We start from the raw sequence: 250,500 nt of genomic DNA on the forward strand, positions 1-250,500 counted from the left end.
CGAATAGAGGACAAATATAATTTAAGGGATAACATTTGAGTGAAAATCTAAATTTTAAGTGAGTTGTACAAACAGAGGGCTTCGAAGAGCGTTAATTTGTGTTTACATATTTGATTTGAAGTGTTTTGGAAGCTTAAGAAGGTATATCCTCTTGGAAAGGTTCAGAAAATGTTTCTCTTCTTTGATGTCTTGTTTGCAGAGTATCAAGCTGTACAAACAACAATGAAATGTTTTTATTTATTTTTTTACCTACAGTAGAAAGGTGATTATGTTAGTTTTTATGGCGAGCATTTAAGCAGGGACAAAATGCTGTCTGCTACGGTGAGCTACAACAGGAAATGTTCAAGACATAAAACCGAAACAATCAGCTGAAAGATGCTAAAACACTGAAAGGAAAGTTTGTTTCAGGTGATGGATGTCTGAACGTGTTGGCTTTAGTTTAGTTTGACATAATTGATTGCCTCGTGTGAGTGCGCCCTTAACTCACTAATCCCAAAGCCAACCATCCACATTATCAGACTCCTTCAGGGAAACTATCGCCAGTTCAACAAGATATCTTCAGAATTATTTTAATCCTGAGGCAGGTTGACCTAAAAGAGGAAGACTAAAATAAAGTTGTTGGGGAAAAGATGTCCTCCGTCTGTATATTTTTGCTGTTTCAGAATCCAAGGAGAGGTCACTGCCAAGACTTGTTTTTTGTTGCTTCTGGGATCTCTACTTAAAAACCAGGGTATTCCATGTAGTGCTTTTCTAAGGGCATAGGAGATCAAATACTTCCAGCAGAGGTACAAAGCTTTCTATGGGTTTGAACTCTTCTCAGGGGAGAGGGGTTTATTTGAAATGATAAAAATATCAAAGATTGAGGTGTGAGGAGAGCAGCGAGAAGAACAAGACTCAGACAGGAGAGAGGGAGTTTCTTGACAGTGCCTGGACTTTTAAAAACACAACTTTACAACATTCAGAACAGAATGATTGTTTTTGGGAAAGCAAATAATTTGTTCAGCATTTTGGAGAGTTTAAATTATTACCTGATTGTGATTGGACGGGAAAACATTACTTTTGTTTTTGCTAAAAACGGGGGCACACTGATGTAATGGGTGGTGAAACATTAGCTTGGATGCACTCAAATTGGCTGCTCGAAAATAATTAGAATTACTAATAAGATGCATTAGCTTAATGTTCCACATTGGAAAAACTTTTGGTGGAATTGATTCAACTGACAGTTGTGTTCAGAAAACCAAACTGAAGACTGGAAAGTGAGATTCTGAACAGCTGTTAAAGTAATCATTCATATTGATTTAAGGTGCATCCTAAATCAACCCCGTATCTCCTCTTTATTTTTCCTAGGAATAGAAGCCATCAAACTAAATCCAAGAGGTGGTAATATTAATTTTATCAGGAAAAAAATGAAGCATTTTGGATTTTTTATTTTTAAAGTTTATTTCCAGGGGGATGAATCAATGACTTCCTATAATGTTTTTATGCTTTACATTTCTACAAGTACAAATTTGTTTTGCTACAGACGTCTCGCAAAATGTGTTGCAAAACTCGAGCAGTGCAGATTCACGCGAGAAAAGTAGTTTGTGCAGTTGTAGCGGCAGATTCGAGAATTTGTAACCGCAGAGTTGTGGTTGTAAAGGATAATAGGCACGAGTGATAAAAAAACATGTGAGTAAATGTTGTAAATATCAGTCTACACATTTGTGAATATTTCTTCTGTGACTTCACATTCAGATCACGCATGTGTGAATATTTTCTTTGGGTTCAAATTTTAACTCTACACATTAACATTTTTTTCCCCCCATTTGTGACATGAAATTGATTTCACATGTGTGTGGATTTTTTATACAAGTAAAAATTTTTACATACAAGTTCACTTTTTTTTCCTTCAAGTTCTCACATCACATTCTACAAGCTCTCCTATTTTGCAACATATCTACCTTCATAATAGTCCCGCCCGGCTGGAGAAACGATCGCGTCTGACCTCTCCTCCAGCTGACTCCCAGGAGAGGAAGTACCCTGAGACAACCAGGACTCAAATACCTGCGGAGGAAAGCGATGAAGAGGATGACGACGATGTCATATATCCCGCCTGGCTGGATACTCCTCCTCTGAGTGGCACCTATGACGAGAGCCACTCTGATCTTAGGGACAGCGGGTCTCTTTTCTTGGATGATGCCTCAAGACAGGAGCCTTTGCCTCCAAGTCAACTTCCAGTGAAGGAAGCGCATCTAAATAGCGACGCCAATGAAGACATGAACAACACAGAGGAATTGGACATAACATTTCATTTGAATTGTGTTATGCCCCACCAGAAGGTGGCCCTATGGGGCTAACAACAATCCACCAATTAACCCAGTAAAATACCTTAAAATTAACAGACAGACTAAATTCTTAAACAAAGGGGCAGTCCCAACTCCAAATGCCTCTCTCTTGATGACAGGTGTACCTTGTTAGGTAAGCAGTAGTTTCACCTGGGCAGAGCGGAGAGCAACAGGAAGGGGAGAAGGTACAAACAGCAGGGAAACATAAAGCTGTAACAATTACATATGCATGTTTCTCTGTTAAACCTAAATAAAGCATAACATGAAAATAACTAAATGCTTGTTTGTTTGTACTCTTGGGTTTGTGCACATTAAAATAAATATGACCAATAAAAAAAACAAAATAAAACAAGAATGAGATGCATGTCATAATACTCAATGTGTGCACTAATGCAGAGATGAAGAAACTTCACAGACATGTTTTGAGGAGCTCTGACATTTATTTGAACTGGTTGAAAAGCAGGAGAATATGTGACCTTTAATGATCCTATCGATTACAAATACTTTTCTTGTCACAAGAAACTTGATAAATTCTTCCTTAACAAGGCCAAAAGTGAGATTACAAGATTTATATATTGTCTTATCAGTTTCATAAATATGTGATAAGTCGAGACCTTTATTCCAGATGTGGTATCTCTTGGCTGAGCACCAAGAGCTGTGATGGGGAAACGGCTTGCATGGCTTCTCTTTGTTAAAATGTAATTTCCCTGACATCATACAGTTATAGTTCTTTCCGACTCAAATAAACTGTTCGAAACATTTTTAAGACTCCTCGTTGCAATCAGCATGTCTGCACAAAGCTCAATTATGGCAATTGGCGATAGAGATAATTTTTTAACACTTTATCTCCACCATTCAACACGCACAGCTGTTTGCTTCATGTGGTTGCCATGATGGCTGTTTGGAACGAGCAATAAAAATAAAAAAACGGAGCTGAAGGGTAAAATAACAAAATCCAAACAAAGTGTCCAACTGGTGCACATGTGGCATTAAGTTAGTGAGTCCTTAATGTCACAGCGTGCTCTGACAATATGTAAAAGTTCAAATAGCGCTCAGTTCAATTGGCCCTGGAAGCTAAGTGCCGCGCTCTGCTGGTGAGCTGCTGGTAATTGATCTGGCAGCACCACTAACCATCTGGGCTCCAGTCTCCTCAAACACAGCCGAAGAGACTCAGCCTGCACTCACTCAGATCTGTTTGGACGGGCTGGATGGATCTGCACGGCCGCTGGGCACAGAACAAGGCTGAAGGCTGCATTTCTAAAGGAAGCTACGCCTTCCTGTGTCAACACTGTACTAAAGAACTAACATGGTTATCAACTAGTGCCTCTGTAAACTATGTTCTTATCGTAGATGGGCCGAGTGAAGCCAAAAGAGTTAGAGCTCCCCCTGCTGGCTGGCTGCAGTAGAGTTCATAAACCCCGCCTCCCCAAATGTTAACAGGTCATGGGGTCAAGCTATAAAATCAAAGTGAAAGTTAGATAAAAAAAAAATGTCAAACTCGGTTTCATCATGATAGTTATTATCATGCATTGTGTTCAGGTCAGAGAAGTTTCTTTTAAATTACTTATTTGATGCTATAAAACAGTACAACATGCCATGATTGACAGCTCTGTGATGAATGCCCCTCCTGCTGCGCTGTGTGCACCCGATTATCAGAATTCAGCAGTCGTTAAGTTTCCATAACGGTGAGCGTCCATGGTTTCAAACCAGGACAAGAATTTGTGCTTGAAGGAGTCGCCCCATCGGCATCTTATTCACAAACACCACTTATTTTTAGTGACACCGAGCCTTCAATTCTAACTCAGCAGCTGAACGACTCCGCCCGACAATGAGGCCTCCATGTGTTTTAGAGTGTGGACCAGATGTAGCAGTCCCGACATGAACCGGCAATGTAAAAGGGGCTTAAGAATGTAACACCACTGTTAACGGCTCAGTAGTGCTGTACATAAAAGCGCTCTCTATATGCTGTAAAATAAAATGCTTTTTACAGCGCTCTCGTTAAAAGATTAGCGTTTTACAGGGCTGTAATTCACAACTCTATTTTTACTGGAATGACATTGAGGTACATTAAAAAGCCAGGCTGTACGCTGTAAAAAAAAAAAACACTTTTTCAGAGCTCTGGTTTTGAACCTGATTTCTTTTGGATGCATTTGTTTATAAAGTTGTTTTTTATGGAGATCCTTTAAAGCCAGCCTTGTGCTAAGCTTAACTAAGCAGCTTTTTACGATGTTCTAGTATAAAATGCCTCCTTTGGGCAAGTTGCGGCACGTTTTGCTGACCTTTTTACGCCAGAAAGATGGTAGAAATTGGATATTCTTCTGCATGGGTGCTGAATATAAATCATGCGATACAGACCGATCTAATTTGAACATTAATCGTAGGAATGCTGGACTTACAGAAGAGCTAGCAGAGACAGGAATATATTTTTTCAATGACATTAAAATAAAACAAATCCGGGAGAAAATAATTGCAACATTTAAAGGCTGAATTTAAGACTTAGAAGAAACCTAGTAGTGTGTCTGGGTTAATGTAGTCATGCAAGAGAGTAAAAATCATGTCACATGAAAACGCTCTGGTTTGATGTTCACAATATTTTTTTTACTGCGTTTGATATGCGCCGTACTGATGCACCTCAGAGAGAGACAGCCGGCAGCGATCAGCTGTGAGAGCGTCCTCGCTCTGAGACGTCTGCTCGTGTTTGAGCAGGAGAGCAGGCAGGGAAACGGCAGCAGGGGAGTGGAGGCTGTCTGCTCGCATCTGCAGCAAGCTCACACGCTCTGCAGCGGCCTGGTTAAGGGTGGCCGGCCTGACCGAATGAGAGCTAATCTCAGATATCACTTTCAATCGCCCTGCAGCGTGTGCGATGTAGACGGGCTGTATGGAGCCTTCTCTCTGGATTAGAGCTCTGTTCTCCTCTGAGGAGAAGCGACAGAGGAGGAGTCAATCTGCAGGGAAACCTCACCTTCTCTGACGTCTGTGTGTGTGTTGCTCTCACTGTCTGTCACTAACCACTCTGTTTTTACCAGTCTGAAGTGTCACAGCACTACATTACAGTTTAGCATACATTTCTGTCAGTCTTACTTTTCCTAATTCAATGGAAAGCTACAGTTTATTTTCTTAGCTCTGCCAAACATTTTACCCAACGCAGGTAGACAGAAACACAGCAGAAGGGATATAAAATCCTACACAGAATATCTGAGATAGAAAATACTTAAAAGATACTCATCTTCACTGTTCATGATGTCAGTGTATGAAACCTATAGAGGAGCATTGCATGCTTCGCAGCTCAAAAAACGCCCGCACTTCAGCCTTGGCTTGTTTTAGCTGCTGTCTCTTTAAGGCCCTTCCTTCCCCGCACATGCCCGCTTTCTTCTGATTGGCCAGCTCTCTGGAAGCCTTCCGAGGGGCAGAACGCTGCAGGGTTGCCAGGGGAGGGCTGCTCTCCAGAGAGAGCCTATGTAAGCGTTTTCAACGGCTTCTGTAGAGGCTTGCAGGAGACTGCTGACAAACATGTGCCGTATTTGGCTGGCTTACAGTTTTTAAATGAGATTGAAGCTAAAACCTGCTACAAACGACAAGGTGATTTATGATGCTCTCCTTCTGACAATCCCAAGCAAAGTCCCAATTTTAAGATGATCTTGTTGGCTTTTCCTTTGGCGTAAGGTGTTTTTTGAGTGTTATGATCTGCTCAAAAAATGTCGGGCCGCACTGATATCAAATTATGAATATTAAACATGTTCAGTATCAGATATCCTGTTAAGTGGGGATAACTGAGGACAGCCGAGCATGCACTCTGTGGATGACCAAGAGGAATGAAGTGACAGCTAATTGGGAAGTGAGCTTACTGAAGAAGGAAGCACAACAATTCAATGTTTAATTGCATACAGCTCGGTAACAAGTACAAAAACTACAGCAAATTCTTCCTGCCAATTGTCCGCCATGTTTGTTTGCTCTAAAGCTGCATTTGACCGCAAGAGATTTTGCAAGATTTTCAGTTTATAGACTCGGCACTGGGTTGGTTCGTGACCGCAATCTGTTTTAGGGCTTTCACACTTGCCAAAAACTCCACAAAAAACTCTCTAGATATTTCAAAGAGGAGGAAATATATGTGTGAACTCAGACAGACACATTTTTCACTCAGACTTCACCCCGAGTTTCTCCTGCCAGACCCTTTGTATTTTCTCCTCAGCGAGTCCGGGTGAGCTGATGTGAGAACGCAGCAGGATATTCTCCGGAGAATTCAGCTCTAGCCAATGGGAGGGGGAGTGACGTTTATATCCTGTGACTGAAGTACAGTCCATTGACTGTCTCTGTGCACGCAATTAAACCGCTGCGTTATGTTTTCTGTTTCATCAGTATGTTGTTCGTTTAGAGGACTCTAATTGCTCCGTCTGATACTTCCGCGTCTTTTTTTTTACGTCACGTCTTACCTTGGGAGACCCCGCCTCCCATCTGACACACACTTAGGGGTGGGAAAAAATAATCGATTTATTTAAAAATCAAGAGTTTAAATTTAAAATCGATTCATAACTTCCAAAAATCTTCTTCTTGTTTGGCTAATGAGTCACTCCCTGCTAAGTGCTAAAGCTAGCTCTTTAACTCAGAATACCAGAACTCAAGATTTATCTAATATTACACTTTGTCTTTATAAAGCGGTGATTTTAAAAAACGCACTTTTATTATTTTTTTTTTTTAGCCACAATGCCACCGTCACCATGGAGAAAATTATGGAGTAATAACAGTGTGAAAGCAGCCCACAGTCAAACAGAGGAGCACTATATCAGTCTGCTGTGTTTGAGCAATACATCTCACACCTCAGGCTTTATCCGAAGCAGCAGCGAGGCCTCCGCTGGTGAAGCAATCTTCATCCCAGTCAAGGTCAACCTGCAGATGTGGAGGATTCACTCGGCTGTCCACCTTCCAGGAGGTACAGAACAAATTCACCGACGCTGACTTATTAACTGTGCCTCCTAAGGAAGAGGAAAAAGAAGAAGAAGAAACGAGATGAGAGGCGGAAGGAGGAAGAAAATCAATCTAGCGTTGGCCGTCTGCAGGCAGTCATGGATTCGTGCGACTCGCAGCGTTGTCTCTCATCTCGGAGTGACAGCGCAGAGTAATGACTGGTAATGCTTCACTGTGATTACACAACGTCATTTTTCTTCTCCCCGCATTCACACTCCCCGGGAATGTTTTATCTGGGCGCTACAGCAGCGCATGTGTGTGTGAGCGGTGTGATGGAGTTAGCGAGCAGGTGAGTGAGTGAGAGAGTGAGTGAGTGAGACGGGGAGTGAGAGAGGAGTAAAGCAAGAGGAGGCAGAGGAGCTGAACAGTTTATCTCCTCTGGCAGTGTGTTAGTGCGTCTGCAACACTGCAACTAACTAAATTGGTGTCATGTCTGTTTCACTTTTCAGAGGATGCTGTCCGAAACTTTCTCCCCGTAAATAGTCTTCATTTATACTCCGCTTTTATATGAAGCGCTCTTACAGTTTTATACCCATTCACACACACACACACACACACACACGGAGTTAGAGCAGTCTCAATATCCACAAATAAAAAAATAAGATTCACAAATGTATTTCAATGCACACACAAATATTTATAGTTTGGAATATATATGTAATAGAAATCCACAAATAAATAATATACATATATATTTATACTTGTTACATTTATATACAAACTGTTCAGTCTGCATTTACAAACTGTTTGTCATTTGTGAACCTCACTGCGTTTGTGCGTGGGACTTTTGAGACTCCCCTGCCGTGGTTAGCTTCACAAATGCATTTTTTTTTCGGCAGGGAAATGTCTGTAGCCAATCAGATGTCTCCTTCCTATTCAGCCAATAGTAGCGTAGATTCAAGGGTATGTTTTAATGTGATCACTTTAGCGTTGCATCTGCACATACAGCGATTAGCCTAGCTGCCCAATTAAATCATTTTTATTCTGACCAGCACTAATAGTCTCTGGGATTGTCATCCTATATATGGAAAGTTGTTTATCGTGATTATATGACATGGCTATATGACTGGGTGTGGTTATGTATCAACACACATTCAACGTCATTCTGATGACAGACTAGCGGTCACTGTCACAACAATCTCATTAAACAACAATATACCGACTCTTGATCGTATTTTCCAACACTTTATCAATGTTACGTCAAAAAAGGCCCCATAGGACAATAAAGCAACTCGTTGTTTGCAACTTTTTCTCTTTACTCCCTTGTGATCTTGTAGTTCTCTTGTGGTGTGTGTGCAGCTGATCATGGCTGCGCTCCGGTTCAGGGAGCTGACATAACGCAGAGCACACGTATTATGTGGAAATTGGCCATTACTTCATCGCTGTTTTCACACATGCACTCCTGGAAATATGTAAAGAATTTTAGGAGGACTTCTGAAATTCTCCTGACCTGTACCTGAAAGCTGGAGATGATGAGCCTGCATAAACCTTTGAAGAAATACACCTTTTACCATGAAATCAACTTTGCTGATTTATAGTCAGAGGGTTCCTCACACTCACATAGAGTTATCCATAAACAAACAAAACGAAAACGGGATATATCTACAAGATTTTCACTGTTAAAGGACAATGAGGGGTGGAAAGTGAAACAGTTCATTGGTACATGCTCGAATAATGTAGAATAACTAAATAATGTTGAATCACAACACATGCATGTCCTGAATTTGATGGTGGTTGGTGTTAAAGATTTCTACTTCTACTCTAAAAGTAATAAACAAAGAAACACTCAGGGTCAAACAATAAGAAAAGGTGATAAGAAATACAAATGTTGTATTACGTGTCACATATAAGGCAGCAGGGGTATCAGGTTCTTGAAAACGAAAGTGAAAATTGAAAAATTGTGGCCCCTCTGCTGGTGTTGTGGGATCTGTTTTCTCACAAACACCAGCCTCTCTGCATGCAGCTGATCTCATGCACAGCAGCACCACCATATGGCCCGTCCTGCAGCCAGCCGTCTCTCCATGCAGCCGGGAGAGAGGCGAGGAGCTGGGGAGGAAAGGCGAGGAGCGGAGTCTGAAGGCCTGCTGATCCTCGCCCACCTCTCACTGTTCCTGATTCAATTAATCAAAGGCGTGATTAGGCTAACGCTGACTCCCTCAGGTGATGATGAATGTGCTGCAGGAGAAGCTGAGCTGGTAAACTCTGCGTACTGTTAGTGTGGCTGCAGAGGAAGAGGGGGGGCAAGGTTAGACGGGCTGATGGAAGGTGTGTGAGATGACGAAGAGAACCCATCTTTGCAGATACAAACGCTTTGTCTGCGTTCAAAACATTAAGATCTTGTTTCATCTCTCGCAAAGTCTTGCACATTTATTAATCCTCTTTTTGGTGAGAAATGCTTGATATGAAACATCCTGTTTGACTTAAAAATAATTTAGAAAAATAGTTAAATAAAAGTAAAGTTAGGATATCCAGTGAAACATTCAAAGAAAAACTTGATGAGTAACTTTCACACTTGATGTGTTTTGAATGTGAAATAATGATAAACATTTTATTAACATGAGGAAAGAGTCACAGTTTAGTTCAGGTCCTAGAACTTCTTTGGTTGAGGATAAGATCATGGTTTAGGTTTAATTAAGTATAAGAATGTGCACTTCATTAAAAACCATCTTGGGGGGAAGTCAATGAGGATGGGTTGGTGCTGCTTACAGGTCCATGAATTGCACATCAATTGCCCCGCTACCTGCTCCATCTCGAGGTCCGATTCTTTAAGTGCATTGCACTAATGTGTTCAAGCACAAACATGACCATACAGTTGTTTCCTTTTCGATGCAGCCTGGTCTCATTTTGTGCCGAATAATTGGGATCAAAACCTGGTTCTATGAAGGACCTGGCTCCGCATTTTTTAAAACCTGAAAATCAGGTTTGCGCTTATGCTATTGAGTCTCATGGGTCCTATAATGTAATGTTGTATCTGGGTTTTGGTCGTGTTAATTTAATGAAATCACTGAAGCACGAACAAAGGTCGATATTGTCTTAAACTGAGATCAATTAAAATACACAAAGAAGAACTCTGGTGGTCTAAATGTGCAAAGAGGTTTAAAGTCTTGTTAAATTTTAGTAAAGAAAAGATGAGGAGAAAGCAATTTATGTTGTAAAAGCATTTCTTGCAAGGGAACGGGCATAACCTCAAAGGCCGACCACGTTAGCATTCTGCTAAAAATTAAACCAAAATGCAGAAAGTTCTTCTGTTTGTGTTTAAAAAGCTGTTAACTCTGCTGTTGGACCACAGTCATCCTCCTCCAACTAGAGCACTTGTGGTGAGCGCATCCAAACTTTGTATCAGGTTCTGTTATTGGAGAAACTGTAATGCAATGTTAAAAAAAACATGTTGAAATCGGTTAGCTAGTTAGCGAAATAAAAAAGGTGACATAAGGTTACACTATAATGTGTTAAAATGTAACGCCAAGACAGAAAAAAATGGTGAGAAATTAGATTCAATTGAGCTATTTAGAGGAGATTTTTTTGATCCCCCAGCAAAGTAAAATAGGAATTTCAGATAGAATCACGACCAGTTCAAATAACGAGTTGTCGTAACACAAAACATTAGACAACAGCGCACAGATGCTGTTTGCTCTGTAGGGCAGTTAGGGGTGCATTAAAATCTTATTTTAGGGAATTAAGCGATGTCTTGTTTCGTTTTCATGGGGAGGAATTGGTGATAGTTTTTTTGAATACTCAATGAAGACAAAAAGAAAAAACTATTGTTGAAGTTGTGGAGAAACCGTGAACATGTAAGAGCTCGAGCTGAAGGAGAGGAAAATGTCTGCTGTTGCTGCACATCCTTTTTGCTTGCTTCCCAATAGGCTATCATTTAATTCACTCGACAATCCACAGAGTGCATGCTCAGCCATCCTCTAGGTTGCACTACACACAAAAGGGTATCGTAAATCTTTAATATGACACATTATTAATACGTAAAACATGAAATCAGTGCAGCCCCGATGTTCTTTCAAGCCGATTGTATCACTCTTAACTAGGGATAGAACGGTATCGTTTATTCACAATATACAGTAGAGAGAGCTAAAGTGTCTCAATATTGTTGTGGACCAGAGCAGAAGGGAAGGGGGAACTACAGAGACCATCATCCTTTGAGCTCTCCTCACTCACTCAGTTCAGCGAAAAATGGCGGACGCCGGTGTTAGTGGTGAGGGAGGACAGAGAGACATATTTTAAATTGAGGGTGCTCCAGCAGCTCTGACGTCGACGTTGTAGTTAAATGCATCACACTTTTAGAAAAGGTCGAGTCAAAACAATATTCTGTCTAAACAATGAAGGCACACACACACACACACACACACACAACTGATGTGTGTGAGTGTGACGTCTTCCTCATTGTTCCTCACTGTCCAGAAAACAAAGTTGGCCACATGTTTGATCCCTCTGGGCGTCGTGGGCAGGGCTGGACAGTGAGAGCGTCCAGACCCGGCTCTGCCAAATGCTAAGGAAGGAAGAACCTCCCCACCCCACCCTCCAAACTCTGAGATCCATGCAGCAGGCTGTGGCGCTCTGGCTGCTCGCTCGGCCCACCCTGCCAGATGGAGGGCTAATCACAGGAACAGCATGCGGCTCCAACCCCTGAGTTAGCCCTGCCTGTCTGGACACAATGCAGGACGCTAAGCTCTCTGTCTCACTGTAACCGACTGTCTCTCTGCTGTTTGCTCGCTCCATCTGTCGTCCTCCTTCTCTGATCCTTTTTCAGAAGTTTGCCTCCAGTTTCCTGTCACTTTGTTGCTCAAAAATGAATTTAAAAAAAAATCGGAGAAATCCAGCGAGAAATCCTTGAGTAACTCAGTGGGCAGCCAACAAGAGGAACAGTTTTTCATTCCCAGAGATGCAGTTATGTTTGGTCGTCAGCTGCAGAGAATCCTCCAGAGAGGCACAGTTGCAGGAGATAAGGGGGACTATTCGAGGTCGATGGTATTGAGCCCAGATTTCTGTCCCTGACGAGATTAGCCCGCAGAGAGAAACAGAGGCGTTAGGTAAGCCACAATTTGAAAAGAATTGCAGTTTATAGATTATCTGTAACCTTGTGTTCCCCAGAAAAAAACCCTCTTCCTTACACTTATCTGTCATTGACACAAACCCATCGTGTTGAGATTGTACGTATTCAGCTTCAACACAACATGACAGAGAGGTTTTTTTTTTTTTATTGAGGTCCTGTATTTGTGGATGTTCAGGATTCTCTCAACGATCAAATTAAAAACCTTCATCTCATGGCCGCTTTGTAAGAACATTTGAGTAAAAACTGAAATAAAACAGCAAAATGATGGCCTGCCAAACTAAAAGACAGGGTTTAAACGTTTGAATGATGGTCACACATCAGGCAGAGAGGGTTCAAATAAAATGCATCCTCTCTTTAGTCATAAGAGGATGAAGAGCGGCCGAAGGTTAAAAGCTCAAAAAGTTTTTAAAGATGGAAAAAAAACAACTTTACTGTATAATTGCTGAAAACTTTTGAGGCTGAGCTGAATGTGTGAATACAAACGGACATTATGCACTCCAACTTGACTCAGAATTTGTTCCCTCCACTCCCCTGGTAAATTATCTGTGTGAAGTCAGGATGAGCTGATATAAAAATGCAGCAGGCCATATTGAGGGGGGACAAAAGAAAGAGAGGGGGTAGTGACGCTTAAATCCATGCGACCAGAGAACAACCACACAGCATGCACGTGACCAATGTGATCTCAGCGCACAAAATGAAACTGCTTCATTTTTCTGTTCACCAGTATGTGTCGTCTCCCCACTTTAGTTGATACTGCGAGTGTTTTAAACCACGGCTAGCACACTTTTATAAAAGCACCAAATTCTCACTACAGCATCGTAGTAATCGTAGCAGGTTGACTTGTCGCTTCATGCGCTCGCAATTCCGCATTGTTCTTTTAACGTTGTGTCTTGCCTCCGGAGATTTTCCAGACATGTTCAGGAGAATTCATGTGAAAACTGCTCATGTGGACAGTCTTTGATCAGGCGTGTTTGCCCGAAAAGATGACTTTTTTTTTGTGGCTTGCAGGATAAAGCAACCTAAGCGTGAGCATGATCTACAGAAGGCGCTCACTGTTATAGAAAGTTCAATGACTCTTGTGTGAGTGTTCCTCTCACTGTTCCTCCTCTAGTCCGTTAGCTCTCATGCTCTCATTCAGCTCACACGGCATTGCAGGATCCTGATTAGTCAACAGAGCTGTCACTTGTGGTGTTACACGCCTTTTTATAGCACCAAATAAACAATTAAAACTAAACTCTTCAGATAAATGAATTCATAGACTATGTCATGGTTTATGAACTATACTGCCGCCAGTCAGTAGGGGGCGCTCCCAATTTTTGCGCTTCACCTTTTAGGAGCTGATGTGGTTGATTGTTATTTCAGAAAGGCCCCCCACTGCTCCTCCAGGCTACTGCTGCCCCCCCCCCCCCCAGTTCACAAGTTGCTCAGTATGTAAATGTTACTAGAGAGGAAAGGAAACCAAACTCTCCTGGTGAGAAAAGTCAGCAGCGGGAAATTTCACATTTGATTTTTTTTTTTTTTTTTTTCTTTTTAGGAAGTTTATCACCGTCATCACGTTTCATTTATAAAGATTGACAATCTGTCCATTCACGTGCCATGTCATGTCGGAGGCTGAGCACGGATCAGCTGAGTGTGGCAGCCTGAAGAGAGGACTCAGTGGAGCACCCTTCATGTCTTTATTACCCCACCAAGAGGCTCATCACCCTGCACGCTCTGTCTGCAAACACAAGGTCAAACAACATCTGCATGCAGGACAGAGACTTTTTTTAAGCACAGATTATTATTCAGCTGATGAGCCGGATCAAATGGGTTTGGGCTCCGATCTGCATGTATTTTAAAATAAAATAGAACAAATTGTGTAATTCTTACAATTGCAATGTTCATTAATAGTAGTAAGTCAAAAGGTTCCCAGGATATGCATCTTATTTTACAACAAATATATATCATAGCTACAAGTAGAGAGTTCTTAATAACTATCATTCATTCCTGCTGGTTAAAAGCTGTCAGGACAGAAGATGAATATTGTTCTTCTCTCTTTGCAGGTGAACACTTTCTTCTCCTGTTTTGTGTTCCCACATTAACTCACACAAAGTACCTTCAGAAACTCTCTGAGTGATTTCTGGCCCCAGTTTGTGGGTCTGAATGTAAAATGTGGAGTCAGGGCTTCTCATGGTCCGTGGCAGACGTGTAATGGACAGTGACAGGCCGGCCCAGCTCCTCTGCTCTGCTGCAGCATGTGTGATGGAGGCTCATTAATTACCTCGAGCAGGGCGGCCATCCGCAGCCTTCAGGTCGGCCTGCCCATCACCTGCCTGGTTAAGGTTAGAAATCATTCAGAGCTGGAAACGCACGTGTCCTCATCAGGGGGAGAAAAGCAGCCGTTGTCAGACTCTGTCAGGCCTCTTTTGTCAATACAGAGGAAAAAAATGAACACGACAGGCAAGGTGAGGTGAACTGCTGTTCTAGTAATACACTGCAAGTGTCACACAAAGAAAGAAAGACGGGCCAAAAAGAAAGTACAACTTCAAGACAGACCGCTTGTGAGCCATCTCTTTTAGTTTCAGCGTAAAAAGCCCAGTGAAAACAAGACATGAAACGTGAATGTGCTCCTTAAAACTGATGATTTGGAGCAAACTGGTTGAATATGAGCCTGTTAACGCCAGATACTATAAACCATTTGTCAGCTTGTGAAACCTGTAAAGTAGCTTTGCATGATTTGCAGCTCAAAACACTCCTTATTTATCTTTTTTCTGGTATCTGTAAAATCTCTCAATTCAGCCTCTGTCTGGAACGATTCATTTCTGCTGCTGTCGCTTTAAGCCCCGCCTCCTCACATGCCCACATTCTTCTGATTGGCCAGCTCTTTGGAAGCCTTCCGAGCGGGGCAGAACGCTGCAGGGCTTCCAGGAGGGCCGCTCTCCAGTGCTGGGAAAAGCGAGCCTGATGTAAATGTTTCAACAGCTTAGGTAGAGGCTTGAAGCAGTCAAGTGAAATTCTTGGTTTCATTTCTTATCATGTTTGATTTCCAGAACAAGCGGTTTAGCACCCTCTGCAGACTGATCCTGGGATTACTCCTACATGCATTTACCTCATGATCTGAAACTTTGCCCATGTGTAGTATGGGCGTCCAGCATTGTAACACTATGTGAGTTTTATAATAGGTCAACTGTTATGGTAAAAATTATCCTAAAGAGGTCTATCTGCTGCATTTAAAAGTACAATATGTTGATTATTATTAGGATTTAAAATAGAATATCTAAATTAATTTAACATTGATTGTAGTATATAATATATAATATAATATGATATTATATTATATATATATATATATAGTTGTTGTTGAGTACTTACATTACCTCAAATATGTCCAACAGTTATCAAAGCCAGAGAAATCAGTAATGTTATAGTTGAAAAGGGACGTGTCTTGTCATGGCGGCCGTCATGACATGTTTATCGTTGCCATGGAAACGCCGGAAGTTACGTCAAAGACCACTCTACCTCCGCATTACTAATGCATGTTTTTATCGGGGAACATAGAAGTATTTTAGGCTCTTTTTATCGTCACACATTTCGTTGAAGTTGTTCTTTCTCTGCTGGCCTTTCAAAGTGTTTTCTGTGTTTCTTGAGAAGGTCAAAGAAAGGACATTGTCCACTCACAGCTTCCTGCAGAGAGCTTTTAGTTTACTGAGGTAAGAAAGACTTGGGCAAACATTTTGAACTGTGCCTCTGCAGCCCTGACCTGCTTTTCTACTGTAATGGCATTGCATTACAGCCAGTTCCAGCTTACTGAGTCTTAAGATTGAGCCCTTTGCAGTTCAAACAGGTGTGACATTCAGACAAGCTGTTCTCCTTTGTCCTTGGCCACAATGCCAGATCTCCCAAAATGTAATGTTCTGTAGCTGCCTGATGCTTGAGTGGTCAAAGGGAATTCTGGGAGAATTGATCAGCTGACATTCACCCTCTCAAGGTTAATGTAAAATGGGTTTGACATATTTAGTCAGTGTTCCTTTTTTGAAGGTATTTATCGTATGATTGGTTGTCTTCTATTTGACATTCTTCGCTTTATGTTTTATGCGATTCTGGAGTCTGTTGGGGCCCAAGGCAAAACTTTACAGGGGCCCTCCAACAAGCGTTTACACTTTATGTTATTAAAAAAAAACCACTATCAACATGTGGAGGAGGCACTTTAACCTTCTTCTTTGCTGGTGTCAGAAATGTAAGTAATGATATAATGTCTTGCTTTCATGTTTTCACTGCCAGACTGTCAGACCTTTGACAAATGTCGTTTTTCACAGAATTAATGCACGCCATGCTTAGCAGCTCAACCAGAGTGGCTGCTGTCAGGTGGGGCCCTCTCAGGGAGGTTACTGTTCGCCCATGAGGGCCCCCTAACTGGCCTTGGGCCCCAAGCAGTTGCCTGCCTTGCCTGTTGACAAGCAGCCCCTCTGTAATTGTGCAACCTCAGGACATTAGAAGAGCCTGAACCAAGCGGCAAGCTTCGGTCTTGAAAAATGAAGCCAATGCTGAAGTGCAAAATCCTGCAGTTTGTCGAGTGTCCACTTGAGGCTGGCTGCAGGAACACCAGAAGTCACATGCACATGACTGGTAAAAAAGGCATAAATGAACATGTTTACAGCCTGGTACAAAAACAAAATAGGTCTGATTAGTTGTTATCATCACTGGCACACACTGTACGGGGGGGTGACTTTTTTTTAAACGGCTCTGTTTTGATTCTGAGAACAATACGTGTTATCCATGGTTAGCTGTGTAGCTGATGATTGACAGGTGGGCGTGATGTAACGCTTCGTTAAGAGGCTTAAAACTCAGCTCCAGCTCTCAGTCTGTCGTTAGGTTGACTGAAAGTTAGGCTGAGACAGCATTTCCAGCATGGCGGCTGCTGCTGATGAGCCTCCAGAGCCCCCTGCAGGAACAGATGGTTGACGTCACTCAGGCTTCATCCATTAATATTTACAGTCTATGATCTAAACACATATAGCTTTTTGCATGTGTCATTTTTTTTTAATTCGGCATGCATTACTTTGTGTTTGCATGCCTGCACTGCTGCACACAGTGCTTTTTTTTTGCTCCAAACACATATTTTTGTTAGTTGATGAAACTAATACTCAATGGATTTAATAAACAATTAAAAGTTATTAACAGTTTCAACATAAACCACAGAACAGTCTGGGAACGGTTATGTTTGGTCTGTTTTGTAGTAATCACACATACTACAAATATAAATGTGATTTTGAACGACATTTTTCTCCAGGAGCCAGACACAAGCTATTTTGCCGTACCGTCAGATAAAACACCGTGCAGGTCAAAGATTACAGACGGACAAACATAAAAGAAATAAGACTGAAAACAGTTTTTCAGGACAGTAGCTCAGAGAATAACTTTGCTTTTTATTTTTTTCCAAGACGCAGACAGATTCTGGTATCATGACCGGCTTTCTAAATAAAATCTCCTGGTGAAAAGTGCCTCTAACCTGTGATTTATTCATGCTGAATGCTCAACATTTTTTTCTCCCTTTGGCGGGGCTTGAAGCAGCGCTCGATTTGTTTATCAAAAGCTGATAGAAAAAGCGTAATTCATCCTGGAATGAAGCCGCTCATTGCAGTCAGTGAACATGAAAATTGGATTCAGGTAGATAAGTCAATCTGTGGGTCGGATCCTTTTACTGTTGACCTGAAAGAGAGAGAGAGAGAGAAGGGGGGATAAGAGGTGGAGAGAGAGTGCTGCTACGGCGTTTCCATACCACATCAGCCCATAAATGTTATTTTCTTACCTTCTGTTTAACTCGGGGAAAGAAGAATTAGTTTTATAGTTTTAACTTGCACTAAATGTTCTGAATAAAGCAACAGCTGAAAAAATGTATTCCTTTGTTATTTTAGAGGTAAATGTAAAGCAATAAACTTTGCATTATAGAGCAGCTTTCAGAGGAGATGAGCATGATTCAGTACCAAATCCACTTGGCCAGCCATCAGATCTCGGTGAGGTATTTTTAGAAAATGCCTTCAGCTCACAACAACAACAACAACAACAGCCTTCTGTGCATGGCTTTGTGTTTGTAATAACAAATGTGGTCCCACGACATGCAAATGTCTCTGAAATTCCTTCAAAGGGACTCTGAGTTCAGCAGAGTGAGGAGGGAGGGATTTACTTCCTATACATCACTGAGCTAAAATGATCAGAGAAGTTTCTAGTTTATGAAAGAAAGAGTGTAAAACGTGGTGTACGTGGAATGCACACAGAGGCCAAATCGGAGCCATTTAAAAAAATGCAGTGTGTGCCCATGATGATAACTAATCAGACCTATTTATTGTTTGTGACCAGGCTGTCAAAACTAGTTTTTTTGGATGTGACTTCCAGGGTTCCTGGAGCCAGCTTTAAGTGGACACTCAAAGAACTGCAGTATTTTGCACTTCAGCATTGGCTTCATTTTTCAAGACTGGAGGTTGCCGCTTGGTTTCACCCAGGGTTTGGTAAAATTAAGTTCAAATTGTCCCATTTAAAGGCATGGAACGTTAGTGCACGACTCAGTAGGTGGAATCAACAAAGTCCTTACTTGTAAAAAAAATAAAAATAAATAAAACAAGGCTGCATAGTTCAGGCTGGCTGAAGCTGTTTTCACATTATTCACTCCTGAACATTTCTAGAGAATTTCAGGAGGACACATGCACCTCACAGCAGGAGTCTTATCCCTCTCAGACGGGAGGGTGGGGGGATCTCCTGAGGATGAAATGATGGAAAAACAAAGAGGAAGTGGAGTATGAAGCAACACAGTCTGCTACTGTAAACGACACTATAATGAGAATATTTGCCTTCATGTCAATGCCGTGTGTAGTTCTGTGCCTCACCGATTGCCTAGTGAGGGCACCTTAAGTGTTTCCCCAACTAACCGCTGTCCAGATGTTTTTAGCGCTGATCACTAGCACGGTTTCTAGCGTTCCCAACTTTCACCAAGTTAATAATCTTTCCTTTAACAACAAACTGAAGAAGAACTGATAATTTAAGACTTAAGATAACTTAAGATAATATTAACAGATGAGGGACATGTTTTTCACTGTACAGTCAATACTGTGGAAAGTGGAGTAACATGGGATACAACTTTGGTCTGTAGGTAAACTCACACCGTAGCTGTAGTTGAGTGCTAAGTCCTCCTAAAGAGGGTTTATCCCTCCACGTTTGGCGTGTGTTTAGTAAAGTGCTGAGGTCTGGTGCTCGTCGTGGTGGAATTACCATGAAAAACACTCGAGCCCGGACTCGCCGAAAGAGCGTTTGTCCCAGCAGGGAGTAAGAGCAGCGTGTTTATCAAAGGCTTGACGCTGCATATTCTGTTATCAGCTCGTTGCACTGACACGTTCCTGTTGGGGGGAAAGTTGTGGAAGAACTGGCAGCCCCCCCCCCTCCTCCTCCTCCTCCTCCTGATTCTCTCCACTGAAGAGCCGCGCTGCACACCAGCCTACAGCGGCTTTTCTTCTCGCTCCAACATGAGGCTTTGCTGGGGGCTAAACTCTATAAAGACATTAAATATAATGAAGAAAATTAAAACACTGAAAGCAATAATTTCATATTTAGAGAACTTTGTTTCAAAGACGAGTTAATTCCAATGTAAACACTCCCATGTAAGAAAGGATTGTATATTAATCCTGGTTAAACACTGTGTCGTCTTACTAAATCCCCCAAAAAGCTTTTCCTTATAGACTTTGTTTTACCAACTGAAAACAAATAAGATTCATGTGGTTTGCATCAAGGTTTTGAATATAAGCAGAGCCTAGAAAGTCGATGTAATCGTCCCATATAGGCATCAGATCATCTAATTCAACTATATGGCATACTGAGTGGTTTGTTGTACTGGGATCTATTTTTTCTGGTATGTAAAATTATAGAAATCACTTTTTCATTGGGTTAGGGTTTGGGTCGTTTGTAAGCTCTATTAGCAGAAATCGGTGCTTCACTGCAAAGATAGCAATGGCTTTGACTTAGTCTTAAGTTTTATTTTTGGTTTGGTTTACACTTTTTGTTCTCAATTTCAGTTTAGTTTTAAAATGTTGTAAAGCTGGTTTGTTTAATTTTTCTTCTTTGAAAATGTTCAGTTTAACTTTAGTTTTTATAAATTTAAACGTTAGTTTTAGTTTTTTTTTGTAATATCGGATACCTGTCAAAAGAGTATTTCATCATACAAGCTCCAAACATCATATCATTCCTAAAAATTATATTCAAGTAAAAAAAGATGAATAACCGCAACAATCCACAAAAGAGAAAACATGTGTGACCTGGCATGTGTTTGAAACAAGCGGAAAACTCCGGTGTTGAAAGACAGAGTTGATGCTGAAGTGCAAAATCCTGCAGTTTGTCGAGTGTCCACTAGAGGCTGGCTGCAGAAGCACAGGAAGTCACACACACACACCCATTCCAAAAAGCCTGTTTTTACAGCAGAAAATTAACATTTTTGCAGCCTGGTTCAAAGAATGAAATGGGTCTGATTAGCTCATGTCTCGATCGTCACACACTGTGCGGGGGGGGGGGGGGGGGGGGGGGGGGGGGGGATTTTTGGATAACTTGTCTGTTTTGATTTTATGAAGGATAAGAGTTATTCACAATCAAGTGAGTAGCGGAACTGGTGGGTGGGAGTGATGTAATGGTTGTAATGAACCCGCCTCAGCTCCAACTCTTAGCCCGTATGTTATGTTGACTGAAAGTTAAACTGAGACAGCATTTCCTACATGGAGACCACCATTGATGGGACTCCAGCGCCCCCTGTAGGAACAGTCTATGGTGTGAAATAAATAGGATACAAAAAGACATAACACGATACAATACGGTACACCACTTGAAAGTCCACTATGGCTTGTTTGAAGTTGCACAATGAATCTCAAGATATGCAGGGCCTTGAAGGATGCACTGAACGTACCTTTTGTGGACTCCTTTGTTGGCAGCATTTGAAGGAACCCTTTGAAGTGGGACAGTCCTCGATGTGCTGTGATGCAATTGGTCCTCAAACCCGACCTCAATAGGATGAACCCCTGAAGTGGGACACAGCTCAGGTATTCAGACCCCTCTCTCCTCTCCAGCTCCACCAGCTTGTCCGAATATGGTCATTCCTGGTTCCAAATAAACAACATGGCTGCAGCCAAAATGCTGAGTTTGAAGCCTGAAAACTGCAGGCGAGAAACCGGCTTGACGCCTGGCTTCAAAATTAGAAACGGCCTCAATTCACATAAGTTTGTCCGTCTTTAGTGTGGTATCCAGGTTAAAGCAATATATTTCTAGATTACAAAAAAAAACTGTAGATAGAGGAAGCCAGCGTCAGCCATATTGACAGATTTATTTCAAATTGTGACCTTACAGAACCTCTGACACAAAATGTCAGCCCCAGCAGCAGCAGCAGCAGCAGGATGAGGCTTTATTTGCGAAGCTGTGATCAAACAGCAGACTGCTCGGAGATGATGAGGAGCACACAGAGAGTCTCACTCCCTCCCTGAATGTAGAAACAGACACAAAATGACAGACACCCGCTGCATGGAAGCATCTGCGTGGCCCCAGCCTGACATTAGTCCAGTCCTCTATTTGGCAGCTTCTAATTCCTGTTCCGATTGAAGGGTTTCTGCGTTGCCAAGAGCTAATGGGTCATGCGACGCCCCCCTCAGGACACCTGCCTGCTTCACATCAATCCCCCCCCCCCCCCCCACCCTCTTGGCTTTGACATTTGATCACGCAGAGATCCTCCTATTTGTTTTGGATCCTCTCTTTAATGCCGCCTTCAGGGGAGAAATTGACTGCTGGTTTTCACTTTGTTATATTTACAGCCAGTCCAATTGAATTTAAGCGCTGGCCTGAATTTCTGTGCTTAATAGCTTCATTATGACAGCAGCAATAGATGCACTCTAAGCTGATTGAACTAATTTACTGCCTTGCTCTTTTGTGTTGTTTTATTGTGCGGCTTAAGCTAGCCGAGGGGGGATTTCCTGCAGCAGGTTTTCCGACTGCAGATACGTCGGGCGTCCCTGTGCCAAACTGATCTCTGAGGCTTTGTTTTCAGCCTTGTTGAACCACTGGAATTGCAGGAGGAGGATTGAGGATGATGTGGTTGTCTGCTGTTGCGGTTCACCCTGTCACAAGCTTTTAAAAACCTGTTCACAATAAGCAGCTGGCGGAGGGGGGGACGGACTCTGTTCGCGGCTGGCATGCTCAGACGCTCCCAGGATGCGTCTCCTGGCCGTCCTCCCCATAAAGCACTCCTCGCCCGCGTGTGTAAAAAGCGGCGTTTAGCATAATGAAATGTAGGAAGCAATCAGTGAGAACAGTGACAGAATGCAGGCTGACACCCGGGATATTTCCTGCTTGGGAGAAGTCTAATGTGGTTTAAACTCACATCCAGTCTCATAACTGCATAAATAGAGGCGGGAGAGCTATGCAGATGCTACCCATCCGAGTCGCTTCGCTTCACCGTCCGCTCTGATGCACACACACACACAGACACGTACAGCACAAAACAAATTAGCTTTATTTACAGTTTTAAACCTTGCTCAATCATGCATCTTTTGCATTAGGTCATTTTTTCTGGCTGCTAATGTTAACATTGAAATATGTAGACTAATAAAAAATTGACTTAACCCATGTTTTTTAAATTTATTTCATTGTTTGTCAAATATTTCCGACAGTTATCAAAGCCAGAGAAATTTGTCATTTTATAGATGCAATGGTCCATGTTAGTTAAGCAGCTTTGAGGCGGCAGCCCGATGTTTTCTATACACAGTCCATTTTAAACTCCCACTCCTCCTCCTGTGTGTCAGTCTGCTGAAGTGCAGCCCTCTGAAGAATTCTTGCATGTACAAAAGTGTCTGGACCGGCTTCTTTGCGAGTTTCATCTCCACTACATCCCTGCTTGCTGCGACTCTTCACAATGGTAACAATTTGCGACACGCCTGCTGATTTTTGGGAGGTGAATGGTACATCTGTCCTGGGAAGAGCCAGGAAGTGCAGCACAAAGAGCTGGGTTTGTCACAGATAGTCCTTCTCTGTGTAGCTGCCTGCATACACCTGAGCCAAAGCAGCCCTCGCTGGCAGGGGAACGACACAATTGCAGCACCGGAGTTGTCAGTCAAAGCTCCAGGGAAGCAGAACCAAAGGGGGGTCTCGTGTGGCCTGCAATTTTCTTGAGGCCATTAAACTCACCCTTTTTAATTCCCTCTCTAACACGCTCGCTGTTCTCACTGTAAAGTGGTCTTTCAGCGCTCTGCCTCCCATCCCCAGCTGAAAGACTGGAACGTGAAAAGCACTTTGCAAAACAAAGCCGAACACATCTGCTAATTTCTGCGGGCTGAAAGGGGAATGTAATGGTGGACACAGTCGTTCAGTCAGGTTCCATGAGGAGCTATGGTACACAGGTCAGCTGGATGTATGGTTCAATCAAACACTCAGTCCATTTGGTTTTATTCTTGAATTCTTTACTCACAGTAATCATGTTTTTTAACCCCCAACCAAGTCAAGTTCCCTGATCAAACAAATCAGCCAATATACCACAATGCCATACTTTTACCAGTCAAGGGTTATACTGATAACTTCTGAAGCTAGGACCCCTTTATTTATCTTTTTGACATATTAAGGATCTTCAGCCTGCAGACACAAAGCAGGTTGTAACGACTGCATCATTATCTCCGGTGAAAATTGTCTTGTTCAAGTATGTCCATGAAAGGTTCTCGTTTCAGGCTCAGATTGTTTTTTTTACAGCCAATTTACAAATAGTACGTTTGCGCTGTGGTTCAAAAGCGGTGCGCTCTACGCCACTGTTCCCTTCTGCTCCCGTTTCAGCAAGACACAGCCCAGTCCGTCTCCGGCCCTTGCCAGGAGAACTGTGCGCCACTTCGCTGTGCTCCGTTTGAAATACACTGTAGGTCTAGTTTCAACGGCGCACGCTGCAAGCACGCTTCAAGCTGGATGGAACAGACCGACCCGGACAGCTGTGTGTTAACAAATCTAACTGGACTCTTTACATGTTAACACGAGCAGAAACAATTGCTCTCCCACTATATGTTGACACAGGCGCCTGAACGGACTATGGAGGTCACTGTGTCTTCATATAATATTCCCAACGACAGAAATCCTGCCGCCAACGCCGGCGGTTTTGGATGAGAAATCGTCACTGCAGAGGAATGGGTAGGAAATGTTTGCATGTCAGGGCTCATGACACCTGTAACAGATTTTTGCAATTTCATGTGGACAAAGATGTGAGAACTTAGCAGGTGTGAACGGGATTCTTTTTTTAAACGGATGAGGAAAACCTTCATTTAAAAAAATACCTGCCTACGTGTTGACTCGGCCTCAGACACAGAATTTCTGATTTGTTTTCAAAAGTCTTTTTTATTTTAATTAAAATGATTATTTTTTTTTTTTTTTTTTTTTTAAACATTACTCTTACAATACAGTGAAACGGAAACACTTTTGTAGTTCCCGTTGTGATCACCTGCATGTGTGAAACAATCAATCCATTTTTTTTGATTTAAGGAAATATTAAGTCAGTGGATGTAAACACTACCAGCAGCTATGAAAAGCACCAAACTACTTCCGAGCTCTGCCTATACATTCAGGTAATTTAGGTTGAATAAATAACTTGTTAAACTCCTGAAAAGCAGCTTACCTTTTATTCCCCTCCCTCCCTCTCCACATAAGTGTGCCATACTCAATTTCCAGCTTCAGTGAGAATGAAGAAAGATAGGGGGAGAAAATTGGAAGTTTGGTTTAAAATGCAGACAGCCCTGGCTTTCTGCTCGACGGCCTGTGACATCTCCCCGCACCACACTTTGCATGGCAGAATAGGAGCTTGTAATAGAATTTCCCCCACCGAGGAGGTTAATTACATCCCCCCTTTCCACCAGCGTCACTGCAAAATAAAATAAAATAAAATGCACCACATCGCCTGTAAGCTCCTGTGACAGCCGCAAATCCCCGTCGCCATCTTACCTTTTAGATTTAATTCCAGGTTAATGTCTGCCGTCGTGTCACATTTATAGGGAGGCCCTCAGGGGAACTTCAGCCAAAGTGACTGACATGACAGCTTATGGCAAAGAGGAGAGAAGTGGAGGGAAAACAGGCGGTCTGTCACTGTTCCATGAAGAGAGGTCATTGTGTCTCCTGACCGAAAGAGGCTGGGAAATGTTGTGGTTTGAATCTACCACAGACAGAGGCAGAGGGAAAGTCTGCATTATTCCTAAAGTCTTAACTCCCAGCCAAGAAGGCTCGAGTCATCTGATGGCACCACATTGAAGGGGAAGTCTGGTATCCTGTTTTTGTATTTGTGCATGTAAACATCATATCCCGATTATGGGATTAACAGGTTTTCTGAATTCAGATTCTAACAGAACACTTAGATATCATGTTATCTTAAAAAAAATGAGTCGAAAGCAATTTAAATACACTGAAAAATCCTAAGTTATAATTTCTGACGGAGCAGTGTATTTCATCCACAGCCCTCATGAGGTCCAGTCTTCCAAGTCTGACTTCAGCTTTTGGCTGACACTTAGCTTTCTGGAAACTTCTCAAACAATTGCTGTTGCTCACCACGATGGGGGAGGGTTTTATCATTTCGTCATAGATAATAAAATCCTGGGGTTTCTTTCCTTTGATCCTCCACTCTTAATGCTATCTGAAGCAGCCGAGATGCCGCCTCCAAACATATTGGTGGTTCATGCATCAGCATCATGGTGGAAATCCCACCACAGGCCCCTGTGCTGCAGGTTAGAAAAGGGGGTAAGATGAGTGGGAGAACCTCCTCCTCATCCCTTCAGGAGGAGCAGCTTAACTTCTGGTCCATCGGCCCACGGGAGCTGTAGCAAACTGGTTTGTTACTTCCTCAGGTTACGTGGCCAGCTGCCCACATAGACTGTGCATACATGGAAATGAAGTGACAACACTGGACATGGACCAGTAGCTCTGCTCAGTGTTCTTCACGTTCACATCATATATAAGACCAGATGTGACCATTTCCCCAAACTCTCCTCTCATCTCTGATGATAACCCATAACAAGTGAGGCTACTGTTTTTTGGAGGTTTAACCAGATGAATCACCGCAGGGTGTTATGAACAGATTTATCTCAACAGTGTGTAAAACCTGCACTGAAAGCAGCCGGAGACTCCTCTGAGTCACTAAGCCATCCAAGAAATTTCATTAGTTTGGCTTTTTAGTGGCACATTGCAAAGTCCTCTGAAAGTTTGAATCTTTTTATTGGAGGGTTTTTCTTCCTTAGTGATCTCAACTTTTTAGGATTTCATAAAACAATATAAAATATTGATGCACAGAATGTGGATCATTGCTCAGTGTTGTGATGTAGACATTAAACATTCATGTTTTCGGTCAGTGAAACCTATAGAGAAGCTTTGCATGATTTGTCTTTTACTGGCACCATCATTTCAGCCTTTGTCTCTTTAAGCCCCCCCTCCCTATGTGCCCACTTTCTTCTAATTGGTCAGCATAATAAATATTCAAATATTTGAATAGAGTGGAAAGAAACATTCAAGTCAATGGTTTGGAAATTGAAACTCCAATCAAAAGTCCAAGCAGCAAGTTTCCATTAAAACATGGGGAAATCACTTCTGTTTACAGGTAAGGTAAATCTGAAAAAAAAAACACATGGTAGTGCTTAAGAAAAAGCAGGAAGGTTATTAAAAATCTGTGTTTTTTATTCCAGACTGTGAATGTCTGGACAAAATGCTGTATTTGCAATCCACTTACTCCTCATTGAGCAAATGTAGGAATTTGTTAGACTGCATTACCTTTGACACAAAACCAGCCTAAAACATGTCACATACACAACTTTACAAAACCCTGAATGCAGAATGTTTTATTTGTCCAAACATACAGTAGCAGGTGAACTACTGTATTTTCATGTTTCAGTCCCTTGGCTTTAATACCGTGCGTGGCTTTGAGTAATCCACTGCAGACGATCGTTGTTGCAGTCCTAAAATCCAGCGTGCCTGCTCTGACCGCAGAGCCGCAAACAATGACAAGATTACATTGTATATTGAAATATTCCACGGCTAATCCCACGATTAATCAACCCTCTGCGAGAGCTTACATTGATCTTTAAAGAATAAAGACAAAGTCATATTTTTGAGAGTGGGGGGGGGGGGGGGAAGAGAAGCCATTACTGAATAAGTTAGTGTGCTTTGTAGGTCGAGGAACAGACGAAGTTTCATTCTGTGCGAGTCCACAGAGCTGTTTATTATTTTGTTGATGTAGGTTCATTGTAGATAAAGCTTCCAGAGAGGGAAAGTCCTGCGTTTATTTTTGCTAAGCTTAATTATATTTCTAAATGCTTCAGTGCGGTTTTCAAGAGCAGCTATCTGTAATGTGTAATATTTCATATTTATGAAGCATCTGCATAATAAAGATAAGGTATTCAATTAACTGAGCCATAAAAACTCCACGTTATTAAATATTAATCATTCCACATATTGCTTTGATTTCTAACTACTTAATTACAAACACACGGCTCGTGAGGGTCTTTTTGTCCTCTTTTAGCCGACTGTGAAGAATTTAGAAAGGCACATCACACGCAGCAAGAAAAAGTGTGTGCGAGCTGCAAGAGGGCCTCATACTGCCCCCCTGCTTCACATGCACACAATGGCACTCAATTACCAAACGGACGTACGACAGACACCTGGGTGTACGGTTATTTCCAGGCAAAGTTCAGCACTTGTCAATCTGGTCGTGAGGGGAGGATACATGAAAATCCCACGCCAGGTCCCAGCCCGTGTTTTCATGTCAGTGTGGACTTTGCGATGCAAAAAATCTGGCCATGTCGGAAAATGATTAGACCATACTAGTGCAGTGCCTGTTCAACATGTTTTACATAACGCTCCACCTCGGACCAACCTCCGGACTGTGTCGTCCCCACAACCACCGCCGTCCTCAATCACGCACAGCCTGGTGGCGGAGTGGTTAGTGCGCGAGCCCCATGTATGGAGGGTAAAGTCTTCCAAGCAGGCGGCCAGCATGTTCAAATCCCACCTGTGGCTCCTTTTTCGCATGTCATTCCCCACTCTCTCTTTCTCTCGATGATTTCTGACTCTATCCACTGTCCTGTCACTCCAATATAGGCACAAAAAGCCCAAAAATAAATAAAAAGAAAAAATACAAAATCACCCACGGCCTGCTCCGACCTCCACCTCAGCAACAAGGAAGTGTGGACAACAGGAACGTGAGGAATACAAAGGAGAAATCCTTCCTGCATCTTATCCCATCTACACTGTCCCTTTTTTCTTTTGTAAAATAGCACAGTAAGGTCGCTTACCTGCTTTTTGTAAAGTGTCTTGAGATAACATTTGTTATGAATTGGCGCTATACAAATAATGATTGATTGATTGACCTCTGCAGATCGCTGTAGGCAACATTACTTTTTGAAGAAAGTTGAGGAACACAAGCTTTCAGGTGATTCCTTGTGTTGTGTGTTATGTTAATGAGTGATTTTTCTATCAATTTAGTTAAGTTAAGGAACTACACATCCCACAATCCACTGCGATTTCAACGAGACCCAACAAAGGATAGTTTAGCTTCATCAACCTTCCTTCTACATGTCTCTTCATTGCAGTGTTTACATTATATTGTTTATAATACTGTTGTTATATATTGTAGTTTGTGTTTATTACGTGTGTTGAACTTCACAGGACTTCAGTGGTATCCTCCGACAGCCGAAGTTTGCAGTTGGATGTAAACATTTTGACGGTAACGGCGGGCTCCACCAATCAGAAATGTTGCTGTGACACTCTAGGATTGTGGGTAGTGTAGTTCTTTTCTGTGAGTTCGTAATAAACCAGCTTTTTCTTAAAACACGGTTGATCTCATACAAATGTGTGTCTTCTTCAAGAGCATATACCGTCAAATTGTAAAAAGACAAAGAGGAGGACCCAGACAACAACAACTAAAATGTATTTTAACAACAAAAAAAAAGTCCAAATTCAAAACAAAGTCCTCGTTAATTGAAAGAGTAACAAGGGGACATAAGGAAACCGCTTGAAGGTAGACATATGAACTGACTTCAAGAGGAAAGAAACACGGACACTAAAGAGACACAGAGGGAATCAGACACAGGTGAGACTAACCACACAGGTGAAGACAATCAGGGCGATCAAAAAGGAGGGAACAATGGGGTCAAGATCTACAAAATAAAACAGATTGTACTGTGAGTTGAGTACAAACTGTAATTTCAGATTTATGTATGTGTATGAATTTTCAGAAAAGAACTGACATCAGGAACTCAAAATTGCCCAAATGAGGGAGACTGAGGAGGGTGTCGGAAATAGACAGAAAGAAATGAATTCATTCTGTCTTCTGATTATAAATACATACAAATAAGTGATGAAAGTCATCTGTGTCCATGGTCTTTACACATCCCTCACACACAGAGCTCTAATACTGACTAACAGTGTCTGCCATGGTGGCTTCAGATGCTCAGTGTGGGACTTTTGATAAGAACTGAACTTATTCTCCAAATATCCAAATGTGAAGTATGGGCACATCATTGGAGGGAGACTGGTGTGTGTGTGTGTGTGTGTGTGTGTGTGTGTAAACAGCCACCACACACACAGTAAAAGGTCAGAACTAAAGGCTTATTAGCATATATAGATTCATGTAGATTAAATATGAATTCATCACAATGGATCAATCAAAGTATGAGAAAAAAAACACTTTTTAAATAACCTTTCTATTCTGACACTGTGACCTTTTAATCATTGCAGCTGGGGGAGGCGAGGGGGGGGGGGGCATGGATTTGTTTCTCATCTGTTTCAGTGGCTGCCTCATTGATAAAATCCATTGACAAATAAAAGGAAAGCCTTGGAAATTGCTGGTTTTCCCTCTGCTTAAGTGTCAATCACACAAACACAATCAGCGAATTGAAGTGGCGCTGTCTCCAGTGTGTGCGTGTGTGTGTGTGTGTGTGTGTTTGATGCAACAATACACAAAAACAGGTCAGGCAGACTGCAGGATTCAGGTTTTTAGCCTGGCGGCATTGGAGGGTGCAGAGCAGCCCCCCTCGGCTCTGCAGCATGAAATCCCGGGCTGTAGACGGGGATTTGGCTTCTTGGTCTAAAGCCAAGCAGGGAATTGCATGACTGGCCATCACTGGCAGCTACACCCCAACCCGGCCACGCTTCCCCTCTTATCTGGCCCTCGCCATCATGCGGCTGCAGCTCCTACCTCGTGGTGCATAAGCAATATTTCCACCGGCGTCCTCCCCGAACCCTCCCCAGAGATTTATCTGGCTGTTGAAGTAGAAAATGAATATTTTACAGTTCACTTGCCTGATCAATTACCTACAAGCTGTTGCTGTATTTTGTGGCTGGTCGGAGAGAGCGCTTGTAGGTAGTGATAGAAAGGTCCATAGGGAGCCTTCTCCTCATCCACAACAAAAAAAATCCAGAAATGGTGAATGAGGTGGTCTCCTGTGAGCCTCTCCACTCTGTATGCACACAGCTCAGCAATTGTTGCAAAACAAATTAAAGCTTTTAGGCGATAATTAGCGGCAGGCTAATTTCTAGAGGTTACAGACACAGTGGGCTGATTAGAAGTTGCAGAGTGCTCCTTGATTCAAGGCCAATTTGAATATTTACTAAATAAATACATAATGTCATCAGTGTTCACTGATTAACATCAAACTGTGTTTAGTGTCTTCAAGGAATTGCTTTCTAATAATAACTGTGACTACCTGCCCGATGGTGACTGTGCTGACTGTTACTCTCTGAGAAAATCAAACTGTAAAGCAGACAGAGTGAGCTACGTTTGAAAAAAATAGGACTTCATCTGAGCGAATGAGGCACATCTCTTAATGGCCCTTTGGTACACACAACTTATATTCCATCCTGAACACGTCCAATGTACGAAGCTAATTAGGCTCAGGCCTAGATAGTATTGGATCAGAGACCCGGGATGGGTGTGTGGTAAGCTTTTTCATGTTTCTTTGAGGGCACGAGAGGTGTTGCTGCTACGCTGTGGAGGTTTTTTGGAGTTGTGACCTTTAAACTTCCTTTCCTCTGTCAGAACACCAGACAAAAAGGCCTGCTCCAGAGCTGTTTTTATCCATTACATCTACATTATAATTGTGCCATATGGTTAGAAAATCCAAAGCTCTTACCAATCCTCTGTGACATTGGCAGGCCAGTCAATTACTATCTTGTATGATCAAGATTATTGTTAAATGCTGTTTCAATGACCAGCTGTGCAGAACATCAGCCAAAGGTTATGCCCCAGAAGTTATGCCGTTTGTTGCACCTCAGTTACGATAATGCGATACAATGTGAAAATGTTTAAATACCTGAGGAAGAACGGCAGGTCCATAGCTGGGTGGACGAGCTACCACTGCAGGAGGTTCAGGACACAAGTCAAACGCTGTTGGAATCCTCCATCACATGGTATGGTCTGGTTCCCTGTTCAAAAATGTCTCTATGCATGCTTGGAGAGGCTGCCACTTTACACCACTCTCAGGTCGCACTCACACTAGGTCAAGTTGTCCCGTACCGTGCTGAACCACAAGTGCCCCCCCCCCCCCCCCCCCCCATCCCCCTACTATTCCCTCACTGGCCTGCACTCACACTGCTCTCGGACTAACCGGGCAATACTACACATGCATAGCTTTACGTGATATTGAAGCCTGTTTTTTGAAGACAGGTCAGAACAACACAGAACATGACTGCTAATTTACTAAATATGTGGCTTATTTTGAGTCATGTTGGTCGGATATAGCCATACCGCTCGGGGATTTCTCGATATTGGAGGCAGGGATCTATTATACTTAAGTGTCACGTTGTGTACCCGTGCTTGTGCTCGTGCATGAGCAACTGTACCGTGCAGAGGAACACCTCTTCCAACCTTGCCAGGGCCAAGGAAGTGTACAGGACGGAGCACTCACACTAGTAAAATAAACTGGCCTTTGGGGGTGAAGCATGCAAAGGTAAGGTACAGAATGCGTAGTGTGAGTGCGCCCTCAAAAGCCAGGTTTAAAAAAAAAAATCCATACTATTGTAACTTTGATTCAGAAAGAGGGCCTCTATTCATGTTGTCTTCTTTTTAACAAAGCTCTTTATAAACTGAACTTTGGGACCACAGCGTCTTATAAAACAGACCCCTCTGACCCCTTTGGGAGAAGCGCTCTCTCTCTCTCTCTCTGGACCGTCGTGTGTGATTTGTTACCTCGTGTCTGCAATGCTGCTGATTTTCCTTTGACGTCAAATTAGTGAAGAGTCTGATTACGTCTCAATCAAACACACCCATTGTCCTGCAATCAATGCCCTGATTGCAGGAGAGACACCAAATGTTCATGCTTGGTTTTAATAATGGAGTCGTATTCATCAGGGGGCATTCAGAGGTGTGCAAGTTGACAAACCCTGCAATCCCCCCCCCCCCAGGCTGTAATCTTGAAAACATATAGAAATACACAGACTGAGAGAGTATTTTTTCAAACAACAAAACTAGAGAAAATAAGAAACTTATAAGTGGTTTGTCTGGGAGAATAAATTCTATGCATGTGTTTGCAGCTGACTGAGCTTTGGTCTAATTATTGCAATGTTTAAAAAGGAACTAAAGGAGACCTTATTTCTGAAAAGAATATCTGCAGGAATCTCTGACACAGGTTCATTAGCTACCCAGTTATTTTGCACTAAAGTATTCATTAAGAGACTTATATCTGAGGGTGAGGGGCTAAAGGAAGAGGGTCAAAACAAATCAGAACCGGATAGACGGGATGACACCCCAAAGCTGTGGCTGTTCTTCCTGTGGAGCAAAAAAGTTTATCGAACACTTGCGTAAAAAAAAAAAAGTAGGGCATGAAACCAGATTAATAAACAGAGTTTTAGTGATTATTTCTGGCCGGGATAGTGTAAATGAAATCTGACTTTATTTTGCTTCTGTTTATCAGCGGAGAGATGATAAGATAATCCGGATTGTGAAAATTGCTGGATTACACAGAAAATCATCACAATGGGGCGAGTGATTGAGACTTTGCATAAGCGCTTTTCTCTCTGGCAAGAAGTTGATGCAAGTAGATCATCACGTCAGATATGGTGGGGGGGGGGAAAAAGTAATTTAGGCTTTGTGAATTTTAACAGTTATTCCACGCTAAAAGCCGTAACAAAGGTTTCCGTAATCCTCACCCTTCATTCAACATGCACGACACACATGATTGAAAAGATTATTGTGGGACTTATTTGATGAGAACGGCTGGAAATGTCTTCTGGAGCAGAAGAAGAAGAAAAAAAAAAACGCAGTTTGCTGGTACGACAGCGCAGGACGTGTTCGCTCTTTTTTTCCCCCCAGAATCTTCTCCAGGACTGATCCTTGAATGGTGAACGGAAATCGTCTCCATTATCTCGCGCTCCTTTTATCCGTCCAAACCAACAGAATCCATCCCATCTCAGGCTCATCAACTCATTTGTGAAATGTTGGAAATTAATTTCAGTCCAGTCTTTGCTGACAGTGATGGAGCACGTTCACTAATTATGTTGTTGCCATAGTGACACTGCGGGACAAAGCGCGGCTGCTGGCAGGTTTTAATTTTCTAAAGAACACTTTTTTTCTTTTCAGGAGTATCTTTTATATCTGATTTATTCAGCATGTAAGCATTCACTTCTATGAGGTGCAGAGCTTGCATTGCTTCTGAAAAAATACAACAACAAAAAAGGCTGAACATTTAAGTGGCTGGTAAAAACAGCTTACATGCAAGAGGAATAAACACAGAAAAACAAATGTAGACTGCAGAAGAAAATGAACTCTTTCAGGTCGGACTCTGTGGCGCTCTGATGGATTTTATTCACTGCACAGCCGAGTTCAAAGCAGGGCTGTAGAAATCTCTCTGAGCAGCGTGAGTTTCTGATCAAGATTATATCTCAAGTTCCCGGAAAGAACGGGCTAACAAAAGGTGAGGGCTCGATAAAAACGTTTTCTGAGAAACACTCAATATGTGTTTTATCCGTCAGGGGCAGTGGGGGCGTCCAAGAGACCCAACTTAGATGGTTCAAGTAAGGTTTATGAGGATTTAACAGTGGTCTAAACAGATTTAAAAGTGGTCTATAATACTGGGAAAGAAATTGACATCATCTCAAATCACTTAGGCCTTGTGTCCACCTAGCAATTTTTCCGGGTAGAAAAGCACCGGAGTATCTGCATGAAGCGTTTGTGAGAAGAAAAGCGCTGCACGTCCGTCCTGTCTCTATGACAACAGTTTGTTGACAACGGACACTGTATGACTGACACGGCTCTGTTAATTTTTACTGTATGTTTTATATTTTAGTTCGTTTTTTTTACCCGATCAGACACGGAGCGAGGAGGATGTGAGAACTAGATACGATCCGTAGGTAGCTAAAATACAGGGAATGTCACACAATTTGTAAAAGATCGCTCCCGTGACGTCAACAGCGCCTTTTCTGAAAGGTTGAGCGCGAGCGAAGTGCTCGTAAAAGAAGACGCTGGGCGCTGCGTTTTTTCTCCAGGAGGCCGCTTCCTGCTGCCAACGCTCTCTACCCATTGAAAACAAGGTGGACATGGGGCCTAAGTTGTGTTTTTTTTTTTGCCTTCATTGGATATGTGATTAGACAGTGCAGGAAAACCAGGGAGAGAGAGTAGGGGGAACAACAAAGACTTAATTTAACCCAGACATTTTAAGAGAAAACTGGTTGCAGAGACTAACGTGAAAAAGGTGAAAAATGACTACAGAGTCCTCGTGGTCCTGTGTTTTCTAAAAAAAAACAAAATACTCACAAAGTAGTTGATTATAAATCCCACAACCATTTATGTGTGTGTTTTTTACACACAGGTATTAATGGTGGGAGGCCTAGTATAAGCTGAGGCTATAGCCTGGACATGAGCTCATGAGTTTTGCTCTCTGTATGTATTTTTTGTTCTTCATGCTTGATTTTGCACGCGGTTTATTCACACATTCGCAGTATGACTGGTGGCGCACATCACTCCTCTCTGAAAGATCACACAACAAACCGGACTCAACGACCCTGCGTTATATCAGCTGTATATGTTTTATTTTGTTGGTGTGTAAGTGTCTGTGTGTGTGTGTCAGTGTGTGTGTGAAGCTGGTTCTCTGTAGGATAAATATTAATCAAGTGTTTCTGCCTGCCGGTGAAACATGCTGATGATAGGAGGATCTGGTAGGAGTGGGGACAGAAATTGAAATGATGGAGCTGCTTTCTGGACTGCTGCTGCTACCACTGAGGAAGCCCTCCTTGGACAGCTTTTTTTTTTAAGGGGGGTGTGGGCAGATAAACAGAGCAGCCTGGGGCATGATGGGAAAGAAGGAAAAAAAAAAAAAAAAAGCTTTGTAATAGCAGAGCATATCCTCCTGTCCTCAAGTGCAGCTTACCATATTTGCATCTGAGCTGCTTGTGCTTTGAAGATTCAAGGATTTCTGTGAGTCTGGACATGAAGCGGGGATTTCTGCTCCTTCACTGTCAGACTCACGTGTGTGTTTACCTGCTGTGTGTGTGTGTGTGTGTGTGTGTGTGTGTGTGTGCTGCACGCTACTGTACGTGTGTGTGTGAAGCATGAATGATGAGTCAGCACTTAAAGCTGCTTTGCATAATCATCTTTTCACCTTTTTGTTCTTACTGTATATAGTCACCCAGTATGTACACTTGAGGATAATTGGAGCGCTCTGTTTGTTTATTCGTCGTATCTATGCAGAATATAATGACAGCACAGATTTATCCATTGAGTAATTAGAATGATTAAGTAGTGACAGACTCATCTTGTGCCATTACAATGACAAATCTCCAAACTTGAAGAAAAAGCTAAATTTAAAGTACCTTCATGAATAGGGCAGGAAAAAAAAAATCAAAGCAGTAAAATGAGGAATGTTACCACCATGCAGAAAATGTGCACATTTTATGTGCGCAAGTTAATTATGCCACTTCAGAGGAGCTTGTGAAAGGATAAGGAAAGCTGCATAAATTTAGCTGTAATCCAGGCAGGCAGAACTCATTTGCAGGGATGGTCTTATCTGGGCACTGCAGCTTTCTCACAAAATTAACCTTGGATATTTGGGCCCAATTCAGCCAGCGTTTGATTCTCTCTCTCTCTCTCTCTCTCTCTCTCTCTCTCTCTCTCTCTCTCTCTCTCTCTCCCCCCCCCCCTTCACTCGCACACATTCTCTTCTGCATACACCCCCCCTTTATGCCACTACACCCCCTTCCCCTTCACTGTCCCTCTGTTTGTCTTCCTCTCTCATCGTATTACAATGTGAGTCCAGAGTTTATCATTGAAGTGTGTGATGAAATAAATACACGAGACGAACGAATGATAGATAGATAGATAGATAGATAGATAGATAGACAGATATATATATAGAGAGAGAGAGAGAGAGAGAGAGAGAGATAGATAGAGAGAAATAGATAGATTGTTGTCATGTCATGGGTGTGTGAAAGAGTTCACTGCTGTAAATAAATAAATAAATTGCAAAGTTCAGAGATAATTATCCAGTTTGCATTAATTAATAAGATGCATCAGCAAGACGACTGATAAGAAATGTAAAAAAGTTTGGAGAATGAAATTAGCTTCAAACTCTCCATGAAATTGAAGATACATTTTCCTGGTTTTAATCCTGCATGCGTTGTGTTAAATGTTCATTTATCTGCCAAATATATTTCAGTATTTTAACATCCAAATCATTTATTTTCTCTTCCTATAAAATATTTTCAATATCTGATGACTCCTGTCGCACTTGGAGCGTTTACTCATTTTTCGACCAATTAAAATGCTCTGTTGAAGCTAACGATCCAATCAACATTATGCCCCGCCTTCCATCTTGTGATTGGTTCCATGTCATCTCAGATGGAAATAGATCACGACCAGGAAGTCAGCAGATTGTTTCATGGTGCCTCCTGGTGGTAACCTGCAGTATCCACAGCGTCTGTGTCCACAGCGTCTCTGTGTGTGCTCCATTGTGGTTTTTGTTCCATCCAATAGCGTGCGCCCCCTATCCCGCTGGGTCCATTTCTGAACCATGCAGCAATAAGTAGTTAGATTTCCGGGTTCACAAGATCTGGGCTACGAGATCTACGAGAACTACGAGATCACGTGGGAATAAATATGAACAATGTGTTTATCATGAGTTATTCACTAGCTGGCTTTATCCAGCCATCCTTCCATAATCTTTTACCGCTTCTTCTCCATTCGTGGTCACCGGGGGGCTGGAGCTGATCCCAGCTTTCATTGGGCGAGAGGCGGGGTGACACCCTGGACTGTTCGGTAGTCAATCTCAGGGCTGACATATGGAGACAGAAAACCAGCCACACTTATTCACACCTACGGGTAATTTAGATGGTTTTATGTGCAGTAACATATCAACCAAACATTGCATATTTAGTCTTGTTAATTGTGCTACTCTGCACATGCAAACCAAGAGGAGTAGCTAGATTATTTTTTTTTAATAAATGAAATGTAGGGAGATAGACCGAGCTGCAAAGCTGGCATGAGAACGTGTTGCATCTTTCCAGGTAAGAAACAGTCAATGTTTGTGTTTACAAGTACTTGAACTCCCTCAAAGCAGTCAGAAAAATCAAATCATGGTTATAAACAAACACTTTCTGTGCTGGTTATTCTCAGAAATCATTTTCTCTCGGGATCACTTCAGGTCCTGAAGTCCAGCAGTAAAAACAGCGAGTGAAGCCGGTCGCACTCAAACCCATCAGAAATCATCATCTATCATCATCTGATGGACGCTATGTGAATGGATGCCATTTTTTCTTTAATTCCGGCGGTTAATGATAAACGACTTCCAGCCAAGACTTCCTTTTCCATGCTGTGTTTACTTCTGAAACATAAATGCAATCGTTTCTTGGTCCATGACATCCTGGAGAAGCGCCTGTTCATCTGCTGAGTCTCAGTTCAGTTCAGCCGAAGTTATCCAGCCGGCTTCACTCTGGCTCACCTCAGTGCTATGAGCCAGGAATAGAAACCGATTAACTTGTGATTTACGTGCAATTAACCGGAACCAAGTTGGCTGAAATAACAAGATGATTATGCAGATTTGAAGAACAAAGTCAAGCTTTGTCAGGTCCGTCCTCAAGAGGAGCTTTTCAAGTGTTTGTTTGCTGAATGATGGTTGGATCGATCACTTCTGAAGCATTTCAGAAAGGAAGTGAAACTAAACACTGACTGGATTTTCCCAACACAGCGTCAAGCAGCTTCATGGCTCAAGTTTAAATGTTTGCTCTATCAGTGATTGTTAGCTTCACTTTTATGCAGATATCTGTTTATAGAGACAAATAAATCACAGTCCATGGGAGCTGGTATGTCATTTACCTGAATGTTTGTTCTGCCTGCTGATACGTAATCTGTCAACACAGCAATAAAAAAACGAGAGGAGGGACTAACTGACAGACAGAGCGAGTCGGCTCGTTACAAAACGTACTACAAATGGAAACTAGTACACTTCCCAAACGTGACTTATATTTCCTACATGCACAGCTCATTTTTAAACTGCTACGTTTCAAAAGACTGCAAAGAATGATGGTAAATGGACTTTAGCTTGTAAAGCGCTTTTCCAGTCTTCTGACTACTCAGAATGCTTTTACACATTCACACACGGATGGTAGAAGTTGCTATATACAGTAAAGTGACCATCAGTGTTAGCTAATCCCATTCATACTCCACCGACAAAGCAGAGGGAGCAGCTTGGTGGTTGAGCGTCTTCCCTAAGGACACATCGGACATGTGGCTGCAGGAGCTGGGGATCAAACCCCGAAACCTTAGTTGAGAGACGACCGCCTCTACCACTGATCCACAGCCGCCATAAATGATAGAAATGGGAAAAAAAAAGTGTCCCCCCTCAGTGATTTGTGAACCATGACTCGTCTTGACATGAATAGTTTCCCATTTGAACACATCGGCCTAATCTCTCCAACTGTCCTTTCATACAGTGCTGTGCTGTACGGTGTCAACTGTATTTAGAGCCAAAGTGATAGCAATCATAAAGTATAATAGGCCATGAATAAGTCATAAGCTCACACGATGCGATAAATCTTGTCAGCATCTGGGCTCGTACCCACTGAACTTATATTAGTTGCCTTTATCGCTGTAATTGAGTTCTGCAACACAGAGACACTTTCCAAGCATTCAGAATTATTGAATTGTCGTTTGTCTTGCTGCAGGAGTGTTTTTACTCTGATGCTGACAAGGTAATCTTCAAGCAGGCGCTCCGAAAGCGAGCAAAAGCTTCTTCTTTTTTTCTAACTCTGACGCTACCCATAATCCTCGCTGCCTGCTCCTCTCACATCATTTTGGCAGTGCGTCACCTGGAGACTGATGATCCTGACAACGTCACCTGTCCCCATCTGTAACACTAATGTCCCTGTCAGGTGATGCCAACAGAATACATAAATCAGCCCTTCTGCCGGGCCGCTAATGGGACATCTCCTAATGTATGTATATCTCCCTTCAGATTCATTCTGTGAGCGCGAAACATATGCTAATCACGCCGCTGTGTCCGTGAGGCATGAGGCTTCAAAGTCAGATGCAAATCTGAAATTTAGTGATATGCATTTTGGTTTAGTTTGGTTTCTTTTACTTGCAGTAAAGAGACTTTTGGAGCTGGACTCAAACTTGCAAGTTTATCTGTGAAGTTTTCTCGTGGAATGAGCGAGGTGATCTCTGTTGTTCTAAGACAAGATAAGACGCAGAGAAGAAACCGTCTGACTTTTCTGCCAGTGTTTAAATTACTGCTGTCACCTTAGTAAATACACTGTGATCATTTCAACTTGAAAAATGTACACTTTGATTTGCCCAACTTCCTGTTTGCGCACAAATAACATCATCCATCATTTCAAGATGGCTCTAATGTCTCAACAAAAAAGGCTTCAAAGTTCTGCTGCTAGTTTGTGAATACATCAACATTGTTGGACTAAAATACTTTTGCTGAGCTCCTTCAAGAATAAAAACTATTCAAACACTTGGATGCTTTGGAGGCTGTAAATTTGAACAATCTGAATCAGATCTGAGCAGAATGAAGCGGCTTTCTAAGCAAACACTTCTCAAATCCCCCCCTCCCCAACTTTAACCACTTTTAAATCTAAGCATTAACATTTGTTTTTCTTCTTAAGGTTTATTTTTTTCGGAGGGCTGGATGGACAAACACTTAGCTGTGGGAGTGTCACCCACCTGGGGGAGGGGTTACTGCCCTTTGTGATGTCATGAAGGGGAAATCTCTAAACGGCCTGTTTGAGCACACATTTTCTGAAAAGTGAAGCAGGCAAAAGACGGAGAGAGTGGAGGGACACAGATTTAAAGTGTATTTTGCGTAATATGTGACCTTCTTTAACTTGCACTGTTACGAAAGTTTGAAATAGTGATCTTGAATGAGGACGTTCAAGCCTCTCTTCAGGTCTTTATATTGACACAATACTTTCAGTCCAACTGGATAAACACGATGTGATTTTGCTGCTGTGCTTCTTTTCACAGTCCTCATATTGATATTTAGAAATTTGCTTACAGCTGCTCCATGCAGAACATTCACCGCTGTGATCCCACAGGTCACTCACTCACCTTTAAGTGCTTTGACATTTCAATTTGCTTCTTACATCAAAGAGGGGTCTTCAACCGAATGGACCGCTTTTGATCCTCTCTACTGTAAAGAGTGATAGACGAGCGTCGCGGCTCCCACACTGCCGCCTCATTTATTCACGAGGGAGTTATTAGTCACCAAATGAGCTGAACTTCATGCAGTCATGCAGGCGGATTGGAGGATTCACCCCTAGCCATTCCTTAGAAAAACGTTCCAACTGAAAAGAAGATTGTTTCGCACATAATGTTCGTATTCTTGGAAGGAGTGGAACATCTTTGCTGAGCATGACTTCATGACAAAATGAAAGCTTGTCTACAGGCAGATCCACCCATTAAAGTTATTTTCTATGGAGGAGCACAACGTGCATAGCAATGAAAGGAAGGAGACAGTTCCTCGCTATTTTTTCTCTAATTGGACTGAAATTAAGTGGAAGAAATTGCAAGACAATTAACTGTGCTTTTTTTTATCAGGGTTGCACAGTCTGAAGGAGGTTCAGTGGTGGCCCGCCTGCGCTGCCAGCCTCAATCTTTCCCTCTGCTTTTCACAGCCTTTGTTTATCTCATTTTTCAATTAACCTCCATGATTTAACTCCCTTCATAGAGCCGGGCGCATGTTTGCTCCAAAGAACAAATAAAATGGTCTCTTTCTCTCTCCCTCTCCCCCTCTCTCTCTCTCACACACACACACACGCTATCTTTTCTTTTTCTGTTTCCCCGTCTATCCCTCTGACTCCCCTCTCTCTTGGCTGCGGTGTTCTTTCAGCCCAGGATGCTGAGCTTCACAGCGCCTTGCAGGGTTTTAGCGGGCATGAGACTGTATGTGTCAGATTAAAGAGGGGAAATCTTTGGCGTGCAGGGAGAGCTTTGTAGATATGGCAATTTGGTGATAACTTCCTCTTCTCTGCACTCTCCCTCCCACCTCCTCCCCCTTCTCCTCCCTCCTTCCCTGTGCCTTCCATTTGGAAAGAGACCACTGGCGGGTGGGAAGGGAGGCGGGGACGATTCTGCTGCCGCCGCTGCTGTAGAGCAGACAATCTTTCTCCAAAATCAGGTCCGCCCAGCCAGTTATCACAGGGATTGGAATACATGTTTATTTCATTCCCACTGTTTCTGAATTTGCTTTCTAACTAAGCGGCTCAGCTGATCTTGTCGTTTAAAATTTTAATTAAAACTCCCCTCAGACAATCTGTCCATGAAAAGTGATTGTGAGCTAAATTGGAAACATGTCTCGCCTTCACACCTGAGAAATTTGTCAATGCCTTTAATCAAGCCCATTGATTTGAATCCCTGTCAAATGTGACACCCTGACCCGAGAGAGCAGAGATCACTTCGTGCTGTTTCACATGGCTCCATACATGGAGGGATTACTGAGCAGGATACAGGCCCCCCTGGACCTGAAGAGTTCGGGAGGGCCCACATTTTTTGCACTTTAAATTGTGTCTTTGAACATACATCGCCTCTCTGAGTCAATATATTGTCTTGTGTTATACAGTAGATATGATTGGTGAAGAAAGGGTAAATAATTTACATTTATTTGTGTTTGTGTGCACATAACACTTCAGCGCCCCCCCCCCCCCCCCCCCATTAAAAAAGTCTGGACACGCTCCTGATCAACAGATATGCAAGACGACAACAAAGATAAGCCAAAAGTCGACACAGTTACTTTAAAGGGATGCAAAACAAGATGAAAATAGCCACAAGGACATCAACAACAGAAAGAATGGACACAAAACAACTTCAAAGAAGAATACAACCGCAAAGACACAGGGAAACTTCAAAATAAAACCACAATCAACTAAAAAGAGACAGTGTAAAATCATCCAAAGTGCAGCATGAAGAACTACTAAATCAAGCTAATACCTTCATCCAGCAGAACAGTGAAGCATGCTCATATGAAAGATGGGTGGGAGGGGGGGGCTCTTACATATCTGTGCCCAGGGGCTCATCATCTTATTTTCAGCCCATGGCTCCATCACCGGTTAAAAGTAAGAGCCCCAACCCCAAGACACATGTGGGCTTCTCTGTGATTAATCATTACTAATGAGGAAGGAGGCCCAGGAAATACACTTCAAATCAAACTGAATTAATTGCCCGCAGAACGCAGAGTCGTGCAAGTAATTGCATTTCTTGTTTTCGGTGTCACAGGGGTGCCATTCCCTCTCGCAATCAAAGGCCAGTTTGAAAATCAAATACAATACCATCTTGGGGCTGCACCGCTTCTGACAAGGCTGATTGAATGAATGTATTACCTGGTGCCCAAAGACACGCACATTATTTGCCAAAGCCCCCCCTTCCTTTTCCCTCCACTGTAGGGTGAATGTTTGTCAGTGCCGCAGTTCCACAGTTATGGATGATCCAGGAGCGATGCAGTGAAGGTTGTCCCACCCCGAGGAGCCTGAGCGCTGCTTATTTCAGCAGAAAGCTCCAGCAGAGTGCGGACGTTTAGCAAGCATAAGCACAGGACATGGTGGATGTGATGTCAACAGAGTGGCTCTAATAGATCAATCTGACCCTCCGAGATAAATCTGCCGTTTTATGATCTCGAACAGAGCAGCGGTCTCGCTCCCACTCAGCAAGTCAGAGATTCTGGAGGAAATGGCTTCAAGGATTAAATAAGAAGTGACGGGTAAACCTCACTGTGCCGTAATACAAACCATCTATTACTTTCTACATGTTTATCGTCTCCATTGTCTAAACAATTGGGAGGTACATCTATTGATGCATCATGAAGGAATTCAACCGATACAAACATAAATATAGAATGTTTGTATCGTTATATGTTATGTTATATAATGTATAACATATAATTTTTAGATTTATAGCATTTAAAAATATGTTGAACACAGAATGGATTGGTCCACTGTCCAAGTAAGCTAACGTCAACACCACTGGCCTCAAAGTTAAAAAGTTGTTTTTAGAGTTAAAAGCACAATAAATATGATGTCACACAGGGAACGCTGTGACAAGTCCAATGCATGATACAATGTAGAAATAAAACTTATCATTAAATCCAGATACATTTGAATTTCTTGGCGGATGGAGAAGCCAGGGAAACGGTCAATTCCTTGTTCTCCAAAGGAATAAAAAATTCATGACCACAGTTTATGAAAGAGTGTCCACAGAATGCTGATTAGCATCCACAGACTATTATGTTGTGTTTTCCAAAAGCACTGACCAATCATTTACCTTTTTGTTATATACTTATACGTTTTAGAAAACAGTACATGAAGACACTAAAAGAGGCAGAACACATGAGCTGCAATCATAGACTGTAAATATTAATGGATGAAGCCTGAGTGACGTCAGCCGTCTGTTCCTGCAGGGGGCTCTGGAGGCTCATCGGCAGCAGCCGCCATTGTTGGAAATCCTGTCTCTGTCTAACTTTCAGTCAACCTAATGACAGACTGAGAGCTGGAGCTGAGGCGGGTTTTAAGGCTCTAGACGAACCGTTACACCACGCCCACCTGTCAATCATGTCAGCTACACACCTAACTATGGATTACACGTATCGTTTTCAAAATCTAAATGGAGCCGTTTAAAAATGCATTACCCCCCCCATACAGTATGTGCCAGTGATGACAATAACTAATCAGACCTATTTCATTTTTTGTACCAGGCTGTAAAAACAGCGTTTGTGACTTCCTTTGTTCCTGGAGCCAGCCTCAAGTGGACACTCAAGGAACTGCAGGAATTTGCACTTCCGCATTGGCTTCATTTCTCAAGACCGGAGGTTTCCACTTGGCTGACATACAGTCTTAATACCATCAGCTTTTGTCTGATAAACATTTCGCCCCTTTGTATCAATTCAGTTGAGATTATTTTACAGATCAGGTTTTTCATTTGAAGGTGCCGTACTCTGCGGTAAAGTTAACCCTGAATGAGCAGGCATCATTCAGTGAGATTTTGAAAATGAAGCTTGATGTGCTTATTAACATTTCATATTTTAGTATGAAACAAAAACAAACACGATGGACATCATGAAGAGATGATCAGGCTGTGATTGGTCCTCTTGCCCTCCTTCACACTACACAGCGAGGCGCAATTGTGGACTCCAAAATCAGTCATGCAACTCAATAATCAAGTAAGGGAGGATACAAGTGACCACGGTGTTCAAAGCCATCTCAGTGTTTCCTCTGTGTTCACACTGATTCTGTTCACGCAAAACCAGTGATGAAAAAAAGGGGAAAAACAGCAACTAGAGACAAATTACCACTCAGGCATAATCCCCTTTCTCTGATCTCTCCTGATTTCACTTTAATATATATATAAATATATATATAACAGGAAGGAATTATTCAAATAAAACTGCTCAGTGGAAGTCTGTTCTGTACCTGCGGGCATTCAGAGGGAGGCAGGGGGGGAGAGACGGGGGAAGAGATAAATTGAAGGAAAGTATTGAAATGGCCTCCAAGGTTTCTCTCCCTGATATTTTCCTCCTCACTCTCTTCTCGTACTTTCTCTCTCTCTCTCTCTCTCTCTCTCTCTCTCTCTCTCTCTCTCTCTCTCGCTCTCGCTCACATCCTTTCTTTTCCCCGTGTGTCGCTGGAAATCTTTGCTACTTCAGCTCATATCCTGACTAAGCCTGGTAATTGACTCTGGGCTGTTTGGGTTGATCTCCTGAATCAGACAGTGGAGCGCAGACCTTCAGCCGGGCTCAGCTCACACCCCGGCTTTGAAGTAATAACTGATATGCGGCTGATAGTCGGTCAGTGCGGTCTGCATTCATTTACGGGAGCATCAGACCGACATCAACCTGGTTCAGGAGTCTGCGTGTCAACACAGATAAAGAGCTGCTGCTGCTAAACATGCAGGTGTGCATTATGCAGGGAATCAGCTCCAGAAGGGCTGATTTTATTCAAACTAACATACTCAATATAAGAAATATGTGATTTAACCATATCTTCTGGTATCTATTAATGTCTATAGATCTAATAACCAATTATGAAACCATTTGAAGTATCCCTACGACAACAAATGTATCCAGCTCTGCTCGTTATGTCAGTTAAATAACGAGTTAGTTGACTGTAACCTGGTTCAGCACAGATTTATTTTGGGAGTATGCAACATGAGGAAAGAGAGGACAAGGGGGGCGGCCGTGGATCAGTAGAATCGTCGTCTCTCAACCGATGTGACCTTGGGCAAGACACTTAACCCCTCTCCTGCTGCTTCTTCAGGAGCAATTAGGACCTCTACCATCAGTGTGTGAATGTGTAGGTGTGACCTGTGGTGTAAACGTGCTTTAGTCAGAAGACTAGAAAAGCGCTACAAGCTCAAGTCCATTTACCATATACAAGCCTGCACATTTCCTCAATGCCACAAAAAGTTCAATAACCACAAAGTTTTTACCACAAGGTCCCCTTTAAACATCTTCAAACATCATTCAAAGGTCAAATACAACCACATTATGCAATATAAACATGCATACGAAAAGTAGTAGGTGTTTATTCTGCCCTCTGACAATAGGACATGGAGCAAAAAGGCCCGAGCCACCCAAGTGAGGGGTGTGGTCAAACACAGCTCATTTGCATTTAAAGCTACAGACACAGAAACAGCCTGTTCTGAGCAGGGCTGAAATAGAGGGGTTCATAGGCATGATCAAATACAGGATCAGAGTGGATTTAGAACAAGAAACTTCACACACATGTTTAGAGAAGCTCTGAGACTTATTTAAACTTTTTAAAAAGGAGGAGTATATGTGACCTTTAAAAAAAAAAGTAAGTTTTTGTTTAAATAAAAATGTGTTGGTTTTGATTCTGCTCTTAGGTCCTCTTCTTTGTTTTTTTCAACGAGCATGACAGCTTGGGGATTTTTGGTGCCAACAGAATGTCTCTGAGTGCAGCTGCACTGTGATTAGACACACGTAGTGCTGTTAACGCCTTCCCCTCTTTGACAACATGCATTTAAACAGATGGTGCCAAGCCACCAAAGACTTCTCTTTGAGAAGCCAAAGAGTGACGATGACTGACAAGATTCAGACATATTACAGGATTTTTATTACCTGCTGTGGTCACACATCAACTCACCCTGCCTTCACATCAACTTATTACATGGGGCAAGTTCAGCCTCGGCTTTGTTGTGTCTCTTTATCTTTTCGACTGCTCGTCGGCTCGTCCCAAAGAAGCTGGATCCCTTGTTTCTCTGCATCAACATCCAGCTTAATGCTCAGGATGCCACTGTTCTCCTGCATGATTCACTTCACAAAAAAAGTATATAAAATCAGAAGTGTACCTAAACCTGAACAGTCACATCTGGGGTGCCGGTAACCTTAATGTGTGCCCCCCATGTACAGAGGCTACGCTCCTCAAAGTGAGCGGCCTGGGTTCAAATCTGACCTTTGGCTCCTCTCCTGCATGACATTCCCCACTCTCTCTCCCCCCCCCCAAACAACACATCCAGGTGAAACATTGTGCTATACACTTTCGTCATTTTGCACTGAAAAGTAGTGATTAGAATAATTCTTCGGGTTGAGTGAAAGCTTCCAGATACTGTCTAGCAGTGTTATTAATGACCTGTGTAATTAGCTTACCTCATGTTGGTGTGAGGTTGGGGGAGGAGGTGGGGGGGGGGGGGGAGGTAATCAAACCAATAATGCAGATTTTATTAAACTATGCCAGTTAAACCAGCACTGACAAACAGTAACTGCCAGCTCATTACCCTCCCTAAATCACGCCAATCCATTCACATTTACGAGCTGCAGATGTTTTCCTTGTTACCAAACATCTGGGAAAAATGCGCCTCTAATATTAAATCTATAAAAGGAAACTTTGGTTTTGATTCAACACGTTTTTACTCCCAAATAATCAAATAACAGCTGGTGGTCCAGCAGATTTCTACACGACGACCAGGAAGTACATGGTCTATAAAACCGCATTTATTGCCCCTGACCACCACAAGCTAGCATTTAGCGTCCAGAAATTCAGAGTGATCATCAGTTTATTCCTCTTGTTCTTGCTCTGGTAGATTTTCTCAGCCTGCAGCAGAGGGCTGTAAAATCGACTGTGTATTAAGATAGACGAAGAACCACCCGCCTGGGAGTGAAGCAATATTTCAACCCCTTGTCACAGGGATATTCTGGCTTTATCCTGTTCAACTGGAAGAGGTTGAGGCGTGCTGTCCATTTGTTTATACAGTCTATGGGCTGTAATGACTCCTATGTTTTTCTTTAAGGGAAATTCTCAGATTCTCAGATTTTTATTCTATGTGTTTTGTTTTACATATTTAATCAGACAAAGGTTTACGTTGCAGCCATTACAGCCAATTCACAGCTGGTGGACAGTAGGAATCTACAGGAGAAATGTCTAAACAGTTTTGAACCTAAAAGTCATTTAGATCCAAAAAACATGTAAAACTAAGAAGAAGGGTTAAAATGCTAAATTGCCCTTTAAGGTACAGTATGCACAGCTCAACCCATAATGATCTGGGATTTAAAAAATATATATATAACTTTAAGATTTCCCCATCTTCTTGTGTATTACTTTAAAAGAAGGGGATACAAGTTCATAGAGGACAGGGCCTGCTTGGCAGCTTACCTGTCATATTCTTTGAAACTTTTTGGTTAAAGGAAACCACAAAACAAAATCAAAGTGATAAAAAGAAATCATAGAATAAACATGCCTTCAGCTAGATTGCATTAATGCTAGCCATGTCTGGATGTGTTGTCACTTGCTTTAGCTGCATAAACAGCTTTGGAGGGACAGTTTGTGATTTGCAGGAGGAGGCTGAAGCACTAACTGATACCACGGGAGCAAAATGAGCTGCCAGTGGCAGAGCTTTTCACACTGAGGGATTATGCAGGAGTCTCCTGCTGCACCGTCTCTGTACCTGACTGGCAAAATGGTTCACATGAAGGTACAGCATCCTCACCCACCCGGCACCCAACAACAACGACATCAGCAGCAGCAGCAGGTTCACTCACAGCTGCATGAACAGACTGCAGCTTTTAAATGAGCACCAAGCTTTTGTTTCACCTGACGAGCGAGAAAGACCTCCTACTGCTGCAGAAACTCAGATCACCCTCTATGTTAGTGCTGACCAACCTTACCTCCTATCAATCCTTCAAGTAGATCTGTCACTGTGAGGTCAAAGGTCAATGAGGCAAACACACAACTGAAATCAACACAAAAAAGTGTGGAGACGATTGAGCAAAAGAAAAGACAGAATAGAGAGAAAAGAGGCGCTGCTGTGTGATTAAGGTGAACACATTTATAATTTAAACACAACATGATCACTGTTGATGATGTCGGGGGGTCTGATGGGACGAGCCTGGTTGAAAAATATCCAGGGACAAATTTTGTGCCCACGCAGTCGGACCCGGCAAACACTCCTTTTACTTTCATCCAAATTATTCAGATTTTGCCAAATCCTGATTGGTGCACAGAAACACAGCTGACTTCACCTCTTGAAAGGAGTGAGAGGAGCACACAGATAGAATACCATGCAAACATTTCTGATTTGAAATCATAAAAACACTTTTATTCTGATAGAAACTTATAATGACGCAAGAAGCTTGAGGAGAAAAGACGTTTTTCAAGGCCTTTCAGATGTGTGAAATCTGCCTCCTCTCTCTAAAATGACTTTATTATAGATGTATGGACATAACCTACTGGTGTGAGGAAACAGTCTTGGACTCAAATCTCAGAGAGAATGACTCAATGTGGATGTTTTCTGCTATTTCAAGCTGTTTGCATGTTAATGCGACAGGGACTTTTCTGTTTATTTGCTCTGGCTTACATCAGCCTCGCGCCTCGTGTGTTTGCTGTTAGTTTTACTGCCCTCTGCAGGACGCCAGCCCACCACACTTAAACACACATACACAAAAAACACACAGAGGTACTGCAGATGCACAGAACCTGTGTTTCATGAAATCCTTTGCATTAGCATTTCTTTGACTGTGCGTGAGCACAAACACACTCGCCCCCATCTCAGTTAGTCTCATTTAAAGTTCTGCACAGAGTCATGACAATTAATCACACAATGCTACATAACGCACCCTGCATGGTGTTCCTTGGGCCTCTAAATGGGGTAAATAACCCCGGCGCTCGCCATGCAGGGAGACATTTCGTCAAACAAATATGATCAAAACAAAACTAATGACGTGTAAATTGTTGATGATGTATTCTGAAATGAGCGGGCCCAGCGCTGTCTGGGAGTAATCACAGACACGAGAAAGACATAATCAGGAGGAAATGAATATGAACGTAGCCGCAGCGCACTCTGACACTCACTGTGTGTGTGTGTGTGTGTGTGTGTGTGTGTGAGTGTGATGGGAATGTGTGGTCTTTCTGCTATTTGTGCGCGGAGAGAAAAAAAAAAAAGCAGCTTGAAGAGAGAATGACTGACACAGATATGAAAAGTGTTCCTCCGTTTCATAAAAGAGCAATCACAATACTGAGTGTTATTTGTGTGTGGTGTGTGTGTGTGAGAGAGAGAGAGAGAGAGAGAGAGAGAGAGAGAGAGCTCTATTGAATTTCCTGAACCGGCCTCTTTTGAACAGACACTCGATAAATGAACTCAGAAGGCTTCATTACACCACATTTCAATTAAACGACACTCGCTGGTACCAACAAAGACTGTTATGATGTTCTTATAGTTAAAAGCATGTATGCCCACATAAAACTATACTGTATATATTAGAAATAAAACAAAGTGTTTATACTGCCAAATAGGGAAGAAACGCCTCACATGTACACATTGCTATGAGGATGTGGCCGATATCATAGTAAACATGTCTAAGAAATATCAACAGGATTAGTCCACTCTGCAGGGAACACCAGCTCTACATAAATGCAGAATCTGTAGGCCGAGGTCTGGATTTAATATGGGAAATGTTCTGGTTCTTCTTTCTGTTACCTGTGTGTCCAAGTAGTTTTGATCAATCACGTATCAGCAGGCAGATATGAAAAGTTTGGGCTGGAGAAATAGACAGTATGGAGATGGAGTAAACGGTAAATGGACTTGAGCTTGTATTGTTCTGTTCAAGTCTTCAGACTAATCAAAGTGCTTTTACACCGCAGGTCACACCTACACATTCACACACTGATGGTAGAGGTTGCTTTGTAAAGTGTCCATCAGAAGTAACTAATCACATTCATACACATTCATATGCAGTTGAAGACGCAGCAGAAGTATTTTGGGGTTAAGTGTCTTGCCCAAGGACACATCGGACATGTAGCTGCAGGAGCTGGGGATCGAACCCATAACATTCCGGTTGAAAGATGATCGACTCTACCAACTGAATCACAGCCGAGTATTTTGAGGACACAATCCACAGATATCTGCATGCATGTGCAGCTCACAATCTGCTCTGGATTCAAAAGTTGGAGGATTGGCAACTGTGTAAAACACATCAACTCAATCAATAGCAGGTGATGAGGACGACTGCACGAGCGTCTTTAGAAGTTAGATGTATCTCTTTTAAGATCCTGGTGATCATATATGAAACCCCTCAGACCCTAGTGGGACATGTCCCCTGTGTCCTTGGTTGGAGCTGAGTTCCTGGTTGTTGTCGTAGCTTTAGTTTCATTTACCAGGAACCGTGTCCAGTCCGTACCTTCACTGGTGGCCCCCTCCCACAAACAAAGCCGTTTGTCTCTGCAGCCGCTGTGCGACATGTGCAAACAGAATCCAGCCCCTGCCAAGACAGTGAATTACCAGCGCTAATCCCACCGGCTGAAGCTGAGCATCTTACATCAGAGAACAAAAGATTTATTTCCACAGTCTGATAGAGGCGGACACACAGCAGGGGTTTAGCAGGGTCCTAAGGGTGCTGCCCAGCAGGGATGGAGATGCAGGCACAATGTTTTTTTTTTTTGTTTTTTTTTGCTAAGATGATAAGAACACATTGTGTTTGAGGAAACGCACAACAAAAAGGTAAGGGGAGAATCAAATCAAGTCAGGTTTGTTTCTTTTAGCTCCTCTAAAGCCTGATTCATAATTCTGTATTCAATCTACCCCGAAGCAAACGCTGTAGGACCTAGACCTGAACCTACGCAGAGGCCTAGGTATGTAAAAACATCAGGCGTAAAATCATCTACTGTGCAGCCAGCTTTACTTTGAAGACATTGCAGCCATTATAGCCACAGCTGTTGGCTGAAGCAACTCCAAAGCTTTTTATTTCATGTGTTCATTTTCCTCTCCCCACAAAGGTGTGAAACACAGACGAGCGCTGTGTTGCCAGGCAGTTCTCAGAAAACATTTACTGTAACCAAACGTCAGTCTATTAAATCATATTTGTTGGGAGAACTCCGTGTTCCCCTTTTCCAGCTGTGCATAATAGAACAACCTCCCTATTTCACAGAAAATGCATCACGTGCAGCGTTGCCAGAAGTTAATTTAGCATGGCGCGGATATCTCGCACTGCTCTACCTGTTTTGATGTCGATGTAAATGGCTGTGTTTGAGGGCTTGAGGAAACATGATTTCTCCATACAATCTGCGCGTGCAACAGATGGATTTTCCCCTCCAGGAGCTGAATGAAGAAAAAGAACATTCAATATGTAATTACCTTCCATAGACATCGTCACGCTGTTGTCAGGAATTCAATATGCACCCATGACACTGCGCGTCGTTGTAACGCTAAGGAAATAAATGTTTGTTTTGCTTTGTGGAGGAGGGTGAGAACCACCTCGGCTGTTCATCATGAGGAGCAGGTCGAACCTTCGTCTGATACAGGAGGACGTCTCACTACACCAACGAGTTCCTGTCAAAGCACGCACACACACACACACGCACACACACACGCACACACACACTCCCCCCTGCAGCTACGGCTCCATGCCGTATTTGTAATGCTTGTGCGAGACGCTGTCGCAATATATTTCTTATTCTTATTAACTGCATGGGTGCAATTTATTTTCCTCTCAGGCGATGGAGGTGGTTGGCAGTGTGGTCGGAGCTGATAAGCTGCTGCTCACACGCCGGCCTGCTGCAGGGACCAGATTTACCAGGAAGACAATGTCCACCAGGTCAGGCGCCCAACACGCACAGACGCGTTCTTGCTCATTTGTTTAAGTATTCATGTGAGGACAACAGCTATGAAACTACTACAACCCTCTAACCCTCTGACCTTTCTGTAACATATCCCTGTGTGTTTTTAAACGGTTCCTTGATAAAGAAATAAAACAAGCATGTAGCTCAAAAGCTGCAGTATGGAAGAATGGAACAAACTGGGATGGAACAGTTGTGGAAGTCACTTACAGGCTCGTTGATTCTGCTGTACCTGCTGCAATGTAATCCTCAAGTGGACCTATAAATAGTATATAAAAGTACATACACTCAAAGTGCTTTATTTTTTGTTAATGATAGACATAAGTCCTGATCATAGCCTGTAAATATTAAGCCTCTGCAGGGGGCTCTGGAGGCTCAGCGATGGCGTGTACGAAAAGAGCAAATTGGCAAGGCACTGAATCCCCACCATGAGGCTTTGATGGTTCTACCTTGTGTAGAAACTGCAATCCAGATACATCCCATTATAAAGCAAACAAAGGTTTCCAACTAACTAAAATTTCTGCTGCTCTGAAAGAGACTGAAATAAGCAAGATAACAATGAAAAAGGTAGACAGGACTTTCAAAGGTTTGACATTGAAAAATAGCTCCTGACAGAAAAACACAAAAGCTTTTTAAGAATAAAATGCAGGTATTTGTTATTGTTTCTTTCTTTGTATAATTTTGGAAAGATGTCAAAATGGCTCTTGACAATTTAACCACTGCTCGATTACCATTCTTTAACCTTAAACTGGAATCCTGTCCCCAAACACACCCTTTAAAGACCCCTGCAAAAAAAAAAACAGTTTCCCTTTGTTTGTGATATTGTCACACGACTTACATTCCTTCACTCACTTGTACAGCACAACACATGCATGCACAATTCTTCTGTTACACAAAACTAAACGCCGATGACGAGTCAGTGCGTCATGATGATGATGACTTTATACTTTATATGGGCTCCATAGGCTGAGATAAACCCTCCCAAAGTCATGATTATTCAGCGCTACTGCTTGTTTGTTTACACGAGGAGGCCAGAAGCAGCAGTGTAAAGATAAGGGAGAAAAAGTAGAGCTTGCATTGCACCGTCAGGAGCACAGAGACGTCTATAAAGTGAAAGAAGCGCTGCTCTGTCGGGATATGACAGCCAATCCATCAGAGAAATGGAGGCTGCGTCTGAAGCGCCAAGGAGAGAGTGCTCGGAAGTTTTATAAATAGTTGCGTCTTTTAAAAGGAAATTGGAAGTTGTCAGACACATGCCATCTGCATTTTTTTGGGGATATCTCCAATAGAGGCACTCTTTGAACGCGACTGAAGTATCATAACGTATAAAGTGGCAGAGCTCAAAGCCGATTGGATCTCTATTCACAGCACAGTCACACAGTGTCAAGGTGCCCCGGCTAATGAATACTGTTTCCATGACATCTATTAACCTTGCTTATACTTGTGCTGTGTTTGTGTTTGTGTGACTGAGTGTGTGTGTCACTGTGTTTTCTGCACATCTATCTCTATGAGGGCAGCCGACCAAAACCCTCGAAAGGCTTTTATTCTCATTTTGCAAAAAGAGAAGTTTTAGTCTGGGACCTCAAGACTTGAGGTCGTTTGGGGTCAAATGACTCCAAACTTTCAGTAAATTGGCCGCTATGGAAATTAAGTTTAGTACTGACTGTATAAGGGCAAACTCACACTATAGGCCAAGTTGTTCTGCACCATGCTGATGCACAACTGCCCCCCCCCCCACTTCCCCAATCCCCTGCTGGCCTGCACTCTGCTCCAGGTCTAACCGGGCCTGGGCATGATAACCTCTCTACATAACGATGAAATCCAACACATGCATGGCTTTAAATGATCATGAAGCATGCTCAGTTTACAAGACAGACAGACTCAAAAAAAGGGACATGCAGTCGAGTCCCCGTCTGCACATTGGACAACACAGAGAATAAAACTGCAACGTTACTGACTTTGTGGCTTATTTTAAGTCATTTTGGCCGGATTCAGCCATAACACTCTGGGATTTCTCCATAATAGAAAGCGGGGATCAATAATACTTCATGTCCACATTGTGGAAAATTTGTTTTCAACATTACATCAAGCAATCAGTTGACTGCAGGAAGGATGGGGCTGTCACCACTTTTTGAAAAGCCCTATTTTTACCCTGCTCACAGTATTTTCTCAGGTAGGAGTTTTGTTTTTTTAACCAGACACAACAAAGACACCAAACTCCATTGACAAATACAGTAATATTACCTCACAGAACACGATGTCGCTCTTCTTCCACTTCATGGATCTGGTATTTTTTGTTCAATGTTCTATTGAATCTGAGTTTCCTTCTCAAAACACCAGTTCTGTCATTACACTTAAACTAGTAGAAAACGGAGCACATAAACAGTTTCGGGGTGCGAGGGGGGAGGCAGTAGCTCAGTGTGTCAGGACTCAGGTTGGGTACTGGAGGATCGCCAGTTCAATTCCAGGTGCAGACCAAAAGTCTGGAAATTGGTCTGGTTGCTGGAGAGGTGCCAGTTCACTTCCTGAGCTCTGTCGAGGTGCCCTTGAGCATGGCACTGGATCCAACCAGCTTAGGTGCGCTCGCTGGGGGGCGGCCGCCTCACGTGTCCATGTCCATAGGATGTTGTTTGAGCATGTGTGTGTATTTCAGCCTATGTGTGTGTAGCATGTTCAACAACAGAGTGTAAAATTGGATTTCTCCTCACGGGATTAATAAAGTATAACTTCTTCGAACAAATCTTCAGGTGCACGACCGCAAAAAGACAGAAAAGTCAGCATCTATACTTTGCTGCTTTACCCAGATTATAAAACGTTAAAGGACATTGAGTGTGCTGACTTTTCCTTTTTTCTTATAACATATAAACTAACCAGCACCTCCTGTGGTCTGCCAGGTAAAATCCCTGTTTTTGTCAATGGAGTCCGGTGGTATTGAAGCGAGTAATGTCATTGTTGAAACTGGTTTAAAAAATAAGTCTACCGACGGCGTCTAAAAGTCTGGATCCTGTTAGTCATGTACAAGTCTATCAGTACTTCAATTTCCTTTAAAAGGGTGCAGTTGCATAAAATCGTGTTTGGCTCATATTCAAACAAGCTTTGTTCGGTTGTCCTCCTCTGACTTTGCCCCGTTTAGCAAATAAGAGACGATTAAAATAAATGAGCCTAGATTGATCCTGATACATGTGAGGGGGGGGAAGACTGATGGGGAAGGCAAGCAAAAGGGATGATTACAACTGTCCCTGCCTGATGACAAATGGCCCTGTATTGTGCCAGGAAGAAGCAGTTCCTTTTTCTTTTTCTTTTTTTATCAGCCTGCATCAAAACACTTTGAGGATATCACAGCAGCCATCGTTGTCATCATCACTATCAGCATTTCCATCGTTTTCTCTCCTGCCCGCCTCTGATCAACATACAGCCTGAGATGCAGCCTGATAGCGTTGCAGGGAATGTGACAGGTAGAGGAGTCTGAAATTGCATTGATCAGTGTGATAATGAAAGTGAGGCCAAGTGTAAATCTAACAGAATTACACTCCCTGAAATGAAACTTTCCATGCAGCTTAAACATTTCCTGAACTGTACAAATGGATAAAGCAATGAGGCTATGAGAGTCGAGGTGAGACGTTGAAATCGAAACGATGAGGGTTTGACCTCTGCTGGGACCTCCTGAGGATACTATTTAGGAGAAAGCATCATACTGAGAGGGCACATGTGTTTAAAGAACTACACTTCATTGTCTTTTTTAAAATCAAACAATAGGTCAAGCTCATTGTCACGGGAAAACAAAAAAGCTCCAGAAATGTTTTTACTCTTTTCTCCTCCAAAAGACATTACGATCAACAAAAGAATGAATCTGCTTCAAACATCAGAAAGAGAGCACAATGTCTAAAAAAAAAAAAGAGAATACTGTATGAATGTTGCCTTTAAATGAAAAAGAGAGAGAAAAACAAATAGCTTCATTAAGATTTGAGAAACAGAACATAACACTCGAGCTTTGAACAACCAAAACACAGATAACCTACATTCAATGCTGTCCCTGAATGCATCTGTGTAGACACTGATAGTGATCACCCTGTACTCCTTTACACAATATACAGTATGTGTACATTCAGAGTCATCAGGCCATGTGGGCTGGGCCTAGCATCTGCATTTAATAAAAATAAATTGCAACAACTAGCCTTACTGTGTCCATGGCAACAGTGATCAAACAGAGTTACAATGTTTAAACAAGCCAACAGGGACATTGAACCCTAAAAAGAAAATCTATTTTAACAGACATATCCTGCATTTAACAGTTTCTTTGGAATATTTAAATGCAAACAAAATGTTTGAGTCATTTAAAAGGGGCCAATGAGCTGCCCCAAAATGCTGTACACATTGAAAATTAACTCTGACACATTAGTGTGCGGGGCCGAATGAGAATCAGCAGACGATAAAAGTCGACTTTAGTGAAGTTTGGTTTAATAGGAGCGGTATAGGAGAGGCTGTGCGGGCTCAGCGCAGGGAGCTCAGATCTTGAGAAAGCATCCTGCTGCAGATATCAGTCAGCCTGATGAGCCAGAGGACAGAAGCAATTACACTGAGAGCAAGAATAACACAGGGTTTAGGAAATAAAAACATTACTATAAGGACGCACCATGACAAGTAAGGTTTAAAACCTCATTTGAAGAGGAGTAATTGCGTTGGAAGTTATTTATGAATCCAGAGGTGAAAATGTACCAAAATGTCTGAGTTGATGTACAGCCTCGCTCCACCTCAGGATTTTGCATTTAAATTGGAATATTTGTCCCTACACACGGAGTAAATCATGTGACACCATGTTCTGCATTTATCTTTCATGAAGCCCCTTTTACATCTCATTCTACATCTGCCGAGAGTGAACTGTATTACTACCCCACCGGCAGCGCTCCACTCTGTCTCACAATTAAGTGTTCACTGGTAACCAATTACCTCTGAGGCGTGCAGAACAAATTATATTCGAGCAAGTGTCATCTTCGGCGCTCACTTCTACAAACCTGATGTTGCAATCTGATGAACATAGCAGGAAACCTTTTTACTCTGAATTACAGCTGTTGACAAACAGGAACCAATAAGTCCTTCGGGTTATCAGGGGCCTTTGTGAACGAGGTTCTAATTCATGGAAAATATATTTATTTTTTTGTTTTATTGACTCCAATGTGGATATGAACTAAATCAAGACTCACAGATTAAGAATCAGAAAGAGACAATGCAGAAAAAAAAATGCATCAAAAAAAACTAAAAGGGATCTCAACTGCGGCACAAAACATAAAGATGAACATTGACACCAACCCCAGAAAGTTGCACCTTCAAGATTATTAAACCTTTGATCAAGTATAAGTCGAGGTCACCCAGTTTATACACAGATCCCTTACAGTACATATCCAGAATTAGTTCAATAAGGGCTCTTATGTGGAAGGTTTTTGCAGAAATTGTGAATGTAACATCATTAGCACAAACATTAAAATCAGTGCAGGTGAAATTGTATAAAAGTTTACAAACAAACACTATTTCAATACAAGACACATTTAAAAACTGGTATTTCTAGGCAAGAAAACTTCACTATATAGGTATTGAAAAAACATATACCTCCCCCTGAAAAGATATATACATATATATATCAACCAACTGACGTGTCACAAATTGAAGGAGTCTTTGCAGATGTTAGGTGACTGATTGCATCTTACGTGCTCCTTTGCAAAAGTCTGATGACATGAGGAGCATTTCTCAAAAGACATCCTCCAACGGGTGTTCTTATTGTGGTGATTGAGAGAGCTGTCTAAAACATCCATCCAAAATGTAACATACCGGTCATCTTTCCCATAAGGATGTTAATGTTTCACAATAGGATAATAAATGTAGAATTGTCTGATAAGCTTAGTAGCAGGTTACTGCTTAAGAATGTATTTTTTTTTAGATTATGCATGAAAGCAATCACGCAAGAAAGTTGTTGTTGGTTTAAGCAGCAGCTTGGTACACTGGTTTGGTTTATTTTCTTTAGGGACTGACTTTTTAAATGCCTTTTTTTGCACAAATAAATAAATAAAAAGGAATAATTGATTCTATTCAGTATCTAAATGATAAAATTAATATATGATTATGAATGCAAAAAAAAAAAGAAATAATTATTGTTTAAGTGTGTGTGTCTCCTCGTTGTAGACATCCTGTATCCCCGTCGTTAACTGTCCCCATGGCAACAACATCCAGCCGTCAGTACGTCACTGCTGCTTTCTTTTGTCCATGTAGCATGCTGCTAAAGGGAGAGCTGCCTTGTTCCCTGTAGTTAAAACGAAATACAGAGTGAGTCATTCTTTACACTTCGATTTTCACACAAGATTCCGAACAAGATTTTGAGAATGTAAAAAAAAAAATTCCGATAAGCCGATTTTATGAAGATAATCGTGGATTCACTGAAGTGGTGGTTAGCAGCTTAGCCGGCTAAGCTACCTCAGCTACGCTCTGTGACTAGCATTCGGTGCTACTACTCATGCTAATTGGTCTTTGTTTTTCGTTCACCGCCGTGTTCCTGTGTTGCTTTATAAACAAACCGGGATACATCGCACCTTAATGCCGCTCTTAGTGTTACATCTGTGTGAAGCGGAGTTGATTTACAATGCCGAAATGCTAGCCTTAATTAGCTAGTTAGCCGCGGTGCTTGTCAGGCAAGATGTGAGACGAGGATAAAAAAAACTGGACTTGGCGTGATGCTTGTCTGACTGCTTTGCGTGCATTTTACGCGCATGTTGTTGCTAAACTTAGTCTGTGGGGTTGGTTTAGTTTTTCGGTTACAGTTACCTGCAGAGGTGCTCTTTGTTTGCTAACAGCTTGCTAAAAGCTAAGCCACGCAATGTGTTGGGACTGATCAGGTTCTCGTTGTTTGTCCTGATCGCAGCGTCACTGTCGTGTTTTAGGAGCAGCTGGGTTTCGTTCCATTAAACTCGTGTTTCACGTTTTTGTTGTATGTAGAGACCTAGCTCGGACTCTGCGGTCTGTGCGACATTTTTCAAATAATGTAAACAAACTTGGATGATGAACAGGACCCTGAAGCAAAGACAGATGTGCAGCAGCAGCAGGAGGGGGGGGGGTGTTTGACATCAAAGCAATAGAAACACTTTCTCTGACAGAAATATTAAACTATGATTGAGTCATTGTTGCTCAGTATGACAACTATAAAGTGTACGCTGAAGATGAGATGACTCTTAGTTTAATGTGAGGCACAACTTAGTTACCTCATGCCCTGTATGACGTGCTTTGTTGAGCTGTTCTAGTAATCAAATCAAATCAAGTCTATTTGTATAGCACATTTAAAAACAGCTTCACCTGACCAAAGTGCTTTACAGGCAATGCGTAAAAGCAAGAAATGAAAATAAAAACATTAATCTATACATATGCACATATTCTACTATATATAAACACATATATACATAATACACACACAAATATATATATATATGACATACATATATACGTGTAGTATACATACATATCACAAACACATACACTCATACCTCCATGCACATGATACATACAGATACCTAAGCTCAATATATGGGGTCTGTTTCAACTTGATCATGACCATGCAGTGACTTAAAAACAAGTAATAGAATTTTAAAATGGACTCTTAAGATCTACAGGAAGCCAGTGAAGGGAGGCGAGTGTTTATAGGGTTATATTTGTTCGGTTGTTTACTTGTATTTCTGCAGGGCACCCCTGGAAAAGGGTTTTGTGTCTCATTGGGTATAATTGATATACAGTGTCATAGGGCTGGGCGATATGGACCAAAAGTCATATCTCGATATTGTTTAGCTGAATGGCGATACTCGATATATACCGATATGTATTTTATTAACAGTGAAAACACATGGAAAAATAAACTACCTGTTTGTGAATTTAAAAAGTAATATTATAAAATAAAAGTGTTCCTTAAATACAATAAAAGAGAGAGAGAGATGAGGAGCAGGGTTAGGAGGGACAGACAGTCAGTCGTCATCATCATCATTGAGATGAGAAAAAAGGTGACCTGGCACCTCTGTAACGTTATTTTAATGCAACTTAAACTATATCGATATTAACGATATTGTCTTACCCTATATCTTGTTTGAAAATATATCGATATATCTTAAAAACTCGATATATTTCCCAGCCCTACAGTATCACCCAGCCTAGTATATTGCTTCAATGGGCGAAACATGGCATGTCCCTTGTATTCATATTGCAGATGCTGTTCTAAACAGACTGATGGTGTGAGTTGTGTTTTCGGAGCTGATTACTGAGAGTTCTGATTTGTTAGTTGTAGACGTTATAAGTGTTGCTTTGCTTTCTAAAGTTCAACCTGCGTTGAGAACGAAAAAAAGGGAGCATGTCACTTGTAGTCCACTGAGGCATAGCACCAACGATTCAAAGGTCATAATGATCAGTAGCATATGTCTGAAAAGATGCATATTTAGAAAAGGAGACCTGTTCCAGTGGAAATCAAAGAATTTGGTCAGAAATCAGCAGAAGGCCATATACTTTAAAACTGTTATAGTAAAGCCCACCTGCCTGTAAATCAAAGCTAGCACAATATCTAATGTGTTTCTACATGTATAAACTGCATACCAACATTTTGGGGTTTCAGTGGCTGCAGAAATACCATGTAAAAAATCTAAAGAGTTGTGAGTAATGTAAGCCTCTGAAGCCAGCATCAATAGAGAGTCTGTTTTATGCTGCTTAACCTAGGGTGCTATTGCCTGCTTTTCAAGCTTAGTACTTTAAAACAGAAACAAAAAAGTTTACTGATGAGTTCAGCCAGGATATCCTCTAATATACCTTCAGTTACTATTTTAGCTCAAGATAACTTTTTTCATATCCGACAATATCTGTATGTCATGTGCAGAAACTTAAGGATCGCCCCCTTAAAATAATCCTTACCCTAATTTACAGAATTTATCAAAGAAAAGTTTCCCACCGCTGAACACAAGTGTCAACTGAAGCTCATGCTTTATTCTTCAGACCTATATAAAGACATGAGTTCAGTTTTTTATTTACGTTATATTTATCTGTAAATCATAACGGCCATGATAGTCTGTGTTTGATCTTCGAATATCATCTCATCACTGTGATGTGTTTTTCTCACATCTCTTCTTAAAGTGGTTTTGAGTGGGAGAAAATCATCTGACGGCAAAACTTTAATTACAGCATTGAACCTATTTTTAGGTATAGGCAAGTAAGATTTATCTCATGACTTCCTTGGAGAAGTTTTTTTCCACTGCTTGTCACTGCACTCTTAAAGCCAATCTGGACCTGAACGCTCACTCACTCGCTCTTCTCATGTTTGTTTCTCCCTTTTGTAGTGGACCGCAGTTTGAAGCGCCGGCAGGTGAAGCCACTTGCTGCCTCTCTGTTAGACGCCTTGGATTATGACAGCTCAGATGACAGTGACTTTGAAGTGGGAGACGCCACAGGTAAACTCAAGCTCTTTATTTTTTATGACCAGCAGCCTTACATTTATAAAAAGTTAACATCGTAATAAAAGGAAAGATTCACAAAGGCAGAATAAGTGAACCTGAGGAAGCTACAGGCGAAACGCGTTGTTGGCTCAGAATAAAATACATGGAGTTTTTATTCACTTTTCATAATATTATTATCTATTTGAGGAATTAATCTCGGTCCAGGTTTCATAAGAGGGGTTAAGGCAGTTTGACATTTGTTCTGAGCTTAGTAATGTTGCAAAGTTTTGTAACCATGGTTTCTCATTTACATTGTTGGTGGTCTTCCAGTGAGAGGGTAGGGTTGAGATTATTTCAATGAATATGTTCAACTTTATTCTCTAGATTGTCTTTAAAGTGATTTCCTTTAAACACGTCACCTTTCACCAAGTTCCTACTGATGCTGGAGCAGCCACAGGTTGCTCTTAACGTTATTCATCTTTTTTCTTCCTCTGTCTTTGTTTTGTGTTCTGACAGGATCAGACGGCACAGGAAACGGCAGTGACGAGGAGGGGTCTAAAGCTAGTGCTGCAGGTTCAGAGAGCGACTCGGAGAACGCCGCTTCTGCAGAAGACGGAATAGACGAAGAGGAGGCCAAAGACCTGGCTGCTGAGGACAACCTAACCGAGGATGAAGAGAAGAGCAAGCAGCAGCCCTCCTCGGACAGCTCCACCAAAGACGCCTCCGCCGCCACACCACCCAAGAGTCGACGCAAGAGCAAGAAGGCGTCAGAGCCCGAGCCTCCTGCAGCTGCGGGTACTGAGTCTACCTCAACATCAGGCTCGGGCAGTGTCAACGCTGAAGAGGCGGAGCCCAAGAAGTGGAACTTCCGCAGGAACCGGCCCCTGCTGGACTTCACCACCATGGAGGAGCTCAACGAGATGGACGACTACGACAGCGAGGACGATAACGACTGGAGACCCACAGCGGGGAAGAAGAAAGGCAAAGCAGCCACTCAGAAAGGAGGGACTGAGGAAGAGGAGGGTGGAAGTGCCAGTGATGATGACGACGACGACGACGACGATAACGATGACGACGACGATGACGACGACGACGACGACGATGATGATGAAAAGGAAGAGGGAGGTGAAAACAACAACAACAGCAGCAGTGACAGTGAAAAAGAGGTGAAGAAGCCCAAGAAGAAGGCAAAGAGCAGCAGCACTTTTGATGAAGAGCTGACTAATGACAGCATGTCGCAGGGGAAGAGCAACGAGGTGAGTGCAAATACAGTCTCACAAAGAGTTCAACGTTTCAAATCCAGCCGAAACAAAATAAAATGTTGTTCCCTTTTTGCTGCTGAAGTGTTAAAACCCAACAGAGAAATGAGAGTTTGAGTGCAGAATGGTGCCTCATCAGTACATTCATCAGGCAGAATGTCTTCAGTCTTGAGTACGAAATCTTTCATTTTGTGCAAAACGTTAATTCAAGCATTCTATTTTAAAATGATTTTTGGGTTATTCAAGTACTCTCAAAAACCTCGGCCTTTTGACATTATTTTCGCTCCAGACATTGTTTTGCACCGACGGTACAGGCTGCAGAGAAATACTTAGGAACAAATGCGGACACTGAAAGAGCTTGTTTTTTGTCCTTAACATTCTCAGGTTGTTATTCTAGTCTGTTATTCTAATATTAAAGAAATGACACCTACAGAGATAAAGCTTTTTCATCAACAATTGTCCATGAAACCAGTAGAAGCCATTACAAAACATATGAGAGTTCCTGTTTCCAGTTTTGTGTTATTCATGGCTGTGTTTTAATACACTATTGATTTGAAAACACTGAATCATTTTTTTAATCTTGAAACGGTCCTAGTTATCAAAAAGTCTGCAGATGAACTAGTCGGCTACTTTGTTTGGCACTCCATGAAACCAAACAACAATACGAGTCACAAAGTCAGCGTATAATCCAGTGACAGGTTTAGATGGTATCGGAGTGATTCCAGGAGAATTTTTCCCTTTGTTGCAATCGACTTAGCGCGGCGTCCATGAGCATTGTTTGTGGGATTTACTAACTGCCAGTTACTGGATCTGTGCTCGGATCAAGAGGAGGGGGGGCGGCGTCAGATAAGTGGCTTTACTCAGGCTCTGTTTCCTGATTCCCCAGGACGCCTTGCTGGACCGGTCCCAGACCTGGAGCACTCAGCACATCCTCATCTGCTGCGTGTGTCTGGGAGACAACAGCGAGGACGCAGACGAGATCATTCAGTGTGACAACTGCGGGGTGACTGTGCACGAAGGTAGGCTGCAGAATTAGAACAATATATACAATACATACGTTGTTTTTTACAGGTGCTAAGCATAGACAATAAAACATGGTCGTAGCCTCAGTGACGCTGGTTTCTGAAGAGATGCTTTGGAGCTCATTGATGGTGGTTGTCATGTTGGTAAATGTTATCTCAACCCAGCTTTTGAAAATCTGGGCAAGAGCCCTAACCCTCCTGGCTACACGACGACATCAGCCTGCCCCAAACTATTCAGGTTTATCTATAACCTTTAGCTTAAATATATTCAAGTTACATAAAGAATTCAGCCTCCGTACCATGTTGCAAACGCAGGTGTTGTGTAAAACATGAAGAACAGCAGGTAGACATAAAAACTGAATTAAAGATGGTATTTATTTTTTGTTGATTTATCACATTTCATTTTAGGGCTGTGCTCAAAAAAATCAACCTGGCAATATATCGTCATGTGCTCCCTGCAAATCCATGCATCGATGCAGATGTTACAGAATCGATACGGCTGCAAAGCTGAAAGTTAGTTGACCTATGCTGCAGTTCACAATAACACCATAGCCGTAGCTCTGGGATTACAATACTTGAATGTATTTCTAGGATCTCTGAGGACCTGGATTTAAGTGTTTGAAGTTGTAGGATCCTTAATACGTCTCTGCTTTTTTTCCTCAACAATAAAGAACAGCTGCTGTAGTGAATTCTGTGTGGGACATGGTCGTTATCCAAAATCCAAATGATTATCAGGATATCGTCTCGTGGGGTTGTGGAAAATAGCCCTAATTCATATGGTCATGGCAATATTGAACACTTACTCATATCATGCAGGCATAGACTGTTCTTTTGTTCTTAGTTTGAATTGACATCCCACCCAGCTATCAGACAGCCTTTGTCTTCAGACACTCCCACACACTTTCTCACTTACATATTGCCCACTGATCATGGTTGAATGTTTGACTGCTGTTGAACAGAAGATGGTCATTGTTTTGACAGCTTCTTTATCCTTGAGATTGAATATTATTCACGTAGAAAAAGACAAACTCAGTCATTTTAAACACCCCACAGAATGTTGGGACACAACAATTCAAAAGCATCTTGTGTTGCTGTATTGTTAACAGTGCAACAGAGACTGAGGAGGAAATCAACTTCTTGTTTCAGCTTTATCAGCTGAGTGAGTCTGACTGCTTGGAAACAAGATCAATGACTGAGTCATCTCTTTGGGATTGGAGTTCTCCCACACATCCATAGTCACAGCTGACCATGCAGCGGGGATCGATGGGACACCGCTAATTTTCAGTCACTTCATTTATTAATCTATTTCCTCTTATTTGGACCAATCGAAAAGCAGCAGACAAATGCAGACGGACTGTAAAGAGCTGCTTCTTTGTTTCCTTCTTGCTGTCAGTGTAGCTTGTGCCTCTCAACATAAAGGGATTTAATTGAAACAGTATATAAATGAGCATTGATATGATTACTAATAAGTCACCTGAACCAATACAGCTGCTGTTGAAAGCGTTTTTTTTTCAGATGAACTTTGTTCAAGCCTGTTTTATGCAATGTTATGACGACGTCACTGATAAATCTCAACTAGCTAGTCTGTTAGCTTGTTAGCAGCACATCAGTAAAGGTCAACCCAATAATCTTAAATATTATTTGCCGATATTACATGATTTATTGGCCAGTCAAATTGCATTTCTTGAGCGTTTCATTGTATTACACCAGCAGTTCTCTTTCACCAGAAGAGGGCGCTATATGGATTATAACAAGCATCATTACTCTCAATTCAAGCGGTGATGAACGTACTGTACGAACTGTACATGCACAGTTACTTTCCAGTTGAGTGACCATCTTGTCTTTATCATATATCTTTTCCACAAGTGTTTGATATCTGCATTTGTGGGATCAATGCCATAAATGTATATATTTATATATATCTCTACAGATATATAGATATCTCTAAAGATATCGGCCACAATATATCGTATCTGATTTTTTTTCCTCCACAATATTGATATCTGTATCGGCCCCAAAAATAACATATCGGTCGGGCATATTAAAAATGCCAGAGGGCTAGAGAATGAGTCGCTAAGAACACCCCTAATGTCCACACAGTCAAAAAAAGTGATAAAATCTTGACATTTAAGAGCACATCACCGTTTAGGCATATATTGCGCTTCTCAAAACTACTTTCCCTTGGCATTTTGGTGCTTATAATACATTTAATTATAAAAAAAAATGTCTTTGTTGCCTGTACCTGATGCTTGATGGTACCAAAAAAACATTACTGAAAGGTGTAAGATGTTTCCTGATTGGTTTTTAAAACGTGTCTTAATTGAGTCCTAACGTAGAAAGTAATAATCAGGGATGACATTCATCACTTACAGCTGTTTTTTTATTATATGTTTTATCTTAACCTTGTATCAGAATGATGTAATTCCAAAAATTACCAAGATTCCTGATTAATACCTATATCTAATACAAATACCGGCGCAACCAATATATATCAGTAAAATGCTGACACATGCGCCGTTATGACCGTAACTGAGCAGCTATCACCCACCGCTCAGGAAAAAAGCATGCAGTGGGTGATGAAATGAGTTAATGTAAGGTAACCATTTTTTAATAGAGCACATTATGTACGCAGTGTATGTCTAGAAATTTTGACCAGTTTCATGATGAAACAACCCTGTAATATAATGAAAATAATGGGTTGCATTGGGTTACATAATCAGCTACGATGTCGACATCTGCCTGTAATCACAAATTTATACTCAGGACAGCCCAACGCGACAGTGATTGGCTGAACTGTATCAGAGTTTAGCCTTGTAGCAGTGAGCACCTTTGAGCAGTACTTGTCAGATTATCTCGGTTTTATGATATGCAAACACTAACACACACGCACACATACACACACACACACACACACACACACTGAAGTGGAGGGTGGGAACTATCCTAATCACCAATTCTCCATAGGCAGACGGGAGATATTAGGAGCAGGTCTTAAATTTATCTTGTTCGTTCGGTCGGCTGATATTTTCTTCCTCTGAGACACGTTTAATCTCTCTGAAAAGACACACAGGGGAGACTAAGTGGTTTGCAGTGGCAGCACTTGCGGCCACTTCCTATCTTCCTCTCCAAGGACATGACTGGTGCTCCTTTTTTTTTTTCTGGGGCAGTGAAATATGGAACTTAATTTGAGCCATAAGTTTGGCGCCCCTGTGTACTTGTGCTCTAAGTGGACAGATCTATTGTTCCATTGGAGGTTTAATTCAACAGCTCAGCTATTTTTTTGTCATGTTGTATAAGATCTTATCCACGAGATTTACGGCAAAGCAGCTTTATCTCACAGGTGTCTGTTCACGTGCCTTAGCTAGGGAATGTGTGATGGTTAATGAGTAGATTTGAATGAATTCCATTTTTTTGTTTTGCAAATTTTTAAAGTATCATCAATCATGTCAGTGTGAAAAGAATTGATCCAATAATGAATTGATCCAAGAATCACCACCTTCAATTCAGGAGGAAATGACTTTCAATAGCCTTTTTTTTTTTTTTTTTAACAGCGTAAAAATTCTCTTTAATAATGCTAATCCATCCATCCCCAGTCCGAAACTGGGTTGAGAGAGGAGGGAACGCTATGCGGGAAAGTAGCCACATGTTGGATTCTAACATGAGCTGCCCACTGTTGAGGACTTAAGCCTCTGTACATGTCGGGCATGCACTCATCACTGGGCGACCGGTGCCCCATTTTTTTCAACTCGTATTTAAAAATTATGTGTACTTACACCCGTAGATTGCTTCAACCTGAAGCCATGTGGTGTAATCGTTGCAACTAAATCCTACCTGTTAAAACCGACAACAATACTGTGAGGATCTTGACAGAAAGTCCTCCTTGTTAAAGAGTAAGATGCTTTTTAAACAAGCTTCAGAAAGCTGTCCATATGTAACTACCTCCCATTGGGCTGTCTTTTATCAACATTTGTGAAAAATTCAGTTCACCCTGTACTCATGGAAACACCAAGCCAATGTTAAAAAGTTGTGTATGCTTTTTCTGTGTTTGAGTTGATGAACTCTGTATTACTTAGTGAGTGAAAGAAGTAACTAGATTTTTTTTTTAAAAACTTACCATCTACAAGTTTAACAAACTCTGCCATGCTGCTACAAAATAAATTCCTCTTATGTAAAGTGTGTTATATTCTCTGTTGGAAGTGGATAAGGAACCTTGTCCTTGTATTTCTAATCCAAGTGTCATTCTTAAGTACTGCACTGTGATCTAAGGTGTTATTTGCATTAATGAATTCAGGACTTTTCATGCATTTATTTTAAGGAGTACTGAGCTGAATCTTGCTACCTCTAGATCTAACTATTTAATTATGAAGAGCTGCTATGCTGAGGCAGGCGAGTTTGACCTGAAACTCAAAGTATGTCCTTCCCTCTTTCTGTAAGCATAATTGTTGATTAGGCCATATTATTATCAGTAATTTATTTATTTCCTAATTTTGTGAGCTGCAGCTTAGATTGTCGAATGATAGAAAAGTGCTTGGGTAGACAATGATGTAATCAGTATGTCTGCTGAGATACTGGATAAGTTGCATGTTTCCAAACAATGTGAGTTCCCTGCACAAACTCCTTACGTGGAACAATTTCTTTGGACGAAATGTTGATAATTCAACACCCTTATTTAATAATCTTTTGTTCTTTAATTATTTGCATAAAACAATGGCCTTTACGCCCTGTATCACTTTAAACTAAACATTGCGTTCTAGTGATACTGCCCTCTTAATGGTAAATGAACACTTACTAATGAGTGAATGCGGTGGCTGTGTTTTTCTTTAATCAAATGCAGACTTTGACATAATTGACCAATTATATTCTTCTAGGCAGAGAGAGAGAATAGGCTGGAGAAAAATGGGAAGGTTGTGTTCTACAGAGTATCATCTCTTTTTATTGTGATCTATTGGGTCTGGAGGCCCTCAGGGATCATTTCTGGGTCTTATGTTTCTTATGCTGTATGATCGCAATGGCTGTAAATACTGTACTCACTGAATTTTTTCTACAATCATTTTTTTGCCAATGATCCTCAGCTATACCTTCTATGAAGCCGGCAGACTTGTATATTTGCCAAGGTAACTATGGGACTAAAAAAAAATGCACTTGTTCTTTCTGATATAATTGATACATTTAGGGCTGCAACCTAAAATTCCCTAAAACAATCAGTCAAGAAAATGCTGAATTGATGTTTCTTTTGTCAGTCAGTCACTCTGCACCTTTTCACTGTGAGACAATGCTGAAATTTAGGGGCTTCTGGTTTAGCTTGCTGTTATCAAATCAGCAATGAGGATACCCAAACAGCAGCGACATGACTTCAAACACTGAATAGGAAAATGGCTTTAAATGTTTTGATTTCTTGCCTACTGCTGCTGCTTTTAGAACATTTAGATACAAGTGAGTCTTCTGGTAAAAAAACAAGACTTACATTGGCAGTAAAGCAGTTTGGTGTGGTCATGAACTGATAATAAAATAATTGAAAACTTTGCATTCAAGCGCAAAATGTGATTGAACTCCGTAGTTCAAAGTGAGATACTACCCTGTAAACAACCTTTTCCTATTCCAAGAATTGTGGGTTATTTGTTTGTTTGAGTGCCTGTTACCTTAAAAGGTGACTGCGCTGATACAGGACATTATATCATCCACCTCCACTGAAAGGTGTTCACATAAAATGTTAGCTCATTTTAGATATCACAAAGTAACTTGTTCAAGCCAAAGACAAGGTCAAACAAGGGAGGACTTTGAGGCAGAGATGAGAGACGAGCTGTCAGTAGTTGGAGCTCATACCAGTCAGTCTTGCTGCTCGACTTCACTGCTTCTCTTTGTTGTTGCTTTCTCACTTCTGTCCGGACACCATCACTCCCTCTCAAAAAAGAAGAGAGGCCGACATGAAAGGAAAGCACACCAGACCAGGCTTAAAGATCAAACGCTGCAATGGGCATAAGTGTCTCCACAGAGCACATACAGGAGTCCTGTTCTTACCAGCCTGCCTTTTGATTATCACACTCCAGCCAGTTGTACAGACAGACATCATTACCATACCACAAGTTCTCCTTTGGCCTGCATTTGCCTTTGACTGTAAGAGGAAGGTATCCTTTGTCACTGATTCATTGTTAAGCTACTACAATTCTATTTTGTATCCATTAAGTAGTCTGTGTATCCGAAAAGGCTGTATATGAAGATGTATGGAAAAACAGCCGCCTGGGAGTGAAGCCAAAAGATTCAGAGCTCCCCCTGCTGACTGGCTGCAGTATAGGTCATAAACCCCACCTCCTCCATTTTTAACAGATCTGACAAGTGTCTATCTTTAAAGTGAAAATGCACTTCAACCTTTGTAAAACCTGGACTCTGTCTTGATAGTTCTTATAATGCTGAGTGTTTTATTTTTCTGAGTAGTTAAGTTAAATTTGTGCTTTCGTTAGCAAAAAAGGGGAAGTGGCATCAATTCCTCTGTTCCACAAGTCAGATCCCTACTGTCAATGTCTTGGCTCCAAATGACATCACCAGGGATATTATGGCTTCACTTATGTACCATGGAAGGAGATGGAGACAGAGACACGTTGCCCATGTTTTGGGGGGTCCGCTTTCTCGTTACCTAAAGGCAATTGCTATTTCTTTAGATCTGATTTCTTAAGACTGTCAAGTCTGATGTTAATTTGTTATTGTTGACAAATCCCATGAAGACAAGTTTGTCTGTTTACTTTTAGACTTCCTACACTTCTGGTAAGAGAATCAATTTGGAAGCTAAGCGGTCAAATAGCCAGCATAAAGACAAGGTTTTACATGTGATGGTGAGTTATTCTAATACCCACAGCAGGACAGGGAATGCCTCTAACAATGTGGGATAGGTATTGATGATGAGTACAGCCTTATTAGCACTGATCTGCTACTATGATTTATCAACCTTGAAAAGCACAACCTTTTTCACCAGACAGCCATTCTTCTTCAATGCTCTAAATCATGAGCAGGCACAGCAAGTTGCGCTGTACTGTCACTATAGAATTTAAAATGACTGCCATCTGCACAGTCTACTGTTTTGGTGCAACATCAAATTCACCATGTGAAATCATCCATCTACAATAATGTGCTGCACGGAAGCATTGTAATGTTGGTCTGTGTAAGCCACATTTCCCAAAATCGGCAATATTTTACACTGGAAAGTCCCACCTGTAAAACAGCGTTTACAGTGAGCGAGGCCTCGTTTTCAACAGATAGCTTGAATACATTCTTTATTTTTACCTCATAGGAATGTTACAACTACAATACACAGTTAAAAAACAACATTAAGAACACATGAAAGCTAACCAATGCACCACCGTGCAGCCCTAACACGACTTAAATATTTAAAAAATAATAATAATGCACAGAAAAGATAGGAATTTGAACTACAAAAACATAAAACTGTGAAGGTTAGGATTCAGATTAACAAACTGAATTTCAAATCACTTACTTGATGTTGCTTTTTAGGATATCTAAGTCAACCTGCTGCGCTAGGAAAGGTCTTTAGTTGTTCAAACCATATACTATAGTGTTAGAATTTTGCGTGAGTTGGAACATTTTTTTTTTTTTTAATAGTTTGCTTCTCTTCCTTTGTGGGAGAGAAGCAAACAGTTCTTTCTTTCAAATCTCAATACAGTTAAAAGTACTTCTCTCGGTTCAGTCAACTCTTCCTCGCCCTTCTTTTTTTTCCTGCCAAGCTCGTCATTTCTGACAAGGATAATCTTTCCTCCAGGGATTATGAAGCTATCCTGTAGTCATCACTTTTTGTCAGCTTAGCTCATATTAGCCAGAAACCCGTGGCTTAACGGTCTGAGCTTTGTATCCCAGTTCAAAAGGAACACCGAAGATTTGTGCCACGGTTCAGCCGTAATTCGGTTAAACCAGCATGGTGGTCGTTTACAACCCCCAGTTTCACGGTTCAAAGCCCAATCAGTGAAGATGAAGAGCCCAGCTGTTGCCAAAGGTATTCCAGTAATACCTTTGCTCTAAAAATAAAAGTTGAGTGGAGCTTTATTGGAGCTTGCAGGACTTAGCCTCCTGCCCCTGCCACATAGTGGGGATGAAAATGAAAGAAGTAGTTTTGCCCAAATCTCGGGTACTTAGAATAAGATGTTCTTGGTTTTGAAGGTCAGGGTTAAGTCCAGCTGTGTCTTAATTGCCCCAGAGGAGTAATCAACAGCTTGATTGGTGTGTCCTGCATTTCAGTTGATCTCGAGAAGAAACCAGTGGCCTGTAAAATCTGAAGATGCTCCCCACCAACTTAGAAAGAGCAGAGTTCAAAATTAGAGATTCACCGTGACATGCTGCAAATGGTACTCTCAATCAGAAAAGGACATGCAATAAACAACTCTGTCTGCCCCGGTGTTTGTTTTCCATGAGCTGCACGACTCCCAAGTGTGGCTCGCAGTGACGGGCATGCAGAACATTGAGCTTTTGATTTGCAAGTCTTTCCGTTTTGCTCAAAAAGCCCGAAGGCTGGTGGAGTGAATTAGGAGTTAGAGCGTTATCTCCACAACGGAGGCAGAGCACTGATTGCTGCCCTCATTGGTAGTGAAGAGCACGTCTGCCATAATAGCTGCCATAGAAACCACATCAGCCAAGTAATTGTTTAGGCAACCTCAGAAAATTAAAAGGACAACATTGAAATCCTTTCGCTTAGCTTCTTCCTGCTTAAGTTTTTTTTTTTTTTTTTTTTTTTTTTTTTATCAAATGTTAAATTTTTAGTGCTGCAGTGTCACAGCAGATTGACAGCTTCAGGCCAAAGCACACCAGGTCTCCCTCTACTTTGTGTCTTCTACATGGTCCCCACAGTGCTGGATTATAAAACTACATGGTTAAATTTACAGTACAACCAAGCAATTGCACACATGACAAATATCAAAGCGCTGCTGGTATTGCTATGTGTGTTCTGTGTGTTCTGGTTCTGGATTAATGGTGTAGTTTTTGTTCTTTGGCCGAGTGAAGCTCTTAAAACATCGGTGAGATTTCAAAACACTTGCGTAATGAATTCAATCATATTAATTGTCAACTTCTGCATTCAAAGGTATAAATGTGTCTTTGACTTGTGTATATATTTTCACACAGAAGGAAAAACATTACACCTAGTGACAAAAAGAACAATTACACACCTCGTTCAAAAAACTGTAGATCAGGAACGCAGCTGGCCTAGTGGTTAGTGTGCACGACCCATGTACAGAGGCTGTATGCCTCAGGTTTGAATCCGGCCTGTGGCTCCTTTCCCGCATGTCATTCCCCACTCTCACTCTCCCTGATGTCCGACTCTATCCACTGTCCAAAGTATCTCTAAAAACTGTTGATCATGTTTATAACTCAAACCAACTTCCTTTGTATAAACTCACAAAATTTTACAAGAAAAGGGTCAAGACTCTGACAGAAAAGATTCTGCAGCAGCTGCAGCTTTGTCACCACATTTACCACGTACCACATACAACACCAACGCTTGGTTGCCGGGCAACCCAATTGCTGCTAATAATGTCATCTGAAGTGAGTGTGTTGCTGATTTCAGCTGTTGTACCAACGTTCAGTCGGTCTTATTGCAGAATCCTCCAGAATCTGAACCTTTGCGTGTGCGGCTGGTGAGACACAGGCACCTTAAGGGAACTCCAATTCGACACAATTTCTTTATTCAAAGCAACAAAGTTTTCATTGGCTATTACATGAACTTGCTACTTCACAATTGTGAGAAAATTACTTGATAGTTATTTCAATACTTAAAAAATAACATTGGGCAGTAGTGATGTAATACCAAGACTGAAATAGCCTGAAATGGTGACATTAACTTTGAGTAAAAGCAGTTTAACTCAAACTGTTCAGTCATTTATTTTAAGGAGATCAAGTGGAGTCTTTTATAGTTACAAGGTCCAAAATACAGTTCAGAGGCAGCAACCTATTGGATTTGCCATTGTTGCCTTGTTTTCTTGGACTAAAACAGGAAGACACTTAAATGATGTCATTCTTTTTCCTATCTTCCTCCCATTATCACAGGTGAGGCTGCTCTGTCCTCAAAATGTGGTTGTTAGCAGTGGTGGGAAGTGGTACTTGGTTGGTACATAGCAGTACATCAGCTAGTCTTTACAAACCACAGAGCTACAGGTTAGATTTCTCTGCACAGTCATCCTCCAGGCTTTATAAAACCAGTCCACTCAACCTCGCTTTTCTCTGAGCTCTTACAAATAGGCCGATTACAGGTTCCCAAGCAACATCGTTTGACCAGCTTTAGTATTTTGTATTGCTGCCTCCTTTTGTAAAACAGAAAAGACCTCTACTCTACTTTGAGTGTGAACTTTGGTACAGGAGAAAGAAGAACCTTCCAACTTACAGTCAAGGTACTTCTTCTTCTGCAGCTTTTTCTATTTCCCAATTTGATCTATTCAATATGAAAGATTTGACACATTTTGATGCTGCTTGACCTCAACTTGAGATCAGAAGTTTACTTTTTGAGACCGAGAAAATGATAGTGGCAAACGTGTATTTCACATCACTGTGTTTTTATATGAAGTACTGACTTTGACTAATGGCTGTTCGTTCTCTTTACTGAAAAGGCTGAACATAAAGGTTGCACTGGTAATTCAGGAGTTTGAGAGCAGGCCATCTGAAGGGAGGCTGAGTCGAGGCCCTCAACCTTTTTGATACATGTCTCTGTTTTCTTTCCTGTCCCTCCATTGAGTTCGTATCTGATGAAGATAAATGGAGAACAGCAGAATTGTAAAGGGTGTTTTCTTAACTCCTCCTTTTCTGTGTTTTCCAGGCTGCTATGGTGTGGACGGCGAGAGCGACTCCATCATGAGCTCAGCCTCTGAGAACTCGACGGAGCCTTGGTTCTGTGACGCCTGTAAGAACGGAGTGACTCCCAGCTGTGAGCTGTGCCCCAACCAAGACGGCATCTTCAAAGAGACAGACGCCGGGAGGTGGGACACGGGCGCACATTGACCCACCGGTCAGCTGCCATTTACCAGAGGCAGCGAGTGGAACGTGTTCAGAAACAAATGATGCTTTAGTTAATGACCTCAGCTGGCTAAAAACGCTGAAGGCGACATATGAAGAATCTGAAAATTGCTCATATATTCAGCAGTGGTAGGAAGGGGGAAGTTGGATTAAGGAAGAGAGAGAGAAGTGGCAGAGGAGTGAGGGAGGAGAAGAGATAGAGGAAGAAAAGGAGTGAGAGAAAAGAGTGTGTTATGTGAAGCGTGGAGACTTCAGCCACGTTATCGCTGATAGTGCTCCTCAGCCAGGCTGCACCCGAATTTACTACTTCACTAGAGCATGAAAAACACAGCAAATTAAACTGTGAAGCTGTTGCTTGCTAGAGATGGATATCTTTATATTGGACTTCGGATTCCCTTCCCTAAAGTCCGCATTTGAAATTGTGTCACAGCAGACTGTAGCTGGAGTCTGGGCCTACATAAATCTATGAATCCATTCCCCTTTTGAAGCGTCTGAGTGACTCACTGCAGCCGGTTTGATAATTTTAAGTGGCTCATTGTCTGCAGTAATACACAGCACTTAATGCATTATTAACACACAGCTACAGATTGTAATCATTGTGATGCTGTTTCTTAAAACGAGTGAGCAGAAATCAATACATCGATAATGTCACCTTGTAAAAACTGTGATCACTTGATGATTCTCTTACTGTTGTGCTGCTGATTTCTCTGTCTCTCTTCAACACTAAAACCTGATTTTTTTGTGTTTTTAGATGGGTGCATGTGGTTTGTGCGCTTTACGTTCCTGGTGTAGCGTTTGGAGACATCGATAAACTGCGACCGGTGACGCTCACGGAGATGAATTATTCAAAATATGGAGCCAAGGTATGAAGTCCTAAACAGACTGGTGCAGATAGGAGTGTTGATTCATGTTTATTTAAGATATGCAGTCACGTTTAACATTCTGCAGACAGAACACACTTCTTAGATGTGTTTCCTAAATGTTTATCTAATGCAGTAATACATGATGCTACATTTATTGTGTCAATAAAGTTTGTATTACTGCAAGCGATCTATAATGTTCAACCAGCACTCCTATTATTATGCATCAATTTCCTGGTCCAGACTTTTAAATCCATCAACTCCACTGAACAAATTTACAAAACCAAAACACTTTTACCGAGGACAAAACACATCTAGATTTTATATAAAACACATTTACAAGATGTGAAACACTTTTACCAGTCCCCAAACAAATTTACAAACGGCAGAATGTTGACGTAAAGGGAATGCACCAAAAAATGTATCAACTCAAACCTCTTTCAGACCATTTAAAAAGTTTTAGTTTTGCTTTCAAGGTGCAAAGTGAGTTGAAGTTGAAGAGGGTTTGAAGTCTAAAATAAGTAGTGAAAATGTAAACACACTGAGCACAGGTTCTCTCTGTCTGAAGGACAAGAAGTCAAACTGTTCTTTAAAAAGTAAAAGATAGGTTCAGTAAAAGTATTCTTTACAGAAGTGATGGAAATCCATGAAATAAATAGAACTGACAGAAATGTCTGCATTTTAAGGGTCACAGTCTCTATCGTACGCCTGGCGCAAAACGTCTTGGTGCACAGCGTAGGTTTTCCTCCTGACGCAGTTGTCATTTTAACACGCTCACGTTGTCTAAGGAGGAAATGAACTTGCGCTCCCGTAAGCGCCCTGGGGTGTGTTTGTTTTAAAATAAGATGTGGTCAGGGGAAAAGCTGGCGAGGTCCTGTCTTTAGAAACTTGCAAACTGTAGTCACTTCACGTCATCCTCTTTAGCCTGAAGCTTTATGCCAACATAGTGTCCTAAGTGTAGTTTGATAAACGAGCATTGACAGCAGTAGACTTTGTACATCAAAGCTGAAGCATGCGTTACCTGAGCTGAAGAGGAGAAACCTTTGTGTTGTTTTTTTTCAGGAGTGCAGTTTCTGTGAGGACACCCGCTTTGCCAGGACCGGTGTGTGCATCAGCTGTGATGCAGGAATGTGTCGCTCGTACTTCCACGTCACATGTGCACAGAGGGAGGGGCTTCTGTCCGAGGCTGCTGCAGAGGAGGTGAGGAAAGAAAGAAATCTTACTGTTAATAAATGAATTCCTGAAAAGTGTTTAAAACACAACATACAGGAATAAATACATACGTTCATATATATGCAAAATAAAAGAGAAAATCAGGAATTACAATCCTGTTGGCCTCTGTCCCGCTTTGGTGTTCACCTCTGAGAGGACGTTTTAAGGTATTTTCATGATTTTTTGTTTTTGAAGTTCTTTTTTGGGGCCATTTTATCTTTTATTAGACAGGACAGCTGAAGAGAGACGGAAATGTTGGGAGGAGAGAGAGAGGTACGACATGCAATGAAGGGCCGAGGTCGGATTCAAACTCTTTTGACTCTGTACATGTGGCGCACAATATAACTACTAGGTTATCCGCACCCAATTAAAAATATATATTTAAAAAAATACTTAATCTGAGTTTTGAGGCTTTGTAGCAGAACAAGTCTGTCACAGCCAATCAAAAGTTTCATCATCTGAGTTTAGATCTGAATGTAAGTGAAATAATTTAACATTTAATTTCTTCTTTGTGAGGCTAAAAAAAAAATCATTATTCTTTTCCTTTAGAGAAAGATTTTTGTGTGCGAGTTATTCAAAGTGTTGATTAATGGATGTTGCTACACAAAGTCAGAGTGAACAAAACTATCCCTGATAAACAAAATATGTATATTGCAATAATTTTTTCCGTAGAGGTCGTGGACCAACAGAATAATTGAAAGTGCAGAAATTAGTCTTATATAATATAAACTCTATGAAAACAAACCTCTGTCTGTCTGCTGCAAGGGATCGTTTCTTTCTTTTGACCCTTTTATAATTAATCTATAATATACATTTTGAGTTAGAGCCTTCAATCTTTTTGCAGCAGAGAGTCGAGGTCTCCTCCTCCTCCTTTAGTGTCAACACATTGTTTGTTGAGGTTACATATTGTACTGGGTAATAAGCAGTTTAAACACACTGGTGACAGTGGCAACTCAGCCATGGGAGATGGGAGTGGTTTTTTATATTCTGGTTTAAATTGATCTAAAATAATGATCAGAAATCCTAAAACGCAACAGCATCATTTTCCTACAATTGCACATCCCTTTTAGGTTTTTAGCACATCGTAGGGATACGTGTGACGCTTCTGAAGATACTTGAGGAAATTACTTCACATGCACTGCAGATGAATTCATTTCTATTGCAGACTTTTAAGGGTTACTATAAATTGTCCTTTCTGTATACACTAAACATCTCCTATTTCTGCACAAAAAAAATATCCAGAAAAGTGCTTTTCCCTGCAAACCTCTTAATCCAGTAAATTGCAATAAAGAGCTTTTATTAAGATCCAAAATGCTGATAGCATCAACAGCTGGCAGAAGAGCTTCACTGATTCCTGCAGACAGGGAGGAGACGGGTTTGAGACTGGCTTGTAAAACTTGTTGGCAGCGTTAACTCATTATTGCTACTGTTAATTCCATGCTTGTGTTTTTGTATCCTCAGGATATTGCGGATCCATTTTTTGCGTACTGCAAGCAGCATGCAGACCGCTTCGACAGGAAGTGGAAGAGGAAGAATTATCTGGCCTTACAGTCTTATTGTAAGGTCTCTCTGCAGGAGAGAGAGAAGCAGCTGACTCCTGAAGCTCAGGTCAGGTTCTCGAAGTCATGTTAGCTGCAAGTGTTCAACATTTACATGTGTGGTTTTATAGCCATGGATAACTTTGTTTTTAACCTGATATTAGAAGGGGCTTCTGCTGGTGAGAAGACAACACATCCCTTTGATTAAGTTCTTGTTTGTCTCACTGACAGGCTCAGATTGTTATTCCAAGTGTCTGACAACGCTATGAGAAGAACCCCGTCAGAGATATACTCTCTGTTGATCAAAAAGTGCTTTTTCAAACCATAAATATCTCTCACATCTCTCTTTTGAGCCACCAGACCTCATTGTAAAAAAAATGGTTGTTTTACATTGCACTAAAAGGCATGTTCACTGCTTCCTCTGCTGCAGCTATTCAGATTTTTACTGCTTTGTTTGACTGTGACTTCAATTTAGACGGCAACTTCAGACCAAAAACTATTTTTACAAACTTACACAAACAAATTGACCAATGGAGGCAGTGGCAGAAGACTATGTGTTGTGTTCTGGAGTCTGGTGGCTTAAAGGAGAGCGCTGAAACAGCAGTTTCTGGTTGCCATCAAAAAAATCCTTTCTACCAAAATCATCTCTCTCTGAAGAGATTCTTTCTGTCATTTTGTCAGACACTTGGAATAACAATCTGAGCCTGAGTAAAAACTGTAAATGGACGTACTTTGATCATACTGTAGGCACGTTCTTCAAGGATAGTGTTGCAGCCATTACAGCCTGTTTTGCTGCAGGCTGAATGTTTTTGTATCTATTTGTCATTTAGACCCCAAAGATTGTCGAAATAGTGCTCATATAAAATAAATGCCAGAATAACCTCCTGAATTGGAAACACGTAATAGACTGTTTCGATGTATCAACAAACATATGATTCCTTGTTGCCTGTTTGTGGAGAGAAATCATAGTGTGTAACCACTGATGGTAAATTACCATCATAATGTGGGAGTATGTTATGTTCACATCGTGTGTGTGTGTGTTTGTGTGTGTGTGTGTTTTTGTTACACTGCAGGCCCGGATCACCACGCGCCTGCAGCAGTACAGAGCCAAAGCAGAGCTGTCCAGAAACACTCGGCCTCAGGCCTGGGTGCCCCGCGAGAAGCTGCCGCGACCCCTGACATCCAGCGCCTCCGCCATCAGGAAGCTGATGAGGAAGGCGGAGCTCATGGGCATCAGCACCGACATTTTCCCCGTTGACACGTCTGACGCTAACGCCAGCCTGGACGGACGCAGGAAACACAAACAGCCCGCCCTCACTGCAGACTTTGTCAACTATTACCTGGGTGAGGAAACTTGTGTTATTTATTCTCTCAGATAAAGTATTCACTCAAAGCTCATCACCTCCTCTAAACTTACTTCTGCGTGACGCTACATGAGTAGAGTTCCAGAGACACCAGACGCACTTCATTCCTTCTTTAGTCTCCAGAGGAAAAAGTACAGAGCTTCAAACCAGAATCTTATCCGGGTATCTCTCTTTACTTACCCCATTCCCTTACATTTAAAGATAAACAATTAAAGCATCAATATCAGCTTCCTGTCTCTGTTTTTTTTTTTTTTTTTTTTTCAGGAGTGACAGATAAAGTCAACAAAGCTAAAGGGCATTTAGTATTTATATCCATGGTGTATCTCTCTAACTGTTTCACAGGAGGGTTAAGTAAGGTGAGTGTTGTCTAAAGGAATTCTCTCCTCAAACAAATGCCCGTGATGCCAGACGCTGGAGACGCCATGTCGGTAACCTTGAGAGCACTCTTCATCAGCCTGCAGCCGAGCGCCTATCTGCCATCAGTACACCCTCTCATGTGCGTTTTTTCCCGTGTATAGATTGTGATCGTGCTATTGATTTTTGTCCCATTGATATTCAGAGCGGAACATGCGAATGATCCAGATCCAGGACAACATCTCCGAGCAGAAGAGCCTGAAAGACAAGCTGGAGAGCGAGCAAGAAAAACTGCACGTGGAGTACAACAAGGTGAGCGCCTTCGATCCAAAACGTGCAGAGCGATGAGTCATCTCTGGTTCAGGTGGACTGCTCGGACAAATCTGTGCCAACTTTTTAATTGGTACGATTGTTTGGCATAAATTCTGATGCAAATATTTAAACAAACAAGAGGAAAAACAAATGAAGAATGAATGAACACCTTGACTTCATCTGGAGCAGGTAGGCGTTTTCTGATTTTCAGAAAAGACTGCTCCTTATCGATCTTGTCCCCGGCAATGTAAAATAGATATTACAGATGGAATTATGACCCGTTTCACTTCCTGCTCGTCAAGTTTTTCCACTAATTAATAGAAAAGTATTGACAGAGTCTCGAAAATGATATCAATAAAAATAGCAATCCCCCGCTTTGTCTGTGAGAGAAGCTGCTGCCAGGTTGTGTTGTTGCTCAGCTTGTTTTTAGGTTCATGTTCCACATGGTGTTCGAATCATGCGGCAACCTCCGGTTTTGAAAAATGAAGCCGATGCTGAAGTGCAAAATCCTGCAGTTCATCGAGTGTCGTCTAGAAGCTGGCTGCAGGAACCCCGGAAGTCACGTACACATGACAGGCAAAAAGCCGTTTTTACAGCAGAAATAAACATGTTTACAGCCTGGTACAAAAAAATAAATAGGTCTGATTAGTTGTTGTCATCATGGGCACACACTGTATGGGGGGTGATTTTTTTTAAACGGCTCCATGTGTTATCCATAGGTAGGTGAATAGCTGACCTGATTGACAGGTGGGCGTGGTGTAACGGTTCGTCTAGAGCCTTAAAACCCGCCTCAGCTCCAGCTCTCAGTCTGTCGTTAGGTTGACTGAAAGTTAGACTGAGACAGGATTTCCAGCATGGCGGCTGCTGCTGATGAGCCTCCAGAGCCCCCTGCAGGAATAGATGGCTGACGTCACTCAGGCTTCGTCCAATAATGTTTACAGTGTATGATATGAATGTACTTTGTTTTGCTGTGTACACGTTTAAACAGGTTTATTTTTTGGCTTTTAAGCAGTGGACACTTATGGAAATGGAAGCTCCACAGACTCAACCAGGAGAAGCTCAAACATGAACCTAAAGTTTTGTTTTTCCTAGAGAGTTTAAAAAAATAATTAAAACAAGTTTGATTCAGGCCGATTTGAGCTCGACAGTGGATAGAGTCGGAAATCAGAGAGAGAGAGAGAGAGAGAGAGAGAGAGTAGGGAATGAAATGAAATGAAATGCAGGAAAGGAGCCACAGGTCGGATTTGAACCCGGGCCGCCCGCTTGGAGAACTATAGCCGCCACACATGGGCTGCGCGCTCTAATGACTAGGCTACCGGCCTCTCATAATTATTTTATTTAAATTCAAGCACAGACGTGAAATTACTGGAAATAACTTACTTAATCTTTTTCTTCATTTTAACTGCAATTTGTGACTGTGTAGAGCTTATCAGCAGACAGAAGACAACAAAGTGTTGTTATTTGGTAAAGAAAGAAAAAAAAATCACTCCGACTTAAGCAGCAGAGCTTTTATCAAAAATTAAGATTCTAATCTCACTGCTGACAGCTGGCATGTCTGTTTGTCGAGACAGAGGCCCGCAAGGAAACAGAGGACGCAACAACAGACACAGCAGCTAGTAATTAGTTTGACTGAGTTTTTTCAAAGACGATTTTAAACTGTGTCACAGAGTCGGATATGTCCACAGTAGGCTCTGAGATAAGAACTGAGTCCTGTGTGTGCCTTCCTCTGTGTGACCTCTGTAGAGAGGCTGCTGCTCCATCTGTCAACACGGCGACGGCAGACTAAAAGTCACAAGAGTTAATGTTGCGTTCAGTCTTCTGCCGTGCGTGTTAAGCGTTATTAATGGAGTGTGTGTTGCTAATTGCACGCTCTGAGCCGCTCTTACATGGCTTTGGCCTTGAAGAAACCGGCAGTGGAGTGATGTCATTGAAAGCCTCTCTTTGACGAATATAGAAGTGTAAAGCCCTGTATATGGTTTACATGTTTGTGGCATGCGGCCCAGTTCTTGCAGTGTTAACGTTGGGAAGACACTCTGAGGTTAACATGTGGCATTAGTGATGCAGAGGTGCTCATGATTAATCAGCAGCCATGTTGTCACTCTCTCAGCACTGCTCCATAAATAGCACAGAAAATCGGGAAGGTTGCGGCCGTAATCGGGGGATAAAAATATAATCATGAATAAATTGAAGTTATTCTTTTAGAAGGGACTGTTTTCCTTCTAATCACAGTAATGGCATGGAAAAACAGCCTGTCAGTGGTGGTCTTGACCCGTCTTGATTTAAAATCTGTAGTCCACCCAGTTTAAGACCGAGACAAGACCAAGTAAAAATGCTTTAGAATCCAAGACCGAGACCTTCAAGAAGTGGTCTCAAGACCAAGACTGATTTTGAGTACTACAACTCTAGTGTGAACACAACAAAACAGTCAGAATCGAGTATTCATCCAGACCATGGTATGCGTGTTATTTAAATACTCTTGAGTGTGTTTGTTGGTGTGTTATAACAGAGACTGTGGTGTCCTCATGTTGTCTCCTCTCTCCTCCTTGCAGCTCTGTGAGACTCTGGAGGAGCTGCTGAATGTGAACGGGGAGCTGCGAAGTGAAGGCCAGGCCATGTGGACTCTGCTGGGGGGCATCCTGGGTCAGGTACAATCTCCACCTTCTCCTGTCCTCGTTGTTGTCGAATGATTTCTGTTTAGAGTGTAGCACTGATTTGTGTTTGAGAGTTTTGGTAGATGTGTGTGCAGCAGTCCAAATGGCCCACAGCAGCTCTGTACTGACCCTGCTGTTTATAAAAAAATAAAAAAAAACCTTTCCTTTTACTCTAACCGATGGAGCCGTCGTTGGCTGTGAAGTCGGACCTGACAGCCGAGAAGTAAAGCTGCATCCCCATCTCGTTTCCATGGCAACCAATTGCTAAAGGGTTTTCTCTACAGCTGATGGTTTATTTAATGAATGTGAAGTGCAGTCTACAGAAATAGACTGAAATCTTTCCGTTTGTTTGCTGGAACAAAATAAAACCTCAAAGGTGCTCACGATAGAGCGGCAGCATCCGTCCACTCGTCTCTCTTGACACTTTACCTGCTTTTTAATTATAATTTCTTAAAGGTTAATGACCTGGTTTGTTTAACACAATAATCCAGATGTGGAGATGCACTTTTTTTACTCTCTAGAATCAAGTGATCCAACTCACTTTAGTCCTGGTCTTTCTAAGAAAACAGGATTGGATCAACCAGATCCAGATCCAAATTGATAAAGATTTACCAAATCCATATTCTTAGTGCTCTGAATTGTACTTAATTCTACTTACTGTTACTTTGTACACTGAGGTCGCCAACATTCACACAAACTGAACGTTTCTCACAACTGTTCTAAGATAGTTTTGATCCAAAAGAGTCAGAATGATCCTGATCCTAGCAGAGGGCTGGATTCAGACCGGATTACAGAAACAAAATGATGTTTGTAATCTTAATATTTTGCTGTATTGCTACAGCGACATAGCAGATAAATAGACAGGATAAATAATAAATAAAAAGGGTTTTGTTCCCAAAAAATACAAAAAAACATCATTATTAAACAAAAAAACAAGATTAGATTACGTGATCTTATCTGATATCCTTCTCTTCTTTGTCTTTTGTTTTATCCTGTTTCTTAATATTTCCACCTGTATGCATGATGGGAAGTACTGTAGGTGGCACTTTGAGTAGTCAGAAGCTCTATACAAGCTCAAGTCCATTTACCAAATAATCTCAACAGGAATCCAGCTTTCATATTTTAAAAGTGGCCCTGCAAAATACAGTCTTATAAAACCTTGTAGTTCTTGATTAAAGTGTCTTTAGATGTGAGGGGGTGTCAGACTTCAGTTAAGTTAGTCCTCTAATGTTTGGTATCAACAGATCCATTGATGATGGTCATGGGTCAGGTATTATTTTTCTTTATAAAGCTGTTGTTTCCAAGGTCAACAGTTTCCTTTTTTTTTTTTACTCAAGGAGTGAAAACCAAACATCAGACATACACTTGTCTGATGAAAATGCACCCAAACACCCGATGTCCGTTTCCTCTCAGTCAGTATTTTTAAGTCCCTCCTTTATGGACATCCAAGATAAGAGGAAGAAGCCAACTCTGACCCTTCACTTTAACTTTTCAGGCAAACAGATAAGATATCCATTGTGCTGCCTGGACCATGCAGTCACTTCTTTTCAGGATTTATGTATAAAAGTACCATCGTAATCCATAAAAAGTCTTTTAAAAGTGTGCTCGTTGAAGAGCACGAGCCTCGTAGACAAATGGTCGAACGATATTAATGTGGTGGCGAGGCGGCAGAATGGACAGGGACTAGAAGGAAAACTGGCAGTGAATCTGCAATGACCGCCATAAATCACCTAATTATGAACACGCACGCTTTAAGTAGCAACATCAGTCACAGCACCGCATGCTTTTGTGTCATCTATCTGCCACGTTTTCATCTCCTATTTGTCATCCTGCCTGCCTGCATTTGCAGAAATTATTGATGTCCCCAGCCGGGACCCTCATCCCTCTTCCAGTACACAGTCTGTGCTTTTGTTCCTCATGGTCCTGGAAGTTTAGCTCGGCTGGCAACTTGACAAGAAAACACACCAGACACTTTCCAGCAGCCTCTATGAAACGCTATAATGCCCAGGTAGCTAAGAGATGGTCGATATAATAAGAGGGATTCATGTTACTCAGGCCAGTTAAGTGATGAGCTACAGGGAGGGAAAAAAAAGACCAGCGAGGAGATATAAGGTGGTCTAAACAGCTGATGCAGTGTAGAACTAAAGGAGCTTTGAAGGTTGCTCTGAATGAAGCTCTTACAGGGGATTTGTTTACATACTGAACAGATCGAGAACTAGAGCTGCAGAATAATTCACAATTTCATTGTCGTTGCTATTTCACAATTTGCAGTAAAACACATGACAAAAGAAAATACTGTGCCAGATGTGATTTAATAGTTCTCACTAAATGTAAAAAGCAATGCTTTCTCACTCAGTATGTGTCCTTTCTACCTGACAGATGAAGCTCAAGCCAGCTTCCTGCCACTTACAGATTCATAGGTGCCAATTTGATGTTGAATAAAAAGGAGGCTTTTTGAAGAATAGTATGTAGCCATAGAGACTAGTTATCGCTAACATGCATTTTTTCATTTTCATTTTTCATACTTTAAATAATCTTTGCAGTAATGAACAACATAATGGCACATTGCATATTTCTTTCTTATCATGCAGACTTTTTGAGAAATCCTCTTATGCACAGTGTCAGTACTGAGCTAACTACATGTCTTTGCTAAACTGAGGCGTCGAGTGGTATCCTGATTAATCGGTCGGGCTTAATGAGGATTTGATCATTTGGTATATCAATTATATTTAAAAAGTGGGAAAAAAAAAGCTTAACCAAATTTCTCAGAACCCAAACATACAGTGTGACCTAGAAAATCAATAATCCACACATGTTATCTGAAAGTATTGGTCAAGACGAAGAAGGATTTAAAAACAGAAAACCCACTGGTACTGAGACGGTGACAGAATCATCGAAGGAAAACAAGCTGGAGCACAACAGCTCTGATTGGTCGTGCACAGACTTTGCTGAGAGTGGCTGCCAGCTCCATGTATCCTCAGGAGGTAGTGGAGAGATTTTTAGCATCCCACAATCTGATATTAGATCAGAGAGCTTTAGATAGAGGCGGCTTTAGGGCCCAAAGATGCCAGCATGAGTGGATTAGTCTTACAGCTGAAGCTCACAGCTTGAACTTGCTGGTCATAGTTATGCAGGAGCACACTTTCCTCTGCAGATCGCTTTTTAAATGACAATTTAAGCCACATCTTCGTTGTTTTTACTGTATTGAGCATGATGGAAATGCTCTCAGCAGAGGGAGTTGGCATTTTGTGCTCCTGCTCTGTAGCGTTTTGATGAGTTTCCCCTGAGGACGGGAGCCAGACAGCCTGTGTGTTTACTAACTGTTTCCCCTCTCTAAACTTCTTCATCTATCTGATAAAGCATGTTAACAATGTTGAAACTGCTCCACATCAGCAGTAGAGCCTCTTCCTGGTGGTGGGATGCAGGTGGGCTGCGGTCCAGGTTGAGGAGATAGCCTCCTGCAGCCCCCTTTGTGCTCTGGTCACCCCGTCCCTCCATCTATCAGGCGTCCCTGCGGGGACGCTCCCTCGCCACGCTGCAGGCAGCGCGAGCACGCCCAGATTAGAACTTCCTGCGGGAAAACCTTGTCTGTTTAGTGACAGACTCGGTCCCTACGAGATAAGTTTTCTAATTAACCCGTGTGGCAGAGACGCTGCACCTGAGATGGAGGCGAGAATAGACCGGCTGTCTTCTGCTGCTGCTGCTGCTTTTCACCTGACACACACAACAGGTCCCCTCTCGCATCTCCTCGCAGCTCTGCTGTGAGTGAACTTTTACAGCTCTGATTAAGCTAGCTGTCTAAACTCACAGCCAACAATACGCAGGTGTTCACTAAAGTATCACCTGTAACATCAACTCTAATGGAGCCATACCGGCCTACATCTTAGGTTTTCTCTCAGCTGTTCTGAGTGTGGACACAATCTGAAACTCGGCTGCAGAACATAAAGTATAAAGTTAACTTTGCTCTTTGATAGCGACATAGACCCTCGCCAAACCTCGCTGATAAAGCAATACTTTTTGATGAGTAATTATCGGCCCGACAATTAAGTACTTCTAAAGATGAAGACTATCTATCTACCTTGTGATCATCTTTTCAAATCGACCTCCTTCATATTTATGAGAAGAACTTCTTCCCGCAGAGGAAACAGTGTGAACAGTCTTTCACAGTGTGTCGCTGTTTCATGGGAGTAATGTTGCAAATCGAAGCTTAAACATAAAAAAAAACTTTGTGTCCCTCTTTCTTTGGCAGAAACTGAACACTCCAGCTGTTCTGAAAGCTCCCAAAGAGAGGAAGCCCAACAAGAAGGAGGGAGGAAGCCCGGGGAAGTCCTCCAGCCTGCCAGCAATCCTCTACAGGTAAAAACCATGCAGGGTCCTGAGAGACGGAGGTTAAATGACGACGTGAACGTGCAGTCATTTTCAATATCATCACATGCCAGGGGAAGAGTTGAAGGGCCTTCTGAAGAGCTCCATTTTCCTCGTCAATACAAATTGGGTTTAAGTGTGTGAGTTTACATCAGCCATGTTCTTATGGGGAGACAGAAACAGAGTTCTGCTTTCAGGAAGGTTATGAGGCATTGCACTTTTTGTTCCATGAATGATGTATGGCCACTGAGTTCAAATGTTTACTGAAAAAACACCCAACACAAGCCCATAATTCCATGTTTTCTTGCAGCTGTGGCATCTGTAAGAAAAACCAGGACCAACATCTTCTGGTGCTGTGTGACACCTGTAAGCTCTACTACCACCTGGGCTGCCTGGAGCCTCCGCTGGCACGCATGCCCAAGAAGACCAAGAACAGCTACTGGTGAGAGACACAGAGACATGAGGGGAGGAGGGGAAGTGGGAAAGACAATGCTCTGAAACTTGAAATGTTTTGAACATGAGAGGGCAGTTCTTACATTTTAAAACCTGTAGGTTAATTTAGTTGCAGGGTGAGTCACATAAATTTGATCACAGTGCCCCCCCAGCGTCTTTTTTTTTCCCCCGAGCTCTTCGCCTTTTTTGTGCGGCCGCTCCGAGCGTTCAGGTTGAAAATCTCTTAACTTTTCAGAAAGGCGCTGTTGAAGTCACGGCCGCTCCAAATGTATGACATTCCATGTAGTTTTGCCTCCTACGGATTGTGTCTTATAATCACATCCCCCTCACTCCGTGTCTGATCGGATAAGATCAAAAATATATTAAAAAAAAACATACAGTAGATAAGTAAAAGAGCAGTGTCGGTCATACAGTGGCAGTGGTCATACTGTTGTCATAGAGACAGGACGGACGTGCAGCGCTTTTCTTCTCATTGGACAAACGCTTCATGCAAACACTCCCGAGCGCACAGCCAGCGCTTTTCTGCCCGGAAACAAAGCCAGGTGGACACGGGGCCTTAGAAAAACAAGAACTTTTTTTAGATACTCCTTCTTTACCACACAGATCATGTATCAGATATAAGTTTTTTTTCTGCTGCCAACAATCCAATAATACAAAAAAAAATGGGCTCAGGTATTAGAAAAAAACAAAGTTCTCCTTCAAAGTTCTCCTTAGAAACCATGTGGAGGAAATGAACGTCAGAGGCTGACAAGTTACATGAACAGAAGTGTGTTGTTAGGACTCACACAGGCGACAGATTCACTGTAAGCTTGAAAAACCCAGACTGCTGGAGAGCCATTAGTGAAGGTTACACAGTTCAAGATTCCTCAGAAAGCACAAACGCATATCAGTGAGATACTCGGCTGTACAAGCCCTCATGCTGCCGAACATGATTCAACATGACAGCACAGAGAGTACGAGCGGAATACATACAGCTGATAAAGGCCGGGCCGCTTTATGCAGGCATATTCTTTAATATGCTTACAGATACATCAATAACAAAGACTTTGTAGGTGCAGTAAAAATATGTCACTTTTAACTAGAATAGACACCAAGCTCCAAACAATCCGAGGTTAAGGTCAGAGCGAGGTGATTGGATGAAAACACGCATAAAAAAGATCAAATAGTTGGAGACTTTAAGAACTTTGACGATCATAGTTTATACTGAACTCGTAAAAAGATCTCTTTTATGTTTGATGGAGATTCATATTCAGTCTTTCCTCGCTCAGAGTTTGTTTATTCATATCGGCCGTGACATTTGAGGCCGGTCGGTGGCAGCAGAATTATCAGATGACGGATGTAGGGACGGGGGAAATGTCATAGCTGCTTCTCTGTACTATGGCACTTTGGATATATCTGGAGAGGAGATTCAGTGCCTCTGTTTATCACATATGATAGTCTTAACAAACCCTGTCACATGGTGAACCGTACTTCTTCCACAGTTTGATGATGGGAACATCAGAGGAGGTTTTTTTTTTTTTTTGTTGTGTGTGTCTTTCTGTTTTATTTGAAAGAACTCAAGAAACATGGCTGCTGTTACCAAGCCGGACATGTTTATGTTTCATGATGGAAGTCATTTAACATTTGTTTGTTTTAGCTTAAAGCTGCTCTGTCTGATCGAGTCAAAATGAGAAACTATCTGTATAAATAAAGAGTGTTGTTGCAAAGTCATAACTCACATCAGAGCTCTGCAAACACAAAAAGACACAGAGATGTCTTAGGCTGAGGTAGAAAAATGTTTAATTTGTTTTATGGACTGACTTTCACTTTTTATAGTACATTTCATTATTATCTTATTGGTTTGTCCACATGCTCTCATAAGGTTTGGGTCAAGAATTTTTAGGCCACTGCACAAGCAACAATGTTTCAAGAAGTTTAATGGTCAAAGATCTAGGGATTTACATCATTTAATCCAAGTAGCAACCACTGGGAAAAATGAACCCAATGCAGAAATGCAACAACCTGCAGTTCCTTGAGTGTCCACTTGAGGCTGACCGCAAAAACCCCAGAAGTCGAAAATGTCCAGTTTTACAGTGGAAATAAACATTTGTACAGCGTAGTTCAAATATACAATTTAGTCTGTATGGCTCATTCCTTTATCTGCACATACTTCGCAGATTTTATGAAGAGTAAGTGTTAATCAAAATTAGGGGCGTGGCTGATCTGACTGACCAGAAGGCGGGCGCATTCTGGCTGTTTGTCAGGAGGCTTATGGCTTGCCTCAGCTCCTCCTGGCGACCACCGTTGATAGGCTTCTAAATTACCCTTTAGTAACAAGTGATGGACGTCACTGAGACCACATCCATGTTTTATACAGTTGCTGTCGCTTGATTAAAAGTGACGCCCCGATAGCAACCGGGCTGAAATGAGGAGGGATATCCATTGTCAGGGAGGTCAAGAATAACTTGTATGTCGAGAGATTCATTGAGACGAGCTCTCTTCCCTTCTCTTCAGGCAATGCTCCGAGTGTGACCAAGCCAGCAGCGATGAGGCCGATATCGCCATGGAGACGCTACCTGACGGCACCAAAAGGTCCAGGAGGCAGATCAAGGGACCAATCAAATTCATCCCACAGGAGATGTCGCCAGAGCCCAAGAAACATCAAGTGAGGGGCACGGTGTGTATCAACACACTGAAAATCTCATTTTATAACCAGCAGAAATATATTTTTTTTTTACTGCTGAAAATAATGAAAAGTGCGAACGCTCTACTCGTCCTTCACTCTCATTAGAGAGTAATTGATGTCAGTGTCAGCTAATTGATTGATCTGTATTGATTACAAATAATTAACTTGAGTTCTCATTAGTCTGATGCTCTCTTTAAGCTCTCAGAAAGTCACACAAGGTGATGGTTTGTTCCCCCGAGCACAAATAGTTCAATGTTTCCTCCGAAAAAGAGTTTTGTTGAAGAAGGCTGAGGAAGAACAGAAGTGTTTCTAAAAGAAGTGGACAAATCCTCTCCAAAGGGACTCTGATCCTGAAGTGTCTTGCACTATTTCTATTTCTGTGACCTATAAGGTCACATGTTCTGCAAAATCCTCTTCACTATGTTTCTCTAACACTAATATGTGTCTCTAGTCTGTCTCATAACTGAGCAATGATGAGAGAAGTCCATCCTCTCCATCTTCTGCCTGCTCCACTTTTCAGACAATGTGTGCTCAAATAGGCCGTTTAGAGATTTCCCCTTCATGACATCACAAAGGGCAGTAGCCCCTCCCCGAGGTGGGTGACACTCACACAGCTAGGTGTTTGTTCTGCCCTCTGAGTCTGCCTTCTCACCGTAAACAATAGGACATGGAGCGAAAAAGCCCGAGCCACATCCCCTTCCAGAGAGGGGGCGTGGTCAGACACAGCTCATTTACGTTTAAAGGTACAGACACAGAAACAGCCTGTTCTGAGCAGGGCTGAAATAGAGGGGTTTATAGACATGATCAAATACAGGATCAGAGTGGATTTAGAATAGGAAACTTCACACACATGTTTTGTGGAGCTCTGAGGATTTTTTAAACTGGTGAAGAGGAGAACATGTGACCTATAAAAATAATTCAGATTGTACATACTTCTGTTAAAACTGGTTTGCATTCTCAGTCATTTATTCTCTCAGTGAACATTTTCCTCGTGAGTTTATGAACTGAATCTCTAGTTTCAACTCTTCTTCAATACAGCATGATTTCCATGTCTGTCTCAAAACTAAGCTTTTGTATGAACACATAACAACAGAAACAGATGTTGGGTGAAAATGGTGGTGGTCAGATATTAAGAGAATGTTGGACGAGTGTTACCACTGCTTTATTTCCCACCTTTTCTAACCACCAAATCACCTTTTGATGGAGAATTCTGGCAGTTTCATCACCCGTCAATTTACAGTCTTAAACCAAATTATAAGTAAAATGAGAACATCACTCAAAAGATGAGTCAGCGTTTCATTGTCAGTTTGAAGCCTCAAATCTTCTTCAAAGCACTTCACTGCCTGAACGGTAGACCAAGCAGGAGAGACAAGTTAAGAACTATTTTTCTTAATCACTTAGTTTTTTATTTTTAAAAGCAGAAAGCTTCACCATTTAACACGTCTTAGAATAATAGTATTTTCTAAATCCTTTATGTAACCTTACATTGTGTGAATCATTTATTTTTGGATTTCACACACAAAAAACAGGTGTAATAATAACACAATCAATTTAAGATATAAGATAATCAATATGCTATAGATGTGAATACTGTATGTATCCTTTTCCAAGAACTCGTGTTTTTCAAAAGCCATTCTGACCATTTTTCATCATCATCGCCATAAATTCCCAGAACTTTGTTCCTGAGCACAACAGAGCGACGGTGTGTGGACTGTGTCAGCCTGTAGAGAAACATTTGGTGTCAGCTGTGAGGAGGAACACAACCCCTCACTGGATCCTACTTATCTGCTCCGACCATGCTCTGATCCTGAGATACAGAGCCGCCTCCCCGCTCCCTCAAGAAACACTCCAGATTGATATCTGACAGCTCTGTGCTGAGGATTGGGGGGAGGAGGAGGAGGAGGGGGCTGGGCTTGTCTTTTACTTCCCATTTTTCTTTTTTCCACTGTCAATATGTGACCAAGTGCCACTCACCTGGGACTTGAGGGAACTTTCCTCTCTTGGCTGTGGATGCTCTCAGCAGAGTCAATTCCAGTGGATCCACTTCTGACTGCAGCCTGTGTTACAAATAGAGGAATGAACAAAGAAAAGGAGGAGTGGCGTCTGGGCCACTTCTCTCACTCTCTGCACTCCATCTGTCTTAGAGGGGAAATAGTGGAGTGTTGGAGCACAGTGGCAGTCTGGGTTAATGTGTTTTTCTGTTCAGGTTTGGAAACCTAGGGCCCAGACATGTGCCGAGGACCCTGCTGGAGCTCTCGGGGATTAAGCAGCTTTCTGATTTTTCTCGCAGCCACTCGGGCGAGGCACTTCACTGCAGCATTTATCTTCAAATGCAAGGCGTGCAATGGCAGACGCTAAAAGGGCCCTGCTTTGCATTTTTAATGCTTTTACCAGGGCACCCAGGCATTGGCATTTCTCTAAAGCCATGTTTTAATTCATCAGAACTGGCTAATCGACCTCCTGCTGGCCTCTGAGGCTGCACTGTGTGTGTGTGTGTGTTGGAGAGTTAGCGTGTGTGTGCGCGACATACACACATTTACATTTGGCCAAAAGGGCTGTCATGGCCCGGTGCCACCTTGATGAAGTTGAGAGTCTCGTGGCTGTTATTCATGGTCTGTAGTGCCCGCTGGAGAAAATCGTTTCCAGTCAACCTGTGAGCTGAATTTTATGTAGTATGTATGTAACGTCACCGCTGTAAAAATTAATGCTCCGTGATTTTACACGGCCGAGTTTAATGTGGAGAACTTCTCAAACACTCGTCTAACCAGACTTCATGCGAGGAGCAAATCATTAACACACGTTTGTTCTTCAACACGTGGTGTGAAAAAGAAGCAAACCACTGTTTTATGGAACTTGTTTTTAAACTTTTATTTAAAAGTTTATATTTAGGATTTATGCCTTTTATGTCAGAGATAGGACAGTGGATAGAGTCAGAAATCAGGGAGAGGGAGAGACTGGAATCACATGCAGGAGACGACCCACAGGTCTGATTCCAACCCGGGCCGCTAGCTTGGAGGTGTGAGAGAAATTGATTTAAAAAATATGAGAATTGCTATTTCTCTGAAGAAGTCTAACTTGGTGTTATGAGTCAAAAGCCTTTTTACTATGTGCAGCACGGAGCGAAGACATTACAGTTAGGCTCATACTGCCTTTTAAATACAGAAACCACCACACTATGATCGACTACAGTGGCAGCAAGCGGCAGGCGTAGTGCGCAAATTTGGTACCTCCCTTATCAGCCATCAGTTGAGTAACAGAGGCATAAGGTGGAGAAATACTTTGGTGTTGTGTAACGGTGTAACTGATTCATAAAATATCTAACTAGAAGGAATAAAAGAAGATTTTTTTTTTTTTAAATCAAACTTAATTTTGCAAATTGTATACAATGTCGTTGTAATTATTGAAATCAATAACTAATAAATACTCTAATAAGTAGCTTCATGTCAAACAATCTGTGAACATGGTGATGCCATTTTTGAACCTGAAATCAAAAAGGAAGGCGTCGAGGAGGAGCTCAGGGTTCGGGAGGTGAAGCAGCTGAAGGTGGCTGTAAAATGCTCCTCCTAATGAGTCATGATTTACTGCTGCCTGCTGCGACCACAGCACTGCCATTAAAACTCCCATACGAACATATGTCATTAATCAGTTTGAAATTATGAGAATGAAGTTAATATATGTAGTTAGTAAGACTTCCTACGCTCTGTTAATTCCTCTAATCCTGTGTGAAATGATTCATGCTTGTTAAAGATGCACTGATGTACTTAATTAAAAGATAGATTTTTGCCGGCGACTTATAAACTGCCTGCGGTTTTAATTTCCTCACCTGAGCAGAGCCTGAGATTAGCTGCGCTGTGCGTGTGAGCGTTTTCAGCTGAACCAGCGACTGATCTGCACCCAGCGCTGCTCTGCCTTATAGATTACTTCAAGGGACGGCGCTTTATTGCAGAAATAACTAAATAACGCCAGGCCCCCCCTTTTTGTTTAGGGGTGGAGGAATAGTTAAGGTGTGCAGGAGCCACTTGGCAGCGCGCTTGCAGTTAGCATTCTTTCTGATAAGTGCTCCATCTGGGGAGCGGTGGCGAGCCAAAGGCGACAGATGGAATTGTTTTCACAATCTGTTTAAATATGTTGTCGATTTTTCTTCCCCTCTTTAAACTCTCCAGCAGCTCTGCGCTCGTTTGCTAGCACCAAAAAGGGATGTTTGATAAAAACAGCTTGAGCCCTGTGAACCAGTGATCGTAGGCGGCCATCTTCCATCCTGCATTGGTGCAACGATGTGACTAGTTGTGGAGGAGTTAAGGAAGTAGTTCTGTGAGTTTGAAAAAAAAGAAAAAGATGAGTAGTACGGACCCTGCTCCTTCAGCAGTCTTACCTCAAATCCTAACGGGATGGGTTGGACGCTCACTGCCTTAAGCAGGCGGTTACAAATCGGTTCTGTCTCCCTTATATGTGGAGGACTCTGCTGGTCCACTTTGGAGCACCTGGACCTGTTGCCTCAGGGCATAACAGCTGTTGTACATCTTTTAGACCACATGTTTTAGACCACATGTTTTAGTCCACATGTTTTAGACCACATGTTTTAGTCCACATCTTTTAGACCACATGTTTTAGTCCACATCTTTTAGACCACATGTTTTAGTCCACATGTTTTAGTCCACATGTTTTAGTCCACATCTTTTAGACCACATCTTTTAGTCCACATCTTTTAGTCCACATGTTTTAGACCACATCTTTTAGTCCACATGTTTTAGACCACATGTTTTAGTCCACATGTTTTAGACCACATGTTTTAGTCCACATGTTTTAGTCCACATGTTTTAGTCCACATGTTTTAGTCCACATGTTTTAGACCACATGTTTTAGTCCACATGTTTTAGTCCACATGTTTTAGTCCACATGTTTTAGTCCACATGTTTTAGACCACATGTTTTAAACCACATGTTTTAGTCCACATGTTTTAGTCCACATGTTTTAGACCACATCTTTTAGACCACATGTTTTAGTCCACATGTTTTAGTCCACATGTTTTAGTCCACATGTTTTAGACCACATGTTTTAAACCACATGTTTTAGTCCACATGTTTTAGTCCACATGTTTTAGACCACATGTTTTAGACCACATGTTTTAGAGTATCCCATAACAGTGAACTTTTTGTGATTGACAGAGAACCAGAGGACAGAAGAGGAAGAGAATCCCCATCTGTGAAGACAGAGAAGATAAAATTGAGGTTTGTGATCTTTACTCACTGATATTGTATGTAGGACCGTGCGTGTTAGACCAGCTTGTCACAGTATCTTACTGATATCTAACATTACTGCCCATTAAAAAGAAAAACAAAGCTTCCGCTCTGGCTTCTCCTCACTACTCGTTGTTTTATTATATTCTTTAATTTTTTTTTAATTCCAATTTAAATTCACGATGTGCTTCCAGTCTTTCTCCTAAATTATTCTAACAGCCATCCAGGTTGGCCTTTTTGGCCTTTGTAAAATCTGAAAATCACTTTGATTGCAACAAAAGATTACCACTATTTCTCCAGAAAAGCTGTCCTCATATGTTGTCTAACTCCTCTGTCTAACATATTATTCATTTGAACATCCCAACCTCAATCAGTTGCCCATACATACAACTCTTGATTCTAATGCGCTGTGTTTCCATAGGAACCGCTGCCACGGGAACGCAGACAACGCCAATCTGCATTGCAGAAAAAAACACCCAAAGCCGACGACACGAGGACCGAGTGTACAACCTGCAAAGGACCGGGTGACAACGAAAACCTTGTGAGGTGAGGGAACATGTGTGTGTGTGTGTGTGTGTGTGTGGCTCGGAGAGGGAGGAGGGGGGTTATTAGACATGCTCAGTGTGTGTGTGTGTGTGTGTGTGTGTGTGTGTGTGGGAGGGTTCATCTCGTGAAGCAGCCATATCCTCCTGATGATTAAAGTTCAGTCTTCATTAGGCTCCGGCCGCCTGTGCTCTGCAGAATGAAGGGGCTGACGGTGTCTTCTCCATAGGCTGCCTATATTGACCTGCCACATACATTTGCACAGTTCATTAGGGCATAATGAATAGCACAATTTATCCGCCGCTTTCCTGGGATTTCAGGTGTCAGCCATCTAATAAGCAGATTTCTTCTTTGACATTGGAATTCTGTGAGAAACAAAGTAGATCGCTGCAGGCGTCTTGTCAGCACACCGTCTTGTGATCAACGTCTCGCACAGAAATGATCTCCATTTTCATAACAACAGAATCCCTTCACCAGGTCTCTCATGAAACACCGCCGCTGTTCATCGCCAACTTAAACCATTTAACCAACAGTAAGAATAATGTCTGAACACTGGTGTCAGCTTCTAACATGAGACTCTTCTGAATAAACTTTAAACTATGGACAGGAGGCCTTTAATAACAACAGACCTGTATTAATGATGCATTTATTCCATTTACTGTACATAGTATGGACAAAGGCCATGCAGGAGTGCCTTAAACCTGCATTCTCTGAAATGACCAGCAGGTGATGACTCCACCGTCATGTTTTAAAAAAGGTCTTTGAGAACATTTTGTCACGAGTAAATGGTCTCACTCCCTAGTTGAAACTGTTCTTTTTGTACATTATTATCTCATTTAGTGATTCAATAGACGTTAAAGCGCAGTTTGCTTGATGCTATAGGCCCGGGACTTGTTGTTACCATAGCAACCTGTCAACCTGAATGTATCATCCCTGTCATCCAAACATACTAGACTTCACGCTCTAAACAACTAAAACTCTGGAGGTGTGGAAACCAGTGGGTGAAGTCACAGTAGGTTCACACACACACACATTGTATTTACCATTTTCTTGCTTTTTTTCCCAGTTTTGGAAGCATTTATATTTTTTTATTGGGAAAAAAATCTCCGCATCTTTTCTCGCTACGCTTCATATTTTCATTCTCTTTGTTGATCCACTCTTCACACTTCCTCCATCGTCTTCATCATCCTCCATCCTCCTGTTGTTCTTGATACAATAGAAGTGACCTTCTATCTACAGAACTGGAACCATTTCTTCAACTCCATCACAGCGGCTCCGTTTGCAAACATACAAATTAAAGACAGGATACAAACAATAGACTCAACCTTCAAACACCGAACAAACATTCAGAGGCCTTTAACATGCTTTGATCTGGGATTCATTCATCTCGCATTCAATTTTAGAATTGACTGATGAACAAAGGAGTGAGTCAGTCTGACCTTCTTAAAACGTGGGACCCTGTATCTCCGTTTGATTGTAACAGTTCATATTCTGTGTTCAGAGTGCGGTCGCAGGCAATGCCTTAACATGTTTTTATCATAGGCTGATTAACAAATTAAAATAACCCTGTTGTTGAACTGATGAAACGTATTCTTTTAAAATGCTCATTTTTTTAAAAAGAACACATCAGGCAGGTCGTTGAATCACCCGTCATTCACCTTTCACTCCAAATATGTGATCGCTCTTCATTTGCCCTTGTAGATTAAATCGATAGATTCAGACAAACTGTATTAGAGACGTACTTTTCTGACATATTTATTATATTTAATGTAACAACGTGAAGTTCTGCTTTAAGAATATGACGCACCATGCAGAGAGCGGTTGAGTAGAAGAAGCTAAAGAGAAAAGGCTCAACAGATGTGTTTGTGTTGTTTTCTTCTGGAGCCTTAAAGTCGCTTGTTGCACTTGTTGAGGGGTTTCTGGTCGGTGGGTGTGAGGTGTGCTGCCCTGACTCTTTCTATCTTTGCATTGCACAGGTTGTGAGAGCCCGGGCAGCCACCTCACCTCCCATAGACACTCGGGACAGACGACCAGTTGGCTTAGAGAGAGAGACACAGAGAGAGGCAGATTGAGGCGTTTGAAGGATGCCGCTCGAGTCAGGCCGAGGAACGGGACCATCGCGACCGCCTCTGATCCAAACCGGACCAACAACTGTCCAACCAAAAACTGAGCTGGACTATAAATCTGTAACGTGAAGCCACTATGTGTGTATGGAACTGATGTTTGGTTAAGTCTGGACTTTTTGCTGACTTTACACACTTCCAAGTTCTAGGTTTTGATTATTTTTCTAGCTCCAGTTGCATCCACTTAATAGTCTTCATCTGCAAATCCTGAACATGCATGTATGTACAAAACCATTTTGGAATAAGCTCAACATCTTTCAAGCAATACTTCAAAACAAAAACGAGTAATCGAGCTTCACATGGAGTCCATTGATGGATGCAACTGTTCCACATGTCATGAGTCGAGATGTCTTCAAAGATGCCATAAAAAGAGGGGGTCCTTACTTTGTTGAGGTGACGTATGATTTTTAAAAACAGGATGTGAGAGGGTCAGTTTGTCTACGTGTGCACTTAGTGTCCTGGTGATGATCAAGAGTTTGTTTGATCGTAATAGAGTCCTCATAAGTCCTTTCTCCTGGGAAGCCTCTCTGAAGCGTGTAAACAAACCTGATCAGTAAGTATCTGATCAGTCTTTGTTGGTACAGAAGACAGAGACTGAGACTGTGAGAAATCGAGAAACAGCTGCACACAGATGATCAGACACCTGGAGAGGCTCATGATTTCAGAAAAAAATTAAATTAAGGTTTCTCATGTTTCATTTGAACATTTTATCCAGAGTCAGATCAAAGTCAAGATGCTGCTCTGCAAAAAAACTCTAATCTTATCAAGTGTATTTGCCTCATTTAAGCCACATTCACATGAATAGTCTAGATAGTCTAGACTAAGTGGTTAGTGCCACACACCCCAGGTACGGAGGCTGTAGACCTCCAAGCTGCTGGCCCAGGTTTGAATCCAACCTGTGGCTCCTTTCCTGCATGTCACTCCCCACTCTCTCTCTCTCTCCCTGATTTCTGACTATATCCCCTGTCCTGTCTCTGAAAGAAAATGCTTAAAACATCATATTTAAAGATATAACAAGCCTAAATGAAGGCCTTAATCTCTTGAAATAAGTAAAAAAAAAAAAAAAAAACAGCCACTATGGCTTCAAATTTCCCTTGTTATGTGTCTTGAAAACAGATGTAATATCTTCATTAGTTAGTATAACGTATCAAGACACTTAACCCGTAAGTTTGACTAGACATGAAACACATACGCGTGCTGAGGTTTGAGACTCTGCGGTGTGTAATGAGCCTCTAAACGCAGACAGTGAGGTGGAGATCAAACTGACTGGACACTTTGGAACATGAAGACGCAGTGCTCAAGGATGCTAAGTGCACCTTTTTACGGGAGATTTGTGTTTTTTATTGTGTTTGAATCTGAGAGATTGTGTTGAGTGTAATACGTTTGTTTCAGAGCTGCTTGAGATGAGCGGTTCCTCTCTGCTATGTTGCTCCAAGTGTGGAAGTACAGCAGCGTGAAGACGCAGCGACTCGCTTACCTCTTCTCGTTTTCTGTTTACGTTTTCATGACTCGTTCCTCTCTTCACCTCGAGGTGCTTTCCTTACATTTTACGTGAATAACTTTCGACCAATTACATTTTATTTGTTCCGGTACAAAGCTGGCATTTTGCACTTTTGTTAAACCTCCTCCACATATCTGACTTCTCATCCGATCGTTTCAGAATAACGGATTTGAAGTCGCCCTCATCATTCCAGAGGGAAACTCTTAGCAGACGCACTTAAACTTTGACCTGAGTGTTGTGTTTTTTAAGTATAAAGGAGGGCAAGTTGGTGTGTTTTTTTTAAAAAGCCAACTGTGTCTGCTTTAGCAGTAAAGTAATGCTTACCATGCAGCGTCTTCAGTAGACACAAGCTAGTGTAGTTAGCAGAAATACCCACTTAGATATTAGTCTTTAGCGTTTTAGGGCATTCAGAAGTCTTCCTCTTGTCTCCGTATCGCTGACACATCCTCCACGTCCCCACGGTGACGCCGTCAGAGCCGTCAAAACAGCAGCTGCCCGCTGCTGCTCCGTCAGGGCTCATGACGAGTGTCACAGCGTGCCCTCATGTGTCACTCTGGTGCCCGTCCAGGCTCTGTGTGCATGCTTCTGGGAGCAGCCCGTCCCCTATACTGAGTGTTCAGAAACAAACCTCGCTGTGGGTTTGTCTTTGTTGACTCCTGACCCCGTCACTCACAGTCCGTCCGCTCTAAGACTGCGTGTCAGATCTACAGTGCATGGCTCCAAATATTTACTCTGTACAGACGTTTAAAACTGTTCTCGTAGAATCTGAATGCCAGGTAGCCGTGTAGTGTGATGATGATGATGATGATGATGATGATGATGATGATGATGATGTGTACAGTATTTATTTCCAAGGCCAAACCTTCTTGTGTTTCTTTTTGTGCCTACATACTTGATCATACATCATAAGCTTGTGTTGTGAACAGAGTGGAACTCTAATTTATCACCCTTGATTTGAATTGCCAAACGTTTGTTTACAGGCGTGTTGTTTTCTGTTTCATTGTGTACTGTGTTATTGTGATCCTCTCTGAAGGAAGAATGTGAACGTGTCGCTGCTGTTTGTGTACGTGAAGTGTCTCAGCCTCTGGCCCGCAGCTCCTGAAAATGAAGCGGGGCTTTAATAAACTCTTGACTTTTTCACCTTATTGCTGCCGTGATAAATGAGTGTCAGCCAGCTAATTAATTGTTCTAAAGGTGCGGCAGCGGCGGTCCGTTTGTGCGTGTAATGCCCTCTGTCATCTGTGATTTATCACCTGGGAAGTGGCCTTCTCGTTGGGGGGGGGGGGGGCTGTTTCTTCTCAGCCCACATAGAGCAGAGTCTAGAACAGATTCTCACGCTGGTACAGAGTATCACACTCTGCACACGGGACATTTGAAGATCTCACATCTGAAGAAGACTGTAGACGTCTAAATCATGAAAAGAAAGAACCCTGAAGCAGACAACCCAACAGAGTGTTGATCGACTGTTTAATATTTCATTATTCAAAGTTAGATAGGTAGACTACACTGTATGAGTACCTACACAGTCCCTGAATTGAAGACTTAACACAAAAATACTAGCCGCAGGTTTTTAAATTAGATTAACGTGCACATTTAAATCAAAGAAATCTAAAATATCTGATTGATGTATCTATTGTACAAAAGACTGATGTAGACTCATTCATGTACATTTGATGACTGTAGAAGTAAATCATCTTTATTGGGGAATTCGAGACTATGAAGACGTTCTTTTGGCCTCGGGAGAAATGCGATGAGCATCTTCATTGACTTTTACTGACTAGGTTTCAGATCAGTCTTGCAGATAACAAACAGATATGTTGAAAATAATTGTTAGTTGCAGCCAAGTGACAACCTCCGGTGTTGAAAACTGAAGCCGAGGCTGAAGTGCAAAATCCTGCAGTTCGTCGAGTGTCCTCTTAAGGCTGGCAGCAGAAACCTCGGAAGTCACACACACACCTCAGCCAAAAAAGGTGTTTTTACAGCATAAATAAACATGTTTACAGCCTGGTACAAATAACCAAATACTTCTTATTAGTTATTGTCATCATAGGCACACACTGTACGGGGGGTGATTTATTATTATTATTTTTTTTAAATAGGCGTGTAGCTGACATGATTGACAGGTGGCCGTGGTGTAACGGTTCGTCAGGAGGCTTAAAACCCGCCTCAGCTCTCAGCCTGTCGTTAGGTTGATTGAAAGTTAGACTGAGACAGGATTTCCAGCATGGTGGCAGCTGCTGATGAGCCTCCAGAGCCCCCTGCAGGAACAGATGGCTGACATCACTCAGGCTTTGTCCAATAATATTTACAGTGTATGGGTGCAGCTCTTCTTAGAGAAAATATTGTATTTGTTTTTTTATTGTGCAAAGAAAGCGCTGTACAGGAACATTGGGTGGAAATGTGACGGATAGTTTAACAACAGCAAAGACAAAGAAGGAATAATAATACAAAAAACCAAGATAACCAGACAAAGAAAGCAAACAAACAAAAGACGCTAAAAAAAATAATAATAGAAGAGAACTTTTTACATCTTAATGACAGAATGATCAGCGGGAGGTACTGGAGAGATAATCAGTGCTTGAGTCGTTGAGATTTGATGTTGATCAACAACCTCTGAAAAAGCATTTGACAATAAATCTCTGCGAAACTAAATCCCGGAGCTTTTATTGGTATTGAGTCGTTCATAGGCAGATTAATCTGTTTGTTCAGATGTTTTGAAGATGGTTCATTTCTTAACGGCAACACAAGAAAAGCCAAAAGATCAGTCTAACGTTTCAAGTTTTGTTGAACCCAGATACAGCAGCTTCCCCCTGTTGTGTAAAAAGCCGACTTAAAATCAGAAAACCAAAAGGCCTCTACGTCTGCCTCTTTTATTTAAACAACAGTGTGGGAAAGCAGAAAGAGACATTTAGGGTCCGAACATCTCGGCGAAATGGAACCAACTCACCGTGGAGAACTGTAGCCGCCCCAATCCCTCATCCTCGACCCCCCCGGGGTCCTCGGGGGGACGCAAACAGCAGCCTGCAAACCAGAGATGAGCTCTGCTACAGCTTGGTTTCTGGTTTGGTTCGGGGATGAGACGGAGGAGGAAGGTGGGGGAGGGTGTGAGGGATAAAGAGAGAGAAAAGCTAGCAGGGGAGGTTCTGGAAGGCAGTAACCTTTCCGATGATGAGTGCGTTTCCCATTACTGCTCTGACACCAGATCCGGGGAGATGATTTAATGGCGGCATTTTGTTTTTGCTGACTTCACCTTTTTTTTTTTTTTTTTTTCCCTTCTCCTCCGCCCTATTAAAACAGAAAACACCCGAGCTGGGACCGGGGCTGTGTGGGAAGTGTGGCCAAGCAGCTAAAATCTATTACTCCTCAACTTCTTCCCTCTTTATCGCAGCGATTCTGCCCCGGTGTGGGCACACTCCAATCCTCTCCCTCCTCCGCTGGCTTCAGTCTGATCATCTCTTTACTGAGCCCTGCTGCCTCCCAACCCTATAATTAAATCATACACCTCTGAGGATGAACCACAAAGCCCTCTATATTCATTGATCAACTCAATATAGTCTTTTTTTTTTTTACTCTCCAACAACCAGAAGATCAATAACCACAAAAAAGGTTGTGGCGCTCATTCTCACCGTGTATGGAGTATAAATATGAGGATGGAGATTGCAGAACCATTAAAAACAAAACAATCAACATGCAATCATACGATCAAATGTTATCATGTCTATAATTTTCTACCTGAAATAAAAGCGGATGAATGTGAGGAGTCGGTTAGGTTGTCAAAATGTCGAGACTTTTCGATACCATACTTTAGCTTTAAGAAACGACACGTCTTTAGTCATATTTTAATCACAAAGCTGCAACAAGAGAGCCGCTGTTTATCTGTTCGAATTCACCAATTGGTAAATACTGATGTTCGGATTTCATAAAGATGAAAACTCTCACACGTGTGCGTCGTGACAACCCAACGACAGAGAGTGAGCGTAGACAAGATTTGCTAAAAGTATTTGTGAAATTACAGACAGCTTGCAGGAGTTTGCAACTTTTGGTTATCAAAAAAAAAGAAGCGTCTGAGTTGTGGGTGGTCAGGAATTCTGTTTTTGTTGCCGTGGTTTCATAACAATTATTGGTATCTTTCATGGTTTAATATCAGGGGCATCATGCAAACCAAAATTCTGGTTAGAGAGGGGTCAAGGGGTCCTTCTCGGGGGATCTGCATTTATTTGGAAATATTTCTAATCAAAGGCAAAGTGTGTGAAAGTCTGAGGAAACCTTTACTCACCTCCAGAGCTTTTTAACATACCTGAAATATTATCTTTCATTACTACATTTCATATCCTCCATATCCAAAAATAATATCCTTTTTTTAATAAAAAAGAATTAGAAAAATCTGAGGGGGAGTTTGAATGGGCTCTGACTCGTATAGTTTCAACGCTTTTATTCTGATGGTGACAACTCTATCTCATATGTGTTTCAATGCACGACTAAAACCTTCATCGACACGTGTTGAGCTCATTCTCCCCTGGAATGACTAAGATAGTGAATCTTTAACTCACAAGAACAGAAAACAAACCTAATGAGATCAGGAAAGGGATTTTCATTTCACAATATGATGTTTAAAAGAGGAAGAAGATGTTGTAAAATGACGTATGAATTCATCTCGCTTGAATCCTAAATCACATCATCTTTTCTGAGATGGTACCCTTGAACAATTCATCCGGTTGTTTCAGGGGTTAATTCTTCTTTGTTTGAGCTTAAAGCAGAAGATGTTGGCTTGGAAATGGTGTAAAAAAAAAAACAATAAAATGTGTTCCCGGAAAAAATGGCACTCAACCTAAAGATCATATGGAAAAGGGTCAAATATTAAAATGACAAGCTGTCTGTAATGCATGTGGTCAACAGGACCGTCAGGGCAGTTCTAAGTATTCAGCACTTTCATTTGTAATTTTAATAAAATAGCAATGCACAAGTGAAATATTCCCACGTTTTGGAAAAGTAAAGATTCTTTGCTGTTTCATTTTCTCGCACAATGGCAGTAAAGACTTGAATCCTAAATCTTGAACTGCAACATTTAGAAACAGTCCAAAAAGACTGCAAGTGGTAGTTAAAGCGTTGAGGTTCAGGCATTGTTATTTAGTCAACTGGATATGTGGCCGGGGTCCGACTCTGCAGGACTCCACTTTGTCCCGCAGAGGTGAGGCCACAGACCTGCTGCTGAAATCGACTTCTCTCCTGGTGGTTCACTGGGGCCCCCTGCTGGAAAACACGAGAATCTTCACTTTCCAAACAGCTGCAGAGATCTGTCCCCTTCTTTTCCCTTCATCTAGTTTAAATGTCCAGATGAGCTCACAAAGGCAGCCGCTCTGACTAGGTGTGACTTCAGCTCTCTATTCATTACTTCCCCCCCCCCTCTCTTGTAAAACAATGGCTCCTTTATAATGTTGCGCTGACCCAACAGTAAATCAAAAAAAGTAGGAGCCTCACAGAGTCCAATAATCCACTCCTTTCTATGGGCAGAGAGCGGCACACTCTGTCATGGATGAGAGTCAATGGCTGAGTGCTTTGTGTCATATTGATTTCCATCACGTGGCCACTCCCCAGATAATTGCATTGCCCACCTGTGATAAATTCACTGCCTTGTTTCAGTCACTTGGGCTGCCGGAGAGAAAAGACCTTTTTTTTTTTTTTTTTTTTTTTTTTTTTGGAGGCTGCAAATCCACCGTCGATACATGGAGCAGTGACCGAGGGTTCAGAGCAGCAACAAGCATCGATAACCCAAACCGTCCTCTGTCTCATTGTCAGTGTGTGTCATGTTTGTGTTGTTGATTTTTGTTTTGTTTAGGTGATCTGGTTTGGTTTCTAGGAAGAGCAGAGAACACGATAGCTGAGGCTTTCTAAACATTGATCAAAACAAGGAGAATGGTTACAGTTTAGAAGCTGGATTCAGATCTAGAAAAGTTTGCTCAGATTTAATGGAACAGGGTTTTTTTCCTTCTCTACACCACGACTTCAGGCTCTATCGGACCAACAGCCAATGGTTACTTATGATAAAGAGGACTCCAGTGTTTTTTAACCTGGGTTACATGTTTGGGGATCTAAATCATTGAGTTTAAATGGAATCGAGGATCCCCGCTTTGATCGGGAATATGCTGATTACAGCAAGAGGACAAGCCCTTATCCTGATTTTGAGGAACCCAATATTGCTACCTGGCACACTCTTGCATAAAAATACTGTGGCATGTGTACGCCTCTCACAGCTTCCAACTACCTGTGCAGACTCGGCCTCAGCCAAGTGACATATGAGCAAAAAAACATGGCGGCCACAACAGGAGCGTCTCACTTCTGGAGCATAGAAGAGTCCAGTTTTGTCTTTCAGTAATGAAATAATCAAATAGGATTTTAACATGTAGTTGGGAGAAAGCATCAAAATGCTTATCTATGTAGAGTCAGTCGTCCCTCAACCGGAAGATCTGGGGTTAGATCTCTTACTCCTGCAGCAACATGTCCAATTTGGTCTTTGCACAGCAGCCTCTACCATCAGTGTGTGAATGTGTAGGTGTGACCTGCAGTGAAAAAGCACTTTGAGTAGTCAGAAGACCAGAAAAGTGCTTTACAAGCTCAAGTTCCTTTACCATTTCCAAAACTTGATATTCCTGTTTATCATTTAGACCCCAAAATATGAGAATATGGAGCATTAGTTTAATAAATGCTGATTTCAACCTTTTGCTGTGTTGTCATCATTACCATTATTTAAAAACTTTGCGCCAACATCGGTGACACGAGCAAGTACTGTTTCGGATAAGAGTTGTTTTGGTCCAAAGTTGTATAGCCTTGTCTGTGCTTATCAACTCCCAATGAAACACCACGCTGGTTATTGAGTGTTAAATGAATACATACCATTTAGAAATTCCATTACAAGCAGTAAAACTGAAGCATCTATAAAGTAACCTATTGCATTATTTGAATCCACGCTTAGAGAGGTATATTTTCTCGCCAATTTGCAATATCTCTGAGACTAGAGGTCTGGCATTTAAACCAATGAATGACTCAATTGTATACTTTTTCATCTAAGTCCTATAAAACTTTTATTTAAAATAGCTGGGATGTTATTTTAGTGAAAATGTCAGGAGGTTCTGTGGATAACTAAAGGCTTCTTGCTGTTCCTTGACTTGGAGTTTCCTGTTTTTACGAGACCCGGGCAGAGATGTGACAGTCCTTTTTAAGACGTGGGTGAGATCAAACAAAAAAAAAAACAGCTCACATTTGTTGGCCATCAGCACTGCTGGGCGAGGACCGGGTCCCTGGGGTGACGCCCTGGGGGTGGGACGGGATCTGAGAACTTCACACAGAGATTAAACACCAGATGAAAGTGGACACGAATAGCCAACCGAGTGCAACACGTGTAGCAGACAAAAGCAATCAATCATGTCCCCTCCAACACCTCACCTCCAATAAGATTACATCAATCAATACACTCTCTTATGAGTGATTGGATTTTGTCTGCTTCCAAAGTACAAGGGAGGGGGGGGTGGGGGGTGGGGTGCTGCTCAATTTTCCCAATGATTAAAGCGGGGACAAATTGGTTTGATAACATCAAGGACCTTGCTGTGGCGAGTGTGTAAGGGCAGCGTTGGGAGCAGAGAGGCTCACACAGTGAAGACTCTGAGAGACACACTGGCTACATCATGTAGCTTCATGTCCAAATTCTGAATCCAAAAAAACATTATGGGCGGTACTACATGGTGGTACGACGAGCAATCAGCTTGTTTATGCACTAAAAATTCTTAGTTAGATTTCTATTTGGAGGCTTGTTGCAACCGGTTATATGTCCAAATACTCATCCAGTGTCACAAACATCAGCAAAGTGCAATATTAAAAAGGAAGAGCAGCTGGTGGAATAATGGCAACAACCTGGAGTGACTTGGTAATATCTCGTGCAAGACGTACCACACAACCAGCTGAGTACGTTGATCATCCTCCATATTTGGTTTTTCTTCTGAAGTCACGTTTTATCACACGAGTTTTAGTTTATATCTCAGGTCGCTGGAAACGCAACTGTGAAATCGTTTCTACAAACTGCAGGTGCGCGATCTCCTGGTAAACGGACCAGTCGTGTAGCGTGCGCGTCAGTTGGGGAGCAATTAAGGGTTAAGTGTCTCGCCCATCGGACATGTGGGTGCAGGAGCTGGGGATCGAACCCTCGACCTTCCGGTTGAGAGACGACGAATCTATCAACTGAGCCACAGCCGCCCTGTAGGAAGTAGCCTTGCGGAAAACTGCTGAAACTGTCGTCATGACCGTGGTCTCCCAAGTTTTGAAAATCGATTGAGATTTGAAAATCATCAATCATCGTGTGTAGCATCATTTGGGGCTCTTCCCTCAAATGTCAATACTGCCAACATGTTTCCCCAAAGCTGATCTCCCCACTAACACTTGTGCATTCCCCTGATTGTTGGAATCTATCACCATGCTGTCCTAAGACGTTTTCAGGTAGTGGCGTCGATCGGCCCTCAGTTTGAAGTTGTGTAACCGTCCAAATGTTAAGCTAGTTAGCGTTGATAAAGTAGTGAGAGTGAAGCCCGGTGCCCACCTTGCGTGGATGAATAAAGATTAAAGACCGCATTACCACACGCACAGAAAACGATGTCCCCGCATCAGTGAGCACTGCTTTAACTCAAAGATACACAGCAAACATCACAAAAGATTCATTAAGGTGGGGGTAATTAGCGAGCGAGCGCGCGAGCGTGCAGTCGTCACGGTGTTGCTGAATAAAAAAACGAGAGAGCCCTCCTGCGAGTCTGGAAGGTCTTCAAAAGTCTCCAGCAGAGAAACTGAAGAGTTTGCTCCTTCCTCCTCTCCTTAGCTGCAGATTCATGTGAAATCAATTGAGCGGTTTGTGTGCAACAAAAGGAGCGCGCTCATTAGCGGCGCACACACACTTTGGTCATTTGTCTTCTATTCACTGGGTGGCCGGAGGGCGCTTTAAATTCCCATCGTTACCCGGGCAGATATGCCTGCTCAGCCCATCCAAGATCCTCTGCTGTGGGTGTGTGTCAGTGTGTGCGTCTGTGTGGGGTGTGTGTGTGTGTGTGAGCGATCCACCTGCCTCTGCATATCTTTGCTAATGTGCAGCAGCTGTTAGCTTCTGCTCCTACAACTCATAAGATGCCAATTATCTCTGCCAATTAAACGTCTTCCCTGATTTCAGTAAATCTTCCTCACTTAATGTGTAAACACTATAAGCTTCATTATCAGAATTATTGTATATCTTGCCTCAGTCTTCCTTCCATATGTTTATGTGGTATAGGGTTTGGCTCTTCGGTCTCAGTGGAGTCCCACAGAGCTCTGTTGGTTAATTACGAGATAATTCTTCTTAATTGCAGCTTTGGCTTTATGTTTTGGTGTTGGCCCTTATTCTTAGTCATAACAAGTCACCAGAGGACGTTTCAAATCCAGGCAATAATTGCCTTCTTATTTCTGGGTTTTAAATAACTGGAAAGGTACGAAAGATTTTGTTTTGATTCCTCTCTTCAGCCGGCAGCTTGGAATCAGGCTGTAATGGCTGCGATGTCGTCCTTTGGGGCAAAAGTTCCCAACTAAATACGTCCACTAAAAGTTTGTGTTTGTGTCACAAACAGGCTCAGATTGTCCCCTCCCTCGACACTCACACTCCGGCATGGAGTTAACGCTCTCTGTGTCACGCCCACAGGCTGAGTGAAGTTCCCTTCCTTTAGTTGGAGGTGATAAATTCCAGCTGCAAACTCTTAGACGAACTCCCATCTCTCCCAAAGAAATTGGAGCATCTTTTTAGTTTAAGCCTGAGTCACAGTTTGGGTCCGTCTGAAGATCTATCAGCTCTCGAACAATCAAACTGACTAATTTCTTTCAGCTCAAACATCCAACACAACGCTGGCTCCACTGCTGAGGACGATTAACTGATATCCAAACACACAAATCATGCACAGACAGCTTCTTGGACTGAGTGTTTCATTTGATTTCATGATGTTCTTCATTAAAGTACGGCAAGAAAAGACAGAAGAATGAGAACAAAGAGAAGCAGAATCATTCATTTAACTGATTTATTATCAGATCATTTTATCGACAGGGAGGAGGTCAGCTGAAAAAAATAACGCTGACAAGAAAAAAGTATGTACTCGATTTAAAAGTTATATGTAGATCCCCAAAAGCACCCGCACTGTCTTCTAACTGGGCAACAGCCTTCACCTTTAATTTAAATCTTCTACAAGACACTGTTAATTGCATCTTAAATGAAACACACTGTAGTCTTAATCCTTTGATACTGAAAAACAAACAAGAACTATAAAAAAACGACACGTAAAACTTTGCATAAATTGACTGATTTGCAGATTAAGAAAGTGTCCTTTTATTCTCTTTTTGATTATCTCTGTCTCAATACATTTCCGGTTAGCAGAGCCAGTAAAACACCTGCCAGCAGACGTCAGCCGGGGGGAGTCGATAGTGCATCGACTGACGATAAAATACATTAAAGTGGAGGGTGCATCAGAGCCAGCCGTAGATTGACCTGTGACTGCAGCCCAAAGACAGGAGACTTTTCTTTTAATCATTTATGAGGCTGACTGCCCTTCAACAGCCCCCCCCCCCCCCCCCCCCCCCCCCCCTCTGCCCGGTAAACACACATACACACAAACACACACTCCACAATTAGAGCCAATTATGTCCTAATCAATGGCGGAGATTCACATTCTCCAATGAAAATCTGATAACAGCTTAACAGCCGGGGAGGTCAACCTGAACCCTCTCCATTCGTCTCCATTACTGAGGGAAGAAGGACGATGTGAGGGGTTTGAAGAAACAGAGAGAGAAATCCTACAAGTGGATCTGGAGGTTTCAAACATCTGATAGTACGAATGAGAGGTGTACAGAGAAGACAACAGCAGCACATGGATGTATAGAAACATGTATTGAAGGCTCCCATATTTCATGATATATTTGCAGAAGGAGGGAGTTGCTGGTCTACCTCTTCATGCCGCGGTTAGTTAGCAATCGTGTGTTATTGTGTATTACCTTGGTGTTAAAAATGGTTTTGATCCAACACAACTTCTGTGTGACACAATAACACTAAAATAATCTATTGATGCAGCAGTAGAGCAGGGACTCCTGTTGTTCTTTGAGGTAACATCTTGGACTCTATCCACTGTTTTTACTCTCCAGAAAAAGGCGTCAAGAAAACCTAGAAAAAAACTGTGTGGCTCGGCTTGTCTGACTGCAGCCCCGTTACCTCAAACTCCCTTCTCTCTTCATATCAAAGTTACTCAAAGGCACAGTTTTAAGGAAGCAGCAGTATAGTCACCCGCTAACTAGTGACATTTTATACATTTAAAATGATCCTTGTACATTATAAATGTTAAAAATTAAACATTTAATCGTTGAATAACTGTAAATGATTGTAATTACTCCTCTAAAATCCATGAACCTTAAATATGCATGCAGACTGGATAAACATCACAACTTCATTAAGAGTCCTACGAACTCTTGTCACATGTCTGTCTTTTAGATGAGGAATACATGTTGCAATCTCTTAATTTTCACTCAAAAGTCTTTAAAAAAAAAAGGAACAAAGCAGACAAACATGCTGCGCTTCCATGTGGAGAAAAGTTCACACGATCATTTAAAAACAACAAGGACATCACTCTGGGTGGGATGTAATTGCAGGAGGAGGACGAGTCAGTTCGAGTCAGTTCACAGGAGGAGAGCAGGTTGATAGAATTACCCACATATGCACTCCTGCAGGGGGGTTAAAATCAGCCTTTAAAGAATAAATCACCTGTGAGTGGACATGCAGTTTGTTCCTCCGAGAACATTGAGGTTCATATTCTGAACTTCTCTGACAAACTTTATAAAATCTGTAAATACTGGATGTGATTAATCAATTCAGCTTCTGTGTACCAGCAGTGATCCTCTTTCCTGCAGCAGCATCTTTGTATTTAAAGGTTTCCATGTGTCCTCAATGTTTCCTGTCCCCTTGTTCCCTCGCTTCAGGACACCGCTCAGACATTTGGCTGACACTAACAAGGCCTTTATTTATCTACCTGCTGATGTGAACCACGGGACAGTTAGCGGCGGTGTGAGGTCAAGGCGGCGCGGTGATTGGAGGAACTTTAAAATGCATTAACAAAGTCTCATGACTGCCAACGAGCTGCCCCGTCACCGTCCATCACAGCTGCTCGTCACTGTAAAGACTGAGGGTGTTATTTATGTGAGCAGTAACACCAGGCCTTCCCGTCCGTCCCTCAGGTGTGACGAGTGCCAGCTCTGCTATCACTTCGGGTGTCTGGACCCCCCGCTGAAGAAATCCCCCAAGCAGACGGGATACGGCTGGATCTGCCAGGAGTGTGACAACTCGTCCTCAAAGGTGAGTTTGGATTCTGTCAGGGTCATGGTGGCCAGCGTTGGGATCTCTGTTATGGGAGCGTTTGATTAGAAATAAGAGTCCATACAGAAGAACTCTTGATTTTGTTTGGACTTGTGTACAGTGGCAGCTGATTTATTTTCTCCGGTGGGTGGTGGGGGGGAGGGACCAAAGATCTTAACACATAATGAAAAGTGTTGTTTATGGGCTAGTAGAATTAGCAATGTGATTGTGGTAATTATATTAAACAATCTATTTTATGTTACAATGTTAGGAAAAAATGAAGTGTAATGAGATAAAAACACACTGGTTATGATTTAGTTTTTTGCAGTGTGAGAAGGTCATTGACAGAAACAAGAACTTTAAGGTCGCGTTTACACGAATAATCTTCCACTGAATCCTGAATAGCTTAAAAAAAAAAAAAAGATCCACATTTAGACGATAACATTTTGATAGTATCACCCAAATCAGAATACGACTACTCCAGTTGACCCTGAACTACAAAGTTCGCTGGGAGGCATGCCAGTCGACATTTTCACAGAAAGAACTCAGGAGTCGGCCATCGTTGTTGTAGTCCACCTGCTCGGTCAAGGCTATTTGACTGGAAGCATAATGTGAGTCTCAGTTTAGGAGGAACTGCATGTTGCCAGGTTACACCGTGATGGAGATGGTGCAAACCTGCTTTCAACACTTTGCGTTCTCACCACAAACGGCCAAATGGTGAAATGAAAAAACAGCTGAAATCGTGGTTGTGTTAACAGGTCCTTTCGTGGACTCTCTTTGATCCGGGGAATTTTCCTTGAAGGATTATTTTGTCACCATCACAGCTTGTTTCACAGCTGCAGGATGAAGCAATCTACCCGTTCACCGTATGCAAATGTTTTGTACTTGTAAGACTTGTTTGGACATTTTCAATCAAGTTACCTTACTGTTATTGTTCATTGTATTCATTCATTTTTCTTTTGCACTGCCGATCTTAAACTAGACAAACACGGATCATTACACCAGTCTCTGTAGTTCCCCGCTCAGCGTCTTCTTCAACTTCTGCCATGTCGTACGCTTTCCTGTCTCCTCTCCTCTGGACTATCTTGTTCTTGTGAAGTTGCTTCCATCCTCCTCCTCTTCTCCTCCTCCTCCTTCCTCCCACTTGTTAACATCAAATGTTCAAACCGCCGAGCTTCAGCTCCCTCTGCCCCCGGAGCACAGCGACATTTCACTGCTGACGGGAGGATAACATTTTCTTCTTCTTCTTCTTCTGCTTCTTCATTGACGTGACAAATAAGTGTGAAAGTTTTATTTCCCTCTCTGTTCCTTTTACTGATCAAAGACGACTTGTTTGAAGAGCTGCAAAGTGTTCAAAGGGTTCATCTACTGTATATGTTAGAAATGCTTTTTCTTTTTAAATCATCTTCACTTGTCAGCTTGAGTTGAAGAGGTATGTTTAAGCAACAGATGGATGAAAGGAGGCAACACGTGTATGACGTTTGAAATGTTGCGGGGTCTACGTTTGGAGAGGCAGTTAAGAACGTGACATTTTTGAGAAAGCATGGTGTACAGACCTTTTAAGGCGCAAGGTGCTCCGAGTGTCTCAGTAATAGCAAGTGTGGGGAGATAATTGACTCCACTAAGGGCATCAAAAAAGCACTCTGAGATGAGAGCTGTATTTAAGGAAAGTTTTATTATCTGCTTTTAAATGCCAAGCCGTGCTCCGTTTTCGCCTGTGGGGGGAGGATGTTTCTTAAATGCCAGCATTAAGTGCAGAATATTACCTGATCGCAGCCACTGAGATTCAGCTGCCGGCAAAGATAGCTCGCGGTCAACTCCTCTGCATGACAGTCTGCTACAAAGAGCGGTGCAGGAAGTGATTTGTCAAAGCTCCCTGCAGCCACGGCTCTTATCTTTGAGGAAGATGTATGACTCTTGAGGGGAGGGGGAGGGTGGAGGGGAGACGCAGGAAGCAGAGGATCTTACAGTGTTTGATGCTGACCACAGTTTTGGTTTAATGTCTTTGTTTGAACGGCGGCCTGTTTCTGTATTTCAAAAGATTCCAGAGGTTTGCTTGAAGAGGATGCTTTTCTTTTTTGGTCCGAGAAGAGTTCCAAAAACGTTCAGGTCACAGTCACATCAGGAGATGTCTCTCCGCGTCTTAAGACAAAAGTATCAAGTCCATCAAGTCTTGCTATTTCAATCCTGGTGTCTGAGTTCTGCGTGGTGTCTGATATTTTGGGGTCTGACTGATTAAAAGGTACAAAAAAAGCTTTTGAATTGCACCAGTAGATGACTTCAGCCTGCAGCAGTTTAACAGCTTCTTATGATGATGATAGATTATTCTCCAGATCAGAACGGTCCTCAAAATGTTGTTGTGTTTGTCGCTGACAGAACAGTACAGAAAGGATCCCTACAAAGACAGATCTTCTTTTAAAGAGGAAACAGATTTTTTTTTTTAAACAGAAAAAGCAGTGACATCAGTTCATTCAAAGCCACCAGACCATACTGACAAAAACAGCATTTCAACCTCACAGACAGAGGAGTTGCTGGTTCTACAGCTGCCTTAGTCCGTCAGATATTTGTGAGCTATTATGTGGCGTCCAATCCATCCATTATCTATACAGCTTTTCCCGTCCGGGTCGCAGGAGGCTGGAGCAGATTCCAGCCGTCATATGGCAAGAGGCGGGGTTACACCCTGGACTGTTCACCTGTCAATCACAGAGTTGACATATAGAGACCTACGGGCAATTCACCAAATAACCTAACGAGCATGTCTTTGGACTGTGGGAGGAAGCCGGAGTACCCGGAGAGAACCCACACATGCACGGGGAGAACATGCAAACTCCACACAGAGAGGCTCCTGTCCGACAGGGATTTCGAACCAGGAACCTCCTCGCTGTGAGGCGACAGCGTGCACCACCGTGCAGCCACATTCTAAGTTGTTTGCCTTTCCTTTCTTGCTGACAAACCATGAGTTACAACTTTTTTCAGTAAGTCTTTGGACACATTTTGTTGCCATAAATTCTCAGTAAAATCTGCTGATATTGAGTTCATAGCGCTGTACAAGCCAAATGTCCGTCGGCGTGTGACTAGTGCAGTACGGTGAAACGGCCACTCAGCAGAAGACAGATGGACGGGCGCTCTACAGATGAAATAAGACACCGATAGTCTGTGTCCATCAGAGAGAACTGAGCCAAGCATCAAGTATCTGTCGAAGGACGGTGCGCACCTCTGATTTTTTATGAACCCAGACACGACGGCAGTTGGTGTCCGATGAATTTGGAAGAGCGTGTATTCATTGGTGGTGTTAAAACTAGAATCATAAACCCAAATCAGGTGCTGCCGGTTCTGTCTGCTTTTCTTGTTGTCTCTGATTCTGTCTCTGACGACCTGATTGTCGAGATGTTTGCGGAGCGCTAATCATTACAGAGGAGCTGCTGGTTTACAGTTTTGCAGGAACAGGCTGGAGCTGATCGTTGGTGCCGTCGCAGGCGTGTTTCTGTTGTGCAAAGGGCCAATGAAAGGCTTTATTGGACAGGCTGGAGTTCATTATAGACGCTGTGTTTCTGTCAGCCTGCTTGGCTTAGATAAACCTCGCTCTGACCGAGGCCACATCCCTCCTGCCGTCTCCCCCGGGGGGCCCTCGCTGAATTGATTTCAGTAATAAAGTGACAGTCTTGCTGTAATATACGGACGGCCTTTAATTCCAGCCTGTTAGCGTGGCCAGGCGCCGCTTGTTTAAAGCTTTATTTACACCCTTGCAGCGCCGCCCGGCCCGCTGAGCTACACGGTGAATCAGAAAAGCAGAAGATTTGGATAAAAGGTTTGAAATGCCAAAAGCTCTTAAAGTTGCCCCGGCAGTGTTTAAAGTACTCAGCTGTGAACTCGTGTGGGATGCACCACTTCAGCCGCTCTCCGATGTGTTGTCATCAAAAGGATTGCAACTGTTGAAATTACAGTGCGTGAAAGTTTCATTTTCTCCACTTCCTCCGCAGCTGCAGGCCTCCTCCTACTCAGCAAACAGTTAGTATTTGAAGTTCTTTTATGACCGCGGAGCATTCATATCTGTTTATGTACATATGACAGTAAGGACAGCGTTAGCCTGTTTCCTCTGCCGGCTGTTTATGAGGCTTAAGTGTTTGTAATTATTGATGTTTGTAGCCGTTAATGCTCATTCTGATGTTCAGACGGAGATTACCTTTACAAGCTGCGCCATCAATCAGAAGCTTTCATCACTTGACCTGTGAAAGACTGTAATTAAGTTAGCCTAATTAGCTTAATGAAGTGTCACACTCGGCTGGCTTTACTATATCGAGGAAATTGAAAGAAAAATAGGCATCATTACTCATCAGACGCTCTGAGCGAGGCACAGCGAATGTATTTTTTACCAACTATCTCGTTGGAGAAATCTCACCTTTAGCCTCTTCTTATTCTCTCAATGAGGCGTTTTTCATTAGCACTGTGATTGGCTTTAATCAGTATCATCGCTGCGTTTATGGAATGAAGATAAATCCCTGAGTGTGATTAGAATTTTCTTTTTTTTTCTTTTTTTTTTGCTCTTTACTCTCTCTGATCTGTATTCAAGTTTAATCTTAAAGCCGTGAGGACTGAGCGATCGATAAGTCGTGGCTTTTACTCAAGCGTATGAGATGCTGAGAGAATGATAACCCCATCAATGACGGGGCTGTCTCCATGAACGTGGCCAAAGTTTAACCACAGTTTAATGTGATTTACAGGCAGCCGGCGGGGCAGCTAAACAGGGGCAGCTAAAGCTAAAGTAGCCTGCAGGGAGCACAGGACATGGTCAAGGGTGGCCAGGCGGGACGCCCAAGACGAGGAGAAAATCGATGGCCGGGAGTCACCTCAATCACTTTAACTAGGCGCTACAGACGCTCGTGCGCCTCTCAGGGGCCAATTTGTGGAGCAAACAGGAGTGTGTGATTGCAGCGCGGGTCCCCTGTGGCCTCGGCAGTCCATTTCTCTGGACCCGGCTCATTTTAATAACCCTCTTAGCGCGGGGCGTACATGAGACCACCCTCGGTATTTTATGGCCATAAACAGGCCGACATGAGCAGCAGCTCCACCAGGCTTCGTTAAGATAACCCGGTTCCTGACTCCTGCTGCGTGGGCGGATGCTGGATGCTGGATGCTAATGGCTTCCTGCATGGAGACACAACGCTTTCTACAATAAACGTACATTCTAAACTTTGGTTTAACATTTCTGTTGTGAATCATATTTTTGCCCTGAAGATGTGGAGGAAAAAAACCTCTATTCACATATTCTGCACACAGATACAGAACCTGAATGTGTAGAAGCATTCTGTTTTCTGTTTGATGTCTGCAGTATCTTTCAGTAGCAATTCAGCGGTCATTTATTATATGCAGGAAAAACCATCCATCAGCTCTGAACGGACAATGATTAAGCTTTTCATTCATTTCCATGAAAAGACGTCTGCGTACAGGTACAGCTAACGATCCTCTCACCACACGGGAAGCCCCCAAAATGTCGATCCTGAGAGAATTTATCGGCTTGAAACTCACTGGTTCCCAATGTGGGGTGTCCCGAGACAACAAGAGTCGGGATGCGGGATGCCTAAAATAAAAAATCAAATGAAACAGAAATATTTAAAATTCCATATTTGACCAATTATCGTGAAAATATGTACAAGAAAAAAAGTTGCTGACATGAAAGCCTTAAAGAGAGGAAGTTTGTGGGGTGCTGGTTTAGCTCAGTTGGTAGTGCAGCTGCCCCATCAACAGAGGCTTCAGTCCTTGTCACACTGGTCACAGGTTCGATTCCTGATCCCCCACACCCTCGGCCCATACGTCCTGCCAACCTTCAGCTGTCCTTTCAACTAAAAAACGAATAAGAACTAAAGAAATGTAAGTTAGCGATTGACAGGAACGGTGTAGGTGTCTGATGTTCTTATTACATTTTCTTTCCACTCTGCGCTAAAGTCTTGCTTCTGTCTTTGAAATAAGATATTCACTATCAGGGCTTTCACACAAAACTCCAGAAGTTGTAAGGGTTAGCTGCATGTGTGAACGCTCTGTTTTCTGTATGAAGGCAGATATTCTCATTATATCGTTGTGTAGCGCACTCTGTTGCTTCATCCGCTTCTTCATGTCGTTCTTTTTACGTCATGTCTTCCCTCATGGGGGAGCACCCCACCTCACCGCTGCACACCCGCTGTGTGGTGCATGTGTGAACAACCAGATCCAGAGGCTTTCAGGGGCAGTCCTTCTGAATTTATCTGGAAATATTTCAGGAGTGCATCTGTGAGTGCGTCAGCCCTGCTCTTGTTTCCAGTGTGCACTACTAAATATGAAGATCTCTTTCTATTATGTAAAACACGTTCAATACCTCTCCTCCTCTTAGTTGTCATTTCATGAGACCTGATGTGTGTTTTCAGCCTCGTTCAGAGAAACAGCAGCTGTTCTACGGTTTAGCAGCACTCGCACCTCTTTATGATCCTCTGCTTTATTCTTAATGTTTCAAACAGGAATCAGAGAGAAAGCAGGCACTGTACACACTCCTCCAGCGGGCGTCTGTAGCCGTCTGACCAGGTGATAAAAAGCAGAAGCTGCTTGTGAATTTAGCTCTGATTAAATTAGGTGTTGCCTGGTAACTTCACCTCGGTATCTATCAGTCATGCCTCACTAAAATGGAAATACGTTTCCTGGAAGAGAAAAAAGGACGTTAAAGAATGCCCTTTGTAATAAATGAAATGGGGAATTGCAAATATGCGCAGTCATGAAATTTAATTGTGCTCTGAGGTTTGTGGATGCCGAGGAGAGGAGGTGGAGGAGGAGGAGGAGGGAGGGGGGGGGGGGGGGGAGACTGGGGGCAGAGGTGGTTAAATGTAGCGCATAACGCAGCGCCTGTACAGGCTAATGAAGCCGCCGTTTATGACCCGCTGCAATTGTGTCATCTCTTGAATGGCTACAAGACGGCAGTGCACACATGGAGGCACTTTAACACGCGGCGGACACACACAGTGCTGCACACGCACACTTAGAAGAAATTGCTTCTGTTTACTAAATGTGGAATTGTCTGCAGTACATTTTATTAACGGTTTAACATTTTAATAGGAAACGGGAGAACGAGCCGACACACTGATCCTGACAAGTGCTGAGAGATCACAGTAGAATACAGTTTACATTACAACAGTATGAATGTAGTCTATTAAATCACTTTATGTTAACAATGGAACCAAATACAGAAATTAAAGCAATAGAAAAAAAAAACAGTTGGTAGAGTCGGAGGTCTCTCTACAGGAAGGTCGACGGTTCAATCCCCAGCTCCTGAAGCCACATGTCCGATGTGTCCCAAGACACTTCACCCCAAGTTGTGTATGAATGGGAACAATTAACTGGACCCGTCCAATATGGGATTTATAGGTTGATACAGATATGGGGGAGAAATAAATTCCGATATATCTCGGTGACATCACCCAATCGTTTGGGAGGCTTTAAAGGCACAAACGATGGCACAAACCATATTTGAAAATGCGTCCCAAACTCAATCTTTTGGTATAAAATGTTCATTTTGTCAGCAGAGTTTGCCGCTTCAGTTATACATGAATCAATATTTTTAGCAAATTTAATTGTCCCTAAAGAAAAGTAATTTTAGTACTCCCAATCATTCTGTTGTGTGATTTATATCTATATGCAGATGATGTGATTCTATATATTTTAATATTGAGAGCAAGAATATTCTCCTTTTATGACTGCTGGGACGTATATTCTGTTCAGCTTTTTTACATAAGAGTGTACGACTGGAATAGCTAACGATAATTCAGAACACTGCTATGTTAGTTAACTTAAATATGGGAAAATAGGTGTTTTTTTGTTTTTTTTGTCTTTTTTGTCCGATGCTATTCCCATCCCTGTTTTGGGATTATATTCTTTAGGGGAAATTATAAAGCACAAAATGACTAAAGATGTTTCTGTTACATTAACAATAGATCACTGCACATGTTTAGTTTCTAACATGGACACTACCTACGCCTCAGGATGTGATGGAAAGCCAAAGTAAATAAGGAGTGCACATTGAGGTAACAATATTTTTCTTTACCTACATCCAGACCATTGATATTAGGATTATTTTGCCTGTTAATATTGAAACAGATGTTTGATAAACTAAAGGGTTGAATTCAAGTTGTGCAGCGTGGCAGTTTGAATTCACATCTGGTTGGGTTCACCGTGCGTTGATTTTCATTTACATAAAAGCCTGATGCTCGTTCCTTCCCCTGATGTTTGTCGGGTTGCACAGAGACGTGCAGGATTGCGTTATTATCAGTGCAGCTGAACATTTATCTCACAGTGAGGGGGGGGGTGAATCCATCAAAGGCGAGGAGACACTCTAGAGCAGAGCCTCTTCTGCATACACACGGTGGGCAGTGTAACACGCACTCATAAATAAATACAGAGAAAGCAGAAAACAGGATAAGAGAATCAGTCACACTAATTAACGGCTAATTCTTCTGAGGACTGTAGAGGCTCGATAAAGAAGGGGAAGCTTATTAAAGTGCACGCTGTGTTGTACATTATGATTCCTTTACAGTGAGCTCTAATCCCACTTTATGAGGTTGAACGTACTGTGTGTGTGTGTGTGTGTGTGTGTGTGTGTGTGTGTGTGTGTGTGTGTGTGTGTGTGTGTGTGTGTGTGTGTGTGTGTGTGTGTGTGTGTGTGTGTGTGTGTGTGTGTGTGTGTGTGTGTGTGTGTGTGTGTGTGTGTGTGTGTGTTTTTTTTGGGGGGGGGGGGGCGGTGTCTGTCTGTGCTGGTCTTTGTTGCCACCTAACGCTCGGTCGGATCCTTCCTCCTCCTCTCCGCATCACGTGAAGACGACGCTCTGCTCCTGCCCTTTAAAAAACGGCCGACCCCAACCAGAATGAAAAATGTGGCATTTCATTATCATACATGTATATGTTAGAGCCAGAGGCGCCCGCCAGCCTATGGAAAGAGAGCGGTGACAACAAACCCGCCCTCCCCCTCAACTTCTTCTTCTTCTTCTTCGTCTCCCTGGAGGGACTTGATGGAGATATCCCACAATGCCAGAGCCCATCAGCTCCTGAGGGCTCTTCCGAGGGGGGGGGGGCCTCTAAAAAAATCTCCCGCTGGGGCCACTGATGCAAAACACGGCTCCACATCTGTGTGGTCCACAGTGAAGGAACGGTCTGTCCTGATTGTCTCGATTGAATGAAATTAGGATGGAAATGATTAATAACACACATGTTATGTTATTATCTTGAATACAGGATCTCTGATAATGGGATGAATAAGATGCACTTTGGTTGATTTGGTATTTTGGTATACAAAATCATTGTGTCTTTATATTTCCATCCGATTGTTCCATCTTCCTTCTGCAAATATCATTGTTTGCAGAAATCAAGGCAGGAACATCATTATCTTTAATATACAAAGAAATAAAATTTGCCTCTAGAGTCTAGAGGAGTGTGTAGTCTCCTCCCTTCCTTGGGGAACATTACTTTAACTACAATGAGACTTTATATTGAAAGTCCAAATTAAGGAAGCGCATTCAGATTTTATGAGACTGAGGGTGCATCTGAATTGAAAAGTGCTAGACAGTCTGACAGTAGACAGTCCTCTATACGTGCTGTATACTGTTATTACCTACTGTTCAGTAGGTGGAAGTGTCATTAGCCTGCCTCATTTTATTGACACTCCACTCAGTGTATGATCATCGCTCTTTAACTTCATGTTTTTGTTAGTGAAACATCTGTGGAATAAACCAGCTGCACACAATAGCAGACAATGTTGCAGCTTGCTGAGGACCATACAGGAGAATAAATCTTCTAAAGAGACCTATCTCTAAAATGTTTTTTTCAGTAACTTCCTCAAATCAACGTAATAAACCCTGAATCCATATCGATCTTGCTCCTCAAATGTCAGCAAAACATTTGCAATATAAGATTTAAAAGGCAATGTGCCAAAATATGTTGTGTTGCAAAGCATGTCCTGCTGCCCCTTAGTGAACTCAATGAATGCAGCTTTGAATAATGCTTCCAATTCTAAAAGAGGTTAAAGTCATCTTGCAGCACAGATATTGGCAGACAGACTTTCCACCTCGTCTGTGCTCTCTGACACCTCCCCACAAACAACTTATCCGAGGTGAAATGTGCATTTCAAATATGATGGACAGCTTGTGTTCTCTGTCTCTGTGACACTTTAAATAGCACACTGCTCAGACACTTTCTGCAGACTCACTCCATATGCCTGAGTATGAGGGCAGATGAATGAGGAGTGGGCACTAGTGGAGGGAAATTTTCTGCTGTAGTATCACTTTAAGTGCTGCATTTCACTGAAACAAAAAAAACAACAACATGAAAACGAATGGAGATTGGGCTGCATCTCTCCTCGCTGCCACCCTTCTACCCACAGGAGGAGGAGGAGGGGGAGGCTCTGCAGGCAGACAGACAGCAGGATAATACCAACGACACCCGTCTGCTCCTTGAGGCGGAGTGATGGGTGGCTGAGGGGTTGGAGAGAGTGAGGAGGATAAAGAGCAGAGAAATCCTGTGAAGGCCCCAAGAGGCCAGGAGGCCTGGCGTCACCCCTCTCCTCAGGGACGCACACTAAATCAGAGGAAGGGGAGGCAGAGGAGGCACATCTCCGGCTTTATGAGATAGTTAGCATGCTCTGGCCCCTCCCCACCTCTTGTTTCCCATTTAAGAGCTGACCGGCCCTCTGATAACGGATGGCGCCACAGGTAATTGGAAAATTGGCAGGCTTGTCGGTGAGATTTGGTGGATGGCGGGAATGTATACGATGGCGGAGTTCATGAGGTGTCACCCCACAGCGAGATTTATATCAGCCCCGTGGACCGACGCCTCAAAGTATCCAGAGTTCAGGAAAAAGTAGCACATTTTTCTCCGGGCGAGACCGCATATCAAGACGGCTCCGGAGGCAGCGACAAGGTTCCTGTTAGTAAAGAGATGATATACGAGCCGTCCTTTGCATTAACCCTAACCTTAATTTACTGTTTCTACACATGCCTTAACTACGTCTGCAGATAGCTGCACACTTCCTCCGCTCGGATTTATTTACAGGAAATACACGAGTTCAGCTCATCTTCATCCCAGGATGTCTGACACGTTCATTTGCAATCTGCATCGGCAAACAGTTATCTGGAAAGAGTCATAAAGAATGAAATATGTCGAGGAATCTTTACAGTATATCTGGTAAATTCCTCGGGACTTGCCTCCACAGTTTTCTCATCACTATTAAAGTTAAATCATTTCCCATAACGTCTTCAACCCCATGTGGTGTCAGTAAGTGGGTCGAGTGGTTATGACTTACCATGATGGCCCCTGGTACATCTATGATTAGCTTTAATCAGCCTGTGTGTGTCTCAGTCGTACTCATCAGACATCAGAGCAGCTTTCATGATGTTGACATGGCAACCAGTCTTCAAAGTATTTCCACACCAAGTTCAAGTTGTCTGAAATGCAACTGAATAAACAGGTTGTTTGTTTTTATGCATCAGAACTGAACATCTGACGAACTAAGTTGACGTTATGATACCGAGGGTACGATCCAAATTACTGGAAAGGAAGAGGCAAGACTCATTCTTCTAGATCTGAAAGAATCGTCCAATGTCATTAGCAGGAATGGAGCAATAAAACGGAGAGCAGAAGTCCATGTTAACCATTGCTCAACACTCACCTGTCTGTGTAGGTCCTCAGTCATCCCGGTCATGGTAATTCAAGGCCTGATCCAAAAAGCAACTGGACTCGGTTAAAGGTCTTGAAGATGTTTTCCACTCTCCTCTGGAAGGATTCTTTACTTCTTAAACTGACTGCAGGAGAGAGCTAGAAATAAAAGCCTTCTTGAATGCTATCAATCGATACCAGTGCAACCAATATACCGACAGTTTTAGAATACAGAGGTCACTTTATGGCACTATAATCCATGTACAGCTTCGTCACAGACATGCATGACAGCATGTGCAGCCGCCACAATCACATACATAAACTGGAGTGATTGAAATTCACCCCCATTCTTTTTTGTATCACAACAGCCGCTTCACTGTGCAAAGCTAGGCTGACTGCGTCATGTTTTAGCAGCGATGGGAAGACGGCAAGTGACCAGAGGAGGTGGGCAGCGCTCTAGCTAAATTGGTTGCTTGCTTTGGATCCTCTCGTCGCAACAGTCCACGTTACTGCAGGCTTATAACAACTCCAGTACCAGTAGCTATCAGGATATCAAACTCCACATGGTGAAAACAGGTGATACAACATCATTGTTTCCCAACAATGCAAAGCGCCAGGTCAGGGATCAAAATGACGGACAGCCACTGTATCAGAGGAAATAATCACAATCAGACGGAACCACACAAAGATGCAAACAATTCTCTTTATTGATTCTCAAAATCATGAGAAAAAAAATTCAGACTGTAAGTGGATGCTACACTGTAGCAGCGTTTGCCGTCAGCTGGGCTGTTGTTTACTTCCGCATTTCAAGACCAGAAACCAGTACATACTGCATACTGGGTTCAATAATAGTACGTAGTAGGCGGTTTCGATAACAGCCAAAGTCTGTGGCTAATTGGCTTATGTTGGCATGCTGGTATACTGAACTTTGCTGTTAAACATGCTAAACATTATACCAGCTAATTCAACATTGTGTGCATGCTTAGCTTCAGAGCTTCTTCTTTTTTTTTTTTTTTAATACTTTATTTTTATACTTTATATTTTTTGTTTTACAAGAAACACAGAACAAGTGAGGACTTGGGCAAGACAGTATGAATAAGATCAAATACAAGAATGTAAAAGGCACAGGTACAGTACATAATGGACGGTACATTCTAATGAAAAAAGATATATTTACGAGTCTTTATCTTTGTATAAATCCCATTTTCTCCAATATTCTTCTCCCTTCTCCTTTTGAAGTCGCAGGACAAAAGTCATTTTTTTCCATAAAGCTGATGGACTTCACAATGTTCCTCAAGAGTCTCATGGTCGGAGGGTTCCTAGCTTCAGAACTACTTGCATGGAAGTAGAATCCTTGGCTTAGCATCTTCACATTTATCATCACTATATATGCTTTGACAATAAAGATTTTTTTTTTTATCATATATAAGTACAAGCGTAAGACATTTGAGACCAAATGTTGAAAAAAATGTGTTGAATTCAAAGAAGAGAAAGTTGTTTTATTTTTGAAAAACACGGGCGGCTATGTTCTTCTCTCCACCAAGAGTCTGATGTCGAATTATTCTACCAGTTAAATTCCCCGTCACAGCTTTTTGTTAAAAGATGTATTCTGTTTCTTTTAATTAGCAAGCCCTCATTGGGGACACTGTGCAGTATTCAAAACTGTTGCCATGGGGATCGCTTACAATGTGGTTTTGTTTTATGTCGAAGTTTTGAAGTACAAAGATTTGATGTGTGCATGGAGCAGATTGTTGCAGGATGAGTCTAACAGGGAGAGTTCAGAATATTTCAGGGACGTTAATGATTCATTTGAGCACACAAAGAGTCCATACGAGAGAGAGCAGCCACGTTTGACTGACAGAGAATTAGAGCTAATGTCTGCTCTCGGCTGGCTGCAGGAATGTGGAGTCACGAGGTGTTGTGGGCTGAGGATCCTAACCTGGTGATCGCACATTCTGGTGTGTAGATGTGTTCATTAACCTCTGGAGGGGGGATAATTGTATCTGTCAGAGTCGTTTAATCACCGCTGCAGCTCTCTCCACTGTCACTTTCACTTTGTCTGCTTTGCTAAATCAGCTGGCTCCTCGCATGGCCCGTCGTGACTCCTGCTCGCCGTGTGTCACTTTCTTTGTGTTGGCTTTAAGACTCACACTCACAATCTGGTCATTTTGTCATGAATAAATAGTAAATGTTCTGATCTTTGAGTATCTCTGTCCAAGATGTGTTGAAGTGTATAATGGTGATTTGAAAAACGGTTTCAAAGTCGGAAAAGCTCAGTGTATCAACGCTGATAAACAACGGTTCAAATCATTAAGCGTATTCATGCCATAAAAGGAAGAATATGCGATTCTTTGATCCAGCAGATGTCGCCATCGAGCACCAGCATGAAACCAAAACAACTCGCGCTGCATTGTTGTGTTAGCATGCTAATGCTAGCGCTCTTTATTTTGCTCGTATCTTCACACTGCATGTAAATTTACCCAAAATGGCCGTGAACTAAAAACGCTTACATGACATTTAGATAAGCAGTGAGTACAGTATGTTATTCTTCTTTTCTCTAGTCCCTCAATTAAACAACTTGTATACGCAAAGGTGATGAGCTGGCCGGCCGTCCCGTCTATATAAACACGCTGTAGATACGGCTCAGACAACATCACGGACAGCGGGACTCGGGTGTCACACTCATTGTAGACAGTCATGACTCACTTGATTTCTGCTACATTTAAGTGTGAAAAATTGCATATTTTTCCTTTAAACATGTAAATGAAGACACAACCCATTAACAAGTAAAAAATGATAAAAATGATGAGGGCGCAGGTTTAATATTACCAGAGTTTTTTAAGGTTCAGTGTACTCGAAGGTTTACTCTGTGTGTGATTTGTTTTTGGGGGATGTAATTGTGTAATGTGGGTGTAAACACTGGCCCGGTGTTCATGCATCTTCAGTGTGTAATGCAGACATGAGGACGGCAGAAGTCATCATCACTCTTAATGCATCTAAAGGTCAGCTGTTTGTAATCTGACAGTGCCTCGTGCCGTGTGTTTGCAGGAGGAAGAGGAGGAGCAGCTGGAGGAAGAGGACTCTGTTAAAGAGGAGACGGCAGAGCAGGAGATCCCCAACTGAACCTGAGCGAGGACACAAAACACACACACACACACACAGCTCTCCCCGAGGCTTCACCTCCGATCACAGCATTTCAGTCCAGACTTTACAGCACACGTAACTTTCTACTAGCCTCCCAAAGTTTAACGACAGCCAGCAGCTAGCGTACTCGAGCACTACAGATAGTTTAGCAAGCGGTGTATTTTAGAAAACACATTTTAAACCGTGATATCTTTAGATTCAAAGATAGAGTTTGTACTTTTTATGAACAGAGCTGGACGGACGCACAGATATCAGACATCCTCATCCAGCCTCACACACACACACACACACACACACACACACACACACACACACACACACACACACACACACACACACACACACACACACACACACACACAGCACTGTGCTTCATCTACAGCAGAGACGTGTGTCTGACTGTTAACGCCCAGCCACATGGTTTAATCATGACACTTTCCATGTAATCTATTTTCATACACTAAAATGATCCACACAGAGTATCCTCAGTGTCCTGTTTACAAGGTGAAGCTGGCAGAGTGGGTGTGAGTCCGATGTCAGCGGTGAAAAAAGGATTTCCACTGTCATCTCACTCCACATCCGACTGGAGGATTTTATTTTTATAATTCATGTATATCTTTTTACTCTCCCCCTTTTTTGAATATCTACTTATTTTCTCATTTACTTCAGTTACGCTTTTGTGAAGCTCTGTGTTCCCAAAATAAATTTGCTTTACAGTATTTCAAAAAAGGGGAATCCTCGCTGTTTTTAAACCTGGGCTCCATTTTTTTCATTGTTTCGGCGGCTCTAATGGCTTAACAGGTAGATAAACATCGGTGGCATTTCTCCAGTAGATTGCTGCAGCTGGCAGCCATGAAACAGGCGGTAATGGCTGCAACTTTATTTTGAAAGTCCACAGATATCACTGGTAATTGACGGGCTCAGAGGTTAGTTCTCAAAGTGGCTGACGACATCAGTAAGATCCTTTCCTTTAACCACAATCAGATGTTTCTTTGCTCCCTTCAAGCCGCCACACTCCATCGACCAAATCAGTAGTTTGTGCAAAAAACACAGGATTACCTCATCCTGATAGGTAGACGTTGGTGTTTTTGATTTGTTAGTTTAGATCCAAATCTAAATGAGTGTTGGACACAATAAACCCATTCTCGTCCAATGACATCCGCAATCAACTCCAGCCCCATGACTATTGTATGACATGAGTCAGGACGCAGTAAATTGCAGTATCGATGTTTTGTCCCACCCCTGAAGGGAACAACAATCTGAGCCAGTCAGTGGACTTAAAAAGAACTTTAAGCCCCGTTTCTACCAAGTGGTCCGGTTCAGTTCGGTTTGCTAGGTACACATTTATCAGTTAGGAAGGGTACCAGAATAACTGACCCGTACCGTCCAAATTTTTTGCTACCTTTCTGTTGGGGGGGGGCCAAGCGTACCAATCAGACCCTCAAAGGTTAGAGCTAGACACACTGCAGTGCGTTGATTGGTTGAACAAAATCTTCACGTCCTGTTTAAATATTCTGCAGATTTGGAGGGAGTCATTTCAAGGCTGTTTTTGCCTCGGAGATGCAAACCTTCCTAAGAATCATTGATCTTTGTTGGCTGTGTCGCGTTCTTCTTCTTTGCTGAAAGTATTTGCTGTCTACACGATGTCACGCCGCTGTGATTTAGTGATGTGAGTACTGTTGGCTGTGGAAACCCAAACAAGATCAGGGTTCACTGTACCAAACTGTACTGAACCAAAGCAAAGCGCTTGGTGGAAACGAGCGTACTTTTAGTGGAGTTTCAAGAAATCTACTGGAGCAAATTCAGAACTTGTTTTTTTTTGTTTTTTTTACCTCAATGCCATTTAGACCCTTACATTTGACAAAACTGTCCCGGTGTTAAAACTGCAAAGCTTCCCCTTCAAGTGTTACATGCCAACTAATGTCCTTGTTGTATATGTTCTAAAAATCATTTGTGTTGGAGACGTGTCTCAAAGATTGTATCTACATAAGTTGTAAAGTCTGATTAGTTCGGGGTTGTTTTGAATCGTTTTCTTGGCCAGATGGTTTTTTGACCTGCTGGTAGTCTTTGGTCCAGACTTAAATCTCCCTGGAAACGAAAACCCACTGCTGGAAAGACTTCAGAAAGAGAAAATAAGTTGAAGCCAAAGAGGCTGCAAGGTGTTTTAAAGTTTATCTCAGATCATCTTACTCGTAATGAGGTTGTTTTCGTTTACCTTTCACACTACAAAAAGTGATGCGCTGCAGTTTGTGTAAAACAAACGTTTCATGATCCAAACTGGAACTCTTACAAGAGGCAGAAAGAGAGGATTGAATCAACTGGAAGAAAGGCAGACACTAAAGTAGTGTTGTAGTCAAAACCACACTAACTGAAACCAAGACCGAGACATTTAGGGATCGGGACCGAGAACAAGACAAGACCGAGATCGAGACCAAGGCAGGGAGAGACTGAGACAAGACCAAGACATTTAGGGATCGAGACAGTGACGTCAACAGCGGCTTTGTAAAAAGTTGAAAGATTTCAAAGTTCAGCGCTCGGCCGCACGAAAAAGGCGGAGTGCTCAGGAAAAAGATGATGGGCGGTGTGCTTTTTGTCCGGGCGGCCGCCTGTTGCTGCAAACACTCTCTACTTACTGAAAAAAAAAATCTAAAAGACGCAGACGCTAAAAAAAAAAACAAAGGAAAACACACTAGGTGGACATGGAGCCTAAGGTTACACAAACGCAGACCTTACCGAATGTATGAAAGGAAAACAACACTGACTTTCAAACACTATGCTAAAGGATACCTCAAAGTAGTTTATACTATTTGTCAGTAAGGAATAAATCTGACACTGTTACATATATGTACCTAAAGCGAACATTGACACAGACGCCATCCTGTGCATCAAAGACAAACTGTGACATGTTTAGATACACGCCAACAAAGGGTTAAAGAAAGTTTGACATTCGCAGGATTTCACACAAAAGATTCAACAAGGGTGCATTGATTTCATTTGATCCCTGACACATCAGATTTCATCTCAGATATAAAATAACTTACAGTGAAGATGACATATTTTCGATGAGTGGTATCAGAGAGCTTAGAGAGAAAACGATGTCAGACCAGAGACTACTTTCAGCTCAAAGCTCTGTCAGCCGCTCACAGCTAATCTGGAATTATCCCTTAAAGTGCCAATAAATCTGAACTACAAAAACAACGCTTGCTTTGTCCATCACTGAGTCTCAGTGCACGTTTTGTGTTTTACAATCTCTTCATTACGGAGGTTCTTTAACAATGTAGCCTCTCAAAGACTTTCAGTAAGACAACAATAGAAGGTTTTATTTGAAATAAAAGTGACTTTATGAAGCCAGATTGAAGCTATAGGTTGCAAGATAGCTGACTCAGTTATCTTCAGTGAATGTATTCATGTCTTGAACTCATCTGTGATTGAAACCCTCAACCCCTGAGTTAAAAGAACTGCCCAGGTTACTTACTCATCAGGTTTCTATAGTGAACTATGAAGCCCGTTTGACACTCTGCAATTTCACGCTGATTTAAAGTTTCTGAGTCATATGAATGATTGTGAAGACGTGCAGAATTTCAGCCAGATCACGTGCATCAGTCATGCATTTTACACTGAGGCACGTGACAGATCACGGCCCAATCAGCTGTTTTCCGACCGTTCAGATGATGATCTGGCAAGTTTTGATACTTTGGTGGTACACACACACACCACGAGCCGATTCCCCAAACTTCCCAATCAAATCCACTGACGTGACAACATTTCAGAGTAATTTCTTTAAAAATATTGTGGAGGACGACGTACTGGAAACATCAAAGATCCAGACTTTAAGATGTCATTCTGAATATAGTAATCTAAATCATTAAAGGGAAGTAATTCTTGAATTTCACAGCTGTTCTGCCACGACGGGGACAGAGCGGCTGTGGCCCAGTGGTACGGTCAGTCGTCTCTCAACCAGAAAGTCGGGTGTTCGATCCCATTTCCATGGCAAGACACTTAACCCCATGTTGCTCCCACTGCAATCGGGATTAGCTACTTCTGATGGTCACTTCACATAGCAGCCTCTACCATCAGTGTGTGAATGTGTAGCTTCAGCTCAAGTCCATTCACCATGGAGGTTAGATTTAGTTTGGTTAGTTGTGGTTGCTGGATCTTCTGTTTTACATGGAATTCAATCAACGATGCATTATGTTATTCTGGAAATAACCTTTTTTATAATTCAAAGATCTAAAGTCAAATCAGTCCCTTTACTTTTTGCAAGTAGGGAATTTAGTTAGAGTGAATAGAGTTCTGAAAAAAAAAAACAGTCAAGGATAACGCCTTAATAGATGTTCATGGGACCGAAGGGTTTTCCCTCTTGATGCTGACGATTAAACACTTCCAGCCTTTTTATGCAGACTACACACAGTACAGTACGAGTCCACGCTGAGCAGGGAGAGGAAGTGTGTGTGTGTGTGGGGTGGGGGGGGGGGGGGGGGTGCATATCTTTACACCCCCTCACATGGTGTGATTCTCAGATCCTCATATCCCATCAGCAGTCAGACCCGGGACGTCAGCGCTTGTCGCATTCTGACATTAAGGCATCGAGGGGTGTAATTCCAATTTGTTTCAAAGGAACTATTAATTTGCCCATTTCAAGGCCAGGCGGGAGGGAAGCCCTGTGAGCGCGCTCAACCGTGAAACACATTATCCCCAGCCTCAGATTTTGGTGAGGAGACGTGTGGAATTGATGACGGGAGGCGTAGGCGCCTGCAGACGTTTGAGCCGGGCTCCCCGCGGTCGAGCTCCCAGCATGCTATCTGAGAGCGATGTCATTAGGCGTATGATAACAGCGATGGGCACATTAATGACAGAGTGGCCCGCTCTGCCACCCAGTGCCCTGCCAATCTCCCATTTACACCCGCAGCATACTAAACAGCTCCTGATGAAGAGAATTACACTGCTCTGTTGTGTCCTTACATCCACGTTACATCCTCACAATCACACACCACTACACTCATGGAGTGATGCTGCTAAAGTGCTGCAAACACAACTGTCTGAGGAAAGATTGTATGTGAATAAACATTTCATATTCAGTTATTAGAGAAGGAGGGAGGTAGCTTTACATTAGGTTTATGTTCAGTTGTAAGCTTAAGGCTTCGGGTAGCAAGCATCGAAACATCGTCTTAAATCGGGTGAGGCTAATTCATAACTAATCCTGTATGACATGGTCTAACGTCTGAGGACGATGAATCAGCTTCAAAGATCACCACGGTAACTTGTGCTGAACACCTAGCAGGTGCCGCTTATGTTTGGGATAAGAGATTATCGCCCACTGACCAATCAGAGCCCGTTACCATGGAGCGCTGTGAGCTCATCGTGAGCGGGGAGTGAGATTGACAGTAGCCATTAGATTTCGTCTTTCCTGTATTATTTGACATATGAAATGTATAAATGAGAGATATTTATTGGGCTGCTTTGATTTCATCCTTCAACAAAAGCAGCAAAGCCTTAATCGTAGTTGTATATCAAATGTAAAATGACTCGGAGGCCTACTTACTGCTTTGAATTCTGCTTTCATATACATTTTGATTGGTTCAGTACCGCTCTGTTCTGTTACTGTCGGCTGAAATATTACGTGTTAAACTGTCTTACACGCATTAACAAAAGCAAAAAATAAATGTATGTGAATAAAGAGGAGTTATTAGATTCAGATCTGAGCTGCACATACGGAGTAAAATTATATAATAATAAGCCTAAATTTGCACATTCACAGTTGCTTTCTGTCAGTTCTTCCTGCATTTTGCAAAAGGGTGTTGATATCCGTCTGCAGTAACCCGTGTTTACGTCTTCATATATTAGTTAGCGCTGTTGCCTCACAGCGAGGAGGTTCCTAGTTTTGGACCGGAGTCTCTCTGTGTGGAGTTTGCATGTTCTCCCAGTTCATGTGTGGGTTCTCTCTGGGTATCTTCCTCCCACAGTCCAAAAGACATGCTCGTTAGGTAAACTGGTGACTCTAAAATCGCCCGTAGTTGTGAATGTGAGTGAATGTCAGCCCTGTGATTGACTGCCGACAAGTCCAGGGTGTAACACCGCCTCTCGTCCAATCACAGCTGGCATCAGCTCCAGCCCTCTGCGACCCCGAACAGATGGAGAACACTATTTTACTTTTAACCAGCACTTTGTGTCAAAGTGTTTCACACATCTACATCTCATATATGGTGTGTTTTTCTGACGTCTGAAGTTCACCTCTGTCGACTCTTCTCCACAGGAGCTCGCTGCCTGTGAGTTACATCAGCTGCAAAGTAAGATTTGCGTCCACGGTGACATTTACCAGGAGATTTGAGTACTTTCTTATTCTGAGTTTCTCCGTATTTAATTGCTGAGGATAATTCCTGAGAGAACATTTCCTCCATGTGGTGAAGATGTTTGGATGACCTTTTCCAGCTTCACTGTAATGACAAACTCTGCCTCTGTTACCTCCCTCCCTCCCTCGCTGCTGTCTCTGTGTGTGTGTGTGTGTGTGTGTGTGTGTGTGTGTGTGTGTGTGTGTGTGTGTGTGTGTGTGTGTGTGTGTGTGTGTGTGTGTGTGTGTGTGTGTGTGTGTGTGTGTGTGTGTGTGTGTGTGTGTGTGTGTGTGTGTGTGTGTGTGTGTTCATACGCATGAATACCAGTGTGTCGTCTCGCACAACAAAGCCCTGTATCTGTATATTCTAATGTATTCTGCCTTTACAGACATTATTAAAAAGTGCTCAGTGGGCCTCTGTTGTTTAATAAGCTGCTGCCACACACTGAAGATCCCCACCAAATGTATACCTCGGACCTGAAATCAATAAAAAAAAAGGATGGTGGTTCAGTCAGTCTATGGTGTTCAGTAACTATGAGCTGATTGTATTTTAAGCCACATTAAATGCTCCATTTTGCTCCAAAAAAAAGTGTTGTTTTTTTTACTTTAAAGAGGACATATTATCCCTCTTCTCCACCTTTTCAAACAGTCCCCCTGTGGTCTAAATGAAACATCTTCGCTGAGCTTTGGTCAAAATATAACATGAATCAAGCAGCATAGGAGGTTTGTGACCCTGTATAAACCAGCTCTCTCAGAACGCTCCGTTTTGGTGTGTGTGTCTCTTTAAATGCAATGTTGGAGGGCTGTGGTTTGCTGTCACCATAAATAACATGACAGTTTCTTTCACTCGCAGTTAAAAAAAAAAGTGATACTTAAAGATGCAGCAGATCGGTTAGTGTTTAACAAGTTATAACGTATTGTGCCACTAAAGCACAGAAAAGGCTCCGTGTTAGCTCGGTGGAAAAAATGTAAAAAGTGGTTAATGTCGTGTAACAGTCGCAGTTTGGTTAGATCTTGGCAACAAAATGACCTTGTTACTGGGTAAAGGTAATTTTTGAAGGAATGATGTACGCTTCATAAAAGAGCAGCGCATCAAACTGCGATTTATCGGCAGAAAATAAGCGGGCGACAGGCTTTTCCATATGACTCCCACGTTTCAGGTTTAGGTTCCCTGTCCTCGTGTTTATGTCCCCCGTGTGTTAGATAAGACGTATACATGTTCTTTTCTACCTCTGATCAGCCCAACAACCCATAATTCAGTCTGTTCCTGTACCTGCGGCTGTTATGACAGATCCAACAAGCAGCAATCAGAGCTCTTAGACACTCGGCTTTATACTTCAAGATGCATTTATGCTGCCAATGCTCCTTAATGGCTCTGAGAAAGGCTGCAAGTTTAATTATATAACCAGTGCATGAGTAAAAATATTCTGTCCTTTGTATATTTAATAACCACAATTCCCTTTTTACTCTTGTGGATTACATTTAGCAATGAAGTGTCTTTAATGTCTTCTGCTTCAGATATGATGTTTGAAATCTTTCAGTTCCATCATTGCATTTAGTCTTTACTCCTGAGAAGGCATTTAGACCTTCATGAAGTTGTTGTTTTATCATTTTGTTCTTGCATGGCTCTCTCTCTTCACCCCCTGAATCCTGTCCCGACCCGCCTCTTAAGGCCTGACAAAAAACCAGGCAAGTTTATTTCTAGAGCACATTTTAACAACAAGGCAATTCAAAGTGCTTCACACGACATCAAAAAAGAAAATCAGGAAAAAAAGAAATAGAAAAATAGAATTTTTTTTAAAAATCACTAAAAAAACAATTAATCACAGAGAAGAACCATTCGGACATTTCTTGGCATTTTTTACTACCTCCTTTCATATCCCAGAAATGCCAAGTTCAGTCACAAATGTAAAACATGTAACTTAATTGTGAGACACTGAAACTTCCACCCTCAGGAAATCCCAACTCTTATCACCATGTTTTTCCCACATTCTTCGACAACATGAACCATTCGGACATTCCTCTGTATTTTTACTACCTTCATATCCCAGAGTTGAAGATTTTCCCTGAATGCTGTAAAAACGTCTTGACAGGATGCATATTTTTACGGTTGTACGCAAAACCTCCAACTGTTGGATAATATTGGAGACGTACGGTTTCAACTAGACGATGCAAAGTTTAATACAAAGTACCAAAAATAATAACCATTTACAAAGAGGATGAGGTGTGTTTGTCAGTGAATCAGTGTGTCGGCTGGTGTGTGTTTGTGTGTGTGGCACGTTGTATGATGGTGCACAGCCTGATGGTGGTCCCTGGGCGGGGCGTCAAATTACAAATTAAAGACAGAATTGATTGATTGATCTCTAACGTGAGGTAAAGTCTGTTTTTTTTTTTTTTTCATGTGAAATCGAGATAAGACACCAAAGCTGTTTGATTGTCAAAATCTGTTTTTTATTTTATTGGTGGCAAAATGAAGACAAACAATCGTACACTGCAGGGGAAAAAAAAAAATCAACCATGTCGCCCCCTTCTGCCTCAGGTAACACCTATAAAATGGCTCATGCTCACGGTGGTCCTACAAATATCTCTGCATTACTTTTTTGGGAGGTAAAAAAGTCGGAACACCATCTTCTTTGTGGCCCCCTTTGAGCAGGGACAAAAGGGAGAGACGTCTGGAAAGAGGCTTGTCCTTGGCACAAGTCAAATTTACACCCACATTAAAAGGTAAATACCCTGCAAGGCTGCGCAGATACAAGCTGCTGATTGTCCTTCCTATTACAGCTTTATGGAAGGTGTAATTCATACAGACATCACCCACCAGTGAGCCTTAACCGAGAATTGTCTCCCCTCTGAAAATTATCAGCCCATATACAGTACCTCCAAAACACCTCAACCAGTAAAAGAGCCCATAAAGGAGTGGATGAGATGATGGAGAATGATGTGCCGCTCACGTTATCTGCTGCTGCTCCGGAGCTTTCTTCTATTTCTGCTTCTATTACATGGGGATAAATACGGCGGTTAGTCTGTGGCCCTATTCTTATTTTCAATGAAGCATGTTTAATCAGGCCTTTAAATGCACCGTCTGCAGAGCATGTATCAGCAGATAACACACACACACACACACACACTCACGCACTCTTTGTATCTGACTGATGAGTGGTGGAGTGTGTGCAGCAAGGCAGAGGCTCGTGTTGTGGGGTCAGACGTAGTTTCCCTCTGTCCCATAAAACACCCCCCCGCTGCTGAGCTCTGCAGACCCTCCCTGCTATTCTTCTCCACCCTCCGAAGGACGCACACATCGCCTCCGTCGCCTCTCCCTCCTTGTCAGCTGTCCAAACACTTTACTGTTCGTGACCGTGGGACCAGCTCAAGAGGGTTACAGCGAGATGAGCAGGTGGAGCTGTAAAGACTTGCGGTGAAATCGGCTTCATCTGGTCATAAATAACGGCTAACCGATGGAAAAGTAAGTGAAGCGTCGCCGCAGAGCCAATCAGAAACATCAGGAAGCAGACGCCGCTTTGAAAGACCCCTGTTATAGTGAAGACTGCTCCACAGAGACCCCTCAGAGTCATAATATTTTAATGCATTATTAAAAGGACAATTGTGGGTCGAGTGTGTAAGATCAGGTAGAGCTCTTGGCAGATAAGTTAACTGATGGTATTTTAATCCCTTAAGTACAAGAATTGATTGATTTGTTTGGTTACATTTCAAATATATATATTTTTTAAGCATCTGTGTGACGTTTGATGAAAGTACAAATCCAAATGTCCAACTGAGAAATTCAAGTTAAGGTCCCAGAAATACAAATAAACTGAAACACTACTAGAGAATATTTAGGTATTTACCTCACAGAGTTGGTCGTTTTGTTTCTTTATACCATTTTCTTACTCTCCTGTCATTTCAGACTCCCACCTCCCCGCCTCTCTGCCCGCAGATTCTCCTCACCTGTTCATTCCCCGTCACACACCTGTTTCCTATTGCCTGATTAGCTCCCTGCTCATTTAACAAGTTCACGTTCACTACGCTCTGCCAGATTGTCTCAGTTTGTTTAACCTTAGCGCTCATAAAGACATAATTAGGGGCGTTCTCGTAACTACAAATTGGTGTCTACTAAATCAAGTTCAACTGGTGTTTTGTGTTGGAGAACTGGCACAGTTTGGTCAGGATGAGACATCAGATGTGCATGTTAGTTTTGGGCTTTTTTTGTTGTAAAATAAGTACGCTATTAAGGTCATGAAAGTAAGGACGAGTGTTCCAGTGCATCTGTGTCGGACGGTCATGTTAGGTGTGTTACTCTGAGGTAATGTAATGACTGACTTTTGGTTTTGAAAGAAGAGAGACAAGTCGACACGCATACTCAACACCACAAAAAGGTTTATTAAAATCACAACATTTCACACAGAGGTCTTCTTCAGGTGGTGGGGCTTTTTATTTATTTTTTTAAAGATTTATTTGGGGGGCTTTTTGTGCCTTTATTGGAAAGATAGGACAGTGAATAGAGTCAGAAATCAGGGAGAGAGAGAGAGTAGGGAATGACATGCAGGAAAAAAGGGGCCACAGATTAGACCTGAACCCGGGCTGCCCGCCTGGGGGACCACAGGCTCCATACATGGAGTCACCACTGCGCCCCATGTGGTGGTTTTGACTATCAGACTTTTCAAAGTATTCATTCTCCAAACTCCTGGGTTTGTTTGACTCATCCATGCAGCCTCCCCTGATATGATGCCCTGAATCACAGCTTATCACCCGTCATAGTTATCCCTCCAAAAGAAACTTAAATATGGGTAATAATATGTTTAACGGATGACCTATGGGATTGTTTTTTTTTTTTTTGGTGCAGATCTTCCATGAGGACAATTATCCCAGAGCATTTTCTGCCTCCAGGAGTTCCTGCATGATTTGTATTTCTTGTATCTTTGCAGTTTGAAAATCAAACTGGCTTTAAAGTTTTCACTCCATCTCTTGCATCCATATTTTCCGGGATTAAACACATCGATGGCTTCGGGGCTCGTTCCAGAGTCAGACTGAGGTTACTCTCTCTCGCTTAAGTCTCGCCCTGCCTGAGTTTGTTGGAGCGCTCCTATTAGACCTCCGTACTGTTGTAGCTCTCTCCATGACCTGCCAGGGATAAAAAATCTGTTTACTGTAAATTGCACCGCGCGCCCTCTCAAATACCATCTGCTGCCCGAACCGCACTGCTCACAGCCTCTAAAAATAGAGCTGCTGATTGGCTCCTGAGGAGACGGGGGGTCCACATCAGCCTGAAACCCCTCAACACTTGTTTATGAGTGTGAGTTTGACTTACGGCTGTTTTCATCTGCTCCGGTCTAACCTTACACACGAGGCACTTCTCCAATCTGCTTCATGTTTAATGAAACGGGCGTGTTTGTGTTCAGGGTTAGAAAGCCAAACACTGACAGACGTCTTTCATAACACTGAAAGGTAAAAGTTTAGTCAGAACTTCCATTTTATTTTGTTTGGAGGAGTCCATCACACAAACCGCTGAAGTTAAATTACTCTTGAGTGAGAATGATTTCACCAAATCCATCTTATTGGTGCTTTCATGCACAAAACTCCTCAAAGCGTTCGAAAATTTTCAGGGTGAGCTGCATGTGAAAATGCAAACAGCTACATTTTCTCTCAGAGTTTTCCAGGAATTTTTCCTGCCAGCCTCTAAAGTTATTTTTTTATTTTATGTTTGATGTCAGGGGGTCACACACACAGAAAATATTCCTGAAAATTCCTACCAAGGGAGCGTGACGGCAGCACTTCCAAATACTAGACCAAAGTCTCCAGACTTTAAAGTGAATTCAGGAGTCGACATGGCCTTTGTAGTTTTAAAAGCACAATATGTAGAATTCTATTAGATATTCTACACTAAAATATCAAAATGAATTCTAAATGGACTAAACTTACCTTTTTTGTAGAGTACTCACCTCAGAGCCAGAGACATCAATCATCTTAAAGTTGTAACAGGATGTGTCTCGTCGAGGCGGCTGCCATTAAAGAGCTGCCATAACTGACACATCATGTTGCCAAGGCAACACCGGATGTTAGGTCAAAGACCGCTACATAAGGAAGCGTGAGCTGCTACTGAAAGCTGCCGTACTGTTGCTGTATGTGCTGCTGTGATAAAAACGTCATGTAAATTATACTTGGATACATTAGCTCGTCTGTAAACTTATTCTCTTCCTCAGGTCGGTTTCGCCCGGTCGCCTGCGGTCAACTTTGGAGTTCATTTTCATCTGGGGTGAGACGGTAGCAGAGAGAATCCCTCCCACGACTCCCAGCTGGCCTTTAACGTCGTCTTTTGTTATTGTTTGGATTGAGAGCCCCCTGGTGGTGGATTTCACCTACTGTGCAAATGTACTGAAATGTTTTTTGGTTTATCCTCTGGGCAGCGTGAACAGGAAGCCTCACACGTCCAGCTCTAAGGCGAGACTCTACAGCCATCCTTGTTGGACCTCCAGGAACAAAAAGCAGGATGCAGTCAGAAAAAACAGAGCTGAACAGGGGCGGTCTGATCCTGCACAGCAGAGTGCATACAGCTTTAATTGATTTGGCGTTAAGTGCCCTCTTTGAATAAATATCTCTTCTCCATTATGACCCTCGTCCCCCTGATGAATGCAGCGTGATAAAACGCCATTTCATCTCGATAAGGTTAAAAGGATTTCAGTAATACACATGGTTAATATGTATCAGCTTGAATATTTTAACGTCCTCCTGCAATTCTAACATGGTTGCCTTGCACTCTCTCTCAGTTCAGAAGGGGGGGGGGGGGGGGGGGTCGTTTTAAAAATGACAGATCGTATAAAATGTCCTTTGAAGAGCAGAACTTTTTTCCCGCTCTGCAGACAAAGCAGCTCATAGAAAAAGAACAAGCAGAGGAATCCATAATAGCGGTGCAGAGCCCATATCTCCACTCTGCACATATTTAAAGGTCACCGCTGGTTTTACAAGAGGAGGTAATGGCGTTCTTATATTTCCATGAATTGGCTGATCTGTCACTGAAGGCTTGTTTATGAGCCGTTTGTTCCTCTGCGCGCTCCTCTCACACCACACTGCTCATTTCAGACGCCATAAAATACACAATTGCCGCGATTCATCACCGAATTAGTGGCTCGCTGACACTTCCCACCATGCTGCGGTGCGTTCACTGACCCAGGTGCAGCCACTAGCTGTTATTGTGTCAGCTGATTGGCAGAGGCTGTCACCGCCGGCTGATTGGACTGACAGAGGTCCTCCACAGATACAAACCAGCTCATACAGAAGGTCTGATGTCAGAGCTCGACATCTCTCCTTAAGGCTTCCAGGATTCACTTCTGTATTGTGAAGCACTTTGTGTGACGTCTGTTCTTGAGAGGTGCATGAATAAACTTTACTTCAGATATTTGTTGTGAATTGGCCCTTTACAAATAAAGGTTGATTTATTTATTGATTCGACGGATGCAGCATGCAGTAACAATCATTTTCCATCTTCCAACAGGCTCAGCTCAAACACCTTTAAAACGCCTCGAGCATGTGTGCATTAAGACAATACCGCCTGCAGAACGCGAGGTGCACTACATCACCTCTCTGACTTCAAAAAGAAGAGCGCAGCACTTTGTTAACTGTTGCTAGGCATCATTTAGTCGCCTACGCAGACACTTTCCAAGGTGGATGTCATGAAGTGCTTCAACGTTTTCAATCAAAGAATGTCAGTAAGTTTGAGAATGACAGACTTTTCTTAGCCAATGAGGATGCTCGTTTGCCAGAGGTCCCCGGGTGTTGCTAATCCCATGCAAATAGATCATTAAATGTTCCTGCTGCCCCCAAGTGGCCAAAGAACAATCAGAGCATTCAACATGAATTCAAAATAAGAAGTTGCAGTTTAAAAAAAAAAAAAAAAAAAAAGGGCTTCAGTGTGAAGGTAGAAAGTAGTTTTCACACTTTTTTGGTTGATTGTGCCACGCTCAAGGGCGCTGAAGAGGACAAAGGAAATCTCCTGTGCTCATCATGATGACTGTAGTAATATTCCAGGTATGTGTCTTGATGCTGATTGTTGTTTCTATTGTGCCTTTACAGTAAAACTCAGCGTTGTGACATTGAAGAAAACCAGTCCTTTAAGCAGAGCGCCGGGCAGCGGACAGATACTGATGCTCAGCTGGCTGCCTGTGTATAATATTGTGAAAGGTCGTTCTTCTTTGCCCGGCGTTTTTACAACACTTCTATCTCTCACCTCCAGCTCTGCCGGAGGCCGATAGCACCAAGGTGCGCTGTAATTTTCCTGCGTTTTCTCATCTTTATCTTCTCGGCTGGTTTGGCTCTGTATGAGCAGAGCGTGTCCTACACACACCCCGGAGTGTAATCTCACATTGTGGAGCTGCTTCATTTAAATGAGGCCCCTCTCGGGGTCGTATGCCCTCCCTCTCTCTCTCTCTCTTGCTCAAACACCCCCCCCCACACACACATTCTGTATGCGTACACCGCTGGCTGTGGAGCTGGACGAGAATCAGATTCTGTGTCCAACAAAACGCAGTCCAGCCCCTCTGCTTTCCCATATTTCACATTTTTCACATCATTTGGCTGAAGGCTGAAGTTAATGAAGAAGCAGCATCTGCACACCAAACAGCAACATCCAGGGCTGAGACACGAAGCCAGTCAAAGGCAAAACCGCCAAAACAACAGTTCCTAAAATGGCCACTTGAGGCTGTCTCCAAAAGTGAGTCAATCCCCATAAAGCCCCATGTTAAAATGTCCCACTTTAAAGCTGATAAAACCTTTTAAAGGCTGGTATAAAAAACGTATTTCTCTCAAAGTACTGGGTAACTTCCTATATAACTCTCCTGTAGACTATATATAATGTCTTAAAGTTATTCATAAGTAGGGGCGTGGCCTCTTTGAGTGACAGGCGGGAGCTGCTCTCTGTCACCTCAGCTGATTCAGTCACTGAACTTAAAGTCTTGGATGCGTTGGTGTTGTTGGGACCTTTTGGAGAGTTCATGCCACTATCAGTTGCGTTAGCTTGTTTAGTGTTTCTCGTGTGTACATAGGTGTCAGGATTGTGTTTTCTTTTCTCCACAGAGCAGACGGTGGGCCTTGGTGGTTGTTCAACAGCTTTTCTTTAGGTTACCTGGTATATTTCGTTCACCTGCTGTCACCTACTCGGACTTCACCTGAAGTTTCTCCTGCCAAACCCCTAGTATTTTTTTTTTTTCAGGAGACTGAGACTGGGTTGGACTCAGTGTTTCTGAAGTCCTAGCTATGACCCTGTAACACTTCTAACTGTAAATGTTGGTGCAGGAAATCAGTTTGATGCTTGAATAAAGTGAGCGTCTCTTTAAGCTCTCAGATACTAAAAAAGGCCAAATGTCCAAGCAGAATAAATCAATGTTCAAACTGCGTAAACTTGATGAGCGTGATGTGTGCTGAAGTCGTATAATTAGCAGGGTCTGCAGGTACACGAGCTGTGCGGGTTTGAGCCCAGTAGAAGCAGAAGTATTAGAATGTTCTGGAGCTCCGTCAGCTGGCTGCAGGCCTGGCTCGCAGCGCGGGGGGCCTCGGCTGGACGGCTGCACACCACCGGAAGGCAAATCACATCACAGCCGGCGTCTGAGCGGCACACGATAAGGCTTCATTTCCATAAGTTTATTTCCTCCTGTTGTAAATGGCGGCTAAAACAAAAGGGCAGTTGATTATTTTCCCTTGATCAGTGTAGCATTCAAGGCGTCTGCTCTGACAATGAAATCCCTCACAGGGAGGAAGAGGAAGGCTGACGTGAATACAAGGCAGGCAGGACGCTGGATTCTGAGGTGGATCAGCCTGTCCAGACTCCACAAAGGACCCGCGAGACGAGACGGACGCACAAAGAGCTGAATGTGACAGTCCGTCCACTCGGCCGGCCACCGTCTCCAGAGATGACGAGCCGACCGCCAGCTCCTCCACCTCCACAAAAGCCTCCTTCAGCATTGTGCTCAATATTTGACACATTTGACACATTAGAGTCAGTTCACAGAGAAACGGCCTCACAGGGAATAGATTCATTTAAATACGGGAGGGGGGGGGGGGGGGGAGTAGTATGTCCATGTGTGTCTGGAATCCAGGCCTGCACTGCATGTATGCTTCTGTTTTAGTTGAACAAACATTTTCTTGAATTGAACTCTTGATGCTGAATTAACTGGACAAGTTGTTAAGTAGTGAAGTTTCCAACTGCAGGGGAAAATAACCTTTTCTTTTTCAGTGTGCTGTAAATGACTGAGCGAGTCGAGATGAGTGCCAGAGTCGGTCGCGGATTCTTTGGGTGTGTTTGCAAGTAGAAATCAAAATGCTGCCAGAGAGATGTTTGACCCTTCTTCAAATCTTTGATATGACTATCATATTAGAAATATTTTGTTTGCATCATCATTGACTGTCTATGAAGATGAAACAACGCCTCTCCCCCTCTCCTGTTGTACAGAAGGGAAGCCAAAATACCCCCCCCCCATAACAGCACTGACATATTGTAGACTAGGAGTCAGAGTCTGTACGGTAGAGATCAGCCGGTGGAGCCATGACACTGACATCACGCGGCGCATCAAAACTCACATTTAACTTACCAGTGAAACGTCAAAGATCCCTCATTATTTATTCTAAAATGTCTGAATGAATGAATGTTCTGTGTGGAAGACATTTACAACACCATCTCAGCAGTACCTCACTTCGACACCTACCCTGCAGCGGGGGTGACAGACATGCACAGGGGCTTTAAATGATCAGTTTGGACGCACTTAAAAAACGAGAAAATCTAGTGAGAAAAAATGACAGTCATTCATTTGGCAAATTGGTACCGGAGGCCTTATGTTGCAGGAAGTGAAACAGCTTTTATGTCTGTTGGTTGAAATAATCTACATTAGACTTAGACTTAGACTTTCTTTATTGTCATTCAAACTTGTACTTTACAGTGCAGATAAGAACAAAATTTCGTTGCATTTGGCTCGTTGTAGTGCAGGATAAAAACAGCAGCATGTATTTACATATAAAAAATAAAAATAAGGTGCAGATATAAATAGATATAAAAAGAAAAACTATGAGTAAAAGTACTATACAGTTAAATATATTGCACGTTATATTGTATTTTACAGTTTTACAGTATTTTATTGTACTTTACATGTACTTTTACATGCTGTAATCTCAAAACTTTTTGTACTTAATTTTCATTTAGAGCCAAATATGCAAAAACCATGTGGCCCAGGTTTAGCTATGAAACTATTTTTTCAGTCCTCCAACAAAAGTTTGCACGCCTCAGTTAGTAATGTGTGTTTGCATTCCTGTGTGAATAAAACAAAACATCTTTTATTCAGATCCAGTTTGAGGAGCGCACAGTGGAAATGTGTGTTTAACCTCTGAGTGTGCCTGATGTCAGCGGGGCTGATTGGCTGGATGAGAGGGCTCTGATTGGGGACAAGTCTGGCTAACTAGCCTCTAATTTAAAGGCCTGATTGATCGTGGGGGTGTGAATGCAGAGTGAAGGGCATGCTGAACTTTGAATGTCTTCATACAGCCACATGTGACACTAATGTGTGTGTGTGTGTGTGTGTGTTTGAGCAGCTGGATGCAGATTCAGTGTAGGCTATTCCATTATCTTCCTTTTCTTTGACAAACAGGGATTAGCATTTAGCACCAAGCTGCGTCTGAATGGAGAAACAGCAGCGTTGCTAAGAAGGCTGGGAAACAGAGGATTACAAGAGGCTTTTTGCTGCGTAATTTGATTTTAAAAGAGTCTTACCTTTGTTCTATGTGCCCAGTTAAGATGTGCTGGGAGGTTGAGATTAGCGGAGAATCCAGTTTGTGACAAAGCCGATTAACAGTTGAAACACGGCCAGCTCCGCTTTTCTCGTTGGAGAATCTGTATTTAAGAGTGACGGGTCGACTGTGAGGCAGGGAAATGTGTCTCCCTTTTTCCAAATTCATGCCAACATGTGATAAAAAAAAATAATTGTTTCTGTTTTACTGTAATGCAGCTGCACCATAACTGTACTGCAGACAGGTAAAGGTTCATACTGGTATTAACAGAAGTCAGTTATTTCATCCATGAGTTGTGACGTTATGTTTGTTTCATCAGAAGAAAAAGTACTCCAGCATCATCCTCTGCTGTGGTCGTATACTGCCACCTGCTGGACAATCTCATCAATTTATCAACGCCTTTCACTGCAGGCAGCATCAGGTGTTAGAAACATCTCACCTTTTATTTTTCATTTCATAACACTGCCTCTGTTTTCAAGGTTCATTACAAAAACAAAATGTAAAAAAAAATGAGTCGTGTGAATTGTTGTAAATTCTACCGCTTAGGATGGTAAAGGGAAACAATAATACCTGCAGTGATTTTAATAGTAGAAGGCCCCTCCACAGATGGAGGTAGGTGCTTTCAGAGAAGGACCTTTAGACGTCAAAAATAATTCAAAAGATTTTTTTCCCCCCCCCTAAAGGCAGAATCCAAAGAAAGCACTAGAGCAAACGAGTCACTGAAGGCACATTCATTCAAGGCTCAAAGGACTAACGTTTCAAAGCACTGCGTCTTCCTCAGAGTCAAACAGTGCGGGTACCGATTTCAGACTCATCGCTCATTGGTTGGGAAGTGGGAGGTAAGCCGACAGTTAACTGATACTGTGACAGCACTCACATATAACATCCCATCCAAAGTGTGATAATATTTACAATATTTATGAGGACTACCTTAATTCCTCATTGAGTCCTTATGGTTTACCATATATGGTATGCTAAGGTTTCTGTCTCCTAAAGGACGTTTTTCCTTTCCACTGTAACTTTGCTTAATGTTGCTTAGTGATGTACTCAGGGTGGATTAATATTGTTGTTTTTTTGTAGATAATATGACAGTGAGGTCTTTTACCTGCTCTTTTGTAAAGTTTCTTGAGATAACGTCTGTTATGCATTAGATTTAAAAATAAAAAAGATTGACGGGGTTGAGGCTGCATGGGGATCCAATTCAATTTGAATATAACTGGGGAGGGGCGGCAGAAGCTCCGTCTCTAGGGACTTGGTTTGAAAACCAGAGGGTTGCCGGTTTTAGGCCCAGTGCAGACAAAGTCTAGAATTTGGTCTGGTAGCTGGAGAGGTGCCACAGCTTGAGGCGCCCCTGAGCAAGGCACCAAACCCCCAACCAGCTCAGGAGCGCTCGCTGTGGGCCCCTCCCTCTGACATCCCTCCATTAGTGCACGGTCATAGGATCATGTTTGTGCCTGTGTGTGCGCATGTTCAACAACAGAGTGTAAAACTGAATTTCCCCTCGCAGGATTAGTCAAATATATCTTCTACCTAACTAAATGAATAAATGTAAAAAGTGAATGCGATAAAGTGATGACTTGCTTGAAAGCACAAACACCAAAAAAAAAAGTGGACAAAACAACCAATAGTTTTTTTTATTGCCATTGTGCATGATCTTTGACACCGCAGGTTACACAGGGAGTATCGTGTGGTGAGTCGATGAACACTCGGACCTGCATGTGATGTGCTCTGCTCGCTCTCAGGGCTGGTTTTGGATCTGTTGATGGCTTTAGCAACAATCTGCTTGCTGATCCAGCCGCCATGCTCAAAACCAAAGTAATGCAGGATGAGACGCTTGTGTCAAAGAACGGACAACATCCGGGAGGACAACACCTTTTTTTTTTTTTTTTCTTTTTTTTTTTAATCCCTATTATTGCACACATCTAGTTTACCAATGCCGAGTATATGTGGGACATTGGGAAAGCCACAGCTCTTGGTAAGGTGCTGAAACGTCTCAAGAAACCACAACATTGCATTGAGCCGCTTTTAAAAGCCACATATATACAAAATATGAATGAGCGTCAATGCAGGGAGTCCACAAGCACACCAGATACCAAAATAAATGTGGGTTATAGTTCACTCTTGCAAATGAAAGGTGTGGATCATTTACACTTGGGCGGGGGGGTCGATGCTCATTGACAGCCGAGAGGACGGTGTTCAGCGCAGAGTACATGAGATGTTTTTCGAGTATGAACAGACAGACAGTGAGAGGGAGGCAGGCAGGCAGGCCACTGTGGCCCTTTCATCTGTGAATCACAAACACATGAAGGCGCTGCGACCAAACGTCTCTCCGCTGCGGCGCGTCTCCGATCAAAAGGCTGAGAGATATTTTTAGGAGCGAAAGCATCGTGAGTCTATTTTCTGTCTCGGGTGCTAAACTCTTATGGAATGCTTTAAATGGAATAGCAACATTTGGATTATCAGAACAGTCTTTAAGTTGTTTTTTTTTTTTAAAGTGCAGGTTGGAGTTTAAAGTTGTACAAACACTTTTCTTGATTGGCCCTGAAATAGTTTCTGTCTTGTGCAGCGAGTGTGTAGCTTCATGCACTGAACATACACAACACAACAAGAGAGCCGGGGTTAAATCAGAGTTCACGTGCAGAGACTGGAGGTGAACAGAGAGTGGTGCTGGTTCCTCCTGTCTCATTTAACCCCCTGTACAGCTTCATATCTGTGTTGTAATCTATCGTCTGCTCTGTGATTCTCCCCCCCTTCAATGTCAACATGTGAGCAGAGACGAGGTGAATCACAAGCCTCCAATGTAAAGAAGTATAAGACAATACGCCTATGAAGCAGGCAGGGTTGTTCATGTGCAACAAAGAAATATATCAGTGTACATCGAGTTGTAGTCCCTACATCGTGATACATATCCATTCTAATGCAGTCCTACATTTTGATCGTGGTGCACATATTTTTAAATTTTAAATCTACTCTTAATTTCTTTTTACCACTAGGGGGCAGCAGAACAAGCTGAAAACACCAGATGAATACCCAGTTTCACTGTGGATATATTCTTGATTAAGTCAGTGTTTAAGTTGAATTCCTGTTTTTTTTAAACATAAGTTGGGGTCTACATGGCTCATACCTACAACCCTTTTTTATTATTTTTTTAAAGTGGAGCAGGAAACAGAGGGAGAGGATGGACCTTTCTCATAATTGTGGGGTTTGAAGAGCAGGCTAGTGTTATTTAGTGTGGTCAAGTGTATTCGGCATAATATATGACCTCTAAGGTAAATGATGAAACTGCTTCTTTGGCCACAGAAATTAGGTTTGCATTCAGATTTTTTTTCCAGCTCATAAAAAGTGATTGTACAACTGAACCTCCAACCTGCACCGAACGCTTCAGTTTGATTGTTTCTTCACATGACGGTTCTGCAGGCTCGTCCACTTCTGGTCCACTATCAACAAATCACACACACCTTCTTCAAGCAAAAAAAAAAAACAACAACAACAACAGCTGCATATCATCCAAGAGTCTGTCCAGCGTGTTTCAACACACACACACACACACACACACACACACACACACACACCCAGTGGTCAGTGCAATCAGTCACAGTGTGTGTGGCCCGTCCCGTCCCGTCCCGACCCCCACCACCGACCCTTCAGCCTCACACTCTGCTCTCAGACCGCACTCTGGAACTAAAGGAATGATTCGTCTGGGAATGAGAGAAACCAGGAAAACCAATGAAACCTGTTCTGCAGATCTTTGTATGGACACACACGCACACACACACGCAAACACACACAAACACACACAAACACACACACACACCAGATTACCTGAGTACACACTCTGATTGTGAAATTACCTGAAGCGCGCGGCCAGATGCAGACGCTGTGCAACCAAATATGCGGCCATTTTGACTTTTTTTTCCTCTTTTTTTGTTGTCTCTTTAGAGCGGGTTTACCAATGACACCTCGATCGTGTAAACAGAATCCTGAATAGTACAGCTGTTCCTCCCGTTCGCTTTGTCGCACAGCAATACACGGTTTTGGATTTTCTTCTTTTGAAACGAGCATTTCTTTCTTTTCATAGAGATATATGTGTATATATACGTTTAGAGAGCTTATTCATACTGTGAATGTTGAAACTGAACACAATAACACATAATTTAATCAGAAATATACTACCAGTTTAAAATGCATGCCCCTCCCCCCATCCATAGTGCTCCGATGCCTGCACGTAACCATCAGCTCCTCCTCTGCCAACGACCGAACGCAGGACAAACAACGAGGTGGCGAGTCTTTGTAGTGGCGGTGGTGGTTGTTGGGACATTGTTGCTACGTCATGCAGAGATAGAAGGGGGGGGGGGAGGGGGTCAGCACAGAGAGACAGAGCCCCCCCCCCTCCCCAGCGGAGCAGAGGGAGGTGTTGGTGGGACAGTCAGTGGTGATGCTCGGTGGATCCCGAAGCCAGAGGCCAGCTCTGCTCAGGTCTAGCTGATGGCCGGGCTGTCTGTGGGGGGGTCTGAGGTCTCTGAGGGCGAGCCGGGCTCCTCCGGGGGGTCGTCTGTGCTGGTGCTCGTGGAGACCTGAGTCGGGGCGCCGTACAGCGACGTGGCCCCCTGCGGCTCCGTGTCGTCCTCGTCCTCCTCGGGTTGCGAGGCCGGGTTGAGGTGCAGGGAGCCGGGGAGTCTGACGGGGCAGAACGCCGAGCCCGTCGGGATGAAGTTGACCTTGTTTTTGTCGGGGCAGGAGAAGAGCGGGACCGACGCTGATGCTGACTGTCTGGAGCTGCAGAGAAACGAGCACAAGGTCAGTGAGGGGGTGCAGCGAGGTTACAGACCTGTAGACCCTCTAAATTCTAGAATATTCCTGCAGGTCAATAAAAACTGGCAAAATAAAAAAGACAAAGTTGTTTCTTTCATGAAACACAACTTTATCTTTGATTGGATATTTTTAGTCAGGCATTTATTTCTGAAGACTTTTGAAGCCTTGCAGAGTTTTTCTTCAGAGACCATGACACATTCTTCCCCCCCCCCCCCCCCCCTTCTGTCCAACAAGGTCTACCAAGAACTTTGACTTTGTTGTCTGTTTTTTTTTTTTTTTTTTTTACACACTGGGAAGCATTGTGCTGAATGTAGAGCAGGCGCTCTGGGGTGCGATGAGGTTAAGTAAGTTGAACACACGCATCAAACAGTGTTTACCTCTGTTCGTCAAAAGCTTTAATCTTCTCACAGCCCTCTGGCGGCTCTCGCTTGAACATGTAGCTGTTGTTTGGTTTGGGCGAGGAGGCGAACTTGGGCAGAGGTGAGCTGCTTCCACTGTCTGAACACAGAGATAGAGAGAGAGAGAGAGAGACAGGCTGAAAGAAGTCTACATCAACAGATTGTAAAAAAAATGATTCTGTAGCATTCTGAAGTCCATCACTCATCAGTGTAGAAATCAATTTAAGCTGTTCAACTGGAACAAATCTACCATCTACTTTTTCACTCTCTCTCTTCAACTGCATTCAAAGATAATCCTCAACATCTGGGGTTAACAGAGAAGGTCAAACATTGGACTCTGTTTACCTTTATCCCGGTCGTAGAGTAGTTCTTCTGTGGAGTAAGGACTGCCGTCATGTGATCCTGGGGGGCAGGCGGGCGAGGGGCAGGGCGACAGGCTGGAGCAGCTGCTGGACCGCCCGGGGGCTGAGGGGGTCTGGGTGTCCACGCTGCGGGTGCTGCTGCTGCGCTGCTGAGGCTGGAAGGGTGCCCTCCGGCCGTCAGGGACCTCCAGAGACTGCAGAGGAGGGAGCAGTGATCAGAGGTGAGACGAAATTTAAAAAAAAACACACACAGGTTCACTGAAACATCATGGAACAGAGCCCCACCTTCAGCTCCTCTTTCTCTCCGTTGTCTTTGATGAAGACCTTCTCCAGCTCGTGGTTGATGCCCTCCATGCTGCTGGGCACCCTGGAGATGGAGGGCTTTGGCACCGTGATGTTGGACAGCGGCATCTGAGCCGACTTCGACATGGAAAACTGCTGCAGAGGGACGACACGTGTGAAGTTACTTCATTTTCTAACCGATAGCCCGGCGGTTAAGTCGCCCCCGCCCCAGGTACAGAGGCTATACTGTACAGGTAGTCCTCTTTTCAGCAGCTGTGGGTTCAAATCCCACCTGGGCGCTTTGTTGCATTTGCCTCCCAAAGTTTCCTGTCTCCCTTCAGCCGTCCTATCTAAAAAAAAATATCTTCTCCATATCCACTCAGGTCATCAGGTGGAGGTCTTTTAGCCGTACCCAGAATTAGATGAAAGTCCGGAGAGGGGGGGCCTTCAGTTGTTGTGGTCTCTAGAACAAACTACCTGCTGACATGAGGTCCATCACTACTGTCTCTACTTTTGGAGCAAAAAAACTCAAAGCCTCTATCTATTCTCCCAAAAATACCAATATGAATGTGTGTGAGTGTGTGTATACGATCACTTGTGTGGGTAGCTGGGTATTGATGTGTGCTTTGTGGTGTGTATGACTTTATTGATTTGATGCCTGTGTCTTATTCATGACTGTGGAAACATGTTTTTTTTGTTTTTATCATCGATGTAAAGCACACTGAGCTTACCTCTTATGAAATGGGATTTATAAATTCAACTGCTATTGCTAAATCTGCTCTGCCCCATTGAGGTCCTGAAAAAAAAAAAAAGATAATAATTCTAGCAGGTGCACACTACCTGATAGAGGCTGCCTGTGGACGTGTGATTGGTGGGGCTGGTCAGGGCGCTGTAGGTGATGGTGGTGTACTGGAGGGGGGACAGGCGCTCTCTCTCTTTACTGTGACGTCCTCCTTGTTTGCCGCGCTGGAGCTGCTGCCGGAGCTTCGCGATCTGCCGGAAACACAAGAGGCAGAAACAGGGGATGTAAAGATGCATCAGCTGGGTGACAAAAGTTATCACATTATTAACTGTTTTATAAAGTGACACCAAACATGGTTACAGTAAACCTAAAAAAATGGAGGGGCATTTCCCAACACTCTCCACCAGGTGTCACTGTTTCCACTGCAGCTGGCAGAGAGTACACATGCACCCTCTGCTCTCGCTGTTATTTCATTTTACCCTGGTTTTGCCTCGGACAAAGGCAAAATATATCAATCAGATTTTGTTTTCATTTGTCAAAGACTTTCAGCGTGATGGATTTGTACCTTACGTTGTAAATGTTTCTCAATCTGTTAAAGTCCCTCTGAAATCCAACAAACAAAAACAAACAAGGGGTGATAAGTGAAGAGTTTTCAGAGGGGAGATGAAACAACTCGCACAGTCCTACAAGCAGACTTCAAACTGTTGATGTGTTTACAGTGTCAGAGGAACTCCCTGTCCTCCTATGAACAGCCCTGCTGGAGAACATGTCTGTACATATCCCCTCACACACACACTGTCCTTCCTCAGAAACACAACACATGCAGCACTTATCAATGCCGGCTCTGTGTGAACCGCCTGTTATGTGATCCTGATCTTTGGGCCTCTGAACCAGTCACACAGTGGAGTCCTGAACGGTTTTGTTTCCCTCGCAGCCTTCACTGAGGCCGTGCACTTCTCAGGTTTTCTCTCAGCTGCGAGAGCTCTGACCTGAAACTGCAGAGGGCTGAAACAAAAGTGTCTCAGCTCAATATTTTGATTTCATGCAATACTTTCTGAAGCTACAATTTGAACATTCAAACAGAAGAAAAAGTTCTTTTAAAGGGGACATGTGATGAAAAATCCACTTCTACAGTGTTTCTGAACATATATTTGGGTAACCCGAGTGTCTCCCGACCCAAAAGTGTGAAATGAACCCATCCAGTCCTTTGTTTGTGCGCTGCATAAGTCTTGCAACACAGATCAGACACTCAAGGAACTGCAGGATTTTGCACTTCCACATCGTCTTAATTTATGAATACCTGAGGTGGGGGGGGGTGGAGTCTGCAATGCCTATGACAAAACAGACAGAGCAGGTTTTCCATGACCATCCATGACCTCCAGTGACTGCCTACCAATTTTGACATCACTCAGACAGTTTTGTTGCATCGACTTTCATTGTCGGCCCTTTGTGTTCTGCTCGTGGACGTAGAAAGGACTAGCATTTGCTGGTTTTCCTCACTTCCATTTCCCTTCTTTTCCACTGATGGCTTAGCTAAGCAGTGAATACAGTGATTTACCTCACAGGCTCTTCCACTGCCCATGAAAAAGTGCTTAGGTCTCCAAAAAGCTGCAGACAATGGGCAGATTGAGCCAAAGGTGCCAGAAACACCACAAAAATTAGGGCCAATTAAACCACAGAAGGCTTGACATTTGATGTCAGCGTGCTGGTTCAGGGCTCTTAGACTTCCATCAGCACCTATAGGAGCCACTGCGCAGACAACAAAACTTCTCTGGCAGGACATCTTAAAATATGTAGAAGTTTTGCACATTCATGTCTGGTGTGTTTCTCAGCAGCAGCAGCTGCACAGTGTAGGTCTGCAGACCTCCCTTTTGCTCCAAGCAGCTTATCTATTGACATCTGTGGATTTGATGTCTCGGCTGCTCCTCCTCTGCAGCCCTGTAACTCAGTAACGTGGCTGTGCACACATTACCGAGCACTGCTGAGCTGTCATCCGGCCGGCCCTCATTGTTTCCTCTGTCTGCTGCAGCAGGCAGAGAGGAGCCAGCTGGGGCTTGGCTGACCATAAATTGCACTGGGTTATGGTCGTTTCAAAGAGGGGAAGTGAGTAGTTAGGAGGGAGATAGCGTTATCTGCCACCTCCCTGCTGCTGCTACGCTGGAGCTGAGAGGGGCCGATAAGTGCCACGCTGGGTGCAGCTTCAGAGGACGCACGCGTGTGTCACTGCATGCACGCCTTCAGCGCCATAAAGACACAATACCAGACCTGTGATGTCACACGGGAGGTGACACAGCCCGAAGGAAACGTCAATAAGAATGTGCTTCAGTCGCTTTTATACAACACTCGTTCCATCTTCATCAGCAATAGCATCAGGAGATGAGAAACGACTTCTTGAAATAACCTTGTTACAAATGTTTCTGAAAGTATGACATCAGTTTTAAAGAAGCTAATCATTGTGGGGCATCCCTTCTTGCACATGTTTCAGTTTCAAAGGTTTGAGCCTTACTGTTTTTAAAGGAGGCTGTAACAAATATAAAAAAGCTGCATCATGTCGAGTTAACGTTCACCTCAGAACATCGACACCACAATCAACAAAACATCCTCCAAGCAATGATAAGTTTCATATAAGAAAACACACTTTTCTTTTTGAGCTTTGACAATGTTGAACTCAGTCCAGATGCATTCTGCAGTTGTATGCGTATCTTATCCCTTTACAGCGACTCAGCACCTGCATTGATTAAGGATGTAACGATTCACTCAACTCACGATACGATACATGATACTGGGTTGAGGATACAATTCTCTCAGGATTTATTTTACTGAATAAGACTGTAGACAGATGATGAGTGAAAAAGATTCCTTTAGGAGCTGCTAACCCGCTTGTCATTGTGGTTTGGCCTTTTAATGTTTTTTTTTTCTCTCTCAACAAGGGGAGGTGATTGGAGCTTCTCCTTGTGGTGTGGATTAAATGCTGCATCATGTTGGTTGTTCTATTTGTGTATTTCTCTGACAGCTTTTGTCTCGTCTGTTATCTTCTCACCTCTTTCATTTTCTGTCTTGGGGGAAGCCAAAATGCTTCCACAACCTCCGATTTAAAAGACGGTGGTGCGTCCTCAATTTCTAAATCTTGCTCTACAGCTGCTGACGCTCACCATATTACTGCGATTCATTTTTCAGAGTGCCGATGTGAATCTTGACACCTCTGAATCGATTTATCACGATTTTACAATTCATCTTTACACCCCTAGCATTGATTGGTAGCTAATTATTTTAGACCATGATGTCACAATAGACCATGAATCCAAAGATCACATGCATGGATCGACTGTGATCATTTGTTACTTGTGGTTGTTTTCGCAGTACGTTTTTTGAAAGACGCCACAAGACAATACAGAGACCACTTGAAAACAATTCCTGATGTGGGTGTCAGTGCCTGATGTCATACTGGGCTGCATGACCACCTCAAACTTTTGAGTTTTGGAGCATTTACCCGTCAACACGGCAAAGAAAAACACCGCCTGCACTATCTGGACATCAAACTGAATAATCCAAAGTTACAGCAGCTCAGTGAGCTTTCTTACATTTTCAGTGTCAGACCTTAAAACCTCTTCCAGAGAACACTTCATCTCCTCTTAACAGTGGAGCAAACACTTGGATGTACAGAGAATAAATGCTAACTAAAGAGTTCAGGCTACATGTATCAGTATTAATATCAGTGTCATGCCTCTTTGAGCTGGTCGGCGCTGCCCCAGGACGCAGAGCGCTGGTGGGTGCTCCTCTTCTCTCCAGTCTCGTCACTCCAACATCCAGGAGTCTGAAAGAACATCACAGAAACACATTCATTTAAAGTAGATGGATCTGGGTGGTGAGTGGTTACTTTGTGCGCCCCATGTGCAGAGGCTGTTGTCCTTGGAGCAGACAGACGGGCCCCGGTTTGAATCTGACCTGTGGAAACTTTCCTGCATGTCATTCCCCACTCTCTCTCTCTCTCTCTGATTTCAGATTCTGTCCTATCTCTCCAATAAAGACATAAAAAGCCCAAAAATAAATCTTTCCAGTACAACTTTCTGGGGTGCTGCACACTTTGTTTTTACATACTTTATTATTTACTTCATACAATTATTATATTTATTATTACACTCTGTTATTGAGAGACATGGGGTTCGGTGCCTTGCTCAAGGGGACCTCAGCAGAACTCAGAAAGTGACCTGGCACCTCTCCAGCTACCAGACCAACTTCTAAATTTTGGTCTGCATCAGGTGACGAACCGGCGACCCTCCAGTTCCCAACCAAAATCCTTCCAGACTGAGGTAATGCCCCCCAAACCTCACTGACTTTTTAAGACTTCTTAAGGATCTGCAGGAAACCCTGAAACATTTTTCTCATCGAGACTAAAAGATCATTCTGCTTTATTATAATTCTGTTGTTGTAGTTCTGTTCCCACTAGAGAACTGTTCCAGAAGAAAACGACTCCAGTAACGGATGATGAATGTGACAGATTCATAGAGAAAGCATGGACACACACACACACACACACACACACACACACACACACACACACACACACACACACACACACACACACACACACACACACACACACACACACACACACACACACACACACACACACACACACACACACACACACACACACACACACACACACACACACCAGTGAAAGCTGAGCTGGGCTCAGTGACAAAGTGAGAGAGAGCACTTCACTGAACTGTCTCATCCAAGAAAACACACACACACACACACACACACACACACACACACACACACACACACACACACACACACACACACACACACACACACACACACACACACACACACACACACACACACACACACACACACACACACACACACACACACACACACACACACACACACACACACACACACACACACACACACACACACACTACAAGCTCTCCATCCAACACCCAGAGGAAACTGGACCGCTGTCTTTCTCGTCTCACTCTGACCTAATGGTCATTTGATTACATCAGAGCAGCGAGCCAGCGAGTACAACCTCAGCAGCACAAACTCTGAATACTCAAGCTGAATTATTGTAAGTACTTACAATTGTGTCCTATGTCTACTGTATCCTACATTTTATTAACCGTTTTAATAATGATGTTGACAAAGACTGCTTGATCTTGCCTCCATAACATGAGGAAAATATGTTCAATATTTGCATAAACGTCCAGCCACTACCAAATTAAATACTCGGCCCTTTTTTAAATGTTAACGTCGGTTCTGGATAGCTGTTCTTAAATCTGTCCACTCGCTCTTCTTTATGCATGTCGAGCAGATTTCATCTCAGACTCTTCTCTGTTCAGTGACTGACTGCTGCGGAGCTAACGCTAGCTAGCAAGTATTGTGCAGGTTCCAGATTTTAAAAGGGGAAGACATCCCTGCGCATAAAACGATTCATCGAACAGTACCACACACACACACACACACACACACACACACACACACACACACATACAGACTCGAACAATCAGGCCTTTGTGTCTCTTCAAGAGTTAATAATAAACGGTGAACTGAGAGCAAACAGGTCATCAGGCTTTTGAAGCTCCACAGATGCGTAGGTGGGAAATGTCACAGTGTGGCACAGGATGTAAGGAACATTGTGTGTGTGTGTGTGTGTTAGTGCAGGGACATCTATGGTTCAGCAGCAGGCGGCCGATCACAGGTCAGGGAGGTGTGGGCACAAATTAAGGTCAAGAATGACACAGAGCACTTCCACCATCAATGCATGAGAAATAAGATCGTACCGAAGTTCGACAGTCCAAGTGAACGCTGAAATAAATCCATGGAGAGGATTCAAACACACACGACCCAAAAGGATGTGATCCACCCTGGTATGGTGCAGGATGGGTCATGAGTTATGACTATTCAAATGGTCATTAATATGGAAAAAAGTATTCAAATGGCTGTAACACATTTGAAAGCTGACTGCTAACCGACAATTACAAAAGAAGAAGAAAGCATCAGGGTCACGGGACAGAAAAACAGCTGTGGCACTTTGAGATTTGCAGAGACGTCGACAGTTCTGTGTCAAAAACACTCAACAAAAAGTTTAAGAAAATTAGTTCAAGTGTAACTTGACATGGAAAAACTAGGATAACATAAGTCTTTAACAACTATGCATTTGAGAGCCAGGCATCCAGCAGAAGATGCATCCACAGAACAATCAGAGGCAAGCTTCATCACTGCACAAAGTTTGATGTTTGATTTGAGCAGCTACGTGAAGTATGAAGCCTGATACATACAGAGTAATGGTGTATGATAGAGTAATTCTAACAGCAAGAGAAATGATTCATGTCTGTGTATTATATATTGTAAATGCAATTTTTTTTTTATACCCGTTACCTATTTTTTGACATTTAAAATAAAACTCACATCGATGTGATTAAGTAAACAGTTCTGCGAGTGTTTGCTAGCGTGGATCAAATAACGGTCGAATAGATGCCAGTGAATATCAGGAAGTATTTTTATCTATTTCCCATCCCTAGCATGAATCGAACACTGAAGAGTAGCTGTAGACACTTTAAAGTCTGATGAATCACACAGTCATCACTCAGACTGCAGCAGATGAAACCCGAGACTTTTTTTTGTGTGAAACCCTTTCTTTTATAAGTTTGCAATGAGCAGAGTGATCTTGCAAACTACCTGAAAAGCCACGTGTTGGAAGCAGATGGTTTGGCATCTTCTTGCACATCGAGCCACAGGAAACGTGGCCCTTTGGCAATTTAATGTCAAGCCTATGTAACATGCAAACTGATTCATTCATATAATCTTACAATGACGGGCTGGAAGCTGCATCACCTGCTCTATCTGAACTGTCATGGTCTCTTTATTCTGATTCTAAAATGCTCCATAAATATTCTCGTCTCTGCAGGGGAAGGTGTATAGCATGACACATTCAAATGAGAAGAGGCTCACCTGTGTGGATTTATCTTTCATACAAGATGGGTAGTGCACATGGGGGTCACGAGGCCACTGCCCGGTGAGGTAGGGCCCTGCGATAGTGCCCAGGGAGGAAGTCCGCCAAATGGCCCCCGAGCTCCGCACCTGCTGGGGTTTTGTCCTTTCAACTGCACAGATTTAAAAAAAAAAGAAGAAGAAAGACACAGGGCAACATTAGCTTAATGGAACAGAAACACCAGCAGTGAGTCGTGAGAAGAATCAGCTGAATATATGCGCTAACTCTACGCAGCTTTTAGCATCTCTAAAATCACTGTCTGGGTTTGTTTTGTGTTCATTCAGTCAAAAGCAGACCAACAGCAGACCCCTAACATCAGCTGGTGAGTAGAACTGAAGATTTGCTGCACTCAGCGGAGTGATATTTCCAGGACGAGCTGTATGTGCGAATGCAAACAGGCAAGTTTTTCCACTCGGACTTCTCCCGGAGTTTCTCCGTCCAGACCCCTAGTATTTTTTCTGCAGAAAGTCCGAGTGAGCAGCAGGACATTCTCCGGAGAATTCACCTTGAGCCAATGGGCGTGACATTTCTATACTGTGACTGCTGCACGGTGCATAGAGTGTATGCATTAGACCCCTACAATCTCCATGCACGTAATTAAACGGCTGCATTATGTCTTACCTCTTGAATGTGATCATTTACAGTTCTGACAACTGAGCTGGAAAAATGAACAGACTTTTTTTAGCTCCAACGATTTCCAGATACGTTTATCATAATAAATCAGAGTGAAGTTCCAGTGACGGACGGAAACATCATCCACGGAAACACATTTTATAAGCACAACATGGTCACACACATGGGGTTTAGGACAACAGACCTCATGCACCATCCCATGTGTACTCTCACACGATGCCTGATCCAGCCAATGTTCCAGTTGTAATCTGGTGTCCTCCTGGTTTCTGGTCCAACATTAGAGAATCCTATTAAACCAGGTAAGGGGGCCAGGTCACTTACTATAAATCCATAGGATTACAAGTACACTCCAGGGACTAAATAAGTCTTGGCCATGACCCTTCAAGTGTTTTAAGAAGCTCAACGAAGTACCAAAGAATTGCACCAGAGGAAGGATATGCTCTTCTCTCACGCAGTCTTTCTTCTGTCACTATTGCTCCATTTACAAAGACTTTTCTAGACCAGCACTTACGCAGATCTACTGAAAAGTATCATGCACAGAAAACTCTGTGTTTAGCTTGTAAAAGTCTGGAATTACGGTGTCTTTAAAATAGCAGCTTTTTATGATTTGAATCTTTAATGAGGATCTCTCAGTGCAGCAAAGCCTGATATCGTCCTCGTCCTGTGGACTCATAGTGCTGCTGGCAGGCAGTTAATCCCTTTCACCTTGTAACCGAGCTGTAAATCATCCCTGATTACACAGGCTGTACTTACACATTTGTGGTTAGGGCACACCGGCATAAGGTCAGGTACACATTTACTAAGATACTGGCTAGCTAAACAGCTTCCCTCTCTGACATTAGGATATTTTTATATCGGGAACCATGTAGGAGAAAATAGTTTATCATTTATTTATATAATGCCATGGTTTGATAGCCTTGTCGTGATATATAAGTGATAGTATTATTTATAATAAAAATAAAAGAGGTCCAAGAATAGACCCTTGCGGGACACCTTAACATTTAATTTAATACACGCCCTCTTACGATAACTACTTTTGTCATCAAATTGTCCTTGAAATTATTTGGATAACTAATGTTCTTCTGGACATAAATACAAAAAAAAATCATCACAAGCTCTGAACACCAGCTCACTAGAACTGCTAAAGAAAACCAAAACACAGAAAACAAACGAACAAAAATAAAACCACCACACCCAGAGCAGAACCGATAAGCTCCAGCACACAGGTAGAGAAAAGTTTATTCTAGTGTCATGAAATGTTGACAACAAACAAAATGAGACATAATCAAGGTATCATGACAGGCCTTTTTGATAAAATACTAGACAATGATTGTCCTATAGCTGTATTAAATCCTTGCTTAAAAGCACAACAGTGCAGTGCTTTATCATGGTCTAAATCCAAGCCCATTTGCCTCTATAAAGGACTCACAACTTAACTAGGGTCTAAACAAAGTTATGTAATCAGGAAAGCTTTTAACATAGAGCCTATATATAGCAGGACAATCTGAGTAGCACGCTGTACATTTGGACATACAGTGTTAGTTTAAAAGCACTGTTGATGATGCTGCAGCTGAAAGCGCACTAAGGAGAAGCAGAAGTTATACCTATTGTAAATATCAGGAATATATTGATAATTGTTGGTCCAACATTACCCCAAAAAAAAGGCAGAAACATGTGTAGATATTTTGCTTACCCAGCTTCTTCTGTATTTCAAAACCTGTCTATTTAAACCAGCCAGATCATAAACGTTAGACTTTGGGATGCACAGTAAAGTAATAAAAATGAACTGCACACAAAACCTCAAATCATTTACAAGGTTTCTTGAATGGTTGTGACCCTGCTGGCTCAGATCAATGACTAAAACTGAAACAAAAACTACTTCCTGACATGATGTGTGGTTACATAACCTCAGAGAGTGATCAGAGTTACACTACGCAGCTGCAGCTTTCATCACAACACTGACGAAAAACAGACACTCCTGATTTGTGCAAGACATTTCATCAGGAGCTTAAGGAGTTTTTGACATGTCGAGTAAATCGCCTCTTATAGACACACTTTTATTCTTTGAAAGTAGAGATTAAAAGTGTGTGAGACATTAGTTATTCATCTCTGTTTTCACCACTTAAACTTTTATGTTTTTGCCCAGTTTTTATTGCTTTTTGTAGAGATTATACTTTTCTGGCATAGTCACTGCATGATTCCGCTTGGCACACCAAACCACCAGCAATTTGCATTCTAAACTACACATTTTAGGCATGAATTAAATGCATGTTTTCCCTCTTTGCATGTTGCTAGTTTTTAATTGACAGAAAATATCTGAACGTAAATGATAAGTGTCAGAGTTCAACCCAAAAAGTACTAAAACTTCAAACCAAAAAGTCGTTTATATCTGGAGTTTTGTCATTACTGATTGGGAAAAACACAATTAGAATTTGACACTTCATTTTCTATCATCCTTGGTTGTAATAAGGAGGTAGATACACTATTTTCACACAGAGATTATTTTCTTCTTTGGAGTCAATCTCAGGTTTGTAGCTGATATGTTGTTGAAATTTTAAAATTCAAGGTACAAAGCATATTTCAAAAACTAATTAAGAAGACATGATGATAAGTTTTTGCCCTGCACCTACGTGATAAAAACTAAACATATTTCAACTCAGTGAATCATAACTGATAAGCAAATGTCAACAAATGTCATAACAAAGAGCTACTGTTTATACCGCTATAAAAGCATCGCTATTGTAAGAAGACTTCCAGGTAAACGTAAGACTGACAACTGAATCTACACTTGACATCGCAACTACGAAAAAAACAAACAAGAAAAGTTGATGAATCATATCTCACCCATATCTTGGCCTGTACAATGGTGGTTAGTAAAGAGAGTCACACTCCCTCCTTTTGCCACATCCTACCTGTGTGAGGTCGGTTTTTTCTTCAGTTGCCTCATTCAGGACAAAAAAAGGTGGCCATTGAAAATGAACTAAAAGTGGCAGTGTGACAGCTGAACCTGTAGCACAAAACAAGCCCAAATCAGTCTTTCAAATTATTGCAGGACTGATTAATTCATTATTTTAAAGGAGTTGTTTATCTTCACAGGGTCAGGTTTTAAAAAACATATTTAAAGCTGTTCCTGTTGTTACTTCTTAAAATATGTGGAAGTTTCATGTTGCAGTTTGATTTTTAATTGCTTCCTCAGATGAAAATATTTTCAGAAAAAGTTTGGTAACCATTGGTCAACGAGTAGCTGACTGGTTTAAGAAAAATTGCAAATACCTGCACACAGACTTGTACACTTTGGGCACAGACTTGTAAACTGTTGGCACAGATTTTATTTTATTTTGGCTTACGTGAGGTTTTGCAGTGCTAGTACAAAATTCTGATGAATCAGGAAGCAGTGACTTAATAACCATGTGTCAGATGATAAAATTCTCTTTTTTTAAAAACACCTGCCATGTCAGGGTAACAGTAGGCAAAAGTTCAGCCAAAATCAATACCTGTTTGGTGGTAGGTCCAAGGCAGACACCAAATATTGGGTAATTTCTGTTTTAATTATGGGAGAATTGCAAGAAATCTGCACACTGTCGAAATTGCACAAATACATTGACAACGTGTCAGTAACGCTGCCAATGTGTTTGTGCAATTTAGACCAGTGTGTTCTAACCATTTTTCTTGAAGCCTCCCCCTAATTGTATCTAAAAAGTCTTAACATGGGCCTGATTATGATGCAACATCCGTAGATAAAAGGAGAATCTGTTTGAAAGGAGTTCTAACTTTTGATTTTGAGTTGCATTAGAACGATAAATGACTTGATTTGACTTTTACATCAGAGAGTTAAAAGTTCATTTAAGGGGGGTTGAAGGCAAACCTGCTACATTTATCAAATTACTAGTTTCCACATACTGAAGCAACAAGTACCTCGAGGATTGTCAGAAAGGTTGAGCAAGTACTAAACATGGAACACGTCCATCTGCTGACTAGTTCTGACCATCTGTCATTGTGACATGTACTCATTGTTGTAACCCTACAGTCACATTTGTGGTTACAGGTCACACTGGGATCAGAACCAAACAAGCACGAGGACAAAGACATCCATAGATAACTCTGCCATCATACAAACTTCTTTCTCTAAACTTATCAGAACAGAAACACACTCTGTCGTAGGTTAGCTGTCGAATGAAATGTGAATTCTGTCACTTTGCAGATGATAGTGTGTTCTTTATGTCCAATAGGGTTCCAACGATACGGTGTTATCCTGATACTTGAGACGCGATTCGATATTATTGCGGTTCTAAACATTTTGCAATATGCTGAGAATTGCGATACAATATTGCCATGGTGATGTGTTTGTGGTGTTTTATTCTGGATTTGGTGTTATTTGTGTGTTTTTCCTCTCCTATTTCTGTTTTCTCTCTGGCCGTGTGTGTGTGTGTGTGTGTGTGTGTGTGTGTGTGTGTGTGTGTGTGTGTGTGTGTGTGTGTGTGTGTGTGTGTGTGTGTGTGTGTGTGTGTGTGTGTGCGCAGTGGAGGGCGAGGCAGAGCTGAGCTGGGTCTCTGTAACCAGGAGCACCTGGTTCTCGTTAGGTCGTCACTCCTGCCATAAAGACACCACTCCTGTGCCAGATTATCCCTTTGCAGTTGGTACACAGTCTCTCACTACTAGCGTTACCGTTGTAAAGTTGTTGGAGTGATTTTTGTTCACATGTTTCAATCGTGGTCTGACCTATTTTGTCTTGTGTGCAGCCTGCCTGTGAGCCTCACCGCCTCACCGAGTTCCTGTGGTTTCGTTTGGCCTTGCTGCCTGAATAATTTTTGCCACAACCTGCCTTAAACCTTTTTTTTTTACAACAATATACATTAAACACCTTAAAGACTGACTTTGTGTCTGTTTCTGCATCCTGGAGTCCAAACTCTAAAACTCTAACATAACACAATAAATCACATTGTGTTCACAAAATAAAACTAAATCAATAACTGTCTTGTCAAGTAAGAAAACATTCTCAGTCTATTCATCTCACTTCACTCTTTTTATTTCTGTCCAATGGGAGTAAAGCCCACAGACTGAGTGATCGACACTGTGATTAAAGTCAAACTCTGTCTGATGCTGCATGCTCCTCACAACCTGAACTCTTGGTATTTCAGTCTAATCCAACTGAACTGGACATAGGACTGGGTGATAAAACGATAACGATAATTATTGCCATGTCATTTTTTCTCTCAATAAAAATATGAAAAATGTTCAATAAAAGTTCAATAAATTAAACCTGTAATAACAACCCCCAAACACTGGGAAAGGCGGGGGCGCAACTTAAACGGTAGTTGCCACCCGACATTAAAGACGATATAATATCACAACGCAAAATATCGTAATACTTTGCAGTATCCATCCCCCCCCCCGCCACCTCTAATGTCCAATATTTAAAAATGCTTTTAAAAAGTGTGATATAGCCATGCTTAAAGAATCACATCATTAACTGCTGCATTGTGATTCATATCATATTGACAGATTCTAGTCTCAACCCTAGAGTCCTGAGTCTTATTTGTTTTTGTATCACAGCCAACAGGATCTTTGTCTTCTAAACTTGAACTGGGATAAAATGAGCTTTAAAACATGCAAAGACACACAACACTGTTTGTGGAGGCGTACAAAGTTTCCACAGCTGCCAGTATGTGTTACGAAAGTCTTGGCTAATGCTGCTTAATTCATCGTTATCTTCATGTGAGGATTTACAATAAACACATTTCAAACGTCAGAATTTTTTGTAACAAGTAAGAACAATTGTTTTGCAGAAACAAGCAATGCTTTCTCACTCAGCATGTGTACATTTAGCATGCGTGTAGAATGGAGAAATGAGTGTAATGTTCATGCTTTCACACCATGCTGATGCAGTGAGATGAAGCTAAAGCTAGCTGTCAGCTAGCCTCATTTATTGGTGCTAATTTAGTGGCTTTTGGATTCAGGAGGAACACATTACAAAGACAGACCTGAAGTCACTAATGATCACCAAAATATCTCAACTAAAAAATGATTTTGTGATGAAAATAGTGATCTGAATATGGCAGATTGATTATTATCTAAATGTCTGAAAGAAAACTTTGAAGTTATGTGTTTTTAGCCTTTGGATGTACGAGAGTGAATTCATTAAATGGCTATAGGGATGCACCGATGCATCGATTTCGACTTCAGTATCGGCCGATATCGAAATCAGCACATCGGCAAATAACGAATGTCATGAAATGATGTCAGTAGCCGATGTTTGTTGTCCTCAAATCAATTTAATGCATCCAGTACACCAACTACTGATTCAGAGAATCGTTTTTTTCATTGTCAAAACACGAGAAGAAATGGTGGGATTGTGAGTCTTACACCAAAAGAAACCATAACTAGGGATGTAATGGTTCACTCAACTCATGATACGATACTGGGTTCATGATACGACTCCCTCATGATTTATTTTACAAAATGAGACTGAAGACAAATTACGAGATTACTGAAAAAGATTCCTTTAATTTTTTTTCACGAAAACAACAATGCACCTCGTAATCTCTTTGGCTCTTGCGCTCATTTGGGCGAGCGAGGCTGCAAAACCCGCTTGTTGGCATGGTTTTGCCTCTGCAGCTGCCATGACAACGCCTGCTTGTTACAACCAACCGCCTCGGCTCTACAGCTGCTGACGCTCACGATAATTACTGCGTTTCATTTTCCAGAGTACCGATGTGAACCTTGACACCTTTGAACGGATTTTTAACTGCCTCACGATTAATCTTTACTTCCCTAGTCATGACACAAACATCGGTATTGGCATCGGCCCTGATTTTCCCCAATCGGTGCATCTCTAGTCCTATGGTGTTATTGTAAGTGGATTGCGGAACCTTGAATTTAATTTAATCATAAAATATTCAGGCAGACATTGCATAGTTACATTATTTATGTTAAAACAATTATTCTATCTATCTATAAGTAAGTGATGACCGTAGCTTCCTTCTGGAGGTTTCTAGCCGCTGTCATTGTTAAGCAAAGGTCATCTTTAGTTGTAGTTGGCAGGGGTCCATGCTCAGTGCCACCCTGATCCAAATATCCTGAACACACCACTGTTACCGTCATGATGCCTCAGAGTGTAAATACTCAAAGTAAAGAGCATGTGAAAGCATGTTATATCTTACTCTAGAGGCGCTCTTCACAAAAGTATGCAGTAAACATGTAGTAACCAGGACACATGCTGAATGTTTGCAGCATTGTGCAAATGCCATACATAATTTAGTGTATTTGAAAGATAATTAAATTCCTGTTGCTGACATGTCTTCTGGTCTGATAATGTGTTCCAAGTAGTATTTCTGCATGCATGCATGTAGTTACAGAGGCTGGCCTGCTTGCCCAGAGGGCTCTGTTTATGTCTCACTGACTGCTAGGCCCCAATGTTGCCATAGAAGCCAAAGAGAGCTACCAGCTGACGACATGTTGTTGTTTTTTTTCCCTTTTCAATGATGGTAAACAACCCCAATGCAACGAATTAATAAATAAGCTTTTGATTTTGATTACATATTCTGAAAATCTGGCTAATCATCCGTATCATGTAGCACAGTGAAGCCCTGTTTATCCTCGACAGAGTAGCTGCATCATCACTACACAGGCATCCATGTCCTGACATATTCACCCTCATCATAACAAGGATAACATCTGTGTGATGCATTTACGACTGCATGAGCTAATATCAAAATATTTCCATTAAGTCACCATTTTTAAAAGGCAAGACACTGAAATATAAAACACAAAAATAGCCCAATATGTGCTGTGCTGGACAATATATACTGCTAATATGATGCACAGTGGAGCTAAGCTGCATGACATTTTGTGGAAAAATGGCAATAATATGCCTCTTCACGGTGTTTTTATTGAGAGGCATCAGCTCCCTTATGTATTATGACCCAATTAGCAGGCTAGCCATCTAGCCTAGCACCTTGGAAGCTAGTTCCGTCGTAGTTACAGAGAACGGCTGGCTACGTTGAACCTGCTACGGAAAACCTGCAATTTAAGGTAGTTTGGCTTTCTGGACAAGTTTACTGAGATTTAAACATCTTGCACCTCTCCTCTGAATAATGACAGCCAGCTTAAAAATTCGGCGTTATTATACTTTTATAAACTGCTCTCTTTTGTATATAAATCTAATCTATTCGCCACTTACTCGCGTCTCTAATCAAAACAACGTGGCGCCTGATGACGACTTGTGGGAACACTTCTAAAATTGGAGATTTTAATCTAATGTCATGTTTGATGGTGAATCACACGTACGCCGAATTTAGTAGCAGCACGTACTGGCTCGAAAAAACTTCTAATCTAGTTTGTGAATGCATGTTTTGTGTTCATGGGTCGCCAAATTCACTCACTTGTCGGATTTGTTAAGCTGGTTTTGCGCGACGCACGGAGGGTTAGCACCGAGCTATCTGCACGAAGATGGGGTGCATCAAAGAGGAAATGCATTTACTTTAAAATAAATAAATAAATAAATAAAAAAAATTAAAAAAAAGACAGGATTACCTTTGGGGGGAGGCGAGAGGGGAGAGCGTTCAGGTGAGCTCCTGCTGTCCGGCGGTGACAGTCTCTGCTTGGGGACCAGCCTGCCGTCCGAGGAGCCGCTTCCACTCGGGTTGGCGGGACTGGAGCAACGGGACGTCGTCGGTCCTCCTGAGTTGCTCCCGGCTGCTGCTGAGAAGGAGGAGGAGGAGGAAACGGAGCGGGTTGGGCTGTGCTGATTTCCACGCAAAAGCTGGTACGGCACCGTGGCGCGGATAGGATGTAACCGGACCGCGGTGCTGCTGCTGCTGCTGCTGCAGGAGGCTGGCGGGGATCCGCTGTGTGTTACCCGCTGCAGGGATGACGAGCTGGCTTCTGCTGTTGATGCTGACATAACGTCCAGCTTATAAAGTTTGTTTATGTAACAACACGAGTGGTAAAAGTGCAACGTCGTGTTATTACGCTCATTACGGCACTTTACAGAATTGTAAATGCGCAAACGACCCGCGCGTAATCCATTTTTTTTTTTTTAACAAACTTTCTCAAAGTTACTGAAGTTTTCTTCACTCTCTATTTGTTTTCACATTTCCGAGTAGACAAACAGCACTTAATAAACGACTAAACTACAACAACCCCCCCCCCCCCCACACACCCCCCCCAAATAAAGTCGTTATTACCGCGTTACTTTGATAATTTGGTCACTTCTGTCTTTCTCGCACCTCAGTCCCCTGCCTCTATTTCCAAAACAACAGCTGTCAATTTAAAACTACAGTCAGAGGGAGGTCGGACGATGGGTTGGACCAAATCACTAAGACTGCTCTCTGATTGGTTCTAGACTACTTCCGGGATCTGTCCATGGGGCTGTCTATTGGGTGTAAGGGAGCTTTAACCAATGCTAATAAGCTGCAGGTTGGCCTGATTTGATGGACTTATGCTTGGTAATTAAACTGTGTGCATACATTAGATTAAACAATAGGCAGGTGTATATGTTCAAAAACACCGTACAAGTGGATTTTTCATAATATGTCCCCTTTAATGTGATCATAAGCATGGACAAATCATTGAGATACAGTAACAAGTTCAACAACATCCTAAAAATGTGTTTGCTACATAAGTCGCAGTCCAAAGTCACAACCAAAGGAACACATTATCAGCATCAACAGGTATAGTACAAACTTTACAGAGAGAATTAGAGAGCAGATTAAACTACAGAAAATAATAAGACGTCTCAGCATTTCCCTCGAAAAAAAAAATCACTGCATGTACGTTTTGTTGACAGTCTGTGAAAGGCACGGCAGGTTTGAAGAGAACACATTTGATCAGGTAGAAATAAATCAAAAGGTCCACTAGGGGGTTTTGTAAATTCTTTGCAATGACTCTGTGGGAATAAATACAACTCAAACCCCAATGCACACATCAACCCAAACAAGGGCGAAAGTTGAAAAATCCATGTGTGCGGTGAAAACCCAGACGGACCAGCAGAAAACAGAGACAGAATAAATAACACAAGCGAATGAAGATGGGCAAAAACAATTCAGCTGGATTGAAATGATCGAAGGTCGAGGAACATTTACACCTGCTGAAAACGGGCAGTAATAGCAGATGGCCTATATAAGCATAATTACTTTTTTATTTCATTATTACATAATGGCTGTTTTTGTAGTGGTAGTGTAAAAATAGAACTATTACCTACTCAATAACATCCTTAATATTCTCCACAGGGTGCAGTTTGTACATCAATATTTATCTTTCAATAGATCCAACACGAGTTAGAACTATCTGTGCAACAACTCGACAGAAAACTTGGATTTGGCTCGGCAGATGAATTCTCGTTCAAACACTCGGCCTCGATGATAAGTTATTGCTTCATTATTTCACCGCCACGTTTCTCAAAAAGACCTGAAAACCCGTCCTTCTTTGGTACCGTTTGAAATGAAACAACTTTCTAAAAGTAGAAGACGTAAGGACTTCGGAGGGCTTTGCAAAGACGTGTCAAACATCGTTCAGGGATAGATTGCATTTCTGTTAAACTGAGGGCTTGTTTTGTTTTTGGGGCGACTGTTGGGAACAAGTTCATAGCTGAGATCTGGCAAATTTGAGGCATCAAAAAAAAAAAAAAAGCCACAAGAGGAAAAACAAGCTGTGTAACCCAGACGTGCAGACTACGTTTTTACATCTTCAAAGTCCAAATGTGTTCACACCTGACTGTGTACTTATTATTGCAATCGGTTAAATATAAAGACGCAGAATATTGGCACCTAAGAGAGTCAATTCTTACTAATATACCAACCCAAGCCCGAGGCTTTACGCAACAAAATGGCCCAGAACATGAAACTTTGTCTGGACTTGTTGGATTTGGTGCAGGAAGCAGAATTATAGTCATCAGAGGAACTTATTGTGATTAAAGTTACTGAAGGAGCTACATCCTCTTTTTACACAGTCTATGATTGTAAACCACCCACAACAGTTTATAGACCAACTCCTTAGTTAAACTTTGACCCAACTCACTTTCCGTAGTTGGTTGTTCTATAGTAACAAGGGTAAAGAGCTGGGACATTTGAGTTTTAAAACCATAAACAAGGCCTGTTCATTTTCTGCTTTACCCTTACAACATTTTTGGGACGATGTTCCCATTTCTTACCAAGTGATGAGTTTGATTTTCTTTAATATCTGACTGATCTAAAGCTTGCTGCTAACTTTGTTTACATTAAGAGAAACAACATGGGAATGAAGTTAACTACGAATATGAAGTCAAGCTCAGATCTACAAGACCAACAGATAGAAAAGCGTCTTGCTCCCATTTGTCCCTTCCAGCGTTATTAGATTTCCTTTCCTCTAAAGATGGACAATAACATGACAGCTTAAATTTGTTTGTAATTACAGAAATTATTTGTTTTATATCATTTGGATAACCTTTAAGTTGACCTTAATGCTACAGAATCACATTTTCTTGTTCCATTTATTGTGGAGTGTCCAGAAAAACCAACAATCTGCCACTGGGTGTAACTCCTATAACCATACCCTGATGTTTAAATTTGAAAAGACTAGACGTTATGCAGCACGGAGTTTTCTAAAGTGAAGTCGTACTGAAAACTAGCCAGGCTGTAGTTTATGTCCCGGGACATCAGCACGTCAGGGATCAGGGGGAATCCAGCCTGCATTGCCAGGACGTGAGGAGCCAGAGTGAAGGGGATGTCCCCGAGGAGGTCAGGGTGAGTCGGAGCAGCTTCCACCGCTGCGCTTCCTGCTGCGGGAGCCGAGACGGGTGAAGCTGCAGGGAGGTTTGCGGCCTGAGCTGGATATGGACAGTAAGACTGTGAGGGGAAGGAGAAACAGATTCAGTGTTAGTGAACAGAGGAAGAAGCAGAAAGGGGGAAGTTCACGATGACACTGTTACTTTGTGCTTAGTTTAAAAGGAACAATACATGACAAAAACATATCTTTGTAAAGATAGTATCAGTGCTGGAAATAAGAACATAACGAGAGTGGGGAGGTTTTATTTCTCATTTTTGCATTCGGCGATGCTGTGGCTCAGTTGGTAGAGTCGGTTGTCTCTCAACTAGAAGGGTTCGATCCCCACCTCCTGCAGCCACATGTCCGATGTGTCCTTGGGCAAGACACTTAACCCCAAGATGCTCCCACTGCTTCATCTGCGTCGTATGAATGTGTATGAATGGAATAATTAATACTGAAGGACACTTCACAGAGCAGCCTCTACCATCAGCGTGTGAATGTGTCGGTGTGACATGCGGGGTAAAAAAAACGCTTTGAGTAGTCAGAAGACTAGAAAAGTACGATACAAGCTCAAGTCCATTTAGCATTTAGAGAATAAGTCAAACTGTCCTGTCTCGTCCCTGTAACGCCCCTGTTACGACCTCTGAAGATGGTACAGAGGTGGGAACACTTAATCCCCTCATTACGCCTCCATGACGTTCACAGTAAAGGCGAGGCGTCAAAGGGGCGTAAATATCACACCTTGAACGGGCAGGTCTGAATAGGGCTAAAGATGTGAACGTGCCGTTCCTAATTGGAGCGGATTTTGACAACAAAGCTTTAATATGGTTGTTAAATATGGTTATTATGGATATGATGAGACTAGGACAAAGAAGGAGCGGATGTGCTTCATCCCATCAGGAGTAGAATCCTGTACTGTGCTTAAATGTAAATAGTGAAATGTCAAAGCTGCACGAGCAGAGAAAATAAAAATAAAGGCCCAGTTTCATCAAACTGAAATCAGTTCATTTTTAATGAAACTGGAGCCATCTTTGGGTCCGCTCCTGTGACGCTGAACATCTTGACATTTCTGACCTTTGACTTTGAGGGAATTTATAAAACCCTGATGCTCCAAACGAGTAGAAACGCCCGGAGAGATGTTTTTCTTTTTCGTTTTAAAGATTCATTTTTATTTCATTTTAGAAGACAGGACAGTGAATAGAATCAGAAACGGGGGGGGAGAGAGAGAGAGAGAGAGAGAGAAGGTGGGGAACGACATGCTTGAAAGACAGGTCGGATTCGAACCCGGGGGGCCGCCCGCTCTCGAGGACTTGAGCCTCTGCACATGAGGCGCGTGCACCAACCGCTAGGCTAACGGCACCCCTGGAGAGCAAAACCATCCATCCTTCATTCAGTTACTTTATTTCTTGCTCTGTCTTGTTCAAAGTTCAGATTTGCTCTGCTGGAGGTAAACGAAAGCATCACATATCATCATAGATGTTATAGTTAGTCCTGACATTAGTCATGCTTTGTGTATCTTGAGCGCTCAGACACCGGCTTTCAGTTCTGTAACATCCTAAGGAAGGAAGCAGCAGAGGCGTAGTCCCCTCCATTACACTGACAGATATGCTGCTATAACTGGACGGTGTGCAGAGTTTACACATGCAGCCTGCAGCAGGGAGTTCATGAAGGTGACACAGAGAAGTTAAACTGAGGATGCTCTCATATTTTTAGCACTTGGAAGAGAGAATTATTGAGGGGCTGCTTGATGTGTTTTTGGAGGTGAGATTTGTACGTGCAATTCTTCAAAAGTTGTGACATATTAACCAGTTTTATTTTTGGTATATCATGATGACAGTCTCTCTTGAGTATTTACCTCCTTCAGAGCAGTGCAGGCCGGGATCTAAAAATCTATCTAAAGTGGCAGATTCGAGACTTTGCTTTTGAACTTTTAAGCATGTAATTAACAGCAAATGTGACATTAAATGCCAAAGGGATGTAGTAACAGGAAATGGTTATTCCTCTGTAATTATGAGGCAGAGCTTTCCTTTGGGGCGGCAGCGTTAGGGAGGGTGGAGCGACACACGCCGAGCAACAGGTCCTGTTTTCTCACTGACTGTGTGACGTGTGGGAGCTCCATGATGCCATATGTAACACATGTATGCCCATATATTCACTCTGTTAGCTTTTAATTAAGGACATTTTTTTGCATCTGTGAGATTTACAATGAGGTGTTTGTGTTAAGAATGAGAATCTACTGGCAAGCACAGCTCAGTTTTAAAGACAGCGGAGTGAATTATTAAATGTTGGAGGCACATAGTGGCACACAGACTCAGCCATCAGCACATGTTGACATCCCAGCAGGGCAGATTGTTGTGAATGAACCACAGAGCAGCTGGGATGTGAACAGAAACAGGTGTCACAGCTGAATCACTCGTGAAGGAAAAACAAGACTTCAAGACTCTGTCCTGATATAAGAACTAAATACTGCACTGATTATCGAGATGCTGATTGCAATATCACACAGCTTATCTTCATTATTATATAAACATTGTGGGCGGCTGTGGATCAGTTGGTAGAGTCGGTCAACGTTCGATCCCCAGCTCCTGTAGCCACATGCCTAATGTGTCTTTTGGGGAGATACTTAACCCCAAGTTGCTCCCCCTGCTTTGTCGGCAGCGTATGATTGTGTTAGTTTATACTAACGGTTGCTTTACACAGCAGCCTCTACCATCCGTGTGTGAATGTGTAGGTGTGATATGCGGTGCAAAAGCACTTTGAGTCGTCAGAAGACTAGAAAAGAAGTCCATTTCCCATCATGACACACTCACCCTGGACGGCTGCACGATGACGTTTGTTGACGGATGTGCGATGTTCATGTTCTGTACCTTCTTCCTCTGTTCTTCCACCGTCTCTCCTAAACAAGACACACAGAGAGGATGCAAGTTAATTGACAGTTAGGCAACAGATTCCTCATCAATGAAATGTTAAAGTTAAAACAAAGTTCAGGAGTCAGATTGTGAATGATGTGTTGTAAACTTGACAGCACAAAAAAAAAAAAAAACAATGGAACAATCCCAAGCTGGAACAGTCAGACAGTTAAAGGTCCAATCTGTAAGATATCTACTGACTGAAATGATAAAGTGACCTTACTATATGATCAGACATTAAGGAAACATGCTATGTTGAAGTGCTGGCTTCTCTGACAACAATGCAGCAGCCAGTATGTCCTCCTTCTAACTTTAGATTCTGCTCCTGAATGCTCTGGATTTGTTTGGACCAGAGAAGGTAGGCGGTTTTAAGGCACCCCCACATGGCTGTTTTGGACGCCCCTCGGTTTGCCAGATATGAGAGCAGTTATCAGGTCAACAGGTGTTGCAGTGATGGAAGCGGGCAAGAGAACTGGTTCAGATAGAAGTGATTGTACCCGACCTAAAAAGCCTCTGCATGTTTCTAATAAGCTCCACAAGCAGAAACGTGCTCAAACTAGGATCAATATTGGAGATGCTTTTGAAAAATGGAGAGAGGTTTGTGTGCAGAAAGGTTTACAGAGCGATGCAGAGCTGGCTAAACACTGAAGCTTCAGTGTCCACCACATGGCAACCTGAGAGAGCATCGACTCTAGAGAGGAGGGGGCGGGGGGGGGGAGAGAGCTCTCTACAGTGTTTTGAATGTGGACTGCAATACCCATTTTAAACACTAGGTGACAGAGTTACAGTTTAATTTCAAATCGAAAGATGTCACACTGAAGAAGTCTGTTTTCTCCCACGCATAGATTTTCTTTTCCCTGTTTGTATCCTCTTGTGTTTACAACTTTGGGGATATTGTCGTTTCTTATATTTTCTGACCTTTTTTCACAAACACTTTTCACAGAAGGTTTACAGGTTAATAACGAGGAGAATGTTTTGTTGTAGCCTCAGTTTGACCCTCTAAAGCATCTCAATGTTCCACACACTAAGAGGTAACCTGATCAGTCATAAGTTGCTTAGCAGGACATAAATCCACAAAAGCTTTTATAAGAGATTTTTTGTTGGTTATGCAGAACTGTGCGGAAACTCTCAGATTTACGACCGCAGCCAGAAAAAAACAAAAGCTGTAAAGCCGTCACTCTGGCTCTACGGGTTCTGTAACCACACGTCTATGTTTTCTCTTCATTCTGATGTCTTGCAGATCAAACTTTTCATTTTTATTTGAGTGAGATTTGTTTGCTATAGTGAAGGCTGCACACAGTTTTCCAAAAGTTCAGGTTTACCTTAAAGGGCATTAACATTTTCACAGGGGGGGGGGGGGAGGGGGGGGGGGTTACTTATTCAAATATGTCCACTATGGTTGATGAGCATGTTCATACCAGTGTAGAACACCAGAACACTGAATTAAAATGTGCTGGACTGAGAGTTATTTTTATCTCACGTCTCTTCCTATTTTAAGGTTTTACGCTCCCAGCAGGCTGCCGACAATGAGCCAGTTCATTAGAGCTTCCTCGACAAGCGGCCCAAAACACTGAGTGAGTGCAGAGACTGATGGGAGAACATGAGAGTGAAAATCTGTTGTCCCTCTCTTTCTCTCCAGAGTGAAACGGAGTGTTTCCACAGAGTGAGATCATTCCCACTGACGTCACCGTCTCTCTGTGTCTCCACAGCGTCGTTCCCCGCTGAAAGACGAGAGCTTCCTCGGGGGGGGGGGGGGGTCAACGCAAGCGGCAACCTCCCCGTGTGGAAGAAATGAAGCCGCCGCAGAAGTGCAAAAATCCTGCAGTTCACCTAGTGTCGAGGCCGGCTGCAGGAGCACCGAATGTCACATACACACCACATTCAAAAAAGCCGTTTGTACAGCAGAAACTAACATGTTTACAGCCTGGTACAAAAACAAACAAACAAATAGGTCTGATTAGCTCAGGTCTCCACCAGCACACACTTGTACGGGGGGGTGAATTTGTTTTGTCACATTTGTGTAAGTTGTCGAGACATCATTGGAGCATCAAAAGGATGAACAGTTAGTTTGCAACACAAGCGAAAGGTGAAGATAAAAGAATGTAAGCTGACTCAACCCTCAGTTCTCTCAGCTCCTAAAATTTGACCTTGATTTTTTTTTTTTTTTGTTTAAACCTTGTTTCTTAGATATATCATGATACGTTTTGAAAATCGATTGGAAAATAACTCTCTTTAAGTCTTCCTTCACATGATAGGGTTCTTCCTGCGTAACCAAACACACACACAAACACACACACAGACACACACAGACACACACAGACACACACAGACACACACAGAGTAGAGGGGACATTTTTATGGCAGAAGTGACCAAAAGGCTGGACCTGCTGAGACTCCACAGCCTGAAGCTCGCTCCAGCCTGCCTTCAACGGTCATGAGCTCTGCACCCGTCATCTCGTCCTGCGTGAGACTTTCAGCTCAGCTCTGGACATCTGCTCTGTTCAGTCCAAATATACCAAAGACTGCAGGAGTTAAAGGGAAGATCCGCTATTTCTTTAGCTTTGTGGCTAACACATCTTCATGAAAATGTTATCCTCGCAGGCAAGTGCACACAACCAAAAGTTTGTCCACCAAATGTTCTTTTTACTCACTGACAGGATCAGATTGTTTTTCAGATTGTCTGACAACAGGTGGCTTAATTATTTTGGTACCGTTCCCAATTTTTTTAACGGTGGACACGCCGATAAATGGTTACTGAACCGAACTGAACTGAACGGGACCGCTTGGTGGAAACGGGGCTAGAAAGAGCTAACTGCTCTCAGGTTACGATGCAGCCACTACAGTCTGTTCCCCTGCTGCTGGTTGGAGAAACTCAAAAGACTTTTCCTACCTATTAGTCACTAAGACCTCCAAATGTGTAAAAATAGTGCCCGGGTCTAAAAATACCAATATTTCAGGTAAAACAACCAAACTTCATTAAAAGGAACAAATGCACTTTTAAACACCTCAGAGCGTCTTCCAGCTCTAATGAAAAAACCTCAGGTGATCATATCTGATCGAGCTATATTTGGAAGTCGTGTCACCATGATCTTTCTTTGAGTTTACTGAAGCCATTTAACCAGCACGTTGCTGATTCTAAGGCTATCTTTGATAAGATGACTGGACGGTGAGCAGGAGGTTTAGAGTGAACGTCTGTGAGCTCAGTGTGCCGCCTCGGTCTGAAAAAAAAAAGAAAAAAAGAAAGAAGCGTGGCCTCGACTGTTGTTCTCCTCTGCCAAAAATAACACGCAGCTCCTGACCATCTGTGCCTTTTATAGCAGCTCAACAATTACACCCACGAGGAAGAAGAATACTGCACTTATCTGGGAGATGATGAAGTACAATGATGTTTAATTTAGAACAAGCCTCGATTCATGTGTGCTTGTTGTGTTTTTAGGTTCAAACAGATGGCTTGGCTATAAAGCGGGAGAATGTACAATCACTACTGGGCATCTATAAATACTGAATCTAAATAAGTACACATTCTTCTTAAGGGTAAGTTAGAGCTACGTTAATGTGAAATACAGAATTAGATAAAAGCCTTACAACTGGGGCGCCAGTGGCCGAGTGGTTAGTTTGCGTGCCTCATGTACAGACACTGTACTACTCAAAGTGGACAGCCCGGTTTCAAATCCGGCCTGTGGCTCATTTCCCCACTCTTACTCTCTCCCTGATTTCTGACTCCATCCACTGTCTGATCTCTCATAAAAAAGCCACTTTTATGTTTAGAAGGTGAAACTCTAAAGCCGTTTTCACATATATGCACTCCTGAAAATATCCTGATCATTTCAGGAGGACAGCGCTGAATATTCTCCCCACCTGGCTGTTCACATACTGCATGCTCCACACAGCGGGAGACTATCCCTGTCTGACGGTGAATTCTCCTGATAATATCCTGCTGCGTTCTCACGTCAGCCCACTGTGACTTGCTGCGGAAAACATACTCGGGGTCTGGCAGGAGAAACTCCGGGTGAAGTCTGAGCGGAAAATTGAGCTGTTTGCGTTCACATGTACAGCCCCTCCGGAGTTTTTCAGGAGATTTCTGCAAGTGTGAACGCCCTTTATGTTTCAGGAAAGAGACAACGGGCCATGTTATATATCTCTTTAGAAATTATTACATGTACATATATGAATTAAGATCTTTATATCCACTCCGCTGAGGGGGCCATCAGATTCAAGTGAGTAGACTTTGAGATTTTGAGTTTTCAATCCAGAAAAAAAAAAAAGAAAGAAAAAAAAAAGAAGATTCAATGTCTGCAACACAAAGCAACACCCTCTGAAGCGTGTGTGATATGATCACGAGACAGGGATGACAACTGAAACTTTGTAATGTAACCTTCCAGGAAATGTAACGCAAAAACCGTTTCAATGACAAAACTTTAGTGTAATACTCCAAATGTTTATGTGTTGCTTGCGGTTTTTGATCTCGCCATCGATCCCTTTTCATGTAATACGGTTTTGATATAGGAACACCACCCCAAACAGCTTTTCAATTCTGTCACTTTAACATTATTCCCTGTATAAAGCCATCATTAGGTACAAAATATTCTACCTGCAAAAGTTCTTGGAGCATAAGGAGTGAATCTTTAAACCATGTTTTTTTAGACTTTTAAAAATGGTTTACATCATTTTAACATCCCTTTTCTTTATGATGACAGAAACAGTTTTTACTTGATGCTGGTAAAAAAAATAAATCTGCCAGATGTTGTTCATGAATTAACAGTGTTTTTGAGTTAACAAATCACCAATTGTATTTTTTTTTTTTTTTTTTTAATGATGTGGTGTTTCTCACCAATCATGACGAAGCCTCCATCTACTTCCTTCTCAGTTGACTTCTTTGAGTCCTTACGGAGTCCAAGAAAACTGAACATGATGATTGCCCTGTGCGGAGAAAATCAAATATGAAATCATTGAAGAAAACTGAACATGATGATTGCCCTGTGTGGAGAAAATCAAAGCTAGAGCTAAAAAAAAAAAAAAAAAGCTGCCAGGAAGTGAAGTGTTAGAAAAGATAAGATGTAAAGTTCAAATGCTTACAGGCACAAATACTCGTCTTTCTTAGGCAAAGAAAACAAATTGTTAGAGATTGGGAAAGATACAAATGTAATGTCGGTATCAGGTCCGATATTGATGGTATTTACGTATCGGTTATCGGACTGAAGACGCCGACGCCAATCAAGAAACATTATTGGGCACTTTAGTCTTTCTCAGCTCCTGCCACTGAAGTATCCACAAATCGTCTCCATGACGACATTTAGACGAGATGGAACAGCTTCTTCTATTTGATCCAAAAGTACAAATATAAAGATGTATTTTTAAAATGTTGACAGGTGTTGCTGCTTCCTGTTTGTATGTGCAGCCAGAAAAAAAGTTTAAAACAATACATCTCTTTGGAATTGTTTTAATTTTACTCTCTTTCAGTGAGGAATGCAATACCAGGTTAACTACAGCTTTGGGGAGACTTACACATAATACCAACAACAACAACAACAATAAAACTAACAATAATACAAAGTATCAGTACTTATGTATCAGATCTGAACTGAAAAAAAAGCAGATTGGTGCATCTGTAACTGTAATGAAATGAAAACATGTTGTAATATAGATCATGTTTAAAAAAAACATTAGTTTTGTTATCTTCATCATCTTAACCCTGATGTCACCGCAGTGCAACATATATCACATGCAGTTTTATGTTTATTACACCTTTGTGAGGATTTAATCTCCTCTTTCTTTACAACACGTAACAACAACAAGCTAAATGTCAAAGAAATGTAAAATGTCTGTCTTACTGTCGCTGTGCTTCGTCCTGAAGTTCAACATAAAGAAGTGAAGTCAGTTCATGGTCTCAAACTATCGAGGGAAGCGAGTTAGCCTAAGTTAGTTCGGTTAAAGTTCAGCTCTGCTAAGAGTTAGTTTCGCTAAACTAATTTTAAACCACAGATTATAACCTCATTAGTCTTCCAAGTGCGCTTCCTCTCCGTCCAATATCATCCGTGTTTATTCTGTTATGATGATGACGTCACGTGTCTCCCCATAAGCGGCGTTCCGTGTCGAAACTTTTAAATGTCAACTAAAGTTCCCACCAGAAGTTTATTTCCAAAAAAAAAAAAAGATGTGTTTTCGACGAGTGATGCAACATCGTGATTTATATTTGAAAGAACGGGGGATAATGAACCGCACAAATAAACTTAAAGACAGACCATGAAGGAAAATAAAATAAAAGGGGTCTATTCTAGGAGTAAAACGGCGTAAGTCGTGTTCAGATTTTTTTCATTAATAAACTATGATCCGATTAATCATTATCGAGTGTGTTTCTGTATTTCTTAAGACTTTACATTTTAAATTAAACGCTGTCAACAACGGAACCAATTTAATGATGTTTTCGGGGAATATAATGTTGGAGCACGACGGATGTGTCGTTATAAGAGTTCGATGCGTTCGATTTTAACCCCGCCGGGATGCCGTAGTTCAAAGACGTCATCAGTTCGAATGTAGAAAGTAGACGCTCCGCCCGCGCGCGCTGCCGTGTTACACACAGCGTAACTCGACATTTTTCCCGCGCGCGCGCCCTGTCGCTTTGTACACCCGGGTCCAGAAACGCGAAAAACAGCAAACGGTGAAGATGGCAGGAATACTGGACGTCCCGAAAACGAGGATTAACTGCTCCATGCTGTCACAGAACATCAACAAGCCGGTCTGCTTCGTTGGACGCGTGGAGAAGGTGCGTTTTTTGGTGTTTGTAGTCCGCGTCAGTTTTACAGGAGCACGGCGCACTTAAGATACCTCTGTGAATGCCAGGAATTAACCCCAAAAGTGTTTCCATTCAGGTGCATCCAACAGGAAAGACGTTCACCGTGGCTGATGGAGACGGACAGATCGCAACAGTTGAACTAAACGAACCCGTGAGTGACTTTTACGATCTTATTTAATCAGGTGATGAACACAAACTGAAAGAAACCGGGTTACTTAAACGAAACTCTTGTTTTCCACTACTGGAAACCTATTTTTTTTTTAAGTTCCTTGAAGAACTAAATATTATGATTCCCAGAAATATTGTCATAAATTTAAGGTTAAATCATAAACAGCTTGATGTAAATAAAATAATGTTCTGTTCTCCCACAGTGCAGTTTGCTCGATCGGACGCTAGAGGGCGCCATTGCGTTTTGCTGTATATTATCTATTGAGGGCAACATTTATGTGAATGTTTTCCTCGTTTGAGGGCAACGTTTGCTGTGACTGATAATTATGTGTACCCTGGAAAGATTGTAAATGAAAATATAATCTTTTTTTTTTTTTAATCAAGGTACGGCAGGTGTTTTTATTTATTAAACACATTTAAACAACAAGTTAATTCAAAGTGCTTGAAACAAGACATCTCAAGAACGGCATTAAGAAACACAGAGGAGATTAAATATGAAAATGTTTTATAAAGAATCTAAAAGAAATACAGAACTATGACATTAAGTGAAAATGAGACATTAAAATACAAAAAATATAAATAACCTCAAACTATCTGCTCTGAGCACCTTTCAGTAATGTTCTTATCTTCCCGACGGACACAGAGTCACCAACTCAACTTGTTCGATTAACATTGGTTCTGTGTCTTGCACCGACCACGAGGCGGCCTGGAAAGCCCACCCACGGGCGCTGTGGTGTTGAAATCCACCCACAGTCGTCATAGTTCAACACCACACCAATTTGTTATCGAGAATTGTGATTGGTCTGTTGATACTAGTGAGCGATTACTAGAATCCGGTGCTCTGAAGTCTTACTGTCCGGACGGACGGACACAGATTCACCTGCTGGTCTCGACTAATCAAAATGTCTTCTGTTTAACAATCCTCCTCAGAACGTCTTGGCGAGGATTCAGGGCAGGCTCACAGTTTGAGGACTGTAGCCTGTGCACATCGTCTTTTTTTGTGTAATTTTTTTATACCTGGGGGTAAAAGTCTGTTAGGCATAACAAAACTGCTTGGCTGATTTTATTTCTAAGGTTTGAATCGAAGGGGCGGTATCGAAAGAGCTTTAAAATCCAGCATTGATTTATGTTTTTTCCTGCAGCTGGATGAGGAGATGAGCGGCGTTGTGGAGGTGATCGGCATGGTGTCAAACAAAGGCGTGATAATGGCCTCCACATACAGCATGCTGCGGGAGGACAAAGGCATCACATTCGGTACGTCTTCATCTTATTAGTTACATCAACTTTAAAAAACACAGCAGCGTTCATCCATTGTAAATCTCAAATCAATCTTCTGTCCTTCCCCCCCCTCCTCCCCCTGTCAGATTTAGAGCTGTATAATGAAGCTCTGAAGCTCATCCATGATTTCCCCCAGCACTACCCGTTCCAAGTGGCTGCAAGTGGATGAATCTCACCATGTCCGCTGTGTTATCTCTTCAGTCTGACTGTTTTTGTTTTGTTATGAGTAAAGTAAGATGTGTACAGAAGATAATTTGTTATATCAAGTAAGTTTTGTCAATAAAATGTCAACGAGTTTGAACTCAATGAAGTGGAAATCTTTCTCTCTTTTTTTTAAACCGAAACTAATAAAGTGGAGAGTTTTGGATCATAGAAGTGAAGTGTACTCTTAACAGAACCAACAACATGTCTGACAAGAAGACTACGTGGCTCAACAAGCTGATATAAATAAAGGCTGGCTCAGTTTCAGGCAGATGTAGGGACTCATCTGAGGATTGAGGTTCTGAGACACGTGCCAAAGAAAGGACAGTGGTGGTCATGTCATCCTCTTCGTGACGTCATGGCAGGCCAGAGAAGTAGCTGCAGTGGACGGCTAATTTCGCTGCCCTGCAGGACTGAGAGGTTCAGGAGATCCTTTGTCCCCACAGCCAGTGGTCTTTGTAGCACACAGGCCAATGGTGGCTGCCCATCCATTCATGCATAAAAAAAGGCCTGAATTTGTAATAAGTAAAAAATAAGCCAACTTTACTTGAGACTTCTTCATCTAAATTTGTACATTTATGATTTTTCTTAAGATATTAAAGAAGCAAATGTCTCATATTCCAGAATGATGATCGTTACGTAACGTGTGTTTTCCTCCGAGCCCTGAGCTGAAGTCCATGTTGACAGGGTTTTAATCTGCCGGTTCCTCCTCCAACACAGTGATAAACGCCAACATGTTCACACCTGTGACATTAAGAGTGATCAGGAGGATATGATGTCAGTAAAATCTGTCTTTATGAGCAGAGCGATGTACACATGAGTATATCATGACGGAGGGGGCGTGCTGACGGTGTCACTGGCTGTATGAGAGCAGAGTTGATCCGGTCACAGAGGCTCTGATGAGGGGCGAGGGAGCTGTAGCCTGGAGGGAGGCAGCTGCCGTGTTGCAGCAAGTCGAGACGCTGCTGTTAATGTAGCAGCATCTGCTCCATCTGCCTACACACAACACACACACACTATTACTCCACCTAACTCACCGTCTCAGTGAAACAGCTTCATTATTTAGAAAAGGTTGCTGTCACTTCCTGCAGAAACATTCACTCATTCTCAAAGGTTTAAGCTAATGATTAAGAGCTTGTCATCATAACCTCTGCGCTTATTTAGTTTGTCTGAAAAGGTATTTGTTATTTCCCACAAGGTTCATTTACTTCATTTTCTTAAGCCTTTTTGTCTTTAAAGATTTTCATACAACAATAAACAATTGTAACAGATTTAATTCCTGGTTTGAAGATTTATTTTTGGGGCTTTTCGTTTCCTTTATTGGAGCGATTGGACAGTGGATAGAGACAGAAATCAGGGAGAGAGAGTGAGTGGGAAAGGATCCACAGGTTGGATTTGAACCTGAGTGGCCCGCTTGGAGGATTATAGCCTCCGTACATGGGGATATAGAAGTGAAAATTTCAGGTGCAAACTTTGCAATGTATTATTTCAAATCAAGCAAGTTTGCCTTCTTAAAGATAAGAGTCAGTAGCTTTCCCTAAAAATGAAATACAGACTTATACTAAAGTAATGCCGCTCAGTCATCACATCTGGGTCTCCATACATGTGTGGTGGTCACTGTGTCTGTGTCACCCTGACCTCTAAACTGGATTTTGTTCTTGTGTTTCTTTTTGGTTGACTCAGGTTTGGTTTACTGGCTGTGGAGCGGATATGTGTCCCCCAGCCAATGACAGCACACAGGTGAGTTTAGGAGTGGGTACAATTCAGCGATCATGGAGTATGTGGATGTAACGGCAAAAAGAGAAAAATTAAACACCAAAAAGCGAAAGCTCATTCCAAAACAAGGGTGAAGCTTGGGTTTGCTTTCAACCAGCACGCTGAGTTTCTGTTGGACACACGGGTGCTAAACACTGGATGGACGACATGTCTCTATCTCTCTCCGCTGTACAAAATTGAAGCCAAATGACTTCCGTGAAGGGTGCTGGTGACAACATTTGGAGCCTGGAAATGTGTAAAATTAGCGTTCATTGTTTCAACTCAGGAGTTTGGACACGGTCGTGGATTCTTGAAGGGGAACTGAAACCATGAAGAGAAATTCTTGAGTGAATTTCGAGCTCTACAGGCGGAGTGAGACACGTTTCATTACAGGTTTTTACAGACTCACTCTCCTCAAAGTGTCAAATAAAAATGATCCTCTTGATCATGTTGGTGGGTCCACGTTAAATGGAGCAATTTTCATTTCTGTAAGATAACAGTTATCTTCAAGAAACTCACCATCCCACTCATCTCTCTCTCTCTGTGTCTCTGTTTGACCTGTCACAGAGTGCAAGTCATCATCAGTCATATTAATGTACGTTTCCCTCTACAGGTGGTCCATCGGAGGACTCTTTTTACTTTCTTTGGAGGTCTGGATGTTTATGATGTCATTCTGCACAGCTAGTTAACCCTGAAATTACCACAGTAACTGCCAGACTGGGCTGTGGATCTTGTAAAACTCACTGTCTTTAACCCATTACCATACCTCCACAGGTTACAAGTTCACATTCTGCATACCAGCAGGGTGGACACTGTTATGTTTTATCCCGAAAGTTGCCCCTGAATGCGGCAGCTCGTCATGATGCAATGTGAGCCAACATGTCTCAGAGAAACCTTCCGCACATCCATCACATGCCTCTCAGAGCCCCTGAGCACGGCGCTGCGTTTGGACCCGGCCGCATGAAGCTGTCAGAGTCTGTAAGTGCCACAGGGAGCATGGCAGGTTCAAGACGACTTCATACCTGCAAGCTCCTCCTGTAAGCACTCTGAAACTGTCTCTGCAGTCCAGTACAGCAGCAGACATACCACAGGATGTGACAGTTTTTACGTTACGTTAAAAACACCAGCTCCTCTTTTCAAAGAATAACGCAGAGTAAAATGTTTTTGTTCTGGGTTCGCTTCAGTAGATTTCTTTCAGCCTGCAGTTATGAAACTGGTTGTTATGGCTGCAACCAAACGATCTCAGCAGGGATGTTGTCTGCAATGTTGTCAGACACTTAGAGGCTGTGATCCTAGACTATAAAAAAATTTGGCCCAGTTTTATGAATAATGGAATCTCCCTCTGAATGCCTGATATGACAAAATAAGCTATTTAAATACTTATGAGAGTCTGTATCTGTTTCACAATGAACTCAGTACACTGGTGCCACACTGCATGCAGCCGGTGCCCTCTTAATTCTTCCCGCCCCTCAGACCGCCTGAGTCCACCCCTGCTTCTGACAACTCTGACGGACGACTTCAGCTCACACTGCCAGTCTGTCTCCGAAAGTATCAGAGTAAAGTCCTTGATTAATTTCTGGATTATGGCGTACATGTGGGAGCTGTGCTTCTGTTGGTGTAGCGCGGGCTTCGGCTCTGCTTGTGTCCAGAAGTGTCTGGACGTGCAGACGTGCTGTTTAAAGCCTGTTGGACTTATGAAAAAATGTTGACCTGCGGCAGGAAGCGCCCTGTAAGCTGCCAGTCTGGTATTGGCGGTGTTGCCGCCTGGCTGTGTTGTTTTACACAGAGCTGTCTGCAGACAGTGTGCCACAGCAAACATCACCAACAGTCTCTTCCCATACAGCATGGGTAGCTGTCGGGGATGGTGGACAGAAACACAAATATACAGTAACCCTGCTCCATACAGTATATATAAATTCAATATTTTATAAACAAACCTCTAAAACGTTCTTGCCCTAGTGTGATATCTAGAGAAACTCATGTACAATCAGTGAAAAAAAGATCAATGTACAAATTATTTTGTACGTGAAAAGTGCTGCATTCAGGTCCAGCCTTTTTGGGCCGCTAACAAATGCAAACAGAAAGTAAATTTTTGCAAGAAAAAAACAATCTCTCCATTTCATATTGCATTGTGTTTATTTGTCACGTTCAGGTTATAAAGTTCTCAGAGAAAAGAAAGTTCTACATCTTGTGTTGAACATGACAGCTGAGCAGGGGTGTCCGCAAGATTTCCTCGCCTCGTGAAAAGACAAATTGTGAATTGGGGCCTTCAAACACAGCCTCAGCCAGCGCTGTGATATTTCAATAACCTCCGCCTCTATTAAGCATCAAGTAAAGGAAGTCTACATTTTCCTCCTTCAATACTTTGCAAAACCACAGGCTGGAAAATTATACATTATGTTTTTTTTTTGAAGGAGCGAGATGTAACTCTGACGCGTAGCATTTAAAATGGGTACTGCAACCCCTTCTCCCTAGAGTCAATGCACACGCAGTTTACCACATCTGAACCACTTCTTTTGCCCGCTTCCATCTCTGCAACACCTGTTGGTTTGACCTGATAACTGCTCTCATATCTGGCAAACCAAGGGGTGTCCAAAACGGGCCGTGTGAGGGTGTCTCAAAAGCGCCTACCCTCTCTGGTTCAAACAAATCCAGAGCATTCAGGAGCAGAATCTAAAGTTAGAAGGAGGACATACTGGCTGCTGCATTGTTGTCAGAGAAGCCAGCACTTCAACAGAGCATGTTTCCTTAATGTCTGATCACATAGTAAGGTCACTTTATCACTTAATTCAGTAGATATCTTACAGATTGGACCTTAAATGATTGACACTTTCGAAAGGTAGTAAAGCTATTAAAAAAAACTCCTGCACACTGTATTAATTGTGATATACATTTGCGACATTTCAGGAACAGCAGTTACAGTTATATAATCACTAATTGGTTGACTCCCCATTGTTACCACTGTCAATCTAAAGATGGCAAACTCTGGAGTATACTCTGCTTTTTATTTTCTCTCATTTTCCATCATTTTCCAGGAAGTTACTGTCAAGGTTTGAAGCTCGCTAAGTGTGTAAGAGGTCACTTTGAAGCAGACTGATTTGCTCTGTAAGGCAAGTCTATGGAGGAATGTTTTCAGGAGCTTCCGGGTAATTTTCATTGAATGATTGGTAACTTTTCACAGAAGGAGCAGCAGCTTGTGTCAGACATATCGATGATTTATGTTAGGAATCGGGCATGAGGCCTCACCGCAGCCTGTCTGTGTGAATTATGGGAGCAGCTAATGGAAGTTTCTCACATCTCGGGTTGCCACTCAGCATACGACTCAATAAAGATTAGCTTTGAAAACATTCTTAGTACTCTTTTTTTTTTTTATCACCCTGAATGAACCAAACGTCAGTGAAACTCCAGACGCTGGCCCAGTTGGTCCTCCATGTTCTGTCTTCTTCACCCTGTAAGTCATTTTTAGTATTCGCTTTGTTTTGTAGTTTTGACCTTTTATTCTCTGTTGCACGGATCATATCTGAGGTTCATATCTCATTTGAACCCTGCAGGGGAGATTATTAATCAGCAAGTTTGACAAAAAGTGGTTATCGCAGCAAAGGTCAAATAATGCTTAAGGAAAAAATATTGTTTTAAAAGTCAAGAACTTAAAGTAGCTTGAGTCAGTATTTTACATCAACAGTGGATGAAATTTGAAGGACAAAAAGCTTCAGAGTGATTGTATCTAAAACTATTGAATTAGTAAGGTAGCCTAATGGTGTGTTTGAATCATAGACTGTGTATTAAGATGGACAGAGCAGCAGCCACCAGGCAGTGAAGCCTAAATATTTAGAACTCCCCCCTGCTGAGTGGCTGCAGGACAGGTCATGGGTCAGACTGTAAAATTAAATCAGATACATTTGTCTCAAACTCTGTGTTTGATGCTATAAAACGGTAAAAAAAATGCCATGATTTGCAGCTCGGTTGACGAATGCAGCTCCTGTGGCGCTGTGTGCAACGGGTTAGCAGAGTACAGCAGAAATGGCGAGAGAAAACATAACAGACACTAACACAAGAGTCATTGAATTTCCATAACCCTGAAACCCAAACCAACACAAGAATCTGTTCTGCTGGTGACTGAACCCATCTGAGGGATTTTTCACAATTTTATCTGTAAGCTAAACGTGTGTTTTTTCGCTCGCGGATGTGGCGTGACGTCAGTAGCAAGCAGTCCCTACTGTGCAGACTCTGCTTGCAAATTCTCAATTTCTCCGATTTTATGTCAGAGATTTTATGGAAGAGGCTGAGGCACACTACAATAATCTAAAATTTAGATACATGTTTCTGGTTTTACTGATGAATTTGCAGTCACTTTTGCTGCCTTCACACGCACCCTCGGACGAATCGTACTTCCCAAGTTGTGTAGTCGTGACGACATCATACACGCAGTCAAGTGCTGTGGTCCGAAAAAATCAACATATGCACGTTAGAAGTAAGGTTGATTTTACGTGGCTGATGTTTAATTACCAAAAGCAAGTAGCACTGAGCTCCTTTGTGCTTCAGCTGCAGATTATATGAAATAAATAATATTATAATTAACTTGTTGTATTTTCTTAAATAGCTAGCTTTATTGCTAAAATTAGACTTGTTTGCATATAGCGCAACTAAAGCTCAGGGATCATCTCTCTACGACTTTGGAGGGGCGTTCGTTTGCTAATAACTCGTAAATACGGTGAATAAGATAATTCCTAGGGAGAACACGAAAGCAGCATCTGAATCAGTAATCTGTCAGCTCTGTTACAGTAAGCAATCAGATAAAACTGTATTTCACAATAAGAGCAGAAAATATGTGATGTTTACAAAAGTCCACGCTGTGCAGGGCTACTTATAGTCCTTCAAAATAAAGTTTTGACCACATCAATAAGCCCCAATATTTAAAATGTGATATTACTCTAACTTCAAGATACGCACAGCAACAATCGGAAGTTGCTCGAAGGGCAGTTTTATTGTGAAGGTGGCAACAGGAAGTGTCAGCTGGTAGTGAGCGCTGAGAGCTGCTGCAGGTCTGAGTGGACCTGTGTCTGAGTGTCTCTGCAGCCTCACAGTGAAACAGTCTGCTGCTCTGACTGATGGATTAACCTGCAGCTCTGACTTCATCTACACACAGGTGCGTTTATATTTAGTTTACTTTTATTCCCTTTTGAAGATTAATGTTTTATTTGAAATATCCTAAAGAAAAATGAGATGTATCAGAAGAATAAAAAACAAATCATTCTGTTTCATGAGTAAAAAAAAAAACAAAAACAATTAATCAAGGGAAATACAGAGTTAAATCTACGATTGCTAGACTAGAATGATATTATTATAATTATTTTAATACTAACTGGAATTATGTCCAGCAGTAGTAGTTGTAATAGCACTGGTAGCAGTGATTTTTGCACCAAAAATGCAAGCAATTTGTGACGTTTGATAGAAGTTTTACCATGTAAAGGTATGTCCAAAAGCACAGTAGGCCTAATTAAACTGTAATTAAGTATGTAATGGTCATTAACAGTGCTAAGCAGCATTCCAGTAGAGCTAGTAATAGTAACAGTCCTACAAGAAGCTGTCATTTTACTGTTATTTCCAGGAGTAGTAGTGATGAGGGGTGAAGAGTCTGAAACAACTTCCATCTAGGAATTTATTAATCAGGGAAAATCTCAAGATTACTTTATTTTAAATATGAGATGTATGTTTGGAGGTGGTAGTTGTTATTCTGTGGTATAATACAAAATAAAACTGTTTGCTTTGGCACAAGATTCAAACTACAAGTATTGATAGCAGGCTACAGGTATGTCCAGAAGTTAAGGGTAGTGATAGTTCTAGGAGTTAAACTATAATAAAGTATTTAATAGGCATTCACAGTGTAAGCGCAGCATTTAAATAGAGCTAGTTATAGTAACAGTCCTACAAGAAGCTGATATTTTTCTTGTTAATTGCTGGAAATGTAAAGTTATATAGAGTAGTGATAGTAGTGATGAGGGGTGATGATTGACATTTTGCATGCTGAACTGAAGTTTAAATGACCAAATATCACAACATAGCGGTTAAGATACAATCTTTGCAATATGTTGTAGTTTTGCAAAAGTTGCGATATGATTTTAGGAAAACAGTCCCAGTATAACAAACACGAATACACCATAATGAACATATAATCTGTGATTTCAATATTTAAAAAAGGAGGGAAACTTTCTGAGTTTGTAATCACCCTGTGAGGTGAGTCTCCGTCACATCCAGCATCAACGCACAAGTTTTTATGAAATCTGAGCAAATCATTCCACCTTTGCCTGAGTGAGTGATTAAATGTTTGCATGATACCTCGTAACACTGATCTCTGCAATAGATAAAGAATGAAAACATAAAATCCCAATATTTAAGGGTATTGATACCTTCTGTAACCCATATAAGGTTTACTGTGGTATAAAGTTGATTGATGATTTTTTTGTTGTTGTACGACTCAGGGATGAACTCACCACACAGGATGTTGTAGTGCATTTACATTTAATTATGAAGCGGGAAAATTAATGAACGTGATCACATCGACACAATAATCCAACTCTGGCATAAATCAGTGCAGCTTATCGATCTGCAAAACTGTCCACGATGACCTCAAGTACGACCAGAATTATTCAAGTTACAGCTCTATTCAAATGCAGCTTATCTTTGAGAATATCATTACCTGCTTTACTAGATGATGAATCAAAAACAGAAAAGGCAGATACATTAGAAATGAAAAAGAGCACAGGTGAGGACAGAGGTACAGAGCACTGAGGTGCAGGAGGACTCGCCTTGGGAAAAGCCTGATCCCTGCAGAAAGGGAACTCTTGATTGTTGTTTCGCTCTGTTTTGTACTTTTGTGTTTTGTGTGTGTGTTGTCTGTTTTGGACAGAGACCGTGCTGTGAAGAGGAATTTCCCCATGTGGACAACAAAGCCTAAGAAATAATGACCATAAAATATATAACATTTAGGAAATACAATATGTATAAAAAATAATTAAATTAAACATTTGCAGAAATATTAAGGGAAACTAACCACCGATAGAAAGTGAACGAGCTAATATCAGCAGTCGTAATAGTAGGGATGTTGAAGTTGTTGCAGCAGTAAATGTATTAGAAAAGTATAAATAGTACCTGCACTAGTATGAGCCAAATAGAGGTGAAGGTTACAGTGATATAATATCAGACAGCAGCTGTAACACAGAGCAGATACCTGAGTTTCTTGACCCATAAACCTGTCTACCTGAAGGAACTCAAATCTGATGTGTGAGCCAGGTGTCTCCCCCTTGTGTTGGTATGAAATCACTGCAGCCTCTGCTTCAGAGCGATGCTTCATGGCAGATGTTGAGGACAGACGATGTGTTTTTAAAGGTGCATAGAGAAAAGAATGTAACCGTGATGCTTCTGTTATATTCATATCTTGTACATCCAGGCTGAGCAGCAGGACTGAACGATGACTTTGCGGTGGATCCTGAAGGTTTTGATCCTCACTTTGACTCTGTGGAGCCCAGTCAGGTGTCAGAAGAGACGGAGGAAGGGCCAGAGAGATGACAACCAGATCATCATCAATCAGGCCAAAAGTAAGTGTACACTGGCATTCAAAGATTACAATGCAGCCACTACAGATTGTTCTGCAGCAACAAAATGAAGCTGAAGCAACCCCAAAAACGTTGGTACCAACTGTTCGTTTCGACCCAGAGCTCAAGCTCTTTTTTGAGCCCACAATTTGAGCTGAAAGTATCTGATGATACTGACGGGGAAGATTTATGGCCAGGTTTTTAGTTTGAAACTCAGACATTTCATCATCAAGATACTCAAACCAAAGGGTGAAGCAGTCTTTTTCTGGACCAACAGAAACTAGTCCTTTTGTAGAACTGATGTTGATAAACATCAGGGCTTTCAAATTATTAACATTTTTAATAGATAAATTTCATTCGTAAAATTATTTCACATTTAAAAATAAAACTTTTTAGGCTTTTATTTTGAATGTTTGTACTGTATTGCATTTTACTCTCTGATTTGAAATCAACCATGCTTTTATTTTTGAAATAAATTAAGAACCGTCTAGTAGTTGGAGGGTTAGGACCTGAACTTAAGCACAGAAACAGGAAGTGGTTAGGGATCACAAACTGACGTCGAACAGCTCAAAGGAACGGTAACAAAGGTCAATGTGTGATGTCATGAGGTCAATGTGTGATGTCATGAGGTGGATATTACTGTGGACTCGTCAGCTGAGCTGTCTGAGAGTTTGTTAAAGTGAAATGAGACTTTCAAAGATGCGGCAGTGTCCTTCCTTTACATCACTGAGACTACAGGGAGACACTGAGGACGATTATCTACGGTGAGCCTAAAGGGACAAAATAGCATGCGATCACAATGCTCTATTTAAAACCGACAGCCCTTATTAACACATCGAGTTACCTGCAACTTTAAACTTCTCTAAATGGTTTCTCTCAGAATGTCATGCTGCTGTTCTCTCTCCCCCCCCCCCCCCTCAGCCCTGATGTGCCCGGTGGAGATCATGTTCATCGTGGACAGCTCAGAGAAAGCCACATCTCTGGTGTTTGAGCAGCAGAAGGATTTTGTCCTGCGTTTCAGCACCAAGCTGATGCAGCTGAACTCGGCTGGCTGGCGCCTGCGTCTGCGACTTGCCGCGCTGCAGTACAGCAGCACTGTGACTGTCGAGCACAACTTCAGGGACTGGCAGGACGTGGACGTCTTCCAGAGCCGCGTGGCCTCCATGGCCTTCATCGGCCACGGCACCTACACCGCCTACGCCATCACCAACGCCACGCAGGTGTTCAGCCGTGAAACGTCCTCCAACAGCCTGAGGGTGGCGCTGCTCATGACCGACGGGATGGACCACCCACGCAGCCCCAGCGCCGTCACGGCTGCTGCTGAGGCAAAGCAGCAGAACATCGAGGTCTTCACCATCGGGCTGTCGGATGTGTCCAGAGAGATTTGGTTGCTAAACTCCATGACTGCTAAACTCCGATCCATTGCCAGCGCCCCCCCACAGCAGCACGTCTTCAGCCTCACACAAAGCAACCTGGACGACAAACTCTATAACGAACTGGTGAGTCTCCTTTGAGTTTGGCTTGTAGTCTTGACTCAGTCTGATGATGATAGATTCAGACCTCTACAGGAAAAAGCAGAACATAAATCTGCAGAGAGATCGTGAGTTCATTTCATTCAGTGTCATAGGAATACACCAAAGACAAGAAGTCAAAATGATAATAATCAGAGTTTGCTGCTCTCACATGTGGAAGGGTTTCATCTATGGGGCGGCTGAGGCTCAGTTAGTAGAGTCGGTCGTCTCTCAACCTGAAGGTCGGGGGTTCGATCCCCAGCTCCTGCAGCCACATGTCCGATGTGTCCTTGGGCAAGACACTTAACCTCAAGCTGCTGCCGCTGCTTGTCTGCGGCATATGAATAAATTAGTTACTTCTGATGGTCTCATAGCAGCCTCTACCATCAGGGTGTGAATGTGTAGGTGTGACCTGTGTAAAAGTGCTTTGAGTAGTCAGAAGACCAGAAAAGAAATATACAATCTTAAGTCCATTTACTGTATCTAAGGTAAACGCAACATTCAAAACATTAAAGAAGACTTCATTTGTGCTTTACGAGATAGGAAAATAGTTCATCAAATTTGTTAAATTAAGAAATAAAAAAGGACTTTACATGATGCATAAGAGTCTCTGAAGTTTGATTTCTATGATTCCTGCAGGACGGGACGATAAGTAACTCTCTCTCTTTGTCTTTGATTTCTTGCAGAACCTCATAGTAAGAACTCGGGTGAGTAGTTTCAAAAGACCATCTCTGTCTTTGTTTTCTTTTGGACCCTGTTTACTTTTAATCAGCTGCATAAAACGCATTCAGTAGGACAAAAAGACAAACACTGACACACACCTTCCATGAACATCGTTGAATGTTTGTCTTCCATTCAACTCTTTGCCTGTTTGTTTTTCAGTGCCCACAGACAAAGACGTGTTCATGTGAGAGGGGAGAGAGGGGTTACCCTGGACCACCGGTGAGTGTATTAACATCCCCTCCTTCTTATTATACTACACTTCTATTAAGCAACATCACACCAGAGGCAGTTCTGATTATCAGCACGGCTGCGATCATCATCTTCGACCCAATCACAGCCTGTGCTGATAGTCTGGTGTGACGTCGTTTTATGCAACAGTTCAAAAGAAGCATAACGTTTGAAAAGTAATAAGCAATACAAGATTATCCCCTGCACACTTCTGCTTCACACTTTCATGCATACAAACATGAAGCCCAAAGTCCCTCACTAAGGACTTAACAGATGAGAAATAAAAACTTTAATGGCAGCAATAGGTATATTATGAAAGATTAAACAAAGAAATAGATACTGAAAAATATCACAGTGGAAAAAACAAGTGGACATGCATCAGTACATTTGAAAGAATCCTGTTTCCCTGTGATAAGGAATCATTTCTGGTTTATTTCCTAGAGATCTTAACTTATTTTTCTTGCACTCTTAGAGTTGCAAAAGAAAAAAAACCAAAGAGGGAACTAGTCTGAACTTACCTGATTAGTTTGGGCAATGGCAGCACAATATGATGTTTTGGCCGATCACAATTAGCAACCTGTTTTCTAGGTCACAAGAACATCATCGAGTTATCTAGAGAAAACAATTGTGTTGTTATCTCAAGATAACGTGATAAATAAGTCAGGATGATAAGACATGTTCACATAACGTGAGGCGCCGGCCGGTGTTGTGCTGAGAAATGAAAGCAAGCTCGTAATTCTGAGATAATTAACTCGTTAACTCAGAAAAATAAAGCTGATTTTTAAAATCCTTCACGTCTGCTCCGACAAGAAAGACAATAAGGACAGCTCTCCAAAGTTGTATTTTAAATGTGACGCGGGCGTTTCAAGCAGACGCTCTTCTTCAGAGGCTGTTACACGTCGGAGAAGAGCGTCTGCTCAAAACATCCGAGTGGCATTTGAAATACAACTTTGGAGAGCTGTCCTTTTTGGTTTTCTTGTTTGAACATTTTTCGGGGTTCAGCACCAAGTTGTTTTAAGTTAAAAGAGAGTTGAGCGTGTTTTTTCCACCATCACGTCTGCTTAGGGCAACGACTAAATGAGCAGTATGGGGGAATTAAGTTGAATGAAAGTTTTTATGGCTATGTCACAAATGAACTGTATTATTTTGAATGGCTGAAAAATAACCAAGTGGACTCTGAGTTTGGAGCATGTTTTGATACATCTCTGTTTGCTGATATGGAGGCTATATTTCATTGCACTGCTTTTATTCTTAATGAACACTAAATGTGTTTCTCGGCTTAACACTACTGATTTGTTGATTGATGTGATTTTAGTTTATGGTTTTGTTCTTTGTATGAAACTTTTAAGCTGCTGTCTTGGCCCGGGACTCTTTAGTCTCAACAAAAACATTTTCCTGGTAAAATTAAGGTAAACTACAAAAAACGTTGGCACCAAATGTCGTCTAAAATCTCGCTCCATATTCCATTAAAGTATTGAAGGAGCTCCTGGCCCAATGCCCTGCAGACCTTTTTTGTATAGTGACATTATTTGTGTACCAGCTTACCGCTGTCTCAGCCTCACAGAGCCCTGTAAGCCTCACACAGCGGCCTGTTATCCCTGCACAGCTGAGGGAGCCTCAGCAGCCGGGCTGGTGGCCTCCCTCAGCAGGTGTGACTGGATTGCATCCAAGACAACTACAGGGAAAAGATGTGAAAGAGCAGGAAATGTTTCCCACAATGCAAGTGTAGCAGGTGGCGAGATGGGCAGCTGAAAGTGCTGTTTTCTCTGCTGGTGCTGCTGACGAGAGGCCCGCGGACAGAAGCAAAGGTCAAGGACGGAAGATTAATCGTGAACAAACAGAGAGGCTGCGGTGATCTGAGAACCTGTTGCACCGAGGACGAGGTTTATGTTGGAGAGGGTCACAGACAGGGCACACTGAGGATGACCTACCTCACCTATCACTATACACACACTGAATCAAAGCTGAAAAGGGGCCCAAATATTCTCATTCTGCTCACACAATCTCCCTTTTACTTTCATGTAGGGGAAACCAGGCGAGCCGGGGTCCGACGGAGCTCCAGGTCCAAAGGGATCCCGCGTAAGTCTCCATTGTGTCAGTAATCCAGGTAAAAGAAAGAATCCACGAAGTGTCGTTTGATGTGATGTTTTGTCTGCACTCGGTCACTGCAGGGGGAGGCTGGCATTAATGGACGACCAGGAATGGAGGGCCTCGCGGTAATCATCAAATATTTTTTCTCATCCTTTTCTCATGGCTAACAGGTTCTCATGGCGCCATTTTACTCTGAGTTTACTGTTATATTGTTTTGTGTTACGCAGCAAAGGAGCTCCAAATAGATTATAGTGAACATTTTGATTACAGTCCTTAACAATTTAAACACTTAGCTACATACTAGATGATTTTCAAATCTTAACCAATTTTAAGAACGTGTGAGAACACAAACACACAGTGAGCACACTTTTCAACATCACCATCCTCCCAAAGCACACTTGGCAGATTCAGCCAGGAGGCGAGACCACACACCTGCCGTTTATGGAAACGTACACAGTGGCGATTCCACAGACACGAGATCTCACAGAAAATACGTGATCAAACGTGAGTCAGAAGAAAAAAGTTTGAATTGAGGGGCTCTGTATCGTCTGGCAGATGGTTGAAGCTCACACTCAGAGTGGAGGATGTGAAAGTTACCTGACACTCTCTGTGCCTGTCTGAGATCAGCCTGCTCATACAGTGACTAGAGGGAGAGGTTTTCAGTCCTCCCCAATCACCTTCATGGCCGTCTCTAATTATTCTAACTGGTCATACTTATTTCTAACATGAAGAAAACAAACTAACATTTTTGGAAAAGCATTGAAGTCACTTTCTCTCCAAGAATGGAAAAGGAAGTTTAAAATAAAACCATTATCTTTGCAATAAGGTCACAAGTCAAGGGCTAATTAGCTTAGCTTAGCATAGCTCAGGAGCAAAAAAAAAGCAGCTACTGCTAAATATTAATGCTCTGAAACATATACTGAATGTAAGATACAGACAACAGATGACTGACGTCACTCAGACTTCATACATTCATATTTACAGTCTGTGGTCTGAAAGACAGAGTAGCATGATGATTAACTGTTTGATATCCAGTGTTGGCCAATTTAACTAAAATGCATTTCCTGTTCTATAGGGTCGACAAGGCAACAGAGGGGAAAAGGTACGTGACATTTTATGATTACGTTATTATGATGAACGGGTGCTGCAGAAAAGTCCAGGTCTGAAAATACGGTATGATACTGTAAAGAAAAAGCCTCCAGTTTTGGTATGTTTGCGGTTTAAAAGATCTGCGTGAATTTAGTTCTTAAAAGATTCAGATTAAAAACGCCTCCACTTTGACTTCGCTCGGTGCTCAGATGAGACGTTTGCTTCATACCGTGTCCTCACTGCTTTTACTTTTCAGGGGGAACAGGGGGAATGCGGTGCCCCGGGTAAAATGGGAGAACAAGTAGGTGTCACAAACGGGTTCATTTGTTTATTTTGCTTTATGTTTCTGCTAAGTATGCAAATAAAGCCTTAATATATCGCTATTTATCCTCAGGGTGCACTTGGACCTCCTGGTTCTAAAGGCCAAAGAGGAGAGCAGGTAACATTTTAAACTTTTTACTTTTGAAGGGTTATTAATCTGTCTTCTTTTTTTTACCAGTGCAAAATTTGCTCAATTTTTAAGTCTGAAGGACTTGAATTGCTCCATAACTGTGCTGCAAATAAAAAGACTGTGATGGCTGCAACATAATGCCTTGTAATAAGAAAAAAAATAACTAACTTGAGAGGTTTAAAAAAATGATTTTGCATTGACTCAAAACCACTGGAACAGCAGAATTGCACAATTCCAACAAACTTACAACACCTGTTTTCTAAAAGTGTTATATTTATTTATTTAGGCCTTTTTGCATTTATTAGAGAGGACAGCTGAGAGAGAGAGAGAGACAGGACGTTTTGGGAGGAGGGAGTGGGGGGATGACATGCTGCAAAGGGCTGAGGTCAGATTTGTACCTATGGATGCTGCGAGGAGGACTGTGGCCTCTGCACATTGGACGCGTGACATAATCGCTATACGACGCCTCAAAGCTGTTTTTCTGAGGTTAAAAAATGACAGTTTTTGTCAGTTGCCAGTTTTTTGTCTCGTTGCCTTGAAGAGAGCATCTTCTTGTTTAACAAAAAGGTCAGAAACATGGAATAAAAAATCTGTCTGAGACAAAACAAAAACGTTAAGCGTAGGACTTCGGTCGGTTTATCTCTCTGGCATATTAGGGCCGTAAAGACAAAACAAATCTGAGATTTTCAGAATAAAGTGGAAATATTAACAGGATAAAGTAGAACGAGGATAACGTCATAATAATTTTAGAAATTATTCCTTAGGTATCTTTTAATATTAACCTAAATAAAACAAACATACAAGCTAACCATAGCCTTACACTACAACTTCTTTCTCTTCAAATATTGCAACTTTTTTTAAAGGATTACAAATTTGTTGGCGTTATTACGACTTTTTCTCATACTTCTATGCCTTTAATCTTCTTATATTATGACTTGAATCGCTATATTCACGTAATATTGTGACTTTTTTCTTGTCATCAACGTGGCCCTTATAGTTGTAGATTTATCCACCATTATAGAAATAATCGTGTATTAGTTTATTAGAGATGTGTATTTAATGTGTCTTCATATCTGAATGGGTGTGTGGTCAAACGATCGTGGCTGCAGTGAGAGCCACACACTCGGGGTCCGTCTCCCGCTCTGCACTCGAGGAATGTGAGCTGTGGATTAGGTCTTATCCCCCTCCCAATGTAGCCTTTCTAAAGCGGGGGAATCCAAGCCTGTAATGTTTGGTTGTAGTTTTAGAGCAGACGTTGTCCCAGAGGATTAGGATTTGGGCACATGTTATACATTCCCTCTCTTCTTAAACGCTTGTTGCCCCCTCCAGCGCTGCCGATCAACAGAAACGTCCGTCTGATTCCTCGCCAGTTCCCATGAAACTAGACACACGAGTCAGAAGTGATCATAATCTCAATTTTTACGTCTTTACAGTATGTGCGACACACCACTTCTTAACATATTACATTAAAAGTCTCTCTCTCACAAGTTTCATTGACACACTTTATTGTCCGCTCGGGGAAATTTCTCTCAGACTCAAAGTGCTGCTTACGCTTCCAATCGATCAATAAAATCAATAGAAAAACACATCCACACATAAACAGAAAGGCACACACCAATGCAAGACAACACAACATATATTGCACATTTGCCTGATCGCACAAGACCTGCAAAAACAAAGCATGAGAGATGAGATAACAAAGGTAAGAGGATATAAAGATATAGGAACACTATGACGCTTTTGCACAGTCCACACAGCCTTTGGGATATTTAGACACAATGATTCAAGAAGTAGAATGCATATTTTTGTAGGATGAATTTTGAGTCACATTTTGAGTCGGATGAACATCCTTGAGTCACACGTTTTAGGGGGCGGCAATGAGCTCAGTCTGAAGGGACTTGGGGATGGTGGTTCAAGTGTGGTCACTGGAGAGGGGTCACTTCTCTTCCTGGCCATTGCTTATGTGCCCTTGAGCGAGGCACTGAACCCCAAACTGCTCAGGCACTCTCTTATGTGCAGCACCTCCCTCTGGCATTTCTCGAGAGTGCATGTTCAAAGGATCCTGTTTGTGCATGCGTTTCCTCAGCCTACGTGAGTGAAGCATGCAAAAGTAATTTCCCCTTGTGGGGTAAATAAAGGATGACTACTTTCCTGTCCAGCAGAGGGCAGTCACAGCTCAGCAACCAGAGGTTTAATATTCTATTTCTATCATGTATGATTGACAGTTAAGTAGGAAAATGCTCAGGTCTCAACTTAGCTGGTTAGAAATGAATTAAAAGTGAAGTCAGATTCAATAACTGAATATGATTATAGGGAAACTCCAATTATTTAATTCATCAAAGTGTGTTTCCTGGTGTGGGATTGTTCTAATGATACATGTTGCAGCATCCTTTTGTGGCTCCAAGGGAGCTTGTGGTGCATTATGGGTAACGTCGGTGCAAGATTTTGACTAGGAGGGAAAATGTGTTAAATAATAAAAGAAGCAATCTCTGGTTCTGCTGCATCACTTCTCCTCCTCATCGCTGACAGTTTAAGGTCTGATTGTGTTATGACTGTTTTATGTTTATTTAGCACATTCAGCTGTCAGTCGGTTAGTTTCCACTTATTACCAACTCTTTGTATCGTACGCTTTTAAAATACAGTCAGATTGCAGATGCTCCTCAGAGTTCAGCTTGCGGATTTACTGCACATTCACAACCCATTTTCATCTCTTATAGAAGCCTTAGCCTATCACCAGAGCTTCATTTAAACCTGTCCTAATTTGTATAAATTATGACTTCTGTTCCTTATGTGCACCATGTATGATCAATCCTGTGCAGTTTAAGTCTTTCGCTGTTTCGAGATTCCCACCATGACTCTTCAGCGTCCAACAGGTGCCGGTCTCTGAGGGAAGCTGGGCTAATGTGGTGGGAACGTAGGCAGCTCTGATGACAGTGTCAAGGTTCCCCCCCTTAACTTTGTCATCGCTGGTGATACACGCAGACATGACTTGTGCAGTTTCAAGACTCCATTAAACCACCAAACCAAAACAACTTAAAGCTAACCCATAAAAATAAGAAAAATAATCTGCCAAAGGGGCAAGAACACATCTTTCAGCCATATGACACAAAAAGTCGTGATTACTCCACGTTTTTGTTTAAAAAAAAAACAGCACGTTTATTATTCGCGCAAGCACCTTTGTTCACTTTCCCGTATTGTTTTTGCGTCTGTTTTAGGGAGTCAACGGAGGAACCGGAGACCAGGGTCCAGAAGGGCCGTCAGGACCTAAAGTGAGCACACTGTCAGACCAGATCCAAACACGTGCTTTAAATCAGTTTGTACACACAGTGACAGCTTTATCAACGTCTGTAAGTTTCTTTTTTTTAAATTTCTCCTCTGAAAGGGTGACCGAGGACCAAGGGGGGCACCTGGACCTGCAGGAGATAATGGAGTTGGCTTCCCTGGTCCCAAGGTAAACTTAAGTTGGATTAATCTGCTGAAGGAACTTGTGTGTCCTGTGGTCTTTGAGATTCATCTTTAATCTTTAAAATCTTATTTTCCAGGGTGACAAAGGGAACCAAGGAAGACCGGGGCCTCCTGGACCGATGGGCAGGGGTGAGCCAGGCGCCCCGGTGAGTAACAAAACTGGGTGAAAGTACAGTAACTGCTCTGATAAGAGATGCTCTTTAAGATTTATAGAGGATTGACACTGAATTGTTTTGATTTCCAGTACACATGGCTGATCTTTTACTCGCTCCTTACTACAGCAGTGCAAACGAGGGACATATTAAAGACATTATGATGAAATATCAATGTAACTAACTCTAACTTAATCACAAAAAAATGTCTTCAAATGTGTATAGGTGTTCAAAAAATCCACAATGTAGGGTCACCTTCAAGAAAACACAGATTAACCCTTTACACTAAAGCTAGCTTTCAATCCTGTGTCCTGGAGTGCAGACAATGACAACACAATGACAACACAGACAATCTCCCTTTTCCCTGACAATGCTGAGCTGTCATCACGTCTCTGTACATTCATATCGATTCTGCGACGGTGAAATATTCTTGTCCTGTTCTGTGAATTCACATTGCGTTTCTGAAGCACGGCACAGCAGGAGCTCCACATACACGCACACAGTCAGACATGCACGCACACACACAGCGCTGCACTTCTCTACTGGCGCTGCTAAACTGTCTCGCCTCTGTTACACCTCGGTACACGGGGGTGGGGGGGGGTTCACTTCATCCTCCCATTACTACTCCACAACTTTCAGATTGAAGGCTAAACATCAAAGGGGAGTAAATATCGCTGCTTGAAACAGCAGTCTGCTTTGGGCTAATGACAACATTTTCAATGGCATTGGTTTTTCAGTTCAGAAATGGATAAAATAAAGTGAAAAATGAGTGGATCTTTGATTTTTGTTTTGAAATACAAAAATGAAATATGAGCTGTTTTTCTTGTAGGTGGTCAAAAATGGAGGAGCAAAAGTTTAAAACTGGTCTGATTCTTAATTTTGTGTCTTGAAAAAGAGAAATCTAGAAAACAGAAAAGACAAATATTAGTCATCAATGACACATTTTTTTTTCTGTTCTTGTGTTGGTATTTCAAGGGTCCAGCAGGGCCACAGGGGATGCAAGGATCTCCAGGTTTTTCCGGAGAAGGTCTTCCAGGACACAAGGTGAGCTCAAGGACGAGCTTGGTTCACACCTCGGTTGAGTCATGATTGATTCTTCATTTAAGATGGTCTTCATTGCACAGGGGAAACATTTGAAACATCAATCACCCAGTTCAGACCAAAAAAAAAAAGGGTTAGGAGAAACAAATGTTTAGTCCTTTTCACACACTCACTCAAAGAATAGTAAAGAATATGAGTCACAATCTGTCTACATCGTCCTGTTCTTTAACTCCTCGTGTGCTTCTTGCAGGGTGACCGGGGTTACGAGGGTCCTAAAGGAAGCCGTGGACCTCCAGGACTCGGGTACAAAGGTGAAAAGGTACGTTTGACTATTAAAACATACTTTGGATTTCATTGAGAATATGTGAAGCTATAAAGGATGACCTGTCTGACCTCTCACCTGTCTGACTCTAAAGGGAAACACCGGAGCCCAGGGGCTGCCGGGTCTGGTTGGGTTTCCAGGAGCAGGAATCCAAGGAGAAAAGGTAAGACCATTAGGAACTTGTTTCACTTTGTTTTCCAGATTCTGGATTCTGTATAAACCTCAATGCACAGTTCACTTAACCCTGTTTGTGTAGCCTTATGTATCTGTGTCCTGTACATGTAGGAATCAGTCCTTACACTCTGAATCAGTCTTTCAAGTAGTCTTATGAAGGGGAAAAACAAGCTCTAATAAATTATTTAAAGATCGAAGAAATAGTACATATCATTAATCTGTAGCGGTGAATAAAGGGGATCTGGTTTTTTTAATTTATTGTGGTCTCATTGGCGATGTAGGTTCAATACATTTCTCGCATACTCTTTAATTTTCACCAAATCAGATCTGGTAGGGAAATTTTACTTTCCATTGTGTTCATATTTTAAACTACATCAACCCGACAGTCAACCAAAGGTATCTCTGTCATAAGCAATTTTCTTGTTATGCCTTTTTTGTCTACTTGCAATAGATGTGCTCTAAAACCCTTACAAAGCCAAATACTCCTAGCTTAAATACCTCAAATGAAAGTGGAAATTGTTGCTAATGCCTCACTTCCTTATTGTCTGCTGCTATAACAATATTAACCTCTTTATCCATTTAGTTCTGTAACTTCTAGTGGATTTTGGGATGTGGGATTTTCGGGGGCCGATACCGATATAAGGGAGAAATAAAAATCTGATACTGATATATCGGCCGATATCTTTCTTAGATCTGTCTTTGATATTTAGAGATAGATAGATATATACATTTATTGAGTTGATCCCTCAAATACAGTTTTCAAACACTTGTGGAGAAGATTTATAATGACGACATGATGGTTGCTTAACTGTAAAGTACGTGCATCACCGCTTGACACTCTGGACTGGAGAGTGATCATTCTTGTTGTAATCCATATAGCGCCCTCTGCTGGTGAAAGAGAACTGCTAGTGTAATACAATGAAACTCAAATCAAATGTTTTTTGACTGATGAATAAATTGAGTAATATCGACGCATATTGGAGATAAATTTAGCCAAACTGACAGTCACATGATATTCTAATATCGGCCGATATTCATGGCTAGCCGATTAATCGGTCGGACTCTAATAAATTCAATTAAAGAGCTATGATTGTTCTGCTTTTAGGGGGATCAAGGACCAGCTGGGCCTTCTGGTCCCAGAGGACCTCCTGGACTGGGTATAGTTGGACCAAAGGTAAGTAGCAGAGTTTCAGAAACAGAGATTCTTTTTGAGTTTTATTCCTGAATTCTTGAATCTGAGGTTATCCGTCTCGTTTCTCAGGGGGACCAAGGCTTCCCCGGAGAGTCTGGACCTCAGGGACACAGGGGGGTTGGTGAGCCAGGACCAAAGGTAAAACCACCCCGAATCCCTTTAAATGAAACTTTTAAAAAATAAGTACAGTGAGAGAGAAAGTTTAGACTTCATGGGATGTTTATTTTCCAGGGGGAGCCGGGGCCTGACGGGACTTCTGGGATACCGGGCATTCCTGGTGAGGACGGAGCTGTGGGGCCAAAGGTGAGTCACCTGAGGACGGTTTATTTATTTATTTATTATTCAGAAGATCCAATGAGGAATTAATGAATTGAGGTATTTTCACAATTACAGAACAATTAAGTACTTTCTATACGTTGATAAGAAAAGACATTGAATATGAAGAGGCCTCATGCGATTCAGAAACAGTGACGATCCCTAACTCCCTTTTCTGTTTGTTTAGCTTATTTGTTGGGGCCATGTTGGACCAGTTAGCACTAAATCAATCAATCCCTATTTGCATAGCGCCAATTCATGACAAATGTTATCTCGAGACACTTTACAAAAGAATAAAAATAGGATGGGAGGAGATGGGATGGGATGCAGGAAGAAGGATAGGGACAAACAGAGGGGAGGGGGGTCGGCGGTCCATAGCAACAGGTACCCACCAACAATCCCAAGGAACCTACAAGACATGAGAGCTAAAGCTAATTAACATCTGTGGTGTCTGGGCAGGAACATCTACAAACGCACATCACTTAAAAAAAAAAAAACAGAAAATATAAGACGTTAAAAAAGGTTGTGAGGTCATGTCACCTGAACCGGTATCTCACTGGAAACTGTTTCTGTTTGCAGGGGGAGATGGGGTTGCCAGGACTGCGAGGCCTCGAGGGAGCGCCTGGGAAAGGTATCCCTGGAGAAAAGGTAATCAGATGTGCTACAGCTGCTGCGTGTCTTCAGACGACATCCTTACTGTTTGATAATAAATAGGCTTTGTTTACGCTGCCCTAACATTTGGTTTGGCTGAACTCACTCAGATTAGATATTTTCATACCTGTACTGATTTTTCATACCTGTACACACTAACTGAACTGCCGTATGAAGTCTTAAATAAGGCCTTATAAGGCACATACATCGATGAGCTTTCTCAATCAAACATATTGTATCAGAGGTGCTGAGCTGTGTGACGTCATCTTTTTCTTTTCTTTTTTCCGCAGGGCGACAGAGGTGATCGTGGGACAAGGGGGCTGTCAGGGTTGCCTGGCCCAGTTGGACCTGCTGGAGCTAAGGTATGTTAAATACAGGTTTGAACTGGAGGCGTTTAGCTAAGGTCATGTTTGAATGGCTGACAGAGTCCAACACAATGTTAAAGATCGGGTCAGGTTTTTACTATTTGGAGGATTCAAGAGGTTTTTGGCTCGGATGGCTCTGAAGAGTAATTGAAAGCATCTCAAATACTTTTCAAATTTCAAACTGCAGCGTGATGTTTCAGGCAAAATATGCCAATTTTATTAACTTGAGCTGACGGCTCAGTGATCACGATGCTGATTCTTTTGTTCAGGGGGAACCCGGCAGCATGGGAATGATGGGCCTACCTGGACCTGCTGGGCGTGGCTTACCAGGATCAAAGGTGATGACTCCCAAGAAATCTTTCATGCACACACTCACACATGCACACACACACATAATTCAGCTGACAACTCTATCAACACAAAGCTATGCACCTAAACAAGCTGTACACCAGAATACAACGTTTTTACAACAATTATTTGTATGTGAACACGATACTTGACGAATGAAGCCGATTCTGATTCAGTTTAAAAACCAAGAAGTGCTGTCAATGGTCAGAGTCTGTTAAAACAAAGGTTTCATTCGTTCTTCACTTCACAGGGAGATCTTGGGCCTGTTGGACTCGCTGGACCTGTAGGAGAACCTGGACTTGGAATAATGGGGCCAAAGGTAAATCCACCAAGGAGTAGAACCCACATAAAACAACTTAGATCAGTGAACATGTTGCAAGGCTGAGGAGCGTTTTGCATCAGTGTCATACAAGTTCATTTCACATATTTTCTCAATGGTCACCTCCTAAGATACTAAGTATGAAGTACATTTAACACACAGTATACTGATGCATAGTGCAGGACTTTGCACCTGAAAATGTTTGCTTGAAGATTTCTACATCTTGAGATCACACTTAAATCACATTTGCAGTATACTCACCTGCAGGTCAATTTATCTTTTTGTACTAATATATTTGAGCAAATCTGTATTTTCTTGAAATATTTCCTCTCAGTATTTTGACTGTTCCTCTTCAGGGTAATAAGGGAAATCTTGGACCTGTCGGGCCACCAGGAATAAAGGGTGATAACTTGCCAGGGCCACAGGTAAGAGGAAATGTATTTCAGTGTATCAAATATATCATCCTCAGAAATACTGCATAAGAATGAATATATATGTTGTCTTTCTTTTACGTTAGGGTCTGCCTGGCTTACCAGGAGTGCAAGGAGAGATGGGACCTGAAGGGAAAGGATTACCTGGACATAAGGTGAGTTATGAGTGTAGCTTCGTGGGGTTTTCAAGGTGAGGAAAAGCGAACATGACGGGCATTTCATGATGCTCATGAGGACTAAAGGTCATTCAACTGAACAGAGTGAGAAAAAGAGAAAAAGTACAACATCAGTAGCCACACTGACAGTATGACCTCCTGATGTGGGATATGGATGTGTAGTTTAAAAGAGGCCATGTGGACTGACTGGAGGGGAACCTGATGACATGTGTTTGTGATCTGGATAAGATGTTAAGAGACAGAGAGTGGGTAGCATAAGATGGAAAGTCAGTTGAAACTCTTTTTAGTAAGAGTTGTTTTGTCTGTGTTGTTTTTCAGGGTGACAGAGGCTTACCTGGGGTACCAGGTCCATCAGGTCCTCCTGGAGTTGGACTTTATGGACCTAAGGTCAGTGCTTATGTATACGACGAATGGTAGTTAAATAATTGATGATTTAAAACCATCTTCTCCATTGATCATACTGAAATAAGTCTTAAAATGTGTCTGCATGTGTTGTATTTCCAGGGCTCTATGGGGCAGCCTGGATCTCCAGGCCTTCCAGGACAACCAGGAGAGGGCATCCAAGGACCAAAGGTAGACATGAAAACACTAAACAAGGCTTGCAGGTTGTCTTCAGGATGACAAATCCAGGATGATGTTGATTCCTAATGATGGTACAGTATTTTTGTTTGAGGATTCAGCACCCATCTGTGGTTGAACTTAACACTCTGAGGGCCGGATTAATATATGGATTGCACACATTTTTCACCCGCTAAACGTGTGCAAATGAGTCAAAAAGCCACCGTCTAATTCACAAAACACCTGCAAGGGGTTAAATGAATCTCTCACTGCGCCGCAGAGCAAATAGCATCTCTGTGTGCATTTACTGTTTGTGAGTATTCTGCAGTCGTTTTGGGAATGGGCCCCCTTTCTATGCAAATCAGCCTCATTGCAAAAAGCATCAATTTCACAAAGACCTACGATGACAGCAACACACAGAGTAGAAAAATAATTGTGTGCTCAGAGTAGGTGTTAACTGCAATGAAAGTCTTAATATTACTGTAATATTACTGTTACAGTATTATAATACATCCTGCACTGTCGGCAGCTTGACTCTTCATCCGCATGTATAGAGATGGTCTGGATCTGTGACTCACTTCAAGGATGCAAGTGATACATCTTCATGGACAAAACTGTGATCTGTCAGCATTAGAGAACAGCTCTGCGCAGAGTTACAGTGCGGATAGCTTTTCTCCAAATTCAGCTGCAATGGAAGAGCAAACTGCACAGGGCGTGGCAACTCCTGATGATCCTGACCTCAATGTACTCTACGCTTACGATCCTGAGACAGGGCAGGTAGAAGGACGATGTGCAACTTTTGGAGTCGCTTTCAGCCGCTAACCATTCTAAGTGATCAGGCTCTGGGGTCTCTGCCTGTTAAAATGAAGTCTTTCTTGCGACTCTTGCCAAGCGCTTGCTTTGGCGGCTTTATAGACTGATTATCTTGTCCCGCAGGGATGGCCACTGTCTCCTCGTTAGATGTTATCCTGTTACACTTAATGAAACGATCTGGAGACTTTCAATCCATCGATTGGACAGTTTTAATATACGTCTATATGCCGACGACACCCTCGTCTAAGTTACCAATTCATCCATCTTTGTTCTCAGGGAGAGCCTGGATATCATGGAATAGTGGGCCCTAGAGGGGCACCAGGGGATGGCCATCCAGGGGAGAAGGTACAAACAGCTACTGTGTCATTTGTTACATCAGCTGTTGCATAATTCAGTAGAAATATCTGTGCTCCAAATTAGCTGAAATAAGTCCACTTTCATATTCAGGGTGATAGAGGCATTCCTGGAGACCGAGGGAAGAAAGGAGAGAAGGGGGACCATGGAGAACCTGGATCTACAGGACAGATGGTAACATTGCTGTATTTTTCTTTGGTTATTGTTCAACTGGGACACAGCTTCCTCATTGCATGTCAAGTGAGACCTACACGGGATGATACAGACGGCAGGTTGGAGTTGGGTTCGCATTACAGTAGATACAATTTATGAAATGACTCGATCAGCCATGTTGATGCTGATGGATTCGTCAATTTAAAGTCATTAGGATGCACTCGTTTATTTCTGATGAACAGTTAGACAAGGTGATACATGTAATATAATGCACATAGACTCATAGTGCTTTACAGTAGATGCAGATGGGAAAGATTCTGCCTTTGTACCGCCAGAACTATCCCAAATACTTTTTTTAAAATCTTGGTTAGGCGTTATTTTCATTCCATAATATATTGGGATTTCACAATGTTCTCACAACAATCACAAAAAGGTCTTTTAGGCAGCAAAGTTATCATGATATAGTTTAAAGGAAGACTGTTTGACTTTTCATCCAGTAGATGTCGCCCTTGAGCACCAGCATGATGCTGGTTATCATCGATAGCCCAAACCGAAACAAACTGCTGTTTGGCGACACCTCCGCGTCCACACTGAATCCTCCGCTCTCCTACAGCGGGACACCTCCAACCCCTCTCCCCTCACGTTTGCACAAATTGGAATGCACATTAATTAAGCGCTTAGCACTGTGCACGAGCGTCGGACAAAATTGTCCTCGTCTCGAGCATGGTCTTGAGCTGCATTGTTGTGTTAATGCTAATGTTAGCACTCTTTAGTTAGCTGGCAGCTACACATTGCATGTAAATTTGCACAAAATGACCGTGATCTAAAAACACTTACGTGTCATTCAAATAAGCAGTGAGTATGTTCTTCTTCGTTTTCTCTTGTAGCAGTTAAACAGCTTTTATACAGAAGGGGAGGAGCCGGTCAAAACATGATGTAAACACGGCTCTGACAACATCGCAGACAGCGGGACTCGCGCGTCATTGTAGACAGTCACGACTCAGAGAGATTTATAGAGGATATACTTGATTTTTTTGCTATATATATGTTTAAAATGTCGCATATTCTGCCTTTAAACATGTCAAACACACACACTTCTGTTTGGTGATTCCTGCTGGTCACATCCAGTTGGTAGGATTCTACTTTATAATCTGAGTTGAACTTTACAGGGGAATCCTGGAGAAAAAGGGGAGCCTGGCCTAACGGTGAGTACACTGACTGAACAAATAACAGCGAGCTTTATCCATTTATCTCACAATAAAATACATTATTTCCTAACCTAAAACCCATTTTCTTTACACAGAGAGATGAAGTCATCCAGATTATAAAAGAGATTTGTGGTAAATGACACATTTAATCTTCTTCTGTGATAGTTTAAGCTGTGATAATGGGTGATGTGGTTTGTGTTGCTTGTATTGGAAATTATGTTTCCATCCAGTGTTTATAAGAAGCATTAAAATGTATGCATCAAATAAACTAAAGGAAGAGTCTGAGCTGAGGTTTTGAAGGGATGAAGAAGCATGTGCTGGCCTTGTGCTTCTGTGTTTTTTGAATAGAAGTTTGCTTTGTAACTTTTCATATTTTGCTTTTGAAGCATTATACTCGATCTCTTCTGTTTCACATCCAGGCTGTGGGATGAGGTGCAGAGAGAGTCCTCTGGAGCTGGTGTTTGTGATCGACAGCTCTGAGAGCGTGGGACCAGAAAACTTGGAGTTGGCGAAGGACTTTGTGAATGCTGTCATCGACCGGATGTCGGTGAGCAAAGAGGCCACTCGAATCGGTGTGGTTCTCTACAGCTACGTGGAGAGCGTGGTGGTGAGTCTGCAGCAGCAGTTAAGCCAAGAGGAGGTGAAGGCTGCGGTGAGGATGATGCCCTACCTGGGCGAGGGCACCTTCACGGGCAGGGCCATCCATCGGGCCCACCAGCTGTTCCAGCACTCGCGGCCTGGTGTGAGGAAAGTGGCTGTGGTTCTGACAGACGGGCAAACGGACCCCAGTGACCAAATGCAGTTTGAGGAAGCGGCGACAGAGGCCCACGCGGAGGGGATCAAGATGTTTGTCATCGGTGTGATGAGCAGCACCGCCCATTTTTATGAAGAGTTCAAAGCTGAGATGAATGCTATCGCCTCGGATCCTGATGAAGAGCACGTCTACCTCATCGATGACTTCAGGTCACTTCCCAGTAAGAAAACACCGTCACACTGCAAAGAACCAACTAGCTTTATGGTGACATGATTTATGAAGTTGGTCGCGGCATGTTGTCAATTCTGTGGTTCAACCACACAGCTCTGTTCTGTTGCATGTCTTTGATCCGAATGACATCACCAGCTCGATGTGTTAGCGCTCATCACAGGGCTACTTTGGCTTCACTTTTGGACAATGGATGGAGAGTAAGAAGCGATGTTGTATATTAACGGCAAGATGGCAAAAAAAGGGACTACAGCTTTCTAAAAAGTCAAAATTGTTGTTTTTGTCAATGAAGTCTGGCGGCTTTGTAGAGCAGTGAACCCTTTGCAGCTATTGTTTAAAGAGCCCCTAAAGGAATCTTTTTCACTCATTTGTCTAGTCTCATTTAGTAAAATAAATCTTGAGTGAATTGTTACATCCTTACTTAGTAATAAGGTAAAAGTGTAGGCATGTGTTACTCCCCTTTTAAGTGTAATGGAGGTGGCTTGTTCACCATTTCCAGCAAAGCAGGGAATGTTTTTATTGGCTTTACTAATGCTTTCAGTTTGTCTGATTAGAACCTGCTTAGACACAAAATAAATGTTTCCCAAAGTCATTCCTTCAAACCTTGCCCTTAATCAAACAGTTTACATCCAGTAATAAACCAAACAAGCCCATTTGACCTGCACTGATGTTATGATTTCTGTTCCAAAGCTCAGTTTTAATCTTGACTTTATACTTAAGCCATCAGTGCTTTTCTGACTCGTGCTGCAGGCCTGAAAACAATGCTGTCCAATGCTGCGGCTGTCGCAGCTCCTCACATGTCATCTCCACCCCCTGCAACCTTTGAGTTAGTGAGAATTTATCAAAGCCAATCCAAACACTAACATAAAAATGTGAACATCAATTTAGATTTGGAGTCATCTTGTCATCTGTTATACTTCTTTGCCTTTTGTTTCATGTGATGTAGACAACCGATAACATTTTCTCCAATTCTGTTTCCTTTTTGTTTTGCAGCTGTAGAAATCCAAATACTGAGTCAGATCTGTGAGCAGGAAGACACAATGTCACGTCTTCCCAACACTGTCTTAATACCTGTGAAGAAGCGACCAGATTCTACACAAGGCGGCGTCTCGATATCGATCCTGGGCGAGGAAATCGAACAAGCTCTGCCTTTCATCTCAACTGTAAATGTGATATGCTTACTCCTAAAGTGATGACATTACTCAGCAACTCCTTCGTGGAAACATGGGATGCCACTCAGGATAAATAATAACTTATGGGCTTCCGTCACTTGTAACGAGTTTGATTTTTTAAAAACAGTATTTAGGTTGGTACCTATGTAGTGCTTTACACCTGGCTGTCATTCACCCATTCACACACAAAATGCAATGCAACCCAGACACAGTATACATCAACAGTTTAAGCCACTTACAAAGGCTTTATCATCAGCTCAGACTCACTGCACAAGTATTCATCGGCCTTTGGGGTTCAGCTGTTTGGAAATATTACAATGAAAACTAACTTAAGCATTTGCTTTGTCGGCTCCTTTTCCAGGATGAAGTGACCCCACAGTCTCACGAGTCCGGGCGGGTCGACGAGAACCTGATTGACTCGGATGTGTTGGTGGATCCCTGGATCCAGCCGCCAGACAGGAAGTTTGTCTCTTCTGGTGGCTTGGGGCAGCAGAGCCCAGGGGTGAGCTCGGTGTTGGGTCCTCAGACTCCGAGCGACAGACTGTACGAGGCAGAGAGCACGCAGGCTCCAGTCAGCCCTCCTCCTGCTGCTCCCACTCTGACGGACTCAGCCAGGCCAGGTAAACACGCAGAGATTAGAGTCTCAGAAGTCCAACTCTCATTCATGTCACTTTACTTCAGAATACATTTGATCATTTCCACTGATAGGTCAATCTACTTCCAGTAACTGCAATAAAGTGTGTCAGACCACCGACAAACAAACTACCATTTTTTACAGTCTCTTGACTTAACGCCCCGTCATAATACTCCACCAAAAACTAGTCCTCACAGTCCAAATCCAGAGAAAGATTGAATCACATTACATCCATGAAGATCCACAGATGGCTTCAGATTGGCCTCTGCTGTTTCGCTGACACCTCATTCAGCTAATTACTGCCTAATATGCACTTTTTACACCCTTGAACAGCCAATGAGAGCTTGATTTGAAAGGAGGAGTCTGTTACTGTTCTAACGGCCAATTCTTACGGCCCGATGACTGAAGTTTCTAGTTGTCAATTAAAAATTCTCAAAACAATTATATGCCACTTCTATCAATACTTAGCGAGTGATTCTTCATTCACACACTATTATGTAAAAGTGAATTGTTTTACCAATTTGTCCCTGTAATCCAGTCTGAATCCAGACCTCTGCTGGGATCAGAATGATTCAGATTTTATCGATCCTACTTGAACGTTTTGAGGGTTTTGGAGGCGGCAGTATCTCAGTCTGTAGGTACTTGGGTTGGGAATCGGAGGGTCGCCGGCTCAAGTCCCGATGTGGACCATAATATAGATGGTCTGGTGGCTGGAGAGGTGCCAGGGCCCCCCCCCCTCTGAGCACTGCCGAAGCACCATTGAGCTTATCCAATCAGAAAGCTTGAATTCTGTTGTTTTACTTTTGAACCACCGGGATCATATTTGGCCCAGTTTGTCCTATGATATCTCAGGGGCCTTTTTTTGGTCCTATGCAGGTAAAACAACTATCTACTTGTTCAAACAGTGAAATGTAGATGAAATAACAACACTGCTAACCACTGAGGCCAAACATTTCAAGACATCCTTCTTGTCCTTTAGATGAGGGGTGCAGTCAGCCTCTGGACCCCGGTCCCTGTCGTCAGTACGTGATGAGGTGGTACTACGACCCCGTGGCCAACGCCTGCGCTCAGTTCTGGTTCGGAGGCTGCGAGGGAAACAGAAACAACTTTGAGTCCGAGGCCGACTGCATGACCTCCTGCGTCTACACGTAACAGAGTGTGTGTGTGTGTGTGTGTGTGTTTGTGTGTGTGGAGGAAAGTGTGTGCAACGCGGCGTCACGGAGGAACAGAGAGGACTGATGACGAAACAGCGCTCAGGACGGCTGAGGTCACACGCTGTGGGCGCAGCCGAGACGATCCAGAGGAGACGGGGACAGGCTGTGGTCACACTGCAGGTGCTTCTGCTCAATTCTGAACCGCTGCACACATACTCATTAGACCTGCACTGTAGGTATACCTGCATTAAACACCTGTACAAGCTGACAGGAGCATCAAAAGGACCAGCTGGAAAAAAGAAAAAAAAAAACATCCACAATGCTTATTATTTCACTTTCACTTTATTTCTATTGTGTTTAAGTTGTTCCACTGTTTAGTCCTAAACTCAGTCTCTTTGCGTTATCTGTGCTCACTGAGACAAACACCTGTTGATCCTTGGAAATAAGTATTACATTAACCAGTATGTGTCAAACTGTTTTTATTAGTAGATAAATAATCCACACGACCAATAGGATGTCCCATACACGGCCAATCTACGTGCTCAGGAGCCGGTCGGTTGCAGGAATATACAGTAAAAAACATTTTTTAATAATCTGCCGGCCACTGAAAATATCTTCACTGAGACTTTTTTTTTGTGAGAGAACAAGTTCCACCTGTAGCTTCCTCCTGTTTGCCCAGCAACTGAGAAAGCTGCAGGTGAAGTGCGATTCTCACAGGAGCGTGTAGATTGGCTGTGCATGAGGTACTGACAGTTTTCAGTTGTGTTAGTTAAGTTTCCGTCACTTAAGTGTCACATTATTTGGACAGAAATGTGTAAATGTAAACGGGGACCGGTGGCCTGCAGAACCACCTCACAAGAAACCCTCTCGTTTTCTTTCACTTTGCATTATTGTCATTTCCCAGTAGATGTAGATGCCGCCTGTCGGACTAGCAAAAGCCTCTGAGCTGATGAAACATCAGTACATAGCCTCTCCTATAGGAGGAGGAGGAGGAGGAGGAGGAGGAGGAGGAGTGTACTGCTGCATTAGCAAACACATTTTATCAGCCAATTCATCATTTAGACCCCAAAACATGCACACACAAAAAAAATACATCCCAGGTGAAAAACTTGAGGATAGCCCTTTAATATGTACGCCTAGATCAGTGGTTCTCAACTTGCCTAGCGTTAGGACCCACCACCTACGCCTTCATGAAAATGCAGTTTGGACCTCAGATGGTACAAAACATGTGATGGAACGAAGCGAAGGAACTAAACCAACATGTTTTAAAAGCGCTTCATAGACTTTTTGACACGTTTTTTTTTTTTTTCCAGTCACAGTCACATGTTCACGACCCGCTGAAAATGGCTCCGCGACCCACTTTTGGGTCCCGACCCTCCAGTTGAGAACCACTGGTCTAGGTCCTGTCACTTCAATAACAAGTTGCCATTTGGAGCAAATGGAGATGTGCTGCTGTCTCATGAGATAGCAAACATCAGAATCAAGTCTGTGTTGTGAGTGGAGTTTGCTGTATGTATTCTTCAGTTTACGAGGCCAACAGTTCAGAAAACATTTTTTATTTCATGTAAGGGTTCTGGGTTTGGGTCCTTTGTGCTGATAACTCACTGTGTAAGCTTCTCTTGTCTTCTCACATCATGTTGTAGCTTCTCCATGTTGTAGCTCATTTATTAGAATTATTTCTGTTTACTTTAAAAAAAAAAAAATGTATTCGCCTCCGTGATGATGAATGTTGTATCGACCGAGGCACACTTTGTCTGTAAGATATATTTTGTTAACACTGTAAAAGTGCCAGAAGGAATAGAACACTTAGAACATAATTAACATAAAACTTTTTTTAATCAATAAATAGAATATAATTTCTTAAACATTTTCCCGCTCATTAATGACCCTTTACAACAGTTGACATGAGGGGCGTCTGGAGCCTGGTGGTTGGTGTGCGCACCCCATGTTCTGAAATAATACATAAACGGAGGCTATGGTCCTCCAGGCGGGCAGCCCTGGTCCGAATCCAACCAGTGGCTCCTTTGCCGCACGTCATTCCCCACTCTCTGCCTCCCTGATGTCTGCCTCTATCTACTGTCCTATCTCTAAAATAAAGGCATAAAAAGCCCCAAATTAAACCTTTAAAAAACGTGACATTAAGAGAACACACAGCTGGTACTCAGGTTGTATTAAGTTCTTTTTAGAATATATAAACTCTGTTCAAGTGACCATTTAGTGGAAGGACACTAAAGGGGTCTCAAGCAAGAAGCAAAGTAGCTGTTTGGATCCAAGAGGGTCCAGTATTTTTAAAGCTCATAAGTTGATACTAGTTTCCTCTCCAAACCAGCAGCCATGCAAAAACTGAAGTGTGAAAACAACAAGCTGCCGTGTTACATTTTTCACAAATGCACTCCTGAAAATATCTAGATAATTTCAGGAGGACTGCGCTGAAAGGATGCAGAAGTAGCAGACGAAGCAACACAGTCTGCTATGTGATGCTATAATGAGAATGTCTGCCTTTAAATCAATGCTACATGTAGTTCACAATAACAACAAAAGAGTGGAGAACAACATACTGGAGAACGGCTGTTTCATTAATTGCATGGAGATCGTAGTGGTAGCATGTATACACTCGATGCACCGTGCAGTAGTCACAGGATGTGAACGTCACTCCCCCCTCCTATTAATTCGAGATATGAATTCTCTGGAGAATATCCTGCTGCGTTCTCACATCAGCTCACTTGGACTTGCTGCAAAAATACCACAGGGGTCCTGCAGGAGAAACGCCGGCTGAAGTCCGAGTGAAAAATTTGGCTGTTTGTGTTCCCACATACAGCTCCTTCTGGGAAATATCAGGAGTTTTTTCAGGAGTTTTTTTCAGGAATGAAAGCCCTATCTCCTAACCCGAGTCCCTACAGACTTCTCAAATGTTGCAGCCTGAAGCCTGCTCTCTGTTTCATTGCACTCCTTCTTTTTTTGAGTCATCTCAGACTGATAAATCCTGAGACTTGCAATCAGCATAAAATAAAGATGAAAATATATTTATACATAATTAAAGATACATTTCAGGCCTGTTTACGTTCAACCTATGACCACAGGACATGAAGCGATGGGATCTTCTGTAGTTTATTGTTTGACGTCTCCATCCTGGGCCTTATGCAAAATGACTCGGATGTTTAATTGCACAAGTCCACAAAATCATAAACTTTGCAGAATAGTGTGACAGACAACATCTTCTCTTTAACACGTAAAACAGAGGAGATGGTGTTTAACACCAAGTATCATGGTGATCACTCACCAATGGTCATCCATGAGCACACTGCAGCACATCTTCTCTTTAACACGTAAAACAGAGGAGATGGTGTTTAACACCAAGTATCATGGTGATCACTCACCAATGGTCATCCATGAGCACACTGCAGCACAGGTGGAGTCCTATAATGTAGGTAGGCTACCTCGGCATCCACATAGATTAAAAAAAAAAAAAAAAAAACGTATGAGGAGGGCCCAGGTAGTCTGCTGAGAAGACTGAGAACCTTCAGTGTGTCCCAGGAAGTGCAGCTTTCATTTCATCAAAATATATCTTTTTGAAGATTGTAGTGGCTATTTGTCCAAAAAAACAACAAAAAAAATTGAAATAAATGAATATCAAAAATAATCAAATGACCACTGATGCACCATGGGGGATGTAATGTACGCAGGCAAAAGAAATCCAATGTCCATGCAAGAGCTGCGGTATTTTGCTGGTTTATTTGAGGAAAACAAACAAAAGAGCAAAGAAAATCGTGGCTCCCGCTGCCTCTCTTGACCTGATAAAAAACAATAGGCCCACCCAGGTGCATGCTGGTCCTCCACCTGCCTCTTACTTAAATAATCTCCGGTGCCCACAGTATTACCCAAATACCTAACAAAAATACTTATACAAAACTAAATTTACTAAACGTTACCCAAAGTCTTTTCTTAATAAAGAAAATGTGTAGAATAACTAAATTAGCAACACCACCCAAATATTAGTAAACTAAATAAATACAAAAACTAATTTTAATCCCAATTAAATAGCTCCAACAAAGATATTTTGTTAATTTATTAATAATTAGGAGAAAACTGTACAAAGAATGTAGTACCCCTCCAGTCCAGCAGGTGGCGGTAATGCACTTATAACTAGTATCCTCCTTTAGAGGAAGAAGAAGGTTGACATCCGAGATAAACAAGGACAGGTTGAATAACTATCCTTGTGGTCGTTTGTTTCTGTTTCTCAGTTAAGTCTTCCACTTTTTAGCTTCACCGAACTGCCGTAAGTATCTTGATTTGTCCGTGCGCTCTGTTTGAGACGGTTGACTTCCGGTTTCATGGCGGTTTCTGCTCACTTACCTAAAGTCCGGTCACTGTACAAGAGGATTCTGGTCCTTCATCGGTTCTTGCCCATCGACCTGAGAGCCCTCGGTGACCAGTATGTGAAAGACGAGTTCAGGAGACACAAGAGTGCATCACCCGAAGAGGTCAACAACTTCATGTCGGAGTGGGAGGTAAACAAACCCGACCCAGGACAGCCCCCCAACCAAACCCCATTCAGAAAGATCCACATTTAGAGTCCTTTTGAAGAGGCTGACCAGGACACATTATCAAAACACACCTTTAACTACTCTTCCAGTAGATAGTACAGTTTAATTTGTTGTTTAGTGAAGTGGTTCCCAACCTTTATTGGCTTGTGACCCCACTTTGACTTCACAAAACACTTGGGGGCCAAAGACATAATAAAAACAAAAATAAAACACATTAACTCTGCATGTTGTAAATAGTTCTTAAAAGTTATGCATGTAAATCGTTTCATAAACTAGAAGCTTTCACATTTTCAATCCAATTGTCTTAATTTGTAAAGCACATTTATAAACAGCAAAGATCAAAGTCAACTTTATTGTCAATTTCAAAATATGCCAGACATAAAATAAGATAAAATAGATAAAATAAAATAAGATAAAATAGATAAAATAAATAAGGTAAAATAGATAAAATAAGGTAAAATAAGATAAAATAAGATAAAATAAGATAAAATAGTTAAAATAAAATAAGATAAAATAGATAAAATAAATAAGATAAAATAGATAAAATAAAATAAGGTAAAATAAGATAAAATAAAATAAGGTAAAATAAGATAAATAAGATAAATAATATTTACAGTAATAAATTCTAAATAGTGCAAAAGTCTACTAGGGATGTAAAGATTACATTTTAAAATCTTGATAAATGGATTCAAAGGTGTCAGGATTCACATCGGTACTCTGAAAAATGAATCGCAGTAATATGGTGAGCGTCAGCAGCTGTAGAGCAAGATTTTTAAATTGAGGATGCACCACCGTCTTTTAAATCGGAGGTGTGGAAGCATTTTGGCTTCCCCCAAGACAGAAAATGAAAGAGGTGAGAAGATAACAGACGAGGCAAAAACTCTCAGAGAAATACACAAATAGAACAACCAACATGATGCAGCATTTAATCCACACCACAAGGAGAAGCTTCAATCACCTCCCCTTGTTGAGAGAAAAAAAACATTAAAAGGCCAAACCACACTGACAAGCAGGTTAGCAGCTCCTAAAGGAATCTTTTTCACTCATCATCTGTCTACAGTCTCATTTTGTAAAATAAATAGTGAGAGAATCATATCTTGAGTTGAGTGAATCGTTACATCCCTAAAGTCTACCAAAGTGCTGCACAGCGACTTTGAAAAAAGCAGAAATGAAAACAGACAAAAACAAACACTAAACGTACATAAGAATACTTCATAACATTTGAATAAACACAAAAAGCTATGTTTAAAGTGCTGCACTTACATAGATTTATATTCTATAATCTGCTCCCTGATAGTAACATAAACCCTCTGGAGATTCACTGAGGACGATGCCTTCTGTGTTGTCGATGGTAGCTGCCGCTCTGTGATTATTGTCTTTCAGGTCTTACACAGAAGCAGTGTTATGTCGGTCTATCGCCACAAGAGGGCAGAGCAGCTCTGGTAAACATTCAAGGAGCAGGATGTAAAATGTGAAATCAGAGTTGGGATGTCGCCAGCCGCCAGACTCCATTGACACACCCACTGATTTTACCTTTCAGTACACTGCAGCTGCCTCGTTGGTTAGTTTGTGTGTGTTGGATCTTAAGTCAACATTTAAAACTTGAGTCAAACAAACAAACTGTGATTGTAAGAGTATTCGATGACTAACATGGGATAAAACACACCGAAAATAGGAATCAATTGAGAACGATCATGTTTTGATGCATCAATGTGCGCAGACGGGTGTTTACATCTGTTGTTTATATAAAAGAGAGAACGTGAGGGAGCAAGGAAACCCTGAGTGAGTCAATGCCCTGTGTGACGCTGTTCAACGCAATATGATTTGAGCCCATTTCCATAATGAAAAAAACAAACAGAATATCAATATGTGGCCGGTCAATGTTGAGATTGTGACCAGCTCGAGCAAATGAATCAGTGGAGAAATGTGAACTTCTTTTATCTCAGAACACTGTTAGGTATGTCATAAATGTCATGTAGAGAACACAAAACAGGTAATTATCAGTATTTTGTTTTTTTTAAAGATTTATTTTTATCGTAGAGATAGGACAGTGGATAGAGTCGGAAATCAGGGAGAGAGCGAGTTGGGAATTACATGCGGGAAAGGAGCCACAGGTCGGTCTCGAACCCGGGCCGCCCGCTTGAGGGACTACATCCTTTGTACATGGGGCGCGCAGGGTAGGATGCACTAACCAATGCGCCACCAGCACCTCAGCATTTTTAGAAAGTAAATGTGCATGATTCATTTGGTAATTCAAGGGAAGTACCAAACTTTTGCAAAGTATAAAAGAAAGAGGAGACTGTCTTGACATTTGTGGTGAAGTTCTCCATGATGCGTAAATGTGAACACGGCGCTGTGCTGGTTCAGCATCGCGCTGACGCTGGTTTTAGGAATAAAACAAACAGGAGTGATGCAAGAGAATTAGAGCAGTCAATTTACATCAGTTTGCAACATGGAGCGGAGAGATGCACGCCGAACTCTGAGGGTTGATATGTACTTCACTGCCCTCCTGTGGCCGCTAAGGATTATTGCAGGTATACGACTATAACTCAACCACGTGTTCTTTCTTCTGGATATTGATCACAGTGTAGATTTATTTTTAAAGACTTGATTCTGCCTTTATTCGAGGGGACAGTGGGTAGAGTAGGAGAGAGAGTTGGGTATGAAACACTATAGATTTTAAATGTATTTGTCTCCCAGGTGTGATCTGATCAGATCCAAAAGCCTGCTGTAGCCCAGGAAAAACCCCTGGCATAGTCCAGTAACTCGTCCTCTTGTTCCCAAAGTATCTCATTTCAACATGAGAGTGTGTCATGTCTTTTTTTTTTTATGTCACTATGGGGGAGACGCAATGTTTTCCTGCACAATTACGCACCGCCCGGGGACGGTGAATCACCCGTCTGCAGGTAATTTCACTAATGAAGTAGATGATGATTGCAGCTGGATTCCTGAGAGGTGTCTTTGTCAGTGGCGGAGCTGTGAGTCCACCGGGGGAAGAGGCAATCACTTTCATTAGGCTTCACTCTATCAGTATGCATTGTTGCTAAAGCCAGAGTCCATTTGTGTTGGTCCAAATGAAGGGATGAGCAGCTTTTACTAAATTTACTCCCCTGCTTTGGCAGAATGGAAACAGTGGAAACATTTCTAGGGAATTTTTGTTTGGGCTGAAGCCACTGGGAGGTTTTATGTCACACAAACAATGAGATCCCTGTTTAATTGCAGCATCACCGAGTCAAACCAGAACAACAGAAGTCCAACAAAGTCCACAAGTAATGGGTTTGAAAAACATCGGAGCTGACCGGTTGGCCCAATGGAGACAGATACTTTAATGACAGGAGATTTAAAAGCTTTTTTTTTTTTTTTTAGTTGATCCAGGTTTTCAAACCCAAGAGAGAATATGTTTAACTCTTAACCTGTGAAAAAAAGAGCTGAGAAAAAAGCAGAAACTGTGATGATTGATATATTGCAATTAAGCAACTTTACAGTGATGTATCATATCAGATTGACATCCATGTGTTGTATTTTTTAATTAATATCAGACAGTTTAGAACCAGCAATTGTATAACCGATCACACAAAGCAGGATGATGATTTCTGTAGCCATATCTTTTGTCCTATTTTTTTTTTAAGATTTATTTTTGGGCTGTTGATGCCTTTACTTTTAGAGATAGGACAGTGGATAGAGTCGGGAACCAGGGAGAGAGAGAGTGGGGAATGACATGCGGGAAAGGATCCACAGGTGCGATTCGAACCTGGGCCGTCCGTTTGGAGGACCAAAGCCTCCACACATGGGGCACGCGCACCACTGCGCCACCATCACCCCACTTTTGTCCTATCTCTTAAGGGGCTTCATGAAAGCAGTGACTTGCATTTATGTCGTCTAGTGACACACAGCATTAATGAAACGTATGAAAAGTTAATTTCCACACTGTTGCACCAACTGTGGTATGTGCGACAAATTCTATCTGCAAGTCAAACTTTGACTCCGTCCTCTCCTTTTCCTTCAAACGGAAGCGAATTTCCACTGAATGTCCACTTCCTCAGAAAAATCCAGAGGAGCAGGAACAGACGTGGAGCGAGACTCTGAATGAGATTACGAGCACTGAGCGTTCAGTGTGTAATCCATTTATTTTCAGAGGCACTCAGGGGAGTTCTTCGCTTTAATAAATCGGCTCCGCTGGGCCAAACAAGCGCTCCCTGAAGAGAAATGTGTTTAAAAGTAAAAAAGAGGTACAAACACACTTTCTTTACCGTCGTGGTTGAACAGTCATTTTCTCACTTTAAACCTGGGCTGTACTAAGATGAATCTGCACAAACTGTTTTGTAATTGCTCCAGAAGATTGCCTCAGCCGACAGCAGTGATTTGGGCAGAACACTGTGTGCACAATTATTAGGCAAATTATATTTTTCAGAATATATTTTATTCTTGAAAAAAAAATCAAATGCTCTTAGTCGATCCAAAATGTCGTTGAACCTCAAACCTGAAAAAAATAAAATAAAGGAAAAGTGAGTTGTGTCTGTGTCAGGGGAATAAAAAGCTGAGCACAATTATTAGGCAACTAAGTAACAAAAATAATATTTCCCAACTTACTCACTCTCAGTTTTTATAGTCATTTATAGTAACAAATAAATAACTCAAATTGACAAATCAGTAACAATTCAGGCTTTCCAGAAGTATTCTACAATTCATTCAGCAGACGCTTTTATCCAAAGCGACGAACATCAGAGAGTAAGAACAACAAAAGCAAGGATCTAGAGAGGAGGAAACAACGTCAGTAGGCGCAAGCGATTAGCTTTAAGTCCGATCGGACACACAGGTGCTGACAGGAAGTGACCAGAGATGCAGAGCACAACATCGACAGCTGATCTTGAGAGTTCTAATCAGAATCAAAACCATCCTAACATCGTCAACATCATCATTAAGAAGGTAGTCGGTGTTCATAAAGAGCTGGGTCTTTAGCTTTTTCTTAAAGCTGCAAAGGGACTCTGCAGATCGAATGGAGTTTGAAAGTTTGTTCCACCACCGGGGGGCGACAGAGGAGATGAGTCTAGTTAGAGTCTTGTTGTTGGAGGTTGGATCAGACGCCTTTCATTGGCATAGCGTAGTGGGGGGGGGGGAGTGTAGACCTGGATTTTAGATCTTAGGTAAGGAGGAGCTGTTTTTGTCTCTGTTTTGTAAGTGAGCAGCAGAGTTTTAAATTTGATGCGAGCAGTAACTGGGAGCCAGTGGAAGGAGATGAACAGCGGAGTGACGTGTGCTCTTTTAGGAAGGTTGAAGACCAGTCGTGCTGCTGTGTTCTGGATCAGTAGGAAGACCTGCCAGTAGGGAGTTACAATAGTCAATGTGTTATATCACAAGACTCTGTACCAGGAGCTGTGTAGCGTGTTCTGACAGGTAAGGTCTGATCTTCCTGGCAAATCGAAATGACCGGGCAAGCGGAGCCACTTGAACCTTAAATGTTGATTGAGCCTTACAGTGGTACGAAAAAACCTCTTCTACAAGGCAGAAACCTCGAGCAGAACCAGACTCATGTTGAACAGCCGTCTGCCAAAAACTGCGTTGGGCTTGGAAAGTATGTGTGTGAAAACTAGAAGAAAGCAAAGAAAGGACCAGATTGATTTGGCTGATACTGTTCTGGTTCTGGTTTTGTTGACCAATTTGTATTTCTATTGTTAAAGTCATGGTTTAAACAAAAGAAATAAAATCCTCAATGCGACTGTACTGGTGACTCAGCTTTCCCAGATAAAATCATCAAAGTGATGATGATGATGATGTGATGAAGTCAGACTCCTGTTAATGTGACAGACAACAAGAGGGAGAGAACAGCAGACACATTTTCCACCCAGACATCCCCCCCCAAAAAAGTCCCTCAATGTCAAACATCTCGAAGTGTGCCAAAGTGTCGGGGTGTTCCTTTGAGCTGCGTCAGGGAGGATGTTTCCTGCTGGCTACTGTCCAACATAATCACATTATGAGCAGGGGGGGGGGGGGAGCATCTCAGATGAATGACTCTTTATGGCTATACAGTGAGAGTGTTCCAAAAAACTCCAGATTCTTTGTGGATGGGAGACCGCAGAGGTTCAGTACGTGGTGCTCTTTGTTTAAGTGATGGGTGGCTTTGTCAGACGTGGAACATAAGGAGGTGGACGGCTTTGACTCATCGTGCACAGGCTGAACCAGACACCACGGGAGATCTATGCGCCCTCGGTTTATTTCGGCTGTAAAAATTAGCATCTTAAAAACAGTTGTTAAAGAGGCCAGGACATTTGCAGCCAGCCTCAAATGGACACTTGAGGAACTGCAGTTGTTTTGCACCTCTGCATTAGCCTCATTTCATCAACACCTGAGGTTGCTGCTTGGTGCATTTATATACAGACATGCCAGCATCCACAGCTAAAGCGGTCAACAGTATGGCTCAACTTTTAAATTGTGTTAAATAAGAACAACGTTTCTTCATCAGGATATAATCATTTAAAAAAACACATACAGTCTGCAGATTTGCCCTCCAATAGGCTGATTGACACTATGCTGGCAGGTGTGGATCGACATGTAAACTGCTTTTAAGGGGGAAAAAAATCTTAAAGACATGATTGAAATACAAGCACAGGTAATAATCATGACTCCACATTTGGTGTTATAGACTCAAATTAAAATCATCGACAGCGAGCTCATGGTAATGAAACACGTCGACCTACAGTATGTGACGCGATGCTGGTGATCCGTTTGAACAGCTGAAAGTTCTGAAAGTCACAGAAGAAGAAGGCTGTCCTATAAATACAAGTTTTACTGGGAGTAACATTCACTGGTGATGGTTGAAAAAATAAATAAGTACACTTTTCAAATCAAATGAGTGACGTGTTTAATGAATCTGAAAGTGGAGATGAGGTGGAAGCCCAGGTGCCAGATGATTGCTGCTATTCCTGTCTCAATCTAAACTAGTTTGTGTCTCTGCCCCCCCCCCCCCACCCCCCACCCCCCTCCTCCTCGCAGAACTACAAGGACACCCTGCAGTCTCAAGTCCTGGAGTCGGCAGGGGAGGGACTCGGCCCTGGGAAACTTGGGGCGGACCTGTGCGAGGGGAAACTCAGCGACTTCCAGGGGGATCAGATCGGCCAACTGTACGAACTCATGCTGGAGTCCACCAAACCAAACAGACAGTTTGACATCCAGGAGGACAGGAAGTGACACAGACTGTAAAAATCAAACGGAAGGGGGCTGTTTGTATCGGCCCGTTAATATATTACCTCAGAGCTGCAGATGGAGAGTGGGACTCATGAAGCTAGGGATACTTGATTGTGTAAAAGTGCTGTATGGTCTGTTTCCTGTGACAATAAAAAGAGGTTCCTCGTGCCGCTCTGCCGGCACATTAAGTCAGCAATAAGTGCTTTTTGTTGTCCACTTTCTTTTGCATGAGTTAAGTGTGAGCTCAAGGAGATACACAGATCAGCAGAGTTCACATTAGCTATGCTTCTGTCAGCCTCGGTGTTCGCGGTGAATTCCTCGTAATCCATGTGGAAATATAAAGACTTCAATATGGACAACGCAGAAGCCATTAGCTGAGTTTGGATGGGGGGAGGGGCTGTTTATGCCTCCAACAGAGTTCAAACATCACAGCCGTTACATCGGAAATAAACAGTAATCAGGCATGTAAGGACGACCCCAAAGAGTCTTTGTGCTGCTTTTGTTCCAGATATGAAGCAGCTTTGAACCCAAACCTGCCACTGACGTCTTTTCTCTTCTTAGAAGCGTGTTGTGTTCGTTGTCCTTTGAAATGTACGATTTTCCTTTATAAGGTAATTCTCTCTTTTCTTTTCTTTTCTTTCTTTTTTATTAGGTGATGCAGAACAACACAAGACGAGTGAGGGACATAACAAGAGCAGTAGTATGTAGGAGACAGGGGAGACACGACGATACAATGCACAGCATAGACAAAGACAAAACAGGCAAGCAGGGAGTAATAATAACGTTTAGCAACTTTGTATGTTGAGGGTGTTGAAGGGCCCTGTTTGTTTGTGTGTGTGTAAGTGGGTGTTTGTGTGAGTGTGTGTAAGTGTGTGTATAATTCAAGTGTACGTTTGTATCTTTTTTTTTTTCTCTCTCTTTTCTTGTAGACCGGACACCCTTAATTTGTCCTAATTGGACGGTCCGTGAGCGGTTGTCGCCCTAGTTTTTGCGGTGTGTCCGGCTCCGTCGCTACCCGTCGCCCCCCCCGTCAACCTTTTTTTTGGCCGCTTCGACATGTTGAATTGGCGTCGAGAGGAATCTCTCTGATTGGCTGTTCGGAGGTTATTACCATATCATTTATTACCGGTTAGCTTGGGCCGCCCATTTGAGGACTGCAGCCTCTGTACAGTACATGGGGCGTGCAAACTAACCACTGGGCCACCAGTGCCTTGGATTTATTTAGTTTTAAAGTCTGAGAGATAAATTGGGTTAGATTACTTTCTGCAGGGATGTACACTCTGCTTCTTACCCTTATCTAAAAGTCTTACACTGCATCAAAAAACCTTCAGCTTGTGCAGAGACACAAACAGAGGAACTTTAAATGAATTTGTGTTGTGATCTTCTGTATGTTTTGGTGTTATATGTAAATTCTCCTCTAACAATCACTGAGTACATCCAGTCCAATCTCTTAATTAAATCAGTGGTTAATAGCAGCAGAGAGAGGCTCTGGCTGTAAGTGATTGAGGGATAATAAGCAGGCGGAGTTTCAGTAATTGTTAAATGTGACCTCCATCACATCCACATAGAACCCAGTAAATGGCAGCACCATACAACACAGAGGGGCTACTCACAGTGTTGGATGGGTGAGGGGTGATCAGGGTCTGCAGAGGGAGGGAGGGTGGGAGGGAGGACACACTTGACCTTGGAACAACATAGAAAATTATACATAAGAAAAAATGTTTTACCAGAACCTGAGTATATACTTTTAACCAACTCATTTTGACTGGTTCCTCACACCTCTAAAGAGCTGGACTCCATCTGCTGGTGATGACTAAGTTATAATGAAGAGCTTCCAAAAAAGCTAGAAGGTAGGACAGTGGTACTGGAAGAACACGAGCATTAAAGCCAGGGTTGCTAATTTTCTCCAGATACACCTTTTAAGATTTTGGTTGAAATTGTCTTTAGGTCCTGACAGACATCAATAACTCATGTTCTCTGAAAAGGGAACAAAGAAAATCCGTCATCTGTAGCAGTTGTAAGCCTGTAAAAACCTAGACTTAGAAACTTAGAAAGTAACTCTGGGTAATGGCAGGGGCAGGCTGTCTGAAATTTCCACAAAATTTAGAGGACTGCACGCACCGTATGAACACGGCGTACGTCGGTTGTATTTGTAGTATTTATTCGAATGATGGGCACAGCTTATAGATAGGATTTGGATCTTCATTTATAAAGGGACTTAAAGAATAAAGCTTTGTGGAGAGCTGAAAATAAGGTTGGAACAGCCATCAAACTCAGACTCCCTCGGTCGTCCTCATCATCCTAAAAACAATTCTCTAAAGACAAAAGCACTCGGAAATTATACTGAACAAGACACAAGGAGGTCGATACACACAAAAGATGTCACCTGGCGGTGCTTCTGTCTGACAGGCATGGAGAAAAAGGGCTTCCAGGGGGATTAGTATAGCACTTTAGTGAGGGGCTGCTGGTCAATTAACTTGACCACTCCTTCACCATAAAACGGGGCTGTGACTCAAAGTGCGCAGAACACGAGACGAGGAAAAATCAATATTCTACGACAGCTTCATTTAGAGTGTCATGTGAGCTGAATTCACTCAGTGGAATCATCCCCAGTGTTTACCTGCTGATCGATGAAATCTATTCAGTAATTCAGAGGTCTATTTGGGTGCAGTGCAGAACAAACAGTGGCGGTAATGACAGGCCGAAGTGGCGCCTGCATCGGCTGAGGAGTCGCATGAAGTTGGAGCCATTTGGTTATCGGAAGGACAGCTCAGATCCAGCAGTGGAACTTTTGTTGACAGTCATTCCCCTCTCTGTTTTCCCTCTGCTTTGGTCTGATTTAATCCACTGTGAGAAAACCTCACAAATATCAGTGTAAAAGGTCAAATTTCTCAACATGAAGTGTGGCTGTTTACGCTGGTTCCCAAAATTAGAAGGGGGTCTGAATATATTTATTTCAAATTTGAAATAGATTTGTAGACTCCTTAAAATTTGGTGGTGCACTTCCTTTTTTATATATAGCCCACTGGATCCGTTTGTGAAGCGGGTTGCAGCACATCTCAATTATATTTGCATGTTCACAACATACAAAACAACAAGTAACTTTTGCCTTTCCATGGTTGCTCTGCTGTTGATTTTCCGTCGAGAATACCCTTTGCTCATATTTCAAGGAGAGCAGAGTTGCACTTCTGGGACTTGCTGAGATGGAAACACGAGCACTCTCTAGAGGCGCAATGACCTTAGGAGGGCGTTGGAAGGAATGCGGCGCAGATGGACGCAATGGGGTCTTGTGGTTACAGTTCCAGAGGACACACAAACATCAAGGCAAAATAAAATGTTCCTTCTATTTGCAACAATATTAAATAAACACAAAGATTTGCTTCCTGCAGGTTCACACAACATCTTGATTAAATAATAAAAAACAGGAGTACTATAGAATGTTTACTCACCTTTAAATCAATTCCACTTTTGTTTAAGGTTTAATTTACGAGTCATACAAACATGGAAATTCAAATGCAAGTGTGGTCTCTTTAATGCAGAGTTATCAGATCCAACAGAAACCCTGTCAGGTAATCTCAAAAGGTCCAGATGCTCCGCTCCGAGCTCCAGATGAATCAATTATTATTGGCAAACACTCGCGGTTATTAGTGTGAAATTAGGAGTGTTGGCAGAACAAACGCTGCCGAGGACAGTCGATACCGTGACTGAACAAAGAGAAATGGGTGAATTATGTGTAACAGTAATCAAAGCGGTGCGCTCCTGTCCTGATGGAGCTCATTTAAGATGTGTCGCATTATAAAATGCTGCACAAGGATTTTATAACAGCAGTACAATACGCTTGTTTAAACTGTTCCCATGACTCGCATGTTTGCAGAAGAAAACTGATTAATTTTTTTGATTTTGTTTCTGACTATTTCGACATTTTATTCTCAGAAGAACGCCACTATTCAAAGAAAAATAATTTAGTTTACAAAATACTGGTTTCGTTTTGATGCTTACATGATGTTGATGAAAAACAACATATTGTTAAAGGGGACATATTATGAAAAATCCACTTCTACAGTGTTTTTGAACATATATTTGGGTAAGCTGAGTGTCTACCGACCCACAAAATGTGAAATAAACCCATCCAGTCCTTTGTTTGTGCGCTGCATAAGTCTTACAACACAGAGAAAAATGCTCAGTTTCAAATTTGCTCTCCTGGTGATGTCACAGTGGGATTCTGGTAAGAAAAAAAAAAACCTCCCCTCCCCTGATATCTCCACCCATGGACTCCACCCCCAGCCTAGAGCTAAACTTTTATTCTTGCTAGCGAAGGAGTGATGTCTACGGGGAAAACTCAGGGGGGGCTCATTGTATTTAAAGAGACACACACACCAAAACGGAGCGTTCTGAGAGAGCTGGTTTATACAGGGTCACAAACCTCCTCTGGTGCTTGATTCATGTTATATTTTGACCAAAGCACAGCACAGATGTTTCATTTAGACCACAGGGGACTGTTTGAAAAGGTGGAGAAGGGGGATAATATGTCCTCTTTAACTTTCATTGGAGCTGACATTCTCTTTAAGCTGTCATTTGGCGTCATTGCTGAGGCAGTACTTTCCAAATTGACGTCAACATTTTTCCCCTTGTTTATTTGTCAGCAGAGGACTCCTCCCTGAATGATTCCCCGCCAGCCTCAACATCATATTTTAATATTGTTTTTAAAATCTGGCAAGATAAACGTTAGAATAATCAAAAAATCAGGACTTTTCTTAGTTTTGTCATGAGGGGGGAGTCAGGCCGTGTACCTCACTTAAGATACTATTGAAATGGAGTCACATTACTTTTTATCCCACCTGAAATATCAATTAAGATTTTATTAATGTAGATCTTAATGTAGAGCCTATTTACTCATCTTTCATCCTTTTCATGCCAAGCTCAGCTCAATGTTGGAACTTACACGCATACATTCATTACAGCTTCTTGCACACATAATAAGCTGTTATGGTGCATTTGTTTTCCACACTATCAGCCAGCACATTTTTTCTGTTGTAAAATGGAGGAGTCAGCGCTAAGCAGATGAACTTCTGCGTGATGATGTGATGGCCGTCTGCTCTCAGACCTGGGTTGATCCGAGGCTCTTCACACCATTTTTTAAAAAGCCATGTTTGAATAAATCCGTTGATGCCGGTACCTGTAGTACCCGCACTAATTGTTCCATTTAACTGAAGCACGGAGCTGCAGAGTTCACGGGTCCATATGGTCAGCTGTGACTCACTCTGACTCCCTGATCCAGAAAACAAACCTGAGCTCGACAGCTGTGTGTGTGTGTGTGTGTGTGTGTGTGTGTGTGTGTGTGTGTGTGTGTGTGTGTGTGTGTGTGTGTGTGTGTGTGTGTGTGTGTGTGTGTGTGTGTGTGTGTGTGTGTGTGTGTGTGCCTGCCTGTTTCACCTCCTCCTCAGATACTCAGCCCACAGTCTGCTGTAACACTGAGTACAGTTCTGTTCATTTGGCCTAAATGTTGTTGTGTTTACTCTGTTGTTTTTCTCTGTTGCATCGTCAGGCATCGTGACAAAACTCCTGAAAACTTCCAATAGATGTGTGCAAAAACACAACGCCATGTCGACCCCAAACGGCCCCACAGACAGGACTTGTGCGGCAGATGCAAAGGCAAACATCTGTCTTGAGAGGTAACTGGACAAGATCTTGAAGAGCCACATGAGGGTCGTCAGCTGAGTGGTAGTCACACGGTGGGGCTGGGGCTTTAGTTGTATTGAGCGAGAATTCAAAACAACATTGCCGGTTTGTGATAGATGATGTTTTCATACAGCCCTACTGGGCTACTACTCTACATATCAAAACCTTTCTGAACCTTTAAGACATTTAAACCTGAAAGGAAAAATAGGGCCCAGGTTGGAAACTGTAGAGTTCCCTTAATTCATGTCACTCAACTGAGTGACATCTTTGACTTTGTCTGGCCAAACATGAGGCAATTACACAAAGAGGCTAAGCTCCTCGCTGATTTTCTGTCACAAACTATTTACTCAGTACCATGGATGACGACAGCGCAGCTTTGTTGATGACGTCCACCCCTCCTTACATTTTCCCCCTTTCAGTCTGGAGAACAACTTGGCTCCTTTGTCACATTGGTTTAGAAAATAAAAAGTTGGATATACTCTGTTTTATCTTTTTAGATGCTGCTCTGCCATCATTATCATCATCACAATCACCACAAGGTGTGCATCATCCGTAGCCTGAACACTGATAAAAGCATCTCCCCTCCCCTTGATCTCTCCCCTTCTGATCGTTCCCATCGGCCCTCGTGAAAAGGAAAAAAAGGACCAGGGGAATGCATCAATTATTCAAAGTCAATTACTCAGCTGGTTTCTTTTTTTTGCTATGGGACACCAGGACGATGTCTGCAGCGTGCTTTTGTGGTATTTTTAGGATTTGATCATACTAGATTATCATGCAGGGACAGCGGTTAAAAACCTCGGCATGATTCAGCTGGTATCTCATTTAAAACCCAGTTTATTTTGTTTTTGCCAAATGTTGCCAACGATTTCTGAATTTAAAGTGAATGATCATGTAAATTTTGACACTTTTAATTTGTCTTCAATCTTCATTTAAAGAAATAAAAATAAAAAATCCACAAAGACTCCAACAGCATCCTGCAAAGAAGAAGCTCTAAAGACTCAACACTCTGATCTCAGCTTTGATATTTGACGCCTCAAGGACTCCGATCATGTTTTATCACAGGTGGCATCTGTTCTGTGGAAAACTCAAATTTTCAAACTAGCATTTTTATCATTTTGACACGTTGAAAGATTCTCCTGCATGTCGCTCCGAGCACATATTCATAAATAACAAGCAGGAAGCTTCGGAGTGACTTTTTGTCTGAGGAAGAGAGTGATGCTTGTATCCAAAGGGTGTCAAAACTTGAAGTACTATTTTGTGAAGTAGACTTTCATCAGTTATTATAGAGCGTGTTCACCCCAAAGGGAAGCAAAGTTGTCATGCTGAGCGTTCACATTAGTCAACTCAAAGACACAAATAGAAACAAATTCCCACTGGGTGACATGCATAATTTTTCCATCATGATCTACGGTTCTATGTTACGCAGTTTCATGTCACTTGTATTTGCACAAGTTGAAGCTGTGTCAAGAAAACCTTTCAGATTTGAGATTAAATAAATAATTGTGAACTCTTACTTAAGTCTCTCCTGATTGAAATAAACAACTTTCAAGGATGTCAATACGCCTGATTTTGTTCTGCCTGCTTTTGCTCTCCATAAGGACGGCTTCTTTTCATGCTTGCATAAAGCCCGCTGATACGTGATTGGTCAATAGCCTACTACTCTGACTACAGACAGAACATTTCCCAAACGAATATTTAGACCCCTGAGTGCAGGATTGACATTATTATCTTGTAACAATACATTTTCAGTGTCCATTCACTATTGATCTCTTTCAAACACTATGATCTATTCCAGTGGTTCTAAACTTGTCTGGCCTCAGGACCCACCTCCAACTCCTCTTTGAAAAACCACGACCCAAATTTCTGATATTTTTCAAGCGATCAGATCTATTCAAAAAGCACTTCAGAGACTTTTCCAGGCACACATTCGCGACCCACTGAAAATGGACCCACTTCTGGGTTCTAAAGCCGCCAGGTGAGAACGACTGATCTATTTAGTATGCACACCATATTGGTATTTAACATGTCGTCAATCAATCAACCTGGAAAAGGATATTGATTAAGTCGACCCCTGACCTGACCTTTCATTCGGCAGCACAGTCAGAGGTGGTCAGAGGTTTACAGTGTCTTCATATTTGCAGCACATGTGCTCTGGATATTCAGAATCTCCTGAGGATGAAGACTCCCGATGTTTTCAGTGATCCATTGACCTTTTATCAAACTTTACACAAATAAACATTTAAAGGTAACAACAACCTTATATTCAGTTGGATGTCTCCCTGTGTGCATTTGGGGAGAAAAATGCACCAGTGACGTGAGGGAGCAAGTTTGATGTGGGAGGGTCAGAGGAGAAACAGGTGGTAGATACTTTGACTAAAGACTTCTCTGCTCTGAGATTCAGGATATATTGATCGGTGTTGGAAGGACAGTTGTTGGTCAATTGAAGTTAAACATACAATATGTAGGATTTTATATTTTGCATTCACATATCTAAATTAATAAAAATTTGACTAAACCCATGTATATATATATATTTAAGTTGAGTACTTACATTACCTCAAATATTTCCAACAGTTATCAAAGCCAGAGAAATCTGTAATTTTAAAGTTCTAATGGGACGTGTCTTGTCGAGGCGGCTGCCGTGATGAGCCTACATGACAGACAGAATGTTTATCGTTACCCTGGAAACAGCAGATGTAAGGTCAAATGCCGCTGCATAAGGAAGCGGGAGCCGCTGCTGAAAGCTGCCGTACGGTTGCTGTATGTCCTGCTGTGATAAAAACATTGTGTAAATTATACTTGGATACATTAGCTCGTCGGTAAAACATATTCTCTTCCTCAGGTTGGTTTCGCCCGTTCGTCTTCACTACGGTCAACGTGGAGTTCGTTTTCACCAGGGGGAGTGAGTAGTAGAGAGGACTCCCATGAATCCCCGTAAGCGTCAATGTCATCTTTTGTTATTGTATTGATTGAGAGCCCCCTGGTGGGGAAATCTGCATAAAGTATCTTTAACTAAAAGACAAAAAGACAAGCTCAGGCTGTGCTTGAGAGCTATGAATCCACTGGCTGAAGGCAAGCGTACTTAGCGTAATGGTGCTGCATACATCCTGATTTTATTCTGACACATCTCATGCAGACAGTAAAGGGGTTTAAAAGGCCTCCAAACTGGCTCATGATTAGGTGGGTTCAATGCCAGCTATACTGCACATAGATATAAGTAGGGACAGTGAATTAGAAAACCATCAATATTCCTGGAGCACATCCCTTAATGCAGTTATCTTTTCTATCAGTGCACTGCCTGTTATACAATAATAATATTATAATCATCAATGCTCAATTTAACTGCACATAACTATACATTTTAGTGTGCATAAAAAAATATACAACTCATGCTGTGAGTCAAGCCATCTGACGGCTACATTGGCATAACAACCCTAACAGCTTAATGTTTAATATGTAGGTCCATGCACCCTTTTGTCCTTTACTACCACCCTTACCTGCACCTACAAGTCAGCATTTCCCTGCAGCAGTGAAATCCAGAGATTCAGAGTCAGTTTGTATAAATGGATGATACTGATGATTTGCTGAATTATGACTGTGTTAATTGTCGAGTTTGAGAGGACAACGGAGGCAGGTTAAAGAGACAGGTAGGTCTTATTGCTATGGATTTATGGGCGAAGCCCTTAATCCCTGAAGTGAGAGTCAAAAGTGGGGCTGTGATCTGGTGTTTGCAGCGCTGCAGCGAGGGGGTCAATCAGTGGAGCAGTAATCAGGAGGCTAATGTGAAGAGGCAGCAGGGAGAATGGAGTCAGTCCTCTGAGTGACACCTCCATGAAAAGGCATGACATTTCATCTGGGCATGTTTTCCGCCAGCTTACCATAGCGACGCGCTGCAGCAGAGCGCCCAACAGTGCCACACTCAGCACCAGCTCGCACACACACACACACACACACAATATGACACCATCATCTAGCTCTGCAGACACACAAAGACGTGACATAACGTGTTAGCTTTGGCTTTTTGCTGCTTCCACTTAGAGCTGAAGCGCTGGTGTCTTGCTTTCACACATCTCTTACTCCCTCACAGTGTTGGTCAGAGCTCGGAGAGTTTTATAACAAGTTAGTTAACCCAGAAATATCGTGAGGAGATTGTAATGTCGGACTGTAAACGTAAGACAGAGGTCTGAAAGAGGTACGTGGTGAGAAGAGGATCGGAAAGAGTGCTGCATCATGCGTTTTAGAATTTTGTTTAATTCATTATTTTGTTGTTTGTGAGTTTGTTTATCATACTGGACATTATTACTTTATTCACTGTAAAGGTATAGAGACTCTACACAATTATTAGTACAAGTAGTTCAGCTCTGTTTGGGACCCCCTTTTGAAGACTTTTCATGCAAATCTGAGAAAATGAATCTGTCTTGCTGTGAGGTTTAATGTACTAACAGACGTTCTGTCCTCTAGTTTTTGGGTGAGTGAATTATAATATTATTTGTAATACATGTTTATGTTAGCACTGACAGGTTTGTGTCTGTGCTCAGTATACCTGGCTTGTCAGCTTGTTTAGTGTTTGATATACATTGATTTATTTGTGGCAACAGAGGAAGGGTTGTCGTTGGCATTTACACGCAGGCAAGATGATGAGCGATGAGAACATTGATTCTTCTAAGTGACCTTTTTCCATTTCATTCACATGTGACTTCCTCTCTCACCTGAAATGTGCACAAGCTCGCCGGGCTTCACCTCCCCCCACAAGCTTTCTTTAGTGTAACAAAGACACAAACATCTGATGAACTGTATATCTTTACAAATGTGTTCAGTTATTACTTACTTCTCTCCCTCTCCAACATCTTGGCATTTCTGGCTCTAAAAAGAGGCGGTGGATGGGCAGGGCGGGCGGGGGGGGGGTTACCATGCTAAACCTGTGGCTAAAAAACTGTGGTCATCAAACCAATGGGAGGCTACGTCTGCTTCTCTAATACACCTCATGCCAAATGATGTTCCAAGCCGAGTATTTCCCGGTTGGAAATTTAAATTCAGAATAAAGACTCATCTATGGGTAAGAAATACAAAAAAAAAACAGACAAACTTAAGCCCATTTCAATTTTAATTATTTGCTGGTAAATTGATGTTTGCATTGCATTTTAACTCTATTTTTTCTTGATTAAAAATTTGCCGAACAGCACCCCCCCCCCCCCCCCCTTTACTTTTCAGACAGTCCCAATACTCGAATGAATAAATGAATTCACAGTATAAACCCGTGATTAAATGAATGGTACTCTGGTACTTTTGAGTAACAGTGGGAGCATCGCCTCAGACCAGACAACCCTGAGGTTAAAAAGAGTGAAGAGCTGAGACTTCCCGAGGGATCCTGAAGTGGCACCTCTGCTCCTCTGTGTGGAGTGGAGCAGAGGTGAGGTGGTGTCAGAGTTCAGGATCTACTTATAAAGGACGGCGGTGAAGCAGGGGCAGACACTAAACTCAGTGAAGGAATGATAAGACCTCAGGATCCCCAAGAAGAGCTGGAGCACCTGGATGTGGTTTAAGAATTACTTCAGGTTGCTTTCTTTGAAGTGGTCGAGGTACTGATGAGAATATGATGTGGTGTAGTGCAGGGTATACGCAGATATCCGGAGTATATTATTTTGTAGACTCCATAGGGTGTTCCAACTCCCACAATCTCCTCTGATTCACGCCGATGTTTGATGGACAATACTGAGTAGTATGCTGCAATTTTTTTCCCTGATGGTGACGGGATGACCCTCCATCACTGCGTACAACCCAGCTTCAAAAAGTCTGAACTATGGCTTACAGGAGCAGGGATGATTGATGATGGACCTGACCAATCTAAAAATAAATATAATAAACAGACTGTTCCTCGTACAAAATCTAATTTCTCCAAGTCGTCGTGTGCAGGAATATTTTTCCACAGAAATCATTTTAAAGGTCAAATGTCAAAGACCTTAGAGAAGTCAGATTTCATTGAAAAGCCAGTACACTTGTTTAAAATTCTTCTACAAAATGATTTGTGACGAGATTGAATACGTATCTGCGCTCTGGGTTAGGAGATTTCTGAATCTCTTTCTGTCACTTCTTATTTCTTTGAAAGAGCTAAAGCAGAAAACCAATCTCTGATTTGTCACATTTGCCTGTGGCCGAACATCCAGCCTCCTCGTCCTCTAAAATCCTCCAATGAGAAATATCAGAGTTATTCAATGTCCGTGTCCTTGAGAGTAAACAGCGAGCGTACCGTCTGAACGGATCACTGCGGGGCCTTTACAACACATGAACCTTTAGGAATATTTGATCCACGCACCACAGCGTCGTCAGAGACACAACGGGTAAGGATTAAGAATTAAAAAAAACATGAGTTCATGTAGTCATATCAGTTTATATTAACTCTCCAATCCCTGCAACAGTTAATTATGAAACAATGAAGAGAAACAAATTGAATGTTTGTCCAGTAGAAAGGAATATTTCACAATATTTTCTTCTCATAAAGAGAAACAGTGTTCAGCCTGTGAGGACACTCAGGGTGCATTCACACCTCAGCCATTTGGTCTGTTTGAAACAAACTCATCTGCGCTTTTTTGGATAGTTAATTTGGTTTGGGGTGGTGTGAATGCTCAAACGAACAAAAGGAAGTGAACCAAAATGCAGTGCCTTGTGGGTTGAATAAGCCCGTCTGTAAATGATGTCATATAGGTTTGACGAACGTGGCTAACGTCAGCATTGCTAAAAACACCAGTTTTCAGTCCTGCTTGCAGGTTAACGTGCCCATGCCTTTCCTAAATGCTACAGCCCCAACCAGTGGTGGATTGCTACGGTAGACAATATGTGACAGGCTTTGTGAAAGCAAATCGAACCAAATGAAAAATGCAACGCTGTCACGACTTCACCCCTGAATCGCACCGACACCACCGGACTTCATATGAGAAAGCGACCTCACTCTTTCAACTCAGTCAGAATGGTAAAAGGCTGCTGTCAGGTGTGGGTGACTGATTGGCTTTGATTCAGCCTGAAGGTGTAGGGAGCTTATATATACTGTGGTTCTCCTCTGTGCTGACTCATTATCTCACCTTCAGAGCATAAACTCAAACAAAACCTCTCTGTGAATGTGCGCTCTGTTGCAAGTCTCTCAGAGTGTAACTTGGGGTGCTGGGTAGTTTGTTTCTACTCCAGCCTTTTGCTTTAAAAGTTAAGGCCTCCCTGGCAGCATTTGCTTTTTGTTAGTTTCAAGTCACCTGCATCCCACTACCCCCCCCCCCACTCTTTTCCTGACACATCCATCCATAGTTTTCTTCAGTCTGTCGAAAGTGCGAGAAACTAAATTGATGACGATGAGACTCTTTCTCATAATGTATTTTTAATAAGTAAACAGTGTTTTTTAATGTTTCAAACTTTGCAGGTGTGTGATGACTAAGAGCGCAGCAAATTACTAATAAGCCTCACATACATACAAAGTAAATGTAAAGACATTATCTGCTCCGGGCCGGGCCAAACAAATCCTGCAGTTTTTTTGTGAAACTTCTACTTTTCTTCACCTCACAGCTCTCGTCTTGATACACCAATCGGATGTCCTCATATTTAGAGACGGGGCTAATGCTGAATTCATGTGCTGCTCGGGTGGTCCAAGTTTCCGAGTTGGGAAGTCGCTCTTCCGACTTCAGTGTGTTCATGTGATTTCAGTTTGAATTAATTAAAAGTATGTTAACATTAACAAAACATATTTTGCCCCCCATTTGATGACGATTCTGACGTCAAGTCGGGAGGTCGGGCACCTCATTCTTTTCCGAGTTTCCGAGATTTTTGTTTTTCCGACTTGAGCAGGTGTTCATGTGCATTTTACAACTCGGAAACTCGTTTTTCCGATTTGTCCGACACCACATGAATGCAGCATTAGTGGAGTGCTGATTGCAGGTTGCGGACACACGCCTGTCGATTTAGAATGATTCTGATTCACTAACATACGCAAAGTGGTGAGAACGAAATTGGGCGGTGCGCACGCGTCATGAATCCGTCTGCGAGTTTGCATATGCAGTTATTTTATGCGCAGAGCAAGAACATTTCTACGCACATATTAGTGAATGACGCCCATTGTGAATGCATCTGGCCTTTGTAAAAATCCTGGCCGCTGTGTCACAAGATGTCTGAGCAGCACTTCAAAGACATACATTTTCAGAGTTCTGTTTATGAGCATTTTGATGCCTCCTTGCTTTTCGCCCCTACGTCCAATATAGTGTAAGACAAATGAACCGGCGGTCAAACCTGTGGAAGTCAAGCAAGCCAAGAATGATCTCAACACAGCTGTAAAATCCATTGATGAACAATGAAAGATGAAACCAAGAGAGCTTTTGAAGGTTAATTTTACCTCCTAATGTAGATCCAAGCCAGTTCAAAGATCACGTCTCAGTAGGTCCTGATCCCCTCAAAGAGTCTTGCCCTGATAAGTGAGCAGCTTCTGAAAATCCATCGAGACTAATTAGCTCAAGGCCACCAGGCAGCCATTCATGAGCAGCTGCTACCTCAAGTCCCTCATGCTGCAGAGAGAGAAGGGCGAAATGTGCAGAATCTACCAAAACTCACCCTGAAGTTCTGAAAAATCATTAAAAGAAAATCTCATAAACACACACAGCACCTGGTTGTATTGTCATCATTCAAAAACTCAGGGACCTGGTGTCCACAAATAACCAACATTTAGTCAAACGCACAGTGGGAGATGATTACTGTCAATGAAGCTTCCCTTTAAATCTCTTTGACTTGTGATGAGCTCAGAGAAAAGGGGACATGGGGGGGGGGGAGCAGCCCCCACACATTGTTAACAGAAAACAGACGATCAAAAGCGTGCATGATGGCTTTCAGTCAAGTTGACAGGCAGGATGTCAAAACAGCAGCTTGTTAATCGAAGACGATTGAAGATTTGAGTGATGAATTATCTTCAGCGAATGAAACTTTGATGAAATAATAAACTGTTGATCTCCTGTCATCGCTGTTGGTGAAAAGCTTATACAGCATTCAAAGCAGCAGCTCGTGCTGGTCCCCTGTGCGTCGTATTTCTGCAGCGTGAACACTTTCAGACCTGTGACAGGAAGAAACTCAACGCGGTGATGATTGCTTCATTCCCTCAGGTGCTGTAGTTTCACACAATGGATTAGCACAAGAAGTGGGAGGAGATCAATGCAGAGGTCAGATGTAAACAGCACCAACAAAGGACTGAATTATAGATGAAAGGACAGCCTTAAGAACCGGTAATTTCAATCTTTACTTCAGTGATATGTGTGTTTCTCTTTAGATGAGACGGATACATGTGGCACATTACACTGACCTATAGCCTTGACAGTACAAAACCTGTTAATCCAGCAAGCACTAATCGATGGTTTGTGGTAAACCAGGCGTGCACTGTATGATGGTAAAAATGTGGTGGTGAAATGTCAGCTTAAACCGTAAGACACGCGACCAAAGCTCACACCCTGAGTGCTCACACTGTACCTGTTAAAGGTCCAATCTGTAAGATATCTACTAAATGAAGTGATAAAGTGATCTTACTATATGATCAGACATTAAGGAAACATGCTCTGTTGAAGTGCTGGCTTCTCTGACAACAATGCAGCAGCCAGTATGTCCTCCTTCTAACTTTAGATTCTGCTCCTGAATGCTCTGGATTTGTTTGGACCAGAGAAGGTAGGCGGTTTTAAGGCACCCCCACACGGCCGTTTTGGACGCCCCTTGGTTCACCAGATATGAGAGCAGTTATCAGGTCAAACCAACAGGTGTTGCAGCGATGGAAGCGGGCAAGAGAAGTGGTTCAGACAGAAGTGATTGTACCCGACCTAAAAAGCCTCTGCATGTTTCTAATAAGCTCCACGAGCAGAAACGTGCTCAAACTAGGATCAATATTGGAGATGCTTCTGACCCTAGAGAGGAGGGGGCGGGGGGAGACAGCTCTCTACAGTGTTTTGACTTTGGACTGCAGTACCCATTTTAAACAATCATTGGTCATTGGTCCGTTAAGGTTATTTTAAAACTCCCTCAGACGTAAGTTGAAGTCAGATCTATGTTTATTTCACTTGTCTAATATGCAGCGCTCAAATACAAACATCATCAAAATGTTTCAAGTTTTCCACGCACTCGGCATGACCAACTAGGACAAACTAACCAGTAGGCTGAATCGTAGCAAATATTCCCTGTCAGCTGGAGGTCGGCAGCTATTTCCTGTTTACACAGAATACAAAATACAGAAACTTCGACATTCTGGGAGTATCCTTTGAGTCTCAGACACATGAAGGATTTTCACATAATAACATGCGTTGGCGTCTATTTTGTGACAACTACACAAAGAAGGTTACAGGTGACAGAAAAGAAGTGAATTACAGCCAACAGGTGGGAGTGTCATTTGCATGACTTTTTATATTTTTTTTGTGTATAAAAAGCAACCGTACAAGAAAGTCTCCGTGTGCATTCAGACAGAGCACTCTGTTGTTCGTTTTTCCACTTCTTACTCATGTTACAGAAATAACCATGACATGAAACGCATGGATACAGGAAGCAGGGCAGAACATTTGTCATCTTTTTTTTTCCATCTTAAAGCAGATCAAAAACCTCATTAGGAGTTAGAAGTCTTTCGTTCTGCACCCTAGATGGATGCTAAACTTTTTATTTTGGATTCTGGCAAATCTGCTTTTGACAATTCAGTGAGACCACAATGTATTTTTCTCTGTGTCCTGTTTCTGATGATTACAACCTTTCTGATCAGTCCCTTAAATAATGCCTGTTCATTTTTTTTGTTTTTGTATCTGTCTAAATGCTCATTTCAGCGTCTGTAGAGACTGAGCTAAGAGAAAAGCTGTTAAAGGATGCATGCGGAGTATTTCCAGCCTCAAAGCGGGGGATCGGGGTAGAGCGGTATGGTGCTCACAGCCTCTTTCCGTAGCCTGCCTCTTTTCAGCACCATGTGCACGAGGGGAGCGGGGGGGGGGGATGAAAGCACACTTTGACATGGAGGACACAGAAACAAATACAATTTCTAAGCGTTCGCCCACTCTGTGCCATGTCGCTGTAATTATTCCGTCACCTTCTCAGCGGGACTAAACAACAGAGAGAGCGTCCTGTGTGTCGAGGAGGCTCCAGGCTAAAGCTGTCCGCAGGCCTCTGATTGTCCCAGAAAAAAAAAAGGTGAATAACAGCGAGAGTGCTTCTTAATCATCCTGGAAAAGAGAGATATCTTTTAGTTTAGGTTCACCTTTGACCTCATGCGTGCTGGGCTAGATGTTTCTGTGATGTGTGGTTTATGGAGTCAAGTGTATGAAAGACATGATCAGTCACTGTGATGTCACCTGAAGGTTAATAAACCACACTCACGCTACGGCTGTGTTCCTGTGATGTCACGCTCTGGGTGGAGAGTTTGAGCTCGCTTCTGGTGAATTCAGAAGAAACCTGACTTGTGTACCAGAACCTTTGTTTGAACATATCAGCAAATGGGCTGATGAATTTACCAGCATCCCGAAAATGAAACAGCAGCTGGATTGAGGCTTGAATCCATCAGTATGTTTACATGCACAGTTAGGTCAAGACAACATGGCGTTCCTCGAGTAAAGACCTCCAAATTGTAAACAGATAGATTGTTGATGTAAGCACCAACAACAAATGTGAGCAACCTGCAAAGCTGAACACAGAAGCTGCACATGACACACAAAAACATGTAGTTAAAGACAACTTACTTGCAGTAAGAAAAAAAGCGTCCACTCAGAGCTTCTTTAGTTTGCTGGTTCTTGACCTCATCATGTCCACTGTGTTACATAGTGTGGTGGTTATCGGGTCTTTTCAAGCCCTCTCACTTTGGTCATCAAACAGCTTTTTACTCTCTGCTGAAAAGGTTGAAGCTTTCAAGGACAATTAGAGAAACATTAGTTTGACAGAAGATGACTTGTTCAGTGTTTGTCTTTTATTCCCTTCTGAATATTCTCCGTGGATTACTGTCAGAAAAGCACTTTAAGTGACACTCTGAATCTGTTAGTTTTCAGCTTTAAACATTTGATCCTTTATTCAAATTTTAGACTTCAAGAATAATAAAATGTACAAATAAAGCTTTGGACTGTTAATCAAATGGCTTTAGAGAATAAAAGAAGTGTTCACCAAAGATGGTTCAGTGGTTACAGGGACTTCTCCTTTGCTTTTTGATAAGTGCAGCGTGAGACTCTGTTTCAAGCTACCTTTAAAATCTGCTCAAGGAATCATGCAGTGCCCATTTTCTTTTTACAGTACCTGTCACTTCTGTTTCAAGGTATCCTGTACGGCGGTTTCAAGATACCAAGAACAATGTGTTTAAGATCCTGTGCTAAAGAATCTTTAGCATCTGTTTTAAAGACAATTGAGCCTCAGTTACAAGATACTTTTAAGCATATGTTAAGACTTAAACGTCTGTTTTAAGATACATTTTATGGTCTGTTGCAATGAACCCTTTACCATTTTTTGAGCTCCTATTTCTTCCTTTTATAAATCACAGTTAAAGTGAAACATCTGTTCGGCTCAGGTCATGCATGAAAACCATTTTTGTGTTCGTAAATATACTGAATACAAAACTCAACCTTGACTTTGTCTTCCAGTGGACTCGAAACTGAATCTCCTTGGTGGAAAAAAGAAGAAAAAAAACACCCATAGCCCATGACCACCACCTTGCTGAATCAATCATTGTACTTCCTTCCCTTTGCTCGGGTAAGGCCTTCAAATTGGATCATGACGATATGGGTTTTAAGAATGCAAGGAATTACTTTTAGTACAAATAATATCAGTAAGTGCAAACGCCTGGTCAGTTTGACTGTGCCCTCACAAATTGGATAAATAAAAGTGAACTATTCCCAGAATCAAGTGCATGAAAGCTGCATGCTTTTAATCAAATATTTGTATGTGTGGAAGCATCAGCGCACTAAGCAGTGGGCAGAGAGTACTGACATTACATCTGCAGCCACAATGCACGGCAATGACTCCCACCACTCCGATCCTCGCACAAGTGGGCGATAACTGACACAGTCGCATGTAAAATGAAGAGGAGTGGAAAATATTCTCAAGTTTACGAGGAAGTGGTTTTTCTCTATCGCACCATTTCCATTTAAGAAGCTCAGTATTGTGAATGCACGCCCAAGGTTGTTCTTTGACCGTCAGTGTGACTTGAAGGGGGCTCTCAATGTCAATCCTACACACCAGCTGAACAAAAACCCCCCTCTGCACTGGCTTTTAACGAAGGCCACACAGCCCTGAGCCTTGGTTTTTTCCAAAAGGTCTGTTGTACCGTGGACAAAAAACATTCATAGAGGTGATCTCAGGGAGCGGGCTGCATGTTTTTTTAAACACAAATGCATGAAATTCTGTTGAAGGTTCCTGCTGTAAAACGCTTTAATTATGCAACAACATTCTTTAAATGGTTAATAAGAAAAAGGAACATCATTGGTAACCAAATACGTATAATATTTTCACCCTCAGGGCCAAAATTCTGTTATGGAAACATTCATTCAAGACCTATAAAAAGGCTAATTACAGAAATCTTGAGGATAAATGGATGAATAAGTGCCTGACAATGTGGCTCACAGGACTCATCAGTCCACAGAGACAGTGTGTCCACTCATTCAAAATGTGTGTGATTGACAGCTCCAACTCCAAAGAGGATATTTATATTGGTGCATAACATGATGAGACAACCACATGACACTGTGTTAGCGTTTGGATTGAAACCTTTCCATGAGTGCCTGAAGAAGTGCCCGCAGTTTCTAATGAGCAGTCCGAAAAAGTTGGAGTGTTGAAGAGTGTAGTCTGACCCGTCTCACATCCTCCACTCTGAGTACGAGCTTCTGCCTTCTGACAAAAAAAGTGTCTACATACATGATTCTAGGTGCTCGGGTTCAAGAGTTAATTTTTTCACCAATCAGCAATTTTTTTTCTAAAGGGTCCACAGAGGTCAAATGAATCATCAAAACGTCACAGAATTGAGGTTTTGGACCCAACTATATATGTTTTTATATATTTTTTTAACCTTTGTTATTTTACAATGTTACAATTCACTTAGCCGACGCTTTTATCCAAAGCGACGTACATCAGAGAGTAAGTACTAATCCATTCATACACCGCCACTGAAGCAGGGGGAGCAATGCGGGGTTAAGTTGGAGTGAAAACGATCTCAAATATAAAACATGCAGTGAAAAGCAACCGAGCAGTCTCAGTCATACAGTGGCCGTTATCAAGTCTGTTGTCATAGAGCTCCTGAGCGCACAGCCATCACTTTTCTGCCCCCAAAAGAACGCTAGGTGGACACAGGGCCTTAGAATAGCTGTCCACTGTGGTGACTGCATGAAAGGGTTAAATACTTTATTATTAAATCGACTCACAGCTCTATTTCAATGTATTGTTCAATGGTTAAAAAATGGGAGAGGTTGCGCTGCTGCCTCATGTTCCAGTTTGATACCAGCTTCTGTTTAAGACTGTTTTGTGTCCTTAGCAGGATACCCACATGCAGTAGTAGGTCGTCCTCACAGTAATTATGCTGCTGTGGAGACGGTGCGGCCCTTTTACTGTCAGTAAACAATGCACCGCTCTGTTAGGGCTATAATTGTGATACATTTAGTGCTGCTCAGTGGGAAAGATTACAGTATGAATAATCTCAAAGACAAGAACACAATGGTTCAAATGGTCTGTTTGTCTTCATAAGAGCTGTGTTAATGTGTTCAAAGATCAGTTTTCAGCATTTGCAGGTAATATGCTTCTTAGAGATTTAAAAAAAAAGGCGTGAAGGGATAAAAGCGTCTCCATTGTCACTCCACGGTGAGTCACCGAGCGTGTGCAGAGGTCCATTAAGTAATGAATACTGAGGCTCACGCTCCTAAATGGCCGAGATTATTGGATCCCACATGGCAGCCCTGATTAACATATTTAGAATTAATTTGGCATATAATACGGAAAATTCTTTCACAGCAAGAGGGATCCAAGCTAATGAAAAAACAGGCCGCACACGGGATTAAAGCCTGAAGCGCTTATTGGGCTAACTAAATATGCTAATAAGCTTAGCTCTGTTGGGACCAAGAGGAAACCTTGTTGAAAAATGAAGCCAACGTGGAAGTGCAAAAAAACAAGCAGTACCTCGAGTGTCCACTTGAGGCTGGCTTCAAAAGATCCAGGAGTCCACACCCCATATTAAAATGTCAACATCTGTCTATGCATTTCATTATTACTGTCATGGTAAATATTTGCTTCAGTTTCGGTCAGTGACTATGTAGCAAAATGTGATGCCATAGATACTTCTGTGTAGACCAAGTTTAGTTTCAGTGCTTAGGAATATTAACGCTCGGTTTGTAGTTTAGCACTTAAATTACATGAAATAAGCACAATCGTTTCTTTTTTATCATTGGGCTAGTTTCTGTATTGACTGGATAAACGTTCTTGGAGAAGATAAGTGTTGGGACGTTACATGTATCCAGCTAATTTTACATCGACATGAAACATATTGTGCGGAATATTTACTGGAATTTTTGTTGGGGAAGCTATAATTCACGGTGGTGCAGTGGTTAGCGATGTTGCCTCACAGGTCCTGGTTCTAATCCCCGTCGGACAGGAGTCTCTCTGTCTGGAGTTTGCATGTTCTCCCCGTGCATGTGTATAGATAATGGATGGATGAATGGTGTCATTTTGCAATTGCCATATTCAACACCCATGAAATGTATGTCTTTTTCCAACTCTTGTGATGGTTGTATAGAGTCTCGTGATTTTTTAAGCACAATTTCCGATTCTAATACGGTCATTACGGGTCTTGGTTCAGGCCCTAAATATATCACACAACACAATGAGAGACAATCCAAAGGAAGTTTAAAGAAAACAAAACACCGGTGATGGAGGTTGAAGGAAAATATTTTCAAAGAACACAGATTTAAAGAAGTTGCTAATGACGTCCAAAGATTCAGAAATTCCTTAAAAATAAAAAAAAGTGTATCAAACAATGGGGATGATTTCTGTCCTGCAGGCGTTAGTTTCATATCAGTTGTTGAAAGCAGCAATCCATCAAAGAACCATTAAAGCCTTTCATTAGTGAAAACAGGAAAGGCCACATGGAGATCATGAATCAACAGCATGAGTTTGACATGATGCTAACCTGCTGGTATCATGATTATTCATGAGAAGTGACTGATTTAGCCTCTCAAAGGTCACAAGATCAATGAGATTTCCAGAGATGCCATTTCACTGGCTGTTAAGTACTTTTTCAGCCGGCTTTTATTTTTTGCACACTGGCCAACATTGAACTTCTCAAGAATCTGAGCTCACTGTTACATGGAAATATGAGCACTCACGATGTATTGTTTTCCTGACAGCTAAGTGTTGGTTGGTTCATCTGTACATTTATTAAACTGAAGAAGGGGACAACACAACCATCTTTCAGCACAAGTTCTTGTCATGGGTATAAATCATCAATCATGGTCTGTGGTGACAGTGACAGTATTGATTTTGCACGTTTCAAAGATGCAGGAGCTGTTTTCTGATTATGCACATTGGTTAGAAACTATGGATAATACTTGAAAAAGACGAGCAGAGGTGATATCATGATGCCTTCCTGAACAGATTTAGTTTGTTTGTGCTTCTTGCTGCTGAGAGACAGTAAACATAATCCACTAACAGCAAATCTAAGTTTTATTGGCGCTCTGAATTACCGTCTAAATGAGGGTAATTTCCGCAGTAATTTCCGTTATGCAATAAACTTTTATTCCACATTACAACCATAAGTCCCTCCGCCCCTCTTCATTGTTTTGAAGGTTGCCAATCAAACTGTAAACTCAGGCAGATGTATTTAGTTAGCAGACTTGCTGCTGATGTCTGCTTTTACTTCCCATCCCAAAAGAAGATTAACTTTTTACAGTTTAATAAACATTAAGAATGAAATGCTTCAGGAGTCAACATCATGTCAGACATTATGTCTGCCACCCACCCATGAAAAGCAATCCCATTTCCTTCTGATACTGAGTACCATGAGTGCCGGAGTCGTCTTGTTAAAGATGGGACTGGTAAAAACTACCGGAGAGCTCTTCCAAGCTGCAGCCTCCAGGAGAGTAAAAGGTGCTGTAGCCTCCGAGCCTGAGAGTAAAAGGTTCTGCAACCTCCTGGCCTGAGAGTAAAATGTGCTGCAGCCTCCAGGAGAGTAAAAGGTGCTGTAGCCTCCGAGCCTGAGAGTAAAAGGTTCTGCAACCTCCTGGCCTGAGAGTAAAATGTGCTGCAGCCTCCAGGAGAGTAAAAGGTGCTGCAGCCTCCGGGCCTGAGAGTAAAAGGTTCTGCAACCTCCTGGCCTGAGAGTAAAAGGTGCTGCAGCCTCCAGGAGAGTATAAGGTGCTGTAGCCTCCGGGCCTGAGAGTAAAAGGTTCTGCAACCTCCTGGCCTGAGAGTAAAAGGTGCTGCAGCCTCCAGGAGAGTAAAAGGTGCTGCAGCCTCCGGGCCTGAGAGTAAAAGGTGCTGCAGCCTCCAGGAGAGTAAAAGGTGCTGCAGCCTCCGGGGCTGAGAGTTGAAGGTAATGCTGACTTAAATCTAAAAACTGCAGTTCCCTTTGTAGCCACTTGAGGTCAACTCCAAAAGTGAGTCAATCCCCACAGACCCCCATGTTAAAATGCCAAACTTTACATGTTGCAGCCTGGTACAAAAAACAACTATCTATAACTCAGGGCTGCAATGTGATACCATCAACGTTGGGAAGTAACGGATTACATGTAACAGCGTTACGTATTTAAAATACAAAATAAGAGTAACTGTATTTTATTTACAGTTTAAATTGATGTATTCTGAATACAGTTACTTTCTCATAAAAAGGATTACTTGTAGGGATTACTTATTATTACTTACTTACTATGCAGAAGCAGGTGGCTTTATGTGCGCAGGTACGCTACAAGTCAATGCGCGAGAGCACTTTCCACACAAACGAATGACAATGGCAGAAGATGAGAAAAACGACCAGGAGGAGGACAAAAATGCATTTTTGGCGTGGAAATTCAGAGAACATTTTACCTACAAACCTGGTCAAGAAGGCCGCAACATCACAGCGCAGTGCAAGCTTTGCTTACCGTCAACGAAGCTGCTTTCAGCATCGAGGGACTCCACGTCTAATTTGAAGAAGCATCTTGAGGTAAGTTGGCTAATTAGCGTTAACGGAGAAATGACCCTGGCAACTATTAATCCAGCTCCGCTGGCTGAGAGTGCTCACATGCGGGGAAAGAAAGGAGGGTTAATGTCCGCCGGCTCGCATGTTGCTTGTCCTACACTCAC

The 250,500-nt window shown here is 42.2% G+C and overlaps 6 protein-coding genes across 14 annotated transcripts; 4 read left to right on the forward strand and 2 right to left on the reverse strand.

Annotated features, from left to right (window-relative positions):
- The first annotated feature begins 59,096 nt into the window (after positions 1 to 59,096).
- phf14 (PHD finger protein 14) lies at positions 59,097 to 141,076 on the forward strand. Of its 7 annotated transcripts, none has more exons than XM_065947927.1 (18): positions 59,097 to 59,205; positions 62,238 to 62,348; positions 62,850 to 63,589; positions 64,479 to 64,611; positions 75,419 to 75,578; positions 76,367 to 76,478; positions 77,538 to 77,675; positions 79,149 to 79,295; positions 80,299 to 80,569; positions 81,149 to 81,255; positions 83,805 to 83,900; positions 88,156 to 88,262; positions 88,582 to 88,713; positions 91,218 to 91,380; positions 96,555 to 96,617; positions 97,048 to 97,172; positions 113,064 to 113,181; positions 140,512 to 141,076. In XM_065947927.1, coding segments are annotated over exons 1-18 (2,781 nt in total). In that variant the 5' UTR covers positions 59,097 to 59,204; the 3' UTR covers positions 140,569 to 141,076. The 7 variants fall into 7 exon arrangements, with proteins under 7 accessions (XP_065803999.1, XP_065803996.1, XP_065804001.1 ...); XM_065947924.1 differs by lacking the exon at positions 140,512 to 141,076 and adding an exon at positions 134,240 to 134,591; XM_065947929.1 differs by lacking the exon at positions 140,512 to 141,076 and adding an exon at positions 117,903 to 118,376.
- A 6,617-nt stretch (positions 141,077 to 147,693) lies between these two features.
- On the reverse strand, positions 147,694 to 169,445 carry glcci1a (glucocorticoid induced 1a). 2 transcript variants are annotated; one of them, XM_020638645.3, is made up of 8 exons: positions 168,842 to 169,445; positions 159,637 to 159,788; positions 156,395 to 156,484; positions 152,769 to 152,921; positions 151,932 to 152,081; positions 151,630 to 151,840; positions 151,264 to 151,384; positions 147,694 to 150,850 (listed from the first exon to the last, which is right to left on the reverse strand). In XM_020638645.3, exons 1-8 carry the CDS (start codon positions 169,209 to 169,211, stop codon positions 150,553 to 150,555), a joined length of 1,545 nt encoding a protein of 514 aa, XP_020494301.2. In that variant the 5' UTR covers positions 169,212 to 169,445; the 3' UTR covers positions 147,694 to 150,552. The 2 variants fall into 2 exon arrangements, with proteins under 2 accessions (XP_020494301.2, XP_020494300.2); XM_020638644.3 differs by having other exon boundaries at positions 151,932 to 152,084; positions 168,842 to 169,444.
- A 384-nt stretch (positions 169,446 to 169,829) lies between these two features.
- On the reverse strand, positions 169,830 to 181,027 carry umad1 (UBAP1-MVB12-associated (UMA) domain containing 1). Of its 2 annotated transcripts, none has more exons than XM_020638625.3 (4): positions 180,792 to 181,027; positions 179,792 to 179,880; positions 174,862 to 174,947; positions 169,830 to 172,131 (listed from the first exon to the last, which is right to left on the reverse strand). In XM_020638625.3, the coding sequence occupies exons 2-4, from the start codon at positions 179,868 to 179,870 to the stop codon at positions 171,862 to 171,864; spliced, it is 435 nt and encodes a 144-aa protein (XP_020494281.1). In that variant the 5' UTR covers positions 179,871 to 179,880; positions 180,792 to 181,027; the 3' UTR covers positions 169,830 to 171,861. The 2 variants fall into 2 exon arrangements, with proteins under 2 accessions (XP_020494281.1, XP_065804322.1); XM_065948250.1 differs by having other exon boundaries at positions 180,951 to 181,016.
- Positions 181,028 to 181,565: 538 nt separating this feature from the next.
- Positions 181,566 to 183,505, forward strand: rpa3 (replication protein A3). Its single transcript, XM_020638659.3, has 4 exons — positions 181,566 to 181,723; positions 181,830 to 181,904; positions 183,064 to 183,175; positions 183,286 to 183,505. The coding sequence occupies exons 1-4, from the start codon at positions 181,625 to 181,627 to the stop codon at positions 183,366 to 183,368; spliced, it is 369 nt and encodes a 122-aa protein (XP_020494315.1). The 5' UTR covers positions 181,566 to 181,624; the 3' UTR covers positions 183,369 to 183,505.
- Positions 183,506 to 190,183: 6,678 nt separating this feature from the next.
- Positions 190,184 to 216,684, forward strand: col28a1a (collagen, type XXVIII, alpha 1a). Its single transcript, XM_020638664.2, has 35 exons — positions 190,184 to 190,301; positions 192,603 to 192,750; positions 193,669 to 194,246; positions 194,945 to 194,965; positions 195,141 to 195,200; positions 197,235 to 197,288; positions 197,381 to 197,425; positions 198,376 to 198,402; positions 198,646 to 198,690; positions 198,784 to 198,828; positions 202,056 to 202,109; positions 202,223 to 202,291; positions 202,383 to 202,451; positions 203,433 to 203,501; positions 203,749 to 203,817; positions 203,915 to 203,983; positions 205,100 to 205,168; positions 205,256 to 205,324; positions 205,418 to 205,489; positions 206,081 to 206,149; positions 206,443 to 206,514; positions 206,787 to 206,855; positions 207,116 to 207,184; positions 207,541 to 207,609; positions 207,702 to 207,770; positions 208,110 to 208,178; positions 208,296 to 208,364; positions 209,439 to 209,507; positions 209,610 to 209,690; positions 210,839 to 210,874; positions 210,973 to 211,009; positions 211,297 to 211,851; positions 212,853 to 213,022; positions 213,393 to 213,651; positions 214,645 to 216,684. The coding sequence occupies exons 2-35, from the start codon at positions 192,624 to 192,626 to the stop codon at positions 214,815 to 214,817; spliced, it is 3,546 nt and encodes a 1,181-aa protein (XP_020494320.2). The 5' UTR covers positions 190,184 to 190,301; positions 192,603 to 192,623; the 3' UTR covers positions 214,818 to 216,684.
- Positions 216,685 to 218,970: 2,286 nt separating this feature from the next.
- sdhaf3 (succinate dehydrogenase complex assembly factor 3) lies at positions 218,971 to 226,744 on the forward strand. Its single transcript, XM_020638652.3, has 2 exons — positions 218,971 to 219,327; positions 226,354 to 226,744. Exons 1-2 carry the CDS (start codon positions 219,151 to 219,153, stop codon positions 226,546 to 226,548), a joined length of 372 nt encoding a protein of 123 aa, XP_020494308.1. The 5' UTR covers positions 218,971 to 219,150; the 3' UTR covers positions 226,549 to 226,744.
- The last annotated feature ends 23,756 nt before the right edge of the window (positions 226,745 to 250,500 follow it).

This window comes from Labrus bergylta, chromosome 19 (genome assembly GCF_963930695.1).
Source record: "Labrus bergylta chromosome 19, fLabBer1.1, whole genome shotgun sequence".
In the NCBI taxonomy this organism is placed as follows: Eukaryota; Metazoa; Chordata; class Actinopteri; order Labriformes; family Labridae; genus Labrus; species Labrus bergylta.

Excerpts from the sequence above, each read along its gene's own strand:
- col28a1a (XM_020638664.2), top strand. The coding sequence starts at position 192,624 with ATGACTTTGCGGTGGATCCTGAAGGTTTTGATCCTCACTTTGACTCTG. Across the intron at positions 203,502-203,748 it reads AAGGTCTTCCAGGACACAAG|GGTGACCGGGGTTACGAGGG; the intron begins GTGAGCTCAAGG and ends TGCTTCTTGCAG. Across the intron at positions 209,691-210,838 it reads CTGGATCTACAGGACAGATG|GGGAATCCTGGAGAAAAAGG; the intron begins GTAACATTGCTG and ends TGAACTTTACAG.
- phf14 (XM_065947924.1), top strand. Across the intron at positions 77,676-79,148 it reads CCGAGGCTGCTGCAGAGGAG|GATATTGCGGATCCATTTTT; the intron begins GTGAGGAAAGAA and ends TTGTATCCTCAG. Across the intron at positions 88,714-91,217 it reads AAGACCAAGAACAGCTACTG|GCAATGCTCCGAGTGTGACC; the intron begins GTGAGAGACACA and ends CCTTCTCTTCAG.
- rpa3 (XM_020638659.3), top strand. The coding sequence starts at position 181,625 with ATGGCAGGAATACTGGACGTCCCGAAAACGAGGATTAACTGCTCCATG. Across the intron at positions 181,724-181,829 it reads TCGTTGGACGCGTGGAGAAG|GTGCATCCAACAGGAAAGAC; the intron begins GTGCGTTTTTTG and ends GTTTCCATTCAG. Across the intron at positions 181,905-183,063 it reads CAGTTGAACTAAACGAACCC|CTGGATGAGGAGATGAGCGG; the intron begins GTGAGTGACTTT and ends TTTTTCCTGCAG.
- umad1 (XM_065948250.1), bottom strand. Across the intron at positions 174,948-179,791 it reads TGGAGGCTTCGTCATGATTG|GAGAGACGGTGGAAGAACAG; the intron begins GTGAGAAACACC and ends TGTCTTGTTTAG. Across the intron at positions 172,132-174,861 it reads TCATCGTGCAGCCGTCCAGG|TCTTACTGTCCATATCCAGC; the intron begins GTGAGTGTGTCA and ends TTCCCCTCACAG.
- sdhaf3 (XM_020638652.3), top strand. The coding sequence starts at position 219,151 with ATGGCGGTTTCTGCTCACTTACCTAAAGTCCGGTCACTGTACAAGAGG. Across the intron at positions 219,328-226,353 it reads ACTTCATGTCGGAGTGGGAG|AACTACAAGGACACCCTGCA; the intron begins GTAAACAAACCC and ends TCCTCCTCGCAG.
- glcci1a (XM_020638644.3), bottom strand. The coding sequence starts at position 169,211 with ATGTCAGCATCAACAGCAGAAGCCAGCTCGTCATCCCTGCAGCGGGTA. Across the intron at positions 156,485-159,636 it reads TGAAAGATAAATCCACACAG|ACTCCTGGATGTTGGAGTGA; the intron begins GTGAGCCTCTTC and ends ATGTTCTTTCAG. Across the intron at positions 151,841-151,931 it reads GAGAGAAAGAGGAGCTGAAG|TCTCTGGAGGTCCCTGACGG; the intron begins GTGGGGCTCTGT and ends CCTCCTCTGCAG.